At 44.7% G+C, this 288,358-nt stretch overlaps 1 protein-coding gene and 1 long non-coding RNA gene across 5 annotated transcripts; one reads left to right on the forward strand and one right to left on the reverse strand.

Moving 5' to 3' along the window:
- The first annotated feature begins 104,864 nt into the window (after nt 1-104,864).
- On the forward strand, nt 104,865-192,841 carry ZFP64 (ZFP64 zinc finger protein). Of its 4 annotated transcripts, XM_044262815.1 has the most exons (9): nt 104,865-105,050; nt 108,654-108,893; nt 121,914-122,075; nt 123,715-123,777; nt 127,259-127,510; nt 179,007-179,156; nt 179,392-179,454; nt 188,579-188,830; nt 191,567-192,841. In XM_044262815.1, exons 1-9 carry the CDS (start codon nt 105,005-105,007, stop codon nt 192,274-192,276), a joined length of 1,938 nt encoding a protein of 645 aa, XP_044118750.1. In that variant the 5' UTR covers nt 104,865-105,004; the 3' UTR covers nt 192,277-192,841. The 4 variants fall into 4 exon arrangements, with proteins under 4 accessions (XP_044118750.1, XP_044118747.1, XP_044118748.1 ...); XM_044262812.1 differs by lacking the exons at nt 179,007-179,156; nt 179,392-179,454; nt 188,579-188,830; nt 191,567-192,841 and adding an exon at nt 133,188-135,045; XM_044262813.1 differs by lacking the exons at nt 179,007-179,156; nt 179,392-179,454; nt 188,579-188,830; nt 191,567-192,841 and adding an exon at nt 133,188-135,045 and having other exon boundaries at nt 108,660-108,893.
- A 12,076-nt stretch (nt 192,842-204,917) lies between these two features.
- On the reverse strand, nt 204,918-221,930 carry LOC122915963. Its single transcript, XR_006386113.1, has 3 exons — nt 221,738-221,930; nt 211,610-211,727; nt 204,918-205,167 (listed from the first exon to the last, which is right to left on the reverse strand). It is a non-coding gene; the product is annotated as an uncharacterized LOC122915963 (long non-coding RNA).
- Nucleotides 221,931-288,358: the final 66,428 nt, after the last annotated feature.

Below are 288,358 nucleotides of genomic sequence, written 5' to 3' on the forward strand. Positions count from 1 at the left end.
GGAGAATGTAAAGTGTGATGCCCAGGACCTCCATCGGTAACGTTTCCCGAGCAGGCAGGACCCAGGACCCATCCCGTGCTGTCCTCCATCTGTGTGACAGTGAAAAGCAATATTTGAAAGAAAAAAAAAAAAGTGATGTCAGGACCATGCCAGTCCCTTATTTGTATTTCTTAAATACCCATTTGAATATTTGTCCTGCCCCCCCACCCACCCAGCTGCCTGGTGCAGCCCTGTTTCTCACTCCAACTCAGGGGCTCAAACACCTGTTCTTACCTCCCTCCTTTTTTCCTCTTTATTCTCCACCACAAAGACCCAAGGGACCCAAGACCCTCTTCGAAGGGCAGAAAAGGGGGAAAAGAGAGAAGCGAACCAAGCCAGAGTTCTTCTTGAGCAGGCAAGGAGCCTGTGGAGAGGATGAGGAACTTTCCAAAATTACTATCACATTTTCCTGTCACACATTTGTGGGCTCTTGAAAATTACGATTTTTTAGGCTCTGAAAATTGAAACCCTGACGGTGGAATGCCAGGTGGCAGAAGCTTCAACCTGGTGCCTCTTCGAGCTTTCACTACAGAAGCTACTGAATATTCCATCTCATCAATACAGTTGGTGTGTTGTATTTTTTTTTTAAGTCCCAGTCCCTTAGTGTGGCATGGAAGGCTCTACCCACCTGACCTCCTCAGCCTTCCCTCTCACTGTCCCTTCTATGCGCTCTCATTCACCCCTGCAAAACCCCCGACTTGCTGCTTCCCACATACGCTCATGCTCCCCTCCCACCGCCTCTCAGCCTGTGCCGTTCCCTCTACCTAAATGCTCTTTCCCTCGTTCCCACGTGTTGAAAATCTGCCCAGTCTTCGCTGCTCCATCCAAATGCCACCTCCTTCCTGAAGCCATTCTTGGACTCCCGTGGCCCTGTTCCTCCAGGTTTGCTGGCACTTACCACTGCCTGTCTTGTGGCTTTAGAGATTTATTATTACTAAGTGAATAGGGCTGAACCCCAGCACAGACCTAGACAATTAATGGGCATCTGTTCACTGGACAAAGAACATAGAAATAAATGAAAAGAGAGAAAATGAAACATGCACCCCACAAAGGCAACCAGAGAATGTATTTAAGCGATCACGATGCCATGCTTCTAAATTAGAGTTTGCCACCCTATAACACATGGGCTGTCCTGTGCAACTCCTACCCCCATAACAGATATTAACAAGTCACGACTCGGGGACAGTACATATGCAGCACACGTGCCCATTTGCGTAGCTTCTACGCTCATGGCAGACATCACCAATCAATCATGACTCCTTCTCCCTAAACCTTCACATAACCTCAGCACCCCTCCAACACAGAGCTCCCAACAGATGCTACAAAGTAATTTGGATTACCACGAGCTGAAACCGATGGCCCTCCCGGGTTTCCTTCTCTAGGTCAGAATCGCTTATTCCAATTACTTTGTCTAACGTGCCATCCTTCCCTCCACCCTTCCGGCTGGCAGAACTGTGCTCATCCCAGCCTCAACTGGGACTTAGCACTGAGCACACTTCCCCACACAAGCTCAGCAAGACACTGACCACAGTTGTAGCTTCCCAGGGAAGCAAACAGCTTCAGGTAAACTGATCTATGCATTCAACCCGCTTGGAAGATCCTTGCCCCCTGTTTGGAACTGTTCCTGCCCTAGAGAGAAAAACTCCTACTTTGTGCCCATCCCAGAAGCAGGACATGCACACCTTTGTTCAGGAAGGCCACATACACAGCAACTACCCTTTCCCGTGTCCATGGCAAACGTTGTTGATTGAGTAAGGCACTCCCTCGTGAATTGAGAGGCATCCTCAGAAGTTTTCTTAACACAGGACTCCAAACAACCACTAAAAAAACCAATCTCCGTTTGCATTTGAGGTGAAATTTATTTGCCAGTCGTGCCGTGTGGACCATGAGTTTCCAGTTTCCAAATGATATAACCCTGTAGAGTAGGTTAGGCTGCAGAGGCCTCTCTTCATTTCCGTCTCCATCCCAGGAACCTTTTGAGAATCAATCCAGGATCCAAATGGACCATGCAGTGCCCACACAAACAGGACCAAGGCCTCCCCTGGAAACTGCTGCCCCATCCTATGAGCGGCGGCACACCCCAGCGGCTAACTGAAACATGGCCAGGATTCTGAGGTCCTGGGCAGTGAAAGTCACTTCCTGTTTTACATTGAGGAAATCTTACAAAAATAAAAATTACAACCTGTCACATTACATTACATCAAAGCATGATGTAACATCATAATTTTTTAAAAGCATTAGTTTTAATTTATGGTGTTGCATTATGCCACAGAAAGCTTGATTTTCCCCTGAGTACCAATAAATTTTGATAGTGATGGTTTAGCCCAAAGCTTTAGCACATGAAAACACAATGAAGTTTGGCCAAATCAGGTGTTTCGCTTCTCCTGAAGAACTGCCGTGAGTTACCAGGATGCTATTCTGTCCCATGTCCTAAAGGCAACGTATAGGCCTGAGGGGTCCAGCATAGCTGCCAGTAACCAAAGTGGCGAGTGAGCATTTCACATGTGACTTACCCAACTGGAGGAGAACTTCAAGTATTGAATATACAGCGGATTTTCATACCAAAGCCTTAGTACCCAAAAAAGTGAATAAATCTCATTAATAACTTTTTTATATTGATTATATTTGATATTATATTTTAGATCTGTTCCGTTAAATAAAATATATTCTCAAAATGAATTTCACTTTTTTCTTTTACTCTTTAAATACAGCTGCTGGGAAATTTTAAATTTATATTTGTGGCTTGTGTTATATTGCCATTGTTAGTGCTGCTACAGAACATCCCACTGCCTCCCTGAGCAGAAAGACCCAACAGGTGAACATTTTAAACAGAAGGAACCTGAAATGCCCTCTGTGGTTGAAGACAAGAGATCGCAGTCTGATTTCAGAAAGCGAAACTGTAAATATTTTTATTTATGCATTCAACAAGCATTTACTGAACACCTACTGTATACCAGCCATTTTTCTAAGCACTGGGATAAGACATCAGTAGAGAAAAGTTAGGTCCCTTCCCTCGCGGAACTCACATCCTAGGGGAGAGATAGAAAATAAAAATATATGACGAGAAATGCCATGAAGAATAATAAAGCAGGGTATGGGAATGGTGCATATCAGGACAAATGTTCTTGCTATCATGTAAACGAGTCAAAGAAGACATCTCTGAGGAGCAAGAGATGAACCTTAACACATGGAAAGGTGAGCTGTGGGGATGCCTGGGGAAGAGGTTTCCAAGCCAATGCAATACAAGTGCCAAGCCCCAAAACAGGTGTACATTTGCCATGCCTGGGGAGCTGCAGAAGTCCTGAAGGGACAGAACGAATTAAGAGAAGGAGATATAGAAGATACCTCAGAAGTGGGGGAGACGGTATGTTTATATTGTATAGGGCAAGTGGGCCATATCTGCCTCTCTTCATAAATAAAGGTTTATTGGAACACAGCTATGCCTGTTGGTTTATATGCTGTCCACAGCTGTTTTCAAAAGACCGGGCTGAAAAAAATAAAAATAAAAAGGCAGGACTGAGTAGTAGCAACACAGATGCTATAGGACAGGAAGTCAGGTATTAGCAAATTAATTCCTGTTGCATTGATCAAGTTGTCAAGTCGTCAGGGTGATATCTTTCATCTTAAAGACGGAAGAATGGGAATTTGTGGGATTCTTTTTGGAGAAGATAGGGTTTCCTGCTTTTGTAATGTTTTATGTAAGGGGTAAACAGATCAGATCAAGCCCACTGCCTGTTCTTCTATAGTTCAGGAGCTAACAAAGCTTTGTATATTTTTAAAAGGCTGAAAATAATTAGAAAAGGAATAATAATTTATGATAGAATATAACATGAAATTCACCATCCGTAGGTGAAGTTTGATGGGAAGGTAGTCATGCCCATTTGTTTCTATCTTGTTTGAAACTGTAATAGCTGTGTTGAGGGGTAGCCACAGAGATCATATGGCCCTAAAGTAGAAAACACTTGCTCTCCAGCCCCTCACAGACGAAGCCTGCCAGTCTCTGGGCAGGACATCCTACAGACAAAGATGTTCATTCGGAGTGAAATAAGGAGCCAGTGCAGACCCCCAACGTGACCGGACGTGTGGTTTAAAGAGGGCTCCCGACAGAAGCAGGGAGCCCTGCTTGTCATGTGACATTTCTGGGCCTGCCCACCCATCTGCAGTCATCTTGAGGACAAATTTCCTGTCTGATCAACCTCCAAGCCTCGGCGGGCCCTTGCCTTATTCAAGAGACATCCTCACTGGGGAACAACTGAGTGACTAAATGAGACTCCAGTCTCCCTACATCCATCAGACACCAGGAGCTGGGCTACCCCAGTGTGGCTTTTCCAACGACAGAAACACTCTGCATGTGTGCCTGTGGGGAAGGTCGCCCCGCTTGTCACACAGCTGTTCCCAGCACGGACGCGTCCTGTCCCACACACCAGCCACCCGGACTTGCCAAGAGATTTAGTGTCACCTACACGAGAGGTAGCCTCCTGGTATTTGGTTCAAATGACCGTGTCCTCCTTTGCCACATCAGGCCTGGCCCGTGACAAGAACCAGAAAGCAGCTCAGAATAAAGCCAACGCCCTTCAGGCTAACTCCTGATGCGAGTTTGGTTTGTTTGTTTGTTTGTTTGTTTATTTAACCCCTGCTTTGTGTGGTCTTTTTCCTTCCTGCCTGTCTCTTGGATATTTCTGTCAAGCTATGTCGCCTTTCAGTTCTTGCGAAGACTGGCCCTGGGCCTAGGCCTTCTATTAATTGAGTTTCCAAGGCCACTGACTGTCCCCAACCTGCTTCTTCCCCTAACTGCCCACCTCTGGGCACAGGGTTGTCCCTTAAGCGCTTAGCCCCCCGTGATCCCATCTCACCAACTCTATGCATACAACTCCCACCCTCGGCCCCTCCAAGCAAATCATCTGTGGAATGTCTGAGGACATCACCATGAAACTTCAGAGTCTGGGGTAGGAAAGAAGGCGAATGTCTGATGAGGCATTGCACAGGGCTAGAAACCGTAAAGCAAGCTGCTTCTTCCTTGGCGCTATGGAGACTGTGGGCCCGAACATTCTGTAGCGGGGGGAATGGAGGGCTTTGCCCTGTGCATTGTGGGGTGTTCAGCAGCCACCTTGACTCCTACCCAAGAGATGTCATTAGCACCATCCCCACTCGTGACAACAAAAAATGTCCCCCTCGGGACAAAGTCAACGCCGGTTCAGAACTATGGCCCTAGAACCACCCACCCAGAGTCTGTCATTTGCAGAAGATCCATCTGGAGGAAACTCCTTCCCGAGAGGAGGTTTCTGCCCCGGCTTCTCGGCTGACCCTGCCATTCCAGACACGCCAGGATCTGGAGGGCCTGCATCTCGGGAACCACAGCAAGGACCTGCCGCACATTCACAGCAGCCAAAACAGGGCTTTCTCCCCCCGCTCGGTAAATCCCCCAAAATGCCCCCTCTTGCCAAGTCTGCTCATATTTGTTTGGTCTCAGAACCTAACACTTTTATTAGGAAGGAAAAAAATTCTGAGTATGATAGACTTCTTGGCTTATCATCTTCAGAGCCTAACGCACCAAAAATAAAACTAGCTTCATCTTAGCTTCCTGCTGTCTGTTTCACCTTCCCTTCCTGGCTACCTGATTGTCTCTCTCTGGGCTGCCCAGCCCTCCACACTATTGAGATTTGGAGCCAAGTAATTCTTGGTCACGGGAGCTGTCCTGGGCCCTGCAGGCTCCTTAGCAGCGTCCCTGGCCTCTATCTACTAGATCCCAGCAGCATCCCCCAGTCATACAAGCAAAAATGTCTCCAAATGTCCCCTGTGAGCGACACTGCCCCTGGTCGGGGACCCCTGGGCCATCCGTGTTCCCCTTCCCCAGCTATGCCGTCTGGATGAATGATGCCTGGCTTTACCCAGCCTTCAAGCCACCATCCCAGGAGCCATTTAATTTTTAAGTCCATTAATACATGCATGTTGTAGGTGTAGCTATAGTCTATTAATAAATCCAGACATTCCTTCTTGAAAAGCAGGAAATTGTCACAAAACCTCATCTTGGAGGACATCACAGGACACAGCGGTGGCTCCTTTCTGGAGTGTTCCACAGTTCGTCCGGCCAGGAGCATGGCTCCCTCTCTAACACTGCAGCTGCACAGGTGGGCTGCAATGATCCGTCATTTCAGAAAAATACGGAAAGAACCTCGAATCCTTACTGCCCTCTAGAGAAATTCTGGCAGAAGAGCTCAATCTGTCGCAGTCAGCAGAAAAACAATGCTGCCAGCCACAGCAGTGCCCGGCAGTTGGAAAGCAAACAATTTATTTGCTGAATTTTCTGAAAGACGAGTCAACCAGACCCTTCCTTCACAGCCTCTCACCTGAACGGGGGGCCCAGGTTGGCTTCTGTGTTGACACAGTCATAATTTCACCAATTCCAAGTCCACTCCCCGACAGGATGATTTTATGCCCACAGATGAATCAAATTCTGATATTCTACAATGTAACAGGGGCCCATATTTTATATTTTTTAAGATTTTATTTATTCATTTGAGAGAGAGAGAGAGAGACAAAGGAGAGGGGATTAGCAGAGGAAGGGAGAGAAGCAGGTTCCCCACCGAGCAGGGAGCCGGATGCGGGACTCAATCCCATGACCCCAAGATCAAGACTTGAGCCAAAGACAGATGCTTCACCATCCAGGTGCCCCCAGGGGACCATATTTTAAATGCAAAAACTCAGGTTTGTACAAATGTGTTCTCTGGCCTTTGTTTACTGGCCTACCAACAGTCATCTATGCAGAGATTTCTTTTTTAGGCATCTCAGAAAAACCAGGCCTGGAAAGATATTCCACTAATTCCCCATCTTTGCATTAGGTTTTGTCAGGTCTTGGTAGAACCTTCCAGCACATTTTGGAGCTAGTCACCTTTTTTTTTTTTCTTTTAAAAAAATTTTTTTTGTCAACTTTAGATACTGTTTGGATAAAGACTTACCTATTGTTTAACCATCATCTACATTCCAATGAGAGCTTCAATGCTGACATTCAAGGGAGCTTTCCCTACCAAAGTCCTGAAAAAGTTATACCAGGTCTAACTCGTATCTCTTCACCACCACTGGAAATTAAAAAAATAAAAATAATAGATTAAAAAAAAACAAAACTTTGAAAAATATGTGCTTGAAGACATACACTAGACTGGAAATTTGCAGGTTTAATCAGAACTTTCAAGTCATTGTTTCCCTTATGACAGGCAACAGCAAAAAAAAAAAGAAGAAAAAAAAGTGCTGCATGTTTATGCCTAATGGGTTTGCCCTTTGCCAGACAAATCCTTTTAGCTATAGCAGGGAAACATATAATTTTATGGGCTTTTGGAGAGAGTACACACTGCCCTCTGATGGTTACACATGCTCATAATTTTGTGGGGTCCCTTAAACAGGTTCCAGAAGGCTGTGGAATGTTACTACCAAAGGTAGATCAATAATCCTATAATTTAATGGGTGCCAATGGTTACCTTTACCTTTCCCGCCCTCTTGACAAGGAAGTAACTTATTTGATCCTTTCTTTTGTTTCAATAGCTGTGAGACCTACTTTGTCGAGACAGAAATATGCTAAAAAGTACTACTTAGAATGTCTGGACACCATCAGACACAAAGTAATATGCACATACATACCACAGACATGAAGCCCCAGCAAAATAATGGATTACGGCTTAACAAAGGAAGTTTTTTTCTGAATTCAAACTATGAGTAAGTAGGTCCCCTCTGGCATCAGATATTCAGATTCCAAATTAGTACCCCCCAAAATAAAGAAGATTTTGGGGACTGGAAAGTGCTTTAACTGGAGTCTATGAAGGTATTTTTTCTGATAAATGAGACAGAAAATGAAGTACAAGATAAATTTTCCCCCAAGCCCTTTTGAAAGTCAAGATACTATACAGTGACCTCTTTAGAAGTGTACAAATTAATCATATTCAACTATTTTCGCCTACCAAATTAGAGATGCCTCCTCATGTCACTAATTCCCAACAGCTAAGAAAGGGGAACAGGGAAAAATAAAAAGCCAGCATATTCACTGTCACACAAAGCTCTTGGAACTGTATCCAAACGGAGCTGTTGATCTATGGAAATGTAAATGTCACTTCTAAATATAGCATTAGGGAGCCAGAGAATCAGCATTTCTGTTGACGAAACACCTTTTCGGGAAGTAGCATGTGCAAGGCAACGCTTCTCCCCGACACATGGGAGCGTCACGAATCTTCCGCCCAGCCCTCCATCCCGGAGGGGCCCTGAGCCGCTGGTTCGTGCGCAGAAGTGAGCACGTTCTCACCCATTTCCTTAACCTGCTACTGCACCAGATTGTGAATCAAAGCAAATAATTTCCTGTTCCTCTCTTCTCCTGACTTAAAATTAAAAATAAAAAGTGGAAATTCATTCTGCCTCATAGGGATTCCTTAGGGTTAGGGATGCTTGCAAACTCAAAAGAGAAACCAAAAAATGGGTCCATGGGCTGAACCATGAACATGAGCTTACGCTGGGATGTGGGGCTGACGACAGGACACCAGCTGCAAGGAGATGGGTACGACCAGCTACTCAGCTTTGACTCTCTCTATTCATCCTTCTCTCAATCCTTCTCGAATGTTTTTGGGTTCTTGAACAGGCCGTCCTTTGTGTAGGCTGTTCCCTTCCTTCCAAATTTTCTGCACGCTTTGCATTTCCAGCTCTTTCTTGTCTTTTCTACCCCAGATCATCACTTTCTGGTAGAAGAAGTTGTGACATCCTTAACCACCTTGATTTTTGTCTACAGTGGGCAGGCTGAGTGTGCATCTTTGCACAAAAGGGCCCCATACTGGTTTAACAAGGGAGAGCCCTGCATTTTCATCTCCCACTGAGCCCCACAAAGCATGTAACCAGTCCTGATCACAAAGCCCTCAGTTTCCTGCATAAAACAGAATTTGTAATTTTTTATTTTTTAGTTATGGAGGGGGACAGTAGGGGCTGATCGTTGATTTGTTTGCTCCGTGAGGGTAGAAGTGGGGTCTGTTTCATTGATTGTCTAACCCAGTGCTGTCCAGCAGAACTGTGAATTAGCAAAATGAGGAGGCATCTGTGATTTGGTTGGTGAAAATAGTTGCATATGATGAATTTACAAACTTTTAAAAATTAAATTAAATTGAAATTGAAATCGCCTCATGTGGCTGGTGGCTATTATACTGGGCGGGTCTAAACCCTAAGTCCTAGGACAGCTGGTAAATTCCCCTAGGATATTATTGGAGCTTTCTCAAAGAAGCTCTATGGCAGTAACAAGGCACATTGGTAAAATGCCTCAGAATCCCCTTAGGAGCTTGTCAAAAATACACATGTCACTGCTACACCCTCTAAGACTCTGACCAAGCAAGTATGTAGAAGGTCTGAGCATCTGGTATACCCCCAAACTTGAAAAACCCTATGTTGTAGTTTATGGAAGAAGCCTGTATTTCCATCAACTTTTTAAATCTCTTTAGTTCTTCCAGGTCAAATAAGGTTAACACAAATACCATCTCTAGAAGAATTTTATTGCCCCAAAAATGTCGCAGCTGCAACCAAGGTCTGTTTCAAGCAAGATCTAACCCAGTAAAATTTTAGTGGAGAAAACAGATGGACCATCCCTTCTGGTTTTGTTGCAATGAACTTGGACCTATTATTTTGATTTTCGGGACCAGAAATGATGAATAGGTTTTTTTTCAAGTCTCAAAAATTAAGTGTGTGTATAACACCCAGTATCAGGTGAGTGGTAGGACTTGATTAAGGGAATATGTAGATCTCAATTAGGAATTATTCAAGATGGGAAGATGGAAGGGGAAATAGCAAAATCTTTTCCTGTGAACAGAGAGGGTCTCCTTTTTTAATGAGTTGATCTAATTCTTCCTTCTCACTTGCAGGCACACAAAAATGCAAAAGACTATTAATGTCCAACCCTCTCTTTATGTACCTTTGTCTTTAACCGTTATTGTAATTCAGTCCTCTAACATGAGCGTTTTTTTCCTCCACTGAGCTATCAAAGACACCTTCCTAATCAACATTACACACAGTAGCATAATAGATAGCACCACAGTGAACACAAGGATAAGCTGTAATTCACTCTGGGGCTCTGCTGATGTCATAAACGGCACAACCAGCTTTATGGAGAGTGGCTGAGCCCAGAAAGCGAATTCTGATCTCGGCTCACTCTGGGAGCCATCTGTTAAGGAAACAGATTTAAATGCCGACCTTTTCATCTCTGTCGTTTACAGAGATTTCAAACTTTCGCTGTAAAATTTAAACTTTTCAGCCATGAACAGATTAAAATTCCTTTCTGGAGTCACATTTGGTTTTGTGTTCCCTCTTTTAACTGACAAATAGATTAGTGGTCTTACTACCCACGGGTACGAAACAATGTTTAAAAAAGAAAAATGCATCCTACTGGAGTCAATGTTGTAGCTGTGCGTGCCTATGCCCAATGCCAGACCCACCTCCCATTCCAGAGGCTGAAAACCAGTGACTCACCTTCCCAGCCTCCTTTGCAGGAAGTGCTGGCCATGTGATCCAATTGTAGCCAATGAAACATAAAGGGGTGCCTTCTGAGAATAATGTTTCCCTTGCTTCAAGGACAGGCGAGGCTCTTCTTCCCCAGAACTTCAAACTTCGGATGCTCAGGTGAGGGTGCATCATTTGAAGCCACAGCAGCCATCTTGCAGTCATGAAGGGACATAACAGAAGATGGAGAGCCACCTGCAGAGGAGGAAGGAATGGAAGGATAGAAAATTCTGGGTGCTTAGTGGCCTTGCTGAGACGAGGAGTTGTTCAGCCCTAACACTGTCTACCTCAAGGCTGCTCATTAAGTAAACACAGTTGGTCACCTGGATGGCTCAGTCAGTTAAGCATCTGCCTTCAACTCAGGTCATGATCTCAGGGTCCTGGGATCAAGTCCCATGTCAGGCTCTCTACTCAGTGGGGAGTCTGCTTCTCCCTTTCATTCTCCTTCCGTGCTTTTTCTCTCTCTCTCTCTCTCTCAAATAATAAACTAATAAATATATAAATATGTAATTAATAATAACTTAAGAAAAAATATGTAAATACAGTTGACCCTTGAATAATGCAGGCTTGAACTGTATGAGCCCAGTAATACTTGGATTTTTTTTGATAAATGCAATGCATCCTGTAAATGTATTTTCAATTATAATTTTCTTAATCACATTTTCTTTTGTCTAGCTTAACTTTATTGCAAGAATATAGTATACAATACGTATAACTTCCCAAATGCCGTTAACCAACTGTTTATGTCATCGGTAAGGCTTCCTGTCAACAGGAGGCTATGAATACTTAAGTTTGGGGGAAGTCAAAAGTTATACATGGATTTTCAACTGTGTAAGGGTTTGGTGTCCTTACACCCCAAGCCATTCAAGGGTCAACCATGTTTTATACTAAGTTTCTCCAGGGCAAAGGCTGAGACAAGCATTGGGTGCAAATAATTTACATGGCAGGCAATCCCAGGAGGCACCAGCGGGGGAGTGGAAAATGAGGCAGGCAAGGGAAGGAAACCAACTCAGAGTGTGCTAACGAACAGGGAACCCCTGTGGATGTCTGAGGCCCAGTGGAGAGAAGACCCTGGAGGCTGAGAACTTCTTTGAGTAACAAGCCAGTGGCCTGCATGAGAATGCTGTGTATGTGGGAGATTGGGGGAAGGGATGATGTCACTTGGAAGTCCAAAGCTCACAGCACCTTCTACAGTCAACCATAAAGGTCCTACATGTAGAATCACTACTTGTTGAGGGTCTGTTGCAGATGGTTTCCTAAGACATCACCTCTGAAATTTCTCTCTAATTCCATGCCAGTGAGATGACATAAGTGTGACTTCATTCAGCAGGTTCCTACAGAGCACTGGCTCTCCAGCCAACACCAGCAGTGCAGTGGTGAGCCCATTAGATGTGGTCCCTGACCATGTGGGTTTACTCTCCAATGGAAGAGATGGGCACAGGACAAATAAGCCTTCTTCTGCTTCCAACTGGAACATGACAGGTGGTGGTAAGTGCTCTACAGAAAGAATTAAAGGGTATCAAGAGAGTCCCATGAGTTGAAAATGCAGAGTCAGGGAAGGGTTCATGAGTCAGAGTGGAGGGGTGAGCAGGAGACAGCCAGAAGGGGAGAGAGAAAGATTACTTCTAATCCTCGCACAAATGAGGGAAGGAGCACCACCAGCGAGGGCATTAGTAAGGCCCCAATAAGAAGATTGTTCAAACATCATCCTTCATGGGAAAAGAATATAAAAATTTGACCCTCACGCAAAACCTTGTCACTAGATTGGTTTGACTGAAAAGTAAATTGAATCATTACAAGAGCCATCACTTTCTCTTGAAACAAACAAGAAGTCACAGCCAAACTAAATAAATTCTGATCTTCCTGCTTCTTCCAGGCTAGAAGACAACTCCTGTGGGACCTTACCCTTCCAGAAATAATAAGCAGTTATTCACAAAAACTCAGTTTTCCTGTGAAAAAATATCACCACAATTTACCACACTTGGGCTTTTATACACATGCACTTACAAAGGATATCTGATTCCAGATATGTGTGTCTTACCATGTTGGTTCATGAACGCACCCACTGCCTGGGGTTAACCCCCCCTGTCCCCGCTTCTCAGCCTCCCCTCACCTCCTCAGATTTCATGCAACTCCATGGAAATCCCAGGAGACTACAAAGCACCGTTTAAAAATCACTTCTCTAAAAGTTCTTGTTTTACAAATCGTTAAGTCAAGATATATGTATATAAAAATGTGCTGATCATCTAAGTCAAGGGGGCAGCAAACCATGGCCCTGGGCCAAACTGGACCCACCACCTTTCTTCTAAATAGAACCTTCACGGAATGCAGCCATCCCCACTCATCTGCGTGCTGTCCATGCTGCCTTCTAATGACAGAGTTGAGTAGCTGTGACAGAGACTTGCAAAGCCTGTGAAGCTTACAGTATTTACTCCTGGCCCTTTATGGAAACTGTTAGCCAACCCCATTGCAAGAAAAAAAGCGTAAGATATTGATTAAAACTCTAATGCTGGTCCATGATAACAATCAGATTGAATGAAGAGAAAGCACAAAAGGGAAGGAAGAGAGAAAGGAAACCACTAGGGGAGCCCGAGGCCTCTGGGAAGGAAAGGCAGAAAGAGCTACCAAGTTCACCTGGAGGTCAACAGCCACGCCTTCCAGGCAGGGCCCTAGCCCAGCCTCAGGGCATGCCCCCCATCACTGGGCTCTCTGGCAAGCTCGGGAATCGCCTCCGTTCCTGGTCCTCACTTCTCAGGTTTGCACATGGAACCCCCTCAGCCAGCAACCCACATCCCCCCACTCTGCGCCAGCTCAGCCTGCCTCCTTCCACTGCCACCTTCAAGGTCACATCCCCTGGGCATCTTCTGAGCCCCCAGGCCTGGCCAGCTTCCCTTATCTCCATTTCCACCTTGCTTTCTCTTTTCCTGCACTCCCACCCCTCACCGTGTTAAACCAGGGGATTACTTACCCAACATCTCCACTGAATATAAGTTGAATATACGCTCTGTGAGGGCTATATTTGTCTAATTTGCTGTTTCATTATTGCCAGATTTTAAAACAGATGCTGGCGCATTATAATACCTATCTGTTTGTTAAGTGAATTATTTTGTATGAAGCTTTTTAGATGAAATCATGACCGTGTGATGCATATGTGTCAGGAAGAATTACACATGGCCAGTCTAAGGCATTGATCCCTGACCTTATCTTATTAACAATTTCCATGGAATAAAGTGTGAGTGGGAGACGGCCAGACAGAGAAGCCAGCAGGTGCAAAAGAGCTGAGGCAGGGAGAAGCATGGGGCGTTGGAGGCATGGAAACCAGCCCAGCATGGCTGAGCAGAGAGTGAGCCAGAGCAGAAGAGAGTCAGACCATACAAGTCCTATACATCATGGAAGAATTTTTTTTTATCTTATCCTAAAAGTAATGGAAGAACCACAGAAGGTTTTTGCTAAGGCAGTGGATGACTTAATCTGCACCACCAGCTGCAGAAGTTATGAATTCACAAGGAGTAGATCTACTTCATTGAGTGCCTACCATTGCACTAGATGTTAGGAATAAGATGTTTAAAAACTGTCCCTGAACTCGAGATATTTCATATTTTAACTACAATTTGATAGGGCTTCAACAGAGATAAGCTTACAGGGCCATGGGCAAGTCTCTAAGAGAAGCCTCTACATTTTGGTCAGATGCAGGAAAAGAGTGGGTTCCTAGAGGGGACCTTGAGTATTGCTCTTTACTTACTTGGGGAAGACTAGTAAAACCAACCCTTTGGAAGTATTCTGTGGCCAAAATATTTAGTAATAATTATGAAGAATCTGAAAACATGAAATTGTTCATAAGAAAGTATTAAATGAAAAAAGTATAATTCCTATCCTAATATATACCAGGGGATGCCAAAGTCTTTCTCTAAAGACCCAGATAGTAAATATTTTTATGTTTCATAGACCATATGGTCTCTATCACAACTACTGAACTGTCTGTTGTAGCATGAAAACAGCCATAGACAATATGTGAGCAAATGGACATGGCTGTGTGCCAATAAAACTTTATTTACAACAACAGGCAAAGGGCCAAATTTGGCCCCTGGGCTGTAGTTTGCTGCTGCCTGAGCTATTCTATATTATAATTATAATCAAATAAAAGTGTAATGGTTATGACCATAGACAAAAGGGAACACAGAAGAATGGAAGGGCTCTTTGTGTTTGGGGAATGGAATTTTCAGTTTGGTGGTTCTCAGTTATTTTTGGCTACTCGGCACTTACTTATCCTTCTGGGAACAACACCCTGACTTGGGGGTGGAAGAAAGAGAGAGAGCTGCATTTCTATCATCTTTAATCCATATGGTCCCTGGAGTTAACCCACTCCAACATCCAAAGTAAGACACCATCCCTAGACCTGGCCCCTACCAGTCATTTCATTGCCTTGGCCATGGTAATTCATTCAGAGAGAAACATGAGCCCACACAGACCAATGAGAATCACTCCCTCGGATTTTTTTTTTTTTTTTTAATGTTAAGAAAAAGAAGACCTCCTACTGCTGAGGTTGCTAAAAGTATGGTGTAGGAGGGCTGGATTTGCTCGTGCCCATCTCGCCCCTCCAAGGCTTGGTCCTGCTCAAGAATGATGCCCACACATTGCACAACAGAACTACAAAATGAAGAAATATGATGCCAGATGGACATTATGTGAGTCTCTGGATAGAGCCTTATCTGAAACTAGCCCTATTCCTAGATTTTTCTGTGACTTAATCCCATATGTTCTTTCTCCATCTCTGCTTATTTCAATTCAGGTTTTGTTCTGTCAACCAAAAATCCTGAATGAGGTCATTGCTGGCCGGTTTTTTTCCCTTATTTTATAAAGTCCTTTAACATCCTCATACTATCACTTTAGCAACAAACAAAACTGAGGGAAGATGGATGAGAAAGCACCATATTTTAAAAAATCATTTCTCAAATGAAAGTTATGCTCCATTTTTGCAGTTTTCCTTATCAGTTGAGTGACTTGAACCAGTTGCTGATCTTAAATTTGACCAAGAGAATCTAAGTCCTCTCTCAAAAATTGACTGGAAGCCTATTTTGAAGAAAATATATAAAGACAGGGCCATAGTCAAGATCACAAATGATGACAATAGAAAATAATTCAGCAAAGACCATCTTTCTCTGCAGAAATATAGTGACATATGTAGGGCAGCTAAGAGTCTCCATGAGAGGATGAAAATGATCCGTGACCATCACGTGACCACAACCTCTAGAAAAAAAGACTTTGGAAGAAAACACAAATCTGACAGTGTCCCTGCTGGGCTTAAAACTCGGCAATGCTTCCCAGTTGCCTACTTGAACCCAAACTCCCATAGTGGATACGATTTTCATAGAACACAAATTTGAGTGTGCAAGAAACATAATTATTTTTTATTTTTCTATAACTCAATTTAACTCCTTTTTCTCTCTAGTCCCCAATCTACCTACTAGTGGAAAATCTAGTCATTTCCAGGTAAATGCCATCATTTCGAGTTTAACACAATCAATTCAAGATTCTGCATGCATGCACACGTGTGCGCGCGCGCACACACACACACACACACACACTTCCTTCCCCCTTGGGCAACCTCTAAGGATGCAGATACTTTGGAATATAACCACATCAGGAAGCAGAATCTGGTCTGTCACTATGCACCACTCTCTATTAGTGTCTGGTAATATTTTCTGGTCTTTGGTGGTATTGGCATTTATCTCCCCAGCGTGTACTGAGATGCCCTGTGTCACTCTGTGTTTCGGTTATCAGATCTACCAAGGTAAATACATGGCTTCCATGTCCAGGTCCAAGAGTCACTCTACTGCCAAACCCCAAAACCATGTTTAGCAAGCAAGCGACCAGTGGCCTCTCTGGGTAAAGATGCTTCCAAATAGTGGAGAACAGCACTTCTACTCACATCCCATTGGCCGGAAACTGATGGAGGGGTCACACAAAGCCACAAAAAATGCTGGGAGGTCTCATTGTTATCCTCAACGACACACGCCTGGATAACCTTTGGGGGTCTAGTTCCTAAGAAAGAAGGGGAAAAAGAAACCTAACACCTGCTGTCTTGGGTGTTGAAGACACAGTTCAAAATGGTTCAAGAGACAAAGACAATCACAGAGAAGCCATAGGTCAGATATACTGAAAACAAAGCACAAAGGAACAAAGGAAGACAACAAAAATTAAGAGTGAAGTTGACATTCATCATCATTAAGTGAAGGTTTTAAGATTCACTATGGCCAAAAGCTGGAACAGGAAGGCAAAAGCATTGTCAGTAGCTTGGGGGGAGGGGGGGTGCGCAGATTCCAGCGAACAGAAGCATAAGAATTGAGGCCACCTCCAAACGTGAACAAACTTTTCAGTCATTTTCTTGATCTTTAAGGGAAATAAACTGAGCGTGAAGCAGAGAAGGTGAGAAAAACACAGCTTATAAATGGAAACGCACCAAACAAAGTGGAAAATTCACATCAAGCCTGCAGATAAGGCTCAGAACAAAGGGAAAGTTTTTCGGGTCAAAAAAAGGAAAATGAGTCTCTCACATAAGAAAATGTGACTGTGTGTGCAAGAGGTGAGTTTCGGGAAGAAGCCAAGCAGGTTCTCCCACCTAAAGCTGACCCATGGGTTAGGAAAACCAAGAATATTTGGTTTTTGTAAAATAGAAAATGGCATGCGAGCTTTGATACCTTGCATTTTTCATTCGCTGCCTTTGTGTGGTTCTGATTCTCAGGAAGAGAGAGAAGAACCTGCCTGCTTTAAACAACACGCAAGTTAAGGTGTGACTCTTGGCTCCATTTTTTATTATATATAGCGATCATCTGCTCTGGAATAAGCTGGATTTCTTCCACTGAGTTCATATCTCCTTCTGTCTTTTTTTTTTTAAAATGCATATTAAAGCTTCACGTTTCTTCTGGAAAATCTACCATAATGTAACAACAGATTTTAAAGCTTAATGTATATTAATCATGATGCCAACAACCACTATCTAATATAGTCCTTACCTTTTACTGACAATGTGAATTTTAATTAAGTGTATAATGCATCATTAAGATCCGAAATGCAGAATATATTTTTGGTCCTGTTTACTGTGTCTAAGAAACGCTAACATGGAAGGAAGTTAGCTTTCCTGCTGCAAAGATTTAACGTTTTACAAATTAAATGAATGATGGCTACAATTGGGTTCTCAAAGACATTTTGACGACTCTTACAAGATGGCTGACAGAAATGCGAAATAAGCTTTCTGTTTATCAGTGGAATAGGGAATGATCGCAGAATGTATTGTACATCCATGCCATGGAATATATGCTTTCCTCAAAATAACAAAAGAGCTGTATAGGCACTGATAAGGAAAAGTCTCCAAGATATATACATAGTATGACTTCATGTAGCTAAAAATACATATTTGTGTGTGTGTATACATGTGTCCCTGTGTGTGCAAATATATGCACATACGTGTGGGTGTTGGTGTGTAGAAATGTGTTTGTGTAATTGCAGGCATACATGCTCAGACATACTCGAAAACATGAAAAGAGCCTGAAATAACAGACAAAATATAAACACTGATTAGCTATAGAGAAAGAAATTGGCAAACATGCTGGTAAAAGGACAGATAGCAAACAGTTGCAATTTTGTGCACAATAGCCCATACAAAGAGCCTTAGACAATTCAGAGTGAAGGGTTGCAGCCGGGTCCCCATAAAATATATTCCCCGAAGCAGGCAGGGTCGGGGGCCGTTGGAGTGGTGGGTGGATCAGAGTTGGCCAAGCCTGACCCTGGAGAATGAGTCACTAGGGCAGGCATCAACAGGGGGATGAAGACAGACTTCCACTAATACTTCTGTACGCATCTGATTTGTCTTATAAGCCCTCTTACTTAGAAAACACTTTTTCTTTAATTGAAAGACTTAATACCAAACATTAAAATTGGGTAAATTTAAATTTAAATTTTTAGATTTTTAAATTTAAGTTTGAATAAATTTAGACCCACTACAAGATGAATAAATAAATAAACAAACTGTTTTGTGTCCTCTCCCAGGCTGGCACTTCACACTTTTTCCTCCTCAAGGGGGAATTATTTGTATCATGGTGTACGTCACAGAACGCCCCTGACTGCCTATCGCCCAGGTCTTTGAGTGAGAGAGAATATACTTTAGTCAAGGCTTGTGGAAATGGGATAACCGCAGTAAAATGAGGAAGGTAATAGATTTGCATTAGTTAGAGAAACTCTAGCTGACGGCATGAACTGAACCAAACAAGAAAAAATGGCTCAAACGTAATTGAATATACACCACGTCTCACGGATAGACCAGTATTGAGTGGTTCCAGATTGGTGTGTCTGTGTTTGGGAGAGGAAGGCTCTCACCTCCATGCTCTCATTCAGGGCCAGGATGAGCGAGTGCTATCACTGTCCAGAAGTGACCTCCAGCTTACTGTGATCATCCTCACCCAAAAGGAAGAATCATGGAAAATTACATGGAAGAGATTTTTATGGGCCAGACCCAGAGGTGGCCCAAATTACTTCTCCTCACAGTCCCTTGGGCTAGAACTGTCATCTAGGCATACCCCACAACAAGAGAGGTGAGGAAATGTAGTGGAGGCATTGCCCAGGAATGGTTTTGAACAGTTAGCTATCTTTGCTACAAGTGCCCCAGAAGCACCCAGAAGGCAAAGGGTTTTCCCACCACTGTTTTTCCAGTATCTAGAATAGGGGTCATCAAACTCTTCTCTAAAAGACTAGATGGTAAACATTTTGATGTGTGGACCACATTTGTGACACAAATGTGTCACAAGTTGTGACACAAATGTGTCACAAGTTGTGACACAGTGTCTGTCACAACTGCTCAACTCTGCAGTGTAGCATGAAAGCAACTATAGATAACATGTAAACAAAGGAGCATGATTGAGTTCCAATAAAACTTTATTTACAAAAACAGGTGGAGGGCCACATTAGATCCATGGGACCTAGATTGCTGACCCTGATTAAAAACAGTGTATGACACAACGGTAGGCACTGAGTAAATGTTTGCTAAGTGAATGGTAAGGAATGAATCATACAGTAATATCTCACAGGTTTGGCCTGAGGAATAAAAAAAAATGCTGCATGAAAAAAATTTGCAAAATTTGGGGCATCTGGGTGGCTCAGTTGTTGAGCATCTGCCTTCAGCTCAGGTCATGATTCCTAGGTCCTGGGATCACGCCCCGCATCGGGCTTCCAGCTCAGCAGGAAGCCTGCTTCTCCCTCTCCCACTGTCCGTGCTTATGTTCCCTCTCTCGCTGTCTCTCTCTCTCTCTCTCTGTCAAATAAATAAATAAATACTCTTAAAAAAATAAAAAAAGAATTGGCTTCTCCATTAGACAACTTTAAAAAGAAAGAAAGAATTAGCAAAAATGCCTGATGGATGGGAAGTGCTCAATAAATCCCAGATACTCATTATTTGAAGATATAAAATATAAACAAAATATATTCCTCAAGGAGCAACCAACATAATAGAGGAGAGAAATATTCCAAGAATATAATTAAAATAGTTCTCTTGTGGGGCACCTGGATGGGTCAGTCGGTTAAGGGGCCGACTCTTGGTTTTGACTCAGGTCATGATCTCAGGGTCTTGGAATAAAGCCCAGAGTTGGGCTCCATGCTCATGGGGAAGTCTGCTTGAGATTCTCTCTCTCCCTCTGCCTCTGCCTCTGCCCGTCTCCCACCCCCGTTTGTGTGTTCTCTCTTTCTTGCTCTCTTAAATTGATTGATTGATTGATTGATTGATAGATATAGATAGATGGAAAGAGAGATATTTAAAATTGCATTCTTGAGAAGTTGTAGAAGCGTGTCCAGGGCTCAGATACCATACAGGGTGGTTAATTCTGGGAAGAGAGTAGAGGCCAAGAAGTAGTCACGGAGCACATGAAATCTACAAGAGGGGCTGAAGACAAAAAACGAATCTGCACAGACATTCTAAGAAGTTGAAGTTTTTTTCACCTTTCTGAGCCAGAAACTCATTAAAGGAAAGCTGATGGCAGACATCAGAGTCTGGATAGATGTTCTGTCTGCCTGTAACCGGCTTCCTTTCCCATCCTTCCACCTTTGGTGTCTGCTGCCTTCTAAGTATCAGCTTCAAACATCCCCTCCTCAGGGAAACTACTTCTACCACCATTCTTGGCCCCAAGCCTCAAAAAGCACAAGCTCTTTAGCATTTTTCTCTTGTAAAATTCTACTCTGTGTGTGTGTGTGTGTGTGTGTGTGTGTGTACAGTGTCAGTTCCCCTTAAGGATAGAAGGAAGACTGCTGTAACCCCGGTTCTTAACTCCACGTAAGGTACATAGAAAGCCCTCAATCCTTTGTGGAATGAAAAAACGCATTTTGCATTGTGTTCTGTGACAGGGCCTTGAATGTAGCTAATCGGAGCCTCTAATTGGGGTCAGATCTACACTCACTTAAGAAGCTAGATGAGCTGGTGATAAAGTTTACGTGATTTGGTAAAATCTCAGAGTCCAAAGACAGAAAAATTCAGTGGTTTGTTGGTAGGCTCACACTATCTCTACAACTTTTCCGTAAATCTAAAAATATTCCAAAATGAAAGCTTATCTTTTTTAAATGTCAAGGCCTAAAGCCGACCATCAGGACTGCATTCTTGGCCCTGCCAAGTGTTTATTGAACACCATCGGGTGTTCACACGTGCCTGTCTCCTCATCCATCAACTGGGGATGGCAGGAATGGAAGCTCCAGCTCCAAGTGGGTAAGGGAATGCACAGGGAAGCACTCGCACATAGGGAGTTCTTAGTAACTGTTAACTTCTCATGTTATCGCCTCTTTTCCCCTCCTACTACTTTGAGAGTTAAAGAGGAGAGCCGTTCCCCATCCTGCCAGAGGTGAGCTGCAGCCAGTAATGTAGGTGAGAGAGCACAGGGCAAAGGAGACTTGGTTCAGAGTCATCATCTCGTTGTCTTCTCCAGATAGATGTGACTGTGCCTTCCTTTCCTTGAGAAGCTTTGCAGATATTCAAACACCGAGGTGGGGAATGAAACTACTCAGGATAAAATTAGGTCAATATTGATCAAGAAGTCCAAAGGGCACTCAGACACACTGCCACGCACATCCATTAAGTTGCAATATGTGTGACATTTCCAAAAGACTTTGGGCACAGGGATGAGAACATGACTCACAGACATCATGTGTATATGCATTTGTTGACCAACTCTGTGTTACCTAGAGATGTGCACCATCCATGAATCAATCACTTGATAATTCAAGATTAGATGCACATATAGGCTCACAAATCAACAACCACTTCTATTTAAATAAAATGTGAGTGTGTGTGTGCATGCGCACATGTGTGCATCAGTGTTTTATAATGAAAGCTTGCATTGATCAAATGCTTTACCATGTTCCAAGCATTGGACTAAGCATTTTATATACAGTGAGTCTATTTACTAAATATCAGTTGCGTTTTATTATCATGTCCACTTTGCATATGAAGAAATTGATGAGAAGTAAAGCATCTCATGCCAAACAACACAGCCAGAAGAGGTAGAGCAGGGAATTCCAGCTCTTGGAAACATGCAGCGCTATCTAATACTAGCGACTACTGGTGTTGCTGTTAGCAGCTGGTGTATACAAAGGAAAGACCAATGAATATAATAGTAAAAAATAAAGTAAATGTTCAGTGTCCAGATACTACAGCTAGCATGATTCCAAAGAATAAAATTCAGCTCCATCTGCTATGAGGATCCATTTACCTGATCTGTGAAATGAATTCTAGCCCATGAGATCCAGGCCTAGATGGCTCACGGCATCTTGACTGAAAAAAAGGAATATTTCTAGTCTATTAGAGTTCCTGAATGGAGCTTATAAAATACTACAGAAATAAAAGAGGTTCAATAAAAGACTAAGTTCTAACTAAAGTAAATAGAAACACAATAGCAAAGACAAGAAAAAAAAATAAAACCTGTATGATTTCATCTTCTTCTTATCATCACGTGTAAATAGAAAAACCATGATGAATGAATGTGAAGATTATCTACTGAAGGTGAAGGGAGGTAGACAAGAAAATATCCTTTTGATAACTTGAAATATTTGCCCCAAGATAGTTCAAGAAAAATAACCAAACACTACTCTTGGCAAAGCATAGATTTGTATTCACGTTTTCTTCCAGTATTTTCTAGACATTGAGACAGAAAAATGGGTGATAAGAAGTTTCTTGAGTCAAAGCCTTTGTTGGACTGGAACACGCAAGTCTCCCCCTAATAAGGAAGTGGAGTGGGCAGCCTGGTGGCATCTATCCCTGCCACTGTTAAGGCTAGACCCTTATCACCTGATGAATGATCCTGACATCAAAGCCAGTGGCACTTGCATTTACTTGTATGAGGGATTTCTCTGACCTCTGGAGACAAGCTGGCCATTTCCATGGTAGATCAGAAGTACCAGCAATTAGCCCACTCCTCTGGGAGCAGTCCTCAACCAACAACTGACAGTATTGGTGTATAAATACCTCAACTCCCTCCTTCCCTAGGGGAACTACTGTGAGACATTTTCTACACTGGTTTCCAGAGATTTCCAAGAAACATTACACCCATGGTGGCAGCTGTCTTGACACAACTTCCCTTCCCTGTCTCACTCCTATCCCTTTCTCAGTATTTCCTGGTACCATCGTTGCAATGAACAACTTGTACTCGAACCTTTACCTCAAGTTCTGTTCTGGGAGAACTCTACATAAGACAGGATCTGTGCACACATTGAAGAGGAGGAAATTTTCAAGGACCCAGTTGAGTTCAGGTCTCTAATGGAAGCTGAGGAAGATGGAAATTAGAAGGAAGAACTGTTGACTTCTCACCCTCACATCTTCTTGTCTAAACCCTCATGGGTGTAGTTCCCACCAACAGAAGCTGGTTGAATAATGCCCCCATAGTTTGTACACAAATGGGAGGCTCCCTCGTGGACTCTCAGAAACATTTAAAGGACAGGGGATTGCAGGAGCTGCAGGGCCATATTGCGATACAGGTGACTGAACAGCATTCGATCACTCCCTCTGCTTGCTGAAGCCTGGGAAAGCAGGAATCCAGGGCAGTTGGAAAAGCCAAGGCTGACAATTGTCCTAAACACACAGACACACTTAAAGTGCCATATTCTAAGCAACATTTTTAAAGTTCTCAAATCCTTTCCATAACAGATGGTAAACTTCTGGAAATTACGTCCCAAAAGGTAACAGTTCTTATAAATGTAAATAGTTATGAACTTTTTTTAAACTCTTGGACAATATATACATAGGGAGTATTTTTTAAGCAACACCATAAAAGGTCAATATCAAGAGCAAAACAATTTACCCCTCAGCATGACAGCCTCAGGTACATATTTTGACACATATTTAAATGTACTTTCAGGGCTTCTGGTGGCTCAGTTGTTTAAGCGTCTGCCTTCAGCTCAGGTCATGATCCGAAGGTCCTGGGATTGAGTCCCACATCAGGTTCCCCCCTCAGCAGAGAGTCTGCTTCTTCCTCTCCCTCTCTGTCCCCGTCTCACTCATGCTCTCTCCCTCTCTCTCAAATAAAATTTTTAAAAATTGTTTAAATGTATTTTTTAACTTTCTAAAGCTTTTAAATGTATTTTCTTTATTTTCTGCTTTCTAAAAAAAAAAAATTCTGTTTTTCAGATGGTGATAAGCCTGATCTCTAGAAACAGAGCTCAAATGGAGAGTCTGGATTGAAATCTGGTTCCACCACTTACTGGTTCTAAAACCTTGGGCAAGTACCTACTTTCATTAGATTTCGATGTTTTCATTTGTATGATGGGAATTTTTGTAGGATTATTTATCTCAAAGGGTTGTTGTGACCTTTGGCAACTTATTCAACCTACCTGAGTCATTCCATTGTGTTATTTGAGGAAGAATGTGATCCCAATCTAAGATGTTCATTGGAGTTATTTACCACTCGCTACCACATTTCCCCGGTGCTCTTTTCACTTAGGACATGGATTCCACAAATGCACATCTACTGAGGCAAATAGTTAAATGGACAGGGTTAAGTGCTTTGGAACCAGATGTTAGGTGTCCTCTGAGACTAAACCTCTCACTCTCCCAATATTCTGCGAGAAGCCAGCATTCTCGTAAGAAATCGAGGCTTAAGGTAACCAGAGTGAGTTTCTCTTGTTTACAGCAACGGCACTCTAACTGATCAGATGTTTCATTCCATTACTGGGCTGAAGTCAAGTCTCTCTTAGGGCAGCTTCTTTGCCTTCACCACCTGTATGACCAAGGACTGAGCTGTCACCAGGGGCAGAGTCCCAGAAGCTGGACTGTGTGCTTGTGTGTGTGCGTGCACATCAGTGTTGAGGTGGAGAGAATATAGATGAAATGCAGTTTGAAATAAACATATCAAGTTCACTTCAAACTTTCATAATAGAGCCTTACGTTTGTAGAATAAACAATAATTTTTTTATCATGCAAACCAGAGCAAACAAAGCTCTACAGAGCTTCCTGACTCTTCAGACTCCAGAGAAATCTACAGAGAAATGTGAGGTTGGGGAGAGGGTAAGAGCTCAAAAGCAAGAATGAGATGGACATAAATCCCAATCCAAGCCCTACTGCTTGCAAACAAGAGGGTGATGGGTAATTTACCTCTATGGTCCTTGGCTTTCCCACAGGCAGAAGGCAGATAATCATTGTTCCCACTGGCCAAGGCTGTGGGGAGGATTCTTTGAATAATGGCTTGCTTTGCACACAGGAAGTGTAGACCAATAGTGATGAAGGGGACACAGACAGTGATGGTGTCTGGTACACAGGAGACAAAGCCTACACGCAACTGGATTTCTTGCAGGTCTGAAGTAGAAGCTGGAAGAAAACTCATCCCAGAGGAATGGGCATCCAATCACATTGCGACTGACCTCATACAAAAGCCATAGGCACCTAACAGAAGGCATGATTCTGAAAAGGACATGGTTTGGGGTTCTTGGGTTTGTCTCCTGGCCCAAGACCCCACTGGACTCCTGTCCTCACGTCTGATGGGGAACTGGGAAGATACAAGCCGTGCAGGAGCCCAAGGCAGAAGGAAACATCAGGTTACTGACCCTGCCTTCATTTCAAACTCTGATACTTTGTTCATTGTGGATTTTGTTTTTGTGCTTTTTGATATTTTTTAAGTTCTATTAAAATCTTTATCTTGATTACTGAGCTTTGGGGTACACCCTTAAATTCTGTGAGCAAGAGGAGTGCCTCACTTGCTTCTCCCTGGAGGGGACCCAGAATTACTCACAGTGGGGGGGACAGGGAGAGCACTTGACAGTGGAGACCGGAGGCAGGAAAATGTGGGCTATTCCTGTCCCTGTGGACCACCACAAATGGAGCATACCCACGTAGAAACCAATTCAGAACCCCTGATATTTGGATAGGAAGTTGAAGATTGACCTTGAAGTTTAAATTTGCTCCTCCGTGTTCAGGACCTGGTTCCCTGCCCTGCCCTGGGCTGCCCGCCCCCCTCCTCCCGCCCCCTGCCACCAGACACACGCAGGAAGTTTGTCAGCAGCTAATCTGAGCCCATCTTCGGCTCCTTTGTCAGTCATGGCACATCTCTACGTGGGGACACAGCGCTGCATACGAAATAGGGCCTGCCCGCCTCGCCTCGCTCGCTCGCGCTTCGGGAGGCCGAGGTTGGCGCCGGCAGACAAAGGCTAATTGGCAGGCTCCAGCAGTCAGTTTCTGATGACACAGTAGAAATAATAAAAGACAGAGATGGGAACAAAGAAAGTTTAGAGGGAATAATAAAGGAAATATCTATAGCATGAATGTTCGCCGGCGAAGGGAGAGGGCACTTTGAGACAGAGGGGCGACCTGCTCTTGGTAAGCAAGAAGGAACAAGAAACACAGAGAGAGATGCCCTCCTTGATACATCGCGTTAGACTACATCAGCGCCTGGACAGATCCATAAATCGACAGAAACGCAGATGAAATAGATAATCTGGCATTTTCGACTCCGAGCCCTGCCATGTGCTAAAGAACTCGGCGAGAGAGACACGCACTGGCATACACACGTTAAACTTAGTAATAAGCAGGGAGTGCAAATTATAAAGTCAAATAGTGGAGTCACTGGAAGGAATGGCTACAATGTATGTTTGTATACCCGCGGATGCCCCAGAGTGTTCGGGAGTATTTTTATCTTCTCATTTGTTACTCTTCCAGTTATTAAATTCTATACAATTAGAAAAAAAGAAATTCCACAAACATCCGGCAGGAAAGGAAAGGGGGGAAAACACACACACACACACACACACACACACACAAATAACCACGATCCTCGAAGAGGTCAATGCTGTCTTAAGGGAAACGAAGCAGTTGATTGCCTTCTTGCAAGAAAACCAATTTAGGGTTTCTGCTTAAATTAATGTGATTAAAAATTTTAAACTGCTTGAATTTAGCACTTTTGTCAGACTTGGTTTTATTATATCAAACTGTGTGTTATGTTTCGGGAGAAGCAGGTACATCTTTGGCAGGAAAATGATAAATTTTTTACTGCTTTTGTTTCAGAGAATTTCCCTGTCCAAGGAAATGACCTACTTTGTGGCTTCTCTGCATTCAGAGCATGTTACCAATAGGCACACAAAGACAAAACCTATATAGCAACAATGGGAAATATCCTTGGGATTTTTTTTTTTAAGTAATCACAAGCCCACTTGTATGTGTGGAAAATACTCCAGAGTTCTCTGACCAAAATTCAACTCACTTCACCTCTACTTGCCCATCTCCTGCAAACAAGCCACAGTGTAAACCCTAAAGGGAAAGCAGAGGTTGCAACCTGGTGGCCTGGGGGCCAAACTGGTTATAGATGTGTTCTAGCTGACCATCCTGTTGTTAGCACCACAGAAGATACTGAATGGTCTTTTTTATTTAGCTGCGAACATGTAAAAATTAGGAGATTTCATATATCATTTTAGAGTTTTGGCTTCACCTTCCCAGCCTGCGAATCTGATGACAGAAGGTCTGTATGACCACCTGTATGACCACCATTGGCCTGAGTAGTGGCGGCCCCCTGGCAGATAGGGCAAGTGCTCAGTTTTGCCTCAGTCCCCACCATGCCCTAATGTCCCCTGAAACAGAAGCTGAGTCTCCGGTACCATTTATCATCACACTCATCTTACTGTTCTCCTTAAGATAAATTTCGGAAACGTGCAAAATATTCCTTGTACCCATATCTCTATCAAAAGTGGGGAAAGTAAAGTCAGATGAAGCTATTCGTGTGCTTCTGGAGAAAAAAAGGTTCTTAATTTCAGCTTGCTTGATTTGCTTATGTAGTAGATCCCCATACACACAGCAACTAACGCTTACAGCTGGTACTATGTGTCAGGCGACTTCCGAAGCCCTTCACATATTTCAACTCATTTAATCTGTTCATCTATCCAAAAAGTAGGTATTATGATGACCCAGTTTCACAGATAAGGAAACAGAGGCTCAGAGAGACTGAGTGACTTACTCAAGGTCCATTGCCAGCATTTGGCAGGCATTCAAATGTGCGTCCCTTGGCACACATACATGACACCAGCATGAAGTAAGAATAGCTAACATGTATTGCCTACCTAGTGTATTCCAGGCACCAGAAGAGGCTCTTAAAATATAGATGTGTAGGGGCACTTGGGTGGCTCAGTGGGCTAAAGCCTCTGCCTTTGGCTCAGGTCACGATTCCAGGGTCCTGGGGTCTAGCCCCGCACCAGGCTGTCTGCTCAGTGGGGAGCCTACTTCCCCCTCTCTCTCTGCCTGCCTCTCTGCCTAGTAACCTAGTCTGCCTACTTGTGACCTCTCTCTGTGTTAAATAAAAATTTTTTTTTAATTTTTTTAAAGACTTATTTATTTATTTACTTGACAGAGTGAGAGATCACAAGTAGGCAGAGAGGCAGGCAGAGAGAGAGGAAGGGAAGCACGCTCCCTGCTGAGCAGAGAGCCCGATGTGGGACTCGATCCCAGGACCCTGAGATCATGACCCGAGCCAAAGGCAGCGGCTTAACCCACTGAGCCACCCAGGCGCCCCCCAAAAATTTTTTTAATCTTTAAAATATAGATCCGTATAGAAACTTATGGTGGGTTGCAAAAAGGACTTCAAAAGTTGGAGAAAGAAAACTCTTATATTAAGGGCACAGAAGCAGCCTGGGAGTTTTCACTGAGGAAGTAAAAAAATTGCAATGGACCCTGAGGGGTAAGGAATAAAATACCCACAGATGTAATTTGAGACACAGTGGTCCTTAGCTGGAGGGAACTGAAGAAATGGCGGATGGTCAGTGAGAAAATATAGGACATGGCCCAGGAAGAACAAGGGCAAGACCAAGGCAAATCTGGATTCTACTTCTTCATGTTTCTTGATACTTCCCAAAGTGCCAGCAACATGTCATGCCTTCTGGAAGAGACATGGATGAACAGAGCTTGGACGTTGCCCTCAAAGAGTTTACAGTCTGGTAAAGAATAGTGTGTGCAAGCATCTGTAATTTAAGAAGTCAAAGGTGACCTCGTAGAGCCGCCGACTGCCTGATGCACATCTTCACCGCATTGTCCTGCAGTTCTACAGCCCAGCATGGGACACTGAGAACACCACCTCCCACCATGCCTTCTCTCTCCAGCTCATGAAGGGTGCCCTCCTCCCAAAAGGACAACTTAGACCTTTGGGTCTTTCATCTTTTCTCCCTCTTCCTCACTCCCCAACAACCCAGTCACCAAGTCCTGGCAACCCTCCTTCTTACACGTCTCCAAAACCCAACCTCTTCTCTCCTTGCCCTCTACCCCAACCCTAGTCCAGGAGACGACCTTCTCTTGCCTAGACTGTTCCCACCGCTTTGTCTCTGGATGCTCCCTTTCCACAGTCTTGCCATTTTCCCCGAGCTTACTCTACATATTTTAATTCATCTGTGGCATATTTTTCTCCGCTGGAGTCCACTTGATCTTGTGAATAGGCATATTATGAGGATATACAAACTGACAAGTTCTCAACATAGAAAATCTATTTAATGCAAACAATAGCAATTCAGATAACATAATAAGCTGCTAATTATGTCTACAGTGAGTGGCATAATGGTTAAGTCAAGTTTTGGGACTCTAACAGGACTGAGTTACTAGTAGGTACGTGACCCCGGGGCAAGTTAGTTCCTTAGCATCCCCTACTATCAAGTGGGGCTAATAACAGTACTGGGCTCCCAGACGGTTTGTGAGGACTAGATTAAACAGTCACAATGCTAAGGGCCTGGCGCAAAGAGCAAGTGCTCAGAAGTTGTACTGTTTATTACAAAGGTCATTATTATTGTTATTAGGTTGTCAAAAATGTTGGCTGTTAAACAGGCCAGGCCAGAGTACTGACACATAGTCCAGGACTCCAGCTCACCTAGAGGTCCTCGGGAGCTGGGAAAGCAACCAATGTGCTTTGCCTCAATTAAGAACAGAGAAATGGTTTCTTCTCTGTGTTGTGATTTTAAGTAATATCTATGTTTCATAAAACTTATTAGTATAGGTCTAGGTGAAACAAAAAATAAGATAGCACACTGAGAAATTAATTTTAAACAAATTACATGTAAAATGCAAGGATTCATAATATTGTTTCTAAAGCAGTCTAATCTTAATATCATATATTTTATTTTATGAAGCTCCCAGCTTTAGATTAATCATATTGTTTTTTATTTACTACTCCATATAATAATTGGCTTATCTGTGATATTAATATGCATGAATTTTTTTTGTTTGCTTCTTCAAGAAAGCATTCAGCCTGATGTTTATAATATGTTGATTTTAATATGCAATGGATGTGTTTATATGCAGATTAAATTGGATTGCATTTATACTAAACAAGAAAACCAAAATGCAGAGAGGTGCCGGGACCTGAGTAACTCTCATTAAAGTATAAGAATCCATGACACAGTTTTCAAATCATTCCCTTCTGCTAGCATCACCATAGATCAAAATTTACCCTGTCTACCTAAATATGATACTTACATGTATTTTTAGGAAGATGGAGGGGGATTTAACTCTAGGTTTCTCCCATAGCAATGGTTCTCAGTGAGAGAAAGGGGAAGGATTTCTACCCCCAGAGGACACTTCGGCAATGACAGGAGATATTTTTTGTTGTCATAACGGGCGGAGCATGGGGAGGGAGGATGTTACTGGCATCAAATTGGTAGAGGCCAGGGATGCTATTAAACATCCTACAATGCACAGAACAGCTTTTAAAACAACAACTTATCCATCCCACATTTCAATAAATCTGAGGCCAAGAAACCCTGTCCTATAAGAAGATTTCAAAAGAATGACTGAAAATCTCTGAGCTTCAATAAGTTGGAGCTACAGAACTCAAATATTTTCTACCGCAGAACCTTAAACACACAAAAGCAAAATGGCTGCCCGCGTATAAGCAGATGATTTCTATATATTTATTCATTTGCTCAACCGATACTTACTGAGTTCCTACGGTATCAGACTATTCTAAGCCAAGTCTTCACAGACATTATATTTGTAGACTGAGACAGGGAGATGACAGATCGGTGGTTGATAAACGGATGACAGATACATGGATGATGGATGGTGGGTGACGGATGGATAGGCAGATAGAGACAGACATGATATAATGTAGTGAGTAAGAGCTATGAAAAAATACAAAGCGGGTTAAGGAGATGGGGACTTCTGGAAAGGCCTTTCTGAAGTCATGACATTTCAAAGAGACCTCAGTGAAGGGGAGAGGGTACCCAGGCCAGTACCTGGAGTTCACAGAGAATAGCACATGTGAGAACTGTGAAGCAGAAATGCACCTGGCCCAAAGGAACAAGGAGGACATGGACCAGAGGAAGAGAGGAAAGAGATGGGGTTGGAAATAATGAGGGGCTGGATCCAGAGGGTCATGAGAGCCCTGCTGAGGACTTTGGGTGTTATTTTATGTGTGACATCTTCATAGTGCATGCACGCGTGTGTGTGTGTGTGTGTGTGTGTGTGCGTGTGTGTACATATACAAGGGTTTCCTGGTTCACATACTCATTATTTAAAGTGTATATATGCAAATACCTCCAAATACTTCTCCAAGGATATACTAACACCACCACATGTACTCTTTATTTATATATTCATTCATTTATTACAAGTAAATATACAAATATATATACTTATTGGTGACTTTCTTTTTTTCCCATTTATGTCTATAGCCCAAGTGGTTTGGTCTTGTTTTGGTTTTAAGTTTTCCAGCTCTTCGCTGAAAATCAACAGGGAAAGGGGCCGGGAACATTAAAAGAAGTTTTATTTAAGTGCCTCACTTTTCCACATCTAGCAGAAAAGCAATCAAGACCAAAAATAGACAAGACAACCAAACACAGCTGTTGGGATAGGCAGCCAAGGGCTTTAAGATGCCAGATCTCCCATGGCTCCTGGATGGTTCAGTCGGTTGAGCATCCGACTCTTGAATTCAGCTCAGGTCATGATCTCAGGGTCCTGACATCAAAACCCCATGGTGCCCCATGCTCAGCAGGGAGTCTGCTTAAGATTATCTCTCCCACTGCCCTTCCCCCCACCCAAAAAAAGATGGCAGATCTATTTTTCAAGTACGTGTTTTATCCCTTTCCCTAATGCTCTGTCGTTTTCTCCACAGATAACTCACACACGTTTTGTTAGTTGTTTCCTAGGTGGCACTGTCTCTCTAGAATACATCACTTCCCTGTTTAAAGCCTTCGGAGGTGAATTTGTGGAGTGCTGGGGAAAGGAAAGGGCAAGCTCCTTAGCTTGACAGCCAAGCTCTTCTTCATTAAGGATCTTCCCAACCATGATTTCCAAAGCTGTTTACCATTTTCACACCCCTTTTATCCACTTCCAGACCCTTTCCCTTTTGTGTACTCCTGTCAAGAATATCCTTTTTCTTTATTTTACCTCAGGGAAACACTTATGCTTCAGAACAAGCTAAAAAATATATATATAAACAAGCAAAAAAGAAAACACCTCTTAGAAAAATCTGCAATGACCCTTCAATGACCACATCAAGGTCTGTGGCAGAGTAGACCTGGAGCCATTTTGCTGCATTATTTCAGCTGAACTCACCCACCCAGTCCTCTCTCTCCGGTGTTTTCTCCTATATCAAAAACAAAGATTCGCAGAAGCCACAAGACTAACTCTGAGGCAGAAAAATTTGGATACCTGTTTATAGGGGGAAATTGGGGGTTCCTGCTGATGAGGGGTCAGACTGGAGGAGTAGAACCAGACAAGTGACTCAGGCTGGGGACGAAGTAAAGAAACTGGAATCCTAAAGCTGCAAGAGAGAACTCATTACCAATGGGTTTTTTTCTCCAAGAGCACAGAGCAGAAGGCGAAAGATCCAGTGCCCAGTGTCTCTGTGCAGCTAATGTCACCCAATAATCTGAGACACCTGTAAACCCTCTGAGCACGGAGGGAGGGACCTCTCTATCGTGAGGAGGGAGCAGGACATCAACGGAAGTCCTTGGCCCTTGAGCATGATGTAACAGAAGAAAAACAGAAATGTTCTGATGCAAGTTTCCCAACAATGGAAAAGAAATCTCCAAATACCTTGGCTTACCCACCTGCTAGGTCCAGAGGCTTTGGAAGCATTGCCCAGCAGTTGTCATAGACTGGAAACTTCCCTGCTCGCCCAACCTCTCCTCCAACTACATTTCCTTTGAGCAAACTTGTAGACACTGAGTGATGGGGGAAAGAAGGTGGCTTTTATCCCTACCAAAGAGGCAGGATTTCCTGGAAAGCGTGACTAAGAGAAGGAAAAATCTCATTTTAAGTCAAGTTCAGAGGCTGGCATATTATATGGTGCAAAACATTCCAATCTCTGAACTAAGACTGTGTTTAGTAACTTAATGTAACTGCTGAAATTTCTATTAAAATGAGCGATCCAAAAAAATCATCGAGGGTCAGAGGAAAAACCCTCTCAGTTTAATAAAGTTTTAAGTGACAGTGGGAGATAAAATTGTTTTATGTTTACACCCTATTATCCCTAACTTGTTTAATGTTCTATTATATACATAAAGCCTCTGCTTAGCATAATGTCTTACACATGGTAAATTCTCAATAAATGTCCTTGAAAGAACAAAAACATCCTTGAAAATCACCATGTTAAGAAAAGAAAGCTCAAGGGGACAAAATCTCCATAGGTAACTTCTAGCCCACTTAAATTTAAAATGACCTTAAAATTAGTATTCCATTAATTCCTGGGCACTTAAAATTTTCTCCTCCACACCCATTCTTAATATAATCAGTGAATAAATGAGGTTGACAAGAACCCAGATTTTCAGGGATGTGAGGTCTTCAGAAATGGATCTTTTCCTTGGAGGAAAGCCGTGGGGACCTACCTAGAGTCTCAGAAGCTTGACCAGTTCTTCCACCAAAACACAAGCCTCCAGAAAAGGACTTTCTCTGTATGAATGTCCTCAAATAGCCAAACTATTTGCTGAAACAATTACCCAAATACTATCTATGCCACCAGTGTAGACTCCCTCCCTCCACATATACTTGGAGCGTAGTTAAGATCTGGTCTCCAAGAACAGGGAAACAAGGGACATTTTAGGCAGAGAAAATGTGCACAGAGATCTGAAAGCATGAAAGATAATCAACCCACATTAGCTGGTTTGGTTCCGTGGGAACATAGATTTTGCAGAGCGGGACGAGAAATCCTTGTCCAGAGGTGAGGTCAGTACAGTAGACCAAAACAATGCCAGGTGGCTTAGAATCCATTCTGCCAGGAAAGCAGCTTCAGTTCATATGGTAGGACATTATTACTACCCTGTGGAAAATACTTATCTACTGTCTTCCTCATTTTTCAATTATTAGTAAGATCTGCATTTGGTAGCTCAGGACAGAACACAAATTTTTCTCAAGGTTTTTTTGGCTAATAGTTTTCCAAAATCCTGGGACTAGTAAACGTAACTTTTAAAAGAGCGAGAGAGAGAAGAAGTTTGCAAACAAACCCAAGCTGTATAGGACAAACTAGGTAAGAAAAGGGGTTTCCCTGGAATAGGAGAATCCTCCCAAGTGGGAGATGAATTTAAGCAAAGAGAGAAGGGAGGAGGTCCTCCAAAGGCATGATGGCATAGGAAGTCTAGGCAGTGGGGCCATAAGCAGCTGCCCCCAAATCCCTTCATGCCAACATGGCAGGGAGGTAGCAGAAAGTCACTGGATTTGTTGGGCAAATGGTGCCATGGACATGTTTGCAGGACCCCATGTAGTCTAAAGCCAGTAGATCAAGTGACTCACCTCTGAGGTCTGGGCCCAGTGCCAAGGTCCCAAGACTGTGGCACAAAACAAGAAGGATCAGGCTTCCTGGTTGCAAACAACGGAACCAAATATTGATTAATTTCAGAAGGAAAAAAAATGTATTAAAGGATTCTATAGTTTGCAGAATCTCCCAGGAGCTCCAAAGAACAAGGTTTGGAGGCTTTGCAGTTGGAAGGATGACTAGAATTGAGCTGTAATGATGGTCCCATAAAGCCATCACCCCAGCCAGAGCCAGGCACAGACAGTGTCAACTCTACTGGATGTAGTTAGGCCAACAACCCTGGACATCAGACACTGATGTCAGAACAATGTCTGCCTCTACCGGGTATGACCCCTGCAACCGCTACAAGCCATTGCCAGGACGGATTTTCTGGGATCCTTGGTTTTTCCCATCCCATGCTTCTTGGAATCTGAAACTTTCAAGGACACCAGGCAAGTATGTTTCTGGTGTTTCCATCTTCAGTACCAGAGGTGAGTTCAGCCTTGGAAACTTGAGGGTTCCTCAGACTTGAGAAGGAAACGCAGATGATCAGCAGTCAAAAACAGCAACAGGGGCACCAGGGTGGCTCAGAAGGTTAAGTGTCTGCCTTCGGCTCAGGTCACAATCCCCAGGTCCTGGGATCGAGCCCCATGTTGGGCTCTCAACTCGGTGGGGAGTCTGCCTCTCCCTCTCCCTCTGCCTCTCCCCCTGCTTGTACTCTCCCACTCTCTGTCTCTGTATCTCTCTCAAGTGAATAAAAATTTTAAAATAAAAATAAATTTAAAAGAAAACAGTGACAGAAGTTTACCACAGGAAGGGACCTCCAGTAAGAATTTAGTTTAATTTTTCTACCAATTCAACAGAATGGGAGCTCTGAGTTAGCGATTAAGTTGAGATCTAGAGAATCAAGTTCTATCATGCATCTTAGTTTGTGATATAAAATTTATACTCACTTCACCAAGATGGTGCATCCTTTTCAATGAGCTACAGGTTTTGTGTTAGTTTTAATCAAGCATCTAGCTTAGCAGCCCCACTACTGAGCAACCGGGGGCCTTAGCTATTTACTTAAACACCTTATGGGTTTATTTTTCCCATTGCAGAATAGGAATTGTAATCATACCTACCTAATAGCATCATGGTCAGGGTTAATGAGCTATATAGTGAATTGAGGTGAGCCCCTCGATCCTTCCCTGTCCCTGTCTACACCCCTTGACAGTCTTTCTCACTGAAGCAGTAGCGTCCTTATATCTTGGGACTTGTTTTGGCTGCTAGGATGCCATGGAAATGACAGTGTACCAGTCTTGAGTCTTGGTCTCAAGGGTCTCGGCCACTGTCATTGGGAATGTGCCCAGGTTAGCCCACTGGAGATTGGGAGATATGGTGAACAGTGGCCAGACACCCACCACCCAGCGACCCCCACTGATGCCTAGATATGTAAGCAATCCAGACACAGGCCACTTGGCTAACCACCTGCAAAACGGGGTCAGTCAATGCTTATGCAGCATGTCATGGAGCTTTCACAGCTTTTGTTATGCAGCAATAGCTTAATGCTACAGAATAGTTAAAAACCAGCCTTGCAGAGCACCTGGGTGGCTCAGTCAGTTAAGCGTCTGCCTCCAGTTCAGGTCATGATCCGGGAATCCTGGGATCGAGCCCTTGGTTGAGGTCCCAGAGAGAGTCTACTTCTCCCTCTCCCTCTGCCCCCCAACCCAAGGCTCATGCTCACTCTCTCAAACAAATAAATGAAGTCTATTAAAAAGGGGGAGAGGGGAGAATTCACCAAATAAACAAAGAAAAATTAAAAAGTAAGCACACGGTAAGAATCCCATCAACATTAACGAGCATACCGAAAGGAAGGCATCTTACCAAACACAAGCAGCTGCGTGTTTTGACAGGGCAAGGGCTGATGATTCCATACAAAATTATCAACGAGATTCATCGGCCAAGGGCACCGTCCAGGCATAAATATTCTTAATGTCACAGGTAGAAAATGTCAGCCCTCTCCCTAAAACACAGATCTGGCTGAAGGTTAAAAAATAAAGAACTCGCAGACCCTGGCTGTCAAGATTTGAGGTCTGCTAGAAGCATGTTTGGCCTTGCTGACTCAACACATAAGTTACATGTGATAAAACAGACCGTTGCAGCTCAAAGTCCTATTTAAGCCCCAGATCAATGGTTTAAATTCCATGTCAGGACAGGTAGACTCCGCTACGTGATGGAAATGTTGTTTGGGAAAAAATGATTTTTAGTGGTAAAAACCAAGACAACCACATCTGTTTTTACTGGTTTAATGTCAAACCAACACTTCAAGAGGCAAGTTCAGGATGCATGTGAGTATATTGTGATACAAGCAGATAGTTTTAATTCTCTATGACTCTACATCTTATCTGGTCCCATCCATCCCATTAAAACTTAAGCCTTCTCCCAAAATCACTGTCGTAATCACAAAACAGCTTTCCTTTGCAAATCTACTGAGATTATCAAAAAATCTTTTCCCTGTGCTTCCAAAGTAGGTGGTGCATAATGAATTCAAAAATTCAGTAAATAGAGCTCGGTGGGCCTACTTTTTTCTCCTGACTCCTATGATTATCATAATTTGATTTTATAGTTTTCTGTCCTAAGCTACCAGCAAGGGAGTAATCTTTACTGAGTCATGAACTTTCCCATCATTAAATGTCTGCACCTATTTTCAACATGTCAGAAGTGTCCAATAACTACATTTTATCTGCCTTGAATAAAGTTGAGTGGAGACCCTGGGAAGCATACATATAATAGTTTCCTTTATGCTTTAGCAAAGTCCTTGTGGTTTGGAGTTCCAGCTTTGTCTTTGACTCCTTTTCTGGAAGCATAAAGATTGTAAAACACTTCTTCCGTACAGACCAGGACATATGTTTACAAGGACAGAAATCTGAGTAATTTCCCACTGGTCCAAAGGGAATATTAAACTCCTCTGTCATTCTGTAGTATATTATTTATGGTCCCTTTTTTGTTGGCTTTTTTTTTTTTCATTTGTAAGTTCAACTCCATGTCCTGAGAGAAGGTGATAAAATGCTCAATATGTTAAAAAATCTTATCACTAAATCAGGAACAAAACTATAAATTTTGGCCTTTGAAATCAAACTGACTGGTGAGGATCATTTTGCTCCTGAAATATTACAGTAGTGATCAATTTGCTGTAAAACTAAGCAGTTTAGCTCAGCAATCTACAGTTGGAAAGCAAGTTGTTCAAGAGGAAAGTTTATGCCCGGCCCAAGGGATAAATTAAATTTTATGGGGAAAATATGCATTATTACATGCTTATCTGTTTAACATATTATTCTTTTCCACATCAGTATAATAAATATTTTTAATCGTATATTTTATCTCACATACATATAGTGATGTGGTAATTTTATTCCTCCTGTATTGGCCCAAACATGTTCAATTAATCACAGAATAGAGAAGAGCTTTCAAATCTTTTTTTAAAAATTCTGATGTGCTTAGCAAACGTACGTTCCCAGTGAAATAGTTGGCGATAGTTTGAAATAGTTTGCAGTGAGATAGTTTGCAATGGGAGAATTGTTCAAATTTTATTTCCTCAAAGGGTGAAGATGAACTGGTCTGCTTTATCCTTTCTCCCAAGTTCAAACCTTTTCTCCTCACATAGTACCTTTCAACTAGAAATGCTTTGACCTTACCTGATTCCATTCATAAGGAGTGATTCCACATTGAAGATGTTGCCTCAGAGTACAGGTTGGTTATAAGAAATCAAACGTGGAGAATAAAAATTCAGGACCTGTGCCTAAAGAAATAATAAAATGTTTGCCAGCACATTCCATGCATGTGTGAGAATAATTTAGTACAAAAGAACCTGGGCATGTTTCTACATTTTCTCTTCTTCCATCTATCTTGCATGTAAATGAGTATACAAGGGAATGTTACCTCGTACTCCAAAGGGTAGAAAGGAGGTTGAGTTTAAAGCTCATCCTAAAAGCATTAACAGTTCAATGCATCATAGTGGCTCTATACAACTCTTCATAACATTTCTATAAGGCTTGACGGTCTTTGTCCCAGACTATCTTTTCAAGGGTGGTTGTATAGCATGTAGCCTTGAAGAATGGAGGTAGTATCTCCCTCCAGGCAGAAAGCAGATTTGTCTCCTGACTGGGGTAGTAAAAGCAATGCTTCCCTCTAAGGCAAAGGTAGGGAGGTTTGACCAATAGCCCTCTTATAATATTGAAGGCTTGTTAAGTTCAAGGATTCTCAGCTGTAACATAAACCTTCTGGGTGTGCAAAATCTACCCCAGGTCACTCTACATTGCCCACTTGGGACTTGACAGCAAGGGGAAGAGACACAAATAGGAAGTTCACGCCGCCGGCTGTGCTGTGAGTAATACACTCGTTTGTCTCTGACCCAGCAGTCTTGTGTCTTCTGCCAGCATCCATGAACCTGGCGCAGTCTCACTTGTTAGCTTGCAAGCAGAGATCTTCCACAATTTTTGACAGTGACAGTGCCTATTGCCTAATGATTTTTTTTAAAGATTTTGTTTATTTATTTGACAGAGATCACAAGTAGGCAGAGAGGCAGGCAGAGAGACAGGGAGAAGCAGGCTCTGTGCTGAAAGCAGAGAGCCCAATGTGGGGCTCGATCCCAGGACCCCGAGATCATGACCTGAACTGAAGGCAGAGGCTTTAACCCACTGAGCCACCCAGGTGCCTCGCCTAGTGATTTTTTTAAATAAAAATCATGATTTACTTTTAAATAAAAACAATTTATTTTTAATATTTAATATTTTTAGATACTTTATGTATCTTTAAATATTTAACTTAATATTTAATATAAATAAAAATGATTTATTTTTAAATAAAACAGTGCTACTCCTACATCACCTGCATAGGATCCAGAACAGGCCATTAATTGGTATTGCTCAAATTCTACCATTTCACATTTCTACTTCCTCTCCGTATTTGTCAGCTGATAGGACTACATGGCAAGTCAGTATTATCACAATTCAGAAGTATGAATTATCAATCACATCGATCTACACTTGCACGTGTCTTAACACCACTCTGAATCGCCGGCTCCACACAAATTAACATAAGCATTCCATTCACCAACAAAATATTTACTAAGAGACTTCTGGGTGCCAGACACTGCACATGTAATAGTGGGGAAAAAAGACACAATCCTTGCCCTCAGAGAGCTTTGAGTCCAAACAAGAATGCAGATCACTGAGGAAGCGATTACAGCAGAAGGGATTAAACACGTTGGAGAGATGATATCTGCCATGGAAGGGAGCTAATCTGTAAACTGATATTTGACAGCATTCATGCATAGGTGCTGACCAGGAAAAGGTGAAGACGGCTCTGGAAAGGCGACTCAGCCTCTGGAAACAGCTTATGCCAAGTCCTACAGGTTAGCAAATGCCTCATGCATTTAGAAAGTAAGAGTAGGGGGCATCGGGCTGGCTCAGTCAGTACAGTGTGCAAATCTTGATCTCAGGGTTGTGAGTTTGAGCCCCACATTGGGTGTAGAGATTACTTAAAAACAAAGTCCAGGGGCACCTGGGTGGCTCAGTGGGTTAAAGCCTCTGCCTTCAGCTCAGGTCATGATCTCAGGCATCGATCCCTGGCATTGGGCTCTCTGCTCAGCGGGGAGCCTGCTTCCCTCTCCCTCCCTGCCTGCTGCTCTGCCTACTTGTGATCGCGCTCGCTCTCTCTCTCTCTCTCTCTCTCTGTCAAATAAATAAATAAATAAATCTTTAAAAAAAAAAAAAAAGTCCAAAGGGAAGAAAGGAAGAAAGGAAGGGAGGGAGGGAGGAAGGAAGAGGAAAAAGAAAAGAAAGAGAAAAGGGAAGGAATAAAGGGAGAAGGAAGGAAGGAAAGGAAAGGATGACCAAAGAGATGAGGGGAAAGATAAGCAAGAAACAGGCACAGGGGGGGTTGTAATCATGGATAAGGACTCAGAACTTACCCAGCAAGCCCTGAGAACACAATACGGGTCTGAAGCAAGGAAGCAACAAGACCAGATGTACGTTTCTGAAAGTACAAAACCACTCTGGCTGCCCAACTGAGAGCCCACGGGAGGGAATGACCCCAGCGGCTTCTCAGTCATGGCACTATTGACGTTCGGGGATGCAGAGTTCTGGTGAGGACAACAACAACAAAAATCCCCTGGGGGGCAAAATCAGCCCATTTGGAAACCCTGGAGTGCAGGAGACCAGGTTGGGAAGCCATAAGCCAGGAGGGAGAGAAAAGCTGCCTGGACCAGAGGAATGACTGGAAAGAGATGAATTCCAGAGAAACGGAGAAGCCTCCCTTACAGTTCTCATGAGTCTGTTAAAGCGCCTGAGAAGGGTGTGCCGGAAGGACCCACCACTCGACTCGTGTAAGGAAATGAATCTTAAAATTTGCTTCTGACTCTTTCTTGAAGCAAAACCTATTGGTTTTCTTTTTTCCAAGATTTTATTTATTTAATTGACAGAGAGAGAGATCACAAGTAGGCAGGGAGGCAGGCAGAGAGAGAGGGGGAAGCAGGCTCCCTGCTGAGCAGAGAGCCCGATGCGGGGCTTGATCCCAGGACCCTGAGACCATGACCTGAGCCAGAGGCAGAGGCTTAACCCCGGCGCCCCAAAGCAAAACCTACTGTTGTGCTCGGCTGTGTCGTCACCGCTAAGTTGTATACTTTCATACATATGTATGCATAGGTTAAGTTTTTACAAACATAATTTAGACTTTTCAAAACAGTGGCACAGTAACAAAGAAAAATTGAGACACGCATGCATTTTGAATATTGATTCCAGTTTCTCACAAGCTACCCCCGGCGTTCTCCACACTGCTTTGTTTTTCTGCATTTGTTTTTCTGCATTTTTTTTTCAGCTTTTCCCATGTCTTCCCCAGCTTTAAAGGAATCTGCAGCTAACAGGCAATTAGGCCCACTATTACCTGTGAAATGCAGATGCTCCCCCAGACCAACCCACAGAAAAATCTGCGGGTTACTAAGGAGGACCTTCATAGGCGAAGAGACAACTTAAATCACAATATTTTCATAATATTTTGGTGGAGATGGAAATCATGTTTCTGGGAGGTGAACTGTGTGCCCAGAGCTTTGCAAATATTCTCTCAAATGTGAAATCTTCAAAAGTACCGTGGGGAGCAATTATTTATCCCCATTTTGCATTTGCAAAATCCAAGATTCAGACAAGTTAGTAAAGAAACTTATCTATGGCCACCCAACAAAAAAGTTACAAAGCTGGAATAGAAAAGGCAGTAGAACAGGACTCAGCAAACTGCAAAGGTTTGCAAACATTTTTGGCTTTGCAGGCCATCCCATCTCTGTGGTAAGGACTCAACTCTGCCACTGTAGCAGGAAAGCGCCCCAGACATTATGTAAATGTTTGGGCAGGGCTATGTGCCAATAAAACTTTATCTGTGGACACTGGCATTTCAATTGCACATCGTTTTCATGTCGGAAAATACAATTCTTCTTTTATTATTATTATTTTTGAGCACTTAAAAAGGTAAAAACAATTCGTAGCTCACTGTCGGATAGAAACAGGCAGGGAGCCAAATTTGGGAACTAGGCCTAGTTCCCCAAAGTAAGTATCAGAACGTAGGTAAGACCACACACTCTAGAGGCTGACTCCCTTGGTGAGGTTTCTGATCTCCCATCATACCTTCAATGTATTGACTCAATGAATTGCGGAAGCCACACGTCTGTGCCTCTACATCCAGGTTGGGCTCTCCCAAAACAGATCCTGAGATAGGTTTTGAGTGCAAGTAGCTTATTTGGGAGATAATCCCGAGAAGCACAGGTTGGGCTGTAAGAAGCCAGACAGGGAAGGGAGGGAGCCCAGGATGGAAAGCACTAAGGAGCTGTTACCCAGTAGGAGCAAAGGGACTCCTTCCTGAGGGGGGGCATCCAGAAGGTGACTTCAAGGAGACTGGGAGATTTATCTTAGTCAGTGGGGAAGGCTACCCCCAGGGCATTCACACAGCAGAACTTCTTAAACCTCTTGGTTGACAGAACATTCTTTGGGGACCAGCAAAGGCCCTGGGGCTGAGCCTTTGGCAGACCAGGGAATGCCTAAGGACTAGGTCAGGGCACCCAAAAATGCTACCACTCAACTTTTTCATTGGCAAAACACACATAAGAAGGCCTTCCTCTGAGTGTATTGAAAAATTACATGAATAAGATGTAGTACCTTAAAGCTGGAACTAGGTGAGGCAGGCAAAGCACTTGCCTTAGGCAAATATAAGGGGATGCCAAAAAGCTGAGCCATCAACATAAATCATATTTTGATCAATATTTTTAAAAAATCAAAATTAGAAGAAAAGATCCATGATGAACAAAATACCAAAATTCTACATAAAAATAGCGTGAGGAACAGAGCTGTGTGAATCCATAGTGGAGCCAGAGGGAAAAGAGAAAATGTGCGTTTCCATAGGCCTCCTCGTAAGTATCTTTTAATTGTTAAGTTTTCTTCCTGAATTAAATTTTGAAAACACTATTGATTATTTTGTTTCCATTAAAGGCAGAAAAGTGAAATTATGATCAATTCAGTTTGGGGTAAAAAATAAAATAAAAACTAATAAATATAAATATACTTATTTATAAATAAAAATACTAAATAAAAATTTTATCTATATAAAATAAATAAATATATAAAATAACTAAAATAATAAATAAAATAAATATAAGTAAAAATAAAAATAAAATTTAAACTTAATGTTATGAGTTTTAACATACCCATGAGTCAATTTATATTTTTTTCCAACTTTTTTAATGTTCTGAGGGAAGAAACTAACCATTAAAAAAATACATAAAAGCAGGCATATGGAAATGCCCATTTTCCCTTTAGACTCCGGCTCCAATATGGATTTACACAGCACTGTTCATGATCTTGCCTTTATTTAAAATTTTGATATTTTGTTCATTATGGACTTTTATGTTAATTTTGATTTTTTTTTTAAATATCTCATTGAAATACGGTTTATGCCAATTACAATTTTTTAAATGTCCTTTCCCCCCCAAATTTTGTACCCACAGTAGCTGCTTCACTTCCATGACCCCAGTCCTGGCTAGTGTATGCCTGGCACACAGTCAGCCAAGTGCTTAATTAATGTAGTTAATTTTTGTAGTTCATCTTCAAACGCAGTTTCGACACTATCACTGGTGTTCTGTCTTGCTCCCCAACACCGCGTCCCTGGTCCATCCAGATAACCCTACATTCACATCTTCACAGGGCACCAGTCACTGCCATGAATTATATCATTTTTTTTTTCTACCATGGCATGTGGGAAAAAATGCAGCCTTTTATTGAAAATTTCTGAGACATATGTGTTGATAACTATTCACATAACTTGTTATGGAAGGGGGAAAAAGTTAGCAAAGCCAAGGCAATTATGGCTGGATAATTTGAAGGGCCCACTTTTTCTTGACAGCAAATTAATTGATGTTATAATGGGTATGTCACCCTGTCATCCATCAACATTTATTGAGTTCTGACAACGTGCTGGGTTACACGTGAAACGGAATGCGTGCGCACGCGCGCACACACACACACACACACACACACACCAAAATTCCAACTTATTCCTTCCCAAGTGTGCATCCACCGATGAAACCGTTTGTAACATACTTTTTCTGTGCAAAAGGAAAATAATATCGCCTGTACCCACTGTTTCTTAGTCTCTCTCTCCCTCTCTTATTCCCTGTCTCCTCCCCAACTCTCTCCAGACCATCCCCCAGCCCATATTTATCTAAACCCAGTGGCTCTGGTCTGCTTTGCAAATGAGTTGTAATCAAGTTCTGCAATGGAATGAAGAGAATCTGATTTGTGGAAAGAAGCAGATTTGTCGAGTAGATAATCTGAATCACTCCTCTTTATTAATGACCAGGCTTTCTAGACCCACATTCAAGAACTGAAGCTGTGATCAGCCCCCTGCTTTGGTCCCACGATCGATGGATCCCTAGAAAAGCAATGAAAAGAATCCAGGGAACTACCTAGCTAAGCCCACTATGCTCTCTGGGCCTGTTAACAGGAAGGTGCTGGGGTCTGGAGAAGTAAATAAACAACTGCTTTGTTGAAAGTGCTCCTGGGGGAAAAAAAAAAGAAAAAGAAAAAAACCTGAGTCCAAAAAAAAATCACAAAACAATTAAAAAAGAAACTTCATTTTCCCATTGCTGAATTCGACATTAAAGTACTGCAGTAAGCAAAAAACCCAACCGGGGAAAAAAAAAAAGAAAAAAAAACAGCTATATAATTTTTAGAGTTCTGTTAGAAATGAAAAGGAAAGGACTCTCTGGAATGGATTTATGACTTTGTCCATAATTCCACATTACCATTTACTCACTTATTTACTTATTTGTGTCTGTGTATCTGCATTCAGAACACATCCCAGGATTAGACCAGGACCTACAGTAGTGAAACTTCATCCTTAACCCCACATTTCCTCTAGTGCGGCAGCTCAAGTTACAACCTAATGTTATTTTAACAGTTTTTCTTTAATTTAACGATATTTAATTTGCATTCGCTCAAGTGACATACAATAGATCATGCTATTACCATGATTTATATCAGATGAACTGGCATAAATTCAACATTATAAATTGCGCCTGTAAATGAAACTATTATTTTACAGGAATTACTGTAGCAGAAAGGGTAAGGACCCTCCAGTCAACCTTAGTCAAACCCACTCTTTAGAGTTTTATATTTTATGCCCGCAATAAATGCTTTTGTGAAAGCCCATAACCCACAAAAAAGTCATTCGAAGTACATTAATTACGATAATACTATCCAAAAAGCTGCAAGGGCCTATATTTGTGACATCATTCTCTGATTTCTTGCTGCCTTAAATTATCCCTTTGATGGCTGCGGAGATTAACAGTCATGCTTTTGTCATTAAATATAAGGCATTTTAAAGCTTAATTCACCTAAGTTCTAATTGATATTGCTTTCAGTTGGCAGATAGCGACCTGATTTATAATTTAAATATGCGGCATTCTATGCATCTCTTCAGTATAATGAAAAAGCAGAGTTCCTCTCATCTTTCTCGGCAATGTTAACATCAAGGAAAAGTCGCTTTTCTTCTCCCTTTTATATCCTAAGCCTAATTGAAAACTGTTCCTTGAATTTCAACATGATAGAAAAGTCTTTTTATCTCTCAATTTGTCCATTAGCGATTATAATTGAAGTATCTGCTACACAGCTGAATTGATATTGTTCTTGCTTAAATTCTGAATTTCTCTAAATCTTTCAGAAGACATCAAGAACTGGGTACGTGTATATATGCGCGCGCGCACACGTATGTGGCTCGGGCAATCGCAGCTAAGGGCTTTGCTTAAACGGATCGTCAGACTCCCTGACTCTCCACGTGGGTAGGGCCACACAAAGAAGGAAGCCGTCTGATGTTGCTGGGGAGCGTGTTGCATAATAATCTTACCGGCATGACCATACGGTTTGCTAATTGCCACATCTGCTTAACAGCTGTCAGAGGCTTCCCACATGCGGCCATCAATATTACAGCACAGTACATTACCAGGAGTTTTATTGTTTTCAACGGTTATTTATTTGTCATAGACATTACTACAGCTAATGACGTCTATTTATGGGAATCTGCTAATTATTTTTCGGGCTGTTTTTTAGTTCTGTTTTGTTTTTTTAGAAACCTCTATTCAATCGAGTTTCCTAGCTTGAAGGATGCCCTTCTTTCCTGCCCGCCCTCCCCACCAACATGTTGACCCTCCGCTTCCCGTACCCTCCTTGACAACTCCTTCCTCTTGATGAAACTAATTTTTCTCGTCCTCAGCTATAAATATCCTAATAGGTTTGTAGAAGGGGGGAAAAAAAAAAGGAAGTTTGCAAAATGTCTTCATTCCTTAATGGCACTGCTGAATTTTTCCCCTAAATCTCCAAGCCGAGTTCATGTTAGTTATGATAAATGAACAAATATATCACTGTTTAGGCTGCCTTTGTGAGGGCAGAGTAAGTCTTGCTGATTTTTTTTATAATTACTTTTATATTTCACCTGGTTCCTCACTACACTGCTTTTTTTTTTTTTAAGCAGAGCAAACCACGGCATCTGTTGAACAGAAAGCAGAGATTGACAAATTGCAGACTGAGCAAAATATGCATGACCTGATTTAAAAATGAATTGATAGGTGTCACTGATCCCTATTATACATAGAATGTGTGAATTCCATATGATGTATTATTTATCCGTATTAGTTGCCTTTTTGTTTCATTAATAAACCTGTTTATCAGAGATATACAGTGCCGATGATTAGTTTGAGGCAGTGCAAAACGACGTGGTATTTGCCTGGCATTGCTCAATTATTTTCCCCATTTTTCCCCGGCGTCTTCGCATGAATTATTAAGATCCAGGCTGTTTATTTAAGAATCTAATTTTAGTGCATGTGTCCAGCTGAATTCTGTTTTCTCCTCTAATGAAATGAAAATAGTGTGAGAATTTCCAATCCCGGTCTCAAATTTTAGATTCGCAATGCGTGGTCCGAGTTGTAAAGGTCACTCTGCTTTTGAACCAAATAGCATCGACGTTTGATGAGCCTAAAAATCCATTTGGGTTACGCATCACATCATGCTGACAAATTAAAGTAGAGCTGCTTGGTTAAGTCAAACACAATTTGGATGTGCTTAGAGAAAAATAGATTAAAGGAGCAAGGATCCAGTTGAGGAACCCTACAGAACATATCTTATCCAAAATGAAGGAAGGTTATTGGAGACAACTTCTGGAAGTTGTGGTGAGGGACCGCCATTAGTATTGGGTTGTCCAACATTGCCTTTCCTCATCACCAGACTCGGGTATCTTTAGTTCTCAGGTCTAGTAATGCATATTCATTTATAATCCAATCATGCCACCACCTGCATACAGTTCTTTGAAAAGGCTTATTATTGAGATTGTGGATAGAGATGACCTTATACAGAAAATTTTCTTTGCTTTTCTAAATATGGAGCAAAGGATAACATTTTACTATGGATGAAAAGTGATTTAGGATGATATGTAGATATATAGTTTGGGGATTTTCTTAGATTTTTTTTCCTTAAATGACTTCCCCAAAGAGAGGTCTGAGACAAAGATTCTTTAGCTTGTTTGTTCAGGATCTGGTGGAAGGAAAATGATAAGGTATCAATGCACACATTGCTTTGAGAAAGTAGTAAGTGCTGTGGGGTCTGATAAGAAATCTCAGAAGGCATGAACCGAGCAGCGTCTGGAAGCCTACAGTCCTGCAATAGCCACATTTAAATTAACTAGGGAAAATTAAATTAACTAGGGGGAAAAAAAGGTAATATGGCAAAATGAAAGAAAACCACGGCACAGTCAAAAGCTCGTTTTTTCAGAACCAGGCACAGTCTGCCTCTGGTGGGAGTATAAATAAGTTCAAACTTTTTTAGGGCAATATGGCAATAGCTTCAAAATGTATAATGCCTTTCCACATGACCCCCATGTTCTCCTTGTAGGAATACATACAGTCTAAATATTCTTGCACAGAGGTACAAAACTAAATGTATGAAATCAATTTTGCAAAGTTGTCTGTACAATAAAAAATTTTTAATAGAAAGCTGGAAACACTTCAAGGTCGATCAATAGGAGAATATTTGAACAATCATGCTTGATCCATTGTTTGTAACAGCAGAATATTGGAAATAACCTAAATGATCATTATTAGGAGAGCAGTGAATGACACATTCATATAATGAAATGTCACACAACCATTAAAAATAATAGAGAAGATCCATGATGCTAATACGGAAAGATGTACCAGATGACAATGGGGGGAAGGAGCTTACAGAACATCGTGTATACTATGGTCTCCGTGTGTGTGTATATGGTTGTGTGTCTTTGTGTATGTGCACGTGTTGAATGTTTAAAGTTTAATACACTCACTAGAATGTACATCCTCGTGCAGGAAGGAATTTGGCCTGTCCTGTTCACCAACATGCTGCTACGTCTCTACATCATGTAATAGAGACACAAAAGCCATGATGAATGAATGAATGAATAAATATGTGTTAGTACAAGTACATAATTTAAGAAGTGTAGAGGAATACACACCAAATTCATAACAGGTAGGCATAGGAATAGAGGACAAAGAGACTAAGAAAGTGTATGTTGACCTTCTACAATGTTGGAATATATATTTTTTTTTTTAAGATTTTATTTATTTATTTGACAGAGCGAGATCACAAGCAGGCAGAGAGAGAGGAGGAAGCAGGCTCCCTGCCGAGCAGAGAGCCCGATGCGGGCCTCGATCCCAGGACCCTGAGATCATGACCTGAGCCGAAGGCAGTGGCTTAACCCACTGAGCCACCCAGGCGCCCCAATGTTGGAATATTTTTAGAATATTTTTCAAAAGATTTTGTCAGGAAAAAATTAAAATAATTTCAAACTACAATAAAACTGCAAAATGGAAAGCCATGTTGTGACTCCCACTTGCATTTGTTTTAAGACTGCAGAATCTGGGGGCACCTGGGTGGCTCAGTGGGTTAAGCCGCTGCCTTCAGCTCGGGTCATGATCGCGGGGTCCTGGAATCGAGTCCCGCATCTGGCTCTCTGCTCAGCGGGGAGCCTGCTTCCCTCTATCTCCCTTCCCTCTCTGCCTGCCTCTCTGCCTACTTGTGATCTCTCTCTGTCAAATAAATAAATAAAATCTTTAAAAAAAAAAAAAAAAGACTGCAGAATCTGTCACAAAGATCTACAGAGCCTCTTCCATCCCGCCCTGTTTCCCCTCTTCTCCCAGCTCCTGTTGGAAAAGAGTGAGAGGAGGATGAGCTGAGCAGTCACAAGGAACCAGCTTCTCTTCCAAAGCTAGTGTTTCTGTGTACTTGGTGGGGCTAAGCTTAGCACTCTTGAATTCTGACCTTGTGAAATACTCACCAGGAAAAGACTCACAAGACATCATCAAGGACAGCTCAGTGAAGGTGCCCAAAGAGTCTGGAGCAGCAGTGACAAGGGAGACGAGAGGGATGGACACATTCAAAATGAATAGATAGTATATTGAGGGACTTCCGGTATAAAATGGCGGGTTGAATTCACCCGTTTGTCGTCTCTCTTTCTCAAATCCCCACGAAAATGACAGTGCGGGGATTAAAGAATTAGAAACTCACAAGGACAAAGAGAGTGGGAGAATAGAAAACGACAGGAGGGAAATGTCAGCCAAATGTTGAGAAATGGAAGGGAATGGGATAAATCAGTGACAAGTGGTTGAGGTTCCACCACTTTCCCGTCAGCCATAGACTGGGTGGAGGGATGTCGGTGTGAAGCCAATTCAAGCTCCAGGATCCTGGAGAGCCTCAAGACGAGGAGGCACCAAACAGACTTGGAGTGAAATCAGGAAAACTTTAAGGCATTCCTCCTCCTCCACCTTCCTCCTGCAGGAGAGAAAGACTATGGGCACAAGTTTAAAGGCTCTAGACTGGACAAAACCAGGCACAAAAGAAAGTGAAAGTGAGGGCCCTTTAGGATACAAGCAAACACACTGACAAGTCCTTTCTCTGCTCAGCTCCTAGTCTGGGCTCCTGCTCAATACTCATCTCCTTTCTAAGTGAGAGATTCACTGTTTCCATTTGGAGGGGTGTGGGGGTCAGGGGGAAATGCTCTGTCCAAGACGGCGGGAAAAAAAATTTACAGATACTGATATTTTGCAATCCTTCATTGAAACGGGCAAATCATTGCCCATTGTCCCCGCTCAGAGCCTCACCAGTAACACGATCAATCCCAAACATAAAGCATGGAGTCTGCTTTGAGTGCCTTATTTTGAAACAAAAGGGATATCCAAGCAACACCATCTATTTGATAAAAACCTCTAAGATGAAATTCAGAGATAAAAACAAATAGAGGAAAGAAGGAAATACGAGAAAACAAAGACTAGATAGAATGTGCAAGAAAAAAAATTAAAGGCGCTTACATGGCTCAGTCGGTTGAGAGTCTGACTCTTGATTTCATCTCAGGTCATGATCTCAGGGTGGTGAGATCAAGTCCCAAGTCAGGTTCCATGGGACTCAGCACAGAGTCTGCTTTTCCCCCTTCCTCTGCTCCAGCCCCTGCTGGCTGTCTCTCTCTCTCTCTCTCTCTCTCTCTCAAATAAATAAATAAATAAAATCTTTTTTTAAAATGTCCAAAATACTGAAACATCTTCAGAAAGATATGGTGTGCGTGACTACAATGCCTAAAAAGGAGAACCCAGGGGACGATAAATAGTTCTGGAAATTAGAAGATACAGTGCCGCAATGAAAAATTGAGATCGTTTGGAAAATGATGATGAGAAAGCTCCCAGAAAAGAGAATTTTTTTTTAAAAGACAGACAATGGAGAGAGAAAATATTAAGAAGAAAATTAAAGATTCCAAATAATAGGAGTTTTAGGAAACAATAATAACAAATAATAATAATAAATAAAATAAAAAAATAATAATAACAACTTAAAAGAAAAAAGGAGAAATAACATAAGAAATTAATCAAGAAAATTTCCCCAAGTGGAAGAACACCAGTTTTGAGGACCCATCAGTTATCCACCTCTGTAACTGAGAAAAGTCCCACATCAAATTATACCATCATAAAATTTCAAACCCCAACAACTTTCGAGAGAGAGATTTTTAAGAAGGTGTAAGAAAAGGACCATCACAGTTTGCTATTCTGCAAACTGAAAGACAACACGTTTCTTCAAAATGCAAGGGTGTTTCTTTCCAAATGAGAATTCCATAACCAGCCAAATTATTATTTTGTTGTGAACGATAGAAAAACACGTATTTTCAAACTTGCAATACGTCAAAAATTGAAATCTCAGATCGCCTTTATCCAGAAAAAGGGGAGTTTGTTTTTGTTTTTGTTTTTTTCTTTTCTTTTCCTTTTCCCCCTCTCTGGGCATGAATCAACCCAGAGACAAGCAGAGAGAGCGAGGGGAGGAAGGGACGATGGCTTCCCGACGTCACTGCTGAGCCCCAGACCCAGAAGTCAGAAGTCAGGGCTGCACCACCGTCTTTGGTTCACTCTGGAAAATGCAGCTTCTACTAGTGAAAGCCCATCTCACTCTGCTTCTTGAAGCATTTTTTTTAGTTGTGCCAACCAATATTGGTCTTTCTCTTTCCTGACCACTCATTGTTTTAGTTTATAATATTAAATCAATGACTTACTTTTTTTTCTAAGTCCTCGTTCCTTCGGCATGTAGGCTTTACATTTCTCTCCTGTGCTTCCCAGTGGGTTAAAACTACTCTTGAACCAGAACAGTAAGCATTCTTGTGAATTCGTCTCTCCCTCACACCCCCATTGGCCACCGTGTTGATTCCATGCCCCCTCCTTGCTCCTCCCACCTGGATTCCTACGGATCTTGTTTTCAGTTTCCTTCCTCCAGAATCAGTTCTCCACACAGCTGCCTTGAGACCATTCCAAAACGCCAAGTGATCATGACCCTTTTGCCTGCTTGACGTACCTTCATTTCTCTCTCAACACCAGCAGCATAAAACCCGAAGTCCTTAACATATCTCCCTCCCATCCCCCACCTGAATCCACCTGAAATCACTTAGAGCTATTTCATACCCTACATCCCACCCCACCTGGTTCCATTAGTCTGACAAATGCCCATTTGTCCTTCTAGAACCCGCACGAATAAGTCCTGTTCTGTGAAACTCCACAAATACTTCTCTTCTGCCAGAGCATTTCCTATATGTTTTACAACCTCGTGTTATGTGCCAGCTTCCCACATTAAATGATGAGTTTATTTCTGTATCCCAAAATTAAGGTAGGCTTTGTCCTTAGTAGATAATAAATATTTGTTGAAGGATCAATGAGTTCTCTTCTAAAACCTAATTCCTAGTACTTTTGTGAAAATAGACCTCAATAGGTATTTAACAAAATAAATAGAAGGTTCTCTATTACCCATTACTCCGGTGTGGGTAGTATAATATGACTATTTTCCTTGAGGAAATTACCTCTCTGGCTCATGAAGGTTGACTGTTAAATTGTTAGCAACTTCCTAAACTGTGCAAGATTATGCAGATAATTTGAAATCAACCGTGCTGGGAGTATTTACACATGAAAATGTCCCCTGCCCCCACCCCCAGAGCCATTTGCTAACTATTTACCAGCTCACCCACTGTCTCAGCCCATATGGTTTGACAGGAGTTGACCTCCCACCTGTACCCAGCTCAGCCTGGCCACTCAGGGTTGTCCAAGCTTTCCAGGGTCACAGTGATTGGTTCACAAGTGAGCACGCGACTTTTGCCTAACCATAGAGACTCTCCTAGGACTGTTAATGCAGCCACTGAAGGCTTCCAGGCTCCCTGCCCTATGCAGAACTCGATCCCAGCACACTGGGATCATGACCTGAGCCAAAGGCAGACGCTCACCCAACAGAGCCACCCAGGCATACCTGTTGTTTTATTGTCACTTACAGTTGTACATATCCTGCCTTATAGGCTGTCTTCTCCAGTTCCTGAGCATTTTCCTGTAATGTGGAAGGCACTTCTTCAGAGGATGACCTTGCTCAAATCAATGAGCCTGCCTTGGGGACTGCCTCTAGACATGGACCAAGGCCCCCAGCAGCTGCATGAACTCCATGATCCGCCCTTCTTGATCACAGCTGAACCTCGTCCTCCCCTATATTTGTAAGTTTCAACTGGAGATGTTGGTGCCAAGCCACATTACTGGGAACACTTGAGAGAGAAGAGCCATAATCCTAACTAAGTCCCTAGCTACCCAATGGCTGCCCTGCCCAAGGCTGCTTCCTTGATTTTATGAAAAACCCCGATGAATGCCTTATTCTGGCTTATTATTAGCCAGTGGGAGTCAAGACAGTTTCCAGTGGTATAGGAATGTCTTCCTTCTAACAATCATGTATTTATTTTTCACATCTATTCAGAAAAAGGTACCTAACACATCTAAAAGGATTTCATGGATATCGTCACCTGAGATGAAGCCAAAACAAGTACTTTTTCTTTCAATCTGTCAATTTCAAGAAAAACATCCAATAACTGTTGGTGGGCAAGCAACGGGAGCCAAATCTGGTTTACTTGGGAACCATGCAATTCTTGGCAGGAAATCAGGAAGTCCCCCAAACTGAGAGAAAATCTAGAGAAAAAGGGCTGGAAAAGCAAATAAATAAATAAGCAGGAACCGAGGGAAGCTGTGCCTGAGGAATTAGAGAGACTTTCTCATGAAGACATTACCTCCAAGTACCATGGTCCCGGCTGCTACTAGACTTTGCTGCCACTGGTTTCACAACACTGTCCAATGACTTTGCCACAAATTCTTTCAGAATGAAGTATTTCTATGTGCTCCAGGTGTGAAGAACAACAGGGCATGATGTGACCTGAGCCAAGAGGCCACACCTGTACCACAGTGAGAAAGGAGAGAGAGCACTTAACCACTTACCGGCAGGTCCCATCATGGCTGCCCATGGCAAGCACCTGCCGGGCTTTAAAACACGCAGCTTCCTGCCCCCACCCCCAGGGGTTTGGATTGTATTGGTGTGAAGGACAGGCTGGCCATCAGGAGCTTTTAGAGGTGTCCAGGGGATTTTATCGAGCAGCCTAGGTGGGAAACCTGTGGGCTAGTTCATCCAGCTTCCATAGTGGGCAATTTTATTCTTCGAAGGGAGCTTGGCTTTATCTGAACGCCCTCCTTGCCTGCATTCCACGATTGATTTCCTTGCTCTCCTTACATACTCTAGAGCTAATGCTGTTTTCAGCTCTTTCAATTATGCGATTTCCTTATCTTTATACTATTGAGAATACCTTACAAGATTTCTTAAACGGCAACTGAATTTATCGGCCTGTCATTTTGTTTTCATTATCCATGATAGCAATCTCTCGCATAGCTTATGAGAACATATCAAGTGATTGGTTTTAAACAAACAAACAAAATTCCGCCCAGTTAACATTTGTCCCAAGGTGGAGAGGCAGCTCGTTGCCTCCGTGGTTTGCACACGGTATGCATCCGATTCAAGGGTTCGCTCCAGCCCACAAAGACTTCTCTCCTGAATCTATGGACGTTTGTTCTTATCTACTGTTCCCTCCTTATCACCAGTAATGGTGTGCTGTTTTCTGGAATATGACGCGGTGAGCCAAGTTTTGCTCCGTAATGAAAGCAATAATTCTGAAAGCATGCTGAAGGAATAAAGATGCATGGTAATTGTCAGAAGTTCTTCGTTTTGAAGGCGAAGAGGCATTTGCTCATCGTGGTTGACAGCTGATGGCTTTCAGATGTAGAATGTCTGTAAAAATAACAAGAATTTTAACAACGTAACTTCTGTCTTGCTTTCAGATGAGATGATCAACAAAAGGAGGTCTGGATCTATGGAATGCGTGAGAAGATCAAACTCAAAGTCACGTCGAACCGTAGCTATGATTCCTGGCGATTAGCCACGTGGCTTCCAGCCTGCCACCTGCCCCAGAGTCAAAATCTGAGGAGGCAGTTTGTCTGTCTTTGTGACTTCTAGAACCCAGGGTTTCCCCACCTCGGTTCTACTGACGTTTGGAGCTAGATAATTCTTTGCTGCGGGGGGCCGCCCTAGGCACCGGAGGATGCTTAGCAGTATCTCTCCATGCAAGAGGCCAGCAGGACACGTGCCTCCCCTCCATGTGGTGACTTTGACAAATACGCCCACAAGGCAACATCACTCCCAGCTGAAAAGCCACGTCCAGCCCCCATCCCTATTAGAATCACCTGGAGAGCTCAAATGCCTTGACCTCCGATCCCAGTGGACTCAGAATCTCTACCGCGAAGCCCAGGCACCAGCACCCGAAAAGCTGCTCAGAGGTTCTCAAGCACAGCTCTGGGTTGAGACTCTCCATCCTCGCGCAACTCACCATGGCGTTTCTTCGAGTCCTTCTCCAACACTTTCATAATCCGGCCCTCCACTTAGCAACACATGAGCAACTACTACGTAGAAACAATATTAGCCATCATGTCCAGTACCGTCTCATGGAATTTGCAATTTAATGAGGTCATGAGAGTGCAAGGGAAATAAATTGTTTCTCATATGTGAGGACATGTGGGAAAATACCTAGAAAGGAGACTTAAAAGGAGTAAGAGGAAATGAGTGCCCATCTGGGAAAGGAGAGCAAGGGAACTTAATGGACAGGTGGGGGCCCCCGGAGCCCAGCAGGGGCGAATGTGCCCCCCCACCTCTGAGAGAGCACGAGAGGCCGGGGACATTTTGATTTTTTGGAAGCTCCCGGTATATTTTTAAATGTAAGGGGTTACAAAAATTACCGTGTATGTTTAGCATTTACCTTTTCTTTAAATAACTACTTTATTATAATTCATACCATAAAAATCCACTGTTTCAAAGTATACAATCCAGTAACTCTGAGTATATGCTCAGAGTCAGCTATCATCACCCCTGTCAAATTTCAGAATATCTTCATCACCCCAAAAAGAAACCCCCACCTATGAGCAGTCACACCCCCTCCTCATTCTTGCAAGCCCCCAGCCCCTGGCAACCAATAATTTGCTTTTCGTCTCTATAGATTCGCCCATTCCGGACATTTCCTACCAACAGGATCCTGCAGTATAGGGCCCTTGTGTTTCACTACCTGGACAGCGTCTCAAAACAAAACAAAGCTAAGTAAGAAGGAGAGCAGAGCCATCCTCCCAAGACGCAATGAAACTTGGTGCCTAAGAGATTTGGGCATCAGCCAAAATTCCATCCACATTAATTCCTGTACCTCTAGCTGGATGATCTGGAGCAGATACCCAAAAGCATCCCCAAAAACCTACCCACTGCCCAGATCTTATACACAGAGCCTGGAAAGGCTAAATGGACATTGTCCTAGGCCCTACAGTTTTGCTAAAAAGAGAACATGGAAAGTCTCAGACAGCTCTTAGGAAAGGTATTTCCTTCTGTGATCACAAAGAAGTGCTTAAAGAAAACACTCTGCCCCTTATCCTCCACCCCTTTCTTCCCTTGAAGAAAGTGTGACGGCAGGAACCTTGGACACATGGCTTCCATCTTGTGACCATGAAGGAAAAGCCAAGAAGATCATAGACATGTCAGCCCAAATTCTGACACCACTGAGCTACTGAACAGGTATTCGTAACTGCCTTCTCACAGATTGGTATGCCCAAAAAAACAAGCCTTGTGTGTCTAAGCTACTACTTCTTGGATTTTGGTTATTTGAAGACCAAGTATCCTTGACTGAGACAGAAAGTTTTTTCACTTCTATGCAGCAGTTCATGTGTTGGTGGGTGGAGCTCCCTCACCTGTGAATCAAGAATCCCATACCATGCTTGAACATAGAAAGCAGCTTCCTTTTGGGAGTGTCTCTTTCCTTTCAGTGCAAGCTCTTGGGACTAGTGTCTTGTTCCCTTTTAGCCAAGATTTGGGCATGTTAGCCATCCTATACTCATCAGAAACCCCTCCCTGGAATTTGATTATTGAAATGGAAAGTTCCTGGAGCTCATTCCTTCTGGTGAAAGAGAGCTGACTAGTTAGACTCGTCCCAGCCCGGGGCTGTTCCCACGTCACCCATACGTGCATTCGTTCCTTTGCTCCAGAAAATATTAGGGGGGAACTAATATATGCAAATGTGAGGATGTGGAATTGAAGAAAAGAGACTAATTTAAGTAACTTGAATCCAAGGAAAGGGAGTTAGATTGTAAACAGATTGGTGTCTTATATAATAGAGATGGTGATGTGGCCACAAAGAAAAATAGCATGGGATAAAAGGGATAGATAGTGACAGGAAGTGGGGAAAGGTGGCTCCTGTTCTGGAGGGTGAGCAGAGAAGACTTCACCGACAAAGCTGTATTTAAGTAAAGAGGCTGTGGGAAGAGTGTTCCATGTGGAAGGTAGAGCACATGCAAAGGCCCTGGGGCAGAAGCATGCTTGGTGTATTAAAGCAAAAATGAGGGGGAGGTGAGTGTGGCTGGAACAGAAGGATGGAGGGGAAAGACGATGGGTGAGAAAGCTGGAGAGGTGACAGGGACTGGATCAGTCAGATCAAACCATTTACTAAAACATGAGAAACTTTCCAAGGAATGATGTGATCTGGCTTAGTTTTCAACATTATCCCTCCAGACCACCTGGGAGGAGAAGGAAGGCAGTTAAGCCACTGAGAGAGTGATGACAAGGCTTTAGGTGAGAAATGATACAGCTAGACCAGGCTATACCTGTGGGGTATATGTAGGGCAAATGTAGGTCCTGTTTGCCAGGGTGGAGAATCCTGAGAAGGACGTTAAGATGGCGGTCATCACTGTGGGTCCTGCTTTGTAGCACTCTGGGGAAAGTCGGTTCCTTCAACCTCCCCTTTGATTCAGACCTCCCAATATTCTTCCAGTAAACTCCCTTTGGCTTAAATTAACCACAGTTCATTGCTCTCTCATTAGCAACCAAAGCCTCTTAAACAATACAACAGACTAAATCAGCTTTTCTGTGTCTGTCCAGGACACGAAACACCCTTCTGACCATGTCCTGAGCAACAAGCCACAAATTCACAAATGAACTTTTGGACGCCACCTATTTCTCCGTTCGAGGCTGATTTTTCCTCTCATGGCATCTCTCCTCAGAGAGACAGTTTCTGCCAGTACAAGGTGGGGAAGTGTCAAATACTATTAAAACTTGATTGCTAATTCAAATGCTATTGTGCTTGATATGCTTGTCATGTACAAGTGCACAATGTAGCTTAATAAAATTGATAGAACTCCCTTTGAAGATATTTTTGTCACAGAGGCACTCAATAAAACTGTTTCCATCAGGCTCTTCTGCCTCTTCGATATTTTGTTAGTGACACATTTTCATGAACTAGTCCGGGGCCTAGCAAGGCGTGTTTTGCAAAGAACGTTGGAGGGCGAAGGAGGAGTGCTCAGATTTTTCTCTTTATTTCTTGTAATTAGGAAGACCTCCACCAACTGCCTAATGATGCGGTTCGTCTGGGTCACTGGGAAACCGAATCAAAGCTGTTTTTCTTCAGAGTCATGTGCGATCAAATAAATAAGCCACAGAGGTTGCTGTAACTAACTCAAAAATAGTTCATTGTAAATACCAAGTCCAAAAATTAATCTGTTCGAGGAACTGTTCCTTTTCTTCTTGCCTCCATTCAACCACATTCAACCAGTGTTTCCAGCCCAGGACTCGAGGGAACTGCAGGTTCACCTTCAGTACCAAGATGGCGGAGCTTGGCTCCCCACCTTTGGCCATGGTCAGCTGGAATAGAGCTAGGTATGTGATGTCTTCATGGTGATACTGACCAGCCTTGGAGGGATACCGACCTGAGTTCAAAGCCGGGCGGTTTGGGGAAATCGCATTATCCTGAAGCTCAGATCCCACACCTATAAACTGGGGACAAGATACTATTACTACTATGAGATTAAGTACTCTTTTGACTGTAAGTGACAGAAAATTTAATTCAAAGAGACTTAAGAAGGAAAAAAGACATTAATTGACTCAAATACTTGAAAATATTGAAGATCGGGGTCCCCGGGTGGCTCAGTTGGTTAAGCAGCTGCCTTCGGCTCAGGTCATGATCCCGGGGTCCTGGAATTGAGCCCCACATCGGGCTCCCTGCTCAGCAAAGAGCCTGATTCTCCTTCTCCCTCTGTCTGCCGCTCTGCCTACTTGTGTTCACTCTGTGTGTGTCAAATAAATAAATAAAAATCTTAGAAAGAAAGGAAGGAAGAAAAGAAAATGCTAAAGATTAAGCTGGCTTCTCACCCAGACTGACTTGGTGGCTCAGAAATCCCTTCAGGACCTGGTAGCCATGTTTCTGGGCTCTGACCAACCCCTGCGTCAGCGACACTCTCAGGATGACCGGCTCCCTATGATGGCAGTTTGGTGGCCAGCTGTTCTTGCTTTGTGTATTTTCTTTCTTTTTTTTTTTTTAAGATTTTATTTATTTATTTGACAGACAGAGATCGCAAGCAGGCAGAGAGGTAGGCAGAGAGAAAGGGGGAAGCAGGCTCCCTGCTGAGCAGAAAGCCTGATGCGGGGCTCGATCCCACGACCCTGAGATCATGACCTGACCCAAAGGCAGAGGCTTAAACCACTGAGCCACCCAGGCGCCCCGCCGTACGTATTTTCAAATGAAAAATAGAACACCTCTCCCCAGCCATGTGAACGATGGCAAAAACTGTGTCAGGTGTCCATCCTTAAATCCACCCCCAAATCAGAGCACACACACACGATGGACCTATACACGGTGTCACATCACTCAGGTCACACGGCTTTGGGGTTCTGCCAGAATCAAGAAGAGAGAGCGGGTGTCAGAGCACTGTCTCCCGTGTGCCCTCAGCAAGGCAGGACCTCAGCGGGTGGCAGGGGAGCTAGAAGGAGCAGGTTTTGATGTTGAAAATTCTGAAAACAGAAGATACAGCCCTCCTCGTCCTTGTCTCCTAAAGCTCACTGATGTTTCAGGTGTGGGTTTAAGTCGGTTTGGTTTTAGTCTTAAATGCAAAGTGATTCAACAGGGGAGAAATAAAAAGATAAGTGAAAGAGACCAGTAATCTTCTTAAGCAATCACTTACCTTTTTGCTTTTCTTATCTTTTCTGGGGCTTTTGGTTTTGGTTTTGTTTTTGTTTTCATTTTAATGTAGCTGGACTGCGTCTCAAACAGCCCCTCACTCCTGCAAAATTTGGGATTCAGGCTTACCAGATTTCAGATTTACTGCCTTCAAGTCCCCCCAAAGGATAATTATTTGTAAACGGCTTTATTTTTCAGTTCTGATACCTACCTGTAACTCATGCGTTTGCCTGTAAATTAACGCACTGAGAATGACTTCTCACTCAAGGCACAATGAAAACATGAGAAATGGGTTTTAATAAGCAGGGCTTAAAAGGGGATCTGAGGGAGAGAAGAGGGGCCCTCGGTTCACATCAGAACACTGAAAGGACACAGGAATCTAGTAATTACTCCGTCATGGAACCTGTGTCTATGGATTGTCCGTGTTTAGCTAACTAGAAAAGTCTTGCCGCATGATTAAATGTCATTTACGTAAAGTATGAATCACACACAATAGGAACGGAAACTTCATTTTCTCCTAGAAACATATTTCGGGTTTTTGTCTCACAAAAAAAATAACGATGGTTTATTTTCCAGAGTCAAGTAATAGAGAAAGCCTGAAAAACTCTCTCATAGCCTCAACTTAGGGGGGAAACTACTTATCACACATCCCTCTCCGGCTGATTTTTGTATCTATTTACTCAAGCATACACACATTTTTCAAACAAACATGGCATCGCACGATAATGCTAGGGCCGGGAACATTTATTCTCTCCTCGCCATGTTTCCCTGCAGAGGAGCCACTATCGATGTAACACCCTTGCTCCCGCCCGCAGAGGGGGGCACTCGCGGATGGGCGGGTGACAGTCGTTGGTCTGCATGGCTCACTCGCAGGAGGAAACGGATTAAAAAGCCCCCTTTCTTCTCTGCCTCAGCACCACACCACCTCTGAGTCAGCAATCTCTGATAAGTGTACCTTTTCCCCGGGTAGGCTGAACCCAGGTGGACCCACTTCTAAGCTACATCCCCCCAAAAAAGTCTCATCAGCAATAAAGCTGTGTCATCTCCATCTGTCTGACTTTCTGCCTGTCCAATTACTTCCCCAGATAAATTCCTGGAAGCTGTTAGATCAAGGCACATGGATATATAAGGTTAATACACACACACACACGCACACGCACACGCACACGCACACACACGGTACCAGCTGTCCTTCCAGAAGGTCTGTGTCATGGATCCTCAAGGGTCCACTTCCCCACACGTTTAAAAACACGGAGCATTTCCTTTTTACCGTTTCCCATCTTTCTCTGAGATAAAAATATCTGATTGTGTTTGCAGTTTTGTTGATCCTGAAGCGATCTCATTTTTCAGAAGCTCAATGTATTCTTTCATGAATTGTCTGAGGAACCAAACTGTGTTCCAGTCAACGTTCTGATGGGCACGTGCTCGAGGTCAGGTTACATCACGAATACCTCACCCGCCTCTTCTCCTGCCATTCCTCAGGCGGACTCCTCCCAAACATCAGCACTCGGAGTTGCGACAGAAGCTATCTCTGGCTATCTGGGGTAGAAAAGGAATTTAATAAAGGGCATTTCGGAGTCAGAGAATCCTCATGAGGGACAGAGAACTTGGACTTGGAGGCAGCTCAGCCAGGAAGAACACCCACAGCGGCCTGCAGAACTGCTCCGGGGGACCACCAGTGTCCCTCTCAAGACCCAGACCCTGTAGCTTGTGGCACCTGCATCACCATGTGGGCTTGGGACACTGTCCTGAAGCCCCTGTAGCTGCTGCCTCCAGAGTCCAGACGGGGGTCCCACTTCACCCGCCAGAGTGGACTCGCAGCGCCTCCTTGTCTCACCAGGAGGAATCCCAGGATCTGCTGTGGATGCCGGACTGTGGCTGTCCTCAAGCGGCCAGAGAGACTAGGAGGATGAGCCTTCTATGGTCGATGACAGAGACTTACAACATGGAGAATCCCTCATGTCTAGAAAGGATGGGAAAAGGGGTTGAGCAGCCAGAAGAAATGCCAAGTGTCCCCCATGAGGCTTGGGGACGGGAACCCCATATTATGATACCTTTGGATCTTCTGAAACTTTCATGTTCTATCCAGTGCAGGCAACTGAGTCCCTCCTTACCCCCGCACTACCCCCAGGGTTCCACATGCAAAACTTCCCTCTGAGATGCTCTCTGTCTTCTGCCTGTCAAAACCCTGCTGGTCCAGGCGACACCCCGTTAAAAGTCATGCTTAAAATACACCCCAGATTCTGACAAAGAAAACACCAACTTGCCTTCTGCTTCTTTCTTGCTAGATTTAGAAGGAGACATTTGGCCCATTCTCCTAGGAAGGATGACTTTCACCAGGACGGAAGACAAATATCCTAAAACAGACGCAATCGCTGTCTTCCTGGTGCTTAGAATCTTAAGAAAATGTTTGCTTCGGGAATGAATAGAAACTTCTTCCTTAACCCAGAATTCTTCCAGTCATCCCTCAGCTACTTTTCCTGCACCTGAATGATGGAGCCCTGTGGAGAAAAATCGCCTAATGGTGTTGATTGATGTCTTGACAAGTGTAGAAAGATGTGAACATGTTTTGATAGGTACACTCAACTTGTTTGACTTTGTCTTTGCTACACTGGGTGGCGCCTCCCAGAAATGGTGATCAGACGGTTGTGTATCCCAGGAATGGAGCTGGAGGAGGGAAGACGTCATTTCCTAGCGTTGGCAATTGCCAAGTCCTTTCAACAGGCGGTCGAGCCCCACCTCAAGGCAGGTAGGGAGGGGCTTCTGCTTCTCCTCTCCTCGGTTGGGCCAATCACCCTGAAAACTTCCAACACTGGCATGAGTGGTCCCCTCCATTACAAAATATACCCTGGAAAAAATAACCAAAAGAAATGTGTCAACACTTATTAATGGTTGCCCTTGGGAGGTTGGATTCATGGGCTATCGTAAGTGCTTTGGGTTTTTTAAATTTTTCTGTTCCTCGCTTGTCCCACCTGGGATTACATTTAGTTAATGTTTTACCTTATTACACCCTGCCACGGCCACCCGTGGTTGTCCACCGTCCTCTGTTGAACTCTCTTACTTCAAGCCGTGACCGGCCAGCGGCTCACACAGGTTAGGTACTCAACCAATGTTCACAGAATTGAATTCTCATTTTTTGTTTTCTTTAACCAAGGAAGACTTACCTTATCAGAATAATGGTCTCCAATGCCACTTGTTGCTAGGAAATTAAATCAGTTGAGACTTATATCCTTGAGGAAATGGAGGCTGAAATTTTTCACGAACTCCACCCCTGGAGGGCCCCATTCTCGCAAGCTTCGGGGGAATCCTCACAGAAACTTCCATGACGCTCTTCCAGATCAGTTTTATTAGGTGATAACTGGGGGGTGAGAAGTGGGAGAATATGATTCTGACAGTAGAAATGCTGACTATAAAAAAATGTAAGCTTGGGGCACGTGGGTGGCTCAGTGGGTTAAGCCGCTGCCTTCGGCTCAGGTCATGATCTCAGGGTCCTGGGATCGAGTCGCGCATCGGGCTCTCTGCTCAGCAGGGAGCCTGCTTCCCTCTCTCTCTCTCTCTGCCTGCCTCTCCGACTACTTGTGATTTCTCTCTGTCAAATAAATAAATAAAATCTAAAAAAAAAAAAAAGTAAGCTTGCTCTGTGACCCAGAGACCCCCCCCCAGAGATGCATTCTACGGATCTGCCCACATGGGCACCAAGGATAGATAAGCAAAGGTGTCTTCTGCAAGGTTGCTTCAAAGACTTTAAAAACTGGATACAACCTCATTCTCTGGATAAATAAAGGACAGTACATCCATGTAAACAATGGAACATTCTCCAGTGGTTATAAAGAATGAGGTAGATCTATAGGTATTGAAATGGAAAGATCATTATGGCAATTGCTAACTGGAAAAAGCAACATATCAATACATAGATTATGATTCCATTAGGTAAAAGTAATAAAAGCTAATGGTTTCTTTTTAAATTTCCCATGTACATAGGAAATGTCTAAAGTATACACATTTACATGTGAACAGTGGTGACTTCTGGAGAAGGAAGAGGATTTTCTAGAAGGGATAAAAAGGGACATAATGTTTACCTCCATGTTACCCATTAAATCACGAAATATTAGTTGTTTGAATCCTTATTAAAGCCTACATTTCTATGTTAATGTGTCATTATAAACATTTTTTAAAAAAGATTTGTAATTTCAGGGCAACGTTAGAATTCACAAACATGTTTAGATGAAGACTTCTGGAGAACACCGTGGAAACCCATTTATTAAACTTGAAATAACGAAATTTTGCATGTCTGCTTTATGTCAATATCTTATTAAACTATAGCCTTAAACTGTAGCAGCTTAAGGAAAATGTAATGCAGTGAAGTAAATTGAGAAAACCCTATTGATTGACTTACTTTTCTTTTCTGAAAACAGGGCAAAGTCATAATTTATTTCCAAAGGTGGCATCCCCCTGTTACAAAAACAGCAGCGTCTCATACAGTGTAGTGTGAGAAGCCCAGATCCAAGGAGAAAGGTAAAGGATCTGTGAGAACAGGAATCAAAGAAAAAGCAGGCCATGATTTCATGGGTGTAAGACAAAACGACCTAAACAGACTGAAATCCTGAAAAACAAATTAAAAGAACGTCCTGATAGATAACGAAAATCGCTCCGGAAAAGCCAGCAGAATACCTCCCTCCTCCACCTCGACCACACTGTCTCCCTTAGTCATTCCACAAAAGATCTAAGCAGACGGTATTAATATTTACAATAAATTTTCTTTGTGCAGTAACATATATAGAGAAACAATAGCCAAGATACCTATGGGATTACAATAATTTAAACTTATGTCTTTTGCTTCTATTGTACCATAATACCGCAGGGATTTTATACATATTGAAAGATTCAGAATCATGTTATACTTCTTAAAGTGGAATTTCACACATATAAGCCGAAAATAAAACAATGTCTGGGAGAAAATTTCATAACATGCTCAACAAGAATTGTATCAAAATTCATAGCCCTACACTCATTTTTTTTTTATTATTTTTACAAAAAGGAGGACAATGTTAAATATACGGCTAAAGACCGCCCTCTAGTGGGATAGAATGGGAACTCAGAATTTGACCTATTTCCGGGAAATGTTGCCTCTCAGAGTTGCTATGGATAAAATAGACTGCTTCGAACCACAGCATTCTTTATTAAAGCCACTGCATTATTTTATTTTTCTGCTTTTCAGCTATAAATTCAGTGCAGTTGATTCGTCTTGAAAATAGCTTTTTCTTCTCGCAGCACATCAAGGCTTGAAACGGCAATCAATTTTTCTGATCAAAATGCCCTTCTTTGTTTAAGAATCTTTGAATGCAAACGTGACTGCAAATGACTGGAGATGGGGACACACCTGTCCCTTTTAAAAACTTCTCTTCTTTGGCTTCGAGCACAAATCCGCTGATGCCTCCTTGTGGTTTGATGCAGATAATGATAGAGACCAAATTAAAATCCCTCTTAAGGCAGAAGCAAGAGGTGCTGAGGAAACTTGCCACAGCAGATTTCAGAAAAGTGCCCAGGACCAGCGATCTCTAGACACCCATTACAGTTCATCTCTATTTGGTGCCGGTCAAGCGAAAGGGGAAAGACATCAGAAGCCTAGCACACTAAGCAGTTTAACGATCAAAAAGGTCGACAAGAGGAGTTTCCCTAAAAAGACAAGGTTCTCAAAGAAATCCAGGAACAATGAACTTGTGAAGCAAGAGAGAGTTTCAAGGCTATTTCACACAATCTATCACCTTCATTTTTACCATATTAACAACCCATCTGTCCTTTACGTAAGGTTTATCTTTTAGGAGGACTTCTGTTTAAAGGACGATGAAGATCACAAACGACAGTTAGAAACTAACCATGAAAGTAAATAAAATTTTTAAAAAGAGTATTATTGGGGCACCTGGGTGGTTCCATCAGTTAAGCGTCTGCCTTCGGCTCAGGTCATGATCCCAGGGCCCTGGGATTGAGCCCCGTCTCTCTCTCTCTCTCTCCTCTCAAATAAATAAATAAAATATTTTAAAATAAATAAATACATAACTTAAAGCAGTATTATTACATTCTAGGCACTGGGGTTTGTACTCAAGCTGAGACCTGCTCAATTTTGTTTAAAATGGAAAGGTTGCAAAGTATCAGAGATGTTCAGGAGAAAGTTGTACCCAGGAGAGATTTTCTTGTCCATGTTTCTGGAAGGACAGGACAGGAATCAGAAACCACCTTCTTACTGTGATTCAGTGTCCTTTGAAATTAGTGTCCAGCTGGTCAGAATGGCTAAAATTAACAACTCAGAAAACAACAGATGTTGGCGAGGATGTGGGGAAAGGGGAACCCTCTTACACTGTTGGTGGGAATGCAAGCTGGTGCAGCCACTCTGGAAAACAGTATGGAGGTTTCTCCAAAAAGTTAAAGATAGAGCTACCCTCTGACCTAGCAATTGTGCTACTGGGTATTTACCCAAGGGATGCAAACATAGTGACTCGAAGGGGCATGTGCACCCCAATGCAATAGTCAAACTATGGAAAGAGCCCAGATGTCCATCGACAGATGAATAAATAAAGAAGATGTGGTATAAAGAACCATAAGATACCTGGGAATAAACCTAACCAAAAAGGAAAAGGATCTGTACTTGAGGAACTACAGAACACTCATGAAGGAAACTGAAGAAGACACAAAAAGATGGAAGACCATTCCATGCTCTTGGATCGGAAAAATAAACATTGTTAAAATGTCTATACTGCCTAGAGCAATCTATACTTTTAATGTCATTCCGATCAAAATCCCACCAGTATTCTTCAAAGAGTTGGAGTAAATAATCCAGAAATTTGTATGGAATTAGAAGAGACCCCGAATAGCTAAGGAAATATTGAAAAACAAAAATAAAACTGGGGGCATCACGTTACCTGATTTCAAGCTTTACTACAAAGCCGTGATTACCAAGACAGCATGGTACTGGCATAAAAACAGACATACAGACCAGTGGAACAGAGTAGAGAGCCCAGATATGGACCCTCAACTCTATGGTCAATTAATCTTCTACAAAACAGGAAAAAATATACAGTGGAAAAAAGACAGTCTCTTCAATAAATGGTGCTGGGAAAACTGGACAGCTATATGTAGAAGAATGAAACTCGACCATTCTCTTACACCGTACACAAAGATAAACTCAAAATGGATAAAAGACCTCAGCGTGAGACAGGAATCCATCAGAATCCTAGAGGAGAACATAGGCAGTAATCTCTTCGATATCAGCCACAGCAACTTCTTTCAAGATATGTCTCCAAAGGCAAAGGAAACAAAAGCGAAAATAAACTTTTGGGACTTCATCAAAATCAAAAGCTTCTACACAGCAAAGGAAACAGTCAAAAAAACAAAGAGGCAACCCACGGAATGGGAGAAGATATTTGCAAATGACAGTACAGGCAAAAGGTTGATATCCAGGATCTATAATGAACTTCTCAAACTCAACACACACAAAACAGGCAATCATATAAAAAAATGGGCAGAAGATATGAACAGAGACTTCTCCAATGAAGACATACAAATAGCTGTCAGACACATGAAAAAATGTTCATCATCACTAGCCCTCAGGGAGATTCAAATTAAAACCACATTGAGATACCACCTTACACCAGTTAGAATGGCCAAAATTAACAAGACAGGAAACAACATGTGTTGGAGGGGATGTGGAGAAAGGGGAACCCTCTTACACTGTTGGTGGGAATGCAGGTTGGTGCAGCCTCTTTGGAAAACAGTGTGGAGATTCCTCAAGAAATTAAAAATAGAACTTCCCTATGACCCTGCAATTGCACTCCTGGGTATTTACCCCAAAGATACAGATGTAGTGAAAAGAAGGGCCATCTGCACCCCAATGTTTATAGCAGCAATGTCCACGGTCGCCAAACTATGGAAAGAACCAAGATGCCCTTCAACGGACGAATGGATAAGGAAAATGTGGTCCATATACACTATGGAGTATTATGCCTCCATCAGAAAGGACGAATACCCAACTTTTGTAGCAACATGGACGGGACTGGAAGAGATTATGCGGAGTGAAATAAGTCAAGCAGAGAGAGTCAGTTATCATATGGTTTCACTTATTTGTGGAGCATAACAAAAAGCATGGAGGACATGGGGAGTTAGAGAGAAGGGGGTTGGGGTAAATTGGAAGGGGAGGTGAACCATGAGAGACTATGGACTCTGAAAAACAATCTGAGGGGTTTGAAGTGTTGGGGGGGGTGGGAGTTGGGGTACCGGGTGGTGGGTATTATAGAGGGCATGGATTGCATGGAGCACTGGGTGTGGTGAAAAAATAATGAATACTGTTATGCTGAAAATAAATAAATTTAATTTAAAAAAATAATAATAAATTTTAAAAAACAAAAAAAAGATGTGGTATATAGCTACAATGGAATATTACTCAGCCATCAAAAAGAATGAACTCTTACCGTTTGCAACAACGTGGATGGAACTAGAGTGTATTACGCAAAGTGAAATGTGTCAATCAGAGAAAGAAAAATACCTATGACTTCACCCATATGTGGAAATTAAGAAAACAAATCAGATGAACATAGGGGAAGGGAAGGAAAAATATAATAAGATAAAAAGAGAAGGGGGGGTAAATCATGACTAGTCTGGTTGCTAGAGGGGAGGTGGGTACGGGGAAGGGGTAACTGGGGGACGGGCATTAAGGAGCGCACTTGAGGGAATGAGCATGGGGTGTCATATGTAACCGATGAATCACCAAATTCTACCCCTGGAACTAATAATACTCTATGTGTTAACTAAATCAAATTTTAATTTTAAAAAAAATTTCTTAAGATGCTTTTAAAAGAAAGAAAGAAGGAAGGAAGGAATCTAGTGTTTGTTTCCAGTTTGGGAAGGCCTCACCAAACCCCAGCTTCTCACAAGATTGGAGACAATAAAACTCAAGGGAAAGTGCCTGCCCAGGGCTATTGCAGGTGAGTGGTTGGGTCTGCCCTCAGCCCCTCAGGTGTTTCCACTGCTTTGTCTCCAGGGAAGCGCCCATCTCTTGGCTTGCAGGCTCTTTCTGGTGGTGGGAACCCACTCAACTGCTCCACTCAGAGCAGGCCAGATTCTGGAGAATTCACATCCCCAGGAGCAGTTCTCAGCCAAGGACAGATGATTAATTGGTGTATAAATACCTCGGCTCCCTCTCCCCAACCCCGGGGAGGAGGACCGTGTCCGTCCTGGGTCCCGGGGTTCCCACAAGGGATGAGGCTGCAGGTGCTCACGATGGTAACTGGCACGATAGTGCATCTTTGGTTGACTGTTCTCAGTCCTAATCTCTGCTCTTCCTTCCTTTACAGGTGTCTCCTGGAGTCACTTCTTGAATGATCTTCCTCACTCAAATCTGCATCTGAGGACCTGTGACTTGGAGAAAACCCAAATTAGGACAATTAAGTGCCCAATGAGCTATTGAGTCCATTTCTCAAATTCAGTTTTCCTACCTCCACGTCTAAGATGGTTTTTATCTGTCTCCTCCTCCCCAAGGTAACCTAGTCCCAAGGTCTTAGGACCAACGGAGTTGTCTCTAAAAAGATGGTGATGAAGTTACGAGGGTGCCGTCTAGTGGAAGACCTATCATTCTGGTTTGCCCAAGACTGAGGGGGTTCCCAGGAGGTGGGACTTGCAGGGAAAAGTCTAGAGCAAAGGGGGACCAGTTGGCCATCCAAGCCAGCTACCATCTTTCCTCTGTGGAGGGGGCCACACAGCTCTGGGTACAGAGACCCTGACCTCTATAACAAATAGGTATACTCTGTAAGACATCACTCCAACAGTGAAGCATCTGGGGTTCCCCAAACTGTGCTACGTAGTCAAGGGGCATAAAGGACAAGTCTCTATACCACTGGTTACACATTTACTGTGTGTGTGAGGGAAAGTTTGGTGCAGCAAATCTGCTTTTATAGATGTTCGAGTCCAAGACGATGCCAGGGCATTTTAGCTTCTTTTTTTTTTTTTCTTAAAGATTTTATTTATTTATTTGACAGAGAGAGAGATCACAAGTAGGCAGAGAAGCAGGCAGAGAGGCGGGCAGGAAACAGGCTCCCTGCTGAGCAGAGAGCCCCGACTCGGGGCTCGATCCCAGGACCCTGGGATCATGACATGAGCCGAAGGCAGAGCCTTAACACACTGAGTCACCCAGATGCCCCTCAGCTTAGTTTCTTAAATGAGTTCATTTAATAAAAATAAATAAATAATGGCACACATTTTATATATCCATGGCAACATCTTGTAATTGGGGGGAAACTGAGCTATACGAACAATACTAGAAATCGTATATTTCTAGTTGTTTAGGTAAATTAAATGCAGTGATTTAATCTGCTGAATAGATCTCTAACTAACTGTCCTTCAGTAACTATTCTCCTTAACCTATCAAAGGTCAGAATTCCTATTTGTCTGGATAGCCGACCGATGGATCCAAGAATCTCCGTTAGGTGGCATATAAGAGAAAGCACCCTGAAACTACCCTATTTGGGAGGCCCTTGGTACAGGGGGATGAAAATATTAAATTCCCTTGTCGCTGCTGGTTGCGGGACACTGAACAGAGAATTGTGCCAAGTTCACCATCTGGGGCTGAATCCAACGGTGAGAGACGCAAATACAACCTCTGCCCTTGGGGGGCTTAGGGTCAAGTAGGTGAGACCGAGAGGAATTGAATAATCACACAAATAAATATGTAATTACTGTAAGTGAGGTAAAACATATTTTAGCACGTTATATTCAGACATGCGGGGGAAATGTACCTTTATTTTCTACAACTGATTGAGTCCTCCTCTCCAAACCCTGAGTCAATCCTGCCTGCGGATAAGGAGAGCGCAAAGAAATGGAACTTAAAACTAGCAAACTATGGCATTTCAGTCCTTTCTGATTTAGACCCAGGCTCTTTTGGTTTACAACAGTAGGTTTCCATCTCTTCTGGCTAAACGTTGCTTTCTTCTGGGTGTTTCCCACACCTGCCCTAGAAGATCGATTTCCTCTCTGTAAAGGGGTTTGGATCTTTAAGAAATTAACAACCCAGGAAGGAAACCTGTGTCAGCCTCTCCAGGCTGCTATAACAAATAACCATAGGTTGGGGAGCTTAAACAAGACACGTGTATTTCTCACAGTTCTGGAGGACGGGATATCCAAGATCAAGGTGTCAATAGATCTGGTGTCTGGGAAGAACCTGCTTCCTGGCTTGCTGCCTTCTCCATGGGTCCTCACGTGGCTAAGAAAGAGAAAAGAAGCAAGCTCTCTCCTGTGTCTTCTAGAAGAGCTCCACCTCATGACATAAAGACCTCCCAAAGCCACCATCCCCAAATACCATCTTTCTGGGGTTAAGGATTGTAGGAGGACACAAACCCTCAGTCTATAGCAGACCTTAATGATTACTCTGCCTGGCCCTTCATTTCTTGTTTTTGGGGACTACCCTCCATCTTGCTCTATTCATAATCACTGTGCCAGGCTCCTGGTCCATGGGCTGAATGTACGCCCTTCCACCAGAGTCTCAAAATCAGGTCATACTCATATGTTGCAGAGTCACTAATGTAAACTTTCCCATTCAAAGTCAGCAGAGCGTCCCTGTTTTCTCTAACTGCATTATTTTCCCTCTAGAGCTTAGCTTTTCAACATAATAGCCGTGAGCCACACATGACTAATTCAATTTAATAGTAATTAATTGAATGTAAGTAAAATTATAAATTCAGTTTCTCAGACACATGTATTCATATTTCAAGCACCCAGCATCCCATGTAGCTAGTGGCTACCATATTGGACAGTGCAGATATAGACGCCCATGTCCATTATCACAGATGGTTCCACTGGATAGCCCAGGTCTGGAGCCCACAGTAGGGAAAAGCAAAAAAACACATCCATTAAAGTACCTCCACATCCAACAGCCCATGTGGCTAGTGGCTACCATATTGGACAGTGCAGACATAGACCCCATGTCCATCACCACAGATGGTTCCACTGGACAGCCCAGGCTGCAGCCCACAGTAGGGAAAAGCAAACAAACTTACCATCAAGGTATCTCAAGCTCTTCTAGTTTTAAGATAATCTCTCGCTGAGTAAACTTCATTTTCCAAGACTTCTCCTCACTCTTTGTCCAGCAGATGGTATCTAGATCAAAGTCCCGCAGAGATTCACAAAAGTATTGAAGGGGAAGCTGGACACCCACAAACCCTGGCACTAGAGGAAATTGTTGCTCAGAAGTTTAAGCTGCTAGCCTAAAGTCACAGAGCCAATGAAGGGTGGAATCAGGATTCAAATCTGAGACCTCCGTCCACCCCATTCCACTGCCTCATGCACTTGGCAGTGCAATAAATTTTCTTGCTTAAGACTCAACAAAGTCTTGCAAAAATCTTCATAGGGGAACAGCTGTGCTAATTTGTCCTTGGTCCCCACAATACAAAGAGAGAGAGATGTGTATACCCAGTGGTTCCCAAAGTGGTCAGGAGAAGCAGGCACCTATTATAGGAAAGGCCCAGGAAGGTTGGGCCGTACATCCCAGATAAACCCAGCTGGGACCATTGTTCTTTGAGAGATCACAAGTAGGCAGAGCAGCAAGTGGGTGGGGGGGGAGAGCGGGCTCCCCACAAATCAGAGAGCCCAATGTGGGACTCAATCCCAGGACCCTGAGGTTATGACCTGAGCTGAAGGCAGAGGCCCAACCCGCTGAACCACCCAGGTGCCCCTAGGACCATTGTTCTGAGGAGTCTTCTCCATCGTACAAGCTTTTCTAGTACGAAGGGACTTTATTTCTAATAAATTTGCCCATACAATATCAAGAGAGCCTGAATCTTAATGTTGTAACTTCTCATTTGGGAATTAAGTTTATTGAGCACATACTGCATGCCAAGCCCTATACTACATGCTTCCCAAGATCATCATCTTACATGGTCCTCACAACAGTCCTTTGGAATAGATGCTGTGATCCCCTATTCATAGGTATTTTTATCCCCCATTCATGAAGCTCAGAGTTTCAGTGATAGGCCAGGATGCGAACATGAGGCTGTCTGGTATTGAAGTCATGCTTTGCTACCAAAGGAAATTGAAATTGCCTTTACAGATGAACCACCAAAGCAGAGGTCAAAACTGTGAGAACAGATCACAGCTCTGTCATTTACTTGCTGTGAGATTTGGGGCAAGTCATTCAGCCTCTCTGAACCCACCGTTTCCAATATATAAAATGGGGATGGTGATACCTGCTCACCACTCCAATCCGGTGAATTAGAGACCCATGTTCTACCACTTAGAGTTCTTTGGTGGCAAGAAACAGAAACTCTGTGGCCACTGTAGTTTGGCTAGCAAAAGCAAAAAGTAAATTCACCGGAAGGATATTTAGAAGCCTCCAGGATTTATGGGAAAGCTGTGAAATCAGGCTTGAACAAAGATCAGGAACAAGGAAGGACCTAACACAGCACACCCATCGGGGCCATTGCCCTCGGACCATCTTTCCATCTCTGAGCCAAGCTCACTACTCAAAGTCCTGGGAGAGAAATCTGGTTGGCTGGCCTTGAGCCACCTGTGCACCCTTGGCTGTCCTGGATTAAGATGTTCCTGGAAAAGGGCACCTGGGTGTCTCAGTCATTAAGCATCTGCCTTTGGCTCAGGTCACGATCCCAGGGTCCTGGGACTGAGGCCCACATTGGGTTCCCTGCCCGGCAGGAAGCCTGCTTCTCCCTCTCCCACTCCCACTGCTTGTGTTCCCTCTTTGTCTGTGTCTCCCTCTGTCAAATAAATAAAATCTTTTAAAAAAAGAAGTTCTGGGAAGGGACCTCCTTGGTCTCTACAGTGGGAAGTCAGAACACTCTGACCATGCTCATGGAGAAAAAATGACTTCAAAAAAGAAATCAGGATACAGCGAGAGGAGGGGCAGGCAAATGTTGAGGGGTGGGGAAGAGAGACAAATGTGAACTCTAATATAAAAGGTCACACAAATATAAAAAGGTGGTAATAAGACCATTTTTCTTATCCTTTAGTAAGAAACCCTGCTCTACACATTTCAAGTAAACAGCATTTGCTTCCCTGAAGGGCCTTTTCACATTCTTGGCTTCCAGCATTATAGGAAAAAACATATACTTCATTGCAAAGCTAGGTTTTAAGTTTATCCTAAATCCAAAGTCTTCTTCCCAAAAGTATCAAGCACATACAGCAAAAGAGAAGTAAGTGTATGCTGAGCATGAGGAAATCCGTAGGCTTCATGACTTGTGCATGAAATTACTGATGATAAAAACATAATCGGACAATCATGCCTTTTTAAGGCAAACATCGTCGATCATGTAGCTAGGGTAAATGTGAGGCATGGCCATTCCGCTGGGAAAGAAATATTCTTGTTTAGGTTCAAAATAGAATGAATCATGGCCTGAAGTTCTAAGAACATAAATTTTACCATCATCAGTTACAAAATATGACTATTGAAAATAAGGCCAGTATGAAAAAAAAAAAAAAAGGAAGAAAGAAAAACAAATAAACAGACCAAAAAAAAAAAAAAAAACCAACAACAACAACAACAACAAAAAAAAAAAAACCACATAGGTAGATTCTCAAGAGAAAAAGCTTCAAACATTAATGTAAATAATAATGTCTTAAAGTTCAAAGAAATGTAACCAAGAAAGCAAGAGTTATGTACATTATACTTGCCTTTCTTTTTTTTTTAAATGCCATTCTAGGAAATGGCATGCTCTCTTGAGCACAGACATAAAGGGTAAGAAATATTAGCAGATTTTATTTGTTTATGTTTCTTTAGTTTTTCTACCATAAAACAAGAAAAAAGTAGAGGACTAATTAACATTGTTTCATGCCTCATTTTACATGGAAAATGTAACCCAAAGAAAAGTTTAGGGGCACCTGGGTGGCTCAGTGCATTAAGCCTCTGCCTTCGGCTCAGGTCATGATCTCAGGGTCCTGGGATCGAGCCCCGCATGGGGCTCTCTGCTCAGCAGGGAGCCTGCTTTCCCCTCTCTCTCTGCCTGCTTATGATCTCTCTCTGTCAAATAAATAAATAAATATCTTTAAAAAAAATAAAAAAGAAAGGTTTAAAAATAAGCAAATAATGTAATTAATATAGGTCTCCTATCTCTGTGAATTTGCTGGAGGAAGAAGGGGAGGAGGCTAGGTGGGGAGAAGAAGAAGAAAGAACATGAAAACAAAGGAAAAAGAACCCAAATTTGTAGCGCTAAGATAATACCTTTACAACTCAAAAAATTCTAATTCGGTTATGTTGTCAATGGTAAAACCAAACTGTAGTAAGTCACCTCTGAGAAAATGTTTACATGTTCATTTGACAATGCTGGAAGAATCCATTTAAACATCAGTTGGGGGGGTGGGCTGGGTGGCTCAGTCCTTAAGTGTCTGCCTTCTTCAGCTTAGGTCATGATTCCAGGGTCCTGGGATTGAGCCCGGCATCCGGCTCTCTGCTCAGTAGGAAGCCCGCTTCTCCCTCTCCCTCCGCTCGTGTTCCTTTCTTGCTGTGTCTCTCTCTTCCAGATAAATAAATAAAATCTTTAAAAAATAAAAAAACACCAGCTGAATTTCAAAACGATTCAGCATTGCATGAGGCAAGCCTATAAGATCACCTTTCCGTTTCAGATCACAGGTTTCTATCAACACAAGCCTACCCAATATGTGCCTAATTTCACATAGAAAGGTAACAAAGCTTTTAAGAAATACACATTTTTAAAAATGTATTGGGGCACCTGGGTGGCTCAGTGCGTTAAGCCTCTGCCTTCAGCTCAGGTCATGATCTCAGGGTCCTGGGATTGAGTTCTGCATCCGGACTCTCTGCCCAGCAGGGAGCCTGCTGCTTCCCTTCCTCTCTCTCTGCCTGCCTCTCTGCCTACTTGTGATCTCTCTCTGTCAAATAAATAAATAAAATCTTTTAAAAAATTTTATTTGACAGAAAGAGAGAGCACAAGCAGGGGGAGAGGCAGGCAGAGGGAAATGGAGAAGCAGGTTCCCCACTGAGCAGGGAGCCCAGTGCTCTCTGGGCTCAATCCCAGGACCCTAAGATCATGACCTGAGCCAAAGGCAGACACTTAACCTACTGAGCCACCCAGGTGCCCCAGAAATACACAATTACATAAGCTCTGTTTTTTTTTTCTCATTATCTGTGGATTATCTCATGTTCTAATATAATGCTTGTTTCGATGACACACATAACAAAGAAACTCACCCTTTCCCCCCCAACCTGGCCCGTGATTCAAATTCCAAAGTAAAGGAAAAGTTCATCTAAATGAGTTTTAGAACCACCTCCCCCTTGTGTTAATTGAGAGATGAAGCATTAGGCACCTAACAAGAGAAAACGACGTTCTATCTCTTCCCCAGGGATTCGCAAGCCTTCTGTTCATGGAGAAAGCCACACAGTACTGTTTTTTAAGTCTAGACCCATAAGCATCAGCCCGTGTGAAAACCACCGTGCTTCATCTGTGAGGCTTGGATGAGGAACTAGCGTAAGATTTGTAGAGTCAAATCTCCGCAAAGAGTATCACTCTGGGTAAGATTCGGTGTGCATGAGTTAATAAATTTTTTGTCAGGTTGGCCCTTAGGATTCCTCTTTTGCCTGAATTTCGGTTTTGTTTTCTCTCCGTCCCTCCCTCACGGAGTTGAACATGAAATAGCATCGCTCTTGAGCTCGTTAGTTTGATGAATGGTCTAAGTGACGGCGACAGTGGGTACCCCCAGCACAGAAGCATTTACGGGTCTCGGGGGATTGTGAAAATCACCAGGAAGTGTTTAGGTACTGAATCACAGCCAAGGTTTCTGAATCTTTAATTTTCTTTTTCTATGAGGATCTCGGCATTAAAATATAAAACATGCTTTTCCCACTTGGTTCCTATTACTTGTAAAGCATTCCAGAGCTCCTGGGCTAGAATGACCTGCATCGGGGGGGAGTGGGGGGACCACTCCACAAGGCACATTAACATTTCCTTTGCTGGCCTTCTTTTACATTTTCGACCCAACAATATAATAAAAACGACGAAATAGCAAAGCTGAGCACCAAACTTCTAAATCCATCATAATTTTTATCATATTTATCCATGCAGTATCCTCATCTTTGGGTTCAGATAACACATGTTGCAATAAATTTCACAAGATAACTAGTTTGTTTTTAGATATGACACATCCATCATCCAAATAACCAGGCAATTATGACATCGCAAACCTTTGGAATAAATGATTTGTTTTAAAGGTGGTTTGGGTTACCGTTAAAAATTAAAGTTCACGGTGAAGGCAAGGGGGAAAAAAAAACACATTCATGTTTGTAAATAAGAATTTAAAACTGAGATCTGTCTCCTTTTGTTGGGTTCATTTTTGTTTTTAATCAAGCACATTTATTATTGATGCTGGAATACCGCACACAACCACGGGGGGAGGAAGAAAGATTACAGCTGTATTGTCTCAAAGGTTAACTTTAGCTGTCCTTATATACCGACTGCATTAGCATTTTTAAAAGAATCACCCCAACAAGTGAACATTGAGATATTCATCCACATACAAATAGGCTAAAGTATAGGTGCATAGATGTTGACTATGTCAAGTTATAGTATTAACAAAGTGGAGGCAATTGTCCATCGATAGGGACAATTTCGACTAGAGTCAGATAAGCAGGATAGAGAATGCTTTGGAGATATTCTGAAAAAATGAGCAGATCCACGTATGCCCATGTGGAAACATCCATGACGTGATGGGAAACACAAGAGCATTCTGCATTCGGTAAGAATCCTAAGATGTCATCTCGGAATAGGTACTCATAGGTGTATTTGAACATTGTTTGCATTTTTACCACAAGAATATATGAATTACTATATTATTATTTTTTAAAGATCTTATTTATTTATCTGAGGGCGAGAGAAAAAGCACAAGCAAGGGGAGCAGCAGACAGAGGGAGAAGCAGACTCCCTGCTGAGCAGGAAGCCTGATATGTGGCTCTTATCCCAGGACCCCAAGATCATGACCTGAGCCCAAAGCAGACGCTTAAATGACTGAGCCCCAGCCAGGCGCCTGCATCACTCTATTATTTTTAAACGATTATTTGAAGGGTCCAGAAGAATACCAATCAATCTGTTAATGATTATTGGGGTGAACAGGAAATGAGGGAAAAAGCACTCACTCTTCCCTGTGTCTGCATAAACAAAAGACACTATCACTTCAAACAACACTCCCTTCGTTATACACAGATTCAGCAATGAACGAAAAATGTCCTTTCCTTGAGATATAGAGGGATAATTCAAAAACGGGGGTGCATATCAGGGACTAGGAAAGGAAAAGACAAATTATCTAGTGAAAGGAATGTAAAATAATAATGACAATAATAATACTATCTAACTTGGCAAAAGGGTATTGGAAATATTTCAGCGGATGGCAAGAACGGAAGTTGGCACAGTCTTTCCAGAGCTACGATGTGTCACGAACATCGTCACAAACATCCATGTAGCTCAGTATTTCCACTTCTAAGAACTTAGCCTAAGAAAGAGATGATGCTCGCAGCCTTACCTTAAAAAACAACCTAAGCATCTAGTCAGAGAGGATTAGGTAATTAAATTATTTCTTAAACCCTTATTGATTGATGACTTACAATATGCTAGGCATTGTTCTAAGGGCTTAATGGACACTGGTTCCTGTACTCTTCTTAACAACCCGTGAGGTATGTACTGTAACTTTCTACCTTTACGGGCAAGGAAACAGAGGCATGAATCATTCCAATAACTTGCCCCAGATCCACAGCTAGTAAGAAAGAGAGCAGGGAGGCCCTGGGGGCTCAGTCGGTTAAGCATCTGCCTTTGGCTCAGGTCATGATCTCAGGGTCCTGGGACCGAGCCCCGCCTAGGGTTCCCTGCTCAGCAGGGTGCCTGCTCCTCCCTCTGCCTCCTGTTCTCTTTCTGACAAACAAATAAGTAAAATCTTAAAATTTTTTTTTAAAAAAGGAAGAATAAAGCCCACCATCTTAACCAACACACTAATCTGTATCAATTTGATGGCATATAAGGTAGCCATGAAAAATAACGGAATATTACTGAAATGGAAAAATATTTGCGATTTCTTGTTGCGTAAAAACATATAAATCAGCATAGTACGTACAGTATAATGATACTTTAGTGCATATTCATAGAAAAACACAGCATTTTCTAAGATTAACATGTATCAATTTTGTAATGAGAATTAGACCTAAAAGAACTTATTGTTAATCCCTTTATGAATGCTTAATGACATAGTAAGCAAGAATGAAAGGTGCTAATTATGTATATTATAAAATAGTGATCTCAAATTTTGGAGTCCTAAATTGCATACTAATGGGCCTTTCCAACTGATATCCCCCCTGCCCTTGGCTGATGTTGTCTCACAGATGGACACACAGACACATAAAGGCAAAAGATGAGACGGAAATATATAAAAATATTATCGATAATCCTCTGAATGTGGGATTTAAGAGTAACTTTCATCTTTTTCATCATACCTGGAGAAATGTTTTCCAAAATTTTACAGTGTAAATATGAAACTCTTAATCGAGGAAAAAAGTTATTGCCAATACTTATATTTATACATAATATATCTGTAAAGCAATATAGCACTGGTTCTCTACTATATATAAGTATATATGTCTTTGTATTGTATTTATAAAGTTGTATTTTTTATTGGAAAAATACAAACAGACACAGACAGCCTGAGGCCTCATATACTCATTACCCAGATCAGTAATTATCAAGGATTTTCAGGAGGCAAGTACTTTCTCCAGGAAGAGTTCAAAGGCGTGGCAGGGGATTAAGGTGAGGCAAGCGAGACCCTCCCCTCTGGTGGAAAATTTAAGGTGGCCCCAAAAAGCTCCACCATCAAGACAAATTTTAATATTTTACTGCAATAGTTTTAAAATCAAAGTTAATGCAAAAAACTGCAATGAACACCTATCAAAAATTTAAGGAACGAGAGGATCCCCCCAACCACTTTCAAGAGTCACCTTAGTCCCAAACCCACCTTCTAAAAAGGCAAATGAAAGAAAAGAAGGGAGGGAGAGGGGGGGAGCTCATTGCTCATAGGCAAGTGCTAGCCTAGGAGACAGAAGAGGGTTTGCCCAAAGCACACCCAGAGGACTGGAGGTGAGCCGGCCCCAAAGGAGGGAGGCGGGCTGAGGCTCCCCAGGGATTAGTGAGGGGCCCCTGGAACAGGCTGGGGTCTCTCCGCTCTGCCAAGAGCCACACTGAACAGCTCTCATGGTCTCTCGTGTTTCCCAGGCCTTTAGGAAAAGGATGCGGAACATTACACCCTATCATTTCTAGTAAGAAATTTTGCAATATAAATAAATTAATTAAATTAAATTAAAAAAGAAGTTTTGCAATACGACCATACTACAGTAGAGAGGTGTTGGAGAGCTACCCCTCAACCTGCCAGATCCCCCACTTATATCCATGAACCCCACAATACCCACAGTGCTTTTCACAGAATCCATTTACCGAGTACTGTGAAAATACATAATGAGGCAGTCTCTGTGTGAAAGGCATAAGCTAAGGATAATTACAAAAATAAAAAACAGAGATTCAGTTCATCTCTTTACACCACCTGAGAGGAAGACAGAGAACACTACCGAAAACATTAAGCCTAAATTGGGATTCTCCACAGTTGTATATTTAAGACAATACGTGAAGAACCAAAAAAAAAAAAAAGAAAAGAAAAAGAAAAACACCACCCAGGCTTTCTATTTTTAGCTGCATAGATATTCTAGCAAACAAACGAAACTGGAAGATGGTACGCTCCTTATCATGACAGGAAAACCTCCCCCCACCCACCAAAGAAAATCCACAAAGTTTTCACAAACAGAAAGTTCTGGTAATATGGCCATTACCACCTCCTAGCCTCTGACTTGAAAAGTGTGGAATTTCCCTAAAACTTACTGACCACCAGTAACAGATTCTGACAAAAAGGAAATTCCCAAATAATACAGTTCAGAAGAAAAAAAATAGACATCACTTCAGAGAAGGAACCTCAGTTCTGATAATACACTTAACAGTTTCTGCACACTTTCCCCAAATTAATAATTATATCTATCTGAAAGGAAACAAACAAATTACTATTTTAATGTAATTAATTTGACATTTATTCATTGTTGTAAAATTATTATTGTCACATAGTCATACTTTAATATGCACTTGTCAATAAGGCAGGCCAAGGATGAGGATTTTAAATAGTTTCAAGAAGGAAGACAATTAATTTTTACGATTGTTGCATAAACATTGCATTAAGTGTCAAAGTAACACATTGGAGGAATTCAAATGGCTTCATAAAATCGAAGAGAAGGAAAGTCATAATTACACATATCAGAGAATGATTGACTCTTCTTTTGAAAGAATTCCTTTGCTGAAGATTAACAAACATTGATCGTTGCCAGAATGTTCCAAAATGTGCACCATCGGTGGGACAGGAGGTAAATTTGAGTCTATGTTAATAGCTCTGTGTTTATTTTAATGTGTCTTGGAAATAAATATTACTAGTGTACCAAGCCTGAGATGCCACAATATTACTGCTTATGATGAACTTTTGCTTTAAAAGAAGCTTATACAGAAGTGCCTGGGGGGCTCCGTCAGTGGAGTGTGGGACTCCTGATCTCAGCTCGGGTCTTGATCTCAGGGTCATGAGTTCAAGCCCTGTGTTGGGCTCCATGCTGGGGTGAAGCCCACGTAATAAATAAATAAGGCTTACATAAATGAGGACATAACTGATTCCTGGGACAAGTATTACACGGATTTGATCAGACGACATCAGTAGACCACCATACCCTGGGGCTCCCTCTCCTGCATACAGACTCCCAGGAGGCTCCTACTCCCGCCAGCCAAGCACTTGGGTTCTTTGTCCTCCTCAAGCTTCTGATGCCAGTTTTGCCTGGGATCGAGCAGAACCAGAAATGCTTTACCTGATGTCCTTAACTCATGAGTGCAGACCAGTTCTGTCCAGTCAAACTGGAATGCCGTCCACCTGTGTCATCTGAAGTTTTCTAGTAGCTACATCTCTACAAAGGCAAAAATGGACACATGAAATAATTTTGATCAGACGTTTTATTTAATCTGTTATAGTCAAACCATTTCGATATGTAATCCATTATAAAAATTACTAATGAGCTCTTTCACTTTTCTTTTCTTTTCTTTTTTTTTTTTTTTGGACTGGGTTTTCAAAACCTGGTGTGTTATTTCACAGTTACAGAATATTTCTGTTTGGACTAGCCACATTTCAAGGACTTGGCCACACGTGGCTCGGGGCTGTCGTCTTAAACACAGCAGTTCTAGACGGATGCTATGGACTGAATGTTCATGTCTCTGCCTACCACCACCACCACCCAAATTTATACGTTGGAATCCTAATTCAATGATAGAATGATAGAGTTTGAAGGCGGGGCCTTCGGGAGGTCATTAGGTTATGAGGGGGAGCTCTCGTGAATGGGATTAGTGCCCTTAGAGGAAGATACACAAGAGAAATTCTCTCGTTCTCTTTCTGTTTCTTTCTCTGTCTCTGCTTCTCTTTCTGTCCTGTCTACCTCTTTGTTCTGGATACCTCCAGTTACTAAGGCATTCTCTCTCTCTTCCTCTCTCTCTTTCTCTCTCTCAATCTCCACACCATGAGAAAATACAGCAAGAGGCAGCTCTTTGCAAACCAGGAAGAGGGCTCTCTCCTGAAGGACCGGTCACAGAGATGACTTGACAGACTGCTGAGAGTCCAGCCCCTGGAAGGAAGGAGTTCCATCCTTGGTCTCCACCAGGACAAGGAGGAAATGGGTGTCTGATCAGTCCCTCGGCTTGCAAGGGAAGGTATCTTCATTGATGATCCTACCAAGACTTCCTATAACACAGGAGATTCAATTTCTCCAAAAGAAAAAGGAGTGTTTATACCATTAAAATGGGAATATATTCTGGGCAGCAAGAAAATCATAAATATTCTCCACCAATATATACCTTCCCTATACCTTCTTCTCCAATATACTGATAAAACTTTCCTAAAAGCACACAAACACACACACAGAATCAAAAATCCCTTTTTAAAAGGATCCCTGGGGCGCCTGGGTGGCTCAGGGGGTTAAGCCTCTGCCTTCTGCTCAGGTCATGATCTCAGGGTCTTGGGATCCAGCCCCGAATTGGGCTCTCTGCTCAGCAGGGAGCCTGCTTCCTCCTCTCTCTCTCTGCCTGCCTCTCTGCCTACTTGTGATCTCTCTCTGTCAAATAAATAGATAAAAATTTAAAAAAAAAAAAAAAAAGGATCCCTAATGGGCACCTGGGCACCTCCGTCAGTTAAGCGTCTGACTCTTGATTTCAGCTCTGGTCATGATCTCAGACTCGTGAGATCCAGCCTGGTCCTGAGTGCAGGATGGGGCTCTGAGCTCAGGGCGGGGTCTGCTTGATATTCTCTCTCCCTCTTCCTCTGTCCCTCCCCCTGACTCTTGCACAGGCTCTTTCTCTAAAATAAATAAATAAAATAATAAAAGGATCCCTAGAACCCTCTTACACTGTTGGTGGGAATGCAAGTTGGTGCAGCCTCTTTGGAGAATAGTGTGGAGATTCCTCAAGAAATTAAAAATAGAGCTTCCCTACGACCCTGCAATTGCACTCCTGGGTATTTACCCCAAAGATACAGATGTCGTGAAAAGAAGGGCCATCTGTACCCCAATGTTTATAGCAGCAATGGCCACAGTCGCCAAACTATGGAAAGAACCAAGATGCCCTTCAACGGATGAATGGATAAAGAAGATGTGGTCCATATACACTATGGAGTATTATGCCTCCATCAGAAAGGACGAATATCCAACTTTTGTAGCAACATGGACGGGACTGGAAGAGATTATGCTGAGTGAAATCAGTCAAGCAGAGAGAGTCAATTATCATATGGTTTCACTCATTTGTGGAGCATAACCAATAGCATGGAGGACAAGGGGCGTTAGAGAGTAGTAGGGAATTTGGGTAAATTGGAAGGGGAGGTGAACCATGAGAGACTATGGACTCTGAAAAACAGTCTGAGGGGTTTGAAGTGGCGGGGGGGTGGGAGGTTGGGGTACCAGGTGGTGGGTATTATAGAGGGCACGGCTTGCATGGAGCACTGGGTGTGGTGAAAAAATAATGAATACTGTTTTTCTGAAAATAAATAAATTGGGGGAAAAAAAAAAGGATCCCTAAAGTGGCACCTGGGTGGCTCAGATGGTTAAGCTGCTGCCTTCAGCTCAGGTCCTGATCCCAGGGTCCTGGGATCGAGCCCCACGTTGAGCTCCTCGCTCAGCGGGGGGCCTGCCTCTCCCTCTGCCTCTGCCTCTCCCCCTGCTTGTGCTCTCTCTAATGAATGAATAAAATCTAAAAAAAAAAAAAAAAAGAGCCCTAAGGTTCCTGTAAGCTTTATAATTACTTCGTTGTCTTTATATGTATGTCCTGAATTACTGGGGTATTTTTCATGCTTTCTTTAAGGTTGGTAGATTTTGCTTTGTTTTGCCTCGTTTCAGTCCGGCCCCCCTGTCCATTCCGTTTCAGCTCAGAACACAATGTGCGGCACTATGGGAAGATGGAAAATAAGGGGTAGGTAAGTCCTCGCCGGCATAAAATCTAGACTTTTCCAAAGACGTTTTCACCAAGAAGCCCAAAATTATTTCTTTTCACTTACATCTCTTTTATCTCATGTTTCACCAGAAACACTTCAGGCGGGATTGGCTAGAGGAGCAAGGACCTGGGTGCCCACCTGTGACGGGAGATCAGGCTCCCCGGCCGTGGGAGGAGAGGAGAGGCTCCCGGGGCGCCACGACAGCTCCCTGACCCGGAGGGAAGCAGGGAGCTCGGGCAGCCTCGCTGAGTCGCCTCCTGGTCTTTGCCTTCCCTCTCCTCCACCGATCACCCCCCACCCAAGAGACTGGGGGAGCAAATACTTCCCCCACCTGCCCTCCAGCTACGAGGGGCCGGGGGACCCCGTGCAGTAAGATGTGAGGAGGGATCTGCTGAGAAATTTCTAAGAAAGGGCACCCCTCCCCCACACAAGAGCAGACAGCCCCCTTAGGACATTTGTCTCCTTCCCCTTAGTCACCTCTCTGCTTCTCATCTGCGGACACAGTCCTACCGGCAAGTGAAGGGGGGAGCTCGGGCCATTTGCTGGGCATACAGACGACAGCCTTGCGCTGAGCAAGCTGATGTGTCCAGCCTGGTCTCTGGGGACACGGGAAGCAGCAGATGCCTAGAACAGGCTCGCTGCACCCATTCGTCTCTGTCACCGGCCACAGCTACCCTCGCACTTTGGCCCACCATGACTCACGTAGCCCGCGGGATCCGAGGGAACACGCGGCTTTGAATCCCTCCAGCGACTGCTCGCCTCGGCATTCCTCCCCTCCAGCCCTCCGCCTCCCTCGACATAAACCCTGAACAAACGTCTACACACAGTCTGTCTGAGGGGGCTGTACAGCACAGCTGTGACCCAAAACTTCCTCTTTCGTGTCCATGAAGGGCAGAAACAAGCATGTTTCCATTCATGGCGTGTTTTCGGCTCCCTAAGCCAGTAGCTCAGGAGCTTAGTCTGGCTCCCGTGGCCCTCAGCGGGGGAGGCTGGTGAAAATAGCTGTCCTGGGCTCCCGACCTCATATAGTCAGAGTCACTATTCTCCGCCCAGAAATCTGCGTTTGTACCAGGCTGTGCCCCTGGGATGGATGGTGTGAGTCTGGCAATCTGGTACCACGCAGGGGTGGGTGCTGTGCTGTGCTAAGCATTCAAGCGTGGCCCAGGGAGGGAAACAGAAAACCCAGGTCTGCCAGCCGCCCAGAGAGGAGAAACATGGCAGGAGCGAGTGCAGAATTTGGGGAAGAAACCCTCCACCAAGAGTAGTCAACAACTAGAAGTGGATTATTGGTCAAAAGACGGAGCGAGGTTCATTATAATCAGTGCTTCTGGCTACCCCCCTATAGTGGTAATGCAGAGAAGATTCCTAAACTCTAAACCAGGGGCTCTCAACCACAATCACAGGACTGATTTGTCCCCAGGGGACGTGGGATAGTAACTGTAGATACTGTTGGTGGCCACAAGTGGGCAGGTCCTATGGGCATCTAGTGGGTGAAGACCAGGGATTCAGTTAAACATCCTATGATACACAGGACAGGCCCCGTGACAAAGAATTCTCCAGCCCCAGGTGTCAATAGTGCCGTGACTGATAGGCCATATTCATTTCCTGTGGCTACTATAACAAAGCCTCACAAACTGGGTGGCTTAAAATCACAGAAATGTATCTCTCACGGTTCCAGAGGCTAGAAGTCCAAATTCAAGATGGCAGCCAGACGTCCTCTTCCAGCAGGATCCCCAAGGACCCTGTTTCCAAATAAGGTTAGATTCACAAAGACCAGCGGTAGTCTTCAACACATTTTTGGGGGGGGGGGGGATTCAGTTCTACCCACAACCGAAGCCAGGGCCTAAACTAAGTTACTCATGTGTCTTTCAAGCAGTTCCCACGTAGGAGTCCACTCAGAAAAAAACAAGGAATAAATATGTGGAACTTATACCAAAAATGAGCCACTGGGAGACCTGCCTGAATCTTTTAGTCAGTTCTGTTCGTTTTTTTTTTTTCCTCTTCTTCTTCATTCTAGGCCTGGTCAGCCAAGGGCACAGACCAAAGCCAACCTTTTTTCCTTTTTCTTTTTAACTTGAGCCAAATATGTTAGGATACAGGACTAAAGAGTAATGACACTTTGAAGTGCTGAGTAAGTTTTTTGGGGAAAAAAAAATGTCACACATCTGCCAGCAGGAAAAAAAAAAAAAAAATGAAGAGGACAGCGAAAGCTCTGGTAAAATCAAAAAGGAAGTCAGTCGTGATGTTTCAACCATGAAGTCACCTTTGCAGTGGGCGAGGAGATTAATGTCAGCGACTGTTCCTGCACCCCCTCCTGCTACCCTTGACACCTCCTGGACGTGGCTGTTACGCCGACTTTCTGTCCTGGGGTGATGGGAGGTCTCAGGAGCCCTTCATGCCCCGCGGACAGACATTCATGCTGAGCCAACAGGATCTCTGTTTCTCACACTTTCAGTTCAATTTCTGCCGCATGAATAAAAGTTTGGGGACTTGCGTGCCTTTCAAAAACCATGTAAGTGATTCTGGTATGATAAAAGCCAACTTTATTTTAGGCCGCAGGCTCCCTTTTGAGTTATTTATGAAGGTAGGGAGTTGTTCGGGTATTTCCGCACACCAACATTTCCGTCTCGGGCACCGGCTGTCGGCGGCCCTCTGTGTGCCAAAGCTGAGGGAAGCGTCTCAGCGACCTCCCCTGCTTTCCTTATTGCCACAAACTTAGTGGCTTGAAACAATACGGATTCATTATCTTACAGCCCAGGTGCCCAGAAGTCCAAACTCAGTCTCACTAGGCTGAATCCGAGGGGTTAGCAGGGCTGGTTTCCGTGTAGAAGTGTTAGAACCCATTCAAAGGAGACATTTCAAAGAACCCCTTCAAAGAACAGACATTTCCCAGTTGAGGAACATTGAAGTGAGTGTGCAAACAGAGGTGTGGTCGTCTCCTGCTGCTTCCGTGACAAGCTGCCACAAATGCACTGGTTTAAAACACCAAACGGCTTGTTATCTTACAGGTCTAGAAGTCAGAAGTCTGAAAACCAAAACGTTGGCAGGGCTGGTTCCTTCTGGAAGCTCTAGGGGAGAACCCGTCTCCTGTCTATTCCAGCTTCTAGAAGTTGCTGCCCACATTCCTTGGCTCATGGCCCCTTCCTCCATCTTCAAAGCCAGCAGTCTAGCATCTCCAAATCTCTCCTTCCCTGACCTCTTCTTTCATTAGCACATCTTCCGTTATTCTGACCTTCGTCTCCCCTTCGTGAGGACACTTGTTGTTGTGTTGGGCTCACCCAGACAATTTAAGACCATCTCCCCAGATCAGGATTTTTCATTTAATCACATCTGCAAAGTGCCTTTTTTTTTTAATATTTTATTTATTTATTTGACAGAGATCACAAGTAGGCAGAGAGGTAGGCAGAGAGAGATAAAGGGAAGCAGGCTCCCCGCTGAGCAGAGAGCCCAATGCGAAGCTCGATCCCAGGACCCTGGGACCATGACCTGAGCCAAAGGCAGAGGCTTTAATCCACTGAGCCACCCAGGTGCCCCTGCAAAGTGCCTTTTGATACATAAGGTCTCTGGACAGGGAGCTTCAGGCAGAGGAACTAAACTGAAAACAGAGACGACGAGAGAAGGGTTACAAACTGATGGCGGGAACCCCCTGACCTTCCTTTCCCACTGTTCACTCCACCCTGCTCCCCACCACCTTCCAAGACCACAGCCAAGAAGGCTGATAGCCTCCCAGCAGCTGAGTGGTACGTATTCTTTGGGAAATTTGCCAAGTGTAGAAAAGGGAAACCCGTGGACACGGGCAATGACACAGCCCAGCCAGGTCACCCTACGCGGATGCTCAGGCTTGGCAAACCGCCTACCCCATCCCCTGCCCTCGGAGCTGCCAGTCAGCATTTTTGTCCCTCTTCCTAGAATAAGACTGGAGAGCCAACAAGTGTAAGACCTTTGAGGAAACCCCAAAGACAAAGGCAGAGACAATGAAGCAGAGAAGCATCAGGCCACTTGGAGGAAACCACAGCTACGCAGGAGGAAGAAAGCGCCTCCCCAAAATAGCAACATCATCAGAGAGACAAGAAAAAATGCCACACCCACAAAACAAGGATCAGGTGCCTTTCTTTAAAAACTCCAATAACCAGAAAAGAGTTCTGGGAAGTTAAAAACAGGAGAGCGGGAATGGAAAACCACTCAGAAAACTGGAAAGGTACTGTAGAGGAAACGTCCCAGAAGGTAGAGCAAACAGACCAAGACACGAAATTGGAGAGAAATGATATGTAATGACAGAAGCAGGGCAGGAGGTCCAGTTCCAAATGCTGGGAATTCTAGCAAGAGGACAGAGAAAACAGGGGAAGAAAAAAAAAAAAAACTGTACAATGTCCCAGAACTGACAGCAAAGGACACTAGTTATTAGAAGATAGGGCTCTCCTGGGCATCCCACGCCATGGGCAGAAATCAACCCCACCAGTAAACATCATCATAAATTCCAGATTAACTAAAGGACAAGGAAATGCAGTTAAACGCTAGTGAAAAAACAAGTTTTCATCCAAAAGCACAACGATCAGAATGGCGTCAGACTTAGGTGATCCGGGACACGGAAAACTCGGGAACCATGGAACAACACCTTCAAATTTCTCAGGGACAATTCCAGTTGATCCTTTACATGGCCAGATTCAGTATTTGGAATTTACCTACCGGCTCAAATTTCCTTTAACACTGAAACCAATCATGGAGATGTTTTCCTGGCTGGTCAGGGACATGTCAGAGAGGGGCCAAGAAGGACACCCAGCTGAGGTCAGCCAAGGTGACATTCTGCCTCCTCACATCAGCTGAGCTAGTGTCCTCGTCAGTCGGCTTAGTGCCCCATTTTATGCATTTTTTTGTGGGTTTTTATTCATGATTTCAGACTGTTTAAAATGGCCCCAAGCAGGGGCACCTGGCTGGCTCAGTCAGTGGAACATGTGATTCTTGACCTTAGGGTCATGAGGTCGAGCCCCATGTTGGGTGTAGAGGTTACTTAATTAAAATAATAACAATAACAATAATAATAATTAAATGGAATGAAGTGCTGTTTAGTGCTCCTACCTGCAGGAAAGCTGGGAGGTGCTTACAGAAAATGTTGGTGTGTTAGATCAGGTTTGTTCAGTCATAAGTAAACAGTGCTGTTGGCAGAGTTCAGTCCTAGTGAATCAACAATATATATTAAATTAAGTGTCTTTAAACAGAGACGTGCATAAAGCTATGGACTGACGGACTGATGGACTGATGAAAATGTCGTGATCAGAGGCTCAAAGGGACCCACGTCTATTTCGCCTAGCAACACTATTCCCTAATTCAGCATCATGGTACCTGTAGAACACAATGGTAGCCAATAATAAGAAACAACTATAATTTTAACATAGAATGGGGTTTTTTAAGATTTATTTATTTATTTCAGAGAGAGAGAAAGCAGGGGGAGAGGAAGACAAGCAGAGCTCCGCTGAGCAGGGGAGTCCCACTCGGGGCTCAGTCCCAGGACCCCAAGATCATGACCTGAGCCAAAACCCAGAGTTGGATGATTAACTGTATGAGCTGCCCAGGCACCCTAGAATGGGTTTTTTATATTCCAATATAATGAGATTTTTTTTTTCTTGCAGTGGATAGTTCTATGAATTGTAACACATGTATAGATTTGGGTGACCATGGGTACAATCAGGGCACAGAACATTTCCAGCACCCGAAAATATCCCCTCCTGTTGCCCCCATGTTGTCAAACCCTCTCCTCTCCTTTTAAGCCCTGGTAAGCACTGATCTATTCTCCATCACTATCATTTTATCTTTTAGAGAATGTCACATAAATGGGATCACAGCACGTAACATTTTGACAGTAACTTCTCTCACTCAACACAATGCCTTTGGGATTCATCTAAGTTTTTACGTCTATCAGTAGTTTATTTCTTTTGACTGTTGAGTAATATTCTACCTAGCCTAGAATTTTCAATGCAAATCATCAATAAAGGTGGAGGATATACAGGTTAATTCTTAAAATGTACCTCCCTTGTACTTCGCCACAGGAATCTAGCACACCAAAAAAGGGGAAACGCCAAGAAGGAAGAGAGGTAGAAGAACAAGACAGTCTGCCATGAGGAAGAAGCGTAAGAAATCCTGGGGGATGAGGAAGACACCATCTCAAGACCCTCAGTGCCCAGTGGCTCTTCTCCACATTGAAGAATCCTCTTCAAACGATGAAATCACAGGCGCCTGGGTGGCTCAGTGGGTTAAGCCGCTGCCTTCAGCTCAGGTCATGATTCCAGGGTCCTGGGATCGAGTCCCGCATTGGGCTCTCTGCTCAGCAGGGAGCCTGGTTCCCTCTCTCTCTCTCTGCCTACTTGTGATCTCTCTGTCAAATAAATAAATAAAATCTTTAAAAAAAAAAAAAAAGATGAAATCACATCCGAGAAACGGGTGTGTGTTTGAATACTTTGAGAAGAGATTCACCCAATGGGTAGGAACTAATTCAGATGAGTTAATACACTGAAAAGTAAGCAGACAAACAGAAAGGGACATTTTTTTTTAACTCAAATGAAAACAAAAAGTTGTGCAGAACAGAGCATAATCAGAATATACTATGGTTCGGCTGCAAACTAGTATTTACACAATGTAAACACGGAATATTTGTCTAAACATAATTACACTGTAATTCCTCTGGGGCCCAGGAAATAGTGGTAGGGAGATCACTCTTCTCTATAACGAGCCTTGGAGAGTAATTTAACTCTTTAAACTGCATGCCTGTGTCACACAGATAAAAATTAAAACTAAATTTTAAAACCCCACATGAAGAAATCTATTTTTTTTCCCTAAATCCAGGCCAAGAGAAAGACAGCCATTTCTGATAATATCAGCCTTGAAGCTAGAGTCATAAATTCTCTCCTTTGTTTAAAGCCAATTCAAACTTGGATCTCTGTCATTGCAACCAACAGAGAACTGACAACTACTAAAATAATGGATTGGTGCTTGACTTGCTGAAGGTGGCCGAGGAGCCACCTTCATGTCAGGAGCTGGACATGCCCTCCAACCACCAGCCAAGGTGCCATGCAGCTCCTGGAAGAGCTGGTGTTCCAGACGCCCAAGGAACATGCTGGCCAAGCCAACCAGCGTGGAGTTGGTTGGTGGGATGGGGGACGGTCTGGCCAGAACAACACTTGATCCATTTCCAGGTAAGTGGTCCCGATATCTGTCTTTTTAAAACATGGTTACTGCTCTTCTTTCCCAGCTGTTCCCTTCTGGTGAATTTAGGTGAGCCATGGGGGGTTGCTCAAACCATGCCCGTGAGGTCTGCTTGTGGAAGCTACTGTTGAAACACGGTATTTCATCTATGTGTCTGGTTGGACTGGAAGGCCACAAGCAATGCCAACATTCATCAAGGACAGGAAAGAAGATATTTGCTATTAGAGCCTTAAAAATATACATTAGTATTGGAAATTTCTGAAAGGTTATTTTAAAAAACAGTTTTATATTTTTATTTAACCTTGTGCTAACAATATTTTCATTGACAGTACCTATCAAATATGTGATAAGATCATGATTAAAAATATTTAAGCAGATGGGTGCCGGGGTGGCTCACTGGGTTAGGCCTCTGCCTTTGGCTTGGGTCATGATCGCAGGGTCCTGGGATCGAGCTGGGTCCTCGGCAGGAAGCCTGCTTCCCCCTCTCTCTCTGCCTGCCTCTCTGCCTACTTGTGATCTCTCTCTGTCAAATAAGTAAATAAAAATCTTAATAAATAAATAAATAAAATATTTGAGCAGGAATTGTATATACCCACTTGAATCATTAAGTCTGACACACAAAAATTGTGTCTATGGAAGAAACTCAAGTCTCTTATATAAAAATCAGGCACTTGGGGTGCCTGGGTGGCTCAGTCAAGTAAGCATCTGTCTTCGGCTCAGGTCATGATCTTTGGGTCCTGGGATCGAGCTCCTGCGGCAGGTCCCTGTTCAGCAGGGAGTCTGCTTCTCCCTCTGTCTCTGCCTCTCCCCTGCTCAGGCTCTCTCTTTAACTCAAATAAGTAAATAAAATCTTAAAAAATAATAAAAATAATAAAAATAAAAATCTGACCTTTTACAAGAACTTTTGGAAAATTATAATACTTAATTATTTCTGAAAACTTCCTGTCTTATTTTTTACATTTTAAGGAACTAACATAAAGAAATATGACTCATTTTCAGGGGTGCCTGGGTGGCTCAGTCAGCTAAGCATCTGCCTTCAGCCCAGGTTATGATCCCGGGGTCCTGGGATGGAGCCCCGAGTCAGGTTCCCTGCTCAGCAGGGAACCCGCTTCTCCTTCTCCCTCTACCCTTCCCGCCACTTGCACGCTCACTCTCTCTATCTCTATCTCAAATAAAAAAATAAAATCTTAAATAAAAAAAAGAAATATGATTCATTTTCTCCTAGCTTCCATACCAATAGCTTTTCAGTCATGTACTCTGACGCGAAAAAAGTTGGGAAGAACTGGCTGAAATCAGAAGGACATTTATTATTATATTAACAGAAAGTGAGAAGGGAGGCAGTGTCAAAGCCATTTCAATGGCTCAGTAATCTCAGCAGGAGCCAGGTTCCTTCTAACTTTGCTCTCAGCACCCCAACTTCCACACCCAAGCTCACCAGCTGAGGTCCACAAGATGGCTCCGGGAGCTCCAGAAACCACGTCCACTGCTGAACATATGGTGGGAAACAGAATTTCCAATGGGAAATAGAACAGAGTGGACCTGGTACAGAAGGTTGGAGGGGCTCCAGATAAGTCAGCCCGGTGGAAGGTATTGGCTGTGTCTAGGTTCCAGGACACCTTTGTGACTCCTGGGACCGGAGACTGTGACTAACTCTATGTGGAGCCCGGGGAACCTTTGCCAAAAGGAAAACATGGCAGGAGGTCATCCCATTATCAGAAGATGCCAGGCAGACTCCAAAACAAAACCACCAAAGTCCACTAGAATTAGCTAAATAATAATAAGCTGAAGTAAAACCTGGGTTCATTGATCTCCTTGGTGTTGTATCATCTGAGCCAAAGTATAGAACTTTCTGTGGAAAACAGCTGTCTGTCTGTCCATCAAAATTTGCCCCACCTGCAGCCTAGAGTTGTAGTTTAGAAAGGACTGCCCATCCGGGGACGACACTTTCCACGCCGGGCCCTTTGCAGTCACTCAAGGCTGTGTGACTAGACTCTACCAATGGCACATTAGCCGGAAGTAGGTGTGTGTCTTTTAGAGCAAAGGATTCTAGGACATGAGTGCACTTTCTTCAGGTGCCGCTGTGGGGGGTGACAGAGCCACAGGATGGAGGGGGTCCAGGACCTTGAAGGAGACCTTCCATCTCAGACTTGAGAAGAAGCAGTTAGTTTCTGTGACTTCAAAGCTTTTTATTTATATGGGGGGGGGGGGTATTGATTTCAGGAGCAAATGTGGCCCTAACTAAAATACTTTCCAGGACATGATAATGAAATCTGGACTATCAGTACAATTGTGATATGACTCCCTTTAGAATTGGCCGTGAATGAGGATGGGTTAAAGAGCATTTAAAAGTAATCCACATTTCAAGATTTTTTGCCGCTCAGAAAGAGTATGATGTTATCTTTGGCGGGATCTGGGTGAAGGGTACATGAGAACTCCCTGTACTATTTTTGCAACTTCTTGTGGGTCAAACTATCTCAAAATAAAAGGGTATAAAAAGATATCCAAAAAAGGCTTAATATTTTTTTCAAACTTCTGCCAACAGCTCTGGATTCCCACAAGAAAGGAAGGGTCTCAGTTTCCCCTTCTGAAAATGAGAACTAGATCAGTGCTGTTCCAGACACAGCTCTCCGAAGGGTGCTCCCTTAGGAACACTCAGCAAATATCTGATTTGAATTTCACCTTTAACATATAATTAACACAACTTGATAATACACACCCAAAACTTGTTACATGCTACCTTTTCACACACTGAGGACCCCAAGAGGTTCACTTTCAGGTTACCTCTTTGACATTCAAACTTTGGAACAGTGTGTCTCCTTTACCGTCTAAGCGTTCTATTTGAACCTCCTCGGAGTCAATACTTACCTAGATGGTAACTATCTTGCTTTGGTTTCTTAGAGATGGGCATTAAAAATTTGCTTTAGTTTGCTCAAATTTAGGCCTGTATCCTAATTAGAGAAATGCAAATTAAGTCTACAACTGAGCATGTTTTTACCCATCAGATTGACAAAGATCAGAAACGTGAGAACACCTTGGGAGTGAGTGTGACAAGTTACTGACGGGAGCTCCGAGTGGCACAACCTGGTTGGAATGCATCAAAACTTTAAATGCCCTTTGACCTAGCAATTCTATGTTTGGAAATCGTTCTACAGATACTCTCTCTCCCATACAGATAAAAAGACAGACATAGATATTTGTTGCAGCTTTGTAGTAACAAAAAACTAGAAACAAACTTAATGTCCATTAACGGGAATTGTGTGTCAGTACATTTTAGTGTACGTGTGTGCACACTGGAAAACTGAACACTTCCTGAAGCAAGGAGGGTTAGACCACCTCTAACCAATATTTTCCAAGATACATTGTTAGGCGAAAAAATTGGGCTGTAGAATGTTGTTTGCTTTATAGTGTAATTTGGACAAAAGAAATGGATGGGTAAACATATCCTTTCCTGTACAGATGTAGGGAACATCTGAAAGACACACAAAAAACTGGTAATAGCAGTTGCTTCCTAAAAAGGAAATTTTGGGGGGAGCTCAGGGGAAGTTGAAGGGCACCCTCTTTTCTCTGTATACTCTTTTATACTGTTGGGAGTATTTCCATGCTCTTGCATTAACTACGTTAAAGAGTGAAAAAAGCAAGACCTGTGTCTGCTTGTTCCCATGAAATTTTCTAAATCAATGTAACTATTAAAACACAGGTGTGCCACCCTGGGTTTGGTGCCAGGCAAGACCCAAAGCCAACTCCCATCAGAATAATTGGTTGAGTAATCAGGACTCAACGCACAACGGGTTGAGTCTTGATGATGCCCTATTACCGAGGGGTTTTGCGCCTCTTTGAGCTTTCAAGTTTTTCTTTGTTGACTTCTATGTTTATACAGGGATCGCAGGGAGTTGCTGAATATTGTTAGTGAATCAGTTTTGGAGTAAGTTTTTCCCCGGTCCCCTTCAAAGACTCTGGATCAGCTTTCACGGACGAAGTCAGGAGGTGGGCGCTGGAGTCACCCAAGGCGTGTCTCCGTGCTGCGTGCTGAGACCACACGCCCGGAGAGTCTGTTCCAGGGCGTCTGGGTGGGGCCCGAGCGAGTGGGTTCCCAGCAAGTGCCCGTGGAGAGTCCGAGGTGCTCCCCAGTTATGATTCACCTGCTGTGTCCAGAAAAGCGAGAATAAAACCGTAAGCCCTACAGACCTTATGGCCACTATGTCAATCAGGGCTCAACCAGAAAAAGAGAAGCAACACTGAGAATTTAAGCGTAAATTTAATGCAGGGAATTTGATACACGCAGCATAAGGGGGCTGAAAAGCCAAATGGGCGTGGTCAGGCACCTGAGAGATTAGTAACGGCTGGAAGGCCCTACCCACCCCCATCCCCACCCCCGCTCCCCAGGGATGCAGCTGGGACCAAAGGGAGAAGGGGCGTTTTCAGAGACAAGGGACTGGTATCATGTGGCTGAGATGAGGCCCCAGTGGTCCAGCTGGGATCTGGGGCCATAGAGCAGACACATCCACAGCCCCCAAGGTAGAGAAGGAGGGGAAGAAATGTTCTGGCTTTTCCCTTCCATGTGGCTTTTCCTTAACCAAACCTGGCAGGAAGCCAAAAGCCCCCCAAAGCCTCGAAATCACAGATGCAAGTCAGCTGCCCTGACAAGGTGAGCTGAGCTGAGCAGGGGAGGCAAGGAATGGACCAGAAACCAACAGATTCCAGGCCTCCCCCACCCTCCCCACCGTCCGACGCTTTGGTTAAATACATGGTGGAAAGCTTGCACCACAATTTTCTGTGTAATTTTGACAAACTTTGAGTGGAGAGGTGGTGGATACAAATGCCTTTGAAAGTGCAAAGCTCTGGGTTCGCTGTTCTTGCTAGCCTTTGTCTCAAAAAATAAGAGAGGTTTAGAAGTGTTTGCACACCAGCTACCATACAATTTCAATGGAAGGTATCATTTTTCTGGATTCTGTCATCGTATCACACTTATGTCTGTATGTTTAACTAAAAAGGGGGGAAAAATGCTTTCTTGAAATAGCCAAAGGTTTGCTTTAATAGTGATCTTCCAAAGGAACTTTGATACCATCTCTGCATCCATCACTTTTCATATACCAGGCCCCATTATAGATGCTGATGTACAACAAGGAAGAAGATAAACAAAAGTTCCTGCCCTGAGACCTTACTTTTTAGTGCACTTTTTAGTGCATGATTGCTATAGGAAGCTACATTTGTTAAAATGTCTAATATGGAAGGGGTGTCTGGGTGGCTCAGTTGGTTAAGCATCTGACATTTGGTTTTGACTCAGGCCTTGATCTCAGGGTCATGAGTTCGAGCCCCACACTGGGCTCCACCCAGGGCATGGAGCTTACTCAAGAAAAAAAAAAAAAATGTTTACTGTGGAAAAAAATTGGTTACTTGAAATTATGAACTATCTTGTTAAGAGAAGGGGATCTTTCCTCCCAAAACTTAAGACAATGAACCCAGTGATTATGATCTTGTGATTCTTGTTATGATTAATATTACCAGAATTTAAAAATGTGTGTTCTAGGGGCGCCTGAGTGGCTCAGTGGGTTAAGCCTCTGCCTTCGGCTCAGGTCATGATCTCTGGGTCCTGGGATCAAGCCCCGCATTGGGCTCTCTGCTCGGCCGGGAGCTTGCTTCTCCCTCTGTCTGCCTACTTCTGATCTCTCTCTTTCTGTCAAATAAATAAAATCTTTAAAAAAAAAATGTGTATTCTGGGCACGCCTGGGTGGCTCAGTTGGCTAAGCAGCTGCCTGCAGCCTGGGTCACTATCCCAGGGTTCGGGATCGAGTCCCACGTCGGGCTCCCTGCTCAGCGGGGAACCTGCTTCTCCTCCCTCTGCTGCTCCCCCTGCTTGTGCCCTCTCTCTCTGGCAAATGAATATGTAAAATCTTTACAAATAAATTAATGAATTAAATAATATTTTAAAAATAAGTAAAAAAATAAAAATGTGTATTCTTTTAATAATTTAAGAAACTGTCTGAAAATCTCCTTCCAGAAATCATTTAAGTAAGAAAATAATTCTGATAGGTTGATTTAGGCAAATCTCTGTCCTTCTACAGTCTGTGCGACCTGTCCTTAAAGACTCTTACCTGAGTTCATCCTTCATTGGCCGTCTGACCAGAGGAAATCCATTTAACCTTTATGAGACTCCGTTTCTACATCTGTAAAATAGTGATAATCGTGCCTACCCTTCTGGAGATTGAATGGCAAAGTACAGGTAAGGCAGGTAATTCCTTGGCAGAGACTTTTAGTCAAAAGAAAGGGTTGGGAGGGATGGGGTGGCGGGAGATGGACACTGGGGAGGGTACGTGCCTCGGTGAGTGCTGTGAATTGTGTAAGACTGATGAATCTCAGACCTGTGCCCCTGTACATTGTGTGTTAATAAAAACAAATAAATAAATAAAAATATTTAAACCATAGGGAGGGACAAATCCTTTTTCTATCAGAAACATGGTAGAAATTTTGAATAAATTCAAATGGGCAATGATCTAGGGAAGTGACTCAATCTTTTTTTTCCCCTAAGATTTTATTTCTTTATTTGCAAGAGAGAGAGAGAGAACGAGCAGGGGAGAGATAGACGGAGAAGGAGAAGCAGACTCCCCGCTGAGCAGGGAGCCCAACATGAGGCTCAATCCCATGACCCCAGGATCAGAACCTGAGCTAAAGACAGAGGCTTAACCAACTGAGCCACCCAGGTGCCCCAAAATTCAATCTTGATACCAAGAAGCAACAGGGAGGAATGGGGACTAGGGTAAATTATAGAGGCTAAGAGCAGTTTCATTAGATCTGAAGAAATTTCTCAGATCCAGGCAAATGCTACCATACACATATGATAATGCAGACCTGGATTTCCAGATCTTTCCATTGAAAAAAAAAAAAAACCCACAAAAACTTTAAATCCAAATTTATCAAATATAGAGATGCAGATGTGAGCTACTCACTGAAATGGAGCTTTTTTTGGAATAATGTCCCAACGCTGGCATAAAACTGTGCTACCCAAGACAGTAGCAACTAACACGTAGCTCCTGAGCTCCTGAAATGGGCCTGGTCTCGGGGAAGACGTCTTGTGTCAGCTACACACCAGATCAGGAGGCTTCATTTTGGATTGTAAACTGTTAATAATAATACTAAAATATGATCATGTTTTAGGGGTGCCTGGGTGGCTCAGTCAGATAAGTGTCTGTCTTCAGCTCAGGTCATGATCCCAGGGTCCTGGGATCAAGTCCTGCATTGGTCTCCCTGCTCAGCAGACAGCTTGCTTCTCCCTCTCCCTCTGCCACTCTCCCCTGCTCATGCACTCTCTCCCTCTCCCTCTCTCCCTCTCTCTCTCTCCCTCTCTCTCTCTCTCTCTCTTGCTCTTGCTTGCTCTCCTTTGTTTAATAAATTAAACAAAATATACACAATGTTTTAATATTGATTGCATGTTGAAATGTTAATAATTTGGATATATTGGGATACTTAAAAGGTATTTAAACTTTTAAATCCCATTTTTATGAGAAATGTACCATCTTTTAAGCATTGGCAACAGATCTGAATTTATTCTACAGTCTAGATTTCCAACAGGTAGTAGGATTATCTTTGTAACTTACAGGAAGTTGGCCTTTGCTAAATTGTGTTCTTTCTATTAATTGAGAAGTAGTCAAAAATCTTAAGAACAAAAGGAACCATAAACGTTCTAGTGTTTATGGCAAAGCCTTTTTAAGAAATGTAATTTTGGGGGCGCCTGGGTGGCTCAGTGGGTTAAGCATCTGCCTTTGGCTCAGGTCATGATCTCAGGGTCCTGGGATCGAGCCCCACATCGGGCTCTCTGCTCAGCAGGGAGCCTGCTTCTCCCTCTGCCTCTACCCCTGCCTGCCGCTCTGCCTACTTGTGCTCTCTATCTCTCTGTCAAATAAATAAATAAATAAATAATATAAATAATAAAATATAAATATATAAATATGTTAAATATATATATAATTTATATATAATATATAAAAATATATTTTTATATATATAAAAATAAAAATAAAATCTTAAAAAAAAAGAAAAAGAAGAAATGTAATCCTTACTGAGAAGTTCATCTGGAGGGAACCCATATTGAGAAAATGATCTGAAAAGAAAAGGAGAGGAAAAGCCCTTCCAAATGGTGTTGAAACAGGTTATCCTAGCAGCTCTCTCCAGGATGGCTGGCATAGAGAGATAATGGGTTCACATGGGCTAATAAAAAAAAGCCACCGTTTATATTACTTAGGATATCTATAAAAAAGAAATTAACAACATTCAATGGCATATCAAATAAATTCTGATGCAATCTTATAATAAAATATTATGCAACCATTAAAATTCACAGTGAGGAGCAGAAGCTTGCAAACACCAACAGCATCACAATCACCCAGGGCTCTTGTCTAATGTACAGATCCCTAGGCTTCATACCAGTGCATAAGAAGCAGAGTGTCCACCCATGGAGCTGGGACAATATCCAGGTGATTCAAATGCACCAAACTAACTGGGAAAACTCTTCAAAATCAAAGCCAATTATGAAACAGTATATATAGTATTGTGTTTGATGGGGATCTGATTCACTGCATGAAAGAATGCATACACACACACACAAGTAACAGTAGCTGAAACAAAATAAAAGGCATTTCTCATGAAAATAAAGCCCAGAAGTAGGCAGTCCAGTTGACAGGTCCACAAAGAAGTTAGGGACTTGGGCTACTTCCAGCTCACCACCTGACCATACCTAGAGTATAACTTCACTCTCATATCCAAAATGGCAGCTAGGGCTCCACCCGTCACATCTTCTTTCCAAGCAAGGAAAGGAGAGAGTGGAAAAGAAGCAGCAAATGGCTATGTCAACTCATAAGTTTAGGAGACTTTCCGGAAGTTACCTCACAACATTTCATTTACATCGCAAGAATGTAGTCATATAACCAGGTCCAGCAACAAAGGAGGCTGGAAAAAGCCTTCTTCTTGGAGGCCATACACTCAGCTGCAAATCAGAAACTCTGCCACTAAGAGAATTTGAGATAACCAATATTAGGTACACAAACAGCAATCTCTACCGGAAGTATTATATTAATATGGTGGGTCATGTTGATTTGAACCATATGAAATTAACATTTTTATGTTAAAATAGACAAATATCAGCAATTTATTTGATTTGTTCTATTATATTTCTATGGAAAAATCTAAAAAGATATGTAGCACATTTGTGAATATTGGTTATCTCTGGATGGTGGGATCTCAGGTGGCCATGTATGATTTGTATAATCTTTAAAAATAATGATCGGGGCGCCTGGGTGGCTCAGTGGGTTAAGCCGCTGCCTTCGGCTCAGGTCATGATCTCAGGGTCCTGGGATCGAGTCCCGCGTCGGGTTCTCTGCTCAGCAGGGGGCCTGCTTCCCTTCCTCTCTCTCTGCCTGCCTCTCTGCCTACTGTGATCTCTCTCTGTCAAATAAATAAATAAAATCTTTAAAAAATAATAATAATAATGATCATAATATATACCCAAAAAGGGAGATTAAAAACAGCATGTAAATTAAAATCATATTTTTAATAAAATACATGAAAACAACTTGTACATTTATCTATGCATATATATACACACAGACACAAAGAAAAAAAGATTTTCAGTATATATGTCAATCAAAATATTATTCCTGGAGGTATGTGGCTGCCTCAGTCACTAGAACACGCAATTCTTGATCTTGGAGTTGTAAATTCAAGCCGCACACTGTGGGTAGAGCTCACTTTTTTTAAAAGTGTTATTTCTGGGTAGGGGATTATAAATGGCTCTTATTTTCTTTATATTTTTCTGTATTTCTTCCCAAATTTCTAACAGTGAACTTGTAATACTTACACAATAAGAAAAACAAATATAGGAAGATTAAAAAAAAGAAAAGAAATTTTAAGACCAAAAAAAAAACAAAAAACCATTGCAGTGATCTACAAATACCAGAGAAAGTATGGCTGTGCATAGTAGCAAATGTTTAAAATGGAGTCGATGGAAACATATAAATTCATTCAACAACAAAAACTGTATTGAAGCCTCTGTGTACCAGACCCTATCCTAGTCTCTGGGGATACAGGGTTAATAAAGCAAGCCAGATACCCTCTCCTGGAGCTCACAGTCTGGTGGGAAAATAGATAATGGCCTCGTGTAAATAAAAAATAAGAATAACAGGGATTTCTTGCCCAGTTATATGAGCTAGGCACTACTGTAAGCACATTATACATAATGACTGACTTCCTCTGGAAAAAAAAAATGTAATGAAGTAGCTACTACCATTATCTCAACTTACAGAAAATTGAGACATAGAGCAGCTGCCCAAGGTCACCCAAGTAACTCAAGGATTTATATGGTGGTGAGAACCTACAGACTTAACCATGCATTGGTAAGGTCCAGGCTCATAGCTCACTAAGAATTACCCGAGGCACTTGGGAAATATATGCAAATTACCAGGTCTTGGCCTAGGAAATTCTGCAGTAGGTTTCGGTTAGGACTTGAGAATTTGGTTTTTCCCAAGCCCTCTAGATGTTTCTTCTCTTCAGGCTAATAAAAAGAATTCTGCGCTCAGCACAAGGAAGTCTGAGTGGGGCTTACCTCTCCGGGCTTGGGAGCTGCAGTAGCACTGGCTGGGAAGTGTCAGAAGGCTGGAAACGTTCCGTGTCTTGATCCAGTTGGGGCCTGCCCAGGTGTGCACATCCGTGAACATGGACCAAGCATTCAAGAACAAGCATGACCCTAAGCTGCAGGACCTGTGTAGGTCACATTCGCTAGGGACAGGTATAATGAAGGTGATGTGGCAGAGTGCCAAGAGGAGCAGGTGCTTTAGATGTGGGACAGGAAAAATTGCCCTGGGAAAGGGACATTCCATTTGGCCTTGGGTGACAGAAAGAAGCCAGGCCTGCAGAAGACCAGGGAAAAGCCATCCAGGCAGAGGGAGGAGCAAATGCGCAGCTCCTGGGGCAGGGGCAAGAAGGCATGTGAAGCTGGCCTGGGTAAAAAGCAAGAGGAGAGCAAAGATATGGCATAGGACCAGTGGGGAACAGCCGGCTCAGATCTAGCTCATTCCTGCCTCATGGCCCCAACTCCTGCCCATCCCTCAGGCTGGAATTCTGCTCCTCCCAACCCCCACCTGCAAATAGTGCCTGCTCTCTCATTATTACCTTCCTTGACCATTCCAGCAGTCATGATTACAACCTTGTTTTCTGTCTTCCAAGACCTTATCACTATTAAGCAATCACACTGTGGGGCACCTGGGTGGCTCGGTCCATTAAGCACCTGACTTCGCTCAGGTTAAGATCTCAGGGTCCTAGGATGGAGCCTCACTTCGGGTTCCCAGTTCAGCAGGGAACTCTCTCTCTCCCTCTGCCCCTCCCCCTGCTTGTGCACTCTCTCTCTCTCTCTCTCTCAAATAAATAAATAAATAAAATCTTTTTAAAAAGAGAGAGAAAGAAAGAAATCGCATGGCTGATTTCACTATTCAGCATTGACCGCATCACTAGCTGCTAGCCAAGTTCTCTTAGATCAGGTACCCAATCATTTGGATCACCCTGGGACCTCCAGGGTCTAGCACAGTGTCTGGCACATTGCAGCACTTACGTATAAGTAACTAGTGGAGGCATGAACAATCCCTTAAGGGAAGCAGCAGGGAAAATTCCATAAGCTCTACAGTCCTATTCAGGGAGCGCCTACTACGTTCCAGGCACTAGGCCAAGTGGCTGGGGATAGATAGATCAGTGAAGCAAAGAGACTTTTTTTTTTTTTTAATCCCACTTTCTCGGGAACTTTTGAATGTGTGGGGGGCGGGGCGGGGGGGGCGGACAGGTAATACACAAGTAAATTATCTATCGCTAGATAGCTATATTCCAGGTACATAATGTTAAATGTAATAGGTTCTAAGAAGAAAGAAAAGGCAGACCAGAGAGAGACAGGGAGCTGCTGGGTGGGGGAGGAGGGAGCGTCAATATTAGAATGGACTAGCCAGCACTGGCCTCGCCATGACTGTGTGACTCTCCCGAAGACAGCAGAGAGGCGGCAGGTGAATAGAGGGAACATTCGCGCGGCGACTTGATGCTGGAGAGGGCTTGGTGCTGAAGCCGAAGTAAAGGAGAGAGCTGTAGGAGATAGGTCGGCCAAGGGGACACAGATCAGAGAGGACAGTGTGGACCAACAGCTGGGACTCCAACAGCTGGAAACTTGGAAATGCTCGTTCTTGGGCCTCGCCCCAGCCTTACTGAGTCCGAAACTCTGGGGCGGACCAGCCGTCTGTGCTCTAGGGAGCCCTCCAGGTGACAGTGCCCCATAAAGGGGGCAGAACCCCGGCGCAGGGGGCCTTTGGCTCTTGATCCTAGTTGTTGCTCTTAGGATCCACGTGATCACTGTCCCCTTTATTTCACTAGCCGGGCAGGGGACCCGCCCAGCGCTCTGCCGATCCGCCCGCCGCTGATGCTCAGCTGGGGTTTCTCCCCAAGCCCGCCGCGCCCGGCGCACCCAACCCCCAACCGCAGCTCGACGCGGCCCCCTCTGCTCGAGCATCCCGGCGACCCGGGAGCGACGCCTTGGGGACCAGACGCCCAGGGCGGCAGGTGCAAAGGCGCCCGAGCCGGGGAGGCCAAACGCGTCCGCCACGACCGCAGGGGTGCGGGCCCGGCGCCGGCGGCCGCGGCCGGGGGTGGGTGCGCATCCCGAGCCGCCCGCGGCTGCCCAACCCGCCGGGACGTTTGCTAGCGGTCCAGATCCCGGGGGATTCCGCGCTCCCGGGCCGCGGGGCCCGGGCATCGGGATTGGCCCGCAGCTTCCCCGGGGAGCCGCGGAGGCAAAGCCAGGCTGGGGCGGCCGGGCCCGGCCAGCGCCCTCTAGGCAGCGGAAGTGGAGCTTGCTTTACATCCGTCCTCCCCGCCTGGCGGAGTTGGGAGAAGGAAGGCTGGGGGGTGTGGAAAAATAAAAGGAAAAGTCCCTGCACCATGTAGATCAGCGCCCCCCACCCTGGCACCCCGGCCGGCCGGGGACCTCCCAGTCTGTGGCCATGAACGCGAGCAGCGAGGGCGAGAGCTTCCCGGGCTCGGTGCAAAGTAAGTGCTTTTCCGGGCGCAGTGCGCGCTCCGGGGCCCAGTGCGCGCTCCGGGGCCCGGGCCCAAGCACGTCTGCGACGCAGCGAGCAGGCCCGGGGCCCCGAAATCGGGGTGACGGCCCCGAGCCGGCGTCTCGGGCACCGCGGCGGGCGCGCTGTGCAGGGGGCGCCGGAGTGGGCTTGGGATGGGGGCACCCAACCCAGTGCAAGGCGGGGGGCGCTCTCCAGCCTCGCAAGACCCCTTGTAAGGGAACGGTGGGGGAGGGCATGCCGTTCAGACAATCGCCACCCCCTCGGGGCATTCCCCGCCCACCCCCGGCGGAGTTTGGGGGGATTTGGGGGTAACTGCCATTACGCTGATGGGAAAACTTCTGCCTCAGTGGCTCCAAATCCTTGAAGTCTGGGGATCCGAGGGTTTCTTGAGGTCTGGCGGGCTGGGCTTGCCGGCACACTGGAAAGCCTTTTACATATTAAAGGTGAAGATCTGAATGGGGAATGGAGCGGTGGTCGCTTTGAGTTTGGGATTCATTTTAATTTTCCTGATGGGGTCAGCAGCCTTATTCAAGAACCTGATTTCGCCCGCGGCATTGTTTTCCAAAGTGTGGTCCAGAGACCGAGCGCAAACCAGCCATCTGAGAGCGGGAGCGCTTCTTTAAAAAAAAGAAAAAAGAAAAAAGCTCCCTGGGCCCCACCCATTAGATGGGGTCGTGGGGGAGGGAATCTGTGGCCAGACCCGGAGTGGTTCGGTTGCAGAGTTTTGAGAACGACCCCCTACCCTGGCACCGGGCTTTGCAGACACCTAGTACATAGGAAGCGCTTAGCTTGTTAGCTGTTGTGCAGACACTGCCTCCCAAACTTGGCTGGGTATTCCTTGCGTAACTTGTGAGAAGCACAGATTTCTCTAAACACCAGCCCCTCCTGCACCCTACCTCCGTTAGGACTCAGTATCTCCCAAGTGGGGCACAGATAAGTCCATGTTTAACACGCAGACACACAAACACACACAAAACCCATTTGTTGTGATGCCATTACAAGTTTGGAGAACATAGTAGAGATAAAGGAATTCTTGTTGCTGTTGAGCCCCTACCTGTACCCAGTGTTTTCTGTTTGGTCTGTTAATTCTCACTGCAAATGCAGGAGGAGGTTAGGTATATTTTATCATTCCAATTTTTCAGAGAGGGATACTGTCACTTCTGACAGGGTATCTCAGTAATAACCCCACCAGGTATCATACATGGGCATGGGGATCCCTGGCCTGGCCCTTTACAAGCACAACCTTATTTAATCCTCTTACCTATCCTATAGAACAGAAACTTCTACCCATTTTACAGATGAGAGAGACCAAGCCCAAGTCACTGTTTGTAAATTGTAACGTCAAGATTGTAAGGAAAGTCTAGGTCATTGTTTATGTGCTTGCCACACACTGGAGACATTGTCATTAAAACCCTTTCATACTAGACAACAATCTTTTGGATCATTAAGGAATCCTCATCAATGCCAGTCACCTCGTCTTTTGGTTCATTTTCCTTTTAGTCTCATGGGCATCTTAGCTGCAGGGAGGAGGTCGTGTTCCAGAGGAATAGAAAAGGCTTCATTCATTTCACCCATTGATTGGATGTATTTAAGTGCACAAGCGCTCTGCAAAACGGTTTAGAAAATACTATGACGCAGGGCGCCTGGGTGGCTCAGTGGGTTAAGCCTCTGCCTTGGGCTAGGGTCATGATCTCAGGGTCCTGGGATTGAGTCCTGCATCCGGCTCTCTTGCTCAGCAGGGAGCCTGCTTCCCCCCTCCCTCTCTCTGCCTGCCTCTCTAACTACTTGAGATCTCTCTCTGTCAAATAAATAAACAAATAATATTAAAAGAAAAAAAATAAAATATTATGACACAGCCCAGACCAGCTCTCCTTAGCAAGTGAACCAAATTGTATTTCCACACAGAGATTTTTTTTGTCAGCTCGACTTGAGAAAATTGAACATAATATAAATATTTATAAATTTTCAGAAAGTTATTATTCATATATACCAACTGTATATACACAAAGGTAGTTCTCATGTGATTTAGATTTCAGGAAATTTAGAAATAATAAAGACCTTATAAGTACTAAGATTATGATGCGTAGATAACATGGAATAGTGTGTTATTAGATGATTATATATATTTTTAAAGATTTATTTATTTGAGAGAGGGAGAGAGAAAGAAAGAGAGAGTGGGGAGGGGGCAGAGGGAGAGAATCTCAGGCAGGCTCCCCACTGAGCACAGAGCCCACTGCAAGGCTCCATCCTACCATCCATGACATGACCTGAGCTGAAACCAAGAGTTGGGCGCTTAATCCACTGAGCCACCCAGGCACCTTTTAAATAATTATACTTATAAAAATTTTAGTGATCTAGCCACAGTGCTTATGTGATATTATGTGGGGAGAAGACTAATTTTATAGTACATTATGATCTTAATTTTTAAGCATAAAGAAAATAAATGGAACAAAATAATTTGTAATGTTCATGGTACACATAGGTGGAAAGATTGTGACTGATTTTCCCCCTGCTTCTTCTGTTCCAAATTTTCTGTTACAAACATGAGTTTCCTTATAATAAAGCAGGAAAATTTTTAAAAATAAAAATGAAGGTTGTCATATTAGAGACTTATTAATTGGATGTATTTCTTTATTTAACCAACCTTTCCATCACACTTTCTAATATAGTAACACAAGTATTAACTCTTGGCATCATTACTATTGAGAAACAATGTCCCTATCAGTTAGGAATGAATTTTGGCTATAAGTAACCAACTGAACTCTACCAGCCTAATGAGAAGTCTGAAATTAGTTGATGCAGGGGATCAAGGGATCAGCATCTGTAGCGATCTTAGCATTTTCCTCATAGTGAAAATAGGGTTGCAGAAGCTCCTGGCATCACATCTGCACTTAAGACCAAAAGAAGAGGGAACCAGTGCCATTCATGTCTGATCCCTTTTTATCATGAAAGGCCAAACTTCCCAGAAGTTCCCAAGCATGTGAGGGACCAAGATCATTTAGTAGTTCTCTTGGCAGGGTCCGGGGCAGGAAGCAGGTAAAAGCAGAGGGATTGATTTTCATAACGAATGGGGAATAAAACTACCTTTCATTCGGATGGGACATGGCTCCTGCTCCTTCAAAGTACAGCAGTCCTGCACATCAAAGAACTTTTTTTTTTTTAAGATTTTATTTATTTATTTGTCAGAGAAAGAGAGCATAAGCAGGGGGAGCAGCAGGCAAGGGAAAAGCAGGCTCTCTGCTGAGCAAGGAGCCCGATGTGGGACTCGATCCCAGGACCCTGGGATCATGACCTGAACCGAAGGTAGATGCTTAACTGACTGGGCCACCCAGGCATCCCTCAAAGAACTTTCTTGCATAAAATACCACTAGTGCCCCTGCGGGCAACAGTCACTTGGGTCTGGGAACATTGCTACTAAGGGAGAAGACGGAAATAGAAGGGACATCAGGCCAGCCACTAGCCATCTCTGCCACTGTGCCCTTTTTCTACCATGAATCTGGTTGGTGTTATAATCTGTTTGAAATTCGTTAATTAATTAATTAACCTGTGGCTTTCCCTTTGTCCCATGGAGTCCCAGGTGGCACGACAGTGCTGGTTGAGCTCACTCCGGACATCCACATCTGCGGGATTTGCAAGCAGCAGTTTAACAACCTGGATGCCTTTGTAGCTCACAAGCAGAGTGGCTGCCAACTGACCGGCACGTCCGGGGCAGCCCCCAGCGCAGTCCAGTTTGTATCGGAAGAAACGGTGCCTGCCGCCCAGACTCAGACCACCACCAGGACCATCACCTCCGAGACCCAGACGATCACAGGTACGGCCGCGACAGTGGGAGAGACTGTTAGAGTTGGCCCGGTTATGTCCCAAACACCTCCGTGGAACTTATTAAAAATATAGATTCCCAGGGTCCACCCTGTAGGCAGGCTGATTCATTATTTTTAACAAGCTCCACTGGGAAGCCAGCTGCCCAGCCAGGTTTGGGAACTGCTGGGTGGCAACATTAACTGTTAGCAGTTATAGATGTTGTCATATGTTAAAACAGACAAAAAACAGATTTCTAAAACAAAAACCTGTATACACCAAGAAAAAAAAAAAATACTTACAGGAAATGCATGAAAAAAAAAAAAAGTAGTTATTTTGGGTGGTGGGAGTGTGGGTTTGATCTTAAAATTTGCATTATTTTTATAAAGGGACAAAAAACATGTTTTATTTGTTTTGTTTTGTGTTTTAATTTATCAGTAGGTTTTGATGCCTCCCTACTCCCCCCTCCCTTGCTGCCAGCTAGGGAAATAGAAAAGTTCATCCTAGTTCTTGGTTGTGTTCATTTACTCCACCAAAAATAAATTACAGATGGATCTAAAATTTAAATGTGCTCAGTGAAACCATAAAATTGTAGAGTAAATATACACAGACACACAGTCGCACTAACATTACCTGTACTTAAACCTCTAGGATCTGTCTCAAGGGACTAGACAGACAAGTTTAAAAATGTGAAGTCACCCATTTATGAAATAGATAGCGGAGATGCTGTCAGATCCTGCGGGGAAACAAAGAATGTATTCCGTAGCTAAAGGCATTCAGATTTTTAAATTAAAGTATATGGGACTTCTGGCTGACTCAGTTGGTGGAACATGTCACTCTTGATCTCAGGGTTGTGAGTTTGAGCCCCATGTTGGGTGTAGAGACTTAAAAATAAAGTCTTTTAAAAAATAATCATATATATATTGGTATATATATATCAATATTCTGCCTACCAAAAGACAAGCTGGAGTCCTCTGGCAAAAGAAAAAGCATCAGGAATGTGGCTACAAATGAAGTTAAAATTTTCGCAAAGTTAAAACAATGTATAAAACTAAAGACCAACAACTGGGGGAACAAACTGCAGCACAGATGACTAAGGCTTAATGTCCTTCATATATAAAGAACTCCTAAAATCAATAAGAGTAGAGAAAAAAGCAAATGATTATGTCAGCAAAGGGCAGCAGATAATATTCAAGAGACCACTGAACATAGAAGGATGCTCTGTCACCTTAGTAATTAAATTAATGTGAGTCAAAAGAAGGGCTGGGACAGGATACTGCTTTCAGTGTAAATTCATATAACTTGGACAATTTTACAATTTTGTGATGTCTTTTAAATTTAACATCTTAAATTTAAAATGTTCCAAATTTTAAAATGTACATAAACACATTTACCTAGTAAGTCCACTTATCCCCTAAAATTTCATAAACAGATGTATAAAGGAGTTCATTTACTATATAGGCTATAAGGAAAGTGGTACCTTTGTATGTATACATCAAGAGAAAATCAGATAAATAAACATCAGAGATTCGGACAGTGAAGTATGACTTAACCTTGAAAAGGGGAGCTAGAGCTTTGTAGAGACACAGAAAGATTCTTGGTGGGGGGAGTGTAAAATCACACTTATGGATGCATACCTAGTATTATATTCAAGGCAAGCTTCTAGAACAGGAATGAGGCAGGTAATAATGTTAATGAAAGAAGCAAGCTGTGCAAAAGGTAATGGGGACTGGTGGGGACTGTGGTTTAAGTAGAATAAGTACATATGACTCATCCAAAGGGACAGCTGCCCTTTGGATCCGGTCAGTTAGATATTTGGGTTTTTCAGAGAAGCTGAAAAATGTAAAATTTCCGAAATTTTAAAACTTTGTTGGCCAAACGAAATACATCCATAAGCCTGACTGAGCCCACAGGCTTTTTCTAGAGTCTTCTCCGACAGTATTTAGCAGATAGTTAATCTGGATCTGAAGGGTGAAAGAACATGGCGGGGCGGGGTGGGGGGCACCAACTTTCACCACCTTGATTTTGTATTGGTGTGGTGGTTGATTTTTTTGCCAATAAGCAAAGTTTTGGGGTTGTCTCCTTAATGCATCCAAAGTGTTTCTCCCGAGTCTTTAAAACACTGAACTATAATTACCTGATCACCTCACAAGCCTTAAGAAAAGCACCTTGAGGTTGGCCCACTTTCTCCCGAGTTTATCATCCCAGAAGAAGTCACCAAGAAAGTGTTAAAGCTAAAAACCACCTTAACAGTGGGTTTCTTATTTTATGGCTGGACAGAGGGATGCTACAGGTGGGAGAAGACCACAAGTTCAAGACAGTCCCAGGACTTAGGCATTTTGGCTTTTACCCTTGTGGTCTTCTCCCTGTTCGCCGTCCTCAGAATCAAACTCCCAATAACCCTGCACACGGGGTGTGGAACCCATAAAACGTCAGGAGGCGTCAAGGCCCACACTTTATTTTTGGCCATTGCACCTTTCCAGGTTCTGAGGCTTCGCTTATGCTGTTCCCTCTGCCCAAAATACTTTTCCCGACAGGGGATCTTGTTTCATCTCAGGACACTCCCCTTCACTCTTTATGGCAGCAGCCAAGATGAAGTCCTCTCTTTTCCAACTGAGCCACGTTTCTTTGTCTCAGAGCCTGAGTATGTGTTGTACCCCCTGCCTAAAACTGACTCTTGGGCATACATCCGAGCTGAGCTTAAAGGCATCTCGTCAGAGACCCCTTCTCTGTTTCCCCCGGACCAGATTATGTCCCTGTCATTAAACCATCCCTGAGCCGTAAGCGCCATGAGGTCAGGGGCTGCACCCCTCCTGCCCACCGCTGGATCTCCAGCACTGGTCCTTGCTGGGAGAATGAGCGGCTGCCCCAGTCTCCCATCCATCAGTAAAGCTGACCCCACCCCCACGTACTGGCTCCTCCTTCTGTCCTAGGTCTTTGCTCAAAGGCTCTCGCCCTCCCCTTGGCATTTCCACTGCCCTGTGCCCACTCACAGGGGGCATGCCTGGGCTTCGCTGGCCACCCTGTATGCTCAGGCCGGGCCTGGAGACGTCGGTGCACCTAGCTCACGGTGGCACCCCTGGAACGGAGGTGCGGGGAGCTGCACGGTCCAGAGACAGGCTGCTGGGCTTGCGTTCCTGCCTGCCACCCTCCACCCCAGACTGTGGGCAAGTTGCCCTCTGCTCTCTTCTTAATAGTTCTCATCTGTAGAAAGGGGTTCGAGTGGCACCTAATACTATTAGGTAATAGAATTAGGTGCCTGTTACCTAATCGTCATTGTGTTATTGGAGGACTCTGTAATAATCCACATAAACGGTCTGGGATGGAATAATTGGGCTCAGTAAACAACCGCTTTTATTAACGTCGAGATTAATGAACAGGTGGCGAGATTTGCAGTCTGACCCGTCTCTGGCTGACTCAGCGGCTCTTCCTCCTCTTTCCAGCCTCTCTACCTCAAAACAAGCAGAAGCCTGCTTTTCCCCCCTTTCACACTGTTTTCATTTGGTTTTCTGGGCCCAGCTCCCCACCTGCACGGGCTTCAGTGCTACCTACAGGGGCTGTTCCCCGCCCGCCTGTGGACCCAGGTCCCCTGAGAGCTTGTTAAAGATGCTGGGGCCCAGGCTCAGCTTCGTCGAAGCTCTGGAGCTGAGGTTCAGGTATCTGTTGTTGTTTTTTTTTATATAAGATTTTATTTATTTGACAGAGAAACTCACCAAAAGGGGGTATACAGGTAGGGGGAGCGGGAGAGGGAGAAGCAGGCTCCCCGCCGAGCAGGGAGCCCGATGCAGGGCTTGATCTCAGCACCCTGGGATCATGACCCGAGCCAGAGGCAGACACTTAACGAGTGAGCCACCCAGGCATCTGTGCTTCTAACAAGCACCTCAGGGAATCCAAGTCCCAGCCAGCGTGGAACTCTCTCACTGCCCAAGGCCAGAGTGGGACCCCCGACGCTAGCAGATTTCTCCAGATGCTCTCACCCAGACATTGCCCAAACTTGTCTGTGCCTCTCCGGCTGTGTGATGAAAGCCAGACCCTTCCTCACTCGGCTCATCTCTGTCCCCCATCACTGTCTGGTCAAAGTAAGTAATTAAATTACTTTAATTTACATTTAAGTAAAACGTATTCGCTGCCTATTAACCTTGAAAGCCGCCTTATGTTTGGCACTTGGTTTAAGAACTTTCCTACAGGTGCGGTAACCTCGGATATTGATGCCGGTGGAAACAGCCTCCCACTTGCGTTTTCTAAGTTCTGCAAACCTTGGGGCGTAGGAGTTAGGCCCCCGAGTTGGCATCTTGGCCACATAGGGACTTAGGAGCCTCATGACTGTGGCCAATTATAAGAGCTCCTGGTGTCTCATCTTTCAGGAGGGGACAAGAAGGGCGCCTGGGTGGCTCAGTTGGTTAAGCGACTGCCTTCGGCTCAGGTCATGATCCTGGAGTCCTGGGATCGAGTCCCGCATCAGACTCCCTGCTTAGCGGGGCGCCTGCTTCTCCCGCTGACCTCTCTACTCTCATGCTCGCTCGCTCGCTCTCTCTCTCAAATAAGTAAATAAAATCATTTAAAAATTTAAAAAAAAAAAAAAAAGAGGGGACAAGAATAAATAGAAAAACCACAGGGCTTGGTAGTTAAAGGGTCTCGGCCCGGTTACCTGAGCTGAGTTCCCAGTGGCAGCATTTGCTGATGAGGTAGCTAACCTTGGGCGCGTAACAGGATCTCTGTCTGCTGCCCCAAATGGAACGTGACAATAGTCCCCTCAATGTGAGACACGTAGAGCTGTCAGGGTTAGCTCTCCTGACTTCCCAAATCAGGGGGCTCTGAAAACAAAATGAAACAGCACGGGGAAAATGTGACTGCAGAACCTCGCTCGCAACCAGCCCCCAGCCAGTAGTACTCGAATTGATCTCTTGACCCAGAAGGGTCTTTCTCTTCCCTTCTGGTTAATTCCTACTCGTTTGGTCCTGAACTAAAAGTCACCTCCACCTAGAAGCTAGCCGTGATTTCTCCTCTCCCTCCCTCCCACCGAGGTTAGGTGTTTCACCACTCCCCCCCCCCCAGCATTTATTTATCTCACTTGTTATTAACCAGTAATTTGGTGACACACAATCTTGAGTTGACTAGAGATGTGGATTCAGATGCTGTCAGAAGCCAGGCAGCAGCAGTGACTGCGGCAACATATACGCCGCCATGGGGAGTGGGAGGGCCTGTGGACACCCAGCTGGGAAAGGAAAGCAGCCCGACAGCCAGGAACCATCAGGGGCTGGGCTGGCTCTCACAGGCGGGCCGTGCTGTTCTCCTGGTGAACAAACAGTTCACAGAACATCAGCATGAGCAGGCAACCGTGGTGGAACAAGGCCCCTCCCCCTATCTAAGCCCCAAGATACCAAACATCCCCTCCCCCGCTGATCTGAGTGACGGTTGCATCTCTCCCTAGGCCAGATGCGCCTTCTCTGCTCAGTATTAAGATACCAAACCCTAGGGTCTTCCCCATTTCCTGACAGCTCCCAGGCGGGCCTCCACCCTCCCTGCACCTCCCGAACATGAATCCCCAACCAGGAGTGAGTCCTTCGTAGCAGCCCTGTCACAGAGATACTGTGTGACATGGTCTGAGGTTTCCCTTATGCCACTGAGCCACAGACTTCAACCACAGCCATGTCCCTGGTGGTCTCTGGCCAGAGGACCTTGACCTGGGAAGACCCAGCCGCCTCACTGATTTTGAAAACCTTGAAAGAGAATCTGAAGGCTCAGTTTCGCCTGTGGGCCCCCGATGAATGGTTTAATTTCTAATTTACTGGATTGTAAACCTCCCCGCCAGCAGGGACCTAATGCATCTTGTTTTCCTGCCCTCCCCCACCCCAGCCCCAGCACTGGGCCTGGGACATCATAGACACTCAATAAACCAGTTAATGCAATGAGCTAAGGAAAGGGCAGCTGGGAGCGTTAAATTAAATGAGTGTGCCTGTGGCCTGTGGCGTGGGGTGTGCCCCATTGGGAGGTTCCAGCAAGGGCAGCGTTGGGACTGTTGTGTGCCAGATGCTGGAACCAAGGCAGCGGGGATGCTCACCCTTAGAGAATTCCAAGCCCGTCGGGGAGGAGAATTTGGTGGTAAGACCCCCAAGCCCAGCCATCTGTGACAAGCATAGCCTTGTGCAGAGGGTTAATGGAGTAGATTGGTCCCCGTGGGGAAAGCCAGAGGGAAGATTGTGAGTGAGATCAAAGGTATACTTGGCCTTGAAAGATTCCCTGGCCTTTGGGAGGAAGATGGTGGGAAGGGGGCATTTCCTAATGGTGGTTGAGAAGTGGGGAAGCTCAGGGTAAGATGTGGTAACGGCGACTAGAGATGACAGAGTATGTGTGGTAGGAGCCATGCTTCAGCTCTGGCCTTCATTCCAAAGGAGCTGGGGAGCCACCGAAGGTTGTTGCGCGGGTGAGCAATTGAGTAAGTCAGACTGATGATTGGCTTGGAGGATCTGACCGTAGGAGGAACAGCTGAGTCTGATGTAGTGCTTATTTGCCATCTCTTTCCTCAGCACTCTATATGATCCACGTCAGGTATTAAGACTTATTATCCCCATTTTACCAATAACCGACTCAGGCACAAAAGGGTGAAAAGCTTGTCCAAGATGCCAAAGGCAGAAAGTGGCAAATCTGAACTTGCTGGGGGGCAGAATCTTTGCTCTTGACCACCCCTCGGAAGAGTCTTCATGACTGTTTCTCACACTTGTTCATGCCTCAGAACCGCCCCCAACCCAAAGCTCTGGTGAACCGCGCAGATACCCAGAATCCCCTCCCCTTGGGGTAACATCTCCGTGGCTCTGAGCAGGGTCGGGAATTTAAGCCAGCCAGTGAGGGCTTGGTTTGAAGTACTGAATCGAGTCTGCGTTATAAAGAGATCCCCAGGGGCGCCAGGGTGGCTCAGTGGGTTAAAGGCTCTGCCTTTGGCTCAGGTCATGATCCCAGGGTCCTGGGATCGAGCCCTGCTTGGCAGGGAGCCTGCTTTCTCCTCACTCTCTGCCTGTCTCTGTCTACTTGTGACCTCTGTCTGTCAAATCAATCAATCAATCAATCAATCCCCAGATGGATCTCAAGATCCTAAGAAGTTTGTCTGCCTGACTGCCCCCAAGCTTAATGCCCCCCGCATCCCCCACCCAAGGAAAGTTCACACCAAAGCACAGTATCTTAGTCCCAGTTCCTTCCTTCAGGGCAAGCAGTTCCGATTGGCTAGGCTCCTGTCAGGTATCTGCTGCTGGACCAATCAGCTGTGGCAGAGAGAGGGCGCGAAGTCAGAGATGGGAGCCTGGAGGAGGGTGCACGGGGCGGGGTGCCTCCTGGCTGGTGGGGTCCCTGTGCACCACGTGTGTGAAAACCCTTTTCTCTCAGGAGATGAATTCCGAGTTTCAGTTGGATCCAGAACCCTAAATGTGAATCCTAAGCCCAGTCAACTTAGGAAGAAAAGAGCCATAGATTTGAATATATGACAGAGTGGTAATACCCTTGATCTGTAAAGCTCATGTACAAGTCAATGAGAAAGAAAGTGAAATTCAATAGGAAAGAAAAAAAAAAGGAGCTCATAGCATAAACAGGGAATGCAGTGTAGAAGGAATGGGGCTGGATAAAAAATGTTGGAAGGGATTCATCCTCACCAATTATAAAGGAAATGCGCATGAAACTAACCTGATCTCATTTTGTCCTGTCACATAGCTGGGAAGAGCTAGTGAAAGTAAAGGGAAAAATGTAAACTGATACAGATTTTTGGGAAAGATCTTATAATTATTTACCAGCAAGCAATTAAATGACCATACCATTCCGACCAATTCTTCAACATTTAGAAGAATGTATCCAAAGAACCTAGAGGTCCGTTAAAAAATTGGGGTAGGTGTATGGGGTTATGGACATTGGGGAGGGTAGGTGCTTTGGTGAGTGCTGTGAAGTGTGTAAACCTGGCGATTCACAGACCTGTACCCCTGGGGATAAAATATATGTCTATAAAAAATTAAAAAATAAAAAATAAAAAGGCAGCTTAGAGAAGCCTAACTATACAATTTGCTGAAGGTGTGAGTCCTTCCCAAAGTCCAGCTAAAATCAACTTTTTGGCATTGAGAGAAAGATCACTGATTTTTGAAAACCAAAAGTTCTAGATAATATTTTTTAAATGGCATGCAATTAATGTAACATATGCTCTAATAACAAGAAATACATAAAACTGAAGGTTTCAAAAATGTATGTGTGTATATTAGAGGCTGAATTAAATGAAAGTTCTAATTAAAAAAAAAAACAATTGGGGTAGGTGTTATTTATAAAAGTAGTACTTAGAAACCAGCTCAGTGTCAAAGATGGGGGAATAGATCACTGAACCATGCCACAACCAAAATGAAGGAAGAGTATGTAGCCATTTGAAACTGTTTTGGATCAATGATAGGGTGGCAAATGGCTTCAAATGGTGAAATTTTTTAACAAAAAAGAGTATAAATGATTTAAGCCACAATGCCAGTTTTATGCTTTTAAAAATCTCCATACAAAGAAACGTCTTCACCATTAGGTTGATCATTAATTCACAAAGGTCCTCTAAGCCCCTGTCCTTTGTCAAGTTCTGCGTTAGGTACTGGGAGACAGTGATGGAAAGGACAGGCGTGTCCTCAGGTGGTTCGTCCAGCCAAAGGGAGGAGGATGGCCATTAAGTAATTTCCCAAGTAATTATTTGATCACAGTAGAGATAAGTGCTTTAGAGAAAACGTACAGTATATAATGAGCGGATAATGAAGGGGTGTGTATCGTCACGTGATATATTGCCTCGGCCGCTTTGGGCAGCTTTTCTTTTCTTCTCTACACTTACTCTATACTCCCTAGATTTTCTACAGTTACTGTTTCCTTTTATTTAAAAAAATAGATAGATAGATAGATAGATAGATATGTTTATCTATATATAAATATATGGTACCTGGCTGGCTCAATCTGAAGAACATGTGACTCTGGATCTCTTTGTCTCAGGGTTGTGAGTTCGAGCCCCACTTTGGTTGTAGAGATGACTTAAAAATAAAATCTTAAAAAAAAAAAATATATATATATATATATATATATACATATATCCTGGGATCGAGTCCCGCATCGGGCTCTCTGTTTGGCAGGGAGCCTGCTTCCCTCTCTCTCTCTGCCTGCCTCTCCATCTACTTGTGATTTCTCTCTGTCAAATAAATAAATAAAATCTTTAAAAAAAAAAAAAGGGAAACAAAGTGGAGCTTTTCAACGGAAGAAGAGAAGCAGCCTGGGCTGGGAGGTGTGATGTCTGCCTTCAGCTCTCCGAAGGGCAGCTTTGGGGAAAGGAGCTATACTGCCGGCCCACGTGACCCGGCGGGTTCAGACACTGATGCGGACAACCTCAGGCTCACATCGTAAGCAGTGTCATAACCACGTTGCTGGGCCCCTGAGGGGCTCCTGCTCCAGACCAGGACTCACGTCGACACCCGGACATGCGGCGCAGCAAGGGAAATCCCCGGGAGGCAAAGAAACGGAGCAGAAGCCCACAGCAGGTGTGGGAGGCCGTGAGCGCCTGGAGGGCAGAGGGGGCTGATCTCACTAGACGTGGGACCTGATTTTCGTAGCCACACCGGAGGAGGTGCGCTCTGAGCTCTTGCAAAGAGTTGCCCTCAGGTCAGTGGGACTCAGTGAGTGCGACTGCGACACCCGATCCCCCCCAAACCCTAAAGGGCCTGAGGCAGCCCCCTGATGACCAAGGCTACTTGAAGCCTTTCCCTGGGGTATCTGTAGGCCCTGCTGTTCCCAGGGCATCCTGGAACGAAGCCAGGTGTGGGGGACCGATGGGCCTGCTGTAAAGCCAGCCAAGAGGCTCCAGCAAGACCTGGTGACCAGCTGCCCCAAGGCGCCCTTGTTGGCTGTTGATTTCTAGCCACCTGCCACAGAAACCATGAATAATGACGTGCTTCCACATCCCGAAATGTCACCTTCTCCCTGCGGCCCTCGTGCCTCCCCCTACTTAATACTGCCTCCAGCACTCCCTGTGGTCCTTCTCGGCTTTAGTTCTCTCCGTAGCCGTTAGCTCTGTATCTACAGTAGCTGTATAGTGTGTGTTTAAATCATTTATTGCCTGCACCACGCCCCACTAGTATCAGCTCCACGAATAGAGGGATCGTTGTCCCTTTGGCTCACTGGTGTGTTTCCAGTGCCTAGAACAGTGCCTGGCACACAGTAGGTACCTCGGCAGTACTTGCTGGATAAGTCCGTGAATAATGACAACAGCACCAACAGTGTTACGTGCCTAATTTTTCATTTGTAGGACAGCCCTAAGAGAGAGGGATAAAAATTGTCCTCCATCCCCCGGGTGAAGAAAGTGAGGCACAAAGAGGTTACGTAGGGACGCCTGAGTGGCTCAGTCGGTTCGGCATCTGACTCTTGGTTTTAGCCCAGGACACGGTCTCAGAGTTGTGAGATCAAGCCCTGAGTTGGGCTCTGTGCTTGAATTTCTCTTTCTCTCTCTCTCTCAAATAAATAAACAACTCTTTTAAAAAGAGAGAGGTTAGGTACCTGGCCTACACCTGACCTGGTCACACACCCAGTAAGTGGCCAGACCCAGACTCATACTAGTTAGAAGATGGATTTTAACACATCTGACACGGAGGTGTGCACCAGAGTCCGTGAGATTCCTGTCAACCAAAAGGCAGTCACCAGAAAAAAAAAAAAAAAGAAAAGAAAAGAAAGAAAGAAAAAAGAAACACGTTTTTGGGAGCCCGTGAACAAACCTGAACCTTGTTGAACACATTCTGTCTCTTTGGCAGAGCAGGGTGCATTTTTTGGAACTCCGTGTATGGCGCTCCATCGATAAAACACCTTCCAAGACTTTGGGCGATGATTCTGGTTACAGATGAGCAGTAACTGTGTTCCTAGAAACGCTGCAGACGGTAGCAGGGGTCCACAGTGGTGGTTGGAGGAACAGCTGCAGTTCTTGAAAAGCAACAACTGGAAAGAGGGATTCCCTCCACTAGACAGATTGGGTTAAGTTTCACGGCGAGGTACATGGAAGAGAACGGCATACGCCGGTGGTTCTCAAACTTGACCACGTACCGGAACAGCCTGGGTGGCGTGTGAGAACACAGGTTGCTGGGCTGGGTCCACCCCAGAGGTTCCCATTCAATGCGCTGGGGAGGGGCCTGAGGATCTGTCTTTGTAGCCGGTTCCTCCGTAGGTCCCGTGATGCTGGCTGGGAACCCCACTTTGAGAACAGAGCAGAGCAATGGAAGCCAGAGCAAAAGCCAAACCCCACAGCCCAGATGAAACATTTCAGCAAGAATGAGGTGTGGTTGATCCAGGCATCCAGGGGACTTGGCGTGAAGACAGAACATCCATTTGTCAGAATCTTCCAGCCAACTTTAAGCAAAAGCCACTTAACTTCCCCATGCACGTTGCAACTGAAACCCTGAAACCATTTACCCGAATAGCAAATGCTAGTGGACCAGGTGCTCTTGGACCGACATCAGTGGTGCTGTCATTGCCTGAGGCACTCGAGAGGGGGAGATAAGGAAACAGGGTTTCCTGGCAGATGCCCAGAGAAAATGAACATAGTTCATTCCATAAATACACAATTTCTAAGGAATTTCATTAAATAAAAATTAAGGAATATAAAAGCATTGCTTCGTAATAATCAGCAGCTTTTAAATTTATTGTACTTCAAATAACAACACATCTGACAGTCAGTAAGATCTAATATTCAAAGAAAGATTGTGTTTGTTTTAAGAGAAAATAAAACTAGCACCACCCGCCTGTTACGTGGATATTACTGCTGGAGGCAAAGCCAAAGTAGGTCATGATGTTAGGCCTGCGCCGATTTCAGTAAGGATATTCTGTAAATGCAGTGGCAGAAATGCCGAAAGTGGTGCCTCAGGGACTGAAGTTTGGGAAACCGAATATCCAGTGACTTTCAAAGTCATCGTTAGGGCCTCTCAGCCTGACAAACTCACCCAACGAACAGAACCCCACTAGTCAGATTGACTCCCCCTGTGAAACCAGATCTGCATGGGACAAATCATGTGTAGTAAAGGACGGAACTATTTCTAAACCCAAAACCATAAATTGAGTTAACAAAGTCGTCACGAAAATTTTATAAGCAGAAAAAGAAGTTTGAGACTGCCTATTTTATCTTTTATAATGATAAATGTAAAGATAAAGATGGTAAAGGTGTTTGGCCTTTCTTTTTGTCCCCCTGAAAATTACAGTAAGAATATACCTGGGGCACTTGGGTGGCTCAGGTGGTTGGGCATCTGCCTGTGGCTCAGGTCGTGATCTCCAAGTCCTTGAATCAAGCTCCACATCGGGTTCCTGGTTCAGCCAGGAGTCAGCTTCCCCTGTACCTCTCCACCCGGTTCATACTCTTTCTCTCTCTTTCTCCCTCTGTCTCTTTCCCTAATGAATAAATAAAATATTTAAAAGAAAAAATCTGCAAAAGCAAGGATTTCTTTTAGTAATATTTGTGTTTTTAGAGATTATTTGTAGTTTGGGCCACAATTCCTTTGATCAGTTTGTTTCCCACTGTTAGGATATTTTGATAAAGCTTATGAATACCAAATGCATTTGGCTGGAGCTAGTAGACAGCTTGCCTGGTGTAGATGACATTTCTTGTTTATTTACTAAGTCTAGATTTAATAAGTCTGGATAGTTTCAGAGCTCTGGCTCAACATCAGATTTTCTTTTCTCCCTTATGGTTACAGAATGGCTGCCACAGATCCAGGCATCACATCCACATTCCAGGAAAGACAGGAAATGGGCAACCAGGACAGCAAGAATGAGTTTTTCCTCAACTGCCTCCCTTTCTTTTTTTTTAATTAAGGAGAGAATCTTTTCCAGAAGCCCCCCAACAGATGTTCTCTAGTGTCTCACTGACTAAAACAGGGTTACAGGATTACCCTGAAGCAGCAAAGGAGACTGGGGAAGTAATTTAGCCTGTTTGTTCTCTAGAAAGGAAGATAGGCAAAGGGAATAGCTATTGGGTGTTCATCTTATAAAAACTAATAATCATCTCATCTTTTAGTTTCAGCTCCAGAATTCGTTTTCGAACATGGCTATCAAACTTATCTGCCCACGGAAAGCAATGAAAACCAGACAGCCACTGTCATCTCTCTCCCTGCCAAGTCCCGTGCCAAAAAGCCCACAGCACCACCTGCTCAGAAAAGGCTTAACTGTTGCTATCCAGGTAAAAGTGGCATTGGGACTTGCTTGTATAGAGGATGTGACACGTAACAAATCTCGGGACTCTAACTTGTGAATTCCCAACAACTGGATATAGACATGCTCTAAACTGCTTGGCTTAAAAATCAGAGCACCCCCCCCCTGCATTTATATCATCACATATGACCTATTTCACTGTCTCTGGTCACCGTGCACTTGGACTCTAAGATTTTTTATAGGGGCGCCTGGGTGACTCAGTTGGTTAAGCATTGGCCTCGGGTCATGATCCCAGGGTCCTGGGATTGAGCCCCTCACAGGGCTCCCTGCTCAGTGGGGAGCCTGCTTCTCCCTCTCCCTCTGCCTTCCCCTTCCCCTGCTTGTGCTCTCCTCTCTCTCTCTGTCAAATAAATAAAATTCTTAAAAAAAAAAAAAAAAAAGACTTTTTACAAACATGGGACTCATGAGGATCCAAGTTACTGTGAATTTTTCTTTCTGTGCTATGGCTTAGGAAGATACCCAGAAAGATTGCTGTTTCCTTTAAAAAAAAAAAAAAGAAAAGAAAAGAAAAAGAAAATACTTTTTACTTGGAAATAATTTCAAACTCACAGAAAAGCTGCAAAAATAGCACAGAAATTTATGGATGCCTTTCATCTGGATTTCCCAAATGTTAACATACTGTATTTGCTTTGTCATTCTTTCTGTATATACATACTTTTCCCCCAAAGCCATTTTATTTATTTATTTATTTTTATAAACATATAATGTATTATTGGCCCCAGGGGTACAGGTCTGTGAATCGCCAGTTTACACAGTTCACAGCACTCACCATAGCACATACCCTCCCCAGTGTCCATAACCCCACCCCCCTCTCCCAACCCCGCCCCCCCCCCCCCCCCCCCCCCCCCCCCGTCACCTTCAGTTTGTTTTGTGAGATTAAGAGTCTCTTATGGTCCCCAAAGCCATTTTAGAGTAAGTTGCAGACGTGATGTCCCTGTACCCCTAAATACCTCAATGTATATTTCCTAGAATCAAAGAACTTCTTTTATAACCCACAACACAATCCTCAAAAATCAGAAAATTAACACTTAGGGACATGTGTCTGGCTCAGAGGGAGGAGCATGCGTCTCAGTCTTGGGGCCGTGAGTTCAAGCCCAACGTTGGGCAGAGAGTTTACTTAAAAAAAAGGAAATTAACATTTACACACACTATTATCAAACCACTGGCCTTATTCAGATTTTATTAGCTTCTCACTCTTGTTCTCTGTAGCAAAACAATAGCGCTTTCCCCTGATTTGGGATCCAGTTCATGATTGCACGTTACTTTGAATTTTCCCGTCTCTTCGGTTTCCTTGAATCCTAAACTTTTGTCTTTCACGACCTAGACATTTTTGCAAAGTACAGGCCAGTTATTTTATAAAGTGTTGCGCAGTTTGGGTTTGTCTGTTACTTCCTCACAATGAGATTTAGGCTCTGCAGTGTGGGCAGGAAGCACGGATGTGATGTCTGTCCTTCTGAGGGCCTCGTATCAGGAGGCACGTGATACCCCTTTGTCCCGCTCACCGTGGGGTTTACTCTTGTACTTGGTTAAGGATGTTTCTTCCAGGTTTCTCCACCCTTAGGTTACGATGTTTCCCTCTGTAATTAATCTTTTCTTGCCTTTTTAAGGTTGCCAGTTCAAGACTGCCTATGGTATGAAGGACATGGAGCGTCATTTAAAAATTCACACTGGTAAGTGGCATTTCTGTGGCACGTGTGCCCAGAGCTTCTACTCTGTGCTAGGAGCCGGGGATCCGGACAAGTCAGACATGTGATAGGCCATGGAACCTCGCAGGTTGTCACAGGAGCACACACACAAATTCAATAAAAATAAGATACTATTTCCATACATGATTTTGGCAGAAAATATATAAAGTAATAAAATCCAGTGCTGGGACAGATAGGAGCAAACCTAGCTAGTAGAAGTGTACACAGCTCCAACCATTTTGACAATTAATCTGCCAGAATTCATTAAAATTTAAAGGTACGTATTCTTACTTTGAGGTGATGGTCTTGTGAATGTGCGTATGTGTAACAATTGATAAAGGAAGAAAGAAGGGGAAGAAGACTCCATTTTTTTTTAATGTATCTTTACTGTATCGCTGGATACTGAGTGTGTGTGTGTATGTTATTTTTGCCATTTTGAAGGTAAAATTTAATAAATATTTTTTGTAAAAGGTGAAGGAAAGGGGTGCCTGGGAGGTTCTGGGCGTCTGCCTTCAGCTCAGGTCATGATCCCAAGGTCCTGGGATTGAATCCCATGTCGGGTTCCCTGCTCAGCAGGGAGTCTGCTACCCCTCTCTACCCCGTCTTTCCCCGCCTGCTCCTGCGCTCTCTCTAATAAATAAATAAAATCTTTAAAAAGAAATAAATAATAAAAGGAAAGGGAAAGATTGACGATATGCCTGAATGGCTCAGTTGGTGGAACGTGTGACTGTTGATCTTGGGGTCATGGGTTCAAGCCCCATGTGGGGTGTAGAGATTATTAAGAAAGAAAGAAAGAAAGAAAGAAAGAAAAAAGAAAACAGTAAAAGGAGAGGAAAAGATTGGTCCATGGAGAAGAAAAATTTACTTATTTCTGGTGACTTAATTTTCTTTAATATACTATGGTTATGTCTCCCGGATTTTCTGAATGGAGAAGGAGCTGCATTTAGACTATTTTTAACAAAGCATTAGATACTCGTAATTCAAATGAGAGAGTGTGAATGTAGAGAGTATAAAAGTGTATAAGGCAGGTGTCCTCTGACACGTGGCTGAGATGTCAGTAATTACTGCCCAACGTCGGCCTCACCTTTGGAAGATGACATCTCCAGCTGTGATTTCTGAAATTTCTTGCCCATGGCTAGTGATGGCCTGACCACGCTGGGGTCCCCATCCCGTTCTAACCAACCTCACAGTTCAGGTCCTGATAGGCCATGGAACCTCGCAGGTTGTCACAGGAGCACACACACAAATTCAATAAAAATAAGATACTATTTCCATACATGATTTTGGCAGAAAATATATAAAGTAATATATAAAGTAATATATACTTACTCTGATTATTAGAATATTAAGTTTCAAGTGTTGGTAAGCATTCTCGATGTCACAAAGAAAGAATCTCTCCACACGGGTTGGACGTGGATCCTATCAGTCGAGTGAAGCGTAGCCCATGTATCCTTGCCAGAGTAGAGTGTGGTCATTGTTCACGAGGACCCAGGAAACACTCGAGATGCGTAAGTGAAGCAGTGACCTTAAGTCCGTTTCTGCACTTCCTCCGGAAGCACCTTATACGTGCCGGTAGCCCAGCTTAGGTCCTGGGATGGTTTCTGCATGACAGCAGCAACTCCAATAACGTCTTCCAGCTGGAGAGTTGAGGAGGTGACCTTACCTTTGTTACTTTCGGAGAGGAGGGTGTCGCCAGGAGCAGCCCTAGCAGGCTGGCCCGAAATCATCCTTCTGCTCCCGCATCCGGCGGCTGCTCAGGGTGATACACACACAGCCTGGCAACCTCAGGAGCTAATCAGCTGCTGACCATCACTGAGAAATTCTTGTTCATGGATTTTGAAACTTGACTACTAACATTTTTTATTAATAAAATTAGAATCTTTCATACACTTTGAGGTATATTCTTAAATCCCAGACGTTTGCTCTCTGACAGTAGTGATCAGCTTTGGCTGACCATTCATTTTTGCACTTGGCATTTAGGATTTAGCCAGAAGACATATTTAATATGTTAAGTAAAAAGGGAAAATCCTGACTGGGAGCCCACCTCCTTATGCGGTATAAGCCCAAAGTCACCAGTCTTAGTCGACTACTGTGTCTCATTCTAGAAGACCAATCTTCACCCTAAAAATACACAGTATCTACTTTTTCTATCTCTTATTAAGTTAATATTATATATACCATCCCTACAAATTGCTGTCACTATTGGTCATCTTTCCACGTCAGTAGTACATGTTGGCTTCATTCTTTTCGGTGGCCGGGTAGGACACTGGTTCAATAATCGGTGGCACCTGCATCCAGTGAAATCCTTCCACTTTACAAATCATGGTGCAGAGAAGTAATGATGTGACAAGACCATCGGGATGATTTAATGTGCAAGGAAGTAGTCAGTGGGGAGGCCATGTTGCATTTGGACTCAGAAAGCAAGACCGTCGTGGGTTCTAACCCCAGCGGTTAAGAGGATTGAGGAGAATCACACACAAATAATTAGAGAGATGCCCGTAAAACAATCAGCAGTCATTCATGGGTAGTAGGTATGATAGTGAGTATAGATGAAGCTGCCCTGACAGAGAGAGCCCCACCCCAGCTCCCATGCCGTAGGGCTTTGTCTCTCTCACGTAACTGTCCGGAGCTAGGCACGAGGTCTAGAGCAGGTAGGCGGCTCTGTCCTACGAGACCAGCCAGGGACTTAAGTTGCTTCTGCGTCATTAAAGCCCATCACGTCACGGGATCAGCCGTCTGCAGGCAAGGTGCCCTCACCTGCGCGTTCACCCCATGTCTCGGAAACGGCTGGGAAGGCAGAAAGTGCAAAGTAAAAGGCAAGCAGTGTCCCTTTGCAGAAGGGACGCATTGACCCTCTCTGCCATTTCATTGGCGAGGACCGCGCTGCAGAATGATTCGTGGCTGCGGGCCAGGCTGGGGAAGGGAGCCAGGAGCTGCTCAGCCCCGAGCTCTCTGAAAACTTAGAGTGTTGGCGCTTTAGGGTGTATCTGTGGAAAAAAAGGAAAAGGAGAGAACGGAAGGAGACAATGAACAGTTCCTATTCTCCTTAGTTCTACTTGAGACATGTGAGTCACCTATTTTTAATGGATAAGGAATTCATATTTGATGCAGGAAAAACCAAGAAATGGCAAGAGGCAAAATAGAAGAACCCCCCCCCCAAAGATGTTAGCTCTTGGCAAATTTTTCTATCTAGCTTTTGAAGTTACCTGAATATCCTTCAGTGACCGCGTACTCTTCTCAGCATAAAGTTCAGTCACAGGTGGGGCGAAAGGCTGGTTGTCCACTGACCTTGGCTGGGGACCGGCTGCCTGTGGGTTAGCTGTCTGTCCACTTGCCGTAGCTGGGGCGGTCCGGCTCTGCTCCACTTGCCTCTCCTCCTCCTTTTGGACCAGTGGGCCGGAGCGGGGAATCAGCCTTTGTCTTCTTCAGTGCTGTTTTCTGATACCTGCTGTGTGTGTGTTTGAAGGAGACAAGCCCCACAAGTGTGAGGTCTGTGGCAAGTGCTTCAGCCGGAAAGACAAGCTGAAGACCCACATGCGGTGTCACACGGGCGTGAAGCCCTACAAGTGTAAGACGTGTGACTACGCGGCGGCCGACAGCAGCAGCCTCAACAAACACCTGCGGATCCACTCGGACGAGCGGCCCTTCAAGTGCCAGATCTGCCCCTACGCCAGCCGCAACTCCAGCCAGCTCACCGTCCACCTGCGCTCCCACACAGGTAGGTCCCTCCTGCTGCTCGCACGCTGGGCTCCTCACCGCCAGCTGCTGAAAAGCACCTTAAAGCCCTGAGGCACCACCTCAGTACACAAGCGGGGGACGTCTGCTCATTGCACGGTTCGCGGGTTCGCTGTGCGTCCACCTGGAAGAGCCTTTCTCGAGGAGGGGGAAGAAAATCATTGAGCTTATAACCCCATCGCTCTCTTTATGCCGCTCTATAACTTATTCACTAGTAAAGTATTCGACAAGAAGGTGAGCTCCATGAAACCGTGAGGGAAATGTCAACAACGCATTTTTTAATAAATTTCCGCATAGTGTCTGCATTCCGGTCATTTTTGAAGTATACTCAGATGAGTTCAGCCTGGGACAGCTTCGTGGGAAAACGCAGCAGGGGAGGTCACTTAATGAGTCATTGACATTTCCTTTTGGCAAGTGTATCAGTTAGCTCTGGATACGGTGATGCTGTGTAACAATCACTACAAAACCTCAATGGCAGATTGTAATCGAGTATCGCTCACATACTTCAGGTCTAGCCAGTTGGCCAGACACTCTGTTGGTCTTGACTGGGCTCAGTCACATGTGGGGCGAAAGGCTGGGTGTCCACTGACCTTGGCTGGGGATCGGCTGCCTGTGGGTTAGCTGTCTGTCCACTTGCCGTAGCTGGGGCGGTCCGGCTCTGCTCCACTTGCCTTTCACCCTCCTTTTGGACCAGTGGGCTACCCAAGGCTTGTCCTTCTCGTGACAGTGGCAAGCACATCCAGTGGGTAGGCCCATTTCCAGGTTCTGGTTGCATCCCATTGGCTGAAGCAGGCTATGTGGTGGGGCCGGACATCAGGGATGGGGCCGGGCTCACCTACCGTGGGAGGTCACCACGTGGTTACAGGGCAAAACCCAGAGATAGGAGGGAGGGTAGAGAATTGTAACCATTTTTGCAAACCACCACAATCCACCATGCTGTCACACACAACTCAGACAGGTGGATAGAATCACACCTTCCTAAGTCACACCTCATCACGGGGTCAGGCTCAAACCCCAGGATCCCTTGATCTCCAACAGTTCTGGGTATGGCTTCTCTTGACCTAGACTTCCTTTGAAGTAAAAAGAGAAGTCGTCTGCTCCTCCATTCCTGATGTCCAGGGGTGACACGGAGCCAGGGTAATTCCAGTAATTCTGCTGTCCCAGCTCCATGGATTTCCACAATCCCTCTGGGCGCATGTCCCCTGGTTCCTGACTCTGCCCGTCGAAGCATCTTCCCATCTTCCCATCTTCCCTGAGCCACTTCCAAAAAGTTGTGGAAGAAGTACCTTTGCAAAACATTCTCAGCCTGCTTCCTGCCTACCAAAAGTAGGGCTCTTTTTAGTCGACGGGGATGACGGGTTTGCTGGTAGAGCCACGTGCAAAATTTTGTGAGTTTCCTGTGTGTCCGTGTGCCAAAATCCACGCCCATGATTCTCTCAGAAACTCTCCTTCCTTCTGAACCCCACTGCGGGTACTTTAGCAGATAACCTTCTGTGGCTGAATCCCTTGATGTTCCTAGGAATCCTTGTCCAGCTGGAGAACCTACCTGGCGCCAACTTAATTCTTTTGGAGACATTCATGAAGAACTTTGACATTCACATCCCTCATTTCTCGTTTGGTCTTAGCCCTGAGATCACATCCCTGGATATGACCTTGGTCCCCCAGCTTCTGTCTTACTGTGAAAACCCTTTGCTAGTTGGAGATGGGAAATCACGTCTGTGGTTTGCTCTATTCTCTCTAAATTCCATTTAGAGAAATGGCCAGTTCTTGTATGAGTTTGTATCTTCCTTATACGACCTTATATGACCTCATCAGGCTCTTTCACTGTTCTGCCCAGAATTAATCTCTTTGCTCAAGTCCCAGATTCAACAGGTGTGTTACAATCTCTGTCTTCTAACTTAACGGCACACGACAGTTGGACCAAATGTTTGCCATTAAATAGTGCACCCTGCCACTTCTTTGGTCTTTTCTTGCCAAAGCCAATGCCGTATATTTTAATTTTCTGTTATGGCAACACTCTTGTTTCTAGATACCAGCCTCTGTATTAGCTCTCTGTTGACACGCTAATGCAACGTAACAAATTCTCCCACAAAACCTCACTGGACCCAATGACATGCCTTCTCTGTTGGTGTTCGGGGGATCCGCTGGGGGTCACCTCGGCGGTTCTGATCTTGGCTGGACTCACACATCTGGGAATCTGCTGGCTGTGAGCTGTCTATCCACTGGTCTCGGCTGCGGGAATCCAGTGCTGCTCCACATTTCTGTCACCCTTCTCCTGGGACCAGCACGCTAAGCCAGCCTCGATCGTCTCCTGGCAGTGTCTGACAGAGGAGCAAGCGAGCAAAACCCAGTGCTCAAGCCATTACTTGGATCAAGTCTACTGAAAATACCATCAGCCAGATCCAGTCACGTGATGGTCAAGGCTCATGGCAGGTCATCCCGCCCCTGTCCGGAGACCATGCAGAATTGCACACGTGGCAGAGGGCGTGGCTACAGGGAGGGACGAGAGATGGTGACATTTGAGAACATCTTTGTAATCTGCAAAAGCAAGTTAAGACATAGGTATCACCGATGGCCAACTGATTTTCTCCAGAAATCGCCCCTGCCTATGTTAGAGGGGCTGAAGCACTCATTTATCCAAGTGGTTCTGATTCATTTTGACTTTATGAGGATAGACTTACCATTGATAGTAGCATCGTCAAGTTGATCTAGAAAAGGTGAATTTTTAAAAATTTAAATGTGTGCTTATGCGATGTCTCCGTAGACTGTTCATTTCCGTTTTAGGAATCCATGGTACTTAGAAAATTTTACAAATCATAAAATTAATAGGATTTTGCTTTGATTCTTTCATTGCTTAGATTTTTATCATCAGTGGTTTTCATAGCAAGCTAAACTCAAGAAAGATCTGTCAGCTTACATATATCAATTGCTTATTCATTCAACAACATTCATTAAGTCCCCACACGGTACTGGACACTGTAAGGACCACGTGGAGGGCAGGAACAGACGTAGTCATTAGCTTTGGAGAGCTCATGGTCCCAGGGAACTATTACTGACCGGTATGCCTCAGTTAAGAAATCTGTGATTTGAAAAAAAAAAAAGATGACAAAGGGATTTGAAACCTTTGCTTTCATATCAAAAGTGTTAACTCTGCAGCTCAGCTGTGAGATTTGATTATCCGGTATTTCTTGGTTCCACCTCTGCTATGGCTTTAAAGAAAAAAAAGGTAAAAAGACTGTCACTTATTTGGGCAGGGATGTAATGGGAAAACCTAGTAGGACATCCTAGAGCAGGGATTCCTCCTTCCACAGACTCCTCCACGCAGGGATCTATGAATAGACTTTAGATGGTCCGTGAACTTGGATGGGAAAAAAAATTACATCTTCATTTTCACTAGCCTGCATTGAAATTGGGCGTGTCCTTCCATTACGAAAATTGGCAGCTGATCTGTGAGTACGGCATATGAACTTGCTGCCAGCAGAAATCACAGATCTTTTCATAACAGTTGTTAGAGATTGATCATTTATGCTCTTTTCTAGTTAGAAATCATTATAGTTCCAGATCCTCCACTAGATCTTATTTAACGCGTTCATAAAGCACACCGAGGGGCACGGGGCTGCCTCAGTTACTGGGTGGAGCGTCCAACTCTTGATCTTGTGATCATAAGTTCGAGCCCCGTGTTGGGTGTAGAGATAAGACTTTAGTAAAACACACACATTGTTATATTGTGAATTTTTTCCTTTAATTTTCTATATAATTCTTTCATTAGACTTGGTTTCTTTTGCATTCGTATTGATTTTTATTTAGTTTGCTTTTTTTATTTAAACATTATTCTAAGAAAGGGTCCATGGGCTTCTCTAAACTGCCAAAAAGGAATTGCTGGTGTCAAAGAGGTTAAGAAAAAGATTCCAAGGCCAAGAGTCAGCGAACTTTCTGTAAAAGGCCAAATAGCAAAGGGTTTGGCCTTCACAAGCCATACAGTCTCTGTCACAATTGCTCACCTCCGCCTTTGTAGCACAAAACAACCATAAGCAACATGTGAACATGTTGGCGTGTGGCTAGATTCCAATAAATCTTTATTTATAAAACAGCAGGCAGTGGACCACATCTGGCGCACAGGCTATAGCTTACCATTCCTTGTTCTAGAACTTCCTGTGCATGATCTTGGTGGTCTTTAGTCATAGAAAGCATGGTTTAGGTTTGAGCTTCTCAGTCTTCTAGAAGTTTGTCAAATTTGCTCCCTGCCATCTTTACTTACTTGCATTTATTAAGCAGCTTATGATGATGTTTTAGACCTTATGCCAAAAAGGCCGAACATGAGCCCAACTTTGAGCTTATGGCCTAAGAAAGTGAACATCAGTCACATGCACAGATAATTACCCAGCATCTAGGAATACCAGCTTTGGAGCCAGCCTGGGTTGGAAGGAATCCAAGCCCTGCTACGCACTACTGGGTGACCGTGAACAAGTTGATGTAGTCTCTCTAGGCCTCATTTGTGCAGTAGTGCTAAGAATAATACCGATAATAGGGGCGTCTGGGTGGCTCAGTGGGTTAAAGCCTCTGCCTTTGGCTCAGGTCATGATCCTAGGGTCCTAGGATCGAGCCCCACATTGGGCTCTCTGCTTGGCAGGGAGCCTGCTTCCCCCTTTCTCTGTCTGCCTCTCTGCCTACTTGTGATCTCTGTCTGTCAAACAAATAAATAAAATCTTAAAAAAAAAAAAAAAGAAGAAGAATACCAATAATAGTACCCATCTCGTGGGAATGTTGGGATCATCAAATGAGACCACTCTTGTGACCTTGTGATGTGCTCAGCAGAGCACCTACCATCTTGGAAACAACGGAAGAATGTTAGCTGCTACTTTGTTTGCTTCAGCAATACTGGAATGGGCAGGGTCTCCAATTTGCTTGAACTCTCAGTGCTGTAGGTGATTCGGATTTGCCATTCATTGAGGAAACAAATTTGGAGTGTCGTGTGCATTCAGATGTTTGCAATTTCACTTTCTCTGCTCATCTTTCAGCGACCATGAATTAAAAAAAAAAAAAATCAAGCAGCTGGATTTCGTAACTTCACAAGAACGCAGCTGGCAATGTGGGATAAATAAATTTTGCGCAATAAACACGTCTTTATTAATAAAAATCTGCATGAAGCGTAAGCTGGGCGTTTCAATCGCTTTATAAAAGACTGTTCTGATGAGGGAGCATGGAGCGGACGGTTTCCAAAATGTGTCCTCGAGTCTGTTACAACATGTAACTCAATCAGAATCAACGGATTATGCAAAATTTACACAACTGGGAACCATTAACTAGCAGAGCAGGCACAGTAGCAAAATTGAACCATAGCTTGGTCGTTTTAAAGAACATAAGTGTGTTCACAAACACTATTTTCTTTGGGACCATTGAATAGCTCTTTTCAGTCTCCCCTTTTTCTTGTGGGTTTTTATAAGGGTGCGGGTGGTTTAGGTTTGGGGAAAGAAAAGAAGCCCCGCCCCCCCACGCCACCCCCCCCCCCTTTTTTTTTCTCCCAGGGGCTGCTAGCAGCTGCGGTGGGAAAGGCTCCACTCGCCTGCCTTGGTATAAGCGATTGTCTGGTGTGTGCTTCGGGGGGATCCGCTGTGGTTGTTGCCTGCCTGTTCTTATCGAAACTCACCTTGTGTTGACAGGGGACGCCCCCTTCCAGTGCTGGCTCTGTAGCGCCAAGTTCAAAATCAGCTCGGACTTGAAAAGGCACATGCGCGTGCACTCGGGGGAGAAGCCTTTCAAGTGCGAGTTCTGCAATGTCCGCTGCACCATGAAGGGCAACCTCAAGTCGCACATCCGCATCAAGCACAGCGGGAATAACTTCAAGTGTCCGCACTGCGACTTCCTGGGTGACAGCAAAGCCACCCTCCGGAAGCACAGCCGCGCGCACCAGTCGGAGCACCCCGAGAAGTGCTCCGAGTGCAGCTACTCGTGCTCCAGCAAGGCCGCGCTGCGCGTGCACGAGCGCATCCACTGCACCGACCGCCCCTTCAAGTGTCACTACTGCAGCTTCGACACCAAGCAGCCCAGCAACCTCAGCAAGCACATGAAGAAGTTCCACGGGGACATGGTGAAGAGCGAGGCCGCAGAGAGGAAAGACGCGGGCCGACAGAGCGGCCGGCAGGTGGCCAAGCTGGACGCCAAGAAGACTTTCCACTGTGACATATGCGACGCCTCGTTCATGCGCGAGGACTCGCTCCGCAGCCACAAGAGGCAGCACAGTGAGTACAATGAGAATAAGAACTCGGACGTGACGGTCCTGCAGTTTCAGATAGACCCCAGCAAGCAGCCGGCCGCGCCCCTCACCGTGGGCCACCTGCAGGTGCCCCTCCAGCCCAGCCAAGTGCCCCCGTTCAGCGAGGGCCGAGTCAAAATCATCGTGGGGCACCAAGTGCCGCAGGCCAACACCATCATCCAGGCGGCGGCCGCCGCGGTGAACATCGTACCCCCCGCCTTGGTGGCGCAGAACGCCGAGGAGCTCCCCGGGAACAGCCGGCTGCAGATCCTGCGCCAGGTCAATCTGATCGCCCCTCCTCAGCCGTCGGGGTGCCCCAGCGAGGCGGGCGCCATGAGCCAGCCCGCGGTCCTGCTGACCACTCACGACCAGGCCGACGGCGCCACTCTGCACCAGACTCTCATCCCCACCACCCCCGGCAGCCCCCAAGAAGGCTCCGGCAACCAGACTTTCATCACCAGTTCGGGAATCACGTGCACGGACTTTGAAGGCCTTAATGCCTTGATTCAGGAGGGGACGGCGGAAGTGACAGTGGTGAGCGACGGAGGGCAGAACATCGCGGTGGCCACCACGGCCCCGCCTATCTTCTCCTCCTCCTCCCAACAAGAACTGCCCAAGCAGACTTACTCCATCATTCAAGGGGGAGCCCACCCGGCCTTGCTCTGTCCGGCGGATTCCATACCAGATTAGTACCTAAAACCCAAAAGAAAGGGGGAAAAGGAGTGACAAAAACACCAAGTCCTAAATAGAGTTCTGTGAGAGGTTTGCTCTTAATGTTTTTAAGGGTTGTTGTGAAACCCCTCCCCTCGTAATAAATTGTAATTTTATACTGCTTACTATAATTTTTTAAATGCTTGTGATAATGTTGAGACCCCCTCTGAGTCGCCGCGTTCGGAGTGTTCTGACTGTTGGGTGTGGCCAAGATGATTCCAGTCAGGGGTTGGAATTCAAGGCAGTGAGTAGTGAATACGTTTTTTTGTCCGGCTTGAGTTCCCAGTTCTGAGAAGGGTTTTTTCCAATCTCATTAAATTTGTGTGGGAGATGGGAGACTTCCCAACCTCTCTGAAGTCATCGTTCTGAAACATCCTCCCTCCAAGTCTGGGCCATTACTGTTTTAGTACATGGATACAAATCTATCGGCATGAGGACCATTTTCTACATAATGTTACATGGATACTTGACCCCACCTTCCCCCCCAAAAAATGTCTAGTGCTAATGAGAAAAAAAGGAATGATTTCCTAATAAATTGATATGTGAGTAAAATATACTGAATGTTAATGATTTTTTTAGAGTCACAGTATGCCTGGAGCATAGCGGGGTGTGAATTATCCTATAACTAAAGGGAATTTGAAGAAGCAAAGGCTTTTAGTCCTCCGAGCGATATGATGCAAATGTCTTACCACCTTCACACTCGACTTAAGTATGCCTCGTGCTAAAGTGACCCAGTGATACCATTTCCATTTTGAAACTTGAGATTTCTGTTTAGACGCAAATAGGATGTGAGTTCCTATTAACATTTAGGATGGCTTTCTAGGATACTGTTGTTTTAAGTATCAGTATGTGTGCCATCCCAGGGACAAGACCAACGGGACTGGAAAAGCACCTGCGTTTTTCAGGAGGAAAGGGGAATTCGAGTATTCTTGTTTTAGAATTAAAATGCTGTTTGATCAGTAGGTGGCGCCAGAGAGCAAGCTAGAATTACCCACGCTTGTGAATTACCCAAAGCCCTGAACCAGTTATCTCTGATTTCCAGCCTCTACCAGGATCTTCAACTCACGTGGGCTCTTAATACATATTGAATGACTGAAACATGCTCTCACAGAGTGTCAGCAAGGATAGGTGAGGAAAGCACATTTAAATGTTACAAGAACCCTTGCATTATCTTTTAAAGGTTTTTATTTATTTATTTGACACCGGAGGAGAGAGCACAAGCAGAGGGAGCAGCAGGCAGAGGGAGAGAGAGAAGCAGGCGTCCCACTGAGCAAGGAGCCCCAGGGGGTGCTTAGTGCCAGGACCCTAGGATCATGACCTGAGCCCAAGGCAGGTCCCATTAACTAAATGAGCCACCCAGATACCCAGAAAACCCTTACATTTTTACCAGAGCCCTCGTCACTTGGACTTTCCTAGCACACAAACATTAAAATTCTCATGCAGATTAGCTCACTTTTACCTAAAGATATTACCCATCCTCTCTCCCCTTTTCTTTGGCAATAACAAACTAAGGAAATACACAAAAGGCTATGATGCAGAAACCTTCAGGGTTTGCCTGTTGGAATAGGAAAATCGGCTTCCCTTAGGAAATAGCTGTAAAGTTAGAGTTGCCTCCTTTCTTTGATCCTCAGTATTTGAACACGGGGCGGGGAGATTGCCACAATTTATTTTCATATTAGCGATGGTAATAATGAGTCATTAACTGGTTTGGCAAGAAAATGAAAAAGCTTGCAGCTTGCTGGTTAATATTTTAATAATTTCACTGCTTTAGAACTATTGCTACAGCTCTTTTTTTTTTTTTAAGTGAGAAGGAGAGCACTAACTGGGGGTGTGTGGAGGGGCAGAAGGTAAGGGAGAGAGAAACTTAAGCAGGCTCCAACACCAGCGCAGAGCCTGACACGAGGATCTATCTCAGGACCCTGAGATCATGACCTGAGCCAAAACCGAGTCAGATGCTTAACTGACTGCACCACCCAGGTGTTCTGCCTACAGCCCTTTTTTTTTTAAGATTTTATTTATTTATCTGACAGACAGAGATCACAAGTAGGCAGAGAGGCAGGCAGAGAGAGAGGAGGAAGCAGGCTCCCCGCTGAGCAGAGAGCCTGATGTGGGGCTCGATCCCAGGACCCTGGGATCATGACCTGAGCCGAAGGCAGAGGCTTTAACCCCCTGAGCCACCCAGGCACCCCCTGCCTACAGCTCTTTTTTTTTTTTTTAATTTTATTTATTTATTTGACAGAGAGAAATCACAAGTAGATGGAGAGGCACTGCATACAGCTCTTAAAGAAACTATTTAGCTGTTCAGTTTTAGCCAGGAAATTTCTATTGTTGTGAACCTGTTTTCTAGATCTTTCTTTCCAGAATGTCCCTTTCTTCAAATTTTAAAGGATTTTTTTCCCCCTGATTAGAAATGTAATGTGCATTCAAGGTAGAAAAGATGCAAAACACATTATATTATTTTAAAAAATTAAAGTTGGGGCACTTGGGTGGCTTAGTTGGTTAAGCATCTGACTCTTGGTTTCTGCTCAGGTCACGGTCTTGGGGTCAAGGGGTCAAGCCCTACCTCGGGCTCTGCACTCATTGTCAAGTCAACTTGAAATTCTCTCTGCCCCTTTTCCTTCCACCCCACCCCGTGCACACCCTCTCTCTATAAATAAATAAAATCTTTCTTTCAAAAAATAAAAACTTTAAAAATTTGAAATTAAAGTTACTAGTAATCTTACTATCCAGACATAAAAACTGTGACCATGTTGATGGATTTCCTTTTTTAATGGACTTCCTTTGTTTCTATGTTATGTACGTATGTTTTCTACTCCAGTTACAGAATTGGGTTTGAATCAAGCATACTATTTTCTGTTTATATATTTCCTTTTGTATGTTTATATCCCCAGCTAGCTGCTCCCCTCCATACACACCTATACATGCTTCCACACACACACACACACAGAGTTGGATATTTTTTAACAAACCACAACAGCAAAATTTGTTCCTTATAATAAACTCTCTGCAGAATCGTACAAAAGCCAAGCCAGTCATCTCCAGCGCCCTTCCTGTTATCCTTCTACCCAAGGTTCGTAATGTTTTCTCCGTGTACATACTGACTTACACAGACTCAAAACAATAATGTAGAAAAGTTTCTCCCTGTTTTTCTAGTATTGTACCATACTGCCTCTGCTCTTACTATCCATGTATGCACACGACTGTGGGTGAACACATCTGTCTCTCATGTTTTCCTAAGCAAAAGGTAGTAGTGGAGACATACCATGCATTGTTCAACTCCCTGCTCGTGGATATTCAGGTTGTTTTGTTTTCATTTCACATTAAAAACAGTAGCAATCACTCTCCTGCACAATTGCCCACATTCAGTTCTGCTTTTGGAGTTATGGTGAGTGTCTGTAGTTTGTACTTGCGTATGGATTCAGATTGCTTTTTTCCAAATGTTGCCTCCTCCGTGGTGCGGGCCCCAGCTCTCACCAGTCCTGGTTGTTAGCAGTCTTTCCAAGTTTTGTCAGTCAGTCTGACGAATAAAATACGCCATCTGGGCTCTGTCCATTTCCCCCGCTGGCGTTTGGATCTGCATTTCTGTGACATCTCTATCTAGACTTGTTCATCATTGGCATTTTTCTTGTCTGTGAACCTAAAACGCATTCTCCATTGTGTTTCTCCTTGGGTTGTTGGACACTGGGAACATAAACCCCATGTCTGTCACACTTTCTCCCCTCCTGTCCCTTGTCTTCTGACTGTTCCTGTGGTGCTGTCACCACACAGAAAGAACTCTCTTTTCCTATAGTCAGCCTTCGGGTGCATCACTTAGGGCTCCTGTTTTTTTTTCTAGGACGGTCACCTCTTTCCCTGAGATGAAAAAAAGGGTTTGTTTGTTTTTTCTTTAATATATGTGTTGTTTGTTTTTAGTTAGAAACTTACTGCAGCAAAAATTCCATGCCCATATGACATGGGAATTTGGGAGCCCACCTATGCCAGGACCATTTTTTAAATAAAATATTATTTTCCTTTCCATGGAAATCCTAATTTCACATATAAATGGAAGTTCTCGAATATACTTAGTTCTGCTTCTGGAATCTCTGCTGTGTCTCACTGATCTTTATATATTCTCTGGTTTGCCAGCAGCACACTTTTTATTATAATAGCATTAAGACGAGCCTTACTGTCTTTTAGGATCACAAAACCTCCCTTGACCTTCAAAAAAAAAAAATATGTTAAATCTTATGCCCAAAAACCTTTATTCAAATCCTGGGGTAACCATTATTCATATAGTTTTCTTCATATACAATCTGTTCTTACGATATGAGGCCTATATTTCCTTATTATTCTATCATTTTATTATAATTATAAATAAGATTTTTCCATGTTAAAATAGTTGCAAACATATAATGAAAAGCTGTATTTGGTGTATTTGTCTATATTGAGCTCCCTTAGCACACATTCTTATTAATTGGGGCGCCTGGCTGGCTCAATTGGTAGAGTGTGAGACTCTTGATCTTGGGGTTGTAAGTTCGAGTCCCATATTGGATGTAGCAATTACTTAAAATCTTTAAAAATTTTTTCTTATTAATTAACAATACTTATTTATTAGAAACTCCTGGTCTCTGACAAATATAACTTATAATGGTTATGATACAGTCATCTCATTTGCAGGTTGTTTTTTCTTGTAATATTTATACTATTTCAATTGTTTCCTTGTCCCATTGTAATTAGCCTCAGCCTTCAAACAAAGCTGATACAGCTGACGTCCTTTTGTGTTTCAGTTTTAGTATGAACGGCTTCAGAATTTCCTGGGTTCATATAATATGCACCGGCCCTTTGAGTGGTGATTTTTCTAGGACCTGGGTCATTTTCTTCTACGGCCATTTTCACTTAGAGTTTGTATCAGGGTAAGTTGCTGAATTGTATCAAATACCTTTTCAGTATCTTTTGACAACTCCTTGGGTTTGGGACTGAAGTCTGTGGATGTAGTGAATTTGTATAGCTGGTACGAATCACCTTGCATTCCTGAACAAGCCGTGGGTCGTGTTGGCTTCTTCTTCTAACAAACAGACGGCTCGGTTTGCAATTACGGTATTTCGCTTGGAAGTTGTACGACTCTATCCATAAGTGCAGTTGATCACTGGGATTCTTTTTCAGGCTCTGATTTTTGCTTGTTTGTTGTAGGTGATGCTACTCTGGAAATAAATTGGGGCTCTTCCCTTCTTTCTCAGCCATTTAGCAATAGCTTCGCTATGTCGGGAATGATCCGTTTATGATGTAGTCTTTGCCCCTCTCTTGTGGCCCATGCTTAAAAAAAAAACTTCCCTACTTTTTCCACAACGACCAGTCTGCGTTTTACAGCCCACGTGGCTCAATGTTGGTCATTTTTATTTTGCAAAATGAAAAATTACTCACTTTGCTCTGGATTTCACATTCCATTTAATATCCTCTTAAAATGAGTTTTAAATCTTTGGCATTTTGAGGGGTCTGTAGGCTTTCTTATGGCTGTTGGTTGGGACGGTAGTGGTCTCAGACCCGGGCAGGGTTTCTGTTTCTGTTTTCTTGTATTGTCAGTCTTCTCCTTAGTTTGTCAAAGGGTTTGTCTACTTTTCATTTGTATTAAAGTAAAAGCAAAAATATTCCTGTGGAAGCTTTTGCTGTTAGTTACTCAGTTTTCTCTCCTCCATTTTATTCATTTCGGCTTTTCTCTTTTTAATTAATCTTCTTCCTGCTTTTCTTTCTGTTTATTTTGTTATTCTAAGTTCCTCTAAGTTCGATGATTTTGAGGCTTTCATGATGAAAGCATTTAAAGCTACGTATTTTCCACGGTGACTTAACCCAATGTTAGAAATCATTTTTTTAAAAGTTCCAATCATGAGTGTCCTACAAATGTAAAATGTTAATGGGTGAACTGTCATGAAGATATTAATGAGGGCATTGGTTTCAGCAGGCTCCAACAGGCTCACAGGAGAATTCAGTGCATGTTCAGTTACACAGGCAGCCAGAAATTCACACGCATACAGAGCGGCTCAATGTCTCCATGGCAACCTCCCAACTTTCCGTCGGGACAAAGTGCATTCACGTTCCTGTGGATGAGTTGTTTGCCTTATTATATGTTTCTGTGCCTCAGAAGGTTGTAAACTATCTCAAAAACAATGAAAGGCACAAATGTCCAAAGAATTAGATAACCCAGAGCAGGGAAGACATAGGACACCCCATCTATCTTTTTTGCCTATTTTGGGGTCTTTCAAAAATGTTCACAGTAGGGGCGCCTGGGTGGCTCAGTGGGTTAAGCCTCTGCCTTCAGCTCAGGTCATGATCTCAGGGTCGTGGGATCGAGCCCCGCATCGGGCTCTCTGCTCAGCAGAGAGCCTGCTTCCCCCCCTCCTTCCCCCCTCTCTCTGCGTGCCTCTCTGCCTACTTGTGATCATTCTCTCTGTCAAATAAATAAAATCTAAAAAAATTTTTAAAAATTTTTAAAAAGTTCAAAAAATCCATATTCCTATAGATTTATATATGAAGTATCCTTCTTTTGTAAGTTCTAGATGCTTTGCTATTTCGTTTCAGAGGGGGTTGCTTGGTTTGGTGGATTATAGAAAAGGACGTTTCTTATTTTTCAAATAGTTACGACGTGGAAAACTGTATTTGGAATTGTAGTTTCTGATACTCATAGGCCTGAGGATGTGATCTGTGAAAATACATACACTTTGTAATTTATTAGTTTATTTTTTAGTAAGATTTTATTTATTTATTCGAGAGAGAAAGAACACGTGGTGGGGAGAGGCAGAAGGAGAAGGAGAAGCAGTCTCTGCTGAGCAGGGAGTCCGGGTGCCCCTGTAATTTATTAGTTCTTTCTATGGCCATGCATGTGACCAGTTTTTGCTATGATTGACAGGTATCTATGAAATAAGCATGTTGGGGAAAAAAATTAACATTCTAAATAAAATCTTTAAGGGCACCTGTGTGGCTCAGTCGGTTAAGCATCTGCCTTTGCCTCGGGTCATGATGCCTGATTGAGCCCCACTTGGGACTTCCTTGCTTAGTGGGAGTCTGATTCTTCCTCTCCCTCTGCCCCTCCTCTACTCATTCACTCTCTCTCGCTCTCAAATAAATAAATAAAATATTGAATAAATAAATAAAATCTTTTTTAAAGAGGCAGTGGGGCGGGGCGCCTGGGTGGCTCAGTCCATTAAGGGCCTGCCTTCAGCTTAGGTCATGGTCTCAGTCAGGGTCCTGGAACTGAGCCCAGCATCCATACCGTCCATCATCCATCCAGGTCCCTGCTCAGCGGGGAGTCTGCTTCTCTTTCTCCCTCTGCTCTCTGCCCCCCGCCCCCATAACTCATGTGCACTCTGTCTCTCAAATAAATAAAATCTTTTTTAAGAAAAAGAAGAAGCACATTGACTTAATTATTCAGTTCTCATCTTTTCTGTTTGATAAAGTTTGAAAGAAGTATTTGTAAACCTCTCAGCATGGTTATCTTTCTTTTAAACCAAGCTTTTCTTATATCTACTAGGGTGTTTTGTTTTATTATCCCTTGCCCCATGTTGTTTGAGGTGTATGAGTTCGTGGTTATTATATGTTCTTTGTTGATTTTACCTTTTTTTCCTTTTTTCTATACCTATTCTTTCCATTCAGTAGCTTTTGACCTTACATTATACTTTATCTCTTGATAATATTCTAAGCCCTGCTTTATATTTATTTACATTTATTTTTATACATTTTATACATTATTTTTATACATTTATACATTTATATTTATTACATTTATTTATTTACTCTTGCCTACTCTGTTATTTAAGATATTTCTTTTATCAGCTTCCCTTTGTCTTGGGTAGGAGAAGCCACACTGTTTGCTTTTATCATAGTCACATAGACTTCGTACATTCACTTCACTTCTGTCTTATCGAATATTTACTGTTTATTAAACTTCATGATTTTTTCTACCGTTTTCTTTCTAGCCATTTCCTCTTCTCTTGAAAGTTCCTGCCTGTGTCTCCATTCTGCTAACAGTTACTTTCCAAACTTTACCAATTATTTGTAAGTTTACTTTTCTCTAGTGCCGTCTCAAATATAAGTAGTAACCATGCCCCCACCTCCCACTAAAAAGTCTCGTTCCCCCATGACAGGAGGCCTTTGAACCTCATCTCTTGCTGCAACCCCCTTCTCCCCAAATCCCAAATTTTGCTAAGACAGTTCATGGGCTTCTTTCCAAGCTTCCGCTAAGTTTTGTCCTGTGGTTTGTCTCATAATTCCTGTGTTACCTTCACCCACTTAGATCTGGCCAAAGATGACAACGGTCATTGTCTGCCATCGTTTCTTATATATTCTTTCTCTTCCCTGTTTCGTGTCTTTACTCTGATCTTACCGTTATTCTGCGAGAGTGAGTTCTTGAGTATATCGCTTAGAACGGGCACCTCGGTTGGCGTTTCTTTCATCCGGCAGATGAATGATACCTTTGGGCGTAGGATTCTTTTCTCTTCGGTAATCTTCAAATTCTGTTCTAGTGGAGATGGAAGGTATAATACCCATCGCATCCAGTTCTGAGGTGCCTTAGATCTGGTGACCAGCCACGTTGAGACAAACTGTCAGTGTTGCTAGAAAAACAAGTGGGGACTCACCTCACTCACCTCAGCCAGGCCGAATGAGAGAACCAGATTCTGAAGCTTCCAGAATAGGGAGAGGGTCTTGAACACGGGGCTTGAATGTTAGAATGTAGAAAATTATTTTGTTGCTCATCTCCTCCTACTTCTCAGCAAAAAAATTATGGTTGTGTCATTTGAAGTTTACATTTTTTATTCCTTATAACCATACAGCGCCAAGCTTTTTTTATTTTTTTCTAATTGAAATGTAATTGACATAGAATATTATATTAGTTTCAGGTGTACAGCATAGTGATTTGTTACATATATATATTATAATATATATGTAATATATGTATATTATATATATATATGATCACCACCGTAAGTTTCGGTACTGTCGGTCACTATATATTCTCTGTGCCACACAGTAGATCCCCATGTCTTATTTATTTTATAACGGGGAGGGGGTACCTCTGAATCCCCTCCACCTCGTTTGTCCAGTCCCCCACCCCGCTCCCATCTGGCAACCATCAGTTTGTTCTCTGTATTTGTGAGTCTATTTTGTTTGTTCATTTGTTTTGCTTTTTGGGTTTACTATGTGAGATCATATATTTGTCTTTCCCTTCCTGACTCATTTCATTCAACATAATTCCCTCTAGGTCCATCCATGTGGTCACAAAAAGCAAGATTTCATTTTTTGTGGCTGAGTAATACATACACATCACCTATATATTGTACCAAATCTTTATCCGTTCATCCGTTGATGGACACTGAGGTTGCGTCTGTATCTTGGCTGTTGTAAATCATACTCAGTGAACACACGGGTGCCAGTGTCTTTTTGAACTCGTGTTTTCATTTTCTTTGGGTAAATACCCAGAAGTGGAACTGCTAGATAATATGATAGTTCTATTTTCAGTTTTTTTAAGGAAACTCCACAGTGTTTTCCATGGTGGTTGCAAGAAATTATATAGAGCTCCAAGCTTTAAACATGTTTTCCATACCAGCCCCATCATTAGAAACCATTTCTGGGGGCGCTTGGCAGACTCAGTCAGAGAACCACGTGAGTTTCATCTTGGGGTCATAAGTTTGAGCCCCACATTGGGTGTAGAGATTAGTTAAATAAATAAACTCTTAAAAAAAGAAGGAAACAACTTTTTGGTTGGTATGCTGTAAATAACATAAATATATTATGCATTTTGATAATTATTAAATATAAGGAAAATTTTACTGGCAATAAATGTGTTGATGAGATAGATAGGCCTACTTTTGAATCGGCTTATTTACATATCCTTGATGAATATTACCTAAGAACAATTTTTTTTTTTACCAACTGCTAGAAGAAGATACAGGTAATCTTCAGTTATTTTCTTTCTTCTTTTTTTTTTTAAAGATTTTATTTATTTATTTGTCAGAGAGAGAGGGAGAGAGAGCGAGCACAGGTAGACAGAGAGGCAGGCAGAGGCAGAGGGAGAAGCAGGCTCCCTGCCGAGCAAGGAGCCCGATGTGGGACTCGATCCCAGGACGCTGGGATCATGACCTGAGCCGAAGGCAGCTGCTTAACCAACTGAGCCACCCAGGCGTCCCTATTTTCTTTCTTCTTGATGTAAAGTCTGAGAAGTCTCTTCTGGGGATGCCTGGGTGGCTCAGTTGGTTAAGCAGCTGCCTTCGGCTCAGGTCATGATCCCAGCGTCCTGGGATCGAGTCCCACATCGGGCTCCTTGCTCGGCAGGGAGCCTGCTTCTCCCTCTGCCTCTGCCTGCCTCTCTGTCTACCTGTGCTCGCTCTCTCTCCCTCTCTCTCTGACAAATAAATAAATAAAATCTTTAAAAAAAAAAGAAGTCTCTTCTGTATAAATAAGGATATGGAGAGAGAAATTGTATTGTTACAGTGATGCTTCTCAATTATTTTAATTCCTTCCAAATAATGTGCTAGAAAATCACATAATGATCAATCATAACTAAGTGGGTCAATTTTGTGAAAAGCAAAGAACTGAAAGTCACCTGGGAGTTCTCTCCCTCGGCAAGGAACACTTTCTCAACACTGACACCATGATTTCCAACATTTTGTCCTTTTTTTTTTTTTTTTTTTTTTTTTTTGGTCCCAGAGATTTTATAGCTCTGTGCATTGATTTGGTGCAGATTATTCAAGGGGAGCCACCTTCTGGTATGTTCTTAAATGATCAATTTTAGGAAAAAGTACATACAAAAAACGAGAACCTGATAATTGATTTCCTTAAGCACGCCCTTGAAAAATCTTTGCATGTGGCCAAAATTCAAGAATCTTAATGGAAGTCCCTTGTCTTAGAGCAGTGGTTCAGCTTCCAGTATAAAGAGCCGGATAGTAAATATGTTCAGCTCTGCGGGCCACATGGTCTCTGTTGCACCTGTGCTCTCCGCTGTGGAACACAGAAGCCATAGGTAGTATGTAAAGGAGTGGGTGTGGCCGTGTTCCAATAAAACTTTATTTATGGGCATCAAAATCTGAATCTCCTAAAATATTCACATGTCAGGAAATATTATTTTTCTTTTGTTGTTTTTTTTTTTTTTTTTTGCAACCATTCCAAAAAAAACGTGAAAACCATTCTTAGCTTACAGATCGTACAAAGACAAGTGTTAGGCGATAGTTTGCCAACTCTTGATCTGGACCCTGCACGCGGTAGGTGCACAATAAATATTTATTAAATAAATGGCAGTAATGATTTTCAGTGATAAAAGCTAGTACTTACTGGCTCCCGACGTGCCAACACAGTGCTGAGTGCTATACACAGTAATCTCATTTAATGCCCCCAATAGCCCATGAGGGAAGTGCTGTTATCACTCACATTGTGCTGAGAAGGATATGTTTCCCAACTTGCCTAGTGTAAGAATCACCTGGAAAACGTGTTAAAATGCCCACAGCCACAGCCCAGCTCTGGAAATTCCAGTGCAGTGCCTCTGGCCGGGGGCCTGATAATCGGTGTTTGAAATCTAGAGCCTCTGGAGATTTTTCTGATCCAGGCAGTTAAGAAATACTAAGGTATTGAACCAGAGGCTCAGAGAAGGTAAGAGACCTGCTTAGGAAAAAATAAAGAATTTAAAAATTTTAAATTTTTTTTAAAAAAAGGAGCGATCTGCTCAGGGTCACACAGCTATAGCAGTAAGAGGTCTAGACCTAAAGACAGCATCAAACCGCCTGCCCTTGTTTGTTGTTTTTTTTTTTTTAAGATTTTATTCATTTATTTGATAGACACAGAGAGAGGGGAGGAGGGACAGAGGGAGAGGGAGAAGCAGGGAGTCTGATGCGGGGTTCAATCCCAGGACCCTGAGATCATGACCTGAGCCACAGGCAGACACTTAACCTCCTGACGCACCCAGGCCCCCACCTGCCCTCGTTCTCACCAGCATGTTTTCGGGAGTCATGACCTTCAGCCAACTTGCTAAATGGCTTATGTGCAGGAATTCTCTTTCCTTCTCCCCAGGGATCTCGGTGGGATACGAAGTCGGACTGGGCGGCCGTTTCTTTCTCTGCTGCGAACCCACCCCATTGTGAATGACAATTCTGGGCACCTTAGTGTACAGTATAATTTGGGGAATTCATGTTCGTGTCTTTGCTGTGAGCTTGTGCATGCCAGGATGCCTCCGTTCTGTGCTCACCGTTGCTCCGCCATGCACCAGCCCGCGGAGCTGGTGTCCACAGGCTGCCGTTGACTTTCCCACGGGTTCTCTTGAGGAGACCAAGAACCCAAGGGCTGTGTCCCGAATCACAGTCCCTGCCGGCATCCTCGCTACTGATGCATTTTCTTTTTTGAATTCACCCATTTTTGGTTTGGGCTTCAGAAGAATTCTCCTCCGAGCCCTGGTCCTTTCCGCCAGGGGACTGCTGATCGTACACAGGAACTGCAGGCTCAAGCAGCTCAGGCTGCAGAGGGTGAACTCTTGCGGAAACTGACCCTTCACTCTTTAAAACGCTGTTTCGCTACCTAGTTCTGTGCTTTCCGCAGGCTGGGGAGGCAGGGGTCACATGACCTATGCAAGGTCACTCTGCTGGTGACTGGCCGGATGGCACTTGAGCCCAGCCAGCACCCTCCACACCTTGTTACGTCCTTCCCAGCACTGAGTGTCTCCCCGGTGGGTAAGAGTCCCTTTTGCCCTCCGTTTGGTTTAGCTTTCTAATTTTGCTCGGTGCCTCTGACTTCATCCTGCTGTGAAAGCAACAGGGCGCCCCACCCCTGTAAGTCCCCAAACCAGAGAACATAAGCTTCAAGGAAGGTTACAGTTTAATCTTGAGTTATTAGGAGCCAACAGGGTCACATTGCTGTGTCCTGGACTGTGGGTGCTTTTCCGTGCCTAAGTCCCCTCCCTACACACACACACACACACACACACACACATAAACATTTAAAATTATATTTTGCAACCATGGGGCTACAGAGATGGGTAATCCAGAAGGGAACACATTCCGTTGTTTTTCTTTTAATATCAAAAGAAATGAAATCACTTTCACGGACTCCTCGCCAAGCATGATGCCTGCTGAGCCTAATGGAAAATGGGGCTGGGAGATGGTGATCAGCATGAGGAATGCAAGAGAAGATTCGTTCTACAGGGAGAAGAGATAGGTTGGGCGGACAGATAATTTACTTATCTTTGTTTAGCCCTAGGTAATTATTTTACAAACGCTTTCCATTTTTTATTTTTGTATTCTTTATTTAAATTCGGTTTAGGGTGCCTGGGTGGCTCCGTGGGTTAGGCATCTGCCTTCAGCTCAGATCATGATCAGCTCAGGTCATGATCCAGGAGTCCTGGGATGGAGAATCGAGCCCCATGTCAGGCTCCCAGCTCAGTAGGGAGCCTGCTTCTCCCTCTCCCTTTGCCCCTCCCCACCGTTCATGCTCTCCCTCTCTCTCAAATAAATAAATAAAATCTTTTTTAAAAATAAATAAACAAGTACAGGCACCTGGGTGGCTCAGTGGGTTGAAGCCTCTGCTTTAAGCTCAGGTCGTGGTCCCGGGGTCCTGGGATCAAGCCCTGCATCAGGCTCTCTGCTCAGCAGGGAGCCTGCTTCCCCCTCTCTCTCTGCCTGCCTCTCTCCTACTTATGATCTCTGTCTGTCACATAAATAGATAAAGATCTTTAAATAAATAAATAAATAAATAAATAAAAATTCTCTTTAGTTAACATGCACTGTATTATTAGTTCCAGAGGTAGAATTCAGTGATTCCTCAGTTGCAAACAACACCCAGTGCTCATTCCGTCAAGTGCTCTCCTTCGTGCCCATCATCCAGTTATGTCATCCCCCCCACCCCGCCTCCAGCAACCCTCAGTTTGTTCCCCAGAGTTCAGCAATCTCTTATGGTTTGCCTTTCCCCTATGTTCATCTGTTTTGTTTCTTAAGTGCCACATATGAGTGAAATCATATGGTATTTGTCTTTCTCTGATTTAGTTCACTTAGCATAATACCCTCTAGGTCCATCCACGTCATTGCAAATAGCAAGATTTCATTCTTTTTGATGGCTGAGTAATATATATATATATATATATATATATATATATCTCACTTCTTTATCCATTCATCTGTTGATGGACATCTGAGCTCTTTCCATTGTTTGGCTATGGTAAACATTGCTGCTATAAACATTGGGGTGTACATGCCCCTTCAAATCACTATGTTTGTATCCTTTGGATAAATACCTAGTAGTGCAATTTCTAGGTCATAGGGTAGCTCTATTTTTAACTTTTTGAGGAACTTCCATACTGTTTTCCAGAGTGGCTGCGCCACCTTGCATTCCCACCAGCAGTTAAGAGGGTTCCCCTTTCTCCGCATCCTGGCCAACATCTGTTGCTTCCTGAGTTGCTAATTTTAGCCATTTTGAATGGTGCGAGGTGGTATCTAGTGGTTTTGATTTGTCTTTCCCCGATGCCAAGTGATGTTGAGCACTTTTTCATGTGTCTGTTGGCCATTTGTATGTCTTCTTAGAAGAAATGTCTGTTCATGTCTTCTGCCCATTTCTTGACTGGATTTTTTGGTTTTTGGGTGCTGAGTTTGATAAGTTCTTTATAGATTCTAGATGCTAGCCCTTTATCTGACATTTGCAAATAACTTCTCCCATTCTGTCCACTGCCTTATGGTTTTGTCTACTGTTTCCTTTGCTGTGCAAAAGCTCTTTATCTTGATAGAGTCCCCATAATTTATTTTTGCCCTTGTTTCCCTTGCCTTTGGCGATGTGTCTAGCAGGAAGTTGCTGCAGCCAAATTCAAGGAGGTGGCTGCATATGATCTATAGGATTTTGATGGATTCCTTCACATTTAGGTCTTTCATCCATTTTGAGTCTATTTTTCTATGTGGTATAAGAATGTGCACGTGGCTGTCCAATCTTATCAACACCATTTAACGAAGAGACTGTCTTTATTCCATTGGACATTCTTTCCTGCTTTGTCAAAGATTTGTTGACCACAGAGTTGAGGGTCCATTTCTGGGGTCTCTATTCTATTCCATTGATCTATGTGTCTGTTTTTGTGCTGGTACTGTACTGTCTTGATTATTACAGCTTTGTAATAGAGCTTGAGGTCCAGAATTGTGATGCCACCAGTTTTGGTTTCCTTTTTCAATATCACTTTGGCTATTTGGGGTCTTTTCTGGTTCCCTACAAATTTTAGGATTGTTTGTTCTAGCTCTGTGAAAAATGTTGATGGCATTTTGATAGGGATTGCATTGAATGTGTAGATTACTTTAGGTAGCATAGACATTTTAACAATATTTGTTTTTCCAATCCATGAGCATGGAATGTTCTTCTATTTCTTTGTGGCTTCCTCAATTCCTTTCTTAAGTGCTCTATAGTTTTCAGACTATAGATCTTTTACCTCTTAGGTTAGTTTTATTCCTAAATCTCTTATGGGGCTTGGTGCCATTGTAAATGGGAGTGATTCTTTGATTTCTCTTTCTTCTGCCTCATTGTTAGTGTATAGAGATGCAACAGACTTCTGTGCATTGTTTTTATATCCTGCAACTTTGCTGAATTCCTATATCAGTTCTAACAATTTTTTGTTGAAGTCTTTTGGGTTTTCATATTGTCTGAAAAGAGTGAAAGTTTGACTTCTTTGACAAACTTCTTCTGAAAGTTTAACCAATTCAGATGCCTTTCATTTTTTTCTGTTGTCTGATTGCCGAGGCTAGAACTTCCAGTTACTATGTTGGACAACAGTGGTGAGAGTGAACATCTCTGTCCTGCTCCTGACCTTAGGGTGAAAGCTGTTTCCCCCCATTAAAAATGATATTTGCTGTGGGTGTTTTGTATATGACTTTTATGATATTGAGGTATGTTCCCTCTCTCCCTACACAGCAGAAAGTTTTTACCAAGAAAGAGTGCTGTATTTTGTCAAATGCTTTTTCTGCATCTGTTGAGAGGATCATATGGTTCTTATCCTTTCTTTTATTAATGTGGTGTAGCACATTAATTGATTTGTGGATGATAAACCCCCCCCCCTTGCGGCCCAGGAGTAAATCCCGCTTGATAGTGGTGAATAATCCTTTTAATGTACTGTTGGATCCTGTTAGCTAATATCTTCGTAAGAATTTTTGCATCCATGTTCATCGGGGATATGGCTCTGTAATTCTCCTTTTTAAGTGGGGTGTTTGTCTGGTTTTGGGATCAAGGTAATGCTGGCCTCAGAATAAGTCTGGAAGTTTCCCTTCCATTTCTGTTTTTTTTAACAGTTTCAGAAAAATAGGTATTATTTCTTCTTTAAGTGTTTGGCAGAATTCCACTGGGAAGCCCTCTGGCCCCGGACCCTTGTTTGTTGGGAGATATTTTATTTTTTTAAGAGATTTTATTTATTTATTCATGAGAGACACAGAGAGAGAGGCAGAGACGGAGGGAGAAGCACTCCACAGGGAGCTCGATATGGGACTTGATCCCAAGACCCTGAGATCACGACCTGAGCTAAAGGTAGACACTTAATCAAGTGAGCCACCCCAGCACTCAAGTTGGGAGATTCTTGAATCCTGATTCAATTTGTTTGCTGGTTATTGGTCTGTTCATGTTTCCTATTTCTTCCTCTTTCAGTTTTGGTTGTTTATATATTTCTAGGAATGCATCCATTTCTTCCAGATTGCTAATTTGTTGACATATAATTGCTCATAATATTCTCTTATAATTGCTTGTATTTCTTTGGTGCTGGTTGGCATCTCTTCTCTTCCATTCATGATTTTATTTATTTGGGTCCTTTTGCTTATCTTTTTGATTAGTCTGGCCAGGGGTGTATCAATCTTGTTAATTCTTTCAAAGAACCAGCTCCTAGTTTTGTTGATCTATTCTACTGGGGATTTTTTATCTCTGTGTCATTGATTTCTGCTCTAGTCTTTATTATTTCTCTTCTCCTTCAGCACTGAGGCTTTATCTGCTGTTCTTTTTCTGCCCCTTGAGGTGTAAGGTTAGGATGTGTATTTGAGACTTTTCTTGCTCCTTGCAGAAGGCCTATTTTGCTACATACTTCCCTCTTAGGACCACCTTTGCTGCATCCCAAATGTTCTGAACATGTTTTCATTTTCTTTTGCTTTCATGTATTTTTTTTTTAATTCTTCTTTAATTTCCTGGTCTGGCCACTCGTTCTTTAGTAGGATGCTCTTTAACTCCCATGTACATGTGGTCCTTCCAAATTTTTTCTTACGGTTGACTTCAAGTTTTATTGGATTGTGGTCTAAAAATATATAGAGCATAATCTCAGTATTTTTGTACCTGTTGAGACCTGATTTGTGACCCAGTATATGATCTGTCTGGAGAATGTTCCACGTGCACTCGAGAAAAATGTGTGTGCTATTGCTTTAGGAGGAAATGTTCTGAATATATCTGTTAATTCCGTCTGGTCCAGTGGGTCAGTCAAAGCCCTTGCTTCCTTCTTGATCTTCTGTTTAGATGATCTGTTTATAAAAGTTCTTAAGATATCATTTATATAGGGGCACCTGGGTAGCTCAATGGGTTAAGCCTCTGCCTTCAGCTCAGGTCATGATCTCAGGGTCCTGGGATTGAAACCCCTACATCAAACTCTCTGCTCAGTGAGGAGCCTGCTTCCCCCTCTCTCTCTCTGCCTACTTGTGATCTCTGTCTGTCAAATAAATAAAGTATTTTTTAAAAAAGATATCATTCATATACTATAACAATTCACCCTTTCAACTGTATAATTTAATAATTTTTAGTACATTCACTAAGTTGTGCAACCATTAACAGCATCTAATTGCAGAACATTGTCAACACACCAGGAAGAAACCCTGTCCCCATTGGCAAACACCCCCTATTCCTCCGTCTTCTTGGCCTCTGGCAACCACAGATCTGTTTTCTGTCTCTAGCTTTTGCCTATTCTGGGCATTTCACATAATTAGAATCAAACCATACGGGATCTTTTGTGACTGATTTCTCTTACTCAACGTAATGTTTTCGAGGTTCATCCACATCATAATGTGTAGTGCTCCATTCCTTTTCATGGCCATATAGTATTTCACTGAATGGCCAGACCACATTTTTGTTTATCTGTTCACCAGTTGGATGGAAATTTGGTCCAGAGTGTCCTAGTTTTTGTCCTAGTTTTGTCCTAGTTTTTAAGATAGCAATATATTATAACATCGTCCAATTTTTAGAATTATTTGGGAATTTTTATGATAATACCCACTACATATTGAGCAACTACTCTGTCAGTCACACTAACCCACTGACCATCCCCAGAAGCGCCCCCTAAAGGAGGTATTATTACCACCACCCTCTGGTGACTGATAAGGCTGAGCAATGGAATAGATAAGCAGCTGACCCTGGGTCACACAGCTAGTTGATTTGACTTAGTTTGATTTGATTTGAATCATACGGTGATTAAGATCTTATTCTGGAGCCAGAATCCCATTTGGAAATCCAGTAAAGAGCAGGGCACATCCATCCATCGCTGCATGAACATAAAGACAAAGCAGTAGATCCTAGCCTAGGGGCCAACATTGAAAATAGTAGGACATGGCAGGGAAATGGCACATTTTTCTTTCAGGTGAGGAGGAAGGGTAGAGGTGCCTGGCCAAGGAGCTACTCGGTTCTTTTACTAAGCTAACGTCCTTTGAGCACTTACCATGAGCTGGGTACTTGCTAAATATTTAACTGCTGCCTCCTACAACCAACTCCCAAAAAAGTCAAGAATGGACCAGAGGAAAGTCCTAACATTTCTTCCAGCACAAATTAGCATCACTGAGCCCCCAGGAAATGCATCCGTCTGTACATGTATCATATTTACTTGTTTTAACAAAGATCTACTTATTTGTATTTTTAAAACATGGTTTCTCAGGAGAGTTAAGACTTTCTGGACAGAAAAGTTATAAGCAAAACGGTACTTGTGTCTCTTCTTCCTTAAATCAATCTCTTTCCTGTTTAAAAATTAACTATAACATTTTATAAGAATTAATTTAGGAAGCAGTTTTTTGGTTTTTGTTTTTTAAGGATTTGTTTGTTTATTTTTGAGAGAGAAAGAGAGTGGGGGCAGGGACAGAGGGAGGTTGAGGCAGAGTCTGCCCTGATCAGTGCAGCGCAGAGCCCACCACCGGGCTCGAACTTCTGACTCTGAGATCATGACCTGAGCTGAAACCAAGAGTCAGATGCTTAACTGACTGTGCCATCCCAGGTGCCCCAGTAGTTAAGTTTTTAATGCTGATTTTGTGGTTCTTGAGCAGTGGTGACGGTCATTTCCATTGGGCTCTATTTTTCCAGTACTATCCTTCCCCTGAGACTTAATTCACTGATTTCCGAAAGTGGAACTGGGTGTTGTTTAGTTATTGGACCGAGGGAGACTATAGAGTGAATGTCCTGGAACCAGCAACTGTTATGATACTGGCAGTTCATTGGTAGAATTGTTCCAGGCACATGTATAGAACTAGTAACAGGCCCAAGGGGCTAGGAGGACGCCAGGTCATATGACTGAGCCCCTGTCTTGAAGCGGTTTATTGTCCAGTGTGCCATTGTTTCCTCTACCAAAATTGTGGGTTTGGGGGTCTGAGACTGACCCCTCTAACCCCCCAGAAGAAAGAGCTCAGTAAATGTTCATTGAACTCATTCACTCGTTCGATATGTGTTTTTTGAGCACCTACTATGTGCTGCCTGCATTTTTGGAAACATGGGGGTTATCACTGAGCAGAGAATGATCCTCGCCCTTGTGGAATCTGCCTTCCAGAATGGGGAAACAGACAACACACAATAAACAGAGCACATACATGTGTTATAGTGTCAGGAGGTAACGAGTGCTCTAGGGGCAATTTGGTAAGGGAAGAGGGCTTAAGGTTTTAAATAAGGTGGTCAGGGAAGGCCTGACCTGAGTTAAGAGTGGAACAAAGCCTAGAATAAGGGAGAGAGCAAGGAAGGGAGACATGTGGATATCAAGAGGAAGAGAATTCCAGAGGGAAAAGCCAGTGGAAAAACCCTAAAAGAGAAATGTGCCTGTGGTGTTTGAGGTTGATGTGGCTAAAGAAGCGAGAGCAGGAAACAGCAGCAGGTAGACCGTGAAGTTGAGGAGAGAATTATTCTCTACATTTTGTGCGTATCTAATGTATATTATAATCCTCATTAAACCAATGACAGCAGTTGCATTCATTCAGCAAATACTAATGTCCAAAGGGGCGTACATAGGGTGTTGGTGTCGCGAGGCCGTCAGGATCCCTGCCCTCTGGGAGCTCGCAGTCAAGGAAGGCAGACGGGCAAATATATATTTACCATAGCACCTGAGGTTTCTAGCGGGGGCCCCGGAAGCATGACGAGGAAGCCGTGTGACCCAGATTTGGACCACCCAGGGGAGGCTGCTTGTGCAAAGTCAGTGATGCGTAGGAGGCACAGCTGAAAAGCAGGAACCAAGCAATGGGGGATGAGCATTCCAAGGTGGATGGCAACATACACAGGTCTGGAGGGAGAGAGGTCATTTGTAACCGGAGCATTTTTCAAGAGGGAAGATGGGGGGTGGGCAGGGAGATTGGTGTTCCTTGGGGTGTGTTAGGCTCCTGGGAAGTTGATTTCAGGAGAAAAGAGTGCCCCATTTATAACATAAATGGTCATATAGTTCCTCATCCAAACTGGGACACCTCTGGGAGCGAAGAGGCACTATTGATTAACAATGCTGGGAAAGCAGGTGCGAATCAGCTTCTACCTGCTGTTGTTGCTGCTGGATGGAAGCCAGAAGATGTAAAATAATGACTAGTGCTTCACCCTAGCGGTGGAATGCAGCATTGCAACCCAAGGCAAAGAGTGCCACATCCCACGGGATAGTTTTCCAGGATAAAGAACAAGTCCCATGCCACAATGCTTATCAATGTTTGGGTTTTCTGCCTAGTGCTTTTGATATGAGTAGTGTAAATGTATCTGTCAGTCTTCATCAGTCTTCACCCCGTGACTGGAATCCTGTTTTCAATGTTAACAGCTGTGCTAGATTGTCGTTTCCAACTCAACACTCCCTCCCTGGTCCGGGATTATAGGTATCTTCCCTTGTCCATTGGCATCATGGTGGGTGGAATGCCTTTCCCCGCTCCACTGATTCTGGGCAAAGCCATGTTTTTGCTTTGGCTAATGGAATTCTCGTAGACCTGATAGGAAGAGGGGCTTTCAATGTGCCTGTATGGTGTGCCTTATCCTCTTGTTCTCAAGCGACCTTGAGACCTTGTCATGAGAAAAACATGCCCTTGTGGCTGATAACCCAAGGAGAAATGGACAGACCAATGGAACTGACCTCAAGCCAACCCTCAGCCTGAGCCAAACCCAGCAGAGCCACAGTGAACTCTCAGACCTATAAAAAAGAAAATAGGTAGTCGTTGTAGAAAGCCATTGAGATTTTGAGGTTGGTTGTTACACAGCAAAAGCTGACCAATACAGCAGACTGTGAGTGAAACCTTCAGCTTACTATTGCCTATGGAATTGCCGTATCCAGTATTCGGTATTTATTTGGATGAATGAGATGATGTTTCCCCTACAATACTACTTGAAAATCACTTTCAACAGAAGCGAGTTGAGAAAGTACAATTTGGAAGCAAATTGTATGAGGAGGTGAGTCAGGAAGTCATTCTCCTGCCTGGCTTGCTCAGCAGGCCCATGGAGGACTGGAACAGCTGGCAGTAGAGGGCACTGGTTAGGAACAGGGGTCCTGGAGTCAGAAAGAATTGGGTTTAAATCCCAGTTCTGCATCTTCTCAGAGATATGACCCAGGAAGTGACCTTAACCTCTCTGAACCTCAGTTTCTTTTGCTTTAGTGCAAAAAATAATGGTACCCCTATTTTAGAGTCTTGTAAAGTAGGATTATATTAAGCAATACATGTTGAGTACCTGACACATCGTAGGCCGTCACTTGGTGTAGCCACATGCACTAGCAACACTAATGATCTGCCTTCTCCGTGCGTACACATCCTTGGGGAAGACATCAAGGGCTCACACTCATCATTAGTAGGGCCGTTCGGTAGCCACCTCCTTCCTGTGCAGAGGGGATGTCATTGTGCTCACCTGGGTCGGGGGCAGTGTCCTGCCTGCCATTGTACAAGCTGGTGAACATCAGCTACTCCCACCACTTCCTTGCAGCTGGAGGACAAGCACATGACCTGGGCTTGGCCAGTCAGATGCTCCGACCCAAGCGTGAGCAGGCAGCACAAACCACGGGTCAGATCCAAGTTCATTCACAGTGAGAGCATTTCGGCAGAGGCCTGAGCAGTGTGTGATGGTGGCAGCAAGGGGTCTGGGGAGAGTGGGGTGGAGCTTAGAGGTTCCCGGCATCAGTACCAGAGTTGTCTCCCTGCACCATCCAAAGCAGATAGTCCCCCAGTATGGGTATGTCCTTCATGGTGACCCTTGGCTGGCTGGCCTCCCTCTCTGCCCATTATTTGAGCCGGGGTCTCTGTGCTCCTTGAGGCACTTGGCTGACTCACGTGCTGCCCTTAAGTTCCTGTTCTGGTTCAAATGGCCAGTGGTTTCTGTTGGGTATCACCAACAAAACCCAGCGTTCCCAGAGAGAACAGCTTTGATTGGATCTCTTGTCACCGAACAAAACACAGGGCTCCAGTGGACAGAATTTGAGGCCATACCAACACAGAAGTCCTTGCTGTAGACTCAGCCCTTGCCCTAATCCAACTCAGATGTTTTTACTCTAGTCGTGTAAACCTTGGTGTTTTTATGCAGAAAGAGCCCTCCACCCACTGCCAAGGGAACTATCCTCCCTTCTGAGAGCTGCATGGGAACCAGCTTCAGGGCTGGCCTTTGATTTCATCATAAGGGAGAACTTTTTAAAGTAAACAAGTCCCAGTAATTTTTTGGTAACAATTTTCAAACATACAGTGAAGTTGAAAGAATTTTCTGGTAAACATCCATATTCTTTGCATGAAGACTCAATCACCATGCCACTATATTTGCTTTATCGAATATCTTTCTATTACGGTAAATTTTTCACTGAAAAATTAATACGTGCACAAAGTAGAAAAATTGAAACATTTCAGTGTGGTATCTAATGGAAAATTCTTCTCCTTCTCACACCAGATTCTCAACTCCCTTCCCCAAAAGCAATTATGTGCTTACCCACGCTTGTATATATAGATTTTGTTTCTTTTCTTTGTTAATTAACTAAGATGGACCTTTAATCTACATAGTGTCTTCTCTTTTTCTATATCTTTTCTCTTTATCTATATCTTTCAGGACTTTTTCCACAAAGTTTATTAAGCACCTACTATGTGCCAGGCATTTTCTCTACACAGCAAGCACCCTGACAGTTCGGAATAGTTTCACGCCACCATCTGGGGCTTAAGATTCAGACATCATTCCATATCAGCTCGTGTGTGACTAGTTCATTCCCTTTTTTTTTTTAAGACTTGGTTTTAAAGTCATCTGTATCCCCAGTGTGGGGCTGGAACCCACAACCCCAAGATCAGGAATCATAGCCTCTACCAACTGAGCTAGCCAGGCACCTCTAAACTAGTTCGTTCTTTTTTTTTTTTTTTTTAAGGTTTATTTATTTTAGAGAGAGAGCTCAAGCCCGCAAGTGGCAGGGAAGCACAGAGAGAAAGGGAGAGGGAGAATCTCAAGCAGGCACTGCATAGAGCCTGATGCCGGGCTTGATCCCAGGACCCTGAGATCATGATCTGAGCTGAAGGAAGACACTTAACTAACTGAGCCAGCCAGGTGCCCCAAAACTAGTTCCTTCTTAGAGGTACTTTTAATCCAAGGCTTAAATGCTTGTAAGACCCGGGTGACAACAAAAATGTGGGAAGTATCTGCAGTGAAAGCTTGGCCACCAGACGTCAGGAAATCAGAAGCCAGAACTAGTTTATCAGTTCTGGGAATTCTTGAGTATTTTCTCTGCCATAGATGAGACTCAGATATCCCACATTTATCCCTTTGTTTCATTTTCTGTTCTCAAATCTGCACCTCATCCTCTATTCTGTATCTTTCACATACCCCTAGGCTTCTCCCTAGGCTTTTTGGGTTTTCCTGATTCCAGGCGAGGGGAGCCCCTCCCTGGTCTTTCTCAACGGCTGGATCAGATCTTGTCGACACTTTTGGTTACGAGCAACAGGAAACACACAAAAACTAGCAGAAGTAAAAACACTTCTGGGACAGACACTAGGTAGTTTCCAGAACCTGAGAAAGACACACAGGGGTCAGAGCTACTCCGGGGACCTGGAGACCTGGGGACCTATGGCAGGGAGGTGGTCTTGTGTGTGTCTTCTTTCATGATCATGCCCATCGTGGCAGATCTTTGCTTGGCTTTATTGTTTGCCCCTGCAGACGGGTTTTCTGTACATGGCAGAAGGATATGGTCACTGGCAACTCCAGCTTAACCCCATCCCAATTCAGTCACCCAGAGGGGTTTCTCTGCTCTGGTATAGAAATAGTCCAGGAATGGTTCTCCGCTGAGGCACGTGCCCAGTGCTAGAGCAGCTCTGTGGTCTGGGGAACTCAGTGAGCTAGGACTAGTCCATCCTGCCCACTCCAGACTGGCAGATGGTAGGTTTAGTAAGCAAGGGAACTTACACATGATGGTTGTCTTGGGCAAAAGCCACAAGATGAACAGATGTCCGCACCTTCCGGCCGAATCTTAAAGGCTTAATTTTTTAAATTTTTTTAAAGATTGATTTATTTATGAGAGGTGGGGATGGCCAGAAGGAGAGACAGTCTTAAGCCAACTCCGCACTTAGCGTGGAGCCCAGGGCTTGGTCTTCTCACCCTGAGATCACAACCTCAGAAGAAACCAAGAATTAGACACTTAACCAACTGCACCACCTAGGCGCCCCTTAAAAATCTACATATGAGGCCATAACTGGTTCAGTCATGTACCACCCAGATGGTCTATCTCTTGAGATCACTATCTCAAGGCTATGTCCATGGGGCAGCTTCTGGGAGCCGGGAAGGCAAGCAGAACCCATATTTCAAGGATTGGGGAGAGAGTAAGGAGCCTCTCGTTGCTGGGGTCCAGCTCACAGATCAACCAGTGGTCATATCCTCTCGATGACCTCCCCCAACCCTGCCATCCACCACAACTAGCTCCCCAAAAGAAGAAGGGTCGCGTTGTCATAAAAAACCATGATGCTTTACTGTGGAGGCCTTGAGCCTCTGCTCCCTCTGCCTACCTCCTTCCCTGTGCATTTCCTGGATGATCCTTGGGGATCATCTGCTCTCACCACCAGCCCATACCTATGCTCCAAATGGGACCGACACACTCCCTTCATGAGGGAAGGGCATGGTCCATTGCTTGGCCAACCCAAGTACTCCCTGACCTTGGTCAAAGACACGGGGCCAATGCAAGGGTCAGCAAAATCTTTCTAAAGCAACAGAAATGGTTGCTGATTCAACAGAAATCTTTGATAGTAAAGATTTCAGGGGTAGGGGGCCATCCAGTCTCTGTTACGGTTCTAGCATAAAAGCAGCCCTAGACAATAAACATTGGCAAAGGAGCCTGTGTTCCCACAAAACCTGTTTTCAGAATCAGGCAGCGGCCCGATTTAGACCGTAGTTTGTCATCTCCTGGTCGAGAGGATGGGCCGATGACCCAAGACAAGGCAACCAGGGCTGAAGTGAGTCTCTATGTCTAGCCAAGGGGGAGGGGATTAGTCAAGAGCAAGGACATGGGGAGGCGGGCTCCCCCGGAGCCGGGGCAGAAGCTGCCTGGCCTGAGAGAGGGAGAGCAGGTGGACGCACAACACAGCTGTGCTGAGAGGAACCCAGCAGGACCAAGCGGGCAGGATGTTGGAGCCCCTGGACGAAGTCAGAGCTGAAATGAAAACGTCCTCCTAACCTTGTGTTCTTGGGCACAAATTATTATTTTTTTCCTAAGGAAAAAAAAAAAAAAAAAAAGGAAGGGTGTTTTGTTACTTGCAAGCATACAAGCCTGATTATTAGACCCTCCATGACAGAAACTGAGTCCAAGGAAGCCTGGGGCATCACTAGTAATTGATAGAAAGAGTCATTTTTCATCGACTGCTCCGCTCCCACTCTGCCGAGCATGTTACAGCGGCCCTGGACAGTGGACAACGCGATAATGCTCTTTTTACAAACGAGAAAACTAAGGCCCAGAAATAGTAAGTCACTTGGGGGCACCTGGTGGCTCAGTCGGTTAAACGTCTGACTTCCGTTATGATCTTGGGGCCCTGGGGTCAAGCCTCATGTGGGGCTCCCCACTCATCGGGGAGTCTGCCTCTCCCTCCGTCCCTCCCCCCACCAGGCATGTGCGCTCTCTCTCATATAAATAAAATCTAAAAAAATTTTAAAACTTATATTAGAAGCATTTGTTCCAAGCTGTAGAGCTATGACTTGACCAGTTCTGTCTTAGATATTTCTGAATATTCTTTAGGCTGCCTTATTCCTCAATGAGTGTCTCTGGTGAAAACATCACACATTTTAGTTCTTTGTACACTTTTTATAAGCCCAGCCCCTCAAGTTAAATACATTTATCATATTGATTGGTTGATTGATTTAGCATCCATAAGCTTGTCAGGCATGCATACTTCTTTTTTTTTTAAGATTTTATTTATTTGACAGAGATCACAAGTAGGCAGAGAGGCAGGCAGAGAGAGAGAGGGAGAAGCAGGCTCCCAGTTGAGCAGAGCCCGATGTGGGGCTTGATCCCAGGACCCTGGGATCATGACCTGAGCTGAAGGCAGAGCCTTTAACCCACTGAGCCACCCAGGCGCCCCAGGCATACATACTTCTTGTGGGTGAACTTTACCAGATCCAGTATTTTCCTTACAACTTAGAGAGGAAAGCAGTATGGATATTTACTGTGTCGACTTCTTAGGTGGTAAATCTGAGGTCCAAAGTCATAGGTCCACCACCAATCAGGCAATGCCAAGATTCACCATCCCATCCAACTTCCCCGTTCCATCTGCAGCCTGGGACTCATGCCCCTAACAGAGCAGGGAGAGAGCAGCTGGGGGCCGTCATACCTTTCCAATATGGGAAGTGGTTTGACATCCCCCAGAAGTGATCGCGGCAGGAGTAGGGCTCCGCCAAAACCCGTTCACTCTACCCCCGCAACCAATGTGTTCCTTTTAAGACTAGAATCACTAATGTTTTTATGAGCGCTTTCATGAATAATTCACGCATTCACAATGTCCAAATAGCAAAACAAAACACTATAGGATGGTATACACGGAGATGTCTCTCTCCCAGCCTGTGGACTTCCCTTCCTGGTCTGTACGGGTAACTGCTTTCCTTCCTTCCTTCCTTTCTTCCTTCCTTCCTTCCTTTCGTTCTTTCTTTCCCAATTCTTCTTTCTTTTTGGTTTTCTTTTGCTCTTACTGCAAAGTACTGCTGGTGTCCCCAGTAGCAGACCCTGAGACAAAGATTAGAGAGCAAGTAGCTTCTTTGGGAGGTGATCCCTGGAGAGGACCATAGTGGGATGGGTAGAGAAGAGAGACAGGAGAGAAAGAGCTGATACGGAGTGTGTTACCAGCACAGTCACCACCCCGGGCATCTGGCCCTGACTCCTGCTGGGAGCCCCTGGGAGGCAGGAAGGAACTGATGCCTCGGAGTTAGGCACTGTGGGGCAAGGGAGCTGAGGTATTTATTCACCCACGCCCAGCATTTGCTGATTGAGCCACCCCTGAGGTGGCAGGAAGAGATGACCAGCCCACGTCTTTCCAGCTCCTGCACAGGTGGGCAAAGGGGACGCTGGCCAACAGAGAAAACCCTCAGGAAAATAATGCAGGTACTGAGAGCCGGAAACCAGGCCAGCGGGGACCAAGGTGACAAGGGCGAGACGACACAGGTGGGGCGCCAGCAGCAACTGCTACGCTCTAGCCTTCCAGGGTCTCTATACAAACATAGCAAATCTGTTTCCCTTTTGCTTCCCTTGCTTTTTTCACTTAATATATTCAGAAAATCTTACCATATGAGCATCTAGATTCCTCATTCTGTTTTTTTCTTTTACACAGTATGCCATTATGTGGCTTTACCACAGTTTATTCAGCAAGTGACCTGTAGACAGACACTTGGGGTGTGTCCTGGCTGTTGTACTGTCCGAGAGCTGCAGGGAGTCATCTTGCCGAGGGGACATTTTGTGACTGTGCCTGTGTCGCGGGAGGGTCAGTTCCCAGAAGCCCGCCAGCGGTTGGTCGGGCACACAGCCACCCTGTTAGATGCCACAGTCCCAGACTCCCTTGCAGCTCCATGGGACCACGTGACTAAAGTCTGGCCAAGGGAACCTAACCAAGAAGTGACGCGCGCACACGCGCGCGCGCGCACACACACACACACACACACACACACACACTGGGTCACTCTATCAAAGGCAGCTGCTTGCCTTCCTCTCCCTCTTTGCTCCTTCCCGTGGACCGGATCCCAGGTGTGGGTGTCGCCTTGAGAGAGACGCTCCAGGGGACAGTACAGGAGAAGCTAGGAGTTGGGTTCCTGGGTGATCTCTCGGAGCACCGTCCACCAGAAATAACCTCCTGTTTTACCTGTCACTTTTATTTGGTCTCTGTTAAAAAAAATCTCAAAGCACTAGCCTAACTAAACACAGGACCACACGAGGGCTGCCTTCTAGGACGGCGGAACACGGAGCGTTCCAGACACAGCCCCCGCCTGTCTGTTTCACGGATGCGGCCCCAGCGTGCCCAGCACCACGTGGGTATTAAAGTCGATCACATTTATAAATAACTGTTATTTTGTTTCACAGTTTTCAAAATTAGTGTAGTGTCCTGGGAGTAGGTCACGGTTCAGTAGTGATTGTCAGTGACAGTCTTCATTGTTTACTGTTTGTCGATCCCTTTAATACATTCCCTTTTATTATTTTTTTTAATTATTTTGTTTATTTATTTGTTTTTTAGAGAGAAGGAGCTTGTGAGCAGGAGTTGGAGGGTCAGAGGGACAGGGAGAGAGACTCTCAAGCAGGCCCCACGCTCAGCACAGAGCCCACCACAGGGCTCGATCTCATGACTCTGAGATCAAGACTTGAGCCAAAACCAAGAGTCGGTCGCTTAACGGACTGAGCCACCCGGGTGCCCCACATTCCCTTTCAATGCTCAGGCAAACCAGCTGAGGTAGTAGGTAGGATTATTGTCCTCGTTTTACAGATTGAGGCTCCACAGGTTAAGAGACTTGCTCAAAGCACGCGTGTGTGGCACGCGGGATCTGGTAAGATCCACGCAGAATGTGTTCTAACCCAGCCCCCATCATGGGGCGAGCGTCCTTCTGTGCGTGTCCACTGTTCTCACTGCCAGAGTCATTTCCTGGCCAGTGTTGCTGTTTCTCAGGTGAGGAGAGGGGAAGTAACCTTCACCTTTGTCAGACCAAGCCTGGGATCTGCCTCTGGATGTGTCCGTGGTTGAACAGGGATAGAGGGGAAAGGGTTGAAAGGGTCCCGCTTGCCATACAAGACCCTTGCATCCCCTTCCCACGCCTCCCCTGCCTTCCTGCCACCATTTCACCTCCAGCCAGACTGAGGGTCCTCAAAAGGGCCATCCCTTTACCGCCTGGTCTTGGCACAAGGGTCCCTTCTGCCTGAAATCCTCTTCGCCTCACTTCTCCAGCTGCCCAAGACCTACTCGTCCCATCCATCCAGGGTTACCAACCCGCCTGCTGCAGGAAGCTTTCCCCAACAGCCATGCGACCCTTTCCCAAACGGTGTGTTGTACCTGCCTCTTACGCTCCCTCCTCGTGCCTCTGTGACTTCCTTCAAGGCTTGTTTGCTGTTGCACTCCTAGAGGTGAGCGACCTCACGACCAGATGAAACCCAATTCATGTTTGCTAAACAGATGAATGGCCCCAGAGCAAAAGCCCTAATAGACAATGTCAGAGTCAGGGAGACGGTGTGGCCCAAGACACAAAAACCCTCAAAGAACCCACGGGTGACAGTTGGTCCGGGTGATTCCGACGTTGTCATAAAGGGATCGGAAATTCACGTTTCCTAGGACGAGGGAAGACAACGGACAAGCCCAGTTATGCCGCACCCTCCCCCAGGTCTAGAAGCTTGGTTCCTTCTTCTGGGACCACATTCCTTCAGAGTTCGGGAACCACCAAACCTGTAGGAGCCAGCCGGTGGACCGGAGGCTGCTTTCTCTATAAATAAAGGGCGCTGATCCGTTCTGTCACCCACACAGTATCCTCCAGGAATCCATCTCAGCATTTCATATTCTAATCCTGGAAGGGGAGGGGCTGGGGTGTGGGAGCAGAAAGGAGAGAAGAGGAAGTGAAGACCGGGTAGTGGTTTTTAACATTTTCAATGAAGACCATGCCCCAGTGACTTTTTAACGAGTTCCTTTTTTCTTTTTTTTTCCATTCTCATTTTAAAAGTCACAGACACTGATGGAACCTAAGTTGATATGGTCACATCAGAAAATAGTTTGGGGAGTCCCTAGGAAAGTTGGGGGGAGAGTTGGGGGTGAGCCTGTGCTATGACCCGTCTAGTCCTCCTCCCCTACGCGCTGCTCATCTCACACTTACCGTCTCACACTTAACGTCTCACGCTTACTGCACATAAGAGGCAGGGTAGGGGGGGGGGTCTTGTTAAAATGCAGATTCTGGACGTAAAGCAGCTTATTCACAAGAGCCACAGAAGCTGTATAGGAATGTTCACAGCGATGTTGCTCATAATTACCAAAATGGAAACTACCCTTTGGCAGTGAAGGTATAAAATGTGGTAAATTAGTGTGGAGCTTATGCGAGAGTGAAAATCCGCGGCAGCTACCTACACCACCAGGGTGCATGTCACAAACTTAAAGAAGCGATGGAAGGAATATTAGCCATGCGGTTCCAAAAGCGGCAAAACTAAGCAACATTATTTAGGCGACAAAACTACTATTGTTGTTGGGGGCGCCTGGGTGGCTCAGTGGGTTAATCCTCTGCCTTCCGCTCTGGTCATGATCTCAGGGTCCTGGGATCGAGCCCCGTATCGGGCTCTCTGCGCAGCAGGGAGCCTGCTTCCCCCCCTCTCTCTATCTGCTTCTCTGTCTACTTGTGATCCTCTCTCTCTGTCAAATAAATAAATAAAATATTTTAAAAAAAAAAACTACTATTGTTGTTTTTTAATTGAAGTATCTTTGATGCACAGTGACCAAACTGTTTTGTTTTGGTTTTGGGTTTTTTTTTTTTAAGATTTTATTTATTTATTTGACAGAGATCACAGTTAGGCAGAGAGGCAGACAGAGAGAGAGAGAGGCTCGATCCCAGGACCCTGGGACCATGACCTGAGCTGAAGGCAGAGGCTTTAACCCACGGAGCCACCCAGGCACCCCACCAAACTGTTTTTAAATAAGAATTGCACAAAATTCGAGCTAGTGGAAGAAGGTGGCAGAAGGCAGGAGAACCTAACGGATGGGAACATGCGAAGAGTTGCTTTGGTACTAAGAAATGTTCTAGACCTTAAGTGGTTGGTGGTTACAGGGGTGTTTGTTTTAGTCCATAAATTGCACATTTGGGTTTTATACACTCTTGGGGTGTGCCAGATTTTATGATTTGAAGCTTTTTAACTTAAGAGAGTGCCAAAAAGTGTTTATCAAGGTGTCATTCAGACAACTTCTGTCCTGTCCCCAGGAATAATTCATATTCCCAGTCCCCCATCTCCTCTGCATTCACGTGTGTCTGTATATCTGTGTGTGTGTGTCTGTGTGTGTTTAATTTCATAGAGAGATGCTGTTATATGTGTTTGTTTTTACTATGCTATTGTGTGTATGTATATATGCATGTGAAATGCATACATAACCATAATAACGTAATTTGTATACCGTTCTTTCCCTTGAATATTTCACTTAACATTTTTTAAAAAGATTTTATTTATTTATTTGACAGAGAGATCACAAATAGGCACAAGAGAGGCAGGCAGGGGGCGGCGGCGGGGGGAAGCAGGTTCCCCACTGATCTGAGAGCCCAAGTTGGGGCTCCATCCCAGGACCCTGAGATCATGACCTGAGCCGAAGGCAGAGGCTTAGCCCACTGAGCCACCCAGGCGCCCCTCCCTTACCGTATCTTGAAGAACATTCCATATCAGTGCACAAGGAAATACATTATTCTCCGTTACGGTCATACAGAATGTATTCCATTGTATGACAGAACCATAATTGAGTTAATTATTGCTTTTTTTAATTATTTAACTTATTAACTGTCAAGCAGTGTGGGAATTCATTCCGTTTTGTTTGTTTTTTTTTTTAAAAAAGGAGGTAACACTAAGGATCACGTCTTCTTACACAGACATTTCCTGGCTCTTCCGTCCTTCCTCCCTCAAGCCACTACCCGGCCACCATCTTGCTCAACACACAGCCAGTGTGTATCCTTCCAGCACCTTTTAGTTTCCGGATTTTCACTTTCACCATTGAAAGCCTATATGGATTTGAGTAGGTGTTTAATTCTGACCGTGTGGAACTTGGCTTTTCTTCAGTGCAGTGTACCTGGAGCTCTAACCGTGCATGTGTACATAAGTCTGAATGATTGCTTTTGTTTGCTGCCTGGTAGTCCACGGTATGGCTAAACCACAGTTTAACCTGGCCAGTCCCCTGTTGTTGGGCTGTTAGCCTATTTCTCAATGGTGTTGTTTTGTTTTGTTTTGTTATGTTTACTATGACAGTGCTGTCGCCACAGACATCCTTGGATGCGCTCCCTTATGCACATGGGCAGATGTTTCCCTAGAGCACAGATGGAAAGCAGAATTGACAGATCACTGGCAGGGCACATTTAAGAGGGGATTGCCGGACTGCCCCCTGCCGTGGCTGTAAACACTCACGCTCCCACCGGCAATGCATTAGGAGACCAGACTCCCCCCGCGCTTGCTAGCGGTAGATGTTACCAGCATTCTTCATTTTTATTGATCTGATAAGAGTGGAAAGAGAGGAATTTATGGTTATTTAATATTCATTCCCTCATAGGGAGTAAGGCTGAATACCTCTTCATGGGTTGGTTGCCCAGAATCTGCTTTTAACAACATTGCCAGGTCATTCTTCCACACGTGAAGGTCTGAGAGGCAGTGAAATCACGGTCCGTGCCTTAACAAGGTCCCCAGGTGATCGGACGCTCATGTTAAATTTTGAGACACGCTGGAGTCAGAATCTGCATTTAACAAGGTCCCCAGGTGATTCTCACGAGCAGTCAGTGTGAGAAGTGCGGCGTGGGGAGGAGTAGTCGGAGCATGGTATTATGTGCTTTTTCGCTAATATGGGTGTGTTTCATCTTCCCTGTTCAGACAAGATAAAAAGCGTATTTCAATTTATTTTAACTTGCATTTCTTTCATCATAAGTGAGCTCAGACTTTTTTTATTTTTTCAACTTTTTACAAGCCTTTTTTTTTTCTGGGAACCAGCTGGTCACTGATGCTTCTTACTTTGCCTCAAACATCCCAGAGCTGAGCCTTTTTTTTTTCTTTTTTTCAAGATTTTATTCATTCATTTGACAGACAGAGACCACAAGTAGGCAGAGAGGCAGGCAGAGAGAGGAGGAAGCAGGCTCCCTGCTGAGCAGAGAGCCCAACGTGGCTCGATCCCAGGACCCTGGGATCATGACCCCCAGGACCCTGGGATCATGACCCGAGCTGAAGGCAGAGGCTTTAACCCACTGAGCCATCCTGGCGCCCCCCAGAGCTGAGCTTCTTAAAGCCTTTGCTCGTTACCTCCTCTAGAAATGCTCTCTCTCTGGCTCTTCCCATGGCTGCCTATTACATCAGGTTTTAGCTCAAAGGTCACTTCTACCAAAACTCAGCTACCCTCCTCTGTACCACCCGGTCACTCTCAGTCCACATCACCCCATGTCATCTTGATTGATCCATCCTTATCTGAAATGAGCTCATGCCCTCACTCATTCATTCCTTCATTCGTTCTCTGGCTGCCCGGCTGGGTCTTGTCTGTCTCGCATTATCAATCTATACTGTACACCTGGTACCGAGCCAGGCAATAGTGTGAACTCAAAAAACTACCAATTAAAGAAATAAATTCCTGGCAGAGAAAGAAATCTTTACACCCTCTCTGGGAGTCATTTATACCTGGATAAACATTTATTCATTCATTCATTCCTATATCCATAGCGGAGAAAGTTAGCAGAAAGGACAGAGGTCAGATGAGCAATGCCTTTTTCTCTTTAAAAAGAAAGCCATTACTTGAGCAATATTCAATGAGTCCCTTTGAATTCCTCACTTAATATACATATATTGGTGCTCCTGGATGACTCAATCGGTTAAGCGTCCAGCTCTTGATTTCTGCCCGGGTCATGATCTCAAGGTTGTGAGATCGAGCCCCACTTCGGGCTCTGCACTGTGGAGCCTGCCCAAGATTCTTTCTCTTCCACACCCCTCCTCCACTCCCCTCCCCACCCCTGGACTCATGCTCTCTCTAAAAAAATAATACAGGTATCCTGAAACTGGCATGAAAGCCTAGAAAATCTGCAACTCAGAAGGGTTGGGTGAAATCAACACGGGCTTGTTTGCTTCCAGTTTATTTCCATGGACAACAATATCTGTGCCTAGTTAATTGGAACCACCAATTCTGAATGAGTGTGAGCTATTAGTATACACGGTAACTATTATAGTAAACTAATACATGTGCTCTGTTATTATAAATAGTCTTGGTTGACACTTAGAGAGTACAGCCTTGGCACTAGACATTGCTCTTTGTCCTTTGCATAGAAAACATCTGTTTATCCCTGTAACCGTCCTAGCTATATTAGCATTGCGATTTTATTAATGACAAAACGGGAGTACACAGCAGCTTTCCTAAGGCCACACAGTCACAAAGCCAGGATTCCAACTCACACTGGCCCTAGACTATATGTTATTTACTGCCTCTCAATCTTTAATCAGTCTTCAATCTAAATGCTTTATAAAGAGATCTAGAGGGATAAGGAGAATCTTGTGTAATTCAGAGGTGCACTGTGTATCTCTTGGCAAAAGACTTGAGTTATCAGAATTACAGAAAGTTTCCATTTTTCCTTTAAAAAGGGACAAGCGTTGAAAAATCTGACCTTCTCTTGGAAGGGACTACCTAATAAGCATTTAAAAAGAAAAAAAAAAATCAGGGGTACCTGAGTGGCTCAGTTGGTAAAGTGACTGTCTTTGGCTCAGGTCATGATCCCCCGCATCAGGCTCCCAGCTCTGCAGGGAGTCTGCTTCTCCCTTTGACCTTCTAGCGTCTCAAGCTCGTTCTCTCTCTCTCTCTCTCAAATGGATAAATAAAATCTTTTTTAAAAATCAGGATGAAGATGATATAGAAAGAATGAGAAAGTAACTTATTTCTAGAGAAACATCCTGTGGTGAAAATATTTTGAAAAGCATGTTTGTCCATGGTTTTCCTTGCTCTGTGATTTTGTTGCTGAAGGACAATGAAAAGGAGGCACCTGGAAAAACCTCATTCTGCATGTTTAAACTTAGCAACAGAATTTTCTGATCTGTTTAAACACTGTCCAAATACAGTGCATTTGAAATCCATCTGTTAACGATGTTAGTAATGCCTCCTCTTCAGTTTAATTGGCAAAAGCCCCAGGTTGATTATCAGGGAAGATGAAAATTTACGAGCTGGATTTCAAAAAACAGTCAACTTGTGTAATTGGTGAATGGGATTGGAGGAAAATCGTGACTTATCGCCAGTGAATGATCCCTTTCTTTCACTTAGATCTCTAATCTATGAGTCACATATATATAATATATAAAATAATTTTTATGTATTTTATATATTACATGTAATATATAAAATTTATATATTTTATATATTACATGTAATATATAAAATAACTTTTATATATTATATATATTTCTTTTTTTTTTTTTAGTAAGCTCCATGCCCAGTGTGGGGCTTGAATTCACAGCCCCTAGAGGTTCATTCTCTACTGATTGAACCAGCCAGGCACCCCTAGATATATATATATACTTTTTTTAAGATTTTATTTATTTATTTGAAAGACAGAGATCACAAGTATGCAGAGAGGCAGGCAGAGAGAGAGGAAGGGAAGCAGGCTCCCTGGGGCTCAATCCTAGGATCCTGGGATCACGACCTGAGCCTAAGGCAGAGGCTTAACCCACTGAGGCACCCCGCTGTCCTTAGTTTTGTGAAAAGCAATTTTTGGTTTGTTTTTTGCTGAAGCCATACATGCAGGGAAAATGCAAATCAAGACCATAGTGAAATGTCATTGTATATTAATCACTGTATATTAATTCAACATCTGTATATTAAGACATCTGATAATACCGAATATAGGAAAGGATGTGGCCGCACAGTATTTCTTACTTTGCTGGTGGGAATGTAAATAGGTGCCACCACTTTGGTGTAATCTCTGAAACAGTCACCTACAATCCAAAAATATGTCCATTCACTTAACCTCTGACACTTTCTAGGAGGATCATAGATCATATCCACACAATTCAGAAAGACCAGGATACAATTCAGGCGCCCATCGACAGGAGGACAGATGATTAAACTACTATTTTCTCACCATAGACTATAACACATCAGTCAGATGAATGACAGTGACAGCAATTTGGATGATTTTAGCAATATAATAAATTAGGGGGGATTCCTAGAAAATTACATACCCTTTTAAAGCTCTTTAAAAATTAAAATTGTGTTTTGTCTTTTGGGGTTTTTTAAAAGATTTTATTTATTTGAGACAGAGCGTACAAGCAGGGGGAACAGCAGACGAAGAGAAACATGTTCCCTGCAGAGCAGGGAGCCCCATGCGGGGCTCCATCCCAGAATCCTGGGATCATGACCTGAGCCTAAGGCAGATGCTTAACAGACTGAGCCACCCAGGTGCTCCTAAAATTGTGTTTTTGAAGATTACATGTAGATGCAAAAGGGCTTGCTGAAAAGTTGAAGCAAAGGAATGAAGTATGTGGGGTTTTTAGACTGATGGCTGTAGGAGAGAGACATAGGTTATGTGTATGCTCCCGGCTTTGGGAGGTGGGTTCCCCGGTATTCATTAGATCCTAAGAAAACGGGGAGCAAACAAGCAGCCAAACAAACATAGCCAGCAACAGATCGGTAATGACCAGGTGTCATGTACCAAGGGTTAATCCAACTGTGTGCACTGGAGCTGGCAAAACACTATATAACTATTAAGTATATAGACACACGTACGCACCTCGGGTGTATAAAGGGATATCAGATATCTCCCATCCTTCTGGCTGGGTTCGCTTCCCCAGAGGCACCCACTGTTCCAGCTTATCCAGTATCCTCATGAGACTTTCCACAAGACAGGATAAACATAAGCACAGACCTAAGTTTTCAAGTGGCTTTCTGTATAGGTGTAGCTTACGCGCACATCCCAAAGAAAAGTTTAAAAGTTTCTTTAAAAACAACAATAAGAGGGGCGCCTGGGTGGCGCAGTGGGTTAAGCCTCTGCCTTCTGCTCAGGTCATGATCCCAGGGTCCTGGAATCAAGCCCCACATCGGGCTCTCTGCTCAGCAGGGAGCCTGCTTCCCTCTCTTTCTCTGCCAGCCTCTCTGCCTACTTGTGATTTCTCTCTCTGTCAAATAAATAAAATCTTAAAAATTTTTAAAAAATAAAAACAAGAAAGGGGGGGCTCTAAAATTTAACCTGGGGCCACTTAGCTGGCTCAGTGGGTAGAGCCTGCGGCTCTTGATCTCCCTGGACTGAGTTCAAGCCCCACGTTGTGGGGAAGGGAGTACTTTTCTAAAAAGTCATCAGTAAATACATAAACATATAATTAAATAATTTAACCCTAAGTGACATCACCAGGCATTACACAGCCATCCCTAAAATCCATTCACCATGTGAAATGGAAGTTGGAGAAAAACAGCTGAGGTTTTGGAAAAATGTAAAAATTGTCTTCTCGCAGGCCTTGTCCTAGCATATGCTAGCGGTAGCCCCGCAAAAGGCAAGTTATAGCGGCTGTTGAACCCCAAGGGGCCGCCCAAGCCACGGGTCAAAGGTCAGCAAGGACACTGTTAGATACCCGGACTCAGGCCTCTGCCGCCCAAGGATTCAGACCGGAACCTGAGCCTTTTCTAGCAAGGGCCCCCACGTGATTCGCAGGTTTGGATAAGCTTAGGGCATAGCCCCGCCTTAAGCAACTCCCCAGTTTGTAGAAAGTAAACACCTGAGGGATGTAGGTGGCTTCCTTGCTCCCTGTTGGATGTCGTTCACCTGGTGCAAGGAGGGTCCCCCTCGGGTCTCATCAAGGTACCAGCCAGTCTGAGCATGAACGCCAATTAGCTCAACCACCTCCCCCCCAGGACCACGCCTCAGTCACCTGCTGGGCGGGCCCACGCCCCTGTTGGCCGCGAGGCCCCCCGTGCGTGTGGTCCGAGACCCGGAGCGCCCGAGTCACCGCGCGCGAGGGATGGGGTGCGGTTTGGGGGCGCCTTATAGAAATACAGATTACTGGGCTCTGCCGCGTGAAGCCAAAACTTTCGGAATCTGCGTTTTTAATGGGCTCCTCAGCAAAGTGGTTCATCTGCGGTTGGAGACTCTCTGGCCTCATTTAAATTTTAAATACGAAGATGGTGGAGGTCGTGCTTCTCAACCTTGGCTGCACATCAGAATAACCTGGGGAGCTTTAAAAAAAGACAACAACCCCAATGCCCAGGTTTCGGCCCAGACTAATTAAGTCAGAATCTAGAAACACGGCCTGTGCCGCAGCCGCGGCAGTGGCCTCGCCTGGGAGCTCGTTAGAAATACCGAAGCTCAGGCCCCACCCCAGACCCACTGAGTCAGAATCTGCATTTTAACGAGATCCCCAGTGAATCGAGCGCACAAGAAAGTTGGAGGCGAGCTGTGCTTCTGAAATTTTAATGGGCAAACGAATCACCTGGGGATCTCGTTAAAATGCAGACACGGTTTCTCAAACTTTAATGTGTATGCGAATCACCTGGGGAGCTTGTTAAAATGCAGATTCTGATTCAGCGGGTCTGGGGTGGAGCCCGAGAGTCTGCATTCCTAACGAGCTCTCAGGTGCTGTGGGCTGCAGGGGCGCGGACCACTCTTCCCCCGGACCCCCGAGGTCTTGGCTCCGGGCCAATCAGCCGTCAGGGTTCTTGATAAATCGCCCCGCTCGGCTGAGGAGCAGAATTGCCAGGACATGCGCGCTCCAGCCCGGGGAGCGGGGGGGGGGGGGTAATTTCCGAACTCCGGGAAGCGGTTGTGGGAGGCAGGCCACTCGCAGCGACTCGCCGGGGGCCGCGCTCTTCTCGCCATGTCGCGGCGCAAGCAGGCCAAGCCTCAGCACCTCAACTCCAAGGAGCCGCAGCCCGCGCGCCGCGAGTTCGCAGAGGCGGGCCCCGGGGTAGCGGGGGTCCCGGGTGAGTAGCGCCGGGGACGCCCCGCCTGGCCGCTGCCGGCAGTTTCTGGGACGCTCGGGGGGGGACCCGCGCGGGTGCGGGGCTCCGAGCGTGGAAGGGCGGGGGAAGCCTCCACCTCCACCTCGAGCGCTGGGGCTGGGACCTCGGCGCCCTTGCCCAGCGCCTTTGTAAGTTACACCTCCTTGTAAATTCTGCCTCTTCGGATAAACTGTGCCGCTCCCCGCAAGCGCTGGTAAATCGTGGTTTTTCACCCAGACACGCTGGGAGGGGGCTCCGAGACCCCATCGGAGGGCCCTCTTCGCGGCGCGCCGGCGCCCGGGTCCCCGACCTCCTCCGTGCTGGCCTGGGGCGGCGCGCCTGGAAGGTGGGCGTTCGGAGACCCGCGTCCGGGCGGGGGGAGAACGTCTGAGTCTCCACCGGGCGCTGGAGCTAGGTGCTGGGGAGAGGGCAACAGCGGTGAGCAAGCAGGCAGAATTCGGGTTCTTCTCGAGTTTATGGCTGAGTGGGGTCGAGAAAGACGGCCCTCGAGACCGAAGGGGGAGGCGTAAGGTGCGTTAGGGGTGAGCGATGGAAGCAAAACCTCACCAAGCTGGGAAGGGAAAGATGCGGCAAGGGGGGAGGGGGCACTTCGAATGCATCGTCCAGGGAGGGCCTCGCGGAGGTGGGTATCATTGAGTAGAAAACCCGAAGGTTCTGGAGCAAAGACTTGGAGATGCAGGGGGTGGGGGGGGCGGTGGTGGTGGAGAACATTCCACGCAGAGGGAACAGCAAGTGCCGAGGCCGGGGACGTCAGCGGGGCTGCAGCCTGGGGGAGGGGGGCTAAGGGATCCAGGTGAGGACTTCCCTTTAACTTTAAATGAGGCTAGGGAGGGAGGAGTGTGCCACGGTCGGATTTGGCGGGTTGACCTGGCCGTCTAGGGGCTAGTGGAGGTGGTCCGGGTGACGCCCAGGGGCCCCGGATTACCCTAAACCCTGAGGGCAGTATTTCTCACCCTGTGGTCAGCCGAGCCTCGGTTTCTGTACAGCCTGCAGGTACTCTGCTTCGCGAACTCGCTAAATTCCTCAGTCTACCCTGAGGCACCGCCCCCGTTGGAATTTCTGGGGCGGAGGGGGGGGTGCTGCATCTCTAAGGCGCTTCCCTTCTGATTATCTTGCCTTCAGATTAAGATAACCTCAATTCCCACTCTCCCCCACCTCCGCGGTTAAGTGATAACCTCCTAGTTCTGGGTGAACTTTTTTCTCCCTCTCCCCTGCCTGCCCTCGGCCCAGAAAGGGACCCGGGGGATCTCGGGTCTCTGCCACTAAGCCTCAGATCTCCAGCAGTGCGGGTCGCTGGGCTTTGATGACCACACACCCAAGGAGGTAGTGGAGGGGAGGAGTATAATGAAACTACTTTAGAAGTAAGAGTACCTAAAACCAAAATTGGGCTGGATGGAACTACCATTAACCAAAAGACCAGACCTGCCTTTGTCCCCAAGGACTATAATGGACACAGGTTGAAATGGGAGGGTCTGGGGGGGGGGGCGGGGTCCCTGCTGATTCTCAGCAGAAGAGGAACTGGAGAGTGTAATTGGGGGTGTTGAATCGTGGGGGGATGCGATTATAAAAGACAATAGCCTGAATGACCCCTGGCTGTTACTCAGTGCCCTGGGCTCGTTTTGTTCTTGTCTACATGGCTGTGAGGACGCCTCCAGGTTTAGAAGGTTTAGGGTGTTCTCCATTGTGAGGTACTCGGGGTGCCCTCTGTGGGAGCAGGACACAGTCAGAATTAAGCACCAGCCATCCCTGCAGAGAAAAAGCAACCCTCCATCTGATATGGGCTTTCCTCCTGCATTTTAGGTCTGTCCCGCTGATCAAAGGCCCACCTCCTTTTGAGTTTGTCTAGGCTTCCCCTCCACCCCCAAGGTTAGCAGGAGTGGGCCACTGTTAACTTGCAGATGGCTTTGCAACTCAGGTTTTGGAAGAAATAAAATGGAGCAGGTCAACTGGTAGACTTCAGTCTTGATCTGTCTGTATTTAAAAAAAAAAAGTGAGGTAACCTTATAAAAGGTACAGTGGTTGTTCATAGGGTTAAAATGCCCACTGTACTATACTGGGTTCTATATGTGGCCCACCCCCTCTTTCAGACTAGAAGGGTCTCTGCCCCAGCTGCCCTGTTTTCAGGGAAAAGTGGGCCTCCAGTCTGGCTTGGTTTCCTGGGTGTTTAGAAGTAAGGAAGTCTCCTTGGAAGACTCTGGAGGTCCTCTCCTTGGGAGGCCCTTCATGGCCCTCCATGTTCAACCTGGGTGACGCTTTCTAGCACTGGATTGTTCTTTAGGATTTTATTTTTGAGGGCGCCTGGGTGGTTCAGTGGATTAGGCCTCTGCCTTGGGCTCAGGTCATGATCCCAGGGTCCTGGAATCAAGCCCCATGTCAGGCTCTCTGCTCAGCAGGGAGCCTGCTCTCCCCCGCCACCCCCGCCTGCCTCTCTGTCAAATAAAATCTTTTAAAACAATTTTTTTTAAAGATTTTATTTATTTGAGAGAGAGTATGAGAGGGGAGAAAGTCAGAGGGAGAAGCAGACTCCCCGCGGAGCTGGGGGCCTAATGCCAGACTTGACCCCAGGATTTCAGGATCATGACCTGAGCCAAAGGCAGTCACCTAACCAACTGAGCCACCCAGGCACCCTAAAGCAATCTTATTTTTGATAGCAAGAGCACGAGCAGAGGGAGAAGGAGAAACAGGCTCTCTGCTGTGCAGAAAGCCCAAGGACGTGGAGCTAGATCCCAGGATCCTGAGATCATGAGCTGAAGGCAGAAGCTTAACCAACGGTGCCAGGAGCCCCTGGATAGCTTTTTTTTTTTTTTTTTTAAATCACTTTAACCCATCAGTCTCTTCTGCCTGGTTGCAAGTTTTTTATGGCACAGTGCATTTCCCTCCCTTGCAGAACCCAGTGGCTCATGTACACACATCAATGAACAAAACGTTCAAAACTTCTAGCCCTGCAACCTTCATCTCTGAGCCAGTTTCCCTTCTCAGAGCCGAAGGTTTCAAAAGTGTGGTTGCCAGATCAGCATCCGTGGGAACTTGTTAGAAATGAAAAATACCAGCTCTACTCCAGATCCACTGAATCTGGAACTCTAAAGGTGAAGCCCAAGCCACCTGAGCCTTCACAAGCCCGCCAAGTAATCCCGATGCACGTGTTGAAGCATTGCCTTGGCATTGGCCTAGGAATCACCTGGGGATCTTGTTCCAGTACAGACTGATGCTGTTGACTGGGACCTGAAGTTCTGCATTTCTAACAAGTTTCCGTGTTATGCTGATGTTAGAGCTCTGGGGACCACCCTTCAAATTGCAAGGGTTTAGAGTATATGATGGAATCACGGGGCCTCAAAAGTACAGGCTCCTGGGATCTCCCTTTAACCACCCCCCACCCCAAGTTATCCGGGGGTGAGCACGGGAGAGCTGCATCTAAAATCCACAATCCAAGTGACTCAGATACAGGTACAGGGGCTCTCCTGGACATTGTGGGATATTTAGCAACATTCCTGGCCTTTACCCTCTAGATGCTATGCTCAGTTATGTGTGTGCACATAGGACCATCAAAAATGTCCCCAAGCATTCCCAAATGTCTCCTGGGGGCAACATGACCCTTTGTTGAGAGCCCCAAGGTTAGGTCACTTGTTCAAACCCTGTTAAGGGGCTTTGAGCACCACCACTATTCAGACGGGAACTCTGCAATCCTATATTCCTACATAGTGTTTACAAGGCACAGGCTGACGTACTGGAAATTTACATCATTCTAACCCTGCTGCTCTGCCACGTAAACTGAGGCTCAGAAAGGTTAAGTTTCAGTTAGCAAGTAGCTAAGCAAGGCCTGTGCCTAAGAGCTAAAGCCCACGCCAGTGTGTTCACTAGCTTCTCGTAGTAAGAGGTTTCCCTGGACAAAACCTCTCCCTGTAAACGGAATCCACCTAGAGCGAAAACCATCCCAGCCTTTGGCTTCTAATTTATAATTTATATACTAGTCACTATCTTTTAAAAAAGACTTTAGACATGGACAACACCTTTTTATTCCTTAGATTTAAATCCGTTTGGAGAGAAATCACTTTGTAATCTTTCAGGAATGCTTGGGTTTTATTACAGAAATTTTTAAGCCTCCACGTTAGATTGAACCACATGAAACTATCTGACCATTTTGGCCCACAAAAACGTCCATTCCAATGATTCTACCATAGTAACAGAACATGATGCCATGAACTCCTGTGTACCTGGGGCTGGGCCTCCACAATTAATCACACGTGGGCAGGCTTGTTTCTTCTCTCCAGCTCTTCCCCTGCCCTGGATTATTCGAAGCTTCATCTTCACACCCAAAAAAAAAAAAAAAAAAAAAAAAAATGACTTTAGTGTTCATGGTTGTTGTGGTCTTCAGTAGCTCTTACACCATGTTTAAATCAGGATCCAAGTGACCTCTAGATACTGCAAGTCATCCTCTCAAGTGTTTGAGTCTGGTTTTCAAACACCGCCCCACCCCCCCCCGCATCTTTTTTTTTTTTTCCCTAAGATTTATTTGTCAGCACCCACAAGCAGGCAGAGTGGCAGGGGGAGGCAGAGAGAGAAGCAGCTCCCCACTGAGCAAGGAGCCCGATGTGGGACTCGATCCCAGGACCCTAGGATCATGACCTGAGCGGAAGGCAGTGGCTTAACCCATTGAGCCACTCAGGTGTCCCTCCCCCTCCATCTTTTAAGTGACTCGCTGAAACAGTGGCATTTTGTCCAGGAGACCAGTGGTGCTTGAAGTGTGGTCTGTGACCTACTGAATGGAGACCAAACTAATTCAGAAATCGAGTACGCTTTGAAAAATAGCTTAACCTTGCAGGACCAGCCTTCTCTCCTCTCTAATGGCGTTTGTTTTGTCTTATTTCATTTGTAATTTGTGTTCTGTTATAAAAATAGCCACTGATGGATTGGAAAATCTTTTACAAACTAAGCTTTTGCTAGGTCACCTCAGAAGCCACTGTTGCAAAGTTTTGCAGCCCAGGTCTTGCCAGTTGGGTCTGTCCTATTTCCATGTCCCTGGTTCCCTGTATTTTCTGGAAGTTGGTAGTCCAAGAAAGGACTTAAGGACAGAGTATATGTGGCTTTCTATTTTTAATGAATTGGGGGGGGTGTCTTTTTTTTTTTTTTTTTTAAGAGGTGATGGAGGGAAAACAGTCCTGCTTCTACTGTAAGACTTACCATGGTGGTTGTATCTGAGAAATTAACCCTTCTTTTTGTGTCCATTTCAGCTTCAGAATTAGAAGATAGTGTTCCCAAACCAACGTGTCCCTCCACGGACAACAGTGATGCCCAGAAAGCCCCTGCCTTGGCACTTCCCTCAGAGTCCAAGGAACAAACAGTGACGCTCGGAGAAAGAACCTTCAACTGTTGCTATCCAGGTGAAACATGAACTTGGACGCGCTGACCCCTCCCCAGGCGGGCGCTGGCGGTGCGCTCTGCCCTGCTCACCTGCGGAGTCCTGGCCCCGCGCCCCCCCCCCCCCCCCCCCCCGCACACTCACCGCGCATGCGCAAATGCATCCTAAGCATCCTGTGGTGTCTGATCAGGTTTATGGGCACTTCCTTTTTGAGGCTCTATTTTGAGAAAACCTGGATTTTTTTTTTTTTCTTCTAGGTTGCCACTTCAAAACTGTCCACGGCATGAAAGATTTGGACCGCCATCTGAGAATCCACACGGGTAGGTATCCATTCCTTTGTTGGAAACTTGAACGTTGAAGGAAGTGGCTAGGAGTTGGAGCGTGCTGGCCCGTGCTGCGCAGGGCGGAAATGGGCTGCGGGGCGGGCTGCGGCCTCAAAAGTCCGAAGCTGGGGGGTGCGTCCGGGGAGAATCAGTCGTGGGGATGGGATCATGGCTGTTCTGAAAGGCTTTCTGAAGAAGGTTCTTGCCTTGACCTGCAGACGGTGGCTAAGTAACCAGACAAGACCAGGAACATTCCAGCAGGGGGGACAGCAGGTGCAAAGGCGGGGAAGGTGTGCGCTAGTTGGGGAGGTTGGTGAGGACAGGCTACAAAGAGGCGTTGTGGCCCTAGTAATCCTCAGATAAGGTCCTGTGCGTCTGGGTGGCTCCGTGGGTTAAGCGTCTGCCTTGGCCCAGGTCATGATCCCAGGATCCTGGGATCGAGCCCTGAGCTGGGCTCCCTGCTTATTGGGGAGTCCACTTCTCCCTCTCCCTTTGCCCCCTACCCGTTTGTGTGCGCTTGCTCCCGTAGGCTCTGTCTCTCACGAATCTTTAAAAAAAGCACTAAGGTTGCTTCTTAACCGTTCCTTGAGCAGCCAGCTGCTGAGAATAAGAGAAATAAGATCTGCTGTAGCAAAGGAATTTCCATGCCGTATAATCAGGGTCTGCACACTACAGCCTGCGAGCCAAATCCAGCCTGTGGAGCTTGTTTGTCATCTGTGGCCGCTTTGGCCCCTACCTTGGCGTTGAGTTGTTGCTGGGAAAAACTGCGATGGACAAAGCTGAAGGCAGTTACTATCTGGCTCTTTACAAAAACCTTGCCTACCTATTGGTCTCAAGTGTAGACCCGGTACGAGTCTGTGGAAGTTAAGATTGTGGTCTCTGGGGCACCTGACTGGCTCTGTCAGGAGAGCACACCCCTCTTGATCTCGGGGTTGTGAGTTCAGGCCCTACATTGGGTCAGACGAGATTGGGCGCGTTCAGGGTGGTATGGCTGTAGATTGGCCCTACATTGGGTATAGAGAGAACTAAAAAAATAAGTATAAAAAATCAAGGGGTACCTGGGTAGCTCAGTTGGTTAAGCATCTGGTGGTGGTCAGGTGGTGATCTCGGGGTGCTGGGATCCAAGCCAACATGGAGCCCTGTGCTCAGCAGGGAGTCGCTTCTCCCTCTGCCCTTGCCCCGACTCGTGTGCTTGCGTGTGTACAGTCGTAACCTCTAAAATAAAATCTTTAAAAAAAAAAAAAATTTAGGGGCGCCTGAGTGGCTCAGTTTAAGTGTCTGCCTTCAGCTCAGGTCATGATCCCAGAGTCCTGGGCTTGAGTCCCAGGTCGGGCTCTCTGCTCAGCCGGAGTCTGCTTCCCCGTCTCCCTGCAGCTCCTCCTGCTTGTGCGCGCTCTCTGTGTCAAATAAAATCTTTAAAAAAAAAAAAAAAAAAAACTATCTGTTGGCTATTACAGAAACCAAACCAGGCGGCTTAAACATAACCGAGTTTCTCTCGAGTACAACTTAGGGAGTACTCCAGAGCTGGCAGAATGGCTGTCGTCCTTAAACTATTGCTTCATCTCCAGGTACGAGGCAACGGCTCTGTTAACTAGTGGAAAGCAGAAGCGGGGAAGGGAGCCCCTCCCTTAGGCCATGCCCTGCCTCGTCCCCCAGCAGCATCCCTCGTGGGATTGGACAAACCTCGGGCATCAAGGGGGTGATGGGAAGTGGTTTCCAGAAACCACTAAACTCAGGAGCTCCAATGGGAGGACCACTTTCTGGACAATCAGTAGTCTCTGCTAGAAATGGGCGTCAGGCTGTGCAAATGAGAGAATGAAGGGTCCTTTTTGCCAGGAAAGGGTAGGTCATAAAGGGGCTTCTAGTGAAGGGAATGTTGATCATCTCCTTGAAGACCAGGCTGCCAGGATGAGGTCAGCAGAAGCCATCGGAACAAAGGAGACCCCACCATGGTGACTGGCTAAGGCAACCTCAAAGCCGGTTGGTGAGACGGTTGGTGGCTCAGTCCGGTCCCCCCCTCAGCTGGGCGATGCTACCGCCACCTAGTGGGTGGGGCCAGAGGTGCCTCCAAATCCCTAGGATGCTCAGGTCAGGCCCTTCCACAAAGAATTCCCAGATCCCCAAATGTGAACAGTGCTGTGGTGGACCTAGAGAGATAGGGGGTGGATTAATATTTTATTGGAATAATACAGTACATGATGGGGATACAGAAAGTAGACAAGGCCCTGTCCTTGGTGGAGTCAGATTCCTGGGTACAGAAGGGGGTGCAGACAGATGGCTTCTCCAGCACTTACTTAGGCTGTTTTACTGTATCCAAGGCAAATGCTTTATCTCTGAATATTTTAACTGGTGAAAAAGGGGGGGAGGGGACTTAAAGCATCTCTTCCTCAGGGCATGACCCAGGAGTAGGATCCCTTGTGATTAATAATGAGACCCAGCTATGGTGGTTTAAAGCCAAGATATTTCCGTCTTAACCACAGTCCCAGTCGGGTATGGTAGCCCATGGTTTTGGGGACTCTGGCTCTTATGTTCTTGCTTAACATCCCAGGTGTGTAACCCATGCTGGCATGGTCTGAGCTGGCTTACTGACACCCCTACCCCCCATTTAAGGTATAAGAAGTTACCCGTCACTTTGGTTCATGCCTGTTGGCCTGGAACATATTCACATGGCCATTCCAAGCTGTGGAAATGGAGGCTGGGAGAAAAGTCTTGACTCTGGCCATGTGCCCAGCTTCTAGAGCGAAGGTTCTGCTTACAAGAAAAAGCACGGACGCCTGGGCTGAAGGGCATCCCAGACTGAGCTGTGAGAGGCGGGGAGGGTGCTGTGTGCAGGTCATCTTTTGAGGCTTAGGCTGGACTTTTGCCAGAATGATACCACAGTGGTTCTCAAAACACTGCTGTGATCCTTTTACATCTAAAAATTGAGATCTCCCCCACCCCAAGTTTGTGTTTTATGTATAGTTACTGCGCCAAAAATTAAAACCGAACTTTAAAATATGTGTGCACTTACAAATAACAGTAAGCCACGGTGACCGGCTGTCTCAAGCGGTAGGGCGGGCAACTCTTAATCTCATGACTGTGAGTTTGAGGCCCACGTTGGGTGGAGAGATTACTTAAAATTAAAAATTAAAAAAAAAATAAGCTCCTTATAGCAGTACTTCATGAGAAGTAACTACTTTCCCCCAAAAATGTGACCAGTGGTATTCTCTAGACCTTTGCAAATCTCCTGAAGTCAGCTGGGTTCTCCCACCAGCATAGAATCCATTGCCGTGTTTTGAGCATCTGAAGAAAATCTGTTGCCTTGCGTGTGGTTGGAATGGAATATTCTGGATAGCCTTTTCCGGTAGTTTTTAATATCCTACCAAAACAGTTGGGAAGTTTCTTTAACTTTTTAAAGATTTATTTTAGAGAAGGAACATGCAAGCGGGGGGAGGGGCAGAGGGAGAGAGAATCTTCGAGCAGACTCCCCACTGAGTGCCGGGCTGGACACGGGACTCAAGCCCAGGACCCCAGAGAAAACAACCTGAGCAGAAACCAAGAGTCAGATGAGGACTGAGCCACCCAGGTGCCCCGAGGGTAGCTTCTTAAGTCTCAGTTGCTGTATAGAATCTGGAGCCATATCCACAAACTTTTCAAACTGATAAAAATCCATTGTTCTGTTTACTTTTTGAATGGCTCTTACTCATGCTTGATTTTTTTTTTTTTTTGACTTGTCCTACCTTAGCCACTTGGAAAATACTGGTTTAGCAATGTACATAATCCTTCCTAATGTTGACGCATTTTACGATAGGAAAAAAAAAATCACTTGTTAATATTCCCAGTCTCATCAGAAAAATCGAAAAGAAAGCGGCACACACAGGGTAGGGAATAGAGGTTCGGAAATCCTAACTTTCCAGAGCTGAGATGTTCCTGCTGCAGCACTGTAGGCAATCTTCCTTGAAATGACAGGCTCGCGTAGCTCATTCTGAAGGAGACATTCACCAAATCCCAAATTTGAAAAACTCACCAGGGCCTGTTGGTACAACCGTGTGCTTTGGTCTGTACCCTTCCCATTCCATGACCCCTTGTTTAAAAAAAAAAACTTCAGGAGGGAGAAATTTAATAGAAGGTCCAGGTTTTCCTGCCGGGAAGGCTGTTCCTCCGTGCAACTGGCTTTGGGTTCCCTGGGAGGGTATGGCCAGGAGGAAACTCCGTGCCACCACCTCTTGCTGGGATGAGGAGGAGGAGCGGCTCGTGGCTCATGCTCAGGCACGTGTAGTTCTGCCCACGTGTTCCCACAGCAGAGTGGAGGTCAAAATGGAAAAAGGAAAATCCCCATCTTTTTAATAGAATGAAGATCTTCTGACTACAGACTCGACCAGAGGAGACTGGGGTACCCCCAGGCACTCACAGACTGCACTTTGAGAACCGTGGAGGTGGAGCTTGACAGGCTGTATGTGGGGGAGGGCATGGGGCCTGTGTGCCCAGAGTGAGGGCTTGCTGCGGGCTTATCTGGGGGAAAGTAAGTGAGAAAGCGGAGTGTGCTCACATTAGAGACCTCCTGGAAAACCAGGCCTAGATTTCTGGGAGGCGGGTTAATTACCTTTATTCTAAAACTGCATTTCCTCTCTATATCCCAAATGCCAGTTTATCCTGGATGAAAATTTTTAATCAAGAGTTGAATTATAAATGTGTTAAGATGCTCGTGCATGTATTTAGCTTAGTAAAGGAGAGGGACTCACGCCACTGCTGTCTTTTATCCTCTGTCCTCATTTAGCACAGGAATCCGGATTCGTTGGTCCTGCACGAGTGGGGGCCTTTCTTCCGCTGTGCCATAGACCATTACCCGAACGTGAATCACGGTTCCTGGCAGACTTAGAGCGTGCCCACACTGCTCTCTGCTTCTGACTGTTTCAGCAGATGGAGAGAGTGTAGATTATTAGGCTGTGAGGACCGTGTCCATCTCCGGGACAAATGAAGACCGCTCAGTCCCTCCCAGTGTCCTCCAGAGTCTGTCACCACTCTGTGCCTTGTGCTGTCTTCTGTCCGGGACCCGGCCAGTGGAGCACCCTCTGTCTGGAACCTGCCAGATAAAGGCGATCTTGACCGTTTTTTCCTGCGGTGGACTCCTGGCAATTTTGTGAACCCTATGGGCCCTTTCTGGGATGTTTTTAAATTAAAGCCCCTTAAACTGTATTTCAGTACACGTTCTATCAGCAGTAAACGTGTGGCATTTAATACATAAACCCCAGCTACCTTAAGTGTGGTAAAGACCAGATACCCAGGAGCTTGTTAGAAACCCCGAATCTCAGGGCCAACCCGGCCGCACTGACACGGACTACATTTTCCTCGGTTTCTGTAAGTTCAACTTGAGAAATGGGGAATGTTGGTCAGAGGGTACCAACGTCCGGCTGGAGGATGAAGGAGTTCTAGGAGGCTGATGTACGGCACGCCAGCTGGTCAGGCAGCGACTTCCAAGTCTGTCCCGACAAGAGTAGATCTTAAGTGTTCTGACCACACAGAAACAGTGATTATCTGAGGTGAAGGCGGTGTTCATGAACCTTATGTTGGTAATCGTTTTCAGCTTATACTTATATTAAATCACCACATTGTATACCTTAATGTCATGTCAGTGATATCCCAAATCTCATTAAAAACCCATTTTAATGAGCCCACCCCCTTAGCCCCCCAAATGATAGGGATATGCAGGAACATTAAGAAAACCCCGAGTTTGGGGCACCTGGATGGCTCAGTCGTTAAGCGTCTGCCTTCAGCTCAGGTCATGATCCCAGGATGCTGGGATCGAGCCCCACATCGGGCTCTCAGCTCGGCGGGAAGCCTGCTTCTCCCTCTCCCTCTCCCCCTGCTTGTGTTCCCTCTCTCAATGTGTCTCTGTCAAATAAATAAAATATTTTTTTTTTAAAAAGAAAGAAAACCCCAAGTTTAATGTTAGCAGACCAGCTACCAGATCCTCTTAATCGTGCCGTAGTGATGAACGTAAAGGACCCTTCAGAACTGCAAGTATGCTTGGTGGGTGTGAACATGGCTCCCGTGTACTGACCAGAGTCTTGGGCTGTTGATTACATGATGGGTAGATGCTAAATTCCAGTTAGACGTAGTAGAGATAAAAATGTAATTATTTCCCATATAAGGTCTTGGATCTCCTACATCTTATCCTCAAACCCTAAATTAAGAATCCCCTGATCTTGGGTCGGGGGGAGCACCTGAGTGGCTCAGTCTATTAAGTGTCTGCCTTTGGCTCGGGTCATAACCTTAGGGTTCTGGGATCAGGGTCTGGGTCCCTGGAGACTGCTTCTCCCTCTCCTTCTCCACTCCCCGTGGGCACACCGTGCACTGCACACACACACACCCCCGCCGCCACCCTCCACCTTGCGCTCTCAAAAGCTTAAAAAAAAAAAAAAGGGAAAAAAAGCCTGATCTGGAATGTTACACGTCAGCTGGGCAAGAGAACCATGGTGCACCACACACCGGCTCTTAAAAGGATTAGCCTGAGCGTGATCCCTCCATTTCAGTCCTGTTTCACTGGGCAGAACAGGTCGGATGCCCAAGCCTGTGGTCACTGGGATTGGAGGCAGAGGTCTCCTGCAAAGGGGACAGTGAATACTCCAACTGTACATAGTATACATGGTGGGGGGTGCCTCTGACCGAGCAACCTGAGTTGTCGTTGATCGTTTTCTGCTGGTTCCCACTTGGTAACTGGGTATATTCCTAGAACGTTATCCACTTCACCGAGTCCTCATTTATCGGGGCAAAGTTCTACTTAGGCCATAATGGATTGGATCTGTGGTCACCTTTCTCTCTTCCACTGTCTCTTGGAAGGGTTTCCAACCAGGTAGTCTCGTTCCCCAGCCCCCCGCCCCCCGGTCCTGGGGACATTTGTCAATAATCAGAAGACCTTTTTGACTCTTAAAACTCGGGCTAGAGGTGCTGCTGGTGTCCAGTGGGAAGCGGTGAATCTGCTGCTCAGGACAGCCTATGGCAAAGGATTACTTGGCCAAAAGGGCAGTGATGCTGAGCTCGAAGACCCTCGAGTTTTGGTATCTTGAGCAAACCTCCCTTCTTAACCATTATTTTGTTTATGTGGATTAACAGCTGTATATCTTGATTTCTTCTAATTCATTGAATTGCATAGTTCACTCCAGCCTTTTGTTAAAATGAACTTAAGTCTACAAACACTGTTCTGAAAACAGGGGTAGGCTAAAAGTTTTGACACACACAGCTTTCCCTGCCCATCTCTAGAGAGTTTGTAATCTGATTTTCTTAAAAATTGTTTTAAATGGGCGCCTGGGTGGTATGGTGGGTTAAGCCTCTGCCTTCGGCTCAGGCCATGATCTCAGGGTACTAGGATCGAGCCCCACATCGGGCTCTCTGCTCAGCAGGGAGCCTGCCTCCTCCTCTCTCTCTGTCTGCCTCTCTGCCTACTTAGGATCTCTCTCTCTGTCAAATAAATAAAATCTTTTTTAAAAACTGTTTTAAAATATACCCTGACTTTTGAAAAACCTTTTGGGAAACAAAATCAGATTCATAAGTTTGAGTCACATCTATTTGGTTTTATCTTTTCAGTATGTATTTTTTAGTGGCTCTGTATTTTGTCCAGTATTCAATACTCCTATCTTTTAGCATTTTCCTAAAATATTTATGTACCTTAGGAGCATTACGCTGATTTTTAAAATATGTTAAAACTTTTAACAGGGAAACTAAATCTGTTCTTACTTATATATAGCTTGACTTTTACTTGTGTTCTGTTGCCTTTCTGTATGGTTCTCTTGTGGCTTGGAAGCAATCGTTTCCACTTGATTATATCCCACATCTTATCCACTTCCTTTTCTCTGATGTGCACAGTTCAAGTGTGCTGCTCTGAGTCATCCGCTGGCTTTCTCTTCTCTTTCCACCGAATGCTAATTCAAGTATCGGACTCTTAAGTAACTTCTGTAGAACTTTGCAGACACTGCTCCCCTTGTCTGAGGAATTACATGCTGATCGGAGCATTTCTTTCTGAAATTGTAAGAGCTCCTTCGTGGGCTCCTGAAATTGTATCTCCCTGTCTGCAGATAAGCTATCGGCAGACTCCGGACTGTCGTTCCTGTTGAGAAATACCTGTTTTCTCTGTTCTGTCTTGGACCGTCTAGAGCTGGCTCTTGTGTCTTGTACTTTCCCTTTCGGGCAGCCTTCTGGGAGATTCTTGGGCTCCATCTTCAAAGTCCTTTTTGTGACATCCTTTCCGCTCATCAACTTGGAATCTTGAGAGTCCCAGGAGAATCAGAATTACTATGGAAATGAAAACCAGGGCACCTCCGTGACTCCGTCATTAAGCATCTGTCTTTGGCTCAAGTCATAATCCCAGGATCCCGGGATCGAGCCCCACATCGGGCTCTCTGCTCAGCGAGAAGCCTGCTTCTCCCTCTGCCACTCCCCCTGCTTGTGTTCCCTCTGTCACTATATGTCTCTCTCTGTCAAATAAATAAATAAAATCTTTTTAAAAAGGGAAATGAAAAGTATTTGCTTTTAGATCTTCATCTTCTTGAGTTGGGTGTGTCTTCCTGGTTCTGGCTTTCCCCCAAGCATTTGGTTATTGGGTAGACCTTTTTATTCTGGAATGGTTGTAGGGGAGGGACAGAACGCTGGAGGAAATGCTCTGGCCATGGGGTTCTGTTCTCTGGAGTGTCTCCAACTACTTGAGGGCTTTGCACTGTTTCTGTGGTGTAAGCACCTCATTTTCTAAAATCATTGCTGCTGTGGTTTGGTACAACTGAGGGAGGAGGCAACCTGACCACTCGGTGCAAACCATGAAAGCTGTTCTGAGTTCCCTGTATCTGACCCTGAGGACTTCTGTAACGACTCTCCCATTTCCCCAGACCGGGTTTGGCCTATGATTTTTGGCCTTCACCCTGATCTTACCTGTTCCTTACGATTCTTTATAATTTGTGAGCCATCCGTGACTAGCACACCTTCTCGTTTCCCAACACGCTGAACCTTGTACTCCAGTATCTTCCTATCTGGGCACTGGGACAGAAGGAAGAGGCAGACTCCTCGGCCCCGGCTCCCCTCTTGGTCCGATCTCTGTGCAGTCACCTGAACAGAGAAACCCTTAAAACCTTGAATCTTCCTTATGTGTTTGAAGGAGACAAACCCCACAAGTGTGAGTTCTGTGACAAGTGCTTCAGCCGGAAAGACAACCTGACCATGCACATGCGTTGCCACACCAGCGTGAAGCCCCACAAGTGTCACCTGTGTGACTACGCCGCCGTAGACAGCAGCAGCCTCAAGAAGCACCTGCGGATCCACTCGGACGAGCGGCCCTACAAGTGCCAGCTCTGCCCCTACGCCAGCCGCAACTCTAGCCAGCTCACCGTCCACCTGCGCTCCCACACAGGTAGGTCCTTGGCCCGGAGACCTGTGCCTTACTTCTTGTCCAGTTTCTTCACCTCCGTCTCGCTAAAATGCAAGCAACCGAGAGGACTTGGTGGTCAAATGTAAAGGAGTTGGCATTTCTGTGGTTTTTCACCCAGACGGCCAATGTTTCGTAAAACGTGAAAGTCTGACGGCTCGGTTTTTTCCAAACTCGACAATATAGACCACAACAGGGAAGCAAGGGACGTCTCTCAAAAGCCTGACGTCTAAACTAGGTGTTTCAGTCATTTCGCGTAAACTGATCACATGGCTGAATTCTGAAACGTAGCAGAATTAGTTGACTAGACCTGCAAATCACAGGCTTCTAGAGTTAGAAATCAGACTTTGCCAAAAGCTTTCTCTTCAGTTGTAAGACCCCACTGAATAACAATAGAATCAACCAGTTCATCGAGGCACAGAGAAGTGGGGATTGGGGGCTCATAAGAAGGCTCAGAAAATGAGGTTGTCCAGTGAATTCGTAGGAGAAGGCAAGCAGATGGGATATGCTGACATCTGAAACTAAGTTTAAAAAAATAAAACTCTTCCAGCAGACAAATGGCTCCCAACTCTGTGGCTCCCTCACAGCTTCTTGAACCCATGTTTCACTACCCTGAGAGCTCTGGACTCGGAACTGGCACGTAGACTGCCAAGGCCACAGAGTTCAGAGGAGAAGCGAAAGCCTATTGGCAACATGGCCCACACTGCCCAGTAGCACGTAAAACCTGTGGCCGCCTCTACCTAGTCCTTAATCTGGTCTGTTCTTCCTAAATCTAAATGTCCCCTATGGATTATGAATCACTGGCAGGCGACGAGTGGTCTAAGATGCCCCAAATCTAACAAATCCTGGAGTTAGCAGAATACCTTGGGTCATAGACAAGAATTCTTAGTTCTAATTGGTATCTACCCACTAGCAGAAATGCTGCATCCAAGAAGAATTCTGTGAAAAGGTAGTGAGAACGAAGTATGAATTAAAACTGAAGTTGCCGGCTACAAAGACAAAGAAATTTCCCAGAGACTAGAAGAAAGAAAAAAAAAAAACTGATTTGGATAACTAAGAAAGAATAAGAAACTGGAAGTTTGGCCACTGGCCAGGTCTGGGGGGAGGGGGAAATAGAAGTGAGAAAATCAAATGAGAAAGAATTTCTCGATTCTAAGGAGCCATGAGAGTGGAAAGGATGCCAAGCAGGACAGATGGAGTGGATGGACAGAGTCAAACCTAGAAAATCTTTTCCCATAGTATTAGCTTCTAGGGAGATAGTGGAATAGTGCCCTCAAATCTGGGAAATGATTTTGGATGAAGAATTCTATACCCAGCTAAACTGAAGTATACCAGTATCCTGAAGTGTATGAGTAGAAAGTAAACCAAAAAAGAAAAAAATAATAAATCAAACTTCCAGGTGTCACGCTAGTGGCAGTTACTGAAGATAAACTCTTCTCTGGGGAGAAAACAAAATGTGGCCTATCTGATGTCCATTTGAATATTGCTAACAGGTTGCAGTAAAGGAAAGTATGAGGATGATTCCTATGTTGAAGGCTTAAAAGGAAATTCAGTGAATTAAAAACTCAAAATCCACAAGAAATCTCATCTACAATGTTCCATAATTAAAAGACTGGGTGACTTTTGAGATGATGGTAAGATTCTTTTCCCCGCGAATGCATAGTCCCATCAAGAATTAAGCTAACCCGTGACCCAAAATGAGCATGTAAGATAAGAGAATTAATGTGACATTGATGCTGACACCATTGTCAAATGGCCCAGGGGTGACCATGACCCTCTAAAGTGTGCAGAATTCTGGTGAAGTATTTGCCTCTAGTGAATGAACTATACTCTGTCCTAAATTAGAGTTTGATTCTAACACTGAAAACAACTCGTTAAAGCATGGGAATTCACTGGCCAGAATGCAAATGCTCTTGAACTTAAATGTCAAAATCCTGACAAGTAGGAAGAGGTAGTATGGTGAAGACAAGGGAATCCTCAAGAAACTTCTCAGGCTGATGGACTAAAAGTTAGGAGGCTCTTACCCAACGTAGAAGGTTCATGCTAGAGGAATATAATACACACCCAGCAGTGGGGAGAGGCTGGACGTGTAGGGTAAGAGAGATCATCTTTGCTTATGTTCATCTGAGGACAGTTGTTAGGCACTAAAAGTCCTTAACAGTGCTCCAGATACAGAGGAGGCTGTGGATTTTCAGGAATTGGTCCCCAGCTGCCATATTCCTGTATTTTGTATATAAAATTCAGTCTTGTGTAACTATGAGACTTCAGGAATACAAGCCAATCAGTTGACGTAATACAGCGTAAACACTGCACTCGGTAATAACGTCATGGTTTGATTTGCAACAGTTGTAACAAAACCGTACCTCCTCCATGTCCAGTTTTGGGATATTAGATTAAATGAGAGCTAGAGTTGAAAATAAAGTGGCCTCACGAAGAGGCCAGGATACCCTGGTGCCTGAGTTCAAATCCCTCCTATTTGACCTTGAAGCCTCCATTTTCCCATCTGCTCAGTGGGGTCATAGGACCCACTCATAAGGTTGATGTGAGCATAAAAGAAGTTAACGTACACGGTAAGTGGTGGTGTCGGGGAGTTACCCGTCGCTGGAGTGCAAAGACCCAACTCTCTCTGCACCTCGTGTTCTGATGCATGTTTGGAGGGGGGAAGGGACTTCTTTTGCTTGCCCTTGTCTGCTCTAATGGAAACGCCCCTTCCGTTGTCAGGGGACACCCCCTTCCAGTGCTGGCTCTGTAGCGCCAAGTTCAAAATCAGCTCGGACTTGAAAAGGCACATGATCGTGCACTCGGGGGAGAAGCCTTTCAAGTGCGAGTTCTGTGACGTCCGCTGCACCATGAAGGCGAACCTCAAGTCTCATGTCCGCATCAAGCACACGTTCAAGTGCCTGCACTGCTCCTTCCAGGGCCGGGACCGGGCCGACCTCCTGGAGCACAGCCGGCTGCACCAGGCAGACCACCCCGAGAAGTGCCCCGAGTGCAGCTACTCCTGCTCCAGCGCCGCGGCCCTGCGCGTGCACAGCCGCGTGCACTGCAAGGACCGCCCCTTCAAGTGCGATTTCTGCAGCTTCGACACCAAGCGGCCCAGCAGCCTGGCCAAGCACATTGACAAGGTGCATCGGGACGAGACCAAAACGGAGAACCAGGCCCCGCAGGGCAAGGAAGGGTCCCGAGGGAGCGGCTCCCAGCACGTGGCCAAAATAGTGACCCAGCGGGCCTTCCGCTGCGAGACCTGCGGTGCCTCCTTCGTCAGGGACGACTCTCTGAGATGCCATAAGAAGCAGCACAACGAGCAGAGCGAGAACAAGAACTCGGACTTGGTCACGTTCCCGCCAGAAAGCAGTGCCTCGGGGCAGCTGGGCACCCTGGTCTCCGCGGGGCAGCTGGACACGTCCCTGGAGCCCGGCCAGTGCCTCTAGTTCAGCCAGAGAGGCTGGTGGGCTGGCCGGATGCCGGACAGACACTGCAGGGCAGCCCTCCGAGGGGAGGCCATTGAGCCAGACTCGTGTCCCCAGCTCTGGGGACGGAATGCGCCAACTTTATATATAAGTTGGCCTCGAGGCCGTGGGCTGCGGTCACCGGCCTGAGAGCTGACGCCAAAGCAGCCCGGTGGAGGCTCCCCTCCCCGTTGCTGTCTCCCCTCCAAATGTCGGCTCCCCAGGTTGACCCCGTGGTTCCGAGGTGGGGTGGGGAGGTCCGTCGCGCATCACTCCGTCCGGTAGGGATGGTTTCGTGATGGAGGCCGATCCTAAAACTGACCCACCTGCGATGGAATTACGAAAGTATTTAGACCACGTGGGGGACTAAACTGATGTGTATAGTGGGGATGGTTAGGACGGCCGCGGGGGTACGCTCCGTGGAGGACCTGGGGGCCTCTGGGAAAGTTCTATTAACCTGGGTGGTGGTGACGAGTGTTTGCCTTACGCGTTCGTGTGGTTCCTTTTATCATTGTCTTATAATAAAAAGGCAGACTGCGCTGTAGAATGAGGTAAGGGGAATGCTTCATTTTTCTTTGCCTCCTTCCATTAGACTGGGTATGCAGTGGGGTTCTTCATGGCCACCCGATTCGGGAGCGCGTTCTAGACGCTCGCAGGATTCTCCCGGTCTTGAGTGCGGTGGAGACGAGAAATGCAGTTTGACCTGAAGGTGGCGCCAAAGATCAAGCGAACAGTAGCTGAGCCCCCTCCGTGTGCCTTGTGAAGCTGCGTTTCTGTGCTTGTATAGAAAAGTCCTGGGGCACCCGTGGGTCCCGGGCTTGGTTCCGGGACATGTGATGCTGGACACAGGCGGAGCTGAGGGTCTTTCTCCCAATCAGCATTTGGTGTTCACCGAACCAACAAATGAAAATCCAGACTTCTTATAGGCGGACGTTTTACTTTGGCCAAAACGTATGAGGCTCTAGCGTGCCAGTGGGTATGTAACTTAGCCATCGTTGTTCTGTTGTTCGGCATCTTTTCTTCAAGTACAGTCTTTAATAGAAATTCTTACGTGCCCTCATCACATTAAACATGCGTAAATCCATTGTTTTTGGTAGACTGGGAGGAAAAGGACGGGAAAACTTCTATAGATTGTACACAACTGAACACACTTATGGAAGGTGTGTAGCTTATTTCGTTATGAATTCTGTTGTTTGAACATACCTGATTGGAGGGTGGGTGGCAGCGGGTGAATGATTGATACACTGTCAGATCTCGTTGTAAGGAGAATGTGATGTCCGAGACCCATGATAGAATTAATCTTTGCAACTGTTTTCTTTTCTTTTTAAGATTTTATTTATTTATTTGACAGATCACAAGTAGGCAGAGAGAGGAGGAAGCAGACTCCCTGCTGAGCAGAGAGCCCGATGTGGGGCTCGATCCCAGGACCCTGGGATCATGACCTGAGCCAAAGGCAGAGGCTTTAACCCACTGAGCCACCCAGGCGCCCCTGGAACTGTTTTCTAAGGTCCGGAAGTGTCTGGTGACTGAATGCCCGAGCATGGTACAGATTCTGTTGTCACCTCTGTTTGTCATGACTCTTATCCCTGTTTCTGTTCTAGTAGCAAGTGGGCTGTTGACCTTTCAAGTGGGAACCCACAGATAGAAATCATATAAACGTCCCTTGAACTTTTCCTGTCACAGCTCTTCAGATAAACAGAAAAGCCTTTTTAGAAGGTTTTTATCCCCCCTCCACTGTATGGACTTCATGGGTCTCCAGTCCGCCCTGTGTATCAACCAGCAAATTTGGATTCCCCATAGAGCAAAGGTCTGCAAAGAGTTCCAGACCACACTGTAAATACTGGAGGCATTCTAGGGCCATAACGTCTCTCTTGTGAGAAACTGCCTTAGCTCAAAAACAGCCATAGGCTATAAGAGAAACAATGTACCTACCTGTTCCAATAAAACTTTATAAAACAATTGAGGAAGTGGAAGAGTAAACCCTTCTAGGATGAGACTCTAAATATACAGATAATGACAGAACTGTGGGGAACAGCGGGGATGGCTAAGGGGCTGCTGACCTGGTGCAGACCAGGAAGGCCAAGTTTCTTTGCCTCCGTTTGCAAGGTCAGTGTGGGTCTGAAAGGGGAAACTGAGTATGTGAGCAGTTTTACTTCACCGGGACCAGCTCGTAAGGACGAGATAGTAAATATTCTGGGCTTTCTTGGCCTTTGTCTCTGATGAAATGATTTCAGCTCTGTTCATCTCTACTGTTGTAGCTCAATCACTCACCTCTACCACTGTAACTAAAGTAGCCGGGAACGACAGGTAAGCGAACGGGCATAGCCGTGTGCTGATAAAGCTTTATTTACGAAAAAGGCCATGATGTGAAAGGCCGAGTTTGCGGACCCCTGAGCTGGACTGTTGGGTGCAAGCAACAGGGTGAATGATCGTGGGCTGAAAACGTGGGAAGGAGATACTGAGAATGCTAAATGTCCTGGTCCCTTCAAGGTGGGGGCTACTTCATGCAACAGAGGCGTTCAAGGTTAGGCATGGGGGAAAACAGGGTCCTTCTGACCCTTATTCATTATTCCCCGGCTATAAAATCCCAGGGAAGAGTCCAAGATGACCTCATGTTCTTTCCTGCTTACAGTTTCTCGCTGCCGTCTAGGCACTACAGAGCATGAGTTTTTTGTCCTTGCATTTCGTTTCTTTCTTGAAGATGAACCTTTTTCTGTTGCCATGGCAACAGGAGTCCCTACTCGGAGCCAGACATTATGCTAAGAACTTTACCTGTGTTCACTGCTTCCTCCCGGTGCCATCCAGAGCTGGGACTAGGGCAAGGGAGGGGAGGCCTTTGCCTAGGGCACCAGAAATTCCATAATCAAGAAATATTTTAATTGGCAAACTGTGGCCCGCAGGTCAGTCACTTTGTTGTTGCAAAGTAGCATTAGAAGTTGGCCTGGGAACTGAGGCCAGCTGTTCAGGGGCAGAATTGGATCCTACCTTCACGTAAAATTGCATTAAAATACTGACCTTGATCAGTGAGGTTCGGGGAACCACTTTCTATTCGGCACCTGCGGGAACTGTCTCACCCACCCCACCCTGATCCCTGCCTTTTGTCCAGAAGCAGAAACCGGACCTGGAAAGGGTAAAGAAACTTCTAGAACAGATTTGGGTTTCAGCCCCTGGCAGGGTAGCTGCTAGGCTGGGTCTCAGAGAAAAATTTTATTGAAGTAATAAATTGAGCAGCATGATGTGGACAGTCCCAAAGAAGCCTTTTGACAGAAGTTAATGGGGTTGAGGAGGAAGGAAGTGGGAAGCCCCAGCCTCTGGCCGACATCCAACCAGAGACTCGGATTCTCTGTTTGCTCCTCTAAATGTGCCACTGCAGGCATTTGGCTTCATGATCAAATCAGCTGCTATAAAGCAAAACCAAGGCTAGCTTACCTGTTTGCCTGTTTCTTGTTTCATCTGGGGGGAGACAGATTGGAAAATAACCAAGAACTAGTACTGCGACCTTCTGATGTTGGGGAACCTGGCTTCTGTCTTCTCCCCTGCTCTAGATCTTCCGCACGTGGCCCAAGGTGGCACCGCCTTAAGCTCCAACCAGGTGGAAAAGGCCAAGCCCCTTCCCCTTAACACTGCCAGGAAGCTGTTCATAAACTTTCATCTCGCCTCACCTGGTTACCTGACTGGTCCTCCAGCCTTGCTGTCGTGAAGGGGGCTGGGAGATGGTGCCTCTGGAGTAGCCTGTGCCAAGTTCAAACCTGGAAAGAAACCCTGGGTCATGAGTGTTCTCTGCCCTAAGCAGCAATGCAAGCCTCCTAAACACTGGAGGGGACTTTCCTGGGAATCACGTGGCTCAGATCCCGAATGCCCAGGGTGTTCTGCACACAACTCCTTTATCAGGGCTTTGCTGGGCCTGTCTTTGCCTGCTTTTGATGGATGTTGGTCCATGGCATTTGTCCAAGGTTTTCTGTCCTTCTAGTCTGGTGGGCTCAACAGTGGCCACGGTCACCTGGGAAGCTCTTAGGTATATGGAATCTACCTTGGGGGACAAGAAGGGAGTGGTATTTTCTGGAGTTCTGCAGGTGATTCTAACATGCAGCCAGAGACCGCTGCTCCTGTTGAAGGAGTGGAGCTGTCCTCGGGGACCAGCGCACCACCTGTGCTGTCACAAAGGCCCCCCCACTTAATTTCATGCTGTGCTCTTGCCATCCTAAGATTCTTAATTTTTAAACAAGGAGTCCTGTGTCTTCATTCGGCATCAAACCGTGCAAATTATGTAGCTGGTCCTGCGAAGGAAGAAAAAGAATCTGCCTGAGAAGGACACTGGCTTGTGTGGCTGGTCCAGAAACCATGGTTGGCCAGCAGGGCTCTGCATCGGAGGACCGAGCCCAGGGAACCATAGTGTTCACGCATTCCTCTGCATGATTCCATTCAGACCTCCTGATGAATGGCATTTGCATTTGTCCTAATAAGGGAACCGATATTCAGAAAAAATTAATATAGCTAGTACAGGATGGGCACGCCGTGTGTACCAGGCTCACGTCCCCGCATGGCATTGGCAGTCTCGTTCTCCACTCAAGTATTTGGGGTGGGGAGTCCTCCCTTGGCAGAGGTGGGGGGATCAGAGGTAGAACCATTTGAGTTCCAAGTGTTAAGGCAGAAAAAGGATAAACTCTTTCTGCAAGAATAGTGAGGTCTGTGGTGCGATTGGGGGGGGGGGAGAAAACCTCAGTTATGGTTATCAGATGATTACAGAAATGTCCCTAGGCTGTCCAACCGCATGCTGGGGCACGTATGGCAGGAATGACCAACATGACCTTCCGAGGCAGGCAGGTTACATAATTGTAGTGTCTAAAAGAGCGTTAGGATTTGAACCCATGTCGGAGGCCTGCAGGTGGAAGTCCTTCTAATACCCAGTACTGCCTTGTTGGGAGCCCTGGCTAAAGGCCTGTGTTCATTCTTTTGAGGCCCAGACATCTTTCAGTCCAATGAAATCATGACTCCCTTGTGAGTGATGTTTAGAGATTTTATTTGAGGGGCAGGAGAGAGCAAGCCAAGAGCCCAAAAGCAGAGGGAGGGGGAAGCAGCGTCTCCGCTGAGCACAGAGCCCAATGCAGGGCTCGATCCCAGGACCCTGAGATCATAACCTGAGCCAGACACAGATGCTTAGCCAACTGAGCCACCCAGGCGCCCCCTGAGTGATGCTTAAAAGAAGAAAACCGTGCATCTGTTTGTAAGGGAAACCATTATATTAAAATAGTTATCAAAATAGTATTTGAATTATGTACACTTATTAGTGCTTAAATAAGTTCTAGCAGCAGATCTAGTAACTACTTTTAGTTTGAAGTGGTGATGGTAGTTCAAGATAACTAGAGCCTGAAAAGTTGTGTTTCACATGTTGTATGCACATACCTGATTTCCTCTGACTTGCTAATGCCACCGTGGTTTGGTACCTATGTCCAGAATTGACAGAAATGCTCGATTTCAGTTAAAGGCTTGTGCAGTGAGTTCCTCTTCTTTCCTGTCCAAGTCCTTGGACTCTCTAACTTGCATCTATGGTCCTCTTGACCCTCTATGGAGACCTTTAATGCTAATGCAGTTTCTCGGATCTGGTGCCCATTGTAAAATTTGAATTTGCACTTGCTTCTGTCATAACCAGATCGAGTAGAACCAGCATTTGAAAAACAGCCTGGGGCGCCTGGGTGGTGCAGTCGGTTGGGTGTCTAACTCTTGGTCTCAGCACAGATAATGATCTCAAGGTCCTGCGATGAAGCCCCCCAATCCACCGGGCTCTGGGAGAATTCTGCTTGAGATTCTCTCTCTCCCTCTCCCCCTTGTGCTGTCACTCAAATAAATCTTAAAAAACAAAAACAAAAACAACCTACTCCCACCACCCCTGCCCCAAACACCTTGCAGTAGGAGGGCTTCACCAAATGAGCCCTCTGTAGCACGGTGTACGGTCTTTTTCTGATGTGGGGCTCGATCCTCACATGTTAGTTTAACGGACTTTGGCTCATAGAAAACAGACCCTACAGGTTTATTGGACAACTCTGAAGTTCTAGAGCCACTGCCCCCATTCACCTTGTACCATATATTTCTTGGAAGGTTGCAAAAGACAGGCTTCGCTAAGGGCAGGCGTTTGCCCAAAGCTGGGTGGGTAACAGGTGAATAACAACAGTAATTCTAATATTCAGACCTGGTGTCCTTTGCGCTTGTTACAAGTGTGGGCATGGAGGGGAGGGAATGGTGTTTCATGTGTGTTGGTGGTTGGTTACTTATGGATTTGAAACAACCTACCTTCATTTCCTTTAGGGTTTTTTTTCTTTTTTTTTCTTTTAAGATTTTTATTTATTCATTTGACAGAGATCACAAGTAGGCAGAGAGGCAGGCAGAGAGAGAGAGGGGGAAGCAGGCTCCACGCTGAGCAGAGAGCCCGATGCGGGGCTCGATCCCAGGACCCTGAGATCATGACCTGAGCCGAAGGCAGAGGCTTTAACCCACTGAGCCACCCAGGCACCCCATTTCTTTTAGTTTTTATAATGATCCCTTTATAGGTAAGAGAAGTTGATTCCCTGTGTGGAGTTCTTTTAAAACTGACATCTCTGGGGACCCCTGGGTGCCTTAATTAAGTATCTGCTTTCAGCTCAGGTCATGATCCCGAAGTCCCAAGATCGAGTCCCACATCGGCTCCCTGCTCAGCAAGGAGTCTACTCTCTCTGCCCCTCGCCCCCTCCCATGCTTGCTCGCTCTCCCTCTCTCCCTCTCTCTCTCTCACCCTCTCTAATAAATAAAATCTTTAAAAAAAAAAAAAAAAGACATCTCTGGATTTTGAGAAAAATTAGATACAATTTGCCTCTTCGATGGTCCACCCATCCCCAGTTGAAGAAGACCTTTTTAATACCAGTATCTGAGGGCATTCATGGTACAGATGTCCTTTAGATAAATGTTTAGCCTTTGGAAGAAATATCTTTATTCCAGATCCTCATTTCTTCCCTGACCCCTCGCCCAGTTTCTAGCCCAGGGGTCGGTAAACTTTTTGTAAAGCAGGTAGTAACTATCTTGGGCTTTGTGGGCCATTCCATCTCTGCCGCAACCATTCAACTCTGACCCCGGAGCAGAAAGGCGGCCATGGACAGAAAGCAAAGGAATGCATAGTTGTGTTCAGTTAATCTTTATGGACAGTGAAATGAGTTTCATGTTCTTTATCACGTCACAAAAGACTTGGATTTTTTTCCCAAGCATGTGAAAATCTAAAAACTACTCTTAGCTCATGGATTGTGCAAAAACAAGTGGGGGGTTACCATGGGAAACCCACAGCGGAACGTCCAAGGGATCTCTCTCTTACTTTGTACAACTGCATACAGACCTACAGTTCTCAGTAGAAAGGGTGTTTGTTTGTTTGTTTGTGTTTTATGAAATAACAGGTAGCTGGCTGGATTTGGCCCCTGAGCTGTAGTTTACAACTGCTTCCGGTCAGAAAAACTTATAAAACATGGTATTTAATTTTAAACTGCTCTCACTTCTTAGATTGTTTTTGAAATGAAAATCATGCTTGAATACGATTTCTTCTGATGTGTGCTGTTGCCAAACATTGCCTTTATATTACAGTTAAAATACAATTAAATACAATTAAAATACAAAATACCATTAAAATACAAAATCCCGTATAGGGATCCACGTAATCAAAGACTCTAGCATTTCTCTAGCATCAAAGGGATAGATGCAGTGCATTCACGTTGTCAGATGTTCACTGATTTAGGAAAGATGACGTGTCAAACTTTCTAATTAGGAAAGTCATTTATTGTAAATGAAACTTGCATGCTTAGTGTCTTGTTTATATTTTAAAATAGTAATACATACATGTGGTTTAGGGGGAAGAACATCAGGATGTGCTGTGAGAAGTCTCTCATCTGGGTCCCTCTTCGTCCCTTCCAAGAGGTGGTCATCATTAGCAGTGTCTTTGTTTCCTTAGAAGTTTTGATTTCAAATTTGTCGTCATGACTGTTTTTGAGTTGGGTTAGCCGCCAACAGTAATTTATAGTAGCCACCATTGGCAGCTGGTGCTCCAAACCTCAAACACCTCTATTCCATACATCAACTTTCCAGCATAGGTGATGCTGGCCCCACTTTACAGATCGAGCTCCTGGAAAAGTCCTTAGTCACTCACGGGTAGTGGTCCCAGACATTTCCTTGTGATTTTCCTCGTTGCCTGCACAGGGAGCACCTGGGCATGGTGCCGAAGGCCGCCTGTCTACCCTCACGGCCCGAGCAGTGGTGATCCTGGCCTCCCGTCTTGGGAATGACCTCTCTCCATTCCCTCTTCCTTTTCTACTTCTCCCATCTGCATGGGGGCCTCGCCCATGACAGACATGCACTACTCGGCTATTGCAAAGGGCCATCTGGTCACCTTGGAAATGTATTCCCTGCAAGTCCTGGCACATTTCCTGTGACCATTCTTATGAGGATCTCTGGACCAAATGTCCCCTCTTCTCTACAAGTATTCAAGTTTCAAAAAATTATTCTTTTTTTTTTTTTTTTTTTTAAAGATTTCATTTATTTATTTGACAGACAAAGATCATAAGCAGGCAGAGAAGCAGGCAGAGAGAGAGGAGGAAGCAGGCTCCCTGCTGAGCAGAGAGCCCGATGTGGGGCTCGATCCCAGGACTCTGGGATCATGACCTGAGCCGAAGGCAGAGGCTTTAACCCACTGAGCCACCCAGGCACCCCATCAAAAAATTATTCTTGATTAGGCAAAAACTAATAGGACACACATCCTCTGCGGACTTCCTTGCATTTTTATATCCAGTGGGCATGGTCAACCATCAAAATAAGCCTACATGTGTTTAGTTAAGCTACAAATCCGTAGTTCTTCATCTGGAAAACAGAGACTATGGTGAAGCAAGAAAAACCTACGCCCTGACAAAGACCCTTCAAGCCAGAAAGCACAGCCCCAGTGCTCAGCTCAGAGCATTAGGTGGTGTATTAATCAACCATGGCTGAGATAATGTTGCATCACAAACTACCACCATCCCCCAAACACAGGGACTCTCAGCAGACACTTACTTTCTCATCTGTAGTTGTCTTAACAGCTCAATTTTAGGTTAACTGGACCAGGCTCCAGGTTTCGGGCTGGGTTCTGGTCTATTCACTGAATATCCACATTCTCCTTGGGTCAGTGATGGTCATGATCTCCTCCTGGCCAGTCACGGGAGCAAGGCACAGGGCAACAAAAATGGCAAAACTGGATAAAGCCTCGGCTCACATCCCATCGGCTGATATCCCATTGGTGCTCCATTACACACATGGGGTGTGTAATCCTGTTAGAAAAGAGCAGGGAACCTAGAAACTAATCCAGAGATCAGCGTTCTCCAGTCCATGTGCTAAATCTGGCCTGCTGCCTCTTTTTATAGTTTTCCTGGAATCTCAACATGTGGATGAGATCGTCATAGATTCACCTGCAATCATGAGAAAGAATACAGAGCAAGCGCTTGCACAGTTCACCCAATTTCCCACTGATGACCCACGGTACAAAGTGGTTGTTTTTGTACAGCCATTAAGCTAAGAATGGTTTTCAGATTTTCTTTAATGGTTGAAAGAAAAAAAAATTGCAACATGGGAAAACTACATGAAATTCAAATGGGTGTCCATAAAGAACACAGCACAGCCATTCATTGGCCTGGTCTGTGACTGCTTTTGAGTTCCAGTGGTCTAGTAGAGGCAGGGAGCAGGTGTCCTGAACATCAAAGACCATGGTCTCTACGGAAGGGGCTTGCCCATCCTACCCCAGTCCCTAACAGTAGGCACCCCCTCTACTGGCAGGAGCCTGCCTTTATTTTGGGATTCCTGCATGCCGGATGTTCTCATAAGCTTTACCTACCGGAAGTCATGGAATCATCACAAGGACTGGATGAGGTGCGGGGGCAGAAAACTCCTTTTATCCCCATTTTACATGAGTTCTACTGGAGCTGCAGAACTTGCCCGAGGACACAAAGGTTATGAGTGGCGGAGCCGGCTTAGAACCCCACACAACCCAAACCTGAGTATTAACCACCTTGCTGTTCTCGGTCTTTCTGCTCCATCCAAGTGCTAGTAGGGACAGTGGATTTTAGGTGCTGTGTCCTGCTGCGCCGTTGAGTGAAAACAGACAAAAGCATCCGAGGAGAGTACCAGCAACCCCTGGGCGGTGCTTATTAGCCTGGTCTTCACATTCTCTATTGGAATTCTTACCATCCTTGAAAGCCTGTTTCAGATGCCATCTCCTAATCCTGCGGGACTGGAAGGGCTTCCTCTTTCTTTTCCCTTCCCAAAGCAGACAATAGCTCTTGTCAGATTCTGCTTTTAGGGTTTGTGTGTAAGGTTGTTTTGCCCACGTCGTACCCCTCCACCAGGGATACAGACACTAGGATGCTCAAGTCAATACTAAATTGTCAGGCACCTGGGTGGCCCAGTCGGCTAAGCATCTGCCTTTGGCTCGGATTATGGTCCCAGATCCTGGAATTGAGTCCCACATGGGGCTCCCTGCTCGGCGGGGAGCCTGCTTCTCCCTCTACCCCTCCCTCCTGCTTGTGGCTTGTGATCTTTCTCTCTTCAGAATAAATAAGATCTTTAAAAAAAAGAAAAAGAAAGAAACACTAAATTCTCTGGGTGCGCAGTATCTTCCAGATTTGTATGCCAAGTATGTGAAACGCCGCTGTGACATGTTATAATCAGGAATTTTGAAACTCTGCCTCTGGTGCCTACGAGGTTTTGTGGTCTGGTGTCCTGAAACCTTCTTGATGCCAGGTGGCCGTTGGTGGGGAGGGTAGATTAGGCATTTGAAAGATGAACTACTTTCTGCTACGGAAAGTGTTCTGTCCTCAAGAACTGTCGATGTTTTTAAGCAACTTTGTTTTCTTACGACCCCGCCGTATGTGGTCATCAGGGAAAATGTTGAAAAGCAAAATAAAAATGAAAAACCTATATTCTAGCCATTGTTAGTTTCTTGATATTGGAGCACCTGCAACCGAAAGGCAGGTAAGGAACTTTCCCTGTTGGAAATGCTACAGTGAAAAGCTTCGTGGAGAACTGTCAAGTGCATCCTTATTTCCTGAATGTGAACTTCAAATATAGCATGGTGGTTTAGAGCCCAGAGGCAGAAGTCAGGATGCCTGCTTTGAATTCTGGCTTTTTCTTTGTATTAGCTGCATGACCTTGGTCATCTTACTTGAGACTTCTGTGCCTCCTTTTTTTTTAATCTACGGAATGAAGATAATCATAGCGCCGACCTCACAGAATTGTCACAAAGATTAAATAAATTTGTGTAAAGAGCAGGGAGGGTGTCTGGCACATAATAATAAGCCCCAGATCGTGAGCTAGCTAATTATAATTGGTATTTGTAAATGAGTGGTTAATAACTGCAGATAGTTCTTTACCCACGCCTACTAGGCTGTGCAAGAGTTTCCGTAAATCATTTTTGTGTGACTTTGGAATTAATTCTATTACGTTTGTATTTTATCTATTTTGTCAGTAGTAATTTCCAGTGCTCAGACTTGAATAAACGTATACACATCTTGCCCTTTATCCTCTTCTCTTTGGCCAAATGAAAGATGCCTGTCCCTTGTTAATATGGGGACTCAATAGAATGGAAATCGTCTGTGTATCACAGACAAAACTCAATTCCACAGCCAGACATGGGTCAAGAGAGTCTTGTGCTCTGCTAGAGGGAGACTCACCGGAAGAGGAATGTAGCCATACATAGAAAAGGCGAGGGGTGCCTGGGTGGCTCAGTGGGTTAAGGCCTCTGCCTTCGGCTCAGGTCATGATCCCAGGGTCTGGGGATCGAGCCCTGCATCAGGCTCTCTGCTCAGCGGGAGCCTGCTTCCTCCTCTCTCTCTATCTGCCTCTCTGCCTACTTGTGATCGCTGCCTGTCAAATGAATAAACAAAATCTTAAAAAAAGAAAACAGAAAAGGTGACTCCCCTTGACCCAGAGATGTTCCTTGTAGGAGTTTCTCCCATGGAATGAATTTGGTTACATGTGCAAATGAATGTGTATCAAGCCAGTTGAAGTGACATTGTCCATAGGCCCAGTTAGCAGCATCCAGCCAAAACTTCCATGAGCGCAGGCAAAATCATAACACAGCCATGCAGTGGCTGACACACGAGCCCTTGTGCGTTCTCTTTTCTTCCCCCACTCTTCAAAAGCTGTGGTTTTGACCCCTGTGTGCTGATGTGGATAATGGTTGAAGGTCAGTTTTATTAAGTAAGCAAACAGCAAGTTGCAGAGCTCTCTGTACAGTAGTCCCTGTAGCCTTCAAGAGAGAAATTCTGTGTGCGCCTCTTGCCTCAAAGGATACAAAATAACTTGAATGGTGGTTGTCTCTGGTCAGTGAAGCAGGTGTGAGAAGAGGGGAGATTTTATTACTTTAATAGCCTTCTGTTAGGCTTTTTACAACAAGCAAGGACTACATAAATAACAAAAATGGCTTTTAAGTTTATCTCCCACATTCTCACTTATTCACTTTGATGTCCGTGTTGTAAATATATACAATACATTAATTTAAACATGTAAAATCCTTTGGAATTTAAGAGTCCTACGAACACCTCCCTTCTCGTATTTTGCTTCTCTGTGGTGCCTCTGCACCTGTGTCTCCCCACCCCTCGCCACCCACTTTTGGACATTTTTAACCTCCTTTCCTGCCAGTCTCTGGAGAGCTTGGACAACAAATGGGAAACGTTCTTTATAAGGCAGTTTGTGAATTGTGCAGAATCTAATCTCTCCAAATGTGAGCCTAGAAGAATCGATCATCTTCGTGGGTTTCTTTGTTATTCTCTGAGATTCTAACTTCAGGATAAAATAGAAGTTTACTCCGTACAGTGGCCATTTCAGCAGCTGACCTCGATTCTGTCCAAAAAAAAAAGATTTTCTGTCACAGAGTGTGTCTATTCACTGTTTGTAACTTACCTCCCGCTCTTGTGCTTTCCTCTGATTAAATATTTCTAAAGAATATTTTAAACAGGGAATATTGTACAAGGGACAACACAATTTATTAGTGAGATTTCACGTGAGAAGGAAATGTTAAGTTTTTAAATATTTGAATGTTAAATTTTAAATGTTTAAATTTTAACATGTTCATTTTTAACCTCTTGCAATGTGATCATTTTCATTATCTAAGTTAAATTCATGCTTGTAGAAGATTCAGAAAATGCAGAATAATACAGAAAACAAAATCACCTTTAGTCCTAAATTCACAGGCAACATTTCCTGACATTTTTGCTCTATTTCTGTAGCATTTTGATGTGCTTGGTATGTTTTTACATCATTGCCGAATGTATTACCATATGCACAATTTGAAATGCTTCTATTCCTTTCTTTAAAATGTAACATTTCCCCCGTGTTATTATATCCTGCTTACAAATATAGGTTACTTTTCATTACATCCTTGTTGAACATTCAGGCTTCGAATTTTTAATAATTGGAAATGATGCTGGCGGTGCTGGGAGGCTCAGTCAGTTAAGCGTCTGCCTTCAGCTCAGGTCATGATCCCAGAGTCCTGGGATGGAGCCCCGCATCGGGCTCCCTGCTCAGCGGGGAGCCTGCTTCCTCCTCTGCCTATCACTCTCCCCTGCTTGTGTTCTCTCTCTCTCTCTCTCTCAAATATATAAATAAAATCTTAAGAAACAAAGAAAGAAAGAAAAAGAATGCTGTATTTATCATCTTAACGCATAAAGCTCTTTCCGATATAGAATTATTTTCTCCAGATAAGATTCCCAGAAATTGAATTACTGGGTCAAATGTTATTAACATTTAAGGCTAAATGTTGCCAAATTGCTTTCCACAAAGGCTGAACCAGTTTATACTCATTAACAATACTGAGAGGCCAAGTTTACTTCCCCTGCTCCAAAATTGGGTATTATTTTGCAAAGTACCGTACTAATTTATATAAGCCGTTTATCATTATTTCATTAGTAACTTTTAATGGCGTTAGTAGAGGAGCTTTTAAGGATCCATACATGGCGGAGCACCTGGTAGGCTAAAGCCTCTGCCTTTGGCTCAGGTCATGATCCCAGGGTTCTGGGATCGAGCCCCACACTGGGTTCTCTGCTCAGCAGGGAGCCTGCCTCCCCCTCTCTCTCTGCCTGCCTCTCTGCCTACTTGTGACCTCTGTCAAATAAATAAATAAAATCTTAAAATAAAAAAAAGAATCCATTCATGGTCATATTTTTACGTAAAGTGATAGGTAGTACAGTAAATAAAAGAATGACAAAAAAAAAAAGGATTATGAGTATCTTGATGACCAGGTATCAATACACAAATAGAAAATGTATCCATCACTTAATCCGACAGCAGAATGAACACTGTAGAGACATACAATCTTTTGTAATTTCATCACCTTATTTAGCATATGATTCTAGTCACCAGCAAAAAGGGAAATTATTAGGAACCCAGACTTTTTGCCCCCATGTTGGGAATTTTCCCCATGTGTCTTGATTGGCTTAATCAATATGAAATATTGCTTGTATATAAGTCATTGGAATGTAACTTCTAATTGGACGGTGATGTTCATGATGACCAAAAGCTGCCAGCAGAGTTGGGTTTTGGTGATGACTCGGCTGGAAAATTGTCCAGCAGGGAGCCATTTCCAATTGATTAGCTCTCATTGCTAATAGCCTCAGAGACAGTTTCCACTCCTGTATTTAAATGTAATTTTTGATAGCTGGACAAAGCACTGATCAAGGAAAGGGTATGGGGGCAGGGGCTACCATAAAGTAAATGTACAGCTGTGCCGGATTTTCAGTAACTCTGAGGGCAACTTACAAATCGGAAATGTGCAGCCGTTGACAAAGCTCCTTACGTCAGAAGATGAATGGGAGCCTTGGGGGAGGGAAGAGGGACTCTAACACCAGCAAGCCCCTCAAGTCAGCGTCTTTACAAAGAAGGGAGGAGAAATACTTATCTAGTCTCTCTTAGGGGCTGCTCATGCAGTCATTTCTATGACTCCGTCTAATTTTTCGGGAAAAGAGTCAAGGTCGCTGCAAAGTAGCTCAGTTTAAAAATAGCTGAGAATGTGTGATGTGAATAATCCAGCGATGAAAAAGGACGTAAGAGGGCCTGAAGATTATATGTGGTTTGTTGATGTCATTTTTAAAACTGAGACTCCTGGTCCCCAGCATCACTGGTCTTACAGCCATAGAATGAGATTCTGTAAAACCTCGTGGAAAAACTAAACACTAAGAAAACAAAAGATTATGATCTTACCCCCAAATGCCCATAATGGTGCCATAGCTAACACGAAGAGGGTACCATTCATAACAATGTTAAATAGAAAACAAAAGTGGATGCCTTCAGTTCCGCAATATTTATTTATTTATTTATTTATTTTTAAAGAGTTATTTATTTATTTGACAGACAGACATCACAAGTAGGGGAAGAGGCAGGCAGAGAGAGAGAGAAGGAAGCAGGCTCTCTGCTCAGGGCTCGATCCCAAGATCCTGGGATCATGACCCGAGCCAAAGGCAGAGGCTTTAACCCACTGAGCCACCCAGGCACCCCAGTTCCACAATATTTATTAAGCACCTAGCGTGTGCCTGGCAGTTTGTGAGACAGAGAAACGAGAGAGAGAGAGTACTTGATATAGGATTTTATTTCTTTCAAGTAAGGATATTTTATTATAAAATTACTATATAATTTGTAGAAGATTTCAATCTTACATATAATTTAAAAAGAAAAAGATGAGGGACAATTCAATAAATGTGGTTGGTAGAATTGACTATTTTTTTTTTAAGATTTTATTTATTTGTTTGACAGAGACCACAAATAGGCAGAGAAGCAGGCAGAGAGAACGGGGAAGCAGGCTCCCTGCTGAGCAGAGAGCCTGATGTGGGGCTTGATCCCAGAACCCTGGGATCATGACCTGAGCTGAAGGCAAAGGCTTTAACCCACTGAGCCACCAGACGCCCCTGGATTCCCTATTTCAGTTACAAAAGAAAATCCCCACTGATTACATAACAAAGCCTGGGAGCATCTGAGTGGCTCAGTCAGTTAAACATCTGACTCTTGGCTTCAGCTCAGGTCATGATATCAAGGCTGTGAGAGCAAGTCCCTCCCCTACCCCCAACCCCTGTTGGTCTCTGTGCTAAGCGTGGAGCCTGCTTAAGATTCTTACTCTCCCTCTTCCTTTGTACCCCCCTCAAAAATTTTAATTACATAACAAGGCCTAAAAAATACATTTAAAGGACGCAGAAGCCATCAAAGCCACTGGACATCTCCAGATTCGAAATACCAAGTAGTAGTAATAATAAGGCACATAGCAAAGTTAAAAGACAAGCAGGATACCAGGCGAACTATTTCCCAACTGTGTTAGACAAATGACAGATCCAGAATCCAGAAAACGCCCTTTCAAATCAGTAGGAAAAAGACAACCCACTAGGGAAAAAATGTGCCAAAGGCTGTGGACAGACGACCAACAGGGACAGATGTGTGGTCAGTACTGTAGGCAAGCGGCTGGTCCGAGCCTGACTCAGGAAAATGGCATGGTAAGACAGTTGCCAACCATCCGACTGGCAAACCTTTTACAGTTGGTGATGCCATGTGTTGACAAGGGCTAAAAAACATGAGATCTGAGGATCCAGTCCCCATAATCTACAAACTTGCTACACTGCAGTCTTAAGGCCATGTCCGTAAGGTCTGCCCACTCTAAGGTTACCTTCTTCCCCTTTGTCCTTAATAAGGACCTTGTGGGGAGATTCTTAGATGCTATCAGTTTCCCTTCACCACCCCCAACCTGCCCCACACTTTAGCATCCATCGATGCTCTGTGGTCACCACGATTATTCCTATGTTGTTTGCCAAATGACAATTTTTCAAATTCTGTCGTTACTTTCACTTTTTTTTTTAATTTTATTTATTTATTTATTTGACAGACAGAGATTATAAGTAGGCAGAGAGGCAGGCAGAGAGAGGAGGAAGCAGGCTCCCTGCTGAGCAGAGAGCCCGATGCGGGGCTCGATCCCAGGACCCTGGCAGAGGCTTTAACCCACTGAGCCACCCAGGCGCCCCTACTTTCACATTTATTATACGGACTTTCTGTAAGGAAGTACTGTCCTTTCCCCCCATTTACGTATTCAGCTGTCGACTTGAATCGGTTACTGCTCTCATGACGTACTTGGTTGCTCATTTGATCTAGATTTTGGCCATTGGGAGGTCTTCATGTTGGCTCCTGTGTCCTTTCAAAACACCCCCATCATTTTTTAAGCACTTCCTTCCTGGCCTCACAAGATGGTCCAGGTTCATCTTGTACATTTCCTGCCCCAGCAGTAGAATCAGCCATTTCTTTAAAAAAAAAAAAAAAAAAAACCCACAGGTTTTCTTTTATTGGAAAAGGGTATTTGAAATGAGTCTGGGCACTAGGGTGCCTTTTGCTACTGGGTGTCTCCAAAACTGTATCCTGCATCTTCCCTCCATCCCTCCCACCCCGTCCTGTCTCCCTTCCCAACGGCTATCTCCCTGGTAAGCCATCACATGTCATCGGAATAATCCCCTCTTTCTGGGTCCCCTACCCCCAGCCTTGCCTTTCTCCCATTCACCCACCATGGTGGAAGAAGCGTAATCTTAGAACATAATTTGGACCTTATCATCCCTTTGCATAAAACCTGGGTGGATGTCAAGGTCAGGTTGAGACAACAGAAATCACTACATATTTGAGCATGGGGAACTGAAGCCTTGCTCATGGCCACCCACCAACAATACTAGCCTGCCACATCTTGGTGCAGGGTTGACAAGCTTTTTTTGTAACAAAGGACCAGAAAGTCACTATTTTTGATTTGCCCATTATAGCACAAAAGCAGATATAAACACAGTACAAATAAATGAACATGGCCGTGTTCCAGTGAAATCTGATTTACAAAATGGGCAATGAGGTGGATTTGGCCTGCCTTCACGGGTGGTTTCAAAACCTTTCCAAAGGCACTATGAACTCTTAGAAAGCTTTCAGTAGGTAGTTCCACAGTTAATACGAAGTTCTCCAGGAAGCTGCCTCAGCCTCTTCCACCCCACCCTCACCCCTGATCCCATGCCTGCGGCTGTCTTCAGCAATCCTGTCTTACTCTGCAGGCCAACTTACTTACAATGCCTCCCACTGGCAGTCTCTAACCTGGAACCCATAGGGAAGAGGATTCTAGGAAATGTCCAAAGGGCAACAGACAATTTAGCCTAGTGGCTTCCAACTTCTGATGAGCAAAAATTCACTCCACACTGTGGCTGCCTTCTCCCCTTGCTCACTACATACTCCACCGTGTTCCTCTCAGTTCTTCAAATCTACCAACCTCTTTTCTACCACAGGACCTTTGCACATGCTGCCCCATTTGCTTGGAATAATCTTTCCTCCCTTTGCCCAAGTCTAGCTCTTTCTGTCTATTAGATCCCAGATTAAAGGACACAGTCTTGAAGATACCTTCCCCAATGCCTTTATTTAAGGGCCCCTCCCTTTTATTAGAATTTGTCTTCTTAAAGCTTTGGCGCTATCTTGTTCCCTCTCCCATCTTCAGGATTTAGAACTGTGCCTATCACACAAAGGTGCTCAAATACTTAACTAACTGAAAGTAGCACTTAGCACAATTGACTAATATTTCACTTACCTGTTGACTGTCGATTGTTTAGCGATCGGCTTCCTATATCCATATATATGCTTTCAGGGAAGGGGTTAGGACTCTAACATTTATTCCTTATACCTAAGCCCTAAAACAGTGCCTAGAAGATAGTAGGTATTAAAATAAATAAATAAATAAATAAATAAATAAATAAATAAAGATAGTAGGTATTCAGTAAACATTTGTTAAATGAATAAATGAATGACCACCTTCGTCACAGTTATAAAAACTTATGGATAGTAAGTACTACATAATCATGGGGATTGGGTAAAATTGCATAGCAAATATATAGTCTTTATGAAGTATATTCAAATATCCATTTAAAATCTAGACTCGTCGTTTTTCCACATGGCAAGCCCTCCAAGGACAGGATCTCTGGATATGGAGGGTCCCCTGTGAGTTTAAGGACCGCACACCGTGTCAGTTCTTTGCCTCGCCTTAAGATGTCACTAAGTGACTTGGCTCGCGGCGTCTGCGGGGCTGGTGCTGAAAGTGCCGGGAGGTCAGACCGGGAAGGGAGGAAATGACCTGGTGTTAGGAACAAATCTCCCACTTCCGCCAGCGCCTGGCAGACAAGGTGACAACGTGCTGATGTGCTCCGCCGGCTTTAGAGGACGTTCATTAGCACACCTGATATCCCAGAGCCCTGCACCCTTCTGGTTTCTTCTACAGCCAGAACCTTAATAAATCAGTCCAAACCTGATAAATCACGGCACGTCGTGACTGACTCCATGTTGCGAGTCCGGCACTGTCCCTAGGGCCCTGGGCTGGACTTCAACATTCCCTAATCGTTCTCTCTCCAGAAGCAGCAGGGGAGCTGAGACAGAAAAGAAAGAAGTATGAGGCATAGAAAATCCTACAAGCAACGTGGTATTCTAGATCCCAAAACAAAAAAAAGGGGGGAGGGGAATATTAGGAGGAAAACTGGTAAAATACAAGAAAATGTCTAGTTTAGTTAGTGGGGGTGTGCCAATGTGAGTCTCTTGGTTTGTTAATCAGGAGACACTGGGTGAGCCACACCTACAACTCTCTGTCCTGTCTGCAATTTCCCGTGAATCTAAAGGTAGTTTTCGAAGCATGTAAGACAACTAGAAGGTACAAGCTTCCAGTTCTAAGGTAAGACAGAGATGCAATGTACAGCATAGGCGATACAGTTAATAATATTGGGGGGGCACCTGGGTGGCTCAGTCGGCTAAGCATCTGCCTTAATCTCAGGGTCAAGATCCTGGGGTCCTGGGATGGAGCCTGTGGGGCTCCCTGCTCAGGGGGGAGTGTGCTTCTCCCCCTCCCTCTGCCCCTCCTCCCCCACACGCCCACCCCCACCACCCACCCCCTCCCCCCCCCCCCCCCCCCCCCCCCCCCCCCCGCACTGCTCATGATCTCTCATTCTCTCTCTCTCTCTCTCTCTCTCTCGCAAATAAATAAAAACGTTGAAAGAGTAAAATAAATAATAATATTGTAATAACTTGGTGTGGCAACACATGGCAGCTAGATTTATCCTGGAGATGACTTCGTAATGGACGTAAGCATTGAATCACTATGTTGCACTGCTAAAACTCATACAATATTGTAAGCCAACTGCACTTCAAGAGAAAAGACGTGTGGAAGTGTTGGCTTGGGTGGCCTGGGTAGATGCTGTTGGGCTCCAGAGACGGCGGAGGAATTCCTGAAATCAAACTGACCTGGGAAGAAGCTCTTTCTCCCTCCCCCTCCCCCCACCAATTTACCAGCTGTGTGACCTTGGGCGAGTGACTTAACCTCTCAGAGCCTTATTTTTCTTTTTCTTTCTTTCTTTTTTTTTTTTTTTTCTTGAGAGAGAGAGAGGGAGAGTCTGGGGAGTGGAGGGGTGGGCAGGAAGCAGAGGAAGAGAGAGAATTTTTTCTTTTTTTTTTTTTTAAGATTTTATTTATTTGACAGAGCACAAGCACACAGAATGCCAGGCCTTGGGAGAGGGAGAAGCAGGCTCCTCACTGAGCAGGGAGCCTGAGGTGGGGCTCAACCACCCTGAGATCATGGAAGGCAGCCACTTAACCCACTGAGCCACTCAGGAGCCCTGTGGGAGAGGGAGAATCTTGTGCAGACTCCCTGCTGAGACAGAGCTCTGGATGGACACCGGGCTCCATCTCAGGGCCCTGAGACCATGACCTGAGCTGAAACCAAGAATCAGAGGTTTAACTGACTGAGCCACACCAGCGCCCCAGCTTTCTTATATTTAAGCGGTGTCCACACCGTGGGGGTCTGGTGAGGGATCTGTGATGGGTCTCAGGTAACGCATCTCCAAGCATAGTGTTCCCACACCTCGTAAATCCTCAGTCCACGCTATCTTCCCTTTCCCTATCATTTCAGAAAAAGGAGCAATCAGCTGTGCTTGTATATTTGACACATAATGAGAAGTGAGATTTGTATTAGGTCATTGATGTTGGCTCACTCGAATTCGAAAAGCAGGGAGGGCGTTTAACGATCTCCTCTGAAAGCCAAGAGGATCACTTCTGATCACTTTTGTGTTTAAATCCACAAAAGGTATTTCATAGGCTATCCCCAGGAGGCATTTTTCTATCAAGACTGGTCTTAAAAACTGTGTGTGTGTGTGTGTGTGTGTGTGTGTGTGTGTGTGTGTGTTTTCTAAGATAAACTCAGAGATGAGCAGAACAACATTTTGTGGACATTATTCATGGGGCACTGATGATAAAAGCAAAAGACTAGAAACGAGTTCAGTGCCCTCCCCACCCCCACGGAGGGAGTCTATCTAAGTAACTGTGGTTCTTTGGAGCCACAGAATTTTCTGAAGACATTTTAAAATGTGGAACAAGAATGTGTGTGTACACATATATTGCATGATGCGCTCATATGCAAAAATACATAAGCAAAAAAATAGGGCACATAAGTACATACTCTATGCTATATTTACATATCAAAGGAGTACAGATGAGTACTTTTCATGTGTTCATCCAGTATCACTGGAAAGATACACAAGAACCTGGCAATAGTGGTCTGCTTCTTGACTGGCACCAAAGAGAACATCTAAGTGACAGCCATCCTGTTAAAATACTATTGCCAGGGACACCTGGGTGGCTCAGTCGTATAAGCCGCTGCCTTCGGCTCGAGTCATGATCCCAGGGTCCTGGGATCGAGTCCCACATCGGGCTTCTTGCTCAGCAGGGAGCCTGCTTCTCTCTCCTTGCCTGCCTCTCTGCCTGCTTATGTGCCCGCTCGCTTGCTCTCTCTCCAACAAATAAATAAATAAGATTCTTTAAAATGTGTGTGTGTATATATATATATATATATATATATATATATATATATATATAATTGCCAAAAAAATTAAGAATTTATTACATACTTATTGTCCACCATGTTTTTAAGCATTTTATTATGAACAATTTCAGACCCATAGAGAGGAGTGAAGATCACAATGCTCCCCTCTTTACCCATGACCCAGCTTCTGCAACTAGCAACCTTCAGTCATTCTGATTTTATAATATCCTCTCCTCGTTTGCATCAATTGCATAAAAATAATCATTTCATCAGTTACATTAAAATAATCATTATAATAGTAACTCAGATCAACCAAAGGAAGTTAAAAAGGTTTTTTAAATTTATGTATACATTTTTTTGCTAAGAAGGTTGAAGGGTGATCAATATAAGACATCGAAGCCAAAAAATAATTTTTTAAAGATTTTTTTTTAATTTATGACAGAGAAAGGTAGCGAGAAAGGGAACACAAGCACAGGGGAGCTGGAGAGGGAGAAGCAGGCTTCCTGCTGAGCAGGGAGCCTGAAGCTGGCCTTGTTCCCAGGACGCTGGGATCATGGCCAGAGGTAAAGGCAGATGCTTAATGACTGAGCCACCCAGGCACTGCCCCCCAAAATAATTATTGCATGACTATAAAATCCCATGGAGAAATGCAATTGAAATACAAGTTTTAGGGGAAAAACTCCTTCAGTAATAACATGGAATCTCAACTTTTAAAGAACAGCTTATTTTGTTAATAAATATATATAACTTATATTATTTATACATATTATATAATAATATTGTATATTACTTAAATGGATGGACCATGGAGATCCAGGATATATAATATTCAGGCTACTTTAAATACATTTAAATAAATCATGTAATGAATAATTACCATGCCCCAGAATCCTTTTAAACTATTTAAATATGTAAAATCATTGTAGATACCAACTTCACAACATTTATGGGAGTATACACTTTTTTGTGGGGGGAGGAGTATATACTTTTTAAAGAATTATTTTAGATGGCAGAAGAGAAAAACAGTTTGAAGATCATGCTCCAGAAGACCCGGTATGTATTTCCAAGTCTTAGGAAGCTGTTGGGTTGTTTATGCCGAAAAGGTCATGCATGCCTGAAGTCTGGAGAGAGGAAAGGGAGCAAAGAACCTGAGACTGAGGGCTGGTCCATGTGTCTCTTTCCCACTATCCCTTGTAACCAAGCTGGAGCATTCCAGGAATGCAAGGCTGGTTTAATACGTGAAGATCAACCAGTTTAATTCTCCCGTGACAACCCAGGGCCACAGATATTCAAATCTCCTTGCCATTACACATACAAAGGAGAAAAAAACCACTGCCAGCCACCATCCCTCCCTTCACTCGCCAAGCAACCTGCTGAAAGCAACCCATTTTCCCTAGGAGACTGTACTTTGTTCAGTGCATGGGTGGAGGAGGGTGTGTGTGCCCTAATTACCTGCCTTGAAAGGATGGTGGCCGCTCTGCTCCTCTCCTGGGCCGCGTTCTCAGTCTTCACATGGTGTCCCTCCAGGTATGGCTAGTCGCCTGTCTGGGGTTGGAATCCCTGTGGGTCCCCAGGCCCCAGCCCAGAACTACCCAGCCAGTCTTTCTGGGAATCTGCATTCGAAACATCTCCCCTCTCCTAGGTGATTCTTAGGTAACCTAAAGATTATGGAGCTTCTAGCCCAACCGATTCTCACTCAGGACTGATGTGCGATAAGTCTCTAGTTTATTTTCACACAGGGGCTTGCCCTTAACCATCTCGTGGCCTTTGTCCTACCTGACTGTTCCTTCCCTGATCCCTCGGAGGACTCCACATCCTTCCTCTACTCCCCCAGAGATGCTCCCCAAATACTTACGTACTGTGTCTTCCAAGGGGTCCTCTGTGGATGTCAGCCATCCACCTTTCTGAGCTGACTCCCAAATTCTCATCACTAACCCCAACCATTCGCCCACATGCCCTTGCTGCGGACTGTGTACTAGATCTTGGCTTTGATTCACTCATTTACAACCCAGAGCAGCCCCCTGAGGTTGGCCATCATTATCACCCTCTTACCAACAATGAAACAGAAGCTCGGAGGGAAAAGCAACTTTTCCAGTTTGCAAATGCTAAAGCCAGGGTTTGAACTTATGTCAGCCTAACCTCTTTTTTTTTTTTTTTTTTAAAGACTTTAGTTATTTATTTGACTCAGAGATAGAGATTTCAAGCAGGCAGGCAGAGAGAGAGGGGGAAGCAGGCTTCCCGCTGAGCAGAGAGCCCAGTGTGGGGCTTGATCCCAGGACCCTGAGATCATGACTTGAGCTGAAGGCAAAGGCTTAACCCTCTGAGCGACCCTGGTGCCCCACAGTCTAACCTCTTAATCATGGGTGCTCGGCATCTCACTTGTGCTCCAAAATACTGAAACATACAACTTGCTACCTTCCCTTTTCCTCTCCCCCTCCCCAATTCCCGTGCCGGGAGCCCCAACATGTGACCCTATGTCCTGAATCTTCGCACGTCCTGAAAATACTCTTCTCAGATCTCTCCTCCCTTCCATGTTCCAGGTTCACATTCAGCACCACTCTCCTATTACTGAAAATAAGCTGGAAGTGTAATGCAGCTCTCTCTAAAAAACAAACGAAAACAAAAACAAAAACAAAAACAACTCTCTTACATTAGCGGCAGAGCCAAAAGCAGATGAACTCTTTGGGTTGCGGTGGCTTCTCTTCTTAGAAAATATTGGGGGCGCCTGGGTGGCTCAGTGGGTTAAGCCTCTGCCTTCGGCTCAGGTCATGATCTCAGGGTCCTGGGATTGAGCCCCGCATTGGGCTCTCTGCTCAGCAGAGAGCCTGCTCCCCACCCCCTCCCCGGCCCCTCTGCCTGCTTCTCTGATTACTTGTGAACTCTCTGTCAAATAAATGAATAAAATCTTAAAAAAAAAAAAGAAGAAGAAGAAGAAGAAGAAGCAGGACATTGCTGGGTCCATGTTCTGCTGAGTCTAAGGGACTGAATACAGGGGACCCCATGTGCCCATCACTTTCTTTCCTGACCCTGTTCTGCATCTCCTCCCTCTCCTCCACAATTTTGACTCTGCCATTTCTTTAGAATTTATCCAAAGTGAGGAATTAATGATCATAAATGCTCAAAAATAAACACAAACTATGGCAAAGTACAGGAGACCAGAGGGCAGATCACCGGCAGCTTCGGGAACCAATCTAGCTCAAAGGTGGGCCCCCCCTTTTTTTTAATTACCTATCAATATCTATTCTTGCGCATGAAAACCCCAGATCTGGCACTCTCTTGAGAAATCGGACAGCCCAGCAAACCCTGGGGCCACCTTCCTCCAGGTTTGCCATCGGTGCTGGCAGATGGTGGGCAGTTCCCTCCGGACAAGGCATGGGCTTGCCAGATGCCCGCAGTCCACTTCCTGTCATCTCCTGGTTTCCACCACCAAGTGTCAGCAGCCCTGTGTCTTTCCACTTGAGTTACTTGTTTGTTGAATCCAGCCCTGGGTCTCCCGTTAGACTTAACGGAGAGGGGCCCCTGCCCTCGATGCCTTGCCATGGTGGCTCTGACTGTAAACTACCCAGACAAAACATTTGTTAAACATCATGGGCCAATCTGGCCCTCAGCGCTGGTCCCCAGGGGTGGCACGGGGCCACCTGTGGCACGACACATCCGCTCTTGTGGCTAACACCCTTAGACCTCAGGGAAGCACTCCTGCACATCTCTGGTCCTCTGCAAAGCACAGGCACTGGCCCCTGCGTGCTGCAGCCGTGTCCTTGCGCCACTGTGCACAGAAGGCAGACTCCGTCCTGCGGGGCCAGCAGGACCTGCGTGGGGTAGGGAGGATCTCAGCACTCCGAGCCACCGGGAAAGAAAAAGGACGGGGCACTCACTGTGGCGGCTCCGTAGACTGCGGATACGGGTGCACCGGGTCTCCCCGGCAGCACCAGGGCTTCCCTGGACAATTTCTCATAGTCTCAACACGTCGTGCCATGGGCTTACCCAGGCCACAGGACTGGGTAAGGAGCATCCCACAATACTCAGCAACTCATAACACTCTTGAGTCCACTTAGATATTGGTCTTGTTGAATATGCTTAGATTCTCTCTCTCTCTTTGTTTAAGGTTCTATTTATTTGACAGAGAGCACACAAGCAGGGGGAGCTACAGACAGAGGGAGAGGGAGAAACAGACTCCCTGCTGAGCGTGGAGCCCCGACCTGGGGCTCGATCCCAGGACCCTGGGATGATGACTAGAGCCCAACCCAGACGCTCAACCAACTGAGCCACCCAGGCGCCCCTTAGATTCTCCACATCGGCATCTAGATGAAAAGGGAGTGCTGGACTTGAAAGTAGTTTTATTTTTATAACGTATTTAGGGGGATTTAGCTAAAACGTATATAGGCACATTTCAGTTTAAATAATTTTGATGTGAAGCTTGATACCAATTATCATTTGTATTTTAACTTCCTATCTTCAATAATTTTGGATATCTTAGGCAAAAAGTATTTTTAAATATGTATGAAGTACGTGTTTTTTTAAGATTTTGTTTATTTATTTGACAAAGATCACAAGTAGGCAAAGAGACAGGCAGAGAGAGAGGAGGAAGCAGGCTCCCCGCTGAGCAGAGAGCCTGATGTGGGGCTCGATCCTAGGACCCCGAGATCATGAACTGAGCCAAAGGCAGAGGCTTAACCCACTGAGCCCTGCAGGTGCCCCTGTATTGTTTTTTAACATTTAATGTTTCAGTGAACGTATGCTCAAATATTTTATCCTTTAAGTATGGTTGTATTTTTTTTTCATCTTTTAGATCATTATCATCAATAGCAGGAGTCAACCGATGAGAGGATTTTAGTTCTGAAAGCCTAACGGCTCTAGTTAGCTGTATTTTGTCCATAATGGCTAATAACAATATGTTAAAGATTTGTAAAACAAGAAAGAATATATGATACCGTTCGCAAGAACATTGGCGGAACTAGAGGGTATGATGCTAAGTGAAATAAGTCAGAGAAAGACAATTACATGATTTTACCCATATGTGGAACTTAAGAAACAAAACAGAAGAGCATCAGGGAAGGGAGGGAAAAATAAAACAAGACAGAATCAGAGGGGGAGATAGACCATAAGGGACTCTTAACTCTAGGAAACCAACTGAGGGTGGCTGGAGGGGAGGTGGGCAGGGGGATGGGGTCCCTGGGGGATGGGCATGAAGGAGGCACGTGATGGAATGAGCGCCGGGTGTCATATGCGATTGATAAATCACTAAATTCTCCCTCTGAAACTAATAATATACTATATATTAATTGAATTTAAATAAAAGCTTAAAAATATGTATGAGAGACCGTAAAGCCTAAAACACGCTCTGGGGGCACCTGGGTGGCTCAGTCAGTTAAGTGTCTTTTTTCATCGGGCTCAGGTCATGATCTCAGGGTCCTGGGATAGAGCCCCATGTTGGGAGGATGGGGGCGGGGAGGGGAGATCCCTGCTCAGCAGGGAGCCTGCTTCTCCCTCTCCCTCCACCCCCCTCCCTGCTTGGGCTCCGTGGACTGCCTCTCTCAAATAAGTAAGTCCTTTATAATAAACAAACAGGCAAAACTCTCTCTGGCTCTTTACAAACATTTTGCCAACCTTTGGTCAATAGGACATAAATTATGTAAAACCTTGACTCCAGGGGCTCCTGGCTGAACCAGTCAGATCAACGCCTCTTGATCTCGGGGTTGTGAGTTCAAGCCCCACACTGGGTGGAGAGAGGACTTCAAAGTTTTTAAAAAGCGGATGCGTGGGTGGCTCAGCGAAGCCGCTAAACACCAACTTTTGGTTTCAGGGTCCCGAGCTCTGCACTCCACGGCGAGTCGGGCTTGAGATTCTCTCTCCTTCTCCTGCTCTCCTCCCGCTCATGCTCTCAGTCTCTCTCAAATAAGTAAAGAAATCTTCAAAAATATGTTTAAAAAAAGAACCCTTGGCTGTTACATGCATATTTCATAATTTTACCGAAATGGAAGCCACAGAAGAAATGGCATCTGTAATCCTTACCAGACACTAACACAACCTAGGATAAATAATTGTGAGTTATTTTTGTTACTCATTTGAATACGATCACAGGACCAACCGCAGACCACCCACCCGGCCACGTGCACTCATATGGAAATTCTCGTTGTTGATGGTTTTCTGACTCTCGGTGGCTTTACGCAGGCTTTGGCTTGGTCGTCAGGAACGCACTTGTCATTGGAGGAGTATTCAGTGATCTATTTGAAATTTGTTTCGGCTGATTTATGACTTTGTGAGCCGGGGCTGAGATCTGCTGGTTTGCTGGGCTCTGATCCTTGAGCACATCTGAGGTTCAATGTTGCCTTACCTACGAATTTTGACCAGACTTAAGAGACAGAGCCTGGAGCCCCAGGATGGCTCAATGAGTTAAAGCCTTTGCCTTCAGCTCAGGTCATGATCCCAGGGTCTTGGGATCAAGCCCTGCATCCGGCTCTCTGCTCGCCAGGGAGCCTGCTTCCTCCTCTCTCTCTGCCTGCCTCTCTGCCTACTTGTGATCTCTGTCTGTTAAATAAATAAATAAATAAAATCTTAAAAAACACACACACACAAACTCTTAAAAAAGAAAGAGACAGAGCCTGAATGTATCGCCCTCTGTTGGCATCAGGTACAGTTGTCACACTTTTGCTTTCGCTCTGGAGTTTGTTCACATCAAGAAAAGGTCTGGACTGGACCTTCATAACTAGAGGAGATTCTGTGATGTGTATTAATACTCTGGTTACATGGTCATCTAAAAATACGTAAAACAACAAACATGCTTTTAAGTCATCACCATCCTGTGTTGTAAAGGTTTGGGGCCAAGGTGTCCATTCAGTCCTTTCGACCTTTTTAGTGATTGTCGTGGTACCGTTTCACCACCAGGAATGAGAATGAGATGTAGCTTCCAGTGACTCAGTAGGGAAGAGAACACAAAGTCAAAGAGTGGGAAGCCATTGATACTCCCAAAGAAGACAGACTCAATCCCCTTGCAACGGGAGACAAAATGAGGGGAGAGGGGGAGCAGGGGCTGGGGGAGAGGAGGGAGAGGGAGCAGGGAAGCTGAGAAAGCAGGAGGGGGAAAGGAAGGAATGTCTCTGGGGCTCCTACCCCCCCATTGAGGTCTATTAGCGCCCCCCACCTGTTTTTTTTTTTTAAGATGTTATTTATTTATTTGACAGAGAGATCACAACTAGGCAGAGAGGCAGGCAGGGAGAGAGGGAAGTAGGCTCCCTGCTGGGCAGAGAGCCCAACACGGGGCTCGATCCCAGGACCCTGAGATCATGACCTCAGCTGAAGACAGAGGCTTAACCCGCTGAGCCACCCGGGCGCCCCCTAGCGCCCGCCATTTTAACCGCCTTCCTCCCCTTGGCTTTCACCTATGACACCAGTTACTTTCTTTCTAGGCACAAACAAGAGTTGCTCCTTTTAAGGGTCAGCCTTGGCGCGTTGGAGCTTTCGGGCTCCTGCTCCTGTAGGCCAGCAGACGGGCCCCAGTGCTCGGGGTGGGGGGGCACACTGGCTCCATCTCCCTCCTGAGAGCAGAGGGACCACTCTTCCCTAGAGACTCACCTGGGACCGCGGCGATCCCTTGTGCTCACTCGGATTGCGGTGCTGAGACGTTCCAGGGACGCAGCAAGCTCTGAGCGAGGACAGGTGGAGAAAAAGGGGCAAGGCGTGTGCAGAAGACGATCTGGAATCCTCTTCCTCGGGGAGTGTGCTGGATGTTTTCTAGAATGTGCATGGCTTTTGCCTGGGTACTGCCTTGCCTGCGCCTTTCAGTTTCATGCCTTTGAAGAATCTTGACTATAATCAGGGAACGAATTTATTTCGTTCCAGGTTATCTTACTTCTGGGTGTTCCTTTCAAGGTTCCATCTACAAAAGCCAGAAAGGGAGGAGGGGGGAGGGGAAACTGGCGACTACATTGAGAAACATGTCCATTTTTGTTGGAGAATTAATTGAATTCTTCAGATCGCTTTTATAAAACACATTCAGCAGGGATCCAAGCACCCTTGCTAATTGCTTAACAATCCTTGGACTGTCTGCCCTGCTTCTAAAACAGGGATCACACTCTGCACTGACTCTTCTTATCACTTTGGAGTAAAAAGGTCTCAAGAGCTTTTCTGTTTTGTTTTTGAAAATATCGATTGCAAAAGGAAGGTCAAGGGTCGTTCCCCACTTCCCCTTCCCCACAGAGGATTTTATTTTTAAATTCAGACCCACTATCCTGACATGCCAGGATAACCCAGAGTTTTCCAGCCTATGAATGTATCTCCCCTAACTCCATCACTGATCTATTTTGATGTCTATAAACCTGCAAGAAGGAAGCGTCCCGCGTCACCAGACCCAAGTCAGTCCAGAGAGGAGGTGTCGAGGCTCGGGGACACTCACGCTCCTTAAAGAGAGACTGGCCATTGACAACTTAAATCTTCAATGCTTGATCTCTTTGTTTGAGTCTTGGAATGCCATTGATACCTTCTTTGTATTTATAATTGTTTTAATTAGCCACCCAGCAGGAGCCCCTCCTCCAGCTGGATTATAGGCAGCACAGCGGGACCCACCAGCCCAGTTAAAATAAAGCACAGACTTTATGGCTCCCTTAATTTCTTTTATCTGTATCAAATTTTTTCTTTCTTCTCTTTCATTTTCCCTCTCTTTTTCTCCCTTCCCCCATCTCCCCCCCAACCCCGCAAACCCCAGCTTGTGTTTGGGAGGGCAGAGGTAAAAAAAGCTGTGACTCTAAGAATGGTTTGGCTTTTTGAAAATTCAAAAAATTATGGGAAAAAACCCACGAGGGTGGATCGTTATCAGCCGTTCACATCTCCGAGGGGAAAAATCGCACAGATGTGCTTGTCCACTGCTCTCCGAAACATTTCGTAAACCTCAAGGTGATGGTATCTTGAGGGATTACGGCGAAACTGATGTCAGTTGCTAAACTTTTGTGGGCGGAGGCCGGGGGGAAAGTTTGCAAAAAGGCTTCTCTATGGCCCCTGGTGTTGTTTGTTCTTATTGACCACATCCTTCTTTTGCGGATGGAAATCTGGAGGATCGATTATGATGCAGATCTGACACCATTTCCATTTGTGGGAGCGTCCTGGCCAAGGATGTTTGGACTTTTGGAAATTCTTGCATTGTTAAGATTGTTTTTCCCCTACTTTGAACTGGATGCTGCTGTTGGTGTGACCATAGGCAAAGTGCCTGACGCAGAACAGGTCGTAAGAACCCAAAAGAAAGACGGAGGGAGCTTCAGAGAAAATGCCACGGTCTCTCTTTCTGCGTGACTATAAAACGACCTGTCTAGAATTAAAACAGCACTGGTCCCTGTGGAAACATTCATTATTTCCAAAAGTAAAATCCTGCCAGGCGCCACAAGTAATCTAGTTTAGTTTTTTTTTTTTCCCCCCCTAATACTCAGAAGACCTTATTTGCATTTAAAAAGAAATGATAGCTCCAGTTATCAGATCTGGAAAAGACTTCAAGCTGGCTTCCGCATGTCAGGGCATTTTGAAGTCGAAAATGTTGTTGAGCCTTTTATTTTTAGAAATTTCCAACAGTCTAAACATTGAAGTCCATCCTAAACCAAGCGACCTGGGAGAGGGAAGGCGAGGGTTCCGTGTGCCTACGAATATTCAGTATTTGAGTGTCTTTAAAGCCAAGTGTGGTTATAATTAAAATTTCCTCTTGTCAACCTGAATTATTTGGGGGTTTGTCGCCAGAGACCCAGGCATTCTCTTGCTTTGTGAAACAGCCACCCACCGCAAACACCCGCAGCCGTTTGCTGGGTGCGGTTGTAAGACTTTGAAATTCAATGAGAAGATTGAGAAGTGGCCGGAATCCCTGTGTGAGCTAGAGTCCTACGGGCTGGAGGACTCTGGCCGGAGCCTAGTGTCCTTGAAGGGCACTAAATTACTAAAGGACAGAATAACGAAGCGTCTGGTGCCCAAAGCTGTCACCTGCAGTGTATGTATGTTCATAAAGATAATACACTTGGGTGCTTGCCTGACGTCAGGAATGCACGAAGAGCCTCTCGATGGTACACTTCAAATGCTTACTTCTATGTTATGTGAATTTCACGTCAAAGAAAATAAATAAATAAAATGAAACAATCTTAAAATAATAAGCTACTGGGATACAAACACCAGCAAGACAGTAAGATAGTTTTACACTTAAAAATTTCCATTGGGGCACCTGGCTGGCTCAGTCGATGGAGCACGCAACTGTTGATCTTGGGGTTGTGGGTTTGAGCCCCACGCTGGTTATAAAATTACTTAAAAGCTTTTAAATAAATAAATAAATTTACAGACCTTTTTTTAAAGATCTTATTTATTTATTTGACAGACAGAGATCACAAGTAGGCAGAGAGGCAGGCAGAGAGAGGGGGATGATCCGGAAGCAGGCTCCCTGCTGAGCAGGGAGCCCTATGCGGGGCTCGATCCCAGGACCCTGAGATCATGATCTGAGCTAAAGGCAGAGGCTTTAACCCACTGAGCCACCCAGACTTTTTTTTTCTTTAAACGACTTAATCCTCGTAAGATAGGAACCCCTTTGGGGGTCCATATTTTGAATACTCATTTTATTTTGTAGTGCAAAGACAAATCCAACTTAGACTCACCCGTTACCATCCAGTAACAACATAGGAGTAGAGACTTAGAAATCCAGATCTCGACCTCTTTTTTCTCTAGTGGCGCTTGCCCCCCAAAGAAACACAGCGACTGACAAATGATACCTAGCTTTCTACACATAGATTTATAGCTTTTGTGAATGCTTTTCTTTGCTTAAATGGTATTATAGTGGAAAATGCTGTACTCGGGAGCCAAGCAGATCTGTAACGGAAACTTCTAAGAACTTGCTCTGAGCCTCGCTCTTCTCCACGGGGTGTTTGGGGGGGGTAGGACAGGGGCGTGAAATACCAGCCCCCCCAAAGGGTTGCTGTGTGATTTCATAAGCCAGCCTAAGTCAACACACTCTGTAGGTTATCGGTCAGACAGCCAGACCTCAGTAATGGAACATTTTTGTTTCTATGATTATTGCCATTGCTGCCATTGTTATATACACAAATATGACAACATTTCACCCATGAGCAAAGGCCGAAAATTCTTTTAAATATAGAATATGGTTCAGAGTCGTAGCAATTTTCAAGACAATTCTGTGTTAAGATTAAAGATAAAACAAATATTTTTTAAAGAAATATTTTTTAAATCCCTTGATTCTGACTCCCCTCCCAGATGTCACTGAGACTATCTACGTGCCTGTAGAAGTGCGTGCATATACACACAAGAAACCCCCATTGTTGTGAAATAGTATATGCTAGCATGCATGTGCATCGAAGGAAAAATGTTGGAGAAATCATTGTCCCAGGAGAGGGTTGACCCAGAATCTCTCCTTCCCATGGACTGTATTTTGTAACACTCTTATTTGTTGGTTCATCTTTGCCTTCTCTGTCCTCTATCACCAGCCCCAGAAGCAAAACCAGGCATGAAGTAGACCCTCCATAAATACTTGCTGAATTACTGGGCACAGGAAATGTGTAATCAGAAAAGCCATAAAGGGAATTACATAAAGGAAGTTTTACTAAATCGGGGTCCTTATTGGCATAAGGACATTGACTACCCTGGGACAACATGCTGGTCAAATTTCCAACAAAAGACAGATTTCCAGCTTTGCTATTTACTTCTTTTTTCTTTAATCAGGAACTGAAACAAGAGGCATGCATCGTTCAAAATTTGTTAGAGGCCACTGAGCTCCTGAAGGGATGAGCTGTGTGGGTCCTGAGCTGAATGAGTCACGATAGCGGGGTTCAGCAGCGTAGGGTGGGCTTACGCTGCCTTGCCAGTTTCAGATGAATTTCAGCTACAGCTCATGAGGTCCCTCTTGGTGACATCACTCACATCTGTGGCGACTTAAACCTCCTGTTTCTTTGAAAACGGAATCTGAGAATATGAAAGGTTTATACTCTCTAAACTAATTAGCAGTGACCAGTAACTTGAGGAGGCCAGCGTGCCCTTCAGGACACTCCATTTACCTGGGAGTCTTGCCAAGTCAATCTAGCCACTTCTAGAACTTTACCCACCCCAGTAAGGGAGGAATGGAGGCATGCACTCTTTTTAAAAATAGAGAACTGATTAAGTATTGTTCTCTAAAGATTGTGTGTGTGTGTGTGTGTGATGTGACTTGGCAAATAAATGTAGCACCCTGTATTAAAGAAATGGATTGTGAAGGAAAAGATTATGCTTTGCAGAAGGAAGTTTAATTGTATAAAGAGCAGGGGCACCTGGCTGGCTCGGTCGGTGGAGTGGGTGACTCTTGATCTCAGGGTTGTAGGTTCGAGCCCCACGTTGGGTATAGAAATTACTTTTAAAATCTTTAAAAATAAAAAAAAATTAAAAAATCTTTTAAAAAGAAAAGAGAGGGGCACCTGAGTGGCTTAGTGGGTTGAGCATCTGACTCTTGGTTTCGGCTCAGGTTGTGATCTTGGGGTCGCAAGATCGAGCCTTGTGTTGGGTTGTGCTGGGCATGGAGCGTGCTTAACAGTCTCTCTTTCTGGGGTGCCTGGGTGGCTCAGTCCTTAGGCATCTGCCTTTGGCTCGGGTCATGATCCCAGCATCCTGGGCTTGAGCCCCACATCGGGCTCCCTGCTCAGTGGGGAGCCTGCTTCTCCCTCATCCTCTGCTGCTCCCCACTCTCTGTCAAATAAATAATTTTTTTAATTAATTAAAAAAAGAAAACAAGGTATAGAGTGATATATATAGTGTAACAGGAAGTATGCACGTAGTGGTAGATTTATACATACTTGCTTGCATTTGCCTAGAATCTCTGTAAGAAACAAGAAACTTTCAACAGACATGAGGGGGAACACTGGTCTCCTGAGTCACGGTGGAGCTTGAGGCAAGAAGAAAAATCACCAACACTGACCTTATTTTAATTCAAAATTTCCACATTTTGTTCACCATGAATTTTTTTCATTTTTTCATTTCCTTTAATTTCCATTAATTTTGAGGTTTTTAAAAATTGCATTAAAATAGTATTTATCTCGATGACTGAGGTTTGGGACACCCTCTTTAAATCTTGTGTGCAAGATGAACGAAGGATCCCCTCACCCTAGCCTCCATTGTAGCTACCTTTTGTACCGTTTAATTTTTTTGGCTTCCTCTGCATGCAAGTATAGTTTATATTCAGAAATGGGGAGGTGGTGGCAGGAGCCACCAGTGGTGTTTGGAACCCTTTGCAGTTGTAGTTCTTAATATTGGGGGGGGGTCATGGATCCTACCAAGAATCTGATGAAGGCTGCAGCCCCTTGCCACATACAAATTATATTTACCATTTAATTCCAAGGGGGTCTGTGCAATGCTGAGTCAAAGCTGCTCCAGGATGCCTGCATGGCTCAGTGGGTTAAGCATCTGCCTTTGGCTCCGTTCATGATCCCAGTATCCTGGGATCGAGTGCAGCTTCGGGCTCCCTGATCAGCGGGGAGCCTGCTTCTCCCCCTACTTGTGCTCTCTCTCTCTCCGGTAAATAAATAAATAAAATCTTTAAAAATAAATAAATAAAAAATAACACCGCTCCCATCAGAGAGAGGACCACGCAGCCAAATCTCCTCTTTCAGCTAGTGTTCTGATTTTCCCTACACCCTCTCTACCAAAGGTGAGAACTGAATGTCTTTCCTTTATAGTTATTTCTTGAGTTCTTTATTCTGACATTGTTTTTTGTGAGGACAAATGATAGAGTCCGTGCTCCCCAGGTGATACTCGCTGTGTCTGTGGTTCCTGGCAACGCCTCCCGGGATCTGAAAAAACGATGCGTCCCAGGCTGGACACCATCCTAAAAGGGCATTAAGCGACCCGACTTTATGTTACATGGGGTCGCAGGAGAAGAGCCCCCCCCCGGTACATCACTCAGCACTCCCAGCAGTTTGAGCTGGATAATTCCTTGTCATGGGGGCTGTTCTGGGTGTTGAAGGATATTTAGCAGCATCTCCTGTCAAAAGAACCAAAAATGTCAGCAGACAGTGCCCCATGTGCCCCGTGGGACAAAGTCCCCGCCACTTACAAACCAGCTGCTGGACTAGAGCATGCAAGTCACCGGACAGGCTGGTGACCGCTTCCCAGTGTTTCCTTCCCACGTTTGGAAAGTTGGTGGCATTCCCGGGAGGAAGGGCACATTAAGCCACATGCAGCAAACTCTTACAAATGCATAGAAAAGTTAATTCTGAAGTTGTGAGCTCCTTATACCACTATTATTTATGAATCCTGAGCCCTGGAAAAATTCCCGAAGACTTCCCCTGCCCTCCAGTGGACCGTCCTAAACTATCTACCCCCTTCTGCGTGGGTCTTCACTCCAGGAAGTTACACCACCATTTTACCTGTTACAAATGCCCAACTCAGGTATTCCCCAGTCTTGATGACCCCCACCCCCGCTCCCCGTGCTCCAACACGACCTCCGGAAGCTTGTTGTTACCCAGCCCCAGAAAGTATTACTTTCTGTCCCAGTGTAATCAGAATCCTCCTTGTCCCTTCAGGAATGCTGTTGCCGGTAAGATATTAATTATCTCTTGCAGCTCGAAAGTACTCCTCCTAACGGGGCTTAATGGAGCGTACAGCTCCAGGAGACATTCATAACCATTGTCCCCTCTGGAAATATGACACTGGGGAGATGGATCATTCACTTTCACTGTTTCAGGACTTAATGGAGGGTAAAGTTTTTAATCTACTTGTTGGGGGCTTACTATTTCTAAGGGAAAAAGACACCTTACATTCCCAACCCCCAGACAGAAGACTTTGTTTAAAGACTTTTGTGTGTGTTTCCTTATGGGGACCTAGTGGTTATCCTATTCATGTTATATAAAGGTTCATTTTTCCAATCTGATCACCGATCATCTATGCAGGGCAAAAAGCTTTAAAAATTAAAATGAAAGGTACAGAGAATCCAAACAAATCGTTATGAGCATCAGCACATGCAGGGAAGACATTGTGATGTACCTGTCTCTACCCGTTATAATGAGAACTCAGAACAGAGCTCAGAATGGATCCCAGAGCATCAGGGCCAACACCAATCTGTAGAAGATCTTATAGCCTGGAAGTGATTCTGTTAGGAAGGCCTACTTCCCTAGGGTCAGACTAAGATCTGAGCAAAATTCTTGGCTAATCTTTCTGAGGTGCCTCAGTGGTGGACCCTAAGATTTTTGATTTTAGCTCAAGTCTTGATCTCAGGGTCATTGAGTTCAAGCCCCGTGTTGGGCTCTACACTGGCCATGGAGCCAACTTAAAAACAAAAGAAAACAAATAAAATAAAATGTGGATTATAATCAGAAGGCTTGGGATTTACTAAGATAAGTCATTGTGACACACTGAATGTTTATGTCTTTCTAAAATTTATATGCTGAAATCCTACCTCCACCCCTACTCCCAGTGTGATGGCCGTTAGGAGAGAGGGCTTTGGGGGAGGTGATATGGCCACACAGTGGAGGCCTCAGGATGGGATTAGCAGGGACTGGAGAGAGCTTGCTTCCTCTTCCGCTGCTCCAGAGAGAGCATGTGAGGATGCAGAGAAGACAGTCAGCCGTGCAAACAGGAAGAGCACCACATCACATCTGCTGGCTCCCAGGTCTTGGACTTCCAGCCTCTAGAACTGAGAGCGATACATGTTTGTTGTGTAAGCCACCCAGACTATACAGCATTTTTGTTGCAGCAGCCTGAGTTGACTAAGACAGTCATAGATTTATCTCTAGAAACCATGGAATTGGAGGAAACACTTTCATGGCCAGCTACATCCATCAACGCTTCTTCAACTATGACAGAAGCCCAGCCCACGTACACTTAAAACAGGAAATATATCAGATTCCATAACCAAGAAGGCAACTGGTATCTGGTCTGACTTCAGGCATGGCTATATCCAGGTACTCAGATACTGTCCCACGGGCCTTGCTTTTCTCTTAGGCAGCCCCTTTGTGCAGGATCCTGAGGAGCACCAGGCTCATGTCCTCTCAGCTTCCGATCCAACACCAAGCTGGTGTTTCTTTTAAGGGCTGCATCAGGGGTTCTGAACAGGAGTTCCATTGCGTTTTTTTCCAATTGGCCTGTTATGGGTCCTGAGACCACCCTTGATCCAATCTCTCTGCGGCCAGGGAGTTTCAATACTGCAGATGAGCTTCTCTGTCCACTCCCTTTGTTCCTGGCTTTGATGGGGTGGGGATGTGATACCCATGGCCACTCCTTGCCACTATGTGGTGACAAGTGTGAGGATGGAAAGCCAGAGCAAGAAAAAGAACAACAAAATGGAGGCACCTGAACCCTGGTGGCTTTACCGAGCCACCAAGTGCACCTGAGGCCACCTACCTCCAAGATCTCTTGTCACGTGAGATCGTGAAATATCCTTAGCATTTAAGCCGTGGTTACGTGCCACTGAAGAGAGCCTCACGGTCAAAGCATCCATCTGAGATAAAAGCTTTCTTCTTTCCATTTCACAGATGAGGAGACTGAGGCTCAGAGAGATTAGGGTTCTGGCTGAGAACAAAAAAAGCGTAAAGGAATGAATGACAGAAAATGGTCCTAACTGTTGGCGTCCACGTTGCCTCCCCTACCCCAGCCTTGCCTGTTCCTCTCAGAGCTCCCGATCCCATGTAGGGACATCTCCAATCCGGGCCCAAACCAAGCGGCCATCGATGGTGGTTCTTCCCTTCTCCTTGTGCCCTCCCATCCCTCTGCCCCCGAACCAACCCAGCCTCACAGCTGTCATCCCGGGCCTGAACCGTCTGCCTCTCTCCATGGCTGCCGCCAGGGCTAAACCCACACCCCAGTCACAGTCTTCTCCCTGCCCCCATCACCAGCCCCTCCGCTCTGCTGCGGATTCGCACACTCTGCTCTCCACCAAACGCGGAAATGTGCTCCTCCACTGCCCGTAAGCCTCAGAGGAGGCTCCCCGATCAAACAGACTAAAACCTCCACCCCCTCCCCTCGAGTAAATGAGCTGGGTCCAGCTGTCCCAAATCCATTTCCTGACACCCTCCCCCAGGCCACCCCTCACCGGGCAGACCGGGGGCCTCTGAACCCCGCAGATGTGTGAAATGGGGGTCGGAAGGGCTGGGGTTCTGAAGGGCCATCTGCCAGCTGAAGGACAAGGGCAGAGTGGCATCACTTGTGGGGCCCCTGCCCATAAGCTACTCTGCCACACTCAGGAAGGCAGACTCCTGCTCATCGTTGAGTCTACAGCCACTTGCTCTAGGACAGTGGTTCTCAACCTGGGACACTTTTGCCCCCCAGGGGACATTCGGCAATGTCTGGAGACATTCTGGATTATCACGCTGGGGTGGTGTTCTGGCATCTAGTGGGTAGAGGTCGAGATGCTGCTGAACATCTCATAAGAGAGCCCAGGAGAGCCCCCACCAGAGAGCATGATCCAGCCCCAAACATCCATAATGCCAAGATTGAGAGATCCCACCCAAGGCAATGGAGGCTCTTTTAGAAAGGGGACTTTCTTCCTTTTTGTATTGACTTCCCGACTAGTCTTTCAGATCATGCGCCCTTCCCCCTTCATGGACTGCTGCCTCTAGGCCTTCCCTCTGCGGACTCAGTGTCCCAGGGAGGGAGGGTCTGGTGTGCATTGACAGGAGGAGCCTGTCCCACGGGATCCCCACTGTGTGATATGCTTGCCATCACTCAGAATGCACCAGACCTTCCTTTGCAAGACCTTATACCCCCTTGCGGCCACTTCCCTCTCCCTAAGCCCTTCCGCTCTCTATCCCACCCTTGGGTCACTGCCTGGCCCAGGTCTCCTGAAGGAGTCACAAGGTGACAGTTAAGCTAATCTCAGGATTCAGGTAGAAAGCAGGGGCGTTTAAATGTTTGTGAGGTATTGCGGCTGTTACACTTAACAGGAATTGTCCCTGGCATTTAGTGGGCTGAGCCAGGGGTGACAGATGTCCTTGGTGCATGGGACACTAGCACACCACCAAAGAGATATCCGTGCCCTGCGCAACTTTCTGATGCCCTGGGAGTGTTAATGTAGGGCCTGTAAGCTTATCTGTAAGACTGCCTACCTCTTGAGGCTCGTTTGTCCTCTGCTCTACTGTGTCATTCGCCTTGGCCTGCTACCCCAGTGCTAATTAAGGTCAATTTGTATCATATCTGATACCAGTCCGTCCGGACTGTTCCTTCTCATTAATTACATCCAGGCATGCCCTTGCTCTTTCTTTTTCCTGTTTCCTAAATCCAAACTTGGCCATCATTCACTGATTGGAGTTACCAGCAGACTTCTTTCCAATATCCTCTACTATCGTAGCCCCAGGCTTTTGCATATGGACTATTTTCATCTAGAAGACAAAAAGTCACTTCTTCCAGGAAGCCCTCAGTGCCTACCCCATACCCCTTGGTTCCAGTTAAAGCAGTTATGTTGTTTCATCTGCACATTTGTTTCCCCTCTGACTGCCCCTGCAAGCTCCCTGTTCTTATTTCTCCTGGTACCACACTGCTTGGCATGTGTTCTAGAACACTGGAGCTGATCCATGTATATGTGCTGGATGAAGAAGAAAGGAGAGGGAGGGAGAAAGGAAAGAGATTACGTCCAGAGTGTAGTTTTCTCGTTGTTGTTGTTGTTTTTAATATGAAGTAATACATTGAGTCTTCATCTGGCATTTGGAGGGACACCTTTCAGGTTCACTGTAAAGCGTTTTCATGTTTTGCTGGTTTGTATGTTTATTATTTATCACCTTGAGGGGAAGTTTTGAAAACTGGTGCCTCCTTTAACAAGCAGAATCAACAAGAGTGAGCTGTCCCTTTCTGTTACAAGCAAAGGTCCAAGTCATTCTTTTGATAGATGACATGACAGCTCCACCTCTAAGCCCATCGAGACCCCATCCCTGCCCTCAAGGGGCTCACCTGCCGGAGGGCCAATCACACTCCGAGACAGGGAATTACCGAGCTTCCTGTTAGATGTCAGGGAGGGACTGGGCCGAGAGCCCAGGAGCGCTGGACGGCGCGGTGAGGGCTAGCGTGTTATCCAAACATGTCAGTTTCTGGTAACAAATGAGACCACCAGGGGGGCGATGGCCTCCTCCAAAGCAAGCATGACATGTGATGACTGGGGGCTGGACGCAGCGTGTTAAAGCCTCAGCCATAAATCGGATGACGTTCAGATGTGCCATCCCTAAGTCAGGCCATCTCCCAGATCTGTCAAAACACTTACTCTTGGCCCCGGGTCAACCTTTGTAGAGAGAGTTGTTTTTCTCCGCTCCCCTCATACTTCATCTCCTTACTGTCTTGTACGTGATCCCTCAGGTTTGGATTAGTCCAAATGGTTTTATGGAGGCTTCTTTAAAACTTAAAGTAGTAAGTGAGCATTGCAGACAACTTTAGAAATGTGTTAAAAGTGTGTAAAAACTTGCAAAAAACATGTAAGGAAAAAAAAAGACCTATAGTCTCACTAAGATTTCATGTCGTTTTTGCATAGACATTTTCTTAAGATTTTATTTATTTATTTGAGAGTGAGGTGAGAGAAAACAAGAGGGGGGAGGGTCAGAGGGAGAAGCAGACTCCCCACTGAGCAGGGAGCCCGATGGATCCTGGGATTCTGGGATCACAACCTGAGTTGCTTAACTGACTGAGCTGCCCAGGCGTCCCTGCATAGACATTTTTAAAGATAAAGGGGGTCATCCTAAACTTTTTAAAAGTTTTTTATTTGGAAATAATTACAGACCACAGGACATTGCAAAGAGCACAGAGGTCCCCTCCCCCAGTGGTGACAGCCCCATGACTGTGGTACGGTACAATATCTGTATATACTGTTGCATAACTTCTGAAAAAATTCTTACTCTAGTGTGAACATCTTTCCGTGTGTGACTCTGGTGGCCTGGCTGCCACACCTGCCCCCTGCCATCTAGATTTCACAGAGAAACCAGAAAGATTTGGTTAAAACTTAAGGCAGCTCAGAGCCTTCCTTCATTGAAACTCCCTAAGGGGCTCCCTTTGACTTGCTGAAAGTCAAAACTAACTGGGAGCCCCAGGAATGGGTCCAACCCCCCACTCCTGTCCCTCCTTCATGCTCTGGTTCACTTTACCACCACTACGCCAGCTCCCCCTGCTCCATCCACACTATAACCCTAGCTACTCTTCCAGCATCTTCAAGTTCTTTGCCTCAGGGACTTCTTTGGCTGTTCCCTCTGCCTGTTCTATAGGCATCATCTGTACGGCCTCACCTTCACATCTTGGCTCAGATGTCACTTTCTCAATGACAGTTCTGACCCCTCTATTTTGTTATTTGTTTGACCCCTCTATTTTATTTTTTTTTATTTTTTTTTAAAGATTTTATTTATTTATTTGACAGAGAGAGATCACAAGCAGGCAGAGAGGCAGGCAGAGAGAGAGAGGAGGAAGCAGGCTCCCCGCTGAGCAGAGAGCCCGATGCGGGACTCGATCCCAGGACTCTGAGATCACGACCCGAGCCGAAGGCAGCGGCTTAACCCACTGAGCCACCCAGGTGCCCCATCTTGGCTCAGATGTCACTTTCTCAATGACAGTTTTGACCCCTCTATTTTATTATTTGTTTGACCCCTCTATTTTATTTTTTTAATGATTGATTGATTGATTTGAGAAAGAGCGAGAGAGTCTCAAGCAGACTTCCCACTGAGTGCAGAGCTGGACATGGGACTCGATCTCACAACGCATGAGACCATGATCTGATCTGAAATCAAGAGTCAGACTCTCAGTGGACTGAGCCACCCAGGTGCCCCCACCCCTCTACTCTAAATAATACCTTCTACCAGCCTAGACCCTGAATCTCCCTTACATGGCTCTCTCTGTTTTCCACAGCATATAGAATCTTCTGATATTCTACGATACACTCCATTGTTACATCTGTTATTCAGTGTCTGAACATTTGCCCCCCGGTCATGACGTAAGGTTCATAAGGAGGTATCTGAAGCACCTAGAACACACTGGCACATAATAGGTGCTCAATAAAATGTTTATCAATGATTAAATGAGTAATGATTAAGAGCCCGGATTCTGTGTTTGAATCCCAGCTCCGCCCCTAATCAGCCATGCGACCTGGAGCAACTTACTTTCCTGTGCCTATTTCCTCATCTGTAAAGTGGGGGCATGATGTTTACCTCCTAGGACCGTTGTGAGGTTCACCTCAGTTAACCCATGTATAGGGCTGTACGGGGTCTGGTATAAATGATAACCAAATGCTGACTTCGATCACTGTTTCATATCATTGTTGTTAACGGTGCACCACAACTCATTCTAACCATGCCTGGATATTTAGTTGCTTTCCATCTTTCATGAGATTATAGGAAAGTACAGTGAGCCTCCTTTTGACTTGAACTGGGTGCCTACCCTTCATTATTCTTTTAAGGAAAAAAAATGTTTGCGATGACTTTTTATTTACTTCTTGAGCATAAAGTGCTCTCCCAAGCCAGGATACTCTTCTCCCTGGATAACAATTTCTTCTGCTTTGTTTTCTATCACCAGTGTCTCATATCTCATAGGTTGTACAGATAATAGTTGTTGAAAAAACGAATATATAGGATTGAAAGTATGTTTTCCTGGTGTAAGCTGATGCACCAGTAAACCGGGCCATTAGTGTTTCATAACTAGCTAGTGTAGAACCAGTGCGGAGACTTCTCTTGTGTCCAAATAGCCATTCTCCTGTCCTTCTGCAAAAACCGAATACCTTTTTTAAAATTTGAATTCCGGGGGCACCTGGGTGGCTCAGTGGGTTAAGCCTCTGCCTTCGGCTCAGGTCATGATCTCAGAGTCCTGGGATCGAGCCCCGCATTGGGCTCTCTGCTCAGCGGGGAGCCTGCTTCCCCCCTCTCTCTCTGCCTGCCTCTCTACCTACTTGTGATCTCTCTCTCTCTGTCAAATAAATAAATAAAATATATAAAAAAAATTTGAATTCTGGTGTAGTTAACATACAGTGTCATATTCATTTCAGGTGTGTCCTATAATGATTCGACAATTCTATACACGACTCAGTGCTCATGGAGACAAGTGTCCTCTCCATCCCCATCACTTATCCCCCACCCCCACCTCCCCTCCAGTGACCATCAGTGTATTCTCAATAGTTAAGAGTCTGTTTGTTGGTTTTTCTCTTTATTTTTTCTTTGCCCATTTGTTTCGTTTCTTAAATTCTACATGTGTCTGAAATGATATGGTGTTTGTCTTCCTCTGATTTATGTCACTTAGCATCGTACCTTCTAGATCTAGCCGTGTTGTTGCAAATGGCAAGATTGCATTCTTTTTTTTTAAGATTTTATTTATTTATTTGAGAGAGATCACAAGCAGGCAGAGAGGCAGGTAGAGAGAGAAAGGGGGAGGCAGGCTCCCTGCTGAGCAGAGAGCCTGATGCGGGCTCAATCCCAGGACCCCGAGGTCATGACCTGAGCCAAAGGCAGGGGCTCAGGAAATATTTCTTGACTGAATAAATGAACAACTTGTACATACATTTCTAGGTTGGCACTTGGCAAAACATTTTCTCAAGCAGTAACTTGTTTTAATTTTGTAAAAGTCATAAACTAAATTTCTAACATTGTACCTCCCAAAATCTACTGCTCATCTCCGGTATTTCTGTAATACGATGTATCAGGTAGGATGCATTTGTTTATAAAGGTCATTCAATATGGTTTAGACAAAGGTACTTAATTATCTCGGAAAAAATCTTGCATCTCCTATTTGCTGTAATAATTCAGTGATGTCTTCCAGGACACAGGCTCTTCCCATCCTCAGCTTCCCCTTTCTCATCATTTTAGTGACTGATACCTTACCTCATGGTTCCAAAATGGCTGCCACCGCAACCAAAATAGTTTTCTCACACAGCAAAGAGAGACCGGGAGCTGGAGGTGGGAGAGGGGGGAGCTTTTATTCTCTTGGGGCTTCCTCTTTTTGTTGGGAGTAAAATCTTTTGTCAAGGCCCATGGCTGATCTCCATCTCATTGGCCAAAACTGGGTCACATGATCTCCTCCATAGGAATCACGGGCAAAAAGCAACAGCATTGCCCGGACTGAAGTGGAGAGCTGGTCCTCAGGGTGTAGCCCAGGGACTTCTGCAGTGTCTGAGTCCCTCTGAGTCAGGGGGGTGGGGTAGGGGGGTGGGGGGGAGCTGTCAGGTCCAAACAATTTGCATAATAATACTAAAAAGTTATTTACCTACTTTCATTGTGTGGACATTTGCACTATTAGTATAAAAGCAGGGACAAGAAGCCTGCTGTTACCCGGTAAAGCCAAACACTGAAGAGATTTGCAAAAATGTAAAAGATAGTGCCACTCCTCTCACTAAGTGGATTTTTTGGGAAAATATTGTTGTTCATAACATATTTCATATCAATTGCTTGTTTATTAATATGCAATGGGATTATTATTGTCTTTAAATGGATTAATAAACATCTTAATTTTTTTTAGTTTCATCCCTTTTTTTTGTTTTTCTTATCGTGGTAAGTGTACTCTTTTTACCCAACCCCCCACCAAACTCCCCTCTGGGAACCACGAGCTTGTTCTCTGTATTTAAGAGTTCGGGCTTTTTGTCTCTTTTTTTGTTTGTTTCTTAAATTCTACATGTGAGTGAGAGGAGCCTGGCTGGCTCAGTCAGTAGAGCCTGCCACTCTTGATCTCAGGGTGTTGAGTTTGAGCCCCATATTGAGTGTAGAGATTAGTTTAAAAAAAAAATTCCACATATGAGTGAAATCATGCAGTATTGATTTTTCTCTGACTTATTTCACTTAGGATTATACACTCTAGGTCTATCCATGTTGTTGCAAATGGCAAGAGGTCGTTCTTTTTCATGGCTGACTAATATTCCATTACGTGTCTTTATCTCTATACAGATAGAGATAGAGATAAGATATATATGATACATCTTCTTTATCCATTCATCTATAGGTGAACACTTTGGTTGCTTTCCTATCTTTGCTGTTGCAAATAACTCTGCAATAAACAAGGGGTGTGTGTATCTTTTCGAACTAGTGTTTTCATTTTCTTTGGGTAAATACCCAGAGGTGGAATTACTGGATCACACGGTATTGCTTTTCTTTTCTTTTCTTTTTAAGATTTTGTTATTTTTTAAAGATTTTATTTTATTTATTTATTTTGAATGAGAGAGTGAGCAGGGGGAGGGGCAGAGGGAGAGGGAGAGAATCTCAAGCCAGCTACACATTGAGCGCAGAGCCAAATGTGGGGTTCAGTCTTAAAACCCTGAGATCATGACCTGAGCCCAAGCCAAGTATCAGATGCTCCACTGAATGAGCCACCCAGGCGCCGCTGTGGTATTTCTATTTTTAACTTTTTGTGGAACCTCGGTACTGTTTTACGCAGTGGCTGAATCAATTTGAATTCCCACCCAGAGTACACAGGGTTCCTTTTTCTCCACATCCTCACCAACACTTGTTTCTTGCGTTGCTCATTGTAGCCATTCTGACACATGTGACTTTGATTGGCATTTCCCTATGATTCCTGGAGTTCAGCATCTCTTTATGTGTCTTTTGGTGCTCAGCACATCTTCTTTGGCAACATGTCTGTTTAGTTCCTCTGCCTGTTTTTAATCAGATTACTGGGTTTTGGGTGGTTCAGTTGTGTAAATTCTTTATATATTTTGGATAATAACCCCTTATCAAATATGTCATTTGCAAATATCTTCTCCCATTCTGTAGGTTGCCTTGTTGCTTTGTTAACGGTTTCCTTTGTTGTACAAAAGCTTCTGATTTTGGTGTAATTCCAATAGTTTAATTTGCTTTTGTTTCCCTTGCCTGACAAGACAAATCTGGAAAAAATGGTCCTATAGCTAACATCAAACAAAGTACTGCCTACATTTTCCGCAGTTTTCATTTCTAAGTTGGTGTCTTGAGATTAAAACAAAAAATTGAAAACTGCTAGTTTAGATGAATCTAGGAGGTAGGTGCCATTCGGTCTGTACCAAATCAGGGTCTTGGTGCAAGGATTGAGAGGAAGCAGCTGTCCAGTAGCAAGCAAGAACGTCCGCCACACCTTCCAGGAGCTCACAGTCTGGACAGCCTATACACAGCCTGTGTGTGTAGTTAAGTACCTGTATTTGTTTTTTCTTTTCTTTCACATGATTTGTATTAAACTGTACTTTCTTCATGGCATCGAGCTTCATGTATAAGAGTTTAGACCCAGCGGTTCTGGTACTAAGTAATTTGTAACCTTCAGCAGTGTCTTAGTTCCTCTCTAGGAGCCTGTAAATTGGGATAATGGACCACAGTGTCCCATCTGTAAAATGGGATAATGGCCTACTCTTCCTATTTTGCAGATTGAGTCTTCCAGTGGGTTAAAGAGATGAAGCCTGTGAACACAGAGTAGCGGGCCTGACCCAGAGTTAGCACCGCGCTTAATTCTGTCAAGAGCAGTTGCGGTTAATTCTCTCTTTTTTACTTTTTTTCTGTTTTTTTACCTTTTCTCTCTTTCTTACTTTTATCCATGTTCTGAGTCACCGTCCTCCTCATAAACATTTGCTACCTTGAAAATCCGAGGCCTACCGCCGTGATGTTTTAATATGACATCTGGAGACACAGGACTGGATGACCCATGGGGCCCTCACCGTCAGCAGAACTTAAAATTACACAGGACCAGGGGCGCCTGGCTGGCCCACTGGGTGGAGCATGTGACTCTTGGGGCTGTGGGTTCAAGCCCCATGCTGGATGTAGAGCCTACTTAAAAAAAAAAAAAAGCCGGGGGGAGGGTTGATGGTGAGGAAGAAACCTAAAAAAAAAAAAAAAATTACACATGATCGGCAATGGTGAGATGCTTTTTCCCTCCTCCAGTCCCTGATCTGTTTTCCCCCCAACCCTCTCATCCACACACAATTATAGCTGAACATATGCACGTGTATGTGTCTATTTATTTCTTTCACTTCTGACTTGGCAACGGTGAAGGAAACAGATCCAGTCAATAAATGATCCAGGAAGCAGCTTCTCACCATTGTTTACGGGCGTGTTGCACTGTCCCCAGCGGGATAGAAATTGTTATTTTAAAAAAAGGCCCGAGGGACTGATTAATGAACATGGGGAGGCCTCCTTTTCGCTTAACAGAAATGTTCTGGAATGGTTCACAGGTTGCACAACATTGTGAATGGACTAAATGCCACCGAGTTTTACACTTTAGGAAAACAGTCAACTTTACATGTATTATAACACAATAAAAAATAAAACAGGGCCCAAGGGACTTCCGGGCCCCTCCCTGGGACACTTGGTGGGGGGGGGTGTCCAACACTCAGATCCCCCCACCACAGCCAGGCCTCTGTCTGCCGGGGACCCAGGCCTTGCCTCCTCTAGGACTGGCCACTGAGCTGTCTGTCTGGAGGCTCCGCCCCCTTTCCTCCTGGCCTGGAAGCTGGGAAAATGACAAATGCACCAGAAACACGATGTTTTCCGCAAAAAGAGCGGCCAAGCTGTCAGAGGTGTGGGTGTCCTTCCCAGGAATGGAACCGTCCTTCCCCGGCGTCGTGACCATCACCTTCTGAAGCCGCAGCAAGAAATGTGTTCACAGACGCTCTCTTCATCCTTCTTCATTCCAAGTGAGGAGAAGCTTCCTTGGCCCTTTTTGGAAATCCAAGGTGTATACAGGCCCGCCCAGGCCTTACTGTACACGTGTTGTCCAAGACCCCATAAAACTCAAGTGATTCCCTCTGCCTTTGTCCAGGCCTCTAGAGAAAGCGACACTTAATCACCTCAAATTCCTTTCTGTCTCTGACAAACCCACCCCCCAGCCCCCAGCCTGAGAAATAAAGCCATAAATATGTTTCTCTCTGTTGACATTCACACCGGAAAGAGAGCAGAGTTCCAAGTATCACAGTTTCCTTTCCTATTTTATTACTAAACAGCAAGAAACAGAGCAGTGGGGCTTTCCTGGCCGCTCGGGGCACCGCAGTGGGTTTCTTTTCCCTCCCCAGGGGGAGGAAGCGAGCTCTTCACACCATTGCCAAAGCCAAAAGGTTTCTGAACGAGGCGGAGGCCATTGGGTCGGAGACCGGGCGCACGTCCGGCCGCGCAGGCCGGGGACAGCGCGGCCCAGAGAACATTCGGGAGCCGGCCGGCGTCCCTCCCCTCCTCCCGGACTCAGGTTTGAAAATATCAACAACATTCCTGTCCACTGTAATCAAATACTTGCGCAAAAGGCTATGGAATGCGCAATAATTTGTCAGGCGTCCTTTTAGTGGCGTCCACTAGAGCAAACTCTGACGGGCCCCCTTGACCCTGAGAGAGTGTGCCCTTTGACCTTATTTGGGCCTCTTTTATGCGGGGCTTCACTCTGACCAGATGGCGAAACTATCAAAGGATTTTATGAGTAAAAACTGCTTTCTCAACTTGCAAGTTGTATATTTCTTCCCATGTTAATGTGAACTATCAACCCAGAGGCTTTAAATTGAAAACACAAAAGGTCCCCTGCAGCTGGGGGGGCCCTGCGCACTCCCCGCATTGTGTGTGAGCCCAAGAGCTACGGGTGTTTGCAGAGAAAACAGCTGACACCCAGATGAGGACAATTTCAGCTAAATATTTAAAATAGCCATCAAGAAAGGAATGATTGATTGGGGTTTTTTTTCTTTTTTTCTTTCTTTTTTTTTTTGGTTCCGGCCATGATCTTTTATCAAGCTGCAGGCAAACGTGCTTCCTGCGCTCAATCCAAACTCTATCTTTTCTCTCCCTCCATCCCATCCCGGGTTTCCACCTTCCGGGCAGGCTGGGTGACACATTAAAAATAATTAGATCAAATTGCGCCTGGAACGCAAAATAGGAAATGTGGGCTTTGGGTGTTCGATTTCAGGCCCCATGAGCCCAAGGAGGGTGGGTCGGGCGTGTGCGTGGCGATCTGCCGTTGGTTTGGTCGATTCTGGGAACTGTTGGAATGATTAGGGCGAGTCCGCTCCGCGAATACGTACAGGCATAGAGCAGGAGGAGGACGCGCTTCCGGCACCGAGTACACTGCAGGACCGGGGCGCCCAGGCTGTCGAGAAGGTGCGTGTTGATACCCCAGCGCCCGCCAAACGGCAAAGAAATAAACGCGCCCCCCACCCCCAATGTCAGGCGTGATGGGCGTTGTGAGGAGAACAAAGCCTGGCAACGCGATGGGGACCGTGCAGTGAGGGGGTGATGCTCCAGTGGGTCCGGTTAGGGAGAGTCCCATGGAGAAGGGGACGTTACCGCAAAGTTCAGAAGGACCCAAAGGAGGCGGCTCGGGGTGGGCTCTGGGCGGTGCAGCCCGTCCCAAGCCACAGGGCCTTTGGACCTCCACGTTCTCGTAGCCAGATTTAAGAAGGAGAAAAAAAATGGGCGGAAGCCGTTTCAAGCTATTTCTTATTTTATGGTAATGATGTGTTTTCTTTTATTCGTGTTCTAGTGTTTCTCTTGATTCCAGGTTTTCAAACTTTTGAGTTTATTTCAATTTATTACTTATTTTCTTGAATTTTGCTTTTATTTAATATTCTGTTCTGTTACAGTTAACCTCTCGGAATGTTAAATTTTCTAGTAGTGGGAGAGGTGATTTCCAAAAAGTAATGAATGAGATTTTTTTTACCCTTTTTTTTTTTCACACCAAGTCTTTGCAACCTAGGATGTGATTTGTGCTAACAGCCCGTCTCAATGTGGAGAGATTTGATGGAAGAGATTTGATCTGAATTTAGATTTCATGAATTTTATTTCATAAAACAGAAAAGTGTACTCAGTGGTATACTAACATAAGAGTGTTATAGTAGGGCGCCTGGGTGTCTCAGTTGGTTAAGCATCTGCCTTCAGCTCAGGTCATGATCCCAGAGTCCTGGGATTGAGTCCCGCATCAGGCTCCCTGCTCCATGGGGAGTCTGCTTCTCCCTCTGACCTTCTCCCCTCTCATGCTCTCTCTCATTGTCTCTCTCTCAAATAAATAAATAAAGTATTTTTAAAAAAAAGTGTTGTAGTAACTGAGTGAAGGGTCAGTTTTGAAGTTAAATTTAGAAATCCAGTCAGATGCAACAGCCATACTTCAAGTTGGGGGGTGGCCACGGGGGCACATGGCAATAGTATTGGGGCCAGCTCAGGTCTGGGGAAGAACAGCGGAGCCCCCCAGAAGGGCAGCACGGGAGAGGGGCCATCAGCACAAGGTCCAGGGGCTGCAAAGGAGTTGGCCACGCCAGGAAGAGCATGGCCAAGGTAGGAAGCGGAAGCAGGGGTGTGGGCACCGGGCAGCTCCCGTGGGTCTCCTAAGCTGGGTGAAGAGCTCGGATGTGTTACAAGTATGAGTTGTGCCCCAGGTGGAAGGCAGGGGTGCAGAGCAGGAGTACATTTCCCTGTGACACTTGGGAAAGTCGTGTATCAACTGCTGGGAACACTGTAGATAGCCAGAACATACAACCCCAGGCTAGCAAATGCCTCAAGGTCGGAAGGAGGCTCCCAGCCCTGCTGGAGTAGCAAAATGCTGCAAACAGCCACAATATCACCAGTCAGAGAAAGGGTAAATAGAAAGCGATATGTTCCTGAGAGGGAATCTGAGCCTGGGGTTGAAAGGAATCGTATGTATCAACATCTGCTACATTGGAAAACAAGAGAAGTGGAACAAGAAAGTACTTACATAAATTAATGTGACACTTAGAGATAGGGATGGATATAGACAGATAGATACATACATATAGAATATTGAAATTACTGTAACAGGGCTGGGAGGAAACACAAACTTCATGATACTGTAGGTTTTGAGGGGGAGGAGGGCTTGAGGATGGGTATAGTGGGCGGAACTTGATCGGTATGTTTTATTTTTTTATTCAAAAAATATCTCAGAGGTTGAACACAGATTATATTTGGTGATTTGGGGCAGTGAGCATATACGTATTTATTAGTCTGTATTCTGTACTTTTGAGTTGATCTGAATGTTCTCCAAATTAAAAGCAAAAAAGCCTATCGTAAGAGAAAGGGAACCTCTGTCTCCCCCAGTCCTCACATATAGTCTGTCCCTGGGTTTCCTGTAACCTTCCAGTGCTGACTGTGGCTTGGAATGAGAGAGTACAGATCTATTACATACTGTGTTTACTTATAACCTTTCCTGGGGGTGGGGGGAGAAAAAGTTGCTGGCCTGGTTCAGCAAATGTCTGAGGCTGACCATTGAAAGGATTTTTAACTCCTTCATCACTGGCGTCAAACTATCGTGTGTGTGTGTGTGTGTGTGTGTGTGTGTAACTTCAAGAATTTGAGGGCTCACACGCCTATGGTGTGGTTCTCACACCCCTATGCCTCTCTCTTTTTGGAACAGTGAAGGCCAAACATGTTCCATGTTGAGCAAAAAATAAGTAGTAAAAATTTAAAAGTTGACAGTCATGTTCTCCATGGCAACAAAGAAAATAAAGAAATTCCTCTTGGATGCCCAGGTGGCTCAATCTGTTGAGCGTCTGCCTTCAGCTCAGGTTGTAATCTCAGGGTCCTGGGATCAAGTCCCACATCGGGCTCCTTGCTCAGTGGGGAGTCTGCTTCTCCCTCTGCCTGCTGCTCCCCCTCCTTGTGCTCTCTCTCTTTCCCTGAGAGATGAAAAGAGAGATAAAAAAAAATTTTTTTTTTCAGAAAAAGAAATTCCCCTTCTCTGATTTCAGAAGCTATAACAGCTGCTATGAATTACATATTTGTGCCCCCCCCCAAATTTATGTGTTGAATCTCTAATCCCCAGTGGGATGGCCTTGGGAGATGGGGCCTTTGGGAGGTAATTAGCTCATGAGAACAGAGACCCCAGGATGCATATAGTGCCATTATAAAGAGATACGAGAGATCTTGTCTTCTGTCTGTCTCAGCTCTCTGCCATCTGAACGAGAAGGTGGCCATCTGCAAACCAGACAGGGGGCCCTCACCAGACACCAGATTTGTGGTGCCTGGATTTTGGACATCCCAGCCTTTAAAAATGGGAGAAATCAAAGTTTGTTGTTTAAGCTGCCCAGCGTAATGTACCTTATACCTTCTTATACAGCAGCCCAAGCTGACCGCCACAACTGCATAGAGAGCCTTTCTGTAACTTCGGCACTAGCTGTGTGGCCTGTAGCAACGTCCCAGGCTTTAGATTCCGATCTGTCTAATGGGCACCATAATAATCCCGTCTTCCTCACAAAACCAGGGTAAGGTACAAAGGGGACAATACGTGTGAAGGCCTTAGTACAATTTGCATTAAGTACAGACAGACCTATAAGTGATCAGTCCTATCTCTTTATCTTTTTTGCATTTACATTTATGACGTGTGGGGGTGGCTGGGAACACAGGTTTTGTGGGCAAACAGGTGCGTTGGAGACCTGGCTCACCCACTTCCTAAAGTGAACTTGGACAACTAACTAGCTACAGAGAGGTTCAAAGAGCTAAGAAAGGCAGCCCTTGGAAAGCACCTAGCAGGGGTCCTGGACGTGGTTAGTGCTTGAGGGATGCTGGCCGCTGGGGCACCGTTCCATGCAGGGAGCTCTGGTTCTCATTCCTGCTGGACAGAAGCACTATTGGCAGCCCAGAAGCACTAGCATTTCAGGGAGGTTCGTGTGTTCATGTATATGGCTCCCAAGGTGACTTATCCTTGCAAAGTCAAGAAAACAATTGCTTGTAGAAAAATGCCATTCTGAGTCGCATCAATAGAAATCATCACGCATTCTTTTTAAAACACCTTTGCCTATTTAAAAGTATGATCTGGCCTCCAAACCAAAGCCCGTCACCTTCTTAAATTGCTCTAGTTATTATTGTTACCCCATCAGCCTTGCTTACCCAACCAGGTTTATCAACGGCAAATGTTGCCGGCTTCATTGAGTTATGACTATAAACATACAGAATATGAGAACAAGGTGGAAGGTGGCTTCTCTACAACGGCTGTAATTTATCCAAGGTTTTGTCCTGGCCTTTGATTTGGAGCTGACTCTGGATCTAGTGTCCCTCTGATTGCATTAGGGGCGGCCTTAGGGGTCAGACAGAATTCCAAGGTCCTGGAACCAGTTAGAAGAATGGAGAATGCACATGTGTGGAGGGACAGGGGAAGAGGCCTTTGTAACAATGATCCTCCAAGACTCAAACACTAGTTGACCAGGTGACCTTGGGAGAGGACAGGGCCAGCTTCAGGGGTATGCAACTTGTCCCTGTGCTCAGAAGGGCCCCATTCTTGGTTTAATGTTCTGTTGTCGCCATGTTGGAATTCTTAATAAGATTGTACCAAGAGGCCCCACACTTTGATTTTGCACTGGGCCTTGCCAATTAGCTAGCTCGTCCTGGAAGAGGAAGCCAAAGCTCTTGCTTACCCCGGGCACAACTGTGACCATTATAATTGGTGACAAATATAGTGTACACCCAGGGAATAATACAATAATACTGATCACAAGCAACATACATGAACGAAGGATTCTAGACAAAGTATTTCATTTAATCCTCCCAAGGACCCATTTTAGAGATGATAAAACTGAGGCTTACGGATACTACTGATAGTTCGCACCTATCAAGCACTTACCAAGCATCTTTACAAGCTCTTCTCATGCAGAATATCCTTTACTTTTCAGAAAAGCTTGTGAGGTAAGAATTAATGTTTCCACCACATGCTAATCCTTACAAATGCAAGCTATTAAAATAGTATTAAAAAATAGAATAATCCAAAGAAAACGGAAGGAAGATAATAATAAAGGTAATTTTTTAAAAGATTTTATTTGTCAAGGAGAGAGAGAGCACATGCACGCACAAGCAGGGGGAGTGGTAGGCAGAGAGAGAAGGAGGCTCCCTGCTGAGCAAAGAACCCGCTGTGGGACTCGATTCCAGGACCCTGGGATCATGACCTGAGCCAAAGGAGGATGCTTAACCAACTGAGCTGTCAAGGCATCAATAAGGGTAATTCTAAAGAAAACAAAATAAAAAACAAAAGATTTTGAGAGAAAGAACTAAGTTGGTTCTCTGAAAAGACTAATAATCTAAGGAAAATATCTTACTAAACTGATCAAACCAAATAAAAATAAAAATAATGATATTAAGCATAAAAAGAGAGCTTAACTACAGATAGGGAAGAAAATCGCTATTAAAAATTAAGCAGAAAAGGTTTTATGATAAAAAGGATGAACACTGGGTGATATTAACAGCTTCTTAGGGAAACGTCACTTAACAAAACTGAGCCAAGATATAAAGACACTGTTGGGGAGACTGAATCAGTAGCTGATACGTACACATACAGATACACACCCAGCATAAGTGGTTTACAAGCCAGTTCTACCAAACATTCAAGAAACAGGGTAATGGAGGGCGGCCCCAGGGTGGCTCAGTTGGTTAAGCATTCAGGTCTTTATCTCAGGGTCATGAGTTCAAGCTCCACGTTGGGCTCCACGCCCGGTGCGGCACCTACTTAAACAATAAAAGAGAAACAGGAAAGCGAATTCTGGTAACTGCTGCCTGATACTAACCGCTAACATTTATTGAGCACTTATCAACTAAAAGCTCTGTATGGATAAATTCAAACAAGGTAGATAATGTTGTCCTCATTTTACAGAGAAGGAAATTAAGGCCAAAGATTTTTTTTTTTTAATATTTTATTAATTTACAGACAGAGATCACAAGTAGGCTGAGAGGCAGGCAGAGAGAGAGGGGAAAGCAGGCTCCCCGCTGAGCAGAGAGCCCGATATGGGGCTCGATCCCAGGACCCTGGGATCATGACCTGAGCTGAAGGCAGAGGCTTTAACCCACTGAGCCACCCAGGCACCCAAGGCCAAAGATTTTAAGCAGCTTCCCAGAGTCATGTAGATGGCAAGGGTCAGAGCTGGGATTCGAACAAGGTTCTTTTTTCTGTCAACTCCACCACTAAGATCTGTGGCCTCTGTGTTCCTCCACCACTCCAAACTGGTTGAGGGAAGCCATGTAGACAGGGTTTCAGGGACCAAAAAATCAGGACCTTTGTGGTCTCTGGTTTGACTCCATTTCCTTTTCACTCCCTTGGTTAGTCGCTGACACCTGATCAGGGGTCCTGCCCCTGCAGAACTCCTCCTCAGTGTCTCAGATTAAGTATTCATGCTTTATCATCCTCTTAAAAAATAGCAGCTGTGGGGTGCCTGGGTGGCTCAGTGGGTTAAAGCCTCTGCCTTTGGCTCAGGTCATGATCCCAGAGTCCTGGGATCCAGCCCCGCTTCGGGCTCTCCGCTCAGCGGGGAGCCTGCTTCTTCCTCTCTCTCTGCCTGCCTCTCTGCCTACTTGTGATCTCTCTGTCTGTCAAATAAATAAATAAAATCTTAAAAAAAAAAAAAAAAAGAACTAGCAGCTGTCCTATGAGGGGCCTTATCCCTTGGAATCCGAAGGTAATCAAGCCTGAAGGTATGACCTTTTGGGCATCTCGGCCCCATGATTAAGAACAAGAAGACGGCTGCACGAGAATGACGCTGGTTCGTACTTCCCATGTGGAATCCCCTTATGACAAAGGCCGATTACGATTTGTTAATTGAAATTTAAACAAATGTGTATGGATTATCTCCCAGGATCGGTGGTATATTATCTTAACTAATTCCCATGTGACAGATAAGGAGCTACAGCTCTGGGAGGCAAGGGAAGCCAGATGTTTGAGCCCCAAATCCAGCAATCCCACATTTGGTCTGGGAGTACTGGGTACCATTGAATCCCAGTGCGGAGAAAGAGGAGCTGATTCTTTGGAGCCTGTTGAGGCCACACCTGTCCTCCACGCAGGGACAGTTCCAGATTTTGTGAGACCTGAACTTTTACAATTGGGGAAAGGGACTCTTTAAAACAAAGACTATTTTTTTAAAAGATTTATTTATTTGGGCGCCTGGGTGGCTCAGTGTGTTAAAGCCTCTGCCTTCAGCTCAGGTCATGATCCCAGGATCCTGGGATAGAGCCCCGGATCAGAGTTTCTGCTCAACAGGGAGCCTGCTTCCTCCTCTCTCTGACTGCTTCCCTTCCTACTTGTGATCTCTGTCTGTCAAATAAATAAATTAAATCTTTAAAAAAAAAAAAAAGATTTATTTATTTCTCTGAGAGGGAGAGAGAGGGCAGGGAGGGGCAGAAGGTGAGAGAGAGAAAAAAAATCTCAAGCAAACTCCCCACTGAGCACGGAGCCCGACGTGGGGTTTGGTCTTATGACCCTGAGATCATGACCTGAACTGAAACCAAGAGCCTGATCCTTAACCGACTAAGCCACCTAGGCACCCCTAAAACAAAGACTTTATAAACATCTTATGTTTGTAAATTTTACAAAGACCTATGACCATTCAAATATGTCGCCAGGACTCCTGCCAGGGCCATGGAAGCCTGGAAACCTCAGTTTCACAAGTGTCCATTAAAATGATAATTTCTGGGGTGCCTCAGTGGCTCAGTGGGTTGAGCCACTGCCTTCGGCTTAGGTCATGATCTCAGGGTCCTGGGATCGAGTCCCGTATTGGGCTCTCTGCCCGTCAGGGAGCCTGCTTCCTCCTCTCTGTCTGCCTCTCTGCCTACTTGTGATCTCTCTCTGTCAAATAAACAAATAAAATTTAAAATAAAATAAAATAAAATGATACGTTCTGATTTGAGCTTGGGGATCAACTGGAAAAAAAGGGGTGTGGAAATGCTCAGCAATTTATTTATTGAATGGTTTCCAGAGCTGAAGCCCTTTGCTAAGTCTTAAATCTATGAAGCAGGTATTATTAGGATACCCATCATACAGACGAGGAAACTTAGGCTCAGTGAGCGTAAGTGACTTGCTCAGGGCTCACACAAGCGGCAGCCATAGAACTGAGCTTCAGACCGGTCGGTCTGCCTTTCTGCTCTTCATCCTGCATCTCTGTTGTGACCAGAATGATCATTGCTAAGAGGGACTTTGGTGCTGTCTTCCCAACGTGATCTGATGGCCACCATAGCCCCCCAGTGCCCATTTAATAGTGACCCTGGGCTTCAATGATTTGGAAAGTGCTGTTTCCCAAAACTACCACATATCTTTAAAAAACAGTTGGGGAAATCATTTACTTCACAAACATGGTTTTTATGACCTCCGTACATGAAAACCAGAGAGTGTGCTTAGTGATTTAATTTCAGTAACTGTCCAGCATTGCCACTGAAGAAAAGGGACGTACATCATTTGCAGCCAAAGGTGATTTTTAAAACATATTTTTTGTTGTGGAATCATCTGTGATTTACAGAGAAGTTGCAAAGACCATACAGTTTCCCTTCACCAAGGATATGTTTGTCACTATTACGAAATCAACAGTTGGGTGTTGTTGTTAACTAAACTTCAAACTTTTGTTTGGATGGCCTAAAAGGAACATTTTTAAAGATTTTTTATTTACTTATTTGACAGACAGAGATCACAAGTCGGCAGAGAGGCAGGCACAGAGAAGGGGGGAGGCAGGCTCCCTGCCAAGCAGATGCGGGGCTCGATCCCAGGACCCTGGGATCATGACCTGAGCCGAAGGCAGAGGCTTTAACCCACTGAGCCACCCAGGCACCCCTAAAAGGAACATTTTTAAAGAGCTTTTCATAAGTAATGTTTGTTGAGCGCTTATTATGTGCCAGGCATGGCACTGAATATTTTACAGCACATTTCGTCTGTGCAGCTGGCTCCCCAGTGGGGCTAAGCTACTTGCTTAGCCCCATTTTACAGATGGGACGCTGAAGCCCAGAGATCACTGCGCAACAGCTAATAAGACGGAGTTTGAACCCAAGCAGCCCAACTCCAGAGCTGTCCACTGCAGACCACCACATTAAGACATTCCTTCTATTGTCCCCTGCAGAAAACATTCTCACTCTTTTCTTTTCTTTTTTTTTTTTAAGATTTTTATTTGGGGGGCCTGGGTGGCTCAGTTGGTTAAGCGTCTGCCTTCGGCTCAGGTCAGGTCATGATCTCAGGGTCAGGCTCCCTGCTCAGGGGGGTAATCTGCTTCTACCTCTCCCTCTGCCCCTTCCCCTGCCATGCACTCTCATACTCTCTCTCTCTCTCTCACATAAATAAAATCTTTTTTTAAAAAAGATTTTTAAAAGATAAAAAAGATTTAAAAAATCTTTTTTGAAAAAGATTTAATCTTTAAAAAGATTTAAGATTCTATCTTCTTTAAAAAATAGTTTTAAAAGATAAAATCTTTTTTTTAAAGATTTTATTTATTTATTTATTTGAGGGTGGGGGGAGGAGCAGAGGGAGAGAGACAAGCAGACCCCACACTGAGCGGGGAGCCTGATGTGGGACTCCATCCCATGACCCCGAGATCAGGACCTGAGCTGAAATCGAGAGTAGGACCCTTAAGAGACTGAGCCCCCAGACACCCTCTCACTATCCTTCTTGCCATCCAGAAAATTCAGCTCAAGCCCAGGGACTCATTCATTCATTCAACAAATGTTCTATTTCTTCCTCAACTCCCAACCCCTCCTCACCACCACCATCAATGATCTGCCCCCTTCAGTGAACTCTAATAGCTTGAAACAGCAAGGTCACCAACTCCAGTGACCTCAGGGCCCAGGCACACATCAGAAATGCACGCAGCAGGCCGAGTGGGAGCTCTGGGGGCCGGGAAAGCCAGTCCGCATCCCGGGACCATGTGTGCATGTGTCGTTGCAGCTGGTCTAGGCCTTTCTCTGCCTCTTACCTCTCTGTGCTCCAGCCAGTGGTCTCCAGGCAGAAATGCAGGTGCAAAGTCACCAGATCTTCCCATTTTTTCAAGAAAAGCCCGAGGTTCCCATTTTATGTGAATTTAGCAATCTTCCAAATTCTTTGTAGGTCAGACAAAATCTACCTGTGGGTCAGATGTGGCCTGTAGACCAGAGGTTTGCGACCCTCTCCACAGCTCGGTTCCCTCCTCATTAAAATGGGGACAAGAAAAGTCACGAGAGCTGAGCAGGTTAGTGTTTGTAGAACATTTAGAACCGTGCCTGGCACCACAGAAAAGCTGTTTGCCTCACTGCAGACTTCAAAATAACAACAAATTAATTAGACAGAGAAACCAAGTCAAGCTGAGTCATTGAGTGCATTTCCCTCCCCGCCTCAAACCCTAAGTGTTGACTAACTGAATCTCTCAACTTTCAACTCTTTTTAGTCCTGTTGACACAGTCTCGGTGCCCGTATCTGAGCTCAGTGGGGCCTCACCCCACAGCCATGCGCCAGAGCCACCAAAGTCCTCCCCTCCCATTAAAAGATGCAAAGAGGAACGTTTCTAAGTGTGCACGTAGGCTCACATTAAAAAAAAAAAAAAAAAAAAAAAAAAAAAAGATCTGAGTCCTCTTGCAGATAAATAGATATTCTTATGAATATCTACTTTTTCTCCCATTACACCCTTCTGTCTGAAGATGTAAAGCCAGAGAGCTGACCTTTTGTCAGGTCCCATGATCTGATGACTGTTTTCTATTTCTGCTACTAGAAATCAAAACTGATCAGATCAGAAAGTCCTGGAAGCTTCTATCTCTGAATCCTGAAAGACTGGCCCATTTTTATTTCACTGTAAAATGAGAGAAGCTGTCCCCCAAGGCACTGTGAGCCTTGGCTGCCCCAAGTGCAACCTACACTTCACCTTGATACAGAGCTGTGGGTTGAAACCCGTGAGGCACCTGCGTGCCTTTGGAAAGGCTCAGAGAGCAGGTTGGGCCACAGGCAGAGAGAAGCCTGGAGCCAGCAAGGGAATCCTTGCTCAGCAGTGTGCTTGGCTGCCCAGTCTCCGGGCATAGAGGTAGACTGGGGTTTCATTCATTGGCTATGAAGCCTTCCAGTGCTAGGATCTGGGGGCTTGCAGCTCAGTTTCCGGGGAATCATCATACTGAAATGTAATCCAGCAGGATCCTCCGGATACCAGGAAAGAAATGGAGCAAATGGCCAAGGCCATCCCCTTTCTGCGTTTTGCCTTAAAACCGTGTTCTGTGACATTCCCAAGTTTGTGTTTTCTTTAAATGTCTGCAATTAGCCACACAAGTGGTTCCGTTGTTTCCTGAACCTTCATCAGAGCCCAAGGACCTAATTCAATAAGATTTGGAATTTTTTAAATATACAAATAGCAATTGTACTACTTATTCAAACCAAACGGTCAAAGCCCTGTTTTTTACCCCGACTCAATGGGAGTCCTTGAGGTTATACAAGTGTGTGCGTGTGCGCATGTGTGTGAGTGTGTGCGTGTGCGTGTGTTTGTGTGTGTGTGTGTGTGTGTGTGGTATAGGCATGTGGGGTTTTTAATGAAAACTTTTTAAAGGCATAGTGGGGTAAGTTAACAATCTAAATTTAAGTTAACTTCTTGAACTATGCACACATTTAGTCCTTATTATTTAATTTTCTTTCTTCGTGTGTGTTTTCCACTAAGTGGTAAGAAAGAAAGATCAGTCACGGGAATGCTGGTAAGATGGGGTAATGCAGTTCCTTAATATTTGTCACCACCCCCTAACACACCCTGAGAAAACAAACAGCAAAGAATGCAGCTTTTCATGCGTTATCGGTCCTTCCAGACAGCTGGCTCCCCCCCGCCCAGTAAATCACTCCAGGTCAATAAGACTTGTGATGATTTCATAGAATTTTCTCTAAACAACAACAAAAATACCCATTAAGTGACATCATGGATTAAACACGGCCTATGATCCACTAACAGTTTGACTTTTATGTAACTGTCCTTCACGCCACTTTTGGTTAAGAACATTTATGCTTGGGGCGCCTGGCTGGCTCAGTGGGTTAAAGCCTCTGCCTTCGGCTCGGGTCATGGTCCCGGGGTTCTGGGATCGAGCCCTGCATCGGGCTCTCTGTTCGGCGGGGAGCCTGCTTCCTCCTCTCTCTCTCTCTCTCTCTGCCTGCCTCTCTGCCTACTTGTGATCTCTGTCTGTCAAATAAATAAATAAAATATTAAAAAAAAAAAAAGAAAAGAACATTTATGCTTTACAGAAGAATTTAGCAAAAGGTCTGTATTCAGTAGGCATTTAATGGTATTATAATAATATAATATTGGAGTTATAATAATGAAAATCATCCTCAAAATCTTAAAAAAAAAAAAAAAGTAACCAGTTTTAGATACCTTTGAGACAATGACCGCTAAAAAGTTCAGCCTACTTCACTGATAAAAACAGGAGTAGCAAATTTAGTTATTTATGTAACTTCCAGGTTTTTCTGAACGGGGCACCAGAGTCTCATATTACAAAATGTAAAAGGCATAAAAGGGTACACAGCAGAAAGTTCTCCCTCCACTCCCAGCTTCCCCGGTTCCTCCCCAGAAGTGATCAACAGAAGCAGTTTCCAGGGGAGCCCCTAACAGGTACTGGGTTGGATCAAACATATTTAAATGCTCCCCAGCGTCTCTAAGGACATGTAGCTTAGGTTTTTCCCTTCTGAGTTTCTTCTAATTTGAAATGGTACTTTTAGCAGGCGATGGGTCACCTACAGTAGGGTCCCTCGGCCGACAAAAGCTGAAATCCACCTTCTGAGTACAGTAACACATTTCTGTCCCTCTGCCCTGTCCCCAGTATTCACACATGCGTGAAAGGTTCCAGCCCCCTAGGATCTGCTCTGATGCGGGGTCTGTGAGTCCTGCAGGGGGAGGTTTTACAGGAGACGATCCTCAGCGATTCTTTCTTTTGAGACCCTGGAAGTCGAGAGCTCTCGTGCTTAATCCCTCCATCTCTGGAATGTTCCATGGGAATGCTGGACAATAACGTGTTGTGGCACGATTTTTGTTCATTACATTTCATCCCTGCCAGGGCTTCCCAAAGTACTTAGAGTAAGTTCCATATGATTTAGGGTGGCCACAAACATGGGTCTGCACCAGCCACTCAGCCCGGGCCCCCTCCTTGCAACCCCGGAACATGCCCAGCAGGGACTGTGTTCAGGCCCATTCTGCTCCCGGGCTTCCCCTGCATTTTTTTTTTTTTTTAAATATAATCTCATCATTCAAGTTTGAGCTCAGAATTCATCTTCTGGGCGCCTGGGTGGCTCAGTGGGTTAAGCCGCTGCCTTCGGCTCAGGTCATGATCTCAGGGTCCTGGGATCGAGTCCCGCATCGGGCTCTCTGCTCAGCAGGGAGCCTGCTTCCCTCTCTCTCTCTCTCTGCCTGCCTCTCCGACTACTTGTGATTTCTGTCAAATAAATAAATAAAATCTTTTAAAAAAAAAATAAATAAATAAATTAAAAAAAAAGAATTCATCTTCTGGGAGAGCCCTCCCAGACCACGAATGCTGAATGTCTGTTTTAATCAGGCACCTATTTGTTTCCTTTCTGCCCAAGTACTGACTGGCTTTACTTTATCACAGGCATGGCTCTTGGTACCATTCTGTTTGTTGATTGACTGATGGATTCTCAGGTTTATTTTCCACATTCCCCCACCGGACTGCGGACTCTACGTGTGTCTGCCCAGTTCACCCTACCATTCCCGGCAGCCAGCCATACAGAAGTCACTCAACAAAGACTTGTTTGTCTCACTCTCAGGGTTGTAAGTTGGGACCCCAATTAGGTGCAGATTACTTAAAAATTAAAATCTTTAAAAAAAAAAAAAGATGGAATCAGGTTTAAAGAGCACTGTCCGATAGGAAGCTCTATGAGCACATCGTATGTTTTTCTAAGATGAAAAGTGATCTCACTATGTCTTCATACCATTACTCACTCTTTGAAAGGATTTGGTGTGTTTGTTTTCCTATTAGTCAATCTGCCTTTGCCCCTAAAATGTAAGCTTCTATGGGGGAATGGTTTGGGTCTGTACAGTTTGCCCCTTAGATGTAGCATTTCTAGAATAGCAGTACCTACCTCATAGGGTTATTTTGAGAAGAAATGAGATAATGCATGTAAAATGCTTTCAATGGTGTGTGGAACACATGATGCATTTTATTAAATCAGTGATAATTATTAATTTTACCGTCATGTAAACTCAGATTTCTGATGCTTTAACTTCTATTAGAGGGAATTTAAGGCATCTGTGGTTCAATGTTTTAAGTCCCTGCTCCTATTTTCATGGCAGATTTATAGCATCAGGAGTTTACCAAGTGGCAACCAGTGCTTCAAATCAATAGATTTGGGGTGCCCTGGCTAGCTTTGTCAGTAGAGCAGGTGACTCTTGAGTTCGGGATCCTGTGATCGGGCCCCATGGCAGGCTCCCTGCTCAGCCTGGAGTCTGCTTCTCCCTGTCCCTCTGTCCTATCCTCTCTCTCTCTCAAATAAATAAATAAAATCTTAAAAAAAAAAAAAAAGAATGGACCAGACAAAAGTCTATGTTAAGTGAGACCCCATTGTTATCTTTCACTAGGAAACTCATAATATATTGTTTAATATATATATTTTATATATATATATTGTTTAATAAATGGAGAGAAAAGAATAATAGCAAAATAAGGCGAAGTGTTAATAGCTGGAGAGGGGAGAAGTAAGAGGTGAATGGGGCTCTCTGCTTCAGGAAAATTTATTTTCATCCAACTTGGGTATACAGTTTTAGGAATCTAAGATTTAAAGCCGGACATGAGAGAGAATTATCATTTTCAACATTGGCCTATAACATGTGGGTATTCAGTATCTTCTTCCAATTGTGTCCGGGAAAGGAAATAGAGATGATTCTCTTGGGTACACAGAGTTGGCAGCTGGCTATATTGTATATCGTAATCATCCATAAATCAGCCTATTACCACTTTGTTGTGTCGCCCCTGGAAAGGCATCCCTATCATTTCCATCAGGCAACAGTTATGCTGACTCCAGGAAGGATTTGAAAATTAAGTCTAGAACATATATATGGACGTCCATGCATAGAAATAAAGGCCTGTGGTTGTTGATAACAAACTGACAGCAACAGCTACCTCTTTGAGAGATGGGAAAGTGAGCTTAGCAATGGTAGCCAAGAACTTTCAGCTTTATCTCTGAAGTATGGACATTCTTACAAACTAGATTCATGCACTGCTTGCATCATTAAAATGTGATTTTGAAAGTATAAGACAATCGTGCTAAAAGCATAAAAAGTAATAGAAGCAGCAATAGTCCTGGAAAAAAAAATTCAACCAAGCACCATGGTTTAATATTGCTACGTTTATATTTGTTGTACAGTAACGCGCAATCCTCTGCATGTCTTTTACCTTCAGTGAAGTTATGATATTTTAGAATTGAAATTTAGTTGCATGATAATTTTTTAATTCCCCCATGCCCTGGAAGCCCTATTCATACATCGCTCCTCCTGAAACACCTCCCCTTCAAAAAAAAAAAAAGCAAAAACAGTTCCACTGTTGACAAGACCACAGGCCCCAGGGCCATCAGAATGAGACACTCTCCGCTTGTCACTTGATTCTGCAAAAACCATTTTATCAGATCAACAATGATTTCTGCCTAAAAAGAAAAAAATAAGGAAAACCCCCCACCTCCCCTCCAAAAGCAGGGTGTCAGTCCCTATGCCTAGATCCGAAAGCTCTGGGGCCGTGACCGGCAGAGGAGTCATGGTGCGTCTGAAGGGATAAGAGGCGATAAAATGTATCAAAGGGGGCCTTGACACATGGGATGCTACGCAGGCCTGTCTCCCCCAGAGCATCTCTGGCCTGACTGACAGGGGATTAATCCACAGGAGGCCGGTAAACAATGGCTGAAGTGGGCTTGAGACCCAACACCTGGATGTGGGGCTGGATGCCGTCGGGGAGGCCGCGCCCCACTGTGAGGGGACACAGGCCCTCCCGACACACCGCTTAAGTACCCCTTCCACGGCTCATGGGGCCTCCGGCCTGCCACCCTTTCTCTCGGAGAAACATGTTTGAAAAATAGGTCGGGATTTTTTTGTTTTGTTTTTGTTCCGTGCTTGGGGCCCAGGGGAGCAGAAGATGTTAGAAATTCAACAGCCGCCTGCTGTGAGTTCTTAACAGAAAAGGGTTTTGGATGACAGCCCAGCGCAGTGGGTAGACTGGGATCCGGATTCAAGCGGGTCAGGAGTGAGGCAGGCCTGTCTGAGATGATGAGGGCCGCTGGAACTGGGGGGAGTGCCAGGGAATCAGGGTTCCTCTTGGGAGAAGGGATGATGGTGTCGTGTGGTTTTTAACTTAAAAAAAAGTTGTTGTTGTTTTTTTATACATGAGCACCAAAGGGAGTGACCGTGACAGGAGGCCCAAGACATGCTTTATTTTTATTTTTATTTTTTAAAGATTTTATTTATTTATTTATTTGACAGAGAGAGAGAGAGATCACAAGTAGGCAGAGAGGCAGGCAGAGAGAGGGGGGAAGTAGGGGGCTTGATCCCAGGACCCTGGGATCATGACCTGAGCAGAGGCTTTAACCCACTGAGCCACCCAGGTGCCCCCTAAGACATGCTTTAAATTCTTCGGAGGTGGAGAGGCCTAACTGAACCAAGCATGAGCAAAATGTTAATAATTATTGAATTGGGTAACTTGTTACTCTACGACTGGGTATATTTGAGCATTCTACCCAAATAATAACAATAACAATAATAAAAAATAATAATAAGGTTTTAAAGTGTTCCAAAAAGTGGCAGGTGGTGTGAAAATTTACTGAGTCTGTGTCAGCTGGAATGGTTACGCCCACGGATCCTGAACACATTCTTACCTGCATCCGTGAGGTAGAGAAACCCTTCTGAAAGCAACGGCTGGTACCACTGGTGACAGGTTTATATCCTGAGCTACACTGCCTCATCTGTGACACCAGCTCCCTCTTACGGAGTGCTTACTCTGCATCCGTGATCCCATTTAATCCTCATGTGGCTCAGAGAGGTTAAGTAATTTTCCCGAGGTCACCCAGCTCCTCGGTGGTAGACCCAGAGTTGAAACTCAAGCAGTCGAATTTTTGGATTCTGTGCCCGTCTTGGGACCCACTTTCTGACAAGAGAGAGGTGAAAGGGAAAAGGGAACTCATAAGCCTTGCTGTCCTATCCTTATTTGGAAGTAAAATGATTAAGTAGTTACTTATTTAGCTCCTCAGGACCATTAGATTTTTTCTAAACTCACTCAGTGAAATCATAGTTTGTTCATTATGGATTTTTTTTTTTTTTTTTTTAGGCCCTGAGCGTCCTACATCTTGCCTCACCGAATCCTCAACACCCCCTTGAGGTCAACATCATTCCCATTTCACAAATGAGGAATGAGAGACACAAAAAGTGAGTATTTGCCCAAAGTCTCGTAACAAGAAAGTGGCAGATCCAAATACTGCATTGAATTATTGTTTATTCTGGCTACTGAGTTTCTGAGGCCCCTTAAACTTTCTGCCTCACCTTAGTCCGAGGCCTGCTTTCTTGGTAGCTCATGACATAGTTTAAAGGTTTTTTAAAAAAGAAATCAGGGGGTGCCTAGGTGCTTCGGTCAGTTGAGCACCCAACGCTTGGTTTTGGCTCCAGTTGTGATTTTGAGGTCCTGAGGTTGAGCCCCCATATCTGGCTCTGTGCTCAGCAGGGAGTCTGCTTGTCCTTGTCCCTCTCCCTCCCCCGCTGGTTCTCCCCTCAAATAAATAAATAAATAGACTCTTAAAAATAGGTATATTTTAAAGTAAAGAAATTAAATAGCTGGGCTGGGGCTTTAGTCCTCACTACTGTGCCTTTCTCGGGGGCAGAGACCACCCCTCATTCATCTTTATGCCCCCAGCTGTTAGCACATAGGAAGGCCTAAGCCTAAGATTTTTGCTAAGGCAAAAATCTCAAATAATCGGGGTGTTTCCTTTTGGTCAAAAATTCTGGGAAGGAAGGATGACAGTCAAAAAAAAAAAAAAAAAAAAAGACGATGAATGCAAACCAAGAAGGAGGTCATCGATTATGTCACTGCTACAACTCATTAGGGAAAAAGACTGTCATTTGCACATAAAGAGCGCCAGAAAATACTAGTTCTGAACAGGTCTTCCAAATAGGAAAGGAGGCACAGGTGGAAATTCCGCCCACGAATTACACTCCTTGTCCGTTATTGCAGTTGGATGTAGAAAAATGCTGGCCTGAAGTTTTGAAGGAAAAACTGGCAGAAACAATGGAAGAAAAGCACATCATCAATAATAATTTTAACAATAGTGATAGATTACCCCCTTTAGAAATCAGAGGAATCCCAGGCTGTACCAAGAGAACACTACATGGGTTGGGAAGCCGGCATGAAATTTTTTCAACTTGGGGTCAAAAGGATTGTATCTAACAACAAGCATAATCATAGTTCACAGAGCAATTCATGACACATACAAGACACTGAACTAAACCCTTGCTATGCATTAACTCACTCGATCCTGTGAGGTCGGTATTACCCCCATTTCATGAATTCAAACATTTGCCCAAAAGCCTCGTCATAGCTAAAAAGAGGCCTAGCAAAGGGTTGAACCAAAATGCACTGTGAGGCCCCTTCACAACCATTTAAATCAGGGAAAGAAAACAAATCAGTTGTTTAATTTTTGTAAAGACGCCCAGGTTCCTGATTGTTTGATTAGAGCTCATGCCCTTCTGTTGGCTTCTGCTGAAACTATTCGCATCAGAATCTTCCGGGCTGATCCAAAGCGAAGATAAGTTTCAAGGGCAGGTTGTTCTGGGAAAAGTATAGCGGGTACTTCAGAAAGGAACTTTCCAGACTTTTCTCAGCTCCTTGTGGGTCTTCTGATTCTTCCCAGAAGATAATTAGACATTTTCCTCCTGACCCAAAACCAGACTGTCAAGTAAAATAATAAAGGGAAATCGGTTGCCTGTGCGTGTGGTTCTGACCTGTGGCCCGTGGGACACAATCCAGCATGTGGCTCCAGAGAACATTTTGGAGGACGGTTTCAGAAGGGACCTTCCTTAGATCAGTATCAAAACTGAAGGGTAAGGGACGAGCATGGGCCATCCCTTAACAGAACTCAAACACCAAAGAGGAGAAAAACAGCGGAAAGGCTGTTAATTTCTCTAGTAAATGGCAGTCACCAAAACTGCATAATCTCTCCCACAAAACAGTACGAAGCTCTGTACCTACAATCAAACATCACCGTTCCCAGCTGCCCCTTTGCTTCACATTTTTAACATCTCCGGGATTAGACCTGCGTCTTAGAATCCAAGTCCCATCACCAGTGAATTCGTGGAAGTTTTTCTTTCTTAGCAGCACATAAAATAATCATGAAACCTACAGCCTAGGGTGTCTTGGAGTCATTGAAATCATGTCAGAAAATCAGTCATGTGTGTGTGGCCCTCCCGAAAAATCCCAGTCTATAGCCACAAAAATCCCTGTTAGGAGATTAAACTTTAAGTCCGGACATTGGCTCGTCACGGTGAAAAGCCAAGGTTATGGAGCCAAAAACGTATAAAAAAACTGAAGTCCCGAAATAGATGTGTGGATGACAGCCTCCAGGGGCTTCTCCAAGAAAGTCAGCCTGGTGGGTTCGTTCACTGCCCTGGACTCCCATCCTGTAGAGTTTTCCATCTGTGGAATTATGATTGGGTTTAGGACACGGAGGTGGCTCTGGGTCTCATAGTGGCTCGCAAAAGTTTGGTCTCCGTTTGGCTCCGGGAGGGGGGTCCACAGTAGCACGCATGAATCTGGTGTATCGGGAAAGAGAGCCCCTTGAACTCCGCCTGGAGGGAACAAAGCGTTTCCAAGACGCAACCGAGTAGCAGATGTTGAGTTATCTGAAGGGTCAGAATGCCAATTAGATATTGAACATGGCAGGAGGAGGGTGAGGTTTCCAAAACAAATGAACAATGACTAGGAGCCGGCCCAGAGTCGAGGCTCAGGTCCTGCTGTTCTTTTGTACAATGATTTGTGGCAAATTTGTTTTGTCACTGAGGCATAGTTCCCCCCGGGTCTTAAAGTGATTTTGTAATCACCAAAAGAATTTTTCCCCCCTTTAAATGTCCTTTTCCTAATCAAACCTGGGTATCCGTTTATTACCTTAAGAAATAAAGAAAATAAATTTGAACGGCTGCACGTAGTTTTAGCTACGTGGGAGATGTCCAAAGGCGAGTCATCCTATGTGGAAAAATAGGCAGAAGGAGTGAAAAGGAAGGGAATGATTCCGTTAAAGAAATTTTGGGGGATGGAAGTCTGAAAGAATTCTGATCTTTTATTCACTTTAAAAGAGTAAGATAAATACTTATCCTTTGGTCCAGCAACAAAACAGATTTTTGGTCCTTTTCCAGCTTAGGGTCTAATTTTAAACCTAAAAAACCTAAAGAAAGAAAGATGTGGGAAGCCTAAGATAGGAAATGCTTCCATAGTTAATTACGTATTTATATTGGTGTTACCATCATAAATCATTCTTAGAGAAACAAAACCAAGTAATAGCACAACAATGGTGTTCTGTTTAAACAGTTTCATTCGGTGCCTGAAATACTTCTGGGTATTTTTTTCCCTGGAAGCCACCCACATTTAGTAAAATTATATCACTGAGTGGAGCCTACCCTGCTCTCTCTTCCTTCTGACTCCTGGTGAGTACTGGACCGTGGCATACCCAAGGCAAACCGGCAAAAAAAAAGGAAATTAGGATTGCATTGATTTAAATCAGCCTGTGCTGTGACCAAATTATTTAGTTCTCTCTTGACCTTTGGAGGTCAGATTTGACTATTTATGCTATCTGCTAATGCTTTACTATTTTTCAGTGCTCTGCCTGTTAACAATTCTGACCCACAGCCTTTCTGGCCTGAAGGGTCGTTCTATTAAACAATCGCTAATTACTCCCTGAAACATATGCCCTGTTTTAAAATGTCATTTGAATAAACGCCCAGCCCAAACCCCCTACATTTGGTTCATGAATGAAAACAAAATATAAGCGTTTGAATATTTCTGAGAAGCCAAACATTGTCGTGGTTGAGCAAACGGAAGATAATCTACCTTACACTAATTCTTAATTTAGAAATTGCTTAGACTAAAGACTGTTTCTAAAAATGGAGAGCCCAGGCAGTGGACATGCGCCTTTAATCACCCCATCAAGGATGCTTTAACATTCCTGCACTGAATGTTTTTATCCTTGCTAAAGATCTTAAATGCAAGAACATTAGGTAAATTTTGGCTCTCTTCCTTCGTTCGCTCCCCAAATATGATTATCAGATATGTGCCAGATAACATGGTAAGTGCTGGGACGGAGGAGTGAACAAGACAGCCAGTAGAGCCAGAAGTCTCTGAAAATTAGCCTTTTTGTTATCTGCCTGGAAAATGCTACATTTGTTAAGAGAGCAAATAAAGACAAACAGATGTTCCCATCTCAATGTTTCCCAGGAATATGAAGTTATGGGTCAGGGGATATGGTTTGTCTCATATTGTCTTTGAGACATAAAAAACAAACAAACAAACAAACAAACAAAAACTGTTACTTGAGGCACCTGGCTGAGTCCATAGAGCTTGCTTGATCTCAGGACTGTGAGTTCGAGCCCCACGTTGGGTGCAGAGATTAAAATCTTACGGAAAAACTGATATGAGGAAGTGGAGAGGCAACGTGGGGGGTTTGGGCGGTAGGAAAGGAATAAATGAAACAAGATGGGATCGGGACGGAGACAAACCGTAAGAGACTCTTAACCTCACAAAACAAACTGAGGGTTGCTGGGGGGAGGGTTATGGACGTGGGGGAGGGTATGGGCGATGGTGAGTGCTGTGAAGTGTGTAAACCTGGTGTTTCACAGACCTGAACCCCTGGGGCTATAATGTATTATTATACATTATATGTTAATAAAAAAATAAAAAAATTTTTAAAAAATCTTAGGGAAAAAGAAAAAAAAGAAAAAAAAACCTTGGGTACTGTCTGCAAAATAAAAAATAGTAACTTGGGACGCCTGAGTGGCTCAGTTGGTTAAGCAGCTGCCTTTGGCTCAGGTCATGATCCCAGCGTCCTGGGATCGAGTCCCACATCGGGCTCCTTGCTCGGCAGGGAGCCTGCTTCTCCCTCTGCCTCTGCCTGCCTCTCTGTCTGCCTGTGCTCGCTCTCTCTCCCTCTCTCTCTGACAAATAAATAAATAAAATCTTTAAAAAAAAAAAAAAAATAGTAACTTATTTTAGGTCAAAATAGCCAGAGACAAAGAGCACGTTGAAATAATACTTTAACTAAAATTGTTATATTTACTATTATTCAGTTGAACGGTACAATTGAAATGCCACACAGGAACGTCAAAGGATTTGGCTAAGGCGCTGGTGTGCATCGACACTCGGCTGCCTTCAGACCTCGGAGCCGGGCTGTGCCAACATAATCTAACAACATCTCTCCTCGGGGTGACGCTCCGCTACGTAAACAAGTGAAATATGACAGGAAAGTGGGCACCCCATCCACTTCCTGATTTCCTGAGCTCCACATTCTTACACATAAACCTCTAATTCATTTCAGAATGCAAAGGTCACCACAAAAAAATCTGAGGCTAAATATACCCTTTTGTCCAGCAGAAGGATAACAGATTTTCTTTTTTTCACCAAAATGTTTCCACAACCAGGTGTTTCCCATGTTGGCCTATAGCCACATTAGGAGTGTGTCTGCAGACCTAGCAATTAGCATTAAACACTTAAAAAAAAAAACTATCTGGAATAATGTTAGATTTATGGAAAAGTTGCAAAGTTGATGCAAAGAGTGCCTGTCGGTCCGCTGCCCCTTTCGGTCCCATCTTGCTGACCCACGGACATCCATCAAAACTAAGAAATTAGGGGCGCCTGGGAGGCTCAGTGGGTTAAAGCCTCTGCCTTCTGCTCAGGTCATGATTCTAGGGTCCTGGGATCGAGCCCCGAATCCGGCGCTCTGCTTAGTGGGGAGTCTGCTTCCTCCTCTCTCTCTCTGCCTGCCTCTCTGCCTACTTGTGATCTCTGTCAAATAAATAAATAAAATCTTTAAAAAAAAAAAAAAAACCTAAGAAATTAGGGGCACCTGGCTGGCTCTGGCAATGGAGCATGTGACTCTTGATCTCGGGGTTGTGAATTCAAGCCCCACATTAGGTACAGAGATTACTTTTTTTTTTTTTTAATATTTTATTTATTTATTTGACAGCACAAGCAGGCAGAGAGGCAGGCAGAAAGAGAGAGGAGGAAGCAGGCTCCCTGCTGAGCAGAGAGTCTGATGTGGGGCTCGATCCCAGGACCCTGAGATCATGACTTGAGCTGAAGGCAGAGGCTTTAACCCACTGAGCCACCCAGGCGCCCCAGGTACAGAGATTACTTAAAAAAAAAATAAACTAAGAAATGAACACTGGTGCAATACCATTAACTAAACAGACATTATGGGTTTCCCCAGTCTTCTCTACACCTGCCCACAATCCAATATTACATTTAGGCATTGTAAACTCGTAAATTTAAGTATTTCTGTGACTTATTGCTCAAAATAATTTGAGGGGGTGCCTGAGTGCTTCAGTCGGTAAGCATCTGACTCATGATCTCAGCTCAGGTTTGATCTCGGGGTCATGAGTTCAAGCCCCATGGAGGGGGCTCCACACTGGGTGTGGTGCCTACTTTAAAAAAATTATTATTATTGTTATTATTATTATTTATTTGGAAGTTAACAAATGATTCATTTTAAGAGGTATTTTCAGAGTAAAAGGAGTCTGGATTTAGCTTAATCGGTCAGACACAGATGGCAAAAGAACTCCCACGTTAGATGTTTATATTTAAGCACGATACAGGTTTTCTCAGTTGAGAAATTCTCTTTCTCCAATAATAAAATACACTGTTGTCAAATTTTAAAAGGAAAAGACAAGAAAAAGAGATACCCTTGGGGAGGAAAACCACACCGTGTTCCACCCATCCCATTCACAAGGATTACGACCACTGATCATATTTCTGGTCAGGTTTCTTAGCCTGTCCGTGAGTCAGCTTCCCTCTCTGCACAATGGGAATCATGGCTGCTCTGATCCCCCAGAGAGGCAAGGTAACAGGGTGGTTAAGAGTGTGGACTCTGGAGCTGGACTTTCTGGCTCAGTCTGGGCTGTGCCACCTTCTGGCTCTCTGACCTTGGAGAAATTACTGGATTTAGCATCTGGTTTCTCAGTTTCTCGTCTGTAAATCGGGCATAACAAGTACCTGCGCTGGAGAGCCGGTACAAGGACTGAATGAGCTGATAAGTATAAAACAGAACACTGTCTAGCATATAATAAGTCCTATAAAATATTTATTATTACTATTGGGGGATTTTTCTAAGGAATAACTCAGTGAACACATGGAAAGGTCTTAAAACATAGTGTCAAATTAATGCAAGGTTGGGGCGCCTGGGTGGCTCAGTGGGTTAAGCCTCTGCCTCCGGCTCAGGTCATGATCTCAGGGTCCTGGGATCGAGTCCCGCATGGGGGTGGGTCTCTGCTCAGCAGGGAGCCTGATTCCTCCTCTCTCTCTGCCTGCCTCTCGGCCTGCTTGTCATCTCTCTCTGTCAATGAAATAAATAAAAATCTTTTAAAAAATTAATGTAAGCTCTAACTAGTATTGATGAGGGAACAGGGATAAGGGAAAAGCAATTCTGGTGACAAGTTTAAATTTGGTCACAATTCCACTTCTGGGAATCTACCAAGGACGTTGAAAGATAGACATGATAAATGCATTGTTCTTTCATTCATTTATCTACTTGTTGATTATAATAAATATTTATTGAGTGTCTTGTGGCCAGGCTCTGCTCTAGGGGCTGGGACACAGCGTCATGAAAGACACACTTTTTCTGCCAACTTGGAGTCAGCATTCTAGGAAGGACACAACCATATGCCCCCAGATGTCAGAGATGAGGGCTTAAAAAAAGGAGGGGGGCGCCTGGGTCTCTCAGTCCTTAAGCGGCTGCCTTGGGCTCAGGTCATGATCCCAGGGACCTGGAATCAAGCCCTGCATCAGGCTCCCTGCTCCCTGCTCGGCGGGAAGCCTGCTTCTCCCTCTCCCATTTTCCTTGCTTGGTTTCCTCCTCTCTCGCTGTGTCTCTCTGCCAAATAAATAAATAAAATCTTTAAAGGAAAAAACAAAAAGGTCAGGCAGGCAAGGAATAGAGGTAGAAGAGGGATCTAGAGAGAAATCAAGGGATACTCAGACCTTAATATAGGAGAAATACAGACCTCTGGGTACCTGGAGGAAGAAGGTTCTGGAAAGAGAGAACAGCAAGCACAAAGGCTTGTGGTTTGGAGCCCGACACAGGTGAAAGATATGCAGAAAAATATAGAGGGCTCCTATTTTTGACAAGGGGAAAATGGAAAGTAGCAGATGAGACACAGATGAACAAATGTCCTTGAGCGGTTAATCATGTTTACCTCAGCGCAAAGGACTGAGGAGAAAATCTTTCCGTTTTTCTTTATGAACAGGTATCTTTCTCTGTTTTTCCAATGAGCACGTATTATTTGTAATTTAGATGGAACAAACAAACGTTAAGAGTTCTGGAAGAATGATAGTCTTTTCCTGAAAGAGTCTAGAACAGGGTCTGGTAACAGTCACAATATAGACATCGAGGGCTGAATAATTCCGGATGGGGTCCGCCCATCCTTGCCTTCTGTCTTCTAGATTCCAGCAGCACAAGCCAAGCTGTGACAACTGAACATGTCCGCACACAGCGCCCGCCAGATGTCCTCTGAGGGTCCAAATGCCCACATACACACACCCCAGGCACCACCACATTGCAGACCCACCGGTTTAGGAGAAACTTGGGCTCTGGAGGCAGCCTGTCTGGATTCAAACCCCCCGTCCTGTCCCTTGCAAGCTGTGAAGCCTGTTACTTATCCCCTTGTGCCTCAGTTTCCTTATCTGTAAAACAGACATCCTGATACCGTCCTTCTGGGGAGTCTGTGAGGACAAAAGGGGCACGCACCTAGGACAGGCTGGGGCACACGAGAGGACCCCCACCCCCGTGAGACACCTTCAGCAGGAGAGCCCCAGGCCGGCCTCACGCGCTCCCCCTCTCTCCCCGCCACCATCCGACCACCCAGGGGTTTGGGCCCCGGAACGGGGCTCTGGGCCTGTGAAACAGGGAGAGGAAATGAGCGGCTCAAACTCATTGTTCAAGGGGGGGGGGGAACGCCCAGGTTAAGTGCTTCCTGTACCTTTTGTTTAAGGGGGAAAGTGAGCTGTGCTTTAACTCGGAGTGGACTGGGTCCCTGCGGGGATGGTTTTCTTCCCAGAAGCGGTTCCAAACCCGCCTGCGTGTGTCTTTTTCCAGAGCGGGTCGACCAAGAAATTGTTTTAGCCACCCTGCCTCCTCTCCGCACCTCTGTTGCTCGCTCGCTCGCTCTCTCTCTCTCTCTCTCTCGCTCTCACACACACACACACACACACACACAAGCTTATTTTCCCCAAAGCAAGCCGCATCCCTCTAGAGGACCCACTCAGCCCCTGCCCCAGTCTGGTCTGCATTTCTCTTTGGTGGAAATTAGAAGCCATACCCCACAAGGCTGGAATTTGGAATGCTCTCTGTTTCCTTCGTTTTTTGTTTTTTCCCCCGATAAACACGGTTTTTGTTTTTTAACATTTCGACTCTCCTCATCAATGCTTTCTTTAATTATAAATATATATTTTAATATACACATATACATTTTAGGCATCATTTGTATTTATACACTATATGTTTAGTTGTAGATGTTATTCATAAACACATTTATTTCTATTAATATATTTTATATTGATGTACTTAAGTATATAATATATTCCACGTTGTGTATCATCGATGTGTGGACAGAAATATGTACATTATGTGTAGTAAAAGCAGTGATTCTCAACAGCGGCAGTTTTTGCCTCCTCCCCCTAACCCTCCAGGACATTTGTCAATATCTGGAGTTTTTTTTCAAATTTTTATTTATTATTATTATTTTCAAAAGATTTTATTTATTTTTGACAGAGAGAGTGAGTGAGAGAGGGAACCAAGCACGGGGGGAGCTGGAGAGGGAGAAGCAGGCTCCACGCTGAGCAGGGAGCCCAACATGGGGCTGGATCCCAGGACGCCGGGATCACGACCCAAGCTGAAGGCAGATGCTCAACAAGTGAGTCACCCAGGCGCCCCTCTGGAGTTGGTTGTTTTCTTTTTTTAAGGATTTTATTTTTTAAGTAAGCCTTCCACCCAACATGGGGCTCAAACTCACAACCCCAAGATCAAGAGCCAGGCAGGCACCTTTTCTGGGAATATTTTAGATTGTCGTGACCTAAAGTCCTGCTGGCATCTAGTGGGTAGAGTCCAGAGATGCTACTAACCCTCCTACAGTGCACAGCACAAATCCCCAGCACAAACCATTCTCTGGCCCAAAATGTCAATCCTCCCCAGATTGTGAAATCCTGATTTAAACAAACGAATATGCAGTCATTAAACCCATACATAACACCGGCTCCGTGCTGACAGTTTTACATACATCACGTCTTTCTCATCCTTTTTGCAACCCTTCTATCATTCCCATTTTGCAGATGAAGAAACTAAGGCAGGCAGAGTTACAGATCTTGCCCAAGCCCACACAGCTGGTAAAAGGCGGAGAGCCAGGATCGGGACCCAGCCTGTCTAAATCCAGGAGCCAGAGTCCTACCTACTGTACCATGAGGCCGTGGAAAGCTATCTTGCATAAATTGTTAGGCAGAAAAGGGCTGGCTCAGTTGGCAGAGCAGGAGACTTCTTCATCTCGGAGTCATGAGTTCAAGTCTCATGATAGAACAGAGCTTACTTTTAAAAAGGGGGGGCACATTCAGGGCACCTGGGTGGCTCAGTTGGTTAAACATCTGCCTTCGGCTTAGGTCATGATCCCAGGGTCCTGGATTCAAGGCCCAAGCAGGGAGTCTGCTTCTCCCTGCAGAGTCTGCTCACAGACTCTCTCTTTCCCCCAAATAAATAAATAAGCAAATCTTGGGGCACCTGGGTGGCTCAGTCATTAAGTGTCTGCCTTCTGCTCGATCCCAGGACCCCCACCCTGGGTTCTTTGCTCAGCGGGAACCCTGCTTCTCCCTCTCCCACTCCCCTGGCTTGTGTTCCCTCTCTCGCTGTTTCTCTCTATCTGTGTCAAATAAATAAATAAAATCTTCAAAAATAAACAAGTAAAATATTTTTAAAAGGGGAGGCAAATATGACAAGTTAATAAACCTGGTTCCATTTCTAGAAAAGAATTTGTGTCTACATTATAAAGAGCTCAAGTCAGAAGAATGTGCCTCATGCTTTAGCCTGTGGTCCTCTGTGGGTGGCTCCAGTTTCAGGCAGGTTCTTAGATACACACACACACACACACACACACACACACACGTACACACACCTCCGTAGTCTCCCATGGTAACATCTCACTGATATTGTACACTTCCTCCATAGTTACTTACTATATCCTACAGTTTTATACAGCCTTGTGCGCTTATTTGATTACTGGCTTTCGCCCTCACTATACCATTGCCTTCTTGGAAGCTACTTCTGTGCCCATTTCTTCCCCTCTGCTGAATTCTCACAGTAGCTAGAGCCCAGCATGTAAAGAGCCATCAATAACTATTTGCCAGGGCGATGGCTGAGGTGAGATTATGGGAAACCTTTCCATCCCATGAGATGGACACAATAATGCTTTAATTGGCTCATCAAATGCATTCCCTTTGAGGTCAGAAGCAAACAATATCTATGTTTCTACACACAAACTGTGGTCCATCCATCCAATGAAATATGGTGCAGCCTATGAAAATAAGGTTGTAGGTAAAGATTTAATGCATGAGGGGCACCTGGGTGGCTCAGTAGGTTAAAGCCTCTGCCTTCGCTCAGGTCATGATCCCAGGGTCCTGGGATCGAGCCCCCCATCGGGCTCTTTGCTCAGCAGGGAGCCTGCTTCCTCTCTCTCTCTGCCTGCCTCTGCCTACTTGTGATCTCTGTCTGTCAAATAAATAAAATCTTTAAAAAAAAAGATTTAATGCATGGAATGCATGTGATCACATTGGCAGGGAGAGAGGGCTGGAAAAGCAGTGGGAGGGAAGGGCTGTATGGTTCTGCTTGTGTGTGGTTGTGGGCAGATGTAGAGAAAACAAGCTAGGAAATGTGATTTCTTCTGGGGCAGTGGGATTACAGGTAATTTTTGCTGTCCTTTTTCTCTCTTTTTTTTTCATTATTTTTTCTGGATTTGCAGCAATGGGCATGTAATTAATTTTGTAATGCAGTCAATTTTGTAAGATGACACATACACTCCAAAGAAGCATCACACTATGCAAAATTACACAACTAAAACCATGGGGCTTATAGAAGAAGTTCATCAGTGACACAGTAAAAAAAGATAGGAACCTAATATAAAGATGGATGCACAGTTTTACAACAAATCGATAAAAAGTATATAAATATTACAAAAATAGCCCTTTACCTTGGGGGGAAAAAAGCAACCTCAGGTTTGTGGGAGTGAGTGGGTGTTAGCTGGGAGCTGTTGTAAAGTGTGGAAGGAGGCTCACCTGATTTTGGACAAAAGAGGTAACACTGGCGTGGACGGGTGTGGACAGTGACATACGCAGTGAATGGAAGGAGCGTGTGGGTATTTGGATATGCGCGTGCGCATTTTGCGTATCCCCCGCCCCCACGTCTTTCACCTAGGTGCACTTTGGGGTGTTCACGTTGTGTTGCTTGCGGACGAAATTGCACCTAAGCCCATGCGAGATGCGTGTTACGCTTGAATCACATCCTCATAGATCGGTCGCATTGGAACAAATTTCTGTTTTTAAAACAAGTGCTCTATAGAGCACGGCTGACTGTATGGGGCGGGGAACGTTTCAAATTATTGAGGGTAGAAATATTTCTGGCTTATAACTTTTGTACTTTTCCGACCCGTTACCACCCGTGTTTTATAGGAAGTCAGTAGACAGGTTACAGACTTTTAAAAGAGGTGCTATGGAGCACCTCCGATGGGTTTTTTAAATGCATGATCCTTTTCTCTTTTCAAAACTTGAATTCACCACCCATGGGCTTGAACTCACCAACCCTAGATCAAGGCCTGAGCTGAGACAAGAATCCCACGCTTAACCTGTGGAGCTACCCAGGCACCCCTAAAGTGCATGATCTTATTTAATCATCTCCCAGACTCTTGAGGCACAGAGAGGTGAAGCGTCTTGCCCAAAGTCACACAGCCGTGATGTATCAGCACTGAATTTCACACTCAGGTCTTCCCTGACCCAGGATTATGCCCCACTCATTATCCTGTATTACATTTGAGTCGGACATAACACTGCTAGTGCTACCAGAAGTACCACAAGCCACAGGAGGCACAGCATTAAGGATGACGTACCTGCTGGGGGCTTGGCTTGAATGTGAAGGGAACATTCCTGCCAGGAATACCAGCTAACATGAGACCATCACTACAACCCTCAGAAGCATATCCAGTTCTACCTGCAAATTCATCTTTGTTGGACCAGAAAACCATCAAGATTTACGGACCAGAAGAGACCACTGGCACCCCACGTGGCTGGCCAGACAGAACTTAACCTTTCAGCAGGCTTGAGTGCTATGCAGAATGAACCAGTGCCATGGAGGCTCCTCTGCCTCTCCTCCCAGTAGATCCCCAGGGAACTTCGTTTCCTCGAGTGGATATTGCTGGTGGAGAACTAACCGTTGGTCGGGTGTCCACAATCCCTGTTTGATAGGAGTTCTTCAGGACTACACATATGTTTGCGATACTGGATCCAAGCTGTACCACAGCTAATTAGATTTAGAACCTTGTTTTTAGGATGAATTTGAATCTATATTTATTGTCTTTTGTATCTTGGAAATTGGAAACGTGGCTGTATAGACTTACCCGTGATATTTGTCAAGATCATAGCTGACTTTAAAAACAATTATAACAAAATTAAACTTTTTGACTTAAAAAAAAAAAAAAAAAAGCACGTCTCAGTTCATCTGGATCCGGGACACACCAAGTGCCCAGATCTTCTCAAACCCCATTTGGCATCGCGTTGAGAGCATAGGTTCTCCGGGCGCCTGGGTGGCTCAGTGGGTTAAGCCTCTGCCTTCGGCTCAAGTCATGATCTCAGGGTCCTGGGATCCAGCCCAGTGTCAGTGTAGGGCTCTCTGCTTGGTGGGGAGTCTGCTTCTCCCTCTCCCGCTGCCCCTCCCCCGCTTCTTCTCTCTCTCTCTCTCCCAAATAAATAAAAATCTTTAAAAAGAAATAGAGGATAATCGTTGAGTTGTGCAGATGCCACAGGTAACCCACATACAGGATCAGATCAGGTGAGTAGTGAGTGCCTAATAGATGTCAGCGAATGAAACGATAATTGCCACTCACGGTGACCCAATATTGCTCGTAAGTACAATTTTCTGATCAGGAATAAAATTTCAACTAGCCGGATGCCATTATGTCTCAATTTTTATAGCAGAAAATAGATCCAGCCAGGGTTCTCCAAACTTCAGATCATGCCCCCAGCAGCGAGGACATTTTTACCCTACTCCCCAATATGGGATGCTTACTTAAGTCACAGCCTCTGCATAGTTAGAGCTCCGCCCCTCCCCACACTGTAATACCTCTCAAGGCACTCTGAGTAAGAGCCCAAGGGCTTAGGGCAGCCACAGGAGCCTGCTCTAGGTGAGCTAGCTTCCAGTGACTTCCCTGACTTCTCCTCCAAATCCATTTTGCAAAGCCCCGCCCCCAACCCCGGCTTCCCTTCTTCTTTGCACACCACAGTCATGCTCTTGCCTGTAGCCCTTGGGGCTGGCCCCTTCCTCTGCCCCGGGAGGCTCTTGCCCCAGATCTCTGCAAGGCTTATTCCCTCATCTCTCTCAAAACCGTGCAGAGATGTGACCTTGCCAGTGAGGCCCCGCCCTGACCACCGATGTGAAATTGCAACCCCCCCCCCAACTCCTGTCTCATTCCTCTTTCCTGCTTAAACATTTATACCTTCTCATACACGGTGTAAGTTAACACCCACATTTAGTATTTATCCTCTTTGCTCCCTGCTAAGATGTAAGCTCCACGAGGCCAGGGAATGGATTCCGTCACCAATGTAGCTCCGCCCACAGGGCGGGGCCTGCCGCGTAGCAGGTGCTCAGTGAATGTTCCCGGCATTAAAACATTGAATGAGTTCCTGAATGAAAACTAAGCGTTTCCTTTATCCGCATACAGCTATAGGTTACATCCAGAAAGACAGCTTTGTTTTGGTAGAAACTTCTAGTCGTCCTTCAAGATCCGTCTCTTCCACCCAGAGCGGGAGTCCTAGCCTCCTTTGTAGTCGAGGTAAAGGCATGTGACTAAGTTCTGGCCAACAGGATGGAGACAGAAGTGTCAAGAGTCAGGGGGGTCGCTCTCCTCTTTCTAAGTCCCTTGCTGCCCGGAACTCGGCTGCTGCCAGTCAGGAAGGTGAAGTCAGCAGAACACGAACACAGAGGCAAAGAGGGTGGTTGGGTCCAAGGACTCCATTGCAGCCGTAGACCACCTACCTAGCTTTTAATGGAAAGAAAATAAACTTCTCTCTTGTCCGAGGCACTGTTTTTAGGGTTTTCTGTATCCCTCTCAGCTGCAAGTACATAACACACCTTCTTAAACTTGGCGTAAAAATTAAGTTAGGTTTCTGTTAAACTTCACTGTGCAGTTTGGCAAGCTTTCCCCAAAACCCCATCCAGCATAGCAAGTCTCCGCAAGCTGCTTTCGGTCGCTGAGCCTCCAATTTCTAATATTCCCAGAATCTGAGTCATGCATACTCCCTGTGTTGTTACACATAATATATTATTGTGACTCTAATCAAGGACATGTTTTTTTCACTTGATATATTAGTGACCTTCCTTCTGGATCATCAGAAACGGCCAAGAATGTTATCGAGTATTGCAACACGTTATCTGTTCTTTCCTCTGGGGACCCGTATAAAATCAGAAGCTAGATCTAGAGAGATACTGGCCCTTGCTTTCATTAGTTTCAGCGTTTCTTTTCAAAAGGAGTCCGTCTCCAAAGGCAGAGGAAGGAAATAAATACTATTGGCTGGGCTTTGCTACTGAAGCGATATAATTTACATAACAGCAAAATTACAACCTAGAATCCTAAGTAGCAATTATAATGTAAAAGAACAAGACAAAATTTTACTCTTAAACCAACAGCAAAAATAAAGAGTGGAAAATGTTGGTAAACTTCACCTGACCTTTAAATAGTTATTTAAACTCAATTGCTCAGGGCGGGGGCGAGGGCGGGGGCGGGGTTGCAGGGGGTGGGGGTAGGGAGGGGGAGGGGGACTACCAGGCATTCTCTGGTCCTAAAATTGAAATAGAGGAGAACTCTCACAGACAGTAAATTCAATTCTGTAAGCCCCAAAGTGGGAGACTAGATTTGGAAGGGGCCCCAAAAGTCATAGGAATGAGGTTGCAAATAAACTTTCTAAGCCTAATAATAGATACATTGTTCCCCCAAACAAATAAGCTAATGAGGAATTCTCATTTTGTGCTTGAAAACAGTCCTGTTTTTATTCTCTTAGACACACTCAGTGAGGTTTTATGACCCTTCCCTCTGTCCTATGGGAAATATGGTTCACTCACGAATCATATTTTATTTTACTTTTAAAGATTTTATTTTTAAGTAATCTCTACACCAAGCCTGGGACTCAAACTCACAATTCTAAAATGGAGTCACCCACCCCACCAACTGAGCCAGCCAGGAGTCCCATGAAGCATATTTTAATTGTAGATAAATTATTGGTAAGCAAATTTTGGTCTTAAAAAAGTAAAAATTAAAAAAGAAAAAAGTGAGATGCCTGGGTGGCTCAGTGCCTTTGGCTCAGGTCATGATCCTGGTCCTTGGATCAAGCCCCGCATCAGGCTCTCTGCTGGGCAGGGAGCCTGCTCCCCGCCCCCCTGCCTGCTTCTCTGCCTACTTGTGATGTCTCTCTCTGTCAAATAAATAAAATCTTTTAAAAAAATAAAAAAGAAAAAAGTAAACTTGTTCTTCAATACACAAATATAAGTCTTGACTGATTTGGGGGTCTATGTAATGCCCATCACCATGGAATGTGCTTTGAGAAACTTCAACAATGTTAGCTTTCCCCAAGTGAAGAATGGGCCCAAGGGATTGGCCTAGAGATGATTTTAATTTCTATGCTGGATAATTTCAGTGGCATGTGGACATGGCGTTCACAAATGAGAGGGTTCACCTTCTGTCTGTCTGATTACATTAAGGAGAAAGTCTGTGTTTGGTGCTAATACATCCTTCACAGGATTCACACTTAGTGATGCCCCCTGGTTAACAAAGAGGCGGCAGTTCTCAGGGGCAGAGAGCCCTTAGCAGGTTAGAGCTACCTAACCACAGTGTAATGCTCTTTAATGTATTTGTACCATTAGCTTTCCTTTATCATAAGTGATACTGAGTTCGCCGTTCTTGGTAGAGATATACAAAATTTCCTTTTAAAATAAACTTGTGGGGGCACCTGGGTGGCTCAGCGGGGTAAAGCCTCTGCCTTCAGCTCAGGTCATCATCCCAGGATCCTGGGATCGAGCCCCTCATGGGACCCTCTGCTCAGTAGGGAGCCTGCTTCCTCTCTATCTCTGCCTGCCTCTCTGCCTGCTTGTGATCTCTGTCAAATAAATAAATAAAATCTTTTAAAAATAAAATAAAATGAATTTGTGTTAAGTAAAAGAACATGAGTTAAATTATTATATGTATGTTAAGTAAAATATAAAATATTAAGTGAAACAGCTATTCAGACAAGTTACCAGCTGTAATTGTTGGCAACCGTTACAGAGGTGCCCAGTGGGAAATACTGGATTGGAGGTCCTTCCCCTCGAATTGTTTTCTGCCTTTTTACATCTTTTAGTAGAGAACTCCAGAATCGTGGTCCACAAACTATGGCCCACTGCTTGTTTTATATGACATACAAGTTAAGCATGGTTTTTCCATTTTTTAAAAATTTTATTTATTTATTTATTGTTTTTCCATTTCTTAAAAGATTTTTATTTATTTATTTGTCAGAGAGAGAGAGCAGAAGCACAGAGAGCTGCAGGCAGAACAGGCAGAGGCAGAGGGAGAAGCAGGCTCCCTGCCGAGCAAGGAGACAGATGTGGGACTCGATCCCAGGACCCTGGGATCATGACTGGAGCCAAAGGCAGAGGCTTCACCTACAGAGCCACCCAGGAATCCCTGGTTTTTCCATTTTTAAATGGTTGGGAAAAATCAAAAGAAGAATAATAGTGGGGCGCCTGGGTGCCACAGCTGGTTAGGCCTCAGATTCTTGGCCTTGGCTCAGGTTGTGGTCTCAGGGTTGAGAGATCGGGCCCCACATCGGACTCCAAGCTGAGCGTGGAGTCTGCTTGGGGTTCTCTCTCTCCCTCTCCCTCTGCCCCTCCTTGCTTGTGGTCGCTCTCTCTCTCTCAAATAAATAAATCTTTTTTAAAAAGAAGAATACTTCATGACACATGAGAATCATAGAAAATTTAAATTTTAGGGTCCATAAGCACATTTTTTCTTTTCTTTAAATATCTTATTTTTAAATAATCTCTATACTAACATAAGGTTCGAACTCACAACCCTGAGATCAAGAGTTGTATCCTCTGCCAGGGAGCCAGCCAGGCGCCCCAAACCCATTTTTATTGGCACACAGCCACCCACGTTGTTTATGCCTTATGTTTTCTCAACATAAGGGCAGAGTTGAGACCCAAACAGTGCAAAGAGACTGCCAGTGGGCACGTATCCAACTATTGGCAAAGCTGTGGTTTTTTCCCACCTGTTGTGATACACCCAGGAAAGGAAAACACCTTGCATACCCATAAGATTATTAGCATATTGGGGTTTTGTTTTGTTTTTTTCAGATTTTGTACTTTGCAAAAATGCTTTTCTATTCAAGGTTCATCCACCAATGAGCTCTCAGCCTCTTGCTTCTAAAGAGAGGAAGATGTGAGGGAGTACAATGAGGAGCCATTCTGAGTAGCTGAATGCATTGAATGACATGGTAAGTATTTTGTTTTTATGTTTTTATTTAGTCTACTGTAAAGGGAGTACATGTTCATAGAAGAAAATTAGAAAAATAGAGGAAAGCAACTAGAAAAATCACCCGAAATCCTACTACTCAACTGTTTAACGACTGTTAAGATTTTAAGGCACAGACGTGTAAGTATTCATTTAAGCCGTAACCCATGATTCGACTAAAAGCAGAGGCATTAGGAGATCAAATTCTCTGTGAACGCTGATGAACATGAATGTTTTTACCTCGCAGTTTAGAGTAGGTAAGCTCAACTCAGGATGCCGACTGATAAGTATAAAAGCACAGAATCTTTTATGGTTTCGTTCGGTTGGATGGTAAGGTCTTTAATCATGTGGTCTGATAAGCTCACGTGCTTTTAACCTTCCTGTCACCTGGTTGGTGACATGCACGCTCACATAAAAAGATAACATTCTGTTTACCGGGATTAATTACTCAGACTTTCCTCTCCTGACCTAACTTTTAGGTAGTACTTTTATTTGCATAATTAAAAGGTTACTTATAAGCTGGAAAAACAGGTTCGATTTAGTTCCAAAGTGTAACTACTGGCTACTTAGAAAACATTCCTCTTGCTTCCCGTGTGGGGTACTACTTGTGAAACCCGTAGCACCGGTTAGATTTCCTTGAAAATACACACATGGTAAGGCTAAGCTGGTTATAATTGTGGAAGGAAAAAAAGGTACTATTAAAAAAATGTGGAGGCTGTGGGATGTGAGCATAATTTTAAATTTCTAGTTAAGGCTGTATTGTCTTAAACAATGAACAAACTTTTCTGAAAGTGAAATATATAGATGTACAATTTTAAACAATAAAATGACCTAAGATAGGTAATTTTTGATTTTTAAAAAATTATAATAGAAAACTAGGGCTCTGTTCTGGCTAAAATGGAAGAGCATGTGACCCTTGATCTCGGGGTCATGAGTTCAAACCCCACATTCGGCGTAGAGATGACTTAATCAATCAATAAAAACTTTTTTAAAATTATAGAAAACTGGCAGCATAGCCTATTGAATTTTACTGTATATGAAACATTTCTGATTTTGTGTTTTTATTTATAGTCTTTCTTAATTTCTGTTAACCTTATGGGGGGGTATTTCTAATGTTATATAAGATACATAACATTTATATATATACACACAAATATATTTTTCTATTTCTACAAAATGTAGATCATATTTTATCAATTACCATTTTATTATAATCACTTTCCCATGCTGCTGCAAATGTTCTTCATGCTCATTTGCACAAGGTGAATATGATTTTACTTAATATCAAATGTACCTAAGCTCATTTAATTATTATTGCATTGTTAGACATTGAGGTTTCTTTTCATCTGGGGGTAGACCTTAAGGAAATACAGTCTTTAAAAAAATATAAAGTCTATAGAAATGCTTACAACAAGAGTCAAAATGTACCTATCTGCAGGCCATAAGGGGTAACGGCAGGGGGCATGTAGATTTCTACTTAATAAATAGGTCTTCATTCCCGTATCTTTGGGCTTTTGCATCACTCAATGAGGAACTGCTCTCTCTCTCCTAGTAATGACAAATCCTACCAAAATTCACTCTCATTTTCAACACTGACTTCAGATCTACAGGACATTTCAATCAGTACATCATTCTTTTTGTTGCTGTTTATAATAATGGTTATTGAGTACCCAGTATGGACTTTATATTTGTCATCTAATCCAAGGGTCAGCAGACTTTGGGAAGAGTAAATACTGTAAGTTTTGCAAGCCATACAGTGTGTGTGGCAACTGCTTGATCTGCCACCAGCACGAAAGCGACCACAGGCAACGTGTAAAGGAATGGGTGGGCTCTGTGCCAGCAAGACTTAACAGACACTGAAACCTGGATTTCATATAATTTTCGTGTGTTATGAAATACTGTTCTTCTTTTGATTCTTTTTTCCCCATCCATTTAAAGATGCAAAAACCATTCTTAGCTCACAGCCGTATGAAAACAGATGTGGAGCGAACTTGGCCCAAGGACCACAGTTTTTCCGAGCCTGTTCTAACCTAATCTCACGAGAGCTACAAGTAGGAATTCTTCTACAGCATTTTGCGGAAACTGAAGCTCAGAAAGTTTAAATAACTTGCCCAAGATCACACGGCCAGAGAGTGACCAGGCCAGGATTTAAACCCAGCCCGCTGGAGCACCTGGCTGGCTCAGCTGGAGGGGCGTGCAACTCTTGATCTTGGGGTCGTCAGTTCGAGCCCCACATTGGGTGTAGACATTGCTTAAAAATACAAATCTCTCTTGGGCGCCTGGGTGGCTCAGTGGGTTAGGCCGCTGCCTTCGGCTCAGGTCATGATCTCAGGGTCCTGGGATCGAGTCCCGCATCGGGCTCTCTGCTCAGCAGGGAGCTTGCTTCCTCCTCTCTCTCTCTCTATGCCTCTCTGCCTACTTGTGATCTCTCTCTGTCAACTAAATAAATAAAATCTTTTAAAAAAAAAAAATACAAATCTCTGGGGCACCTGGGTGGCTCAGTCAGTTAAGCGTCTACTCAGATCATGATCTCTAGGTGCTGGGATCAAGTCCCACATCAGGTTCCCTGCTCAGCAAGGAGTCTGCTTCTCCCTCTCCCCTTCTGCCACTTCCCATGCACTCTCTCTCTCTCTCTCAGATAAATAAATAAAATCTTGAAAACAATTTTTTTCATCTTAAAAAAAAAAGAAATCTAAACTCAGCTCACGGACAGCCGTGTTCATGCATTTTCAGAGCTGGGTGGTCAGGAACAATCATGTGACTTCTCTAACCCTTCGTCTTCTCCTCTGCAAAATGGGAATCAAGAAACCAGTACCTTTCCATCAAGCTGCCCTGAAAATTGGATGCAACAAAGCATGTTCTTGGCAATATGAAGAGGTAAAAAAATGAAACCAGCTATGATTATCTTATGTTACAGTTCCTTCTCTAGAGAGAGGTAGTTTAGAACAGTGGCTAAAAGTGCAGACTCGGGAATTAGACTGGGTTTAAATCCTGTCTTTGCCAGGACCTTAAACAAGGTATGAGTTAACTCAATTTTATTTTATTTTTTTTTAAAGATTTTATTTATTTATTTGACAGAGAAAGAGATCACAAGTAGGCAGAGAGGCAGGCAGAGAGAGAGAGAGAAAGAGGAGGAAGCAGGCACCCCACTGAGCAGAGAGCCAATGTGGGGCTCGATCCCAGGACACCGGGATCATGACCTGAGCCGAAGGCAGCGGCTTAACCCACGGAGCCACCCAGGCGCCCAACTCTATTTAATTTAATTTTATTTTTTAAATTCTGAAATGAGAGTATGTTGTTACGTCTTCTCTTCCTGCACTTCAGGGAACAGGTCACAATGGCAGGACCTGCTTAACGCAGTGCTGACCCTGTGCACACAGACCTGAGCTCCAAGATGGTTGTGAATGTATGAATGAATGAATGAGGAAACAATACACAAAAGGAGCCAAAATCAGAATTTGAAGGTGATTTTCTTGATACCTGCTACCAAAAAGCCATCTTTGTCTCTTCTTTATAATACATTCATTTCGTCCTCCAAGTAGGTGATGGTGAAAATAGACGTCATCCTGGTGGGTCCTAACTGACGTCTGATAAATGCGCAGAGGTAGAGTTCCACGTCCTGGAGGATCGTGTAGGCCCAGCCACGCAGAAACACATTTCTGAGTTAGAACCGGAAGAAACTGGACAGATGACCTCTTTGGGCGGTTCCCCCAGAATTTCAGGTGTCTTAGATCATTAGAATTTCCCAAGAAAATATGTTTTGTAAGATATGGAATTTCCAGCTGTTTAATGTATAAGCCAAAAGGATGTTGAATCAAAAGAGTGGCATCTGTCTGGGGTACCTGGGTGGCCCAGTCAGTTGAGCGTGTGACTCTTGATTTTGGCTCGGGTCATGATCTCAGGGTTGTGAGTTTGAGCCCCACACTGGGTGTGGAGCCTGCCTGAGTTTCTCTCCCTCTCCCTTTGCCCCTCCCCCTCAACTCTCAAAAAGAAAAAAGAGTTGCATCTATCAACACCATCATTCTGCTTAAAAACAGATATTGTAGAGAGGCCTGGTGGCTCAGTTGGTCTGCCTTTGGCTCAGGTCATGATCCTGGGGTCCTTGAATCGAGCCATGCATTGGACTCCTTGCTCCATGGGGAGCCTGCTTCTCCATCTGCCTGCCGCTCCCCCTGCTTGTGCTCACTCTCTCTCGAATAAATAAAATCTTTTTAAAAATGGGTATTGTGGGGATGCCTGGGTGGCTCAGTTGGTTAAGCAGCTGCCTTCAGCTCAGGTCATGGTCCCAGGGTCCTGGGATCGAGTCCCGCACCGGGCTCCTTGCTCAGCAGGGAGCCTGCTTCCCCCTCTGCCTCTGCCTGCCATTCTGTCTGCCTGTGCTCGGTCTCTCTCCCTCTCTCTCTATGATAAATAAATAAAAAAATCTTTTTTAAAAAAAATGGGTATTGTGGGGAGCCTGGGTGCTTCAGTGGATTAAGCCTCTGCCTTCAGCTCAGGTCATGATCTCAGGATCCTGGGATTGGGCCCGGCATCCGGCTCTCTGCTCAGCAGGGAGCCTGCTTCCCCTCTCTCTCTCTGCCTGCCTCTCTGCCTATTTGTGATCTCTCTCTGTGTGTCAAATAAATAAATAGAATCTCTAAAGAAATAACAATGGGTATTGTAACACAAAATGGGTATTGTAACACCAAAAATGACGGGGGGAAAGGCAATATCAGGATAAACTGAATAAATATAAATACATGTATTTTGTAAAGACCAGAGCAAAAATCTCAAACACCAGGGCTGCCAGCCCCTAGCTCTTCTGCTGCTTTGGGGAAATCAGTTCACTTCTCTTAGCCTCAGTTTACTTGTCTATGAAACAGGAAGGCTACTACCACTAGACCTGTCTAGAGGCCAGCTCTGAAAATTTAGGAAGATGCTGCTTATAAAAGCACTTTCGCCCAGTAGACATCAGCGTTTCTCAATCTCAGCACCAATGACACCCTGGGCGGCGTGATTCTCTGTTGTGGGCTGTCATGTGCCCCACCAGGTGTGCCGTGTGACCCCCGGGCTTACAGCATCCCTGGCCTCCACCCGCGAAGCCCTCCTTCCTTCTCGCCCGGCTGTGAAAACCAAAAATGTCTGCAGCCATGGCCAGGATTCCCCGGGGAGTAAAGTGCCCAGGACGGTTGTGGATCTCGGGTCCACCTGCCCTCCCCCGACGCCCTGCGCCCAGATCGGCCCACGTTCGTGGCCTCGCACCGAGAACCGCTGCGGTCCCAACCTCGAGTGTTGCCACGAGGAACAGCGCCCAGAGCATTCGCCTGGGGGCCTTGCCTCCATCGGTGTCATCGGCGTCCGCACAAAGGACCACAAACCGGACGGTGCAAAGCCACGGCAATTTACGTGCTCCGAGTTCTGGGAGAGAAGCCCAAATCGGGGTGGACGCAGGGGGAGGCTCCCGCCACAGGCTCGAGGGGAGACTCCTTCCCGCCTCTTCCTGCCCCCGACGCAGCCCTCCGACCTAAGCTGCCCGTCTTCCCACCGTCTTCATCTCTGCACCTCTGCCTTCTCTTTCTTTTCTTTTTTTTAGGATTTTATTTTTACGTCATCTCGACACCCAATGTGGGGCTTGAACTCACGAGTCTGAGGTGGAGAGCACAATCTCTACCAGCTGAGCCAGCCAGGAAGCCCCGTCTTCGCTTCTCTTAAGGACTTTTGTCCTCACATCTAGGGCCCATCCAGATAATCCAGGATCATCTCATCTCGAGAGCCTTCACTTTACTATGTGTGCTAAGATCTTTTTTCCTAATAAGGTCACATGGACAGGTTCCGGGGCCTTACGACTTGGACCTATCTTTTGGGGGAATCACAATTCAATCCCCTACAGTTTTATAGCTTATGAGTAGTAGGGCCAGAACTAAGGCTTAAGTGTTCAGACTCCCAGTATTATTAATGAGCCTCTAAATTTATTTTTTTTTCTTAAGATTTTATTTATTTGAGAGAGAAAGAAAGCATGAGCAGGGGAGGGGTGTGGCAGAGGGAGAGGGAGAGTCGGACTCCCCACTGAGCAGGGAGCCCAACGCGGGGCTCGATCCCAGGACCCTGAGATCATGACCTGCGCAGAAGGCAGACGCTTCACCGACTGAACCAGCCAGGCGCCCCTAACCTCTCTAAATCTCAACATCCTTATCTGTAAAATGGGCCTAACTCAGGGGTCCACCTTATTGGGTGGCTGGGTTCACAGCAACCCAGTGTGTGATTCCAGTTTTATACACCAAAGTACTCTACACAATGCCTGACTTAGAGCAGATGTTCTGGAAATGTCAGCTGTTGCTCTCCTGATCACTACCACCCGCCTCCCGACCATCAGCTCCTCTCCGAAACCAAGCCAACATCATGTCTCTTGGGAAGGATTGCCTTAAGCCACTGACTGGATGCTAACACCCCCCGTTCAGTTCTTTGTCGTGTAGCATTACTTCTCCCCCAGTACGGTGGTGCGGACTGTGGGGCCATGGCCCATCTTGGAAAGAGAACTAGTGAGTAATGACAGATGGGACCCAGCGTAGTTTTCTCTTTGTTGCCTGGAAACCAGTCAGAAAGGTGGCATTTCTTTTTCTCACATTTAAACTCTCCACTCCTGACATTAGTGTTCAGCTGATTTTAAACAGGCAGGATGGTCTTGGGAGGAATTTTAACCCAGAAGAAAAGGTGTTCTGTGCAACTCTCACCTTCTAGAAACTTCTAACTGGGGGCAATTTACATACAAATTGATTTCATGCCCTTTTCTTTGTCAAGCTTACGGCTCTTTAAATTTATCTCTTTCCATCTTTAGTAACCCCCATTGAGTTAATAGTTAAAACACACCCTGCTGGTCTCACTAGTTGAACTCTCTGTAATTGGACATCTGCATCACCCGGCATATTTTTGTAATGGAACAATTCCGCCTGGCAGGTTAGCGTCTCACCTTATCTCACTGACGGCAGCAAGGCAACTGTAAAGCCTGAAATGTGAAGACTCGGGGAGAGTCTAGGGACTTCTCAAGTGAGTGGTTATTGTCCAGCGTCACAAATGATGTTTTCCGGAAACGGTACTGTGGCTGAAGTTCTTACCTACCCCGCTGCCTCTTCCCCTTTCTTGCTTGCTATCAGATAGAGAGTTTTATTCAGGCATGTGGAGGTGGATGCTCAAGGAAAGTAAGCCTCCACAACGTTTACAGCCATCCCTCAAGCCCTTTTGCCAGAGATAGTTCTAGAAGTGGGCATGTAACCTAGTCTTGGCCATAGAGATAAAAGGGGAAAACTATACAGAGATCAAAGGGGGACACTAAAGGGAGCTCTGCAGAAAGGTTTTCCTCCACTATAAAGATGGATGCTCAAGGATAGATGCCTCCTTTCCTGCCTTTGACCCTGTTGTGGGAGGAAGGGCTGGGGCTTCAGCAGCTATCCTGTGACCATGAGGACACTCACTCACAGACCAAGCCAATCTGATGGATGATGGGCTAGAAGGAGGCAGAAGGCTGGTTTCTAGATGGTACAGATGATCTCCTGAACCGGTCCTCGAGCAGATTCTTGCTAACTAAAGTAAAACATACCCTTGTTATTTGAGCCAAGTTTAGACCACTGGCTGGTACTTACGGTTGAAAACATTCTAATGCAGGGATAGTCATAGTGTTTCCCTCTCCTGACTCACTTGACAGAGTGAGAAATGCAGGTGCCTTCAACTTTACATAAGGCATATGATCATACAGCAGTCTTGAGGCATTTGTGTGACTGACCTGTGCCCTAGTAGACACAGTATAATCCATAACAAGGGACAATTTCTTGGTTTTTAAATTTTCCATATTTTTTAACTGTCTTTCAAAGTGCATGGAGAGACTGAATTACGGATTTGAGTTGAAATTCCAGCTTTATCACTTATTAGCTGTGTGACTTTGGGAAAGTTGCTTAGCTTCTCTGAGCCTAATCTGCCATCCATGAAATAAAGATAGGACTGTATCTGACCTACCCACCTTCCCCGGTTTACTGGAAGGAGTCAGGGAGCTAATATTTGTAAAGAACTTAACACAGTGGCTGGCAAATGTATGCTCACAATAGGCACAGTTCTTTAGGATTTTGGGGTTTTTTATTTTTATTTTTTTTTAAGATTTTATGTATGTATTTGACAGACAGAGATCACAAGTAGGCAGGGAGGCAGGCAGAGAGAGAGGAGGAAGCAGGCTCCCCACTGAGCAGAAAGCCCAATGCGGGGCTCCATCCCTGGATCCTGGGACCATGACCTGAGCCAAAGGCAGAGGCTTAACCCACTGAGCCACCCAGGCGCCCCAGTTCTTTAGATTTTAAACATGAATGCACTCAGTCAGATACAAATGGATTCCAGTTGTGTTTTAGAAAAAAATAATCATTTTTCAAGGGAAAATAAAGAGCTGCATAAGTAATTGCTCTTTTTAGATTTCTTTCTTGCCATTGCAAAGGGACAATCGCATTTAGTATTCTTTTTACTGTGACCAGAGAATTAAACCATACTCAGAGTTCCCAAAAAAACACATCCTTAAAATTACCCCTAGTTCATTTCTGCTGAGCCAACAAACACAACTGTTATCACAAGGTCCCAACTATAAATTCCTTCCTGGATATCTTTTATAGAATCTGTGTTTTAAGTCTTGGGACTGTTATCTTAGAATCTCAATGGTTTATTTGAAAATTATCTTGTTTATGTCATCTCTCTTATAACTATAGAGTAAGCGTACTGTTGAGATAGTAATGACCTTCTGAAACTCAATCAAGGAATTATTGCCTAAGTAAAGAAAAATATGTTTCCTCCAGGCTGCTGAAAGTTGGCCATTCAGGTTTGGTTACCTTAAAACATCTCAAATGTCATCATCCCTTTCCTAAAGCTTGCCGAAATTCTTCTACTGTTTGTGAAGGACTGTAGACAGAAGATATTTTTTCTTAGTTTTTGCCTTTTGGACTTTGACTAACTGGTATTGACACTGAATACTATCTTCCTTAAATGGAACATCAAGCACTAGCCTGTTCCATCTACTTGCTAATTCTCTCCTGTGTGACTTTTGGTTTCTTGCTTGACCTCTCTGTGCTTCATTCAGTTTCCCACCTGTAAACCGAGGGCTGTGATAGCCACCACAGACAGGCGTATGGTGAGCTTTAAATGATTTAATCCGTGTAAAAAGTATTTAATATTGTTGCTGGCAGAGAGTAAATACTTGCATTATATGAACATGACACTTATGGGAAAATTCTACCAGAGGAGCTGAGAAAATTAAAGACAGAGAATAAGGTGACAAGCATCCATGATTCCACAGGCACATGCTCAAGGGGTCCTGGTGTGGCTCTGGGGGGGAGAGCCTCTGGCTGCGCCTCGTTTTCAGGGCTCAGCAGCTCCCCTCCAGGGCCCAGGTGTCTAAAAATGCACCGTAATGGGGCTGTCTTCTCCACACCTGTAAGCAGCTCTCCCAGCGCCTGTTCAAAGAGACAACTGTCTGTCCAGAGCTGTCCATCCTCAAACTGGGGTCTTCCTTAAGGGATTTCAGATGTAATTTTGACCCTGGGTTTCACCGATCATAATTCAAACCTTTTTGCCCACTTTTCCACATCTCTGACATCAGGACACCCCTATAATCAATAGTGTGCCATAGGGTGATTGAAAGCGTTTTCTCTTCTGTTGTGATACATGAAAGGATGACGTTCATATATGCAAGGTCACCCCGAATGCCGACTTTGATCCTCAGCACAAAATCTACCTCCATTGTGAATGTCCCCTATTGGGATTGTAACAACTTCAGCCTTCGCCTTACGTCGTTCACTCCCGGAATACATCGCTTTTGGGGATGTGTTCCCCACTCAAATTTCACGGTCATGCAGCTCCGGTGATGACGATCAACTTCTCCATAGCTGGATTTTCCCACATTAGACATCTTTCTTCTTGCTGCCCTCACCGAGCTATCCTGAGGGAAGTTAGAGCATGGGGGAGAGATACGGCCTCCCGCTAGGAACCCTACATTCACTCAAAGACGAAACCAAACCAAAGAAAACCATCGCGAGCCACCTCAGCCATTGCCTCCATGAAAATCAAGCCTGAGCGGGTTTGTGAACAAAAGATGGCCAACATGAGCTTAACTTGGTGGTCTGGAAATGGAAGCAAAAAACCAGAAATGTTCCCCCCAACAGGTCTAGTGAAACCGTGTTCTCTGGCACCCCTACCCAGTCCTGAAATGGCAATGAGTTTGGATATAAGAAAAGGTCTTGATTGGAAAAATAGAAAAACTACCACCTGATAAATGAGTACAAAACAGGACCCGTGTAACTTAAGAAGCGTCATTTCCATCATGAGTCACTAACCAGAGGGATTTATCTGCGGCTCCTACAAAGATACTAAACAGAATAGCCCCCCCCCACCTTCCCCCTCTCTCCCTGCTGCATTTAATGATGCAGCCCTCCTCACCCCTCCCAGATACTCGGTTTTCCTGGGAGAAAAATACACTCGAAAGAACACATAAAAGACTCTGAATGAGCACTTTACTTCCTCCTCCGTAACTGGGGAACAGTAATAATAATTTCTATCTTGCCAGAGTTGTGCCAAGAAGATTCCAGGAGACAGATTCTAGGAAAGCCCCTTTCAAATGTAAATCCCTACAGCATTTGTGTTATCAATAG

The sequence above is a fragment of the Neovison vison genome, chromosome 8, assembly GCF_020171115.1.
Source record: "Neovison vison isolate M4711 chromosome 8, ASM_NN_V1, whole genome shotgun sequence".
NCBI classification, from domain to species: domain Eukaryota; kingdom Metazoa; phylum Chordata; class Mammalia; order Carnivora; family Mustelidae; genus Neogale; species Neogale vison.

Bases quoted from the DNA above. Each gene is read 5' to 3' on its own strand.
- ZFP64 (XM_044262812.1), top strand. From the start codon at position 105,005: ATGAACGCGAGCAGCGAGGGCGAGAGCTTCCCGGGCTCGGTGCAAA. The intron at 105,051-108,653 runs GTAAGTGCTTTT...TGTCCCATGGAG, and splicing joins CTTCCCGGGCTCGGTGCAAA to TCCCAGGTGGCACGACAGTG. The intron at 123,778-127,258 runs GTAAGTGGCATT...GTGTGTTTGAAG, and splicing joins TCATTTAAAAATTCACACTG to GAGACAAGCCCCACAAGTGT.